This window comes from Hemiscyllium ocellatum, chromosome 28 (genome assembly GCF_020745735.1).
Source record: "Hemiscyllium ocellatum isolate sHemOce1 chromosome 28, sHemOce1.pat.X.cur, whole genome shotgun sequence".
NCBI lineage: Eukaryota > Metazoa > Chordata > Chondrichthyes > Orectolobiformes > Hemiscylliidae > Hemiscyllium > Hemiscyllium ocellatum.
This window is the reverse complement of record NC_083428.1, coordinates 35,226,937-35,461,824: the sequence shown is the minus strand read 5'-3', so window position 1 is coordinate 35,461,824 and position 234,888 is coordinate 35,226,937. Positions and strand designations below refer to the sequence as shown.

The 234,888-nt window shown below is 40.4% G+C and overlaps 5 protein-coding genes, 1 long non-coding RNA gene and 1 pseudogene across 10 annotated transcripts; 4 read left to right on the top strand and 3 right to left on the bottom strand.

Annotated features, from left to right (window-relative positions):
• The first annotated feature begins 3,105 nt into the window (after positions 1–3,105).
• Positions 3,106–43,459, top strand: chaf1a (chromatin assembly factor 1, subunit A (p150)). 2 transcript variants are annotated; one of them, XM_060846452.1, is made up of 15 exons: positions 3,106–3,370; positions 8,659–8,712; positions 15,822–16,639; positions 24,681–24,728; positions 25,649–25,884; positions 26,687–26,747; positions 27,431–27,511; positions 29,802–30,031; positions 31,002–31,173; positions 32,251–32,331; positions 33,359–33,451; positions 34,375–34,627; positions 38,200–38,723; positions 41,864–41,972; positions 42,785–43,459. In XM_060846452.1, exons 1-15 carry the CDS (start codon positions 3,106–3,108, stop codon positions 43,030–43,032), a joined length of 3,273 nt encoding a protein of 1,090 aa, XP_060702435.1. In that variant the 3' UTR covers positions 43,033–43,459. The 2 variants fall into 2 exon arrangements, with proteins under 2 accessions (XP_060702435.1, XP_060702436.1); XM_060846453.1 differs by lacking the exons at positions 3,106–3,370; positions 8,659–8,712 and adding an exon at positions 12,594–12,683.
• Positions 43,460–45,251: 1,792 nt separating this feature from the next.
• ubxn6 (UBX domain protein 6) lies at positions 45,252–87,714 on the bottom strand. Of its 2 annotated transcripts, XM_060846359.1 has the most exons (12): positions 87,582–87,671; positions 83,861–84,089; positions 75,419–75,573; positions 73,770–73,828; positions 72,135–72,266; positions 70,072–70,169; positions 69,161–69,236; positions 66,399–66,483; positions 65,653–65,872; positions 55,562–55,692; positions 50,102–50,247; positions 45,252–48,353 (listed from the first exon to the last, which is right to left on the bottom strand). In XM_060846359.1, the coding sequence occupies exons 3-12, from the start codon at positions 75,504–75,506 to the stop codon at positions 48,228–48,230; spliced, it is 1,161 nt and encodes a 386-aa protein (XP_060702342.1). In that variant the 5' UTR covers positions 75,507–75,573; positions 83,861–84,089; positions 87,582–87,671; the 3' UTR covers positions 45,252–48,227. The 2 variants fall into 2 exon arrangements, with proteins under 2 accessions (XP_060702342.1, XP_060702341.1); XM_060846358.1 differs by lacking the exon at positions 83,861–84,089 and having other exon boundaries at positions 45,253–48,353; positions 87,582–87,714.
• On the top strand, positions 85,194–85,314 carry LOC132829261 (U6atac minor spliceosomal RNA; annotated as a pseudogene).
• Positions 87,715–87,806: 92 nt separating the features above from the next.
• Positions 87,807–104,922, top strand: LOC132828796 (uncharacterized). The gene is made up of 3 exons (XR_009646153.1): positions 87,807–88,020; positions 88,490–88,574; positions 104,802–104,922. It is a non-coding gene; the product is annotated as an uncharacterized LOC132828796 (long non-coding RNA).
• A 1,437-nt stretch (positions 104,923–106,359) lies between these two features.
• On the top strand, positions 106,360–165,032 carry hdgfl2 (HDGF like 2). 3 transcript variants are annotated; one of them, XM_060846456.1, is made up of 16 exons: positions 106,360–106,556; positions 135,024–135,100; positions 135,670–135,808; positions 137,957–138,103; positions 140,430–140,546; positions 140,936–141,007; positions 141,512–141,677; positions 142,364–142,442; positions 143,514–143,826; positions 150,271–150,386; positions 151,127–151,197; positions 152,412–152,482; positions 155,643–155,744; positions 159,618–159,819; positions 160,477–160,594; positions 163,697–165,032. In XM_060846456.1, the coding sequence occupies exons 1-16, from the start codon at positions 106,485–106,487 to the stop codon at positions 163,791–163,793; spliced, it is 1,959 nt and encodes a 652-aa protein (XP_060702439.1). In that variant the 5' UTR covers positions 106,360–106,484; the 3' UTR covers positions 163,794–165,032. The 3 variants fall into 3 exon arrangements, with proteins under 3 accessions (XP_060702439.1, XP_060702438.1, XP_060702440.1); XM_060846455.1 differs by having other exon boundaries at positions 160,462–160,594; XM_060846457.1 differs by lacking the exon at positions 163,697–165,032 and adding an exon at positions 160,778–161,288 and having other exon boundaries at positions 160,462–160,594.
• Positions 165,033–192,484: 27,452 nt separating this feature from the next.
• Positions 192,485–199,991, bottom strand: LOC132829233 (perilipin-2-like). The gene is made up of 7 exons (XM_060846600.1): positions 199,929–199,991; positions 196,887–197,082; positions 196,080–196,159; positions 194,810–195,038; positions 194,426–194,610; positions 193,442–193,579; positions 192,485–192,835 (listed from the first exon to the last, which is right to left on the bottom strand). Exons 1-7 carry the CDS (start codon positions 199,989–199,991, stop codon positions 192,485–192,487), a joined length of 1,242 nt encoding a protein of 413 aa, XP_060702583.1.
• A 9,875-nt stretch (positions 199,992–209,866) lies between these two features.
• LOC132828813 (perilipin-3-like) lies at positions 209,867–224,953 on the bottom strand. The gene is made up of 8 exons (XM_060845954.1): positions 224,850–224,953; positions 224,470–224,543; positions 218,793–218,988; positions 217,448–217,530; positions 216,780–217,065; positions 216,213–216,400; positions 214,145–214,285; positions 209,867–211,586 (listed from the first exon to the last, which is right to left on the bottom strand). The coding sequence occupies exons 2-8, from the start codon at positions 224,539–224,541 to the stop codon at positions 211,218–211,220; spliced, it is 1,335 nt and encodes a 444-aa protein (XP_060701937.1). The 5' UTR covers positions 224,542–224,543; positions 224,850–224,953; the 3' UTR covers positions 209,867–211,217.
• Between the last annotated feature and the right edge of the window lie 9,935 nt (positions 224,954–234,888).

Sequence of the window (234,888 nt, the reverse complement as noted above, 5' to 3'; positions counted from 1 at the left end):
AGTGGACCCAACGCCGATCTTTGTGGCACACCACTGGTCACAGGCCTCCAGTCTGAAAAGCAACCCTCCACCACCACCTTCTGTCTTCGACCTTTGAGCCAGTTCTGTATTCAAGTGACTAGTACTCCCTGTATCTCGCGTGACCGAACCTTGCAAACTAGTCTACCATGAGGAACCTTGTTGAATGTCTTACTGAAGTCCAGATAGATCATATCCACCGCTCTGCCCTCATCAATCCTCTTTGTTACTTTTTCAAAAAACTCAATCAAGTTCGTGAGACATAATTTCTCATGCACAAAGCCATGTTGACTATCCCTAATCAGTCCTTTCCAAATAGATGTAAATCCTGTCCCTTAGGATTCTCTCCAACAATTTGCCCACCACTGACATCAGGCTGATCGGTCTATAGATCCCTGGCGTTTCCTTACCACCTTTCTGAAGTAGTACTGCCACGTTAGCCGGCCTCCAGTCTTCCGGCACCTCACCTGTGACTATCGATGATACAAATATCTCAGCAAGGGGCCCAGCAATCACTTCCCTAGCCTCCCACAGAGTTCTAGAGTACACCTGATCAGACCTTGGGGATTTATCTACATTTATGCATTTTAAAACATCCAGCACCACCTCACCTATGTCACCATGTTTTTTCCCCACATTCTATATCTTCTGTGTCCTTCTCTACAGTAAACATTGAATCAAAATACTCATTTAGTATCTCCCCCATCTCTTGCAGTTCCACACATAGGCCATCTTGCTGATCTTTGAGGGGCGCTCTTCTCTCCCGAGTTACCTTATGTCCTTAATGTATTTATAAGGTCCCTTTGAATTCTCCTTAACCCTATTTGCTAAAGCTGTCTCATGTCACCTTTCTGCCCTCCTGAATTCCCTCTTAAGTACATTCCTACTGCCTTTATATTCAAAGCACATTGAAACTTACACTAGTTAAACAGGAAAGAGATAATTAAAATTGTCAGTTCAGAGTCCATAAATGATGAAGCAAATTAAAATGTGAGAATGTATTATAAGGATATGACATAAATCTATTGAGGTGATGAATTTGTGCCAGTTTATAATGAAGCTGTTTCTCAAATCTAATGTATAGTTCTAGTCTCTGTCTTACAGGAAAGATGTAGGACAGACACCGGCAAAGCTTATTCCTTACTTGGGGAGCTGAATCCAGAGAAAGATTTAGTCATGTTAAATATTGCTTTCACAGGTTATCTTGCTGCCTCATAGTTTTAAGATATCGAAGTGTATGAAAAATGTGTAAGATCTAGGGATGATCTTTTGTTTAGTACAAGAGATGAGAAATGAGGACAATTTAATATTAGTGTATTTGTGGAAAATGGGAAGTCTAAGGAACTGTTTATAAATTAAAGGAATATTTTAAGTATACATTCAACTAACATTAAGGATTGTGGAGAGAAAAACATGGTTTGGTTGAAAACCCTAGTTGTTCAGAAAGGTCATCAACCTGAAACATCAACATGGCAATTTATTTTGTAATCACACGTGGAATGTGGGTATTGCTGGCTGGGCCAGTATTTAATGCCTTTCCTTAGTTGTCCATATGAAGGTGCTGGTATGCTGACTTGAAATGGTGCAGTCCATGTTCTGTCAGTAGGTCCATAATTCTGTTTGGAAGGGAATTCCAGAATTTTGACCCAACAACACTGAAGGAGCAGTGATATATTTCCAAGCCAAGAGGTGAATGGCTTGGAGGGGAACTTGCAGGTGGTATTGTTCCCTTATATCTGCTGCCGTTGTCTTTCTATGTTGTAGTAGTTGTGATTTGGAAGGTGCTGTCTAAGGATCTTCTGTGAATTTCTGCAGTGTATATTTTAGATGGTACAAACTGCTGCTACTGAGCTTCAGTGGTAGAGTAACTGAATGACAACCCATCCAGAGAGAATCAGTTAGGCTGCTTTGCTCTGGAACTTAAGTATCTTGAATATTATTGGAGGTGCACTCAAGCCATCAAATGGGAAGTGTTCCATCACACTCCTGACTTGCACCTTTTGATGATGGACAGTCTTTGGAGAGTCAGAAAATAGGTTATTCACTGCAATTTCCTAACCTCTGACCCACTGTTGTTGCCACTATGTGTATGGCTTGTCCAGTTCAGTTTCTAGTTAATGGTAAACCCCAGAATATTGATAGTAAAGGATTTTATCATTATAATACTATTGAATGTCATGAGATGGTGGTTAGATTGTCTTTTATTGGAAAAGGTCATTTCCTGGCAATTGTGTGGCATGGGTGTTGCTTGCTACTTTTCACCTCAGTCCTGGATATTGTCTTGCTGACTTTCTGCTTCACTGTCTGAAAAGTCACAAATGGTGCTGAACATTGTGCAATCATTGGTAAACATCCCCACCTCTGGGATTACGGTTGGAGGGAAGATCATTGATAATGCAACTGAAGATTGTTGGGCCGAAGATTCCTGCCAACATATCCTGGAGCTGAGGTGACTGACCCCCGATATTACCATCTGCTTGTTGTGCTGGGGGTTTCCAGTGCTTTCTGTTTTTATTTTTAGATGAACCATTACTGAATAAAGAGATGTAGAGTTATGAATTGAAGAATCAGTAGGGGCAGGTTTTATGGGTTTATGATCAAATGTTGCCATTCCCAACTTCTTTGATTTGAAATTTCTTTTCAAGACTTTTTTTTTCAAAAAACGGGCTGAAATGATGAGTCGATTAAAACTGTAAATGCAAGTTAGTTTCAAAGTTCCATTTATGTCAAGTCCCTAGTATTCACTGTGCTGCAAATTCTTCTGTTTTGGCTTTGTCAATCCTCAACAAGTTCACACTTTGTAAACCTGTCAGTCATTTCCGTCCCACAACACGATTGGTCAACCTGGTTGTCAATCAGACTCTGCTCCAATGTCCAATGACAGGAAGACGGGGGCGGGCTACGCAGGTTGGTTCGGGCCTAACCAATTCTTGTTTTTAAAGGAAACAAAGTTTACTTCTAAACGTCAGGGAAGACTTGTCGTGAGAAATTGTCTTTTGAGGTCGGTTTTCCAAAAGAGAGAACCGAATGGACAGCTGTTATTTTGAAAGGGGGTCACGTGACGGAAGGCGGCGAGTGAGAGGGGAGATGCTGCCGGCTCGTGTGGTTTCCCGCCAAATACGAGCGGCTGGCGGGAGGGGGAGGGGAAGGAGCGGGCTCAACGGCAGTGGCTCGAGCAGAGCAGCTCCGGCCCCCGGATCGGATCAGATCAGATCATCCGCTGACCGAGCCCGCCCGCCCGCAAGCCTGCCTGCTGGCCGGCCACCGCCTGACTGCGGTGGCCCGGAAAACATGCTGCAGCAAACCCCGAGCCTGGAGCAGAAGCAGGCGGCCACGCTGAGGGAGACCCGAGGTAAGTGAAGGAATGAGGAGGAAGCTGGGGGCGGGGGTGGAGGACCGAGGCTCTGAGTTGGCCACAAGGCCCAGTCCATGATTGGAATGGGATAGATTGAGGAAACCGGTCTGACAGTGACAACTCTCCTCGTTCTTACAGCCCGGGAGGGGGTCTCTGATTGCTTCATTTTGTGGTCGGGTGGGGGGTGGATCTGAAATTTACCCCAACTTTCACGGCTTGTTCACTTTTCTAATAACATCTCATTTTAAGACACTGACAGGAAACTTGCTGCCCGTGGCTCCGATTTCTCCTTCACCCTGTTGAGTTATAGAAAGGCGGGAGAGGCAGGAGTCCGGAGTTAAATGGAGCGCTATCCAGGCAGGATAGATCGATTGGTCATTGATGCTCATACTTAAAACGGAAGTATCGATCTGAGCATTTGTATTTAATCAGTGTAAATTCCCCTTGTCAATATTGTCTCTGAAGAGGCTCTGATTACTCTTGGAGCTTTATTTTGCAGTTGGCTTTTCTGCGATTAGTAAACAAATAATTTATTCTCTCCTCAACCCATAATATGTCTCTTCTCCGCACGCCCAACAATTTGTGTTGGATTATTTTTGTTTCTTTCCCCCCACCCCGTTCTCTGTTTCAATTAAGTGAAATCAATACTCCAGATCTGAATTTTTTGCCTTAATGTTAGACGTCTTTAATTAATTGACAAGGTGATTTACAACGTACAAGGATTGGAGTTAATTTATGCCACTTTGTCATTGAAGATTATTGTACAATATATCAATAGTTTAAATATTAGACACTCTGCTGTCTTGCTCACAACAATAAGCAACAGTTCATTGGAGGATCTGAGCTCCGAGGTGAATATTTGTGCACTGAAATCACCTTGAATAATGCTTCACTGTGATCCATTTCAGACGTTAATCATAAGGTAAATGTATGGGACATCCTGGTCCCCACGCACATTAAATGGAAGTTATCACTGATTGCACTGATGGTTATTTTAAAGATTCAATCTTGTGCATTTTTTTAATAATAAGTTTGGAGATTTGTTTCTAAACTTCGGCTTATTTGGAGTTGGTGGTATGATGTATGCTTATGCTTAGTAGGGAAAAGAGAGAGAGAGAGAGTAGATGTAGCTCCAGCAATAAAATGATAGTGTGAATGGCAGCTAACATGAGTTCTTTTAAAATAGTATGTATCAGTTGATAATTATGCAAGAGTGTTGAGCAAGGTATTTTTTCATGATGATATTTCATTCTTCATGGGTAGAAGAGGCAGTAATGACCTTTGCCTCTAGTTTTGCTACTGAAGGTTAGTCATACCCTGTGTGAATGCCTTTTTACAAGTTCCCTGTGAGAACAGCTTGATGCTTTCTTCCAAACAGATGTTATTTAAGATAAAGAGTTAGGAAATTATTGAAATAAGTTTACTACAAAAAAAACTTGATTGTTTTCAAGGGTGTTGTTTGCATACTGGCACTTGTACCATGGTATTTTAATACCTATTTCTCCAAGATGTTAATAATGAATGGGTGGAGTAGCTCAATAGTAATATGTTGGATTCCAGAAATTCTATATGGACACGGTGTTTCTACTTGAACTAACAGAATCTTGTCATTTTTTTACCCTTCATTTTAAAAAAAGGCTTCTGTTTTGAGAATAATTAAGATGGATGTTTTGCATTTTATGTGGAGGTCCTCAAGAAAGCAAGTGCATCTTTGCAACAATGTATCTTTCAGATTTGGCAAGACTAATGTACATTAGATCAATTTTTATGATCTCTTGCAACCCATTGAAGCTTCACTCCCAGCTATTAGTTGTTGCTTTCATTTGCTGGTCAGCTGAGATTTAAAAGTTCTCAATAGGATGCATTTTTATCTTTTGAATTTGGTGGCAGCACTGGTGTAATGGTGCAGGGCATGCTGTGCCATTGTTCACACAGGCTAGAATAATTTACTGATCAGAACCATTTTGTTGTTGGGGTGTGTTTCTACTGCTTTCCCCATCCTTTACTAATAAACAAGTTGCTGCATTTGTGACAACCTGAACAGTGCATTTGACACTGTACATCCCTTTTGTGTTATTTGGGCATTTTCAGAGAACAGACTTCTGTCAAATGGATTGCTGATCGATTCGGGATGTTTGTGTCAATTCCTGACCTTAAAAGCTTTGGAAATGTTTTCTCGGTTACCAGAAGTTGATCAATTCTTAATCTCCAAGACATGCAGTGGTACTTAATCATTGAAGCTGGTCAGTTGTTTTTGTACAGTTTTATATTAGCGAATTGCATTTTCTTGTCTTTGAGTGGCCATGCACGAACAATTCCACACTTCAGATTATGCTTCACAAAGTTTCAAGGGGCTTTTGTGTCTGTGTTATACTTGCTATTGTACTCAGCAGGGTAGTTTTTAAAAGTCACTAGGCTGAAAAGATTCCTAGTTTACACTCAATTGACAATTTACAAAGACATTGTTGAAACTAGAATGCAAGGTTTGATTCTCCATTTAACAGAATTTTTTATATTGTATACAGTACATTGTTACATTGGTCATAATCCTGCGGTGTTAATCATAAGTTGTGTGATTTGTCATTGAAATAAGCAAATAGTTGAGATTTGTCAGATAACTGGATGAAAAGCTCTTTGATACCACCCTGAAATATTCTGTTCTATGTGATTTGGGTTGCACCAAATAATTAGTGCACCTCTGTTCCCATGTTCTGGCCTTTCAAACCCTTTATAGAGACTTGACTGCTTTTCTTCAAGTCGTTCATATGCACTTTGCATTCTATGGTTTGATAGGATATTAGGATTTGATACTAAGAGGTTATTTTCAAGGAAAATATAGAACATGAAGGCAAGGTCTCATCATAAGCAGCCAATTACTTAGGTGTTGGATGGAGACATTTCTTCACTCAAGCTTATGAATCTTTGAAATTCTTTACTATCGAGGCTTACGATTCCTCTATCATGTGTACGACTAAAAATTAGTCGCACTCAGCCTATCAATGAATCAAGGAGATGTGAAGGAACATGAAGCTGAGGTTGAAATTCAGTACGATTATATTGAATTGTGAGACAGGCTTGAGGTACTGTATGTTCAGAGGTACATTGGCAAATTTAGAGGGATGAAGGAAATGTATCACTGAATAAGAAAGTTATCATCTCGTAAATTTCAAATGCTGTATTATAGTTTGACAGTTTCTGGCATCTTTCCAAATGCTGAGTATTCATCTTCATTCTGGAGAGTGATTATAGTTACTCAGGCTATTGAGGACACTATGCCAGCATTGTATTTGGTTTACCTGATAACCACTTCTCAATTTTCTTAGAAAAGTTAATGGGTATCACTTGAAACAGAAGCTTTGTAGTTACTTTTTTTTCCTTGTCAATGAGTACTTCGTTGTATAGTAAATTTGGCAATTTTATGGAGTCTAAGGGAGTTTGGAACTAAGGGCATAGGTTTAATGTGAGAATAGAAAGATTTCAAAGGGACCTAAGGGGCAACTTTTTCTACACAGAGGGTGGTGTGTATTAGTATGGAATGAGCTGCCAGAAGAAGGTATAATTGCAACATTTAAAAGGCATCTGGATGGATATTTGAATAGGAAGGTTTAAAGGGAAGTGGGCCAAATGCTGGCAAGTGGGACTAGATTAACTTAGCATATCTGATCAGTATGGATGGTTTGGACAGAAAGATCTGTTTCCATGCTCTACAACTCTACTATTGAGTATATTATGAAAGAACTTTTTTTTGCTACCTTATTGTCAGGATTATAGTGACCAAATTTCAGCATTCATTCCTATTGACATTTTCGCATTCTGAAACTCTTAGTTCAGTTATTCAATTCGGATGATTTGATTAAATGTTTGGGCGATAGTTCCTAAATTGTTGTTTCGATATGCTAAGCACAAAATGAATTAACAGTGAATTTGAATTATCAATGAACTGTTCTGGTAACTTGCAATCTACTGTTTTTTTCATATCTTCGTTATTTAAAGTGTTTACACAGAATTTTGCAACCAAAATGTAAATTGAGTTAAAAATCACACAGCGCAAGGTTATGGTCCAACAGATTTATTTGGAAATACAAGCTTTTGGAGCACTGCTCCTTAATCAGGTAAGTAGTGGGGCAGGATCATAGAACACAGAATTTATCGTAAAAGATCAATCAACTGATGTGATTTATTGAACAAACCTAGATTGCAGTTCAGTCTTTAATCACTGAGAATGGAAATGCAGGTTTTGATTCATTTAATATGTAAACTGCAGAAATTCTTTCAAGTCACATTCCCTCAATAACTTGAGGTTTTATTTAAAAAGAAGTGACGTCTCAGCTCAGACAATGCATAGTCTGTGGGGTGAATTTACATTTGCAGATATATTCTATTTTGTTCAAAAAGCACAGTCCGTAGGCAGTCAGCCATTGACATTTTATATGTTCCTACTTTGGAAATAGAGCCAGTCTGACTCATGGTTGGGATACAGAGATTCTAACCTCACTCCTTTTTAATGCATTATCTGAGTTGAGATGTCACTCTTTTCAAATAAAACTTTAAGTTATCTCAGAACAGTGACTTGAAAGAAGTTCTGGGATTTATAAATTAATGAATCAAACCTGCATCCCGATTCTAAGAGATTAAAGACTTAACAGCAATCTAGGTTTGTTCAATAGTTCACGTAAATTGTATGACACTTCGATCTCTGATCTTTTACTATAAATTTTGTGTCTTATGGGTCCTGCCCCACTAACTACCCGATGAAGGGCAGTGCTCTAAAAGCATGTACTTCCGAATAAACCTGTTGTACGATAACCTGGTGTTGTGTGATTTTTAACTTTGTTCACCCCAGTCCAACACCGGCACTTCCACAAGATGTAAATAACTAGAATAACAATTTATTGGCAATAAGAAAATAAAATGATTTTCTGAAGTAAAAGATCAATGGAAACAGACAATGCCATCTCCCAAAGTTTTTGCATGATGTATGTAATTAAAATAATTTCAGCCCTGTTGTGGATTTTTCAAAATATGTATTAGTTATCAGGTTTATTTGTCACTTTTGTGGTTGTGGTGAGCGGAAGTAATCAGATACTATATAAACAGTTAAGTTTATCTCAGAAATAAAACCTTGAGGTGTGGTATTACAGATTGTTTTTAGATCTAGAATTACAAATAGTGTAGGACAATTGAGTGATATTTACTTACGAGAGAAAAATCTGTTCTCTTTTATAACTTTGCTTAATTTTCAAAGTTTACTGTTTCTGTATTTAACTTGTTTATTTTCTTTGCAGTAATGGAGGAGTGCAAGTTGAAAGCAATCACTCCAGCAAAGAAACTGGTCCAAGGTAATTTCAGGTCTTAGTTATTAATATGATGCATTTTTTCATTGTAATGGGTCACAACATGGTCTTTTTCAGGTTTCAAAAACTTGAGCTGTGTTTCACCCTAGATGGAGACCATTAATGTCTGTCTTGATTGAATTCTATCCTTATTCTTTTATCCATTTGCACACTTGGTTGAGTTTCTGAAATGAAACCCTTTTCCAATGTGGTGCTTTATTTACATGTCTAGTTTGTGGCTTTTCTATTAAAATCCCTTGTCTTTATACAAATCGTAAATTACTTTGCACATCCAGTTACACACTGCTGAAGTCGTTAGTAGATATTACTTTTTTTATGGGAAGTAAGTTACCTTTGCTGGGAATATGGTCAAATAGCATTTGAGGACAAAGCATACCGAACATAGCCGGACGTAACTTCGGCCAACTTTTGTGATTTAATACTTGAAAACCTTGACATTGATAATCACGGGACAATTTAGGTATTTAGGTCACCATCAAGCTGTATTTTACCACTATCCTGTATGGTTAAAAAGTGGATCCCATTTGGAGATATATTCTGCAATTGTTTCAGGAATCTCCTAACATGCTATATTTGGTTGAGAGTCCACAGGAAAAGTGACAATTTTCAGAGAAATGCCAATATGCTGTGATACCTCTGAGCTGCAGAGCAGCATGAATCTATCAAAGGAAAAATAATGAACTCGAAACCAGAGAAGTTGTTAACAGTGCAAGCTTTTGTTTCTGTATGCACACAACAAACATTCTTGGATTATTTTATCCCATTATCTGAAGAGTAATGCCGTTGACTGTTGTGATCTTGCCTTGAGGAATATGGGTTATTAACTGCATGATGTGAAATTTTGCAATGCTAATTAATTTTGAGATAAACATCTTCATGAATTTATATAATTACCGTAAAGTGTCGCATACACATTGAGCTGATATTGCTCAACTTCTAGCATTTCTTGGCAGAAAACACACATCTTCTGAGTTGAGCTTAAGCTTATTTTTAACTCAATAAGGTATGTTTTACTCCCCTTTAACTTACCACATGGGACCAGGAAGATGATACAGGCCAACATACCCAATGAATGCACAAGCGTTAAAGCACATCCACACAAAGCTGTGGACACATGGTGACTGAAGAACTGCAATATTTCCTGTAGTGAAAAGTGAAATCCAGAGGAACCTCTATTATATGAAGGATACAGACGGGGAGTATCGGGACCTTGCAATCGTGCCGGATAATAACAGGTTCCGCTGTATAAGGTTGATTTAAAGCTAAAGTTTGCTAATCTGTCAAACAATTGGACTGCAGTGAGAAAACTTTGAATTAGTGTTAAATTAACATTAGACTGAATTTAGAAAGAACTGTCTTGAAGAACATGTCCTAGACCAAATGCGTTTTGAGAACACTGACTAGCCACTGGCTTGATCTTGAGATGGTTGTATCAGAATGAGTCTTTGATATTCTCCAAATGGTTACATCACCTCCAGGAATACAATGCTCTTATACTTATAGTCATAGAGATGTACCGCACGGAAACAGACCCTTTGGTCTTACCCGTCCCTGCCCGGCAGATATCCTGAGCTAATCTCGTCCCATTTGCCAGCAGTTGGCCCATATCCCTCTGAACCCTTCCTTTTCATATATCATTGCAGATGCGTTTTAGCTGTTGTAACTGTACCAGTCTCCACCACTTCCACTGGCAGTTCATTCCATGCACGCGCTACCCAATGCGTGAAAAAGTTGCTCCTTAGCTCCCTTTTACATTTTTCCCCTTTCACTCTGAATCTATGTCCACAAGTTCTAGGTTCCCTGACCCAGGGAAAAGATCTTGTCTGGTTATCCTATTCGTGCCCCTCATGATTCGATGAACCTCTGTAAGGTCACCCCTCAGCCTCCAACGTTCCAGGGAAAACACTCCAGCCTATTCAACCTCCCCCTATAGCTTAAACCCTCTCACCCTGGCAACATTCTTGTAAATCTTTTCTGAACCCTTTCAAGTTTCATAATATCCTTCCGATAGGAGGGAGACCAGAAATGCATGCAGTATTCCAAAAGTGGCCTAACCAATGACCTGTACACCCGGAATGTGACCTCCCAACTCCTGTACTCAGTGCTGTGGTCAATAATAGAAAGCATACCAAACACCACCATCACTATCCTATCTACCTGTGTCTCTACTTTCAAGAAGCTATGAACCTGCACTCCAAAGTCTCTGTTCAGCAACACTCCCTTGACCTTACAGTAAGTGTATGAGTCCTGTTCTGGTTTCCTTCCCCAAAATGCAGCACCACACATTTATTTAAATTAAATTCCATCTGCCATTCCTCAGCCCATTGGCCCATCTGATCAAGATCCCATTGTTATCGGAGGTAACCTTCGCTGACTACTACACCTCCAATTTTGTTGTCACCTGCAAACTTAATAACTCTATCTCCCATGTACAAATGACAAAAAGTTGTGGACCCAGCACTGATCCTTGTGGCACACCACTGGTCACAGGTCTCCAATCTGAAAAGCAACCCTCCGCCACCACCTTTTGTCTTCTACCTTGCAGCCAGTTCTGTATCTCAGAGGCTAATTCTCCCTGTATTCCATGAGATCTCACGTTGCTAACCAATCTCCCATGGGGAACCTGTCAAATGCCTTACTGAAGTCCATATAGATCACGTCCAATCCTCTTTGTTACTGATTCAAAAAGACACAATCAAGTTTGAGAGACATGATTTCCCACACACAAAGCCATGCTCACTATCCCTAATCAGTCCTTGCCTTTCCAAATACATGTAAATCCAGGTAGGTGTAAGGAATGCTGGATGACTAAAGAAATCGAGGGTTTGGTTAAGAAAAAGGAAGCATATGTCAGGCATAGACAAGAGAGATTGAGTATCCTCTCCAACAATGTGCCCACCACTGATGTCAGGCTCACTGGTCTATAGTTCCCTGGCTTTTCCTTACCACCTTTCTTAAATAGTGACACCATGTTAGTCAACCTCCAGTCTTCCGGCACCTCACCTGTGACTATCAGTGATACAAATATCCCCGCAAGGGGTCCAGCAATCACTTCCCTAGCTTCCCACGGAGGTTTAGGCTACACCTGATCAGGTCCTCCGGGATTTATCCACTTTTATGCATTTCAAGACATCCAGCACCACCTCCTGTAATATGGACATTTTTCAAGATGTCCCCATCTATTTCCCCATTTTCAATATCTTCTATATTCTTCTCCACAGTAAACACTGGTGCAATTCTCTCCCTAGTTACCCTTTTATCCTTTTATTGTACTTATAAAAGCCCTTTGGAATGTCCTTAACCTGATTTGCCAAAGCTATTTCATGTCCCCCTTTTGCCCTCCTGATTTCCCTCTTAAGTGTACTCCTACTGAATTTATGCTCTTATAAAGATTCACTCAATCTCTCCTGTTTGTACCTGACTTATGCTTCCTTTTTCTTAACCAAACCCTCAATTTCTTTAGTCATCCAGCATTCCCTACACCTACCAGCCTTTTCTTTTACCCTCATGGAAATATATTGCCTCTGGACGTTTGCTATTTCATTTTTGAAGACTCCCATTTTCCAGCTGACCTGCAAACAACTGCCCCCAATCAGCTTTTGAAAGTCCTTGCCTAATACCGTCAAAATTAGCCTTCCTCCAAATTAGACCTTTCAACTTTTAGATACGGTCTATCCTTTTCCCCATCACTATTTTAAAACCAGCAGAATTATGGTTGCTGACCCCAAAGTGCTCCCACTGACACCTCAGTCACCTACCCAGCCTTATTTCCAAGAGTAGGTCAGGTTTTGTACCTTCCCTCGTTGGTACATCCACATACTGAATCAGAAACTTTTCTTGTACTTCTAGTGCATCCTGCAAAGATTTCAGAGTAGCAACTAGTTGATGTAACTGCTTTATGGAAGGAAAATGTTTAATGTTGCTGCAGAAGGCCATATTGTCCAGAGACTACCAAGGTATGATGCCAAAATTGTCAGTTTACAGAAATTTATCAAATAGTACAATAAATGGAAGTACAGTATTCATAACGACATGAGGCCAATTGGTATGAAGTATCCTTGAATCTTTACCAATTGTAAAATCAATTTTGCTGCTGAACTGGAGTGGAAAGGTTCAAGTAATCCTGGTGAAATCAATAGAACCTGATTCAGAGTGTATCAGTCTGCAAGTCAATAGAATTTAAGCTGTCAATGAATTTCCAAGTACAAAGCCAAACTGAAAATCAAATTCCCTTAAGTTTTTGTGCATTTCCAGGATAACTGGATGAATGAGGGTGGAGTGGTGTTTCTGATGTTGAATCGGCATCCTGGTGGCCTCTGCAAAGAATTATGTTTCTTAGCATCAAAAATGTGCCAGCCCCTTATGATCTAATTTAAAGGCGGTTGTGTCTGTTCGGGGGGAAAAAAAATTGTTTTAATTTTATATCTACATGCATGTATTAGGCTTAATAGTGATTTCTTCCTCAATCACCTTCCACTTTCCTCTGCCTGGCTGAATGTGTTCTCATTGAATAATTGCTCCTTTAATTCATCTCCCTTCTGCCAAGTCAAAAGAGTGGCTATAGGCACCCACATGGGTCCCAGTTATGCCAGTCTCTTTATGGGGTGTGTGGAACAATTCTTGTTCCAGTCCTATACTGACCCCTTCCCACAACTTTTCTTGAAGCATTGATGACTGATTCAGTGCTGCTTCATGCTTTCATCAGGATCTTGAAAACTTGGTTCATTTTTGCCTCCAAATTCCACCCCTATTTAAGTTTTACACCATCCATTTCCAGCACTTCCCTTCCTTTCCTTGACCTCTCTGTCTCTATTTCAGGAAATAAACTGTCTACTGCCTTCTACCGAAAAGCCACTGACTCCTATAGTTACCTTCATTATAGCTCGTCACACGCCTCTTCCTGCAGGGACGTATCCCATTCTTCCAGTTCCTTTACCTATGTCGCATCTTGTCGGAGAATGCCATCTTCCAAAACAGCGCTGTTGATGTGGCTTGCTTCTTCCATGACCATGGTTTCCCACCCATTGTGATTGACAGGGCCCTCAACCACATCCAACCTATCGCCCATGCATCCTCTGTTGCCCCTTCCCACCACTCAATAATATGCTCAGGTTCTCCTTGTCTTCACTTTTTTCATCCCACCAACTTCTGCATTTGAAGGATCGTTCTCTGCCATTCCAGTGAACTTCAGCAGAATGCAATCATCAAACACATCTTCCCCTCACTCCCAGTCTGCATTTCGCAGGGATCGCTCCCTTCGGGACACCTTAGTCCATTCTGTTACCACCAGCATCCTCCCATGTAACTGCAGAAGGTGCAGCACCAACCCTTCCTTGTATTCCCTGCTCACCATCCAAGGCCCTAAACAGTCTTACCAGGTGAAGTAGCATTTCACTTGTACCTCCTCCAATCTTGTGTATTCAAATAGCTGCACCCAGTTTGGCCTACTGTGATTGGAGAGACCAAATGCACACCAGGTGTCCACTTCACAGAACACCTCCAGTCAGTGCCAAGCAAGATCCCAACCTTCCCATAACCAGTCATTTTAACACAGTACCTCTGCTCACATGCCCACTTGTCTGACTTGGCAGGCTGCAGTGTTCCAGTGAATTACAGTGCAAACTAGAGGAACAGCATCTCGTCTTCAGACGAGACATTTATTTACAGCCTTCTGGATTTAATATTGAGTTCAACATCTTGAAATTGTGAACCAACTCCCATTTCTTACCTTTTTTAGTTTTATTTGTTTCTTTCTCTGTTACCATGTTTTCCCCCCCCCTCCAAAAAAAGGGACTGTCATCTCTGGCAGGTAGGCACACCGTTGTTCTGCCATTCTCACATTCCGATCACTTAATCTAAACTATTAACATCTCGTCTCCACCAGCATCCTACACTCACACCCTAGCATAAATGTGTCCCCTCTGTTTCACTACTTCAGCTATGATGTAAAGTCATCTAGACTTGAAATGTTAGCTTGCTCCCTCAACATGGATGCTGTCTGACCCATTGTGACATCCACCATTTGTTGTTTTCAGTACAAATTCCAGCATGTGCACTAATTTGCCCATTCATTTGAGGATCATCTTTCTGCTGAAGGAATAGATAAATCACTGGAGAGAGAATCTTCACTGAGATTGGAAGTATGAATGGCTGTACTACGCTATTAATGTGCAAGCTCTCATCGGTGTTTTTAAAAAAATTAAACATCCAATTCCTAGGTAGAGAAGAAAGATGGTCACTCTGGACAAATGGTCTTGCAATGGAAAATTCCAAATCTGGTCCCAAGCGGGATCTTCTGATGCCACAGTAAAGATGACTTGATGAATTTGTTAAACCGTTTGCATGGAGGCAGTGTGTGAATTTGGCAGGTTAATAAAATTTTTAAATTTGCATTTTTTTTAGAATAAATCTATTCAATTAAAATTCCTTGTTTCATATTTCAATATGATGAGCACCTACAACAGGTGTGTGTTCACATTTATATTCTATTTGTTAACCAGTTTTTAAGAACTTTTCAAACTGCAAATGTGGATTGAAATGTCACTAATCTGAAAAACTTCATCTGTTGGTTGAATTCTGTTTGACTAGGGTAAACTGTATTGGTGCTAGCACTGCATTTCTTATCACTAATCCATTGTTTTATGTTGGTTTATTGGCTTTCTTTGGAGTATGTAGTTTATGATGTGACATTGAACAAATACTGACACTCCAGTTTAATACCAGAAGATTTTTGGAAATGCTGTCTTTCTGTATGTTTTAATTGTACTTTAAAGGAAGGGTTTGGAATGTTTCTGAAATCCAAACCTACATTGCTTCCTCTTCCATTAAAATCAAATTAATTAGTGCCATGAACTTGTAGCAGTTAATAGTTTGCCACTGCATTATTCAAGCTAGCTAATGAAACAGTACCTAAAAAACTAATTTCTACTGTTAGATCTGGAGTCCAGATTTGAGTATGAGTGGTTAACTGATTGAAGTAGCTGGTGGTTGACAATTGGAAGAAACAATCCTTTTTTTATTGTTTTAACGTATCTTAAGTTGGTCTTTTTAAATATGCTTAATATTACAAACTTTGTTTCTGTTTTTTTTTGTAGCACGATTACCTTTCAAACGTCTCAACCCTGTACCAAAGCCAGAAAATGAACAGACTACTGATACTAAGCGGACAAAAATTTCCACTAATGCACCCGAGCAACTGGCAGCAGTCAAACTCATTGCATCTGTGGAAGATGTTGAAAATGACTGCAAAATAAACTTGGATGGCCAAACTGGAAATTCTGCAACAGTGGATGGGGATCTGGCTCCCTGCAAACTTGTTAATGGGAAAGGACCTCTTGATGATTTTTTGCATTCCGTTGAGAAGAAGAATGCCGTGGTTACAATGCATACTAGTGGACTCCATTCCACAATTGACTTAACATGCGATTCTAGCAATGAAGGTTTGGACAGCATAGGCACCACAGATGTAAAACTGTTGGCTTGTGAGAAAGAGCTAAATGAGAAAACAACAGTTGTTTCTGAAAAAAAATGCAACTGGTTTGATAGCCTGAAACCTAGTGAAAGTAAAGAGGTAAATTCTGAAAATTCAGCCTCTGGGCAGAGTAGCAGGGAAAGTAAAACTTATCAAGGACAAGAAATTGAAAGCAATAGCCCAATTGTGAACAATGCGTTGAGAGGCAGAATGCCTGTGGTGGTTTTAAAAGACATAATGGCTGGCAAGGCCTGCTGGATTGGGAATCTAGAGAAGGGCATAATGCAAGTGGGAGGATCTGGGTCATTTACAAATGAAAGCAGTGAGTCACCCATCAGTTCTCTATCAAGTTCTATTTCAGCTACTGATAGTTCACCAGAAACAAAGTCTCCAGCGGATGAAAGAAGTCCCAGATCTGCATTCTCAACACCTGGAAACAAGGTTGATATACGATTATTTTTATACGTTATTTGGGCAAGGGGGAAGAGAAAAGTGTTACTGTCTCCAATGCACTAATGAGAACTTTTGTTAAACCGTATCCAATTGAACTGTGAAGGGTCTGGAAGTATGACTGTGTGCATGTTTGGGGAGAAAAAGCACTTTGAGCTACTTAACAAAGATGAAATGCAGTTTTATAAAAAAAAGAATCATACAATGTTCGTGTCTGTGAGCATGAATCTTAAATGATTGTTTAGCAAGTTTTTTTAGGACTTGATTTTATTATACAGAGGAACCTCGATTATCTGAATGAGATGGGCTGGCACGATTTCATTCGGATAATTGATTTATTTGGTTAATCGATTCACTGCCTTTCCTCTGGGATCAGAGGTTTCTGTGAAGTCTGCTCCCTGTTCAGGAGACTAGGCAGCAGCACACTCCAAGCAAATCCCGCCCCCCCACCACCACCACCACCAAAAAAAACTGCTTTGGACAATCGAGGTTCCTCTGCATACACATTTGAGCCTTAATCATTACCCAATAGGTTTTTGTTTCTGACAAACATGACATTTAAAAGAAAAACATTTATTCTGCCTTTGGACATTTGTTATTTCAAGGGATAAGACTGCCACTTAATTATTGCAGTGTTTAGCTGCCACTTGGGTTTTAAGTATCTTTTTGTAAACAGAAACGATTGAAAATTTCAATTTTGAAATTATGAAATCTGCAAAATAGTTTCTCGATTGTCACGTGAATCACTTATATATCTAAATCTCTGCCATAAAATGCTTTTGATTGCATAGAAGGATTGTGCTCATGAAAATTGGGCTGGTTGACTAGTTTTACTAAAGGAAAACAAAGCACTATGCAAGCAAGGTTGGTTAGTTTATAAAATGGGAGCCTACATTTTACCTGCAATGGTAGAATTATTCTACCAGATAGTCAGAAATGCATCTTATGAGATGAATTTTATTTTACTAAGTATCTGAATTTTCTGTTGCTGAGAATCAAATTTAAGAAATAATAGTTAACAACTTCCAATTTCCTTTTACTGTTAGAAGCACTTTAATATTGAAGCTTATCTCTGTATTCCCTAGCCCAGTTGAGAGTTTTTTTCATTTTTGTCAAACTGATGTATGATATTCTGTTTTCACTATTGCTAGCTTGTCTTCATTCTTCCTTTTGTCAACTCTTCTGCCTGTCCTAAATAGTTTTACAGCAATATTTATTTGTCATTATCCTACTTACACTTGACTTTTTCTCCTCTTGGCCATAGGTTTGTGCAGTGTTCACAACCACCGCAATTTTTCAGCTATGATTTTATAGCTATGAGTTTTTGTCGCATTCGGAATTGTGCTTTTCAACCTATGAAACTTGGATTCTTGTTTTATCCCATTTTCTGTATTTGTCTTTTTACGAAAGAGATTCTGTACCTATAATTCTTTTCCTCAAGTTGAGAATCTAAAGTTAATCATGTTTTATTTCAGCTTGACTTAAAATGTACTATTTTATGTGACTTCACATCTGTCTGTTTCACAACTCCTTCAGTATTAACAAATTGTAATATATATTTTGTGCTTTTTATCTTATTTCCTTCGTGGAAACATTAGCTAAGAAGAGTTAGCAGTAGGACATTTTCTGGAATTAAAGCAGAAGGATGCCACTTGAGAATTTGGTATAATTAGACATATGAAATCCATTCACTAGGAGGGACACAGAGCAGGTCTTACAGCTTGTTTTAGTTTCACTGTAATATATCAGAAAATCAGAATGCAATTATCAAGTGGTGAAGGAAAAGGGCAAAAAAACATAGCATCAGCTATTTTTAAAAGATAGAAGTACCACTGTTCTCAATTGCCACTTTTCAAATTATTGTTTCTCTAAGCTCGTTACTGTTATGTGTGCAGATTGCCTGAAGCAGGCTGTTTAGTGATGTATGTCTTTATTAAATCTCTCTTCACTCCTCTGCTGCCTCCTCCTCCTAGAAAGAAAAGTTCCTTCTGAGAGAAATCAGACATAGATTCTGAAAAGTTACATTTTGATATATTAACTATCTTGTAATTGTTCGCTTTCATTTTACTGGTGCCTTCTATTTCGTTTTCTTTGGGAAATGCTTGTTTTTACACTTTTTTGTTACTGTTATCAATGACTCATAGATTAGAGATTGCTCTTTTGCATATTGCAAAAGCATCAAACATTCTGCTACCCCCTTGAATGGGTGGCACGGTGGCTCAGTGGTTAGCACTGTAGCCTCACAGCACCAGGGATCCAGGTTTGATTCCAGCCTCAGGTGACTGTCTGTGTGGAGTTTGCACGTTCTCCCTGTGTCTGCGTGGGTTTTCTCCAAGTGCACTGGTTTCCTCCCACAGTCCAAAGATGTGCAGGTCAAGTGGATTGGCCATAAATTGCCCATAGTGTTAGGAACATTAGTCAGAGAGAAATGGGACTGGGTGGGTTACTCTTTGGAGGGTCGATGTGGACTTGTTGGGCCTGTTTCCACACTGTAGGGAATCTAAAAATGAATGGGCAAGGAGGAAAAAGCGCAAGGGTCCTTGTATGTACCTTTGTTTTTATTTGTTTGAGTCACTATTTGTGTCAACCCTTCTAGCAATACACATACCAATTCCCCAGGGCATAGCTACATAAGTGAATCTTTTCACCCTGGCAAAAGAAGGTCCCATGGTGTGTAGGGGAGCAAAATAATGCTGCCACATTTTGCACAGAAGAAATCTGTGTGACATCCCCACCTGACTGTGTTTCTTTTTCTTTTATTCTTCTCCCAGTCCTGCAGTGTAAATGTAGGATCCATTTGCAGTCTGATTGTGTCTTAGGTTAACCGTGTCCTTCTGCTATGAGAACTGGCATGTGAGACTTTTTCTTTCTGCTTGCTTGAGAGCAAATTAACTGTTGGACATTACTGTATCGCATTTCTGACTTTCACTCTTTCAGCTCCATGACATGAAGGCATAGATCTAAAGTGAGGAGGGAAAGATTTTAAAAAGGACCTGAGGGATAGCTTTTTCATGCAGAGGATGGTGTGTGTATGTAATGATCTTCCAGAGGAAATAGTGGAGACTGGTGCAATTACAACATTTTAAAAGGGTATATGAATAGGAAGTGTATGGAAGGAAATGGGCCAAAGGCTCCAAATAGGTCAGATTGGGATGTCTAGTTGATTCAGACGAGTTATACTGAAGGGTCCATTTCTGCTCTCTGTTACTGTATGATGCTGATTATGTGGGCCAAAGGCATAGATACCCTGGCAAGCTTGTCTGCAGTGTGAATGTTTAAAAGAAATAGTACACAAATTTCCAAATTTGAGAATAGCTCCTCAAAGAAAAATGAAGAGGAACTGACCCAAAAGAAACAACAGTTAAACTGGAAAGTATCAAAGGAAACTGAGACCAAAAATGCTAGAACCAGACATCTTGACAAATGAGTATTTACTGAAAATAGGATCCACTTGTAACTAAGAATAGAGCCTTGATGTTGAACTTGCTTTCTCAAGCAAGATCAAGTGAAGCCACTACCATAAGCCATGCATATTCCAGGAGGTTACGTCATGGTCACCTATTAAATTCACCTTACTTCTGTCTCTGGGGCAGCAGATTTGTTTCAAAAAGTTGCACTTCTTATGAAGTTGAAGCAACCAATTCTGAAATGTTTATATTGCATATTCCTTATTTTTTGTGATTGAATTGCAAAGGTGGGAATTCACTGCTGCAGTTTTATTAAGCCTGTAGCCTCCCTCAGCTAACCTGTAATCTATGACCTGCTCTATCTTTACTGTTTCCAGCTTTCTATATTTAAAGTAAAATTTTGTGCATAATGTGCAGTAGGTGCTAAAGTCATGCCTTCTGTCAAAGCCTGTTATGTCATGCATTTATATGCGTAAATTGAAAAGGCAAGTTCTTTTTCAGTTTCTGAAAGCTTTGGGAAATAAACTATGCCACTTTGGGAATCAAAGGAAAATATTCATTTAAAGCTAAACTCTAAAGAGAAATTATTCTCCATGAAAATTGACTTTTTAAAAGATTGCTTGTTTATAAATAGAGCAAAGGCGAGAAATTGAGCGCATCCTGTGGTAGTACTTCTATCATAAATCAATCTTGGATTTTGGGCATATTGTTGCATGAGCTTTTTCTGTTTCATTTCCCCATGTGATGTGTCATTTGTGGTCAGTCTATTGGTGTGACACTATACCCGAGATGTGTATAGCCTTTTTTGCATGTGACTTGGTCTTCAAAGCAGCAATCCTGGTCATGATAATCTGATTACTCAAAACACACTGCCAAATTCTATTGCCATGCTGTATCAGCTGAGTCACCTTAGGAAATTAATAAGTATACTATTGCTGAGCTTTATATGAAAGGAGTTAATTACATTTGACTCTCTTTGCTTTAGAACATAGAACAATACAGCACAGTACAGGCCCTTCGGCCCTCGATGTTGCGCCGACCTGTGGACTTTTCTCAGTTCGTCCTCCTATACTATCCCAAAATCATCCATGAGCTTATCTAAGGATTGTTTAAATCTCCCTAATGTGACTGAGTTGACTACCTCAGCAGGTAGGGCATTCCACGCCCTTATTACTCTCTGCGTAAAGAACTTGTCTCTGACATCAGTCTGAAATCTATCACCCCTCAATTTGTAGTTATGCCCCCTCGTAAAAGCTGACGTCATCATCCTAGGAAAAAGTCTTTCTCTGTCTACCCTATCTAATCCTCTGATCATGTTGTATGTCTCTATCAAATCCCCCCTCAGTCATCATCTTTCCAATGAGAAAAGACCCAAGTCTTGGAGCCTTTCCTCATAATACCTTCCCTCCAGACCAGGTAACATTCTGGTAAATCTCCACTGCACCTTTTTCCAATGCTTCCACATCCTTTTGTAATGGGGCGACCAGAACTGTATACAATATTCCAAGTGTGGCCGCACCAGCGTTTTGTATAGTTGCAGCATGATATTGCAGTTCCTGAACTCAATCCCTCTACCAATGAAACCTAACACACCGTATGCCTTCTTAACAGCACTATCCATCCAGGTGGCAATTTTCAGGGATCTATGCACATGGACTCCAAGATCCCTCTGCACATCCACACGACCAAGAATCTTTCCATTGGCCAAGTACTCTGCCATCCTGTTGTTCTTACCAAAGTGCATCACCTCACATTTAGCTGCATTGAACTCCATTTGCCACTTCTCAGCCCAATTCTGCAGTTTATTCAAATCCCCCTGCAACCTGTAACGTTCTTCCAAACTGTCCACTACTCCACCGACTTTAGTGTCATCTGCAAATTTACTAATCCGTCCACCTATGCCTGCGTCTAAGTCAAATGACAAGCAGCAGTGGTTCCAAAACAGATCCTTGTGGAACACCACTAGTAACTGGACTCCAGACTGAATATTTTCCATCAACCACCACTCGCTGCCTTCCAGAAAGCTAGTTACTAATCCAAGCTGCTAAATCACCCTCCATTCCATGCCTCTGCATTTTCTCCATCAGCCTACCATGTGGAACCTTATCAAAGGCTTTATTGAAGTCCAAATATACCACGTCAACGGCCCTACCCTCCTCTACATGCTTGGTCACCCTCTCAAAAAAACTTTCATATTTGTTCACACTTATACATTTTTAAAATACTTTGTTAGTTCCAATGCCAATGATTACCCAATTATTATAAAAGTGATGCAACATTTAACCTAACAAAAACAGCTGCATTTGTAAGTTGGCTTGTTTCAAATCTGCTGCTTTATTTTCACACAATATTGAATTTCTCAGTAAACATCGAGGTAGAACCTGAAGTAATTTAACCAAAAGTACAGTGCTTGCAAAACTGTTTTTGTAACAAAAAGCCAGTGCATCGGAGCTCAGGTTTCTTAGTCTAAAGCTGAGTTGATGTATATCTATTATAAAGCTGGAGAGGGTTCAGAAGAGAATTACCAGAATGTTAACGGGAATGGAGGATTTGAGTTGAAAGGAGACTGGGACTTTTTTTCACTGGATCGTAGGAGGCTGAAGGGTGATCTTTTATAGAGGTTGACAAAATCGTGAGGGATATAGCTAAGGTGATTTTTCCCCTGGGTAGGGCATTTCAAGTTCAGGGGCATACAAGTTCGTAAGATATAGAAGCCGAATTAGGCCATTTGGCCCATTGAGTCTCCTCTGCTATTCAATCGTGGCTAATATGCTCCTTACCACCGCCCCCCTCACTTTCCTGCCTTCTCTCCGTATCCCTTCAACTCATTACCAATTAAAGATCTGTCTAATCCTTCGTAAATTTACTCACTGTCCCAGCATCCAGATTCACAACCCTTTGGGAGATGTAGGCTTCTTCAATTGTGTTTTAAGTTTGCTACCCTTATCCATAGATTTTTACTTCTCTTACTAGAATGCCCCATAAGAGGAAGCATCCACTCCACATCTATTTTATCCACACCTTTTATCATCTTGAATACCTCCATTTTATCTCCATTCTTCTGAATTCCAAGTTTCACGGTGAGAGAAGAAATATTTACAAAAGACGAGAGGCAATTATTTTACATGGTGGTTCGTGTGAGGAATTAACTTCCAAAGGAAATAGTGGATGCGAGTACAATTACAACATTTGAAAGACATTTAAATAAATGAGAGGGATATGGACCAAGTGCTGGCAGATGGGACCAGTTTAATTTGGGATTATGGGCATCATGGACTAGTTGGACCGAAGAATCTTGCTGTGCTGGATGATTCCTATAACAAGCACTACCATGAAAATCTAGCAATGATGAGTATAAGCAATTGAGTGTTGGCTTTATGGATTGAAACCTCAGTTTTCTTTCCTGCATAATGAAATGAAGTAAATCAGTCATTAGCTCTGACACATTCATAGCTATTATTTTGGGTCTCATGCTGCAGATATCAGTCGTAATTGACCCACTTCCTTTAGGTCTCTGAATTGGAAAGTCATTTCTGTGACTTTTTCCACTGACATTATATGAAAACCTAAAAATATGCAATGGGTATGAAGTGGAGAAAAAATTATTACCTTTCACTTAGTTCAAAATACGTTGCGGATATACTGACAGATCCAGCAGCTTCTGGAGTTAGGCCAGGATGGATTTTCAAATTTGTGGTTTTCAAAGAAAATTATTCAAACATAGTTTAGATAGGAATGGTCTAACCCACTGAGTAGGGGAGAGAGGGAAAACCCTGGTGATGCAACTGCAGACTGTATAAGGTTAATAGTCATGCCTGAACAGGTATTAATTCCAGTGTGAGAGAAGTCTCCCAGTTGCGTCCATCAGCACAACCTAAAATGAAAAAGATCAATTTATTATTTAAAGTCTGGTTTTTAGTTGGTTGACTTTGGGAGAGCACACCTTTGAGTACAATCTTGAAACAGTGGACAATCAGTTTAGTGCATATTCTAGTCTTGAATCTGACTTTGAAAGATAAGATTCACATGTGAAGTCCAATTCTATTAGTGACAATTTTATAATTTATACCCAGAAGGCATTGTTTTTGTAGATGCAAATTGCTATTTAAAGATAGAATTGGGATTTGTCAAACTGATTAAAATCAGTTGTTTCCTGTCTACCATGTATTAGACAGTATAATTTTTATAACCCTGTTGTGATATTCCTATAAAACATTTCAAATTAAATTAACCTTTTAGGTGACTTGGTTATGGTAGCACTCTCCTTGCAACTCCGGTTACAGGTTTGAATCCTATTCCATATTTAATACTCGATCATTTAGAATATCTGGTCATTGTTCTGTCATTTCAGGAGTTTTGTGTTTGACTTGGTGCCATTTTTTTTAATTACAACTACCTGATTATATTTCAAAAGTGCTTTTATTGGCTGTAAGATGCTATATGGCCTAGTTTATTTCAAAAAATTGTTGTTGTGCAGCATTGTTTTTAAAATGTAGAATATAAGCAGTGAGTAGTTTGCAAATTAGTTGCTTTATTGTTGGAGTTGTGCCAGTTAACCTCTACTATTTGATTATGCGTACAGATATTTTGTTTCTATACTCTAAAATGAGCCATTCTAATTACAGGTTACGCAAACACCAAAGTTGCAGGGCAAGAGACTCAAGCAGCAACAGGTATTCAGATTGTTTTATTAACTTACTGCTAGCATTTGAGCCTAAATTTGATCAAAGATGACAAATCACATGACAGTGGTGACGAGAATGACTTCTTCCTGATTTTCCTGAATTCTAATATTTGTCATCCGTTTACAGTATTGCATCTTAAACAAATAGAACATTTGCGCCACCATGCTTCCAGTTGCTTCCAAATTTTAATGTTGGACGTCGGGATCCAGTCCTTAAATCCTGCCCAGTCATTGCACAGTTTTCAAAATTTGGAAATGGCAATAACCCCATTAAAGCCATAATTCTAATGTTCTGCAATTTAATAATAACTCCATATAAAGAACCTGTACTAATGAGGTGACCTATCAAGGTCTGTAAGATAAAAATCTTCTCATTTATGGGGAGAGAAGAGCCATAAGCTTTAAATATAAGATAGTCACCAAGAAATCCAATAGGAAATTTAGAAGGACTTCTTTGCTCAAATACTTAGAATGTAAAATCCTTCAACACAGGAAGTGGCTGAAGCAAATATAATGGAGGCATTTAAGGTGAAACTGAACAGCCCAACCATGTTAAGGCAAAACTTCACCCTATCTGAGATTGAAGGGATAAATTTGGAGGAGGAGTGGGATGCTCCTTTCTTCCTTTGTGTGATTTGGGTGTCTGCTGTGGTGTTCTAAGAACTGGAATATGTTTCCAGGATGTTTTTCTATGAGCAGCAATTGAACTATGTGATACCAAACTCTCTCAAGGTATGGTCTCTTTGTAGTTTTCCTTTGTTTTAATGTTCATATTAAATTTTTATTCCAATGCTCAAATTGAACTTTGATTGAAGAAGATTGGATCTACAGCCTATACTTTGAATGTTCTGTTATTAGTTATGACTATGTTTGGTTCACGTTGATGTTTTATGATTTCATTGTTTCTAGGAACGTGAAGAGAAAAGACTAAAACTAAAAATAGAAAAGGAAGAGCGAGAGCGTGCAAGAGAGGAGGCCAGACTTGCCAAAGAACGTGCAAAGGAGGAAGCTAAGAGGAAAAAGGACGAGGAAAAAGAACAAAAAGACAAGGAAAGGAAAGAGAAAAAGGAGAAAGAAGAAAAAGAAAAAGCAGAAAGGCTAAGATTAAAGGAAGAAAGACGAAAAGAGAAACAAGATGCATTGGAGTGAGTTACTCGCAATATAAATGCTTGCTGGGCAGAAATGGATAATTATAGAATTCGCTTTATTTCAGTAGGGACTTGGTTCATCTACCAAATTGTTGACATCGGATGAATTTGTAAAGTTTCATGTTAAAGTACTCCAAATTCTAGATTCTGAAACTAAAATAAAGTGAGACTCTGTAGGTAAGTAACTTGTGCAGTTTAGTGTAGACTTATCTGACTGTTTATTTAACTTCATAATTGGGTTGACTAATATTCTGATTTCACGCATAATAAATATTTACTGTAATTTACATATCTAGGACAATATTAACAAGATAGCAAGCAGGACTCTGTACCAAGTGCTGTTGGATCAATTTTAAGTCCCTCGATTAGGTAGATGGGATTTCTAATTTAAAATCACAATCTGGAAAAACCACGTCCTTTGACTACTTCCTCAGTGCTGTATTGAGGTGTCACAGATTATTTGCTTGTTCATAATGAGACCTCAACCCATAGCCTTCTGACTCCAGAAATGTGTGCCATCAGCTGAACCAACTGACATTAAACAACTATTTATAGCAGTAGTAAGTGCTGATTAAAAATGAATTGAAACAAATGCTGTAACATCTGAGTATTGTTTGCACTTGATATATCTAGCATCTACAGTATCTTGCTTTTTTTTTAACCCTGTATTTATTTTGTGCAGCATATGTTTCTTTGTTCTGTCAGTATTACCTGAGCATTGTTCGCCTTTTTTAATTTGCAAACTTAAATAAAAAAGGGGCAGTAAACCTCTATAATTTTCTTGTATTTTTTGTAATAGGGCAAAATTGGAAGAGAAGAAAAAGAAAGAAGAGGAGAAACGGTTGAAAGAAGAAGAAAAAGTAAATAGTCACTTGGCTTTGCAATCCCTGACTTGTTGATGTCTCTGCAATTGTCTTTTTTTAAACCCCGATTGTTCCCTCATCTCCATCTTTTGTCAGAAGTTTATACAGACTATCAGCCCTAGTAGTTCCCCAGAGCAGATCTATTCCTTTTCCTCTATTCAAAGGAGTACATTGCTGACTGTGCCTGCGATGCAACTGGTTTGCCTTTCATAGTGGCTGTGCCTTCTGAAGATGCTAAAAGATTCTCGTTGCACACGCACCGTTTTTTGATATGCCTTGCCAGTAAAAAAAATGGCAACAACAAAGTAGCCATAATGGTTTTTTGCATTTGGATGGCATGACTTCACTGCAGTACTGGCAAAGTACACATTTTACACATGTGCAGTGAGACCCTTTGGCATTTCAGCAGTTGTATCTGGCTGGACCATATCCAATGCCATCCTCTGCCAAGTTATCTCAGAATTTCTTTTGGAGAGCATAGATAACCCTTTTTGCTTCCTTGTACATATGCATCAATAATTAACTATTCAAGTGTCCACTGTAAGTAATTCATTGTAATCTATTCCTATTCATAAATCAATTTTCTGGTGGTACCTTGTACTGTGCACTTTAATGTTGTCTCTATTGTCTATAGTTATATTGTCTGTTTTTGAGGTGTACCATCTTAAATATGATTACAGCGTTTAAAGGCAGAGAAAGTTAAAGAGATTTCAGAAATAACAAGATTCTTCCAAAAACCAAAGGCTCCTCAAGCCCCTAAGGTAAGGATACTTTTCATGGATTAATACTTGTGCAGTTTGGCTCAGGTAATGGATTTGCCTGTACAAACCAGATTAATGCCTGATGTTTTGTATGGTACTTCCTTTAATAACTTTTCAAATCTTTCTCTTGTTGTACAACATAATTGGTCAAACCTGAGACAATCCTGTAAGTAAAACATTCACAATGGGTTTCAATTTATTTCTTTGTTTGTCCTGTGTTTATTCTCCTGTCCCAACTAAGTAAGTGGGCATTTTGGACAGAATGCTCCTTGCAAACCCAAGTTTTCCTATGTTAAAGTATCTCAATCATTTTAATTCAAATTGAGAACTGCTTTTGACAAGATACATTTTCATATATGATTTTTAAGCTGGATATTAGACTCAACAAAGCTGTTGAATCACTTACAATGGGTAGCACTCAGGTACTGATGCTATACCAGCGGAACTTATCAAGTATGGAAAACAGTGTTGTAGTAAATTCATATCCTTCTTCAAAGATACACAAGTTGTGACATTTTATTAAAAAATCATGTTCAACCTCTTTGCACTGACAGGCCACAGCAACATATTTTTGAAAATTCTTGGAATGGTTTTGTAAACACTGTAGATTAGTTTTAATGTCCATCCATTTAACATATTGTTACTTGTTTTTGACTTGTGTACGTGACCACCTTTTTAAAACCGTTTGATTGCTACAGGGCTTATAGGTTGTAACAATGCATTTTTTTTTCCCCAGCAGGTAAAAAAAGTAGAAAAAAATCTGCCTGATCAGAAGTATTATGCTTTCTGATGCATCGGAGGTTGTTAGATCACAAGATATAGCAGCAGAATTGGGCTATTTGACCAATTGAGTCTGCTATGCCATTCAATCTTGGCTGATATGTTTCTCAACTTATTCTCCTGACTTCTCCCCATTAACCTTGATCCTCTTACCAATCAAGAACCTATCTATCTCTGTAAATATATTTAGTGACTTGTCCTGTGCAACCTGCTGCAGCAGTAAGCTTTGCAGTTTAGTCACGCTCTGGCTGAAGAAATTCTGAGAAATTGATAAAGCAGAATAAGTGGGTCGAAGGTCATTCAACAGATGTACTGTTAATGATGGCCTTTAATTCCTAGGCTCACCTTCAGTGGCCCCACTTTTTCCAGGGCTGGGACAACTCCATCTCTGAGCCTGACACCATTTCTCAGTTTGTGCTGCTTTGGGAGGCAGCAACTCCAACCACAGCTGATCCCTGACTTTGAATGCTTTATGTGGCCTGCAGTCTGTAGGATGGATTCCCTACTGTTAAAGAAAAATGGTAACTGCAGCAGTTGAAGTATCTCCCATCTAAGCATCACAGTGAGGTGCTAACCATATTGCTTGTGTTCAGCCAAAATCTAGTCTCTAATTATCCCCAGTCCCAGTGTGGTTTTAGAGATGGAAGACCTACAGTTGGGAGGGGGATAAAAATTCCTGTCTTGAATTGCAGGAGTTTAACATTCAGCCTCCCTTGAAGAGCTGAATGCTCCATTATTCTGAGGTCACAGCAGATCTGATTTGTAACCTTATCTGCATTTCCATCATGTTAAGCCACGTAGTGAAAAGTGTTAAAGCAAGAATGTGTCTACCTATATTTCTTAGTATTCACTGAGTCTTTCTGAAAATGTCATGGAAGTAGTGTTCACAAAATCCCTACAATGTAGAAGACCATTCAGCTCATCGAGTCCATCCAACCTCCAAAGAGCATCCCACTTATATCAATCCCCTTACCCCACCTCTGTAGCCCTGCATTTCTGATGACCAATCCACCTAACCTGCACTTTTTCCTCTTGTGTGGAAGGAAACCTAAGCAGACACTGGGCCAATGTTCAAACTTCACACAGACAGTTAACTGAGGTTGGAATGGAACCTTGGTCCCTGACGCTGAGAGACAGAAGTACTAATCACTGCAACTGTGCTGCCCCAAAGACTCCACCCTCCGCACATTTTGTTTCTTTCCATTTTGTTTTGAGTGGGTTAGCTCTGATCACAGAATTGTTTTGGTGTGGAAGGGAGCCATTCAGTTCCTCATTAGTAATAAAAAGTATTAGTTTCCTTTTTGTTTGTACCTTTCATTTCTCTCCCTTTCCACTTAAATGACAGTAAATGTCTACATTTAAATTTTTGAGCTACTGCATTCCCCTTGGTGTTATTTTGAAAGTATGTTATAATTGTTGAACATGGCACCTAAAATAACAGCTGTAGAATTACCAGTGCTAACGTAAAATGCTTACAGACTATCTAATCATAAGTTGATCCATTTCTTAGACTCTAGCTGGATCCTGTGGGAAGTTTGCTCCTTTTGAAATAAAAGAACACATGGTCCTTGCTCCAACAAGCCGGATATACTTAGATCAAGAAGATCTTGAGCAGTTAGATGAATTGCTGGAACGTCAGAGTTATAACTCTAATTACATTAAAGAATTGCACAACCAGAAACCAAGAACATCAGGACCTACAAGTCCTAAAATAAGCACCACAGACACAAATTTATGCAGGTAAAGATGAAGTTCCATATTTCTCAGAATTTCAGTCGTTTTTTTTTATGAATTGGTGAGGAGGATGGGGGCAATTACTTTAAAAGAGAAGCAATCTTCAGTGCTTTCTATGGCTACTTCACTTCAGTAAGCATTTTTTAAATAGTGGTCTTGGTCTGCAGTACCTCTTGAGCCTGCACTCTGAAAACACTCACTCTAATCAGCAGCCTTCTGCTGTCTGTTTTTCCCCTCTCTTTGTGTTTGAGGGTTGGGGCATGGAATTATATTTGATTGGCCCACTCTTATTGCCATTGCCTTCTGCAAGGTAGCTGACCAGGACACTACCACGCTCTGAAAACAACAAATGCCGGAGATCACAGCGGGTCATGCAGCATTCATGGAGAGTGAGCAAGCTAAGTTTTGAGTCTAGATGACTCCAACCTCTGATAAATAGTCATTGAGACTCAATTTTAGCTTACTGTCTCTACATGGATGCTGCCTGACCTGCTGTGATCTCCAACATTTGCTGTTTTCAGTAGATTCCTGCATCTGCAGTAATTTGCTTCCAACACTATCTCGCTCTTATTTCCTGCTATTAGGTGTACTGGAAGAATTTACAAGATGATGGGCAATCTATTAGGTCACATTGCAAACTTATCTATCTTGACCAACGAGTCCTGGCATGTGGGCCAAAACCAGGTCTTGGCTCATTGGTAGGGATGCTATCATTGCCTCGTAAGACCGTCACCATATATCAGTCCACGTTTATTTTTGCCAAAATGTCATCTTGGGAGTAGAGTCCATCATTTTTGTCCTTTGAGCATGCTCAATCATTCAGTAAGAAAAATTATCATTCTGTCAACTCTGTTTATGTATTTGTGTATGCATTATGTTCTTGGCAGCAGTGAGTAACTAGACAAATTAAAACTGCACAGCCTTTCTGGTAAACTAGATTTATTTGAAAGTTAACATTAATTTTACTTTTTCCTAGCGATGATGTGATTATGATAGACACTAACCTAAGCAGTGGAATCATTGAGCGGAGAAAACTTTGCAGGATGAAGCTATTGCAGTTTTGTGAAAATCACCGTCCTGCCTACTGGGGAACGTGGCAGAAGAAGAGTACGAAGGTGAACCCTCGGAATCCTTTGGCTAAAGATGAGGTAAGGAACGTGGTGCAGTGTTGAGTGGGGACTGAAGAACATAAATCTGGGAATTTTCTAATTTGCCAACTTTTTACATTTTATGTACCACCTGAGTCCAGTTAGAAATGGTCCACGAAATGGACAATTATCCTCTGAATCAGTAAAAAGTTAACGATAGTGAATTCAACTATCCTAAGTGCATGATTGATTTTTTTTTAAATCGATAAATAAAGCTTTACTTCCTGGAAAAGTGACTTCAAGCTTTAATCACAAACTGTCATGCTGTTCTGCATGATGAATAAGTAAGCCAGTGTTTTCATCCCTTTTTTTAACCTGACAATTAAGACATTTGGAACTCGACTATTTCTGAGTGTACCTTATTGTCACAGGCTGAAGAATTATGATGTTGTAGAGTCTCAATTGATGTGATCTTTAATCAGTTGTGGTTCCTTGAGATTTATGAAATAATCAGAAGTGATCTGTGGGCTTTTAATAAACTGTTTCCTAATGTTTGCTTGCTTTTATTTAGAGTGGAGAAGTAGACTGAGCATCAAGTTTGCTGAAAATGTGTTGCTGGAAAAGTGCAGCAGGTCAGGCAGCATCCAAGGAACAGGAGATTCGAAGTTTCGGGCATAAGCCCTTCTTCAGGAATGAGGAAAGTGTTCCTCATTCATTCCTGAAGAAGGGCTTATGCCCGAAACGTCGAATCTCCTGCTCCTTGGATGCTGCCTGACCTGCTGCGCATTTTCAGCTCTGATCTCCAGCATCTGCAGACCTCACTTTCTCCTTGAGCATCAAGTTTCACCATCTTAGTGACAAAATTGTAAGAAAGTTTGAGGTGTGGGGGAGGAAATTATTGTCACATTCAGAAAGCTGTCATCTTTGATAACTTTTTAAATGTAAAATGGATAGTGCTTGGATTCAAAAAGTATTGTGAGGTATATAATTTACCTTGGCTTTACAGAAAATGGTGAAGTGTGTTTTGTTCCATGACTTACATGATAATGCAAAGAACACATTTGTGTAACTTTTCACTAATAATTTAAATTGAGTTTGCATCTGATCTAATAATTATGTTTAAATTTATCCCTGTAGCAGTTGTTGGATTATGAAGTGGATAGTGATGATGAATGGGAGGAAGAAGAACCTGGTGAATCTCTCTCCCACAGTGAAGGAGTTAGTATAAACTTTTTACTCTGATTTGACATGAAACGTTTCACTGTTTAGTAGATGTCTCACTAAATAATTCTTATGTATGTGATAAACTTTTGTAATTTAACTTAATGGAATAACTTGTGCTTTTCCATCTGGTGTTAGTAATCTGCAGAAATGTGCAGAACTGGAGAGATTACTGAAATTCATTTGGCCAATCTAAAGTTTTTTTTTAAATAGATGCTAAATACTATTTCACATCGTCTCCATTTTTTTTTGCTAGTTCTACATTTCTAAATATAGCATATGAAATATGTTCATTTCATTTTTTTGTCAGTTGGTTTATGTGACTAACTGGAAGATATGATCTTTACTAACACAATGACTGCATCTTAATTTTTGCCTGTGAAATATTTTGGCATGACTATGTGAAACCTGATGTATACAGTCCATTTTGTTCTGTCCCCTTTTATTGTGGGCAAGATGTTAGGAAGAATATGCTGTCATGTTTCTGTGCTATATCAGGGTAAATGGAATCTCCACAATTTGATCAATGTTCACGAATCACAGTTTATAAGACTTATGCATAGTCATTGATTAAGGATCTCTTAAGTTATAGAAAAATATCACTTGCACTAGAGAGGATGATAAGCCCTGGATATCCATGAAAACCCTACTGCAATTAACAAGAATGAATTGTAGTTATGAAAGTTTGAAGCAGAAATCCACTATAGAGCCATCACTGCAAAATAGCTGGAAAACTTTTTAAAATGTGCAGTGGCCCACAAATTTCCTCTTACATCTTAACCCATCCTTATTTCAGTGCTGACTGGCTTGTGCATTTTCGCTTTTTATTTTGCACACGTCATGAAATGCACAATTTCATGTTTATATGCAACATTGTGTGATAAATATAATATATTCAAAATTTCATTTGAGTTTTGCATGCAAAAAATAAACTTAATGTATGGAGGTGTATTTTCTTAGCTAGGACCCTGAAATGTACTAGTAATCCAGAACTTTATTGTTGCATTTCTTACATCTTGTTTAGGATGATGATGATGAAGCAGATGATGAAGATGATGATGACGGATTTTTCGTTCCTCATGGATATCTGTCTGAAGGAGAAGGTGCAACTGATGAGGTAAAGGTTTGCATTAGATGCATTGAAACGTGTAGTTGAACAATGTTAAGCGCTAATAACAAAACCTTTAGGATCGTCTAATTTTTTTCATGAACAAAGGAACTATAATGTTGTACTATACAATGCAGATTATTAACTTGGTTCAATTCATGGTCTGCTGCTTTTCTGGACCAAGTTGGACAATCATATGAATGAGTTCAAGAATGGGTGCATTTTGATCATTGGAAATAGATAACAAGCGTATGTGAATATGGGTGTCGTGTTCTTGTGGCCAAATAGCCTTCTAATGCATGGGTTTGCATTAACCAGTCTCTTAAATGATGTGAGGATGGGTTGCCTGGAAGTCCTTTTACTGCAGGGGGAGGCGAAGTATAAAAACGGCTAAGTCATACACTACAAATGTAGAGGGCATTAATGGCACCTAGACTACCCTGTACCATTTTGTTCTCTTTTTAAGAGTGATATGTTTCCTGGACGATTTGGTCTTCTGAGAAAAGTTTAGGCCTAAAGATTATTTGGGGGACTTGTTGGGCTAGATGTTTCAAGGATGTTTTTCCCAGTTGAGAAATCTAGAATGAAAGGATTGACTGCTTAAGATGTAGAGGCATCTCTTACAACGGTTCTTAGTCTATAGAAATGCCTTCACATGGGACCAGTCATAAAATACTTGTGTTGTCGGGCGTATTTTTGATCCACAGGGGGGTCTTGGAGAACCTTGGGAAAGCAAGCGTAAGACAGTATTCTGTTGACAGTGGATCAAGCTTCAGTAGCCAAATCTCTCATTTATGTTTCTGTTTGTTCTCTTTATGCCCCATTTGAAATCAGGGCAGAATAACCAGTGCAGGTATATGTACTAGATGATGAATTGCAGTAAATTCCAACTCCAGGAAATTACTATTGAGTTCAATGTTTGCTTTGTTCAGGAAGGTGAAAATCCTGAAAAGCAGAAAATTCGTCAGAAGATGAAGGCGAAGGAATGGGATGAGTTGATGAAAGGAAAGAAATTTCAGGTCCTGCAGCCTACCCTGATCGGATGTTTTTGGGAGAGCGACAATAATTTATTGCAAAACTCAGCCATGAAGATACTTCAGCAATTTTCAGTCTGTCTGTTTGAAAATCAAATGGAGGATGAGCAAATACAAGAAATACATAATGGAAAATTAAAAGAAGAACAAAGTAAGGACATTTCATAGCATTTTAAGTCTCACACCTAGAATTTGAAAGGCAAAAGATTTGGAAAACTATTTTTAATTTGCAGTTGTACCTGTGACAATTCAAACTTTGCTGCATGCATGTTTAAAAAAAAATTTGCTAAAGTGCTGGTAAAAGATTAATTGAAATGCCTGTGATTTGAGGGAGAAAATGCTTATTTGTGCTTTGACTGAAGATTGTCTGAACAGTGCACTGGTTTTACACAAGCATGGTCTTTTTATGGCCGATCAAACCTTATCCAGATGTTTATTGGACTCCAAGCATGGTGTGATTTGGCAATTGGAGATTGTATAAATAATAAATTCTGTAGCTATTTGGTAGTCCAGAATTGATAATGACTGAAAAAAGACACCTGTTGGACCTTTTTAATTTTCGCTTATGGAAAAATTTGCAACAAAAATAACAATTCAGGAGGAACGCCAACATTTATACTGCATGAAAATAGAATGCCAATTGTTTGGCAAATGAACTCGATAGTGGTGTTGCTTTGGAAATGCATCCATTAAACAAACCTGAATATTTAACTGAAATCAGCAGTAATGGATGCAATGCCTGTACCAACCAGAATTTACTTGTCCAGAAAGAAGTGAGTAGATTGTTATTCCTTAGTATCTGCAAGGGCTCCATTCCTGAGAACCCCTCTGATTTGTAGAATTTGCTGAGTGTAGAGTTCATTTAAAAATTAAGATTATGAAAAAACGTGATTTTTTTTTGCCTTGGGTTGTTAATTTTTATTGTGATTTCTTTTTTGGTGCAGAGAGGCACATGATTTTGTGAATACAAATAATTTACTGTAGGTGGAGATGAAGCTCAGGGCGAGAGAAAAGAGTTTGACATACAAAGACATTATTGGTAGCCAGGGAAGAGGAGAAGTTAAATAGGATATACATTTTCCTAGTTACTATCAGTTTTGAAAAAGGCTTACTGGACTCAGTTAACTCTGCTTTCTCTCCACAGATGCTGCTAAGCTTGCTGAGTATCTCCACCAACTTCAGTTTTTGTTTCAGATCTACAGCATCTCCAGTTCTTTGTTTTCTATTGTAGAATAAATGGGTCTTTTTCATGCTGGCAGCATGTCTGTGAGTCGTGCGCCAAAAGGGCTAGTGCTAGGGACTCAATTTTTCACAATTTATATAAATGATTTGGACTAAGGCACTAAAAGTATGGTAGCTAAATTTCCTGATGATGCATAGATAGGAAAGTGATCTGTGAAGAGGACATAAAGAGCTGACAAAAAAAAATCGATTAGATTTAGTGCAAGCCACTGTGATAAAGTACAGGTTAACAAATCTGAGGAAAGCTAGGACCTCTGGTTGTTTAGTTGACATAACTGGAAAGTACTAAGCAGGGTTGACCCAAAATGACTGTCTGAGGCATATTTGTTATTGGGTGTACTTAATGGATTCAAGACTCGGTGGGACTGAGACATTTCTGATCAAAACTTTGCTATTCTGTTCCCCAGTGTTTGCTAATTTAACTGATCAAAATGCTAGGAAACTGAAAAACAGTGTTTATTTTCCTGATAGCTACTTTGGTGATAGATTGGGGAAAATAACTGAATGCTGTTGGGTATTGGCCATCTACTGTCAAGATTCAGAGTTTATTCCAATGCCCTCCACTTTATACCTCTTGGGCTTCCTAATGACAATTAGCTACTTAAGCAAGGATTCTAAAGGCTTTTTCATGCTTGTGGAGAGAGGCAAAACGTCTTCAGAACTTCAGTGAGTGGACCTCATTATTGTCTCCGGGTCCCATCCCAAAGTGTTGCGTAATAAAAATTATTTTTAGCATTTGACTGTTGTATGAACCAGCAAGGCACGGTCTCAAGACTAATGAAAGATACATCACTACATAATCTGATTGCAATAGTATTTCTGAAGGATGAGTCTCTGGGAAGGCATGGGATGCCCTGCTCCTCAAATAGCATATTTTTATATTCAGCCAAACAAATATATCTCTCAACATGCACTATTTCCTCTGATGAGTATCAACATAATTTTTTGTTTGCTTAATTAGCTGAAGTGGTGTTTTGAATCTGCAGTTTTATGACTTGACCAAAATTGCAGATACCTCCAGGTTTGTTATTTACCCTCGCACTTCCTGGCCTTGTTCTATATGAGTTGCTCCTAAGACAGCTAGCCTATTCTTAACTACTCCCACTTTCTGTAACAAGGATTCAGCATTTATCTTTATCTTGGCTTATCAACAATCTCATTGTGGTCAGTTGCCATCTATTCATCCTTACTTCTCCCTCCTCTTTGAACCACTTCTGCATCACAGTGCTAGAGACCTGTGTTCAATCCCAACCTTGGATGATTATGTGGAGTTTGAGTGTACTTTCTCCGTCTGTTGGATTTCTATTGGGTTTTGCAGTTTCAATAGTCTAAAGATGTATTGGTTAGGTGGAATGGCCCATGGGGATAGGATGGGTTGGGTAGGATGCTCTTTGGAGGGTCAGTACAGACTTGATGGGCCAAATGGCTTTTTTTCTGCACTCTAGGGATTGTATAATTCTATTCTTCTCCCTCTACTACCATCCTATTAAATAGCACATTTTCTCAGCTACTTTCAGTTTTGAAAAAGGGTCACTGTTGTTCTCTCCACAAATGCTGCTAGATCTGCTGAGTTTCTCCAGCAGTTTAGATGCTGGAGATCTGGAATAAAAACAGCATCCTTTTTTATTTTTGGATTTTATTGAGGGTGAATCTCATTTTGGGTTCCACAAAATGCCAAATATTGCAGTTGCTGTAAATCTGAAATAGGAAAAAAAATCTGAAATGTTGGTCAGACCACATTTGGAGTATTGTGCGCAGTCTTGGGCCCCATATCTCAGGAAGGATGTACTGGCCCTGTACTGGGGGAGAGAGTGAGAGAGAGAAGGTATGGGAGAACTCTCATTGAAACTTTCACAATACTGAATGGCCTGCACTGAGTGGATGTTGGAAAGGTGTTTCCATTGGTAGGAGAGACAAGGACCTGAGTGGACAAGCTTAAAGGAAAAACCTTTTCAAATGGAGATAAGGAGAAAATTGTTCAGCCAGAGAGTGGTGAATGTATGGAACTCACTGCCACAGATGGCTGTGGAGGCCAGGTCATTAAGTATACTTAAGACGTAGATAGGTTCTTGATTGTCATGAGGATCAAGGATAGTGGGAGAATGGGGTAACGAAACTTATCAGCCATGATTTGAATGGCAGAGCAGACTCAGTGGGCTGAATGGCCTGATTTCTGCTCCTATGTCTTATAAGCATGTCAGGCAAACATTTATAGAGAGAAAGGGTCAACATTTCAAATTGAGATTACTTGTTATCAAAGTTTCTCATTTACATATGCTGCCTGACATTTCAAACTTAGGTAAAATAAAGCCAAACTTTTACTGAATGAGAAATTACTTAATTGTATTATTGCAGCATTGACCTTGAACACATTTTGACCATGTGGGCCTTCGTGTCCTGCCTTGCAATTGACAGTAAGAGTTCATTGGGTGTATAGAAATTCACCCCTCTGCAACTAAATGTTCTTTTTTTCCTTTTTAGTATTAATAAGCCTGCTTCCACTTCTTCATGGAAATGTGAATGGCAGGAAGGCCATAATCAAAGAATTTCAGGAATGGTACAAACAGAAACCTTCTGCACACATGCTTGCAATTGCTGCTTCTGATTCCTCGAGTCCCCTAGGATCTGATGCCTCTAGACCTCAGACTCCTACAGTGGATGATGACTTGACCATTCCATCCAAGGCAAAATTGCAGCGACTTATTTCAGAAAATGGAGTATATGAAAAACGAACAGCTTTCAGGCTGAAGTGTTGGTATGTACATGAAGAGGTGTTGAAAAAATTTAGGATGGAGAATCTTCCTGTTCCAGGACAGTGGCAATATCTCACACAAGTCCAATCTGCAGTCAAGGAGGAAAGTACCATTCCAGCAGCAAGTGGACAGAGTGTTCCTTGTTTGGGAAGGAATACAGCGCAGTGTATAACTGGTTCAAGCAAGAGGAAAACTGCTGGAAGTATGTCCATCAAACAGTTCATGCACAAGTTTGTAGATGCTGACGGTCAGGTAAGATCTTGTTCTATAAATGAATTACATTTTAGTTTTCTTAAAAGTTGACCCCTTGTATGCTTTCTAATTTAAGAAACCTCTTTTCTCCTCACTTCCACTATATAATGAAGAATAATGAAAAGGTGGTATTTTCCTGCGGAAATCTGTAAACATTTTATATTAAAGTCAAAAAGTGGCCATTAATAGCAATGAACAGCAGACAAAGTTAGAATTGATTAAGGCAAGTATTTTTGTGGTTTCTGGAGGTTGGAGAATGAGACAGTAGGCTATGGTAACAAGCACTTGTTATTAATGGGAAGATGAAGTCACATCTGGTGTTGGGCAGAGTAATGGGTGGTGAGGTGAGCAGTGTCTGATGGGGAGGGTGTTCACAGGGGTGATGGGAGAAATTCAGCAAGGCATACAGGAGTGGTCAAATCTTGAGTCTTTAGCAATCATGCAGGTTACTGGAGTGAAGTCAAAAGTACTTGGATGTTCATAGGAACTTAGATTCCTTACAAAAGAAAACTGGAGACAAGTGGTGACAATTGAGAATTGAGCAGCAATTTCTAGGTGAACAGAAGTGGTCGAAACGTAGTACAAAATAAAGTCAGCTGAGTCTCAGAGGACCACTGGCCTGCTCTCATTAGACAACTGTTGGTGAGTTTAAACTGAGGGTCTCTATGTTTTCAGCAAGAGGTGAGGTTAAGAAGATTGGACCTTTCATGGTGATCTCAGCCAGTACAGGAATTGAATCCACACTGTTGGCATTAGAATGCCTTGCAAATCAACCATTAAGCCAACTGAGCTAACTAACCTTCGTAGAACTTAGAATTGGCTTATGATTGAATGCTGGCACTATTTTTTTTTCTGAAGTTGCCCATGTTTAAAGGTGAAATAGATACAAGGAAGTGATTGGTAAAAGGAGAGACCCATTTAGAGGCAATGTAGTGCGTGAATTAAAGCAGGAAATTATGGAGCTGGTGCACTGGAGGAAACATTGGAATTTTGTTCAGTTGATGATTCAAAACTTCTAACTAGTATATTTTAAAAGCTTTTGGACATCCCAAGACCCCTGCTTCATTGTAGAACCTCCATCAAGGATTTGTAGCCCATTGCAACCAACAGGAACTCCTAAAAATGATAGTGTGTTACTGTGGGAAGGATTGTTGCTCAACACTGTAGACATCCCTGCAGTATTAGCTAGGTAATCCTTTTCCTTCCCACATCCTTTTTTCCTTTTCTGAGACTAAGGCAGAGTACTCTTGTGTTAATATTACTGTGAATTGACAAGAGATTAAGATTGTCTAAACTTATCATAAATCAGATTTATGTTTTGGTGGGATCTGAATCTGACTTGATTTTACGACCAAGAAGCCTGCAGTGAAAACATGGAATATCTTGACATAGAGTCATAGAGATGTATAGCACGGAAACAGACCCTTTGGTCCAACTCGTCCATGCCAACCAGATATCCCAACCCAGTCTAGTCCCACCTGCCAGTACCTGACCCGTGAAGATGGAAAATTGCAGCTTAGTTCAATTCCGAGCTATTTCTGATTGTACTCTAATCTACTATTGCTAATTTATTGATCTTAATCCGAACAAAGAAAGCATAGCAATAGTTCGCATTCCTCGGGAAGCTATGGAAATTTGGTATGTTTCCTCCCACAGTCAAAAGATGTGCAAGTTAGATAAATTGTCAATGCTAAATTGCCCATATTGTTCAGGGATGTCTCATCTCGGTGCATTAGGGGAAATGTAGGGTAATAGAGGCAGGGGAATGGGTCTGGGTGGGATACTCTTCAGAGGGTCGATGTGGATTTGTTGGGCCAGATGGCCTATTTCCACACTGTAGGGGTTCTATGAGAAACACTCGCAAATTTTTATAGATGGTATCATAGAAAACATCAAACAGCACAATAAGGCAATTTCTCTTCCCAAAATTGAAATAAACTAGTGTTAGTGAAGACAGTCCAGTCCATCACACAAACCAGCCTCGTATCCATTCACTGCATCGATACTTCTCGATGCCTCGGGAAAGCAACCAACATAATCAAAGACCGTTCCCATCCCGGTTATACTCTCTCCTACTTTTTCTGTCAGGCAGAAGATAGAAAAGTTTGTATACATGTACAAATACATTCAAGAACAGCTTCTTTGCTGTTATCAGACTTCTGACTGGACTTCTTTTAATGTTAATGCCAATCTCTGTGCACCTTCTCAAAATTTATAACATTGTATTCTGCACTCCGTTCTGTTATCCTGATGCACTTGTACAGAACAATCTGCCTATAAAGTGTGAAAGATAACACTTTCATGGTACCCTGGTATGTGTGATGAATCAAACATTAAAGATTGGAAAACTCTTACTTCTAAACATGAGATCAGATTAAATTCTTGTTTATGCATCTTTTCTCATGATGGAAAAATTTGAGTCTAAATATTAGGTTGGAAAAGAGTTTTGAAATTGGTGATACTCAACAAGAGGAAAGAAAAAAAAGTTTATTTAGTTCAAGAGAGTTATCACTGCACAATTTCTGTAATGATTTTTTTTCTTCCATGGTCTAATAATTTTCTAAACCTTTAAGATATATGAAAATATGTATTGATGGAATGGACCACTAAGACCTTTGTCTAATTGACTGCTCAAAATGTGACGAGTTTGATCTTGAGTTGAAGAGACTCCAAATCTTGAAGGTGTGGTGTACATCAAAGCATGGTTTTGATTTCTACTATTACCACAAACTGTAAAGGGCAACTGGCATTTGATTTACCAGCAACTCCTGAATAATTTAATGAATTTTACTGTATTATGCCAAGCATATTTTTTCTCTCCATTCAGTGTTGCAAGAAGGAAATACTTGCAGCAAAATAAAAACTTGTGGAACACTCCTTAATGTTAACAATCTGTCTCTCGATTGCATTTTCAGTCAGATATTAAGTGTAATTAAAATGATCAGCTGTTTTTTCCCACCAGAGTTAGCAAGATAAGATGTTTCAGTTTAACTTTCTTCACTCCTTGCTATGATTTTTATTAAAGTGTACTTTGAAGCCTATATCTGGTTTCTGTGATGCATTTCTTTTGCCAATGTTCAGATAACACTGGAGATAATATGGAAAGAACAGATTAACCTTGTGGTGCATTTGTTTTCCAGGCTGAAGTAATGGAGACAGATGGTTTTCAGGCAGATACAGAAGAGGATGATGATGCAGACTGCGTAATTGTTGAGGTACACACGAATAATCCTGCTCCAAACAAAGAAGGTACAGAGTTGACTTTTTTTAAATGTAAAATATCCTCTATTCTCCATATTGGTCACTGCAGCAATTTGAAAATGTTTTACGAGGACTAAGCATTTTAGTTGCAGACAAACCTGTATACATTGTGATGCATCCTTGTGCCCTTTAACATATACCCATATCTTTACTATTATTTACAGACTCAGTCTTAGTCTTAGTGGCAAGGTTGTCTCAGTTTTGTATCTGCAGTTGGTTTATCTACTTTTTTTCTATTTTATTATCTCTCTTTAACAATCACCTACTTTTAACTTGTTGCCAGGTCATGTTAGGTTTTGACTATTTTAAACACAACTGCTTTTCCAATTATATCAAAGTTGGTCTTTGGTACTGGGTTTCAAATATCAGTTTTGTTTCATGAAACATAGGTGGCACCTGCAATGATGACACTGCTTTGGGTACACTTGCATGGGGAGATTAAAGTCAAACATGTTTCTGTGGTTTGGGTGTCGTAACACTTAACTGGGTAAAAAATGGCAGATTTGCACCCACAAGGACAATTTCAATCACAAATGTGGTTCACTATTGTTACTGATTAAATTTAAAAATCTATAATGAACTGAACTGGAATGTTGCACAGCGGAATGTGAACATGTTGTAAAGTTATTAGATCATTAATTACAACTATACTGTTGAACCCTTGCCTGGTTCATTTGAGCATTACATTTTCAAGTCATTGTTGAAGAATATCTAATTTCCATAATTTTGATTGTTTATTAATGAAATGCTTATTTTGTCACTTTCACCTGTTCCTCATTCCCTCAATCTGCCTCCAACAGCCTCTCCCCACCCAGAGAATAAGGAGCAAGCTGCAGATTTATGCGCTGGATTGGTAAAGAGTGGGGAAATGCCAAACAAATCTGGCTCTGGACTGGTCAGCAGTGAGGCAAACCCTGTAATATTGTGTTGTGGTTTAGCAGCTGGTGATGCGCAGTCCACAGAGCCAAGCTCAGACCTGACCACTGAAGAGATGATGGACATTGAACCCTGTGAAAATGCTGCTGTCAAACTTCCCAACAGACCCTGAATTGATTTAAGATATATATACTAATAGCTGTATGTATGTAGTCTACTTTTTAGAAACTTTTTAAAACCTTTTTCTGTATCATTTCGTAAACATTGACTTAATACTTGAAGTTCTGTAAAAAAAATAAATAAAATGGCACTTTTGCAACAGGTTTGTAACTTGATAATTTAAAGCAAGTAAAATCACTGGCTTCTCTAAACACACTTGTAACTGTAGAATGTGAAAGATGTTTGTATAATGTTTTTTTTTTTGCAACCTCTTAGGTCAGCTTCTCTCCTCACAGCTCACTAAGAGAAAGGGGTTTAAAATATGGCTGTCTGAGCTTGCGAACCCTAAATTTCAGCTTGTGTCCTGATGAGGTTATGATCCCCACTTTTGGAAGCTCTCACTTAAACGATACTATCCTTGTTTCATTCCAATTTATTTCAGCTTGGTTGACATAATATTGCTTTTTATTTTTATAGTGCTATTCAAAATTGCAACCATCAGCCATGAGAAATTAACTCATTTGTAGATAATGGATGTCTTTTCAGAATATTTTTGCTGTTGATTTTCGTGTTTATTTCTCTTGTCTTGATCCTTCTAGTATTCATAAGTCTGAGAAATTTTACTTTAACAGATTTATATGGGTTATTTTTTTATTAAAATGGTTGTAGTAGAACAGACTTAATTTTTTTAAATACAAACTCACTGCTAATTCTACCCAAAGATAACTGAAGGTGAGATGTCAGCTTGGCACATTGCTTTTGAAATTTAATTCTCTTAAAAAGCTTATGCCCTTGTGTTCAGTGATTTGTATTTGTATCTAAACTTTTTAAAATCAACCACTGTTCACAAGCAAGATCTTGTTGCATCAGCTTTGAGGGATAAGATCAAATGGAAAACTAATTTGTAGACTTTAGATAATTCACCATTGTTCTTTTGGCGGTTTAATTTCAATCTAATATTGATGTTTATAGCAATCTGATTTGTTTTTGTTTAGTGTCTTTGTACATAAAGATGATCAGATTTGTCATTACTATAAAGCCTGATTAGAAATACTAATGCCCTTATCATCTTCAGAACTAGTATGTAATGCATGTGGTCCAGTTAATTTATCTATCTTCAGACCTTTCAGCTTCTCCAGCAACTTCTTGGTGATAAACTCACCTCTGGTATTTTGCTAATGTTTTCTACTGTGAAAACAGATGCAAAGTACTTATCCACTTGCTCTAACACTTTTGGTCCCCATTACTACTTATCCAGCCTCATTTTCCTGAGGTATAGCATAAACACTTCCTTTAGATATCTAAACAAAACTCAATCTTGTTACTTTCTAGCTGAACCTCATTTTTCATGTTATCCCCCTGCCCCTTTTTAGGTTGTCTTCTGCTTGTTTTAAAAAGGCTTTGCCATCCTCTGGCTTCTTGCAAGGTTTGTTCTTGTTATCTCAGACTTCCCACGTCAGGCATGGTTGCCTCATCCCTGGGAAGAAGAAACATACTGAGGGGAGGATGTGTTTTTACTTAGCCCCACAAATTACTTGCAGAAACTCCTACTATTGCTGCTCCATTGTCTTCCATCATTAAAATTAATGCTGGACAGCTTCTTGCGCATGTCTTTGTAGTTCTTGCCCCCTCAGCAGAGCTCTGCTCTCCACCAGGGCACTGATAGCCCCTTAGTTGACATTCACAAAGAGCCCTTAGGACATCATTCTAAAACACTAAAGCTGTATCAATTTTGTTATTGTGGTTCTGCTCGCCGAGCTGGAAGTTTTTGCTGCAAACGTTTCGTTCCCTGGCTAGGGAACATCATCAGTGCTGTTGGAGCCTCATGTGAAGCGCTGCTTTGATGTTCCTTCTGGTATTTATATTGGTTTGTTCTTGCCGCTTCCGGGTGTCAGTTTCAGCTGCAGTGATTTGTATGCTGAAACTGACACCCGGAAACGGCAAGAACAAACCAATATAAATACCGGAAGAAACATCAAAGCAGTGCTTCACATGAGGCTCCAACAGCACTGATGATGTTCCCTAGCCAGGGAACGAAACGTTTGCAGCAAAAACTTCCAGCTCGGCGAGCAGAACCACAACAACGGATACCCGAGCTACAAATCTTCAATCAGATTTTATTTTATGTTATGTTAAGTGCAGAAGGAATGAAAACATGGATCTGTAGCATATAGAACCTAATAATGAAAACATTAGTTTATTACTGAAATGAAATATAAACCAAGGATAGGTTTTCATGCACTGATTACTAATGTCCTCAACCACTCGAGCTTCATTCTGAGCTGTACAGTTTTTAAAAAGTCTTTTTGAATCTTAAAATACATCAAGATAACTAATTGAGAATGGGGTACAAAAATGATTAGTTCTTGCAAAATAAGATCTTTCTAGAGCACAATTACAGGAAAATACAGTAATTCAGGTGTGGTGTTATTGAATGGAGACATTTAACAATCATGAATCACTAACTTGAGTCAAGATGACCTCATTTAAACAACTTAAAGTTGTATTTACAGCATGAATTCTACTGTGTTAACTAAGCCAGATGGCAACTGGTAATGTATACAAGTATGAACTCATGACTTGGCTGCAAGGTTACTAAGTAGCTTCATTACCCAAGCTAAGGAAATTTTTTAAAATCTCAGAAAACACTGACCCAAAACAGTGGCTAAGAAAAGCGATGGGTTCAAGTGGGACACTTAGTAAAATGTTAAATGCTTACGCAAAACCCTGCAGTATTGGTAAACTGTCAGTATTTGTGGAACTGTAACCCACTATGAATAAGCATCAAGGAAAGAAAAAGAATCAAAAAATACTGCACTGTGCATCAGACTGATACTATATTTGGGATTAAGCTCAATGTAATACTGTAAAGCCTTTGGCAGTGTACATCTAATATCACAAGTATGGTGCTTTGCAAGTGAAGCATAAATAAACTGATTGGAACTAAAGCTTTTAGTGCTTTAGTGAAATGATGTTTTATTTTTGAATATCAGATCATTCTGAACAGCGATACAAACACTAATAGGAGATATAGCTTTGGTATATACAAACGTACAATAGATGCAATTTTCTGTTCATATTAAAGAAATTAATCAACCTGCAGCAAACTCATTGAATTTAGCAGTTGAGAAGGGTCAATCGGTCGGTACTTATTCCCCATCTCAGCATGTATGCATTGCATTGATGCCATATGTGGTATGGAGATGCAGCAGTCAAAATAGTAAGAACAAATAAACTGCCACAAACTCAAGAGATGCTGAGGTGTTGGATAAACTGGACATACTATGTATAATTAAACATGCAATCAATTCTGGTTAAAAAAACCCTGCTGGAATCATGCTTGCAGATTTCTGCATTTCCAACTGGATATGGTCAACAGATGATTGAGAACAGCATGCGATTGTATTTTAAAAAATCAGAAGCATATATTTACAAGTGTGTTTGTTTAAAATATTGTTTAAAATAAAGTATGAATCAATCAGTGTTTAAATGTAATGCTTCAAAAATTGCTCAGCAGAAATATGTGCTGATGCCTTTTCTATAGTGTATGGCTTCGTTCTACAGCAGCTTGGATATGCAATAGATATTGTACTCAAGCTATTCAACTAGCAAGTGCTAACAGATGTCATGAATGCAAATATTTTAATATAATTATCAATCCAAAAGTATTGCATTTAATCACATCTAGAGTACATCTGCCTCCTCTGTTAAAAGCATCCTCGAATGTTCAGCTATGAGTATCATTTCATAAAATTACAGCTTAAACCCATTTTTAGAAATCAAATTTACATAATAAATAAGTAATGTTACCTTACTGTATGGCAAGCAAAACCAATTTGCAAGCAAATCTATTGATTAAGCGATATTGTAGAGGATGAAATGAGGGAATGAATTACAGGGAAAACTTAGACAATAGGTTTTGCTTTTAAATTATAGCTTCATTCATCCTCAAAATAAATAGTTAAAGATGGCTTGATTTCTCCAAATCAAACGAGAAGAGGAAATGCTAGGAATACACATTAGACCATCCAGCAAGCAAATAAAGAAGAACCCAAGCTACTTCTAAACAAAAACATCATAACAACAATGCAATGCAGCTGGAGTCTTTGCATAGCTTTCCAGTGACATTGCTTGATGGCTTACAGATGCTTTCACCCTAACTGGTGTACAGTATATTTTTTGTGAACTGCACGTGAGCAATGGGAAAGCAATTAGACTGCACCAAACTTTTCTTTTTCTATAACAATTCCACCTTAGCAATGTCACTACCAACTCAAATTTACTGTGTTCACAGTAACTGAACCTTAGATTATCACTTGCAAAAAGGGAAATCAGTATTTCGTAATAGACCTATTTACTACACTACAACACCAGAGTTCAGAACAAACAAAATGCTGGGAGAAATTCAGGTCTGGCAACACCTGTGGACAGTCTTCTGAAGATGAATCATATTGGACTTGAAATGTTAACTCTTTGTGTCCACAAGCTGCCAGACTGAGTTCAGCATTCAGTGTTGGTTTCAGATGAAGTATTTGCATTATTTTGCTTTTACAGAATATAAGTGACAATGCCTTCATGGTGTGGAGAGTATCTCAAATAATCAACTGAACAACAGAGACTGAGGTCAGTTGGTAAATTGGCAGTGGAAAATATTCAAGCTACTCAACAGCAGTATCTTATAGTAAGCAAAGAACATTACTGGAGAACCAACACCAAGGCTAAATCCTATTCAAAACCAAGTTCAACAGCAGTGGTTGAATCAATGTTCTCAAATACTTTCTCACTGCCTTCTTTACAAATAGGTTCTTGTGTTCTTGAAAAGTGTGCTCTTTCTCACATTAGTTCAAACTCCATATATGAAATTTCTCAAGTATGAGCTGAATCATTTGAATGTCATCTTTGCTAATTGTTGTAACACTCATACAGCTGGGATCAAACCCCTTCAGTTTTTCTTCCCTTTCCAAAAGTATAACGTTAAAAAAGGGGCAGGCCACAAGAAGCAACCTGGATTCAAGAAACATTAACTGCTGCATGGTGTGATGTATTAATATAGCAAAGTATCATCATTAAATTGTCTTGAATCAAGATACTCCAAATATTCTTTGTTCTCCCCTTCCTATTTAATATGGTATTAACAGGACACCCACTTGTTATACAAAATACATTTACAAACAATATTTATCTGAGCATTCAAAGTCTGTTTTTTACTTATGCAAGTGTTTGGATGTTAGATAGCAGTTCTTGTTTTAGCATGCTAGTGTGGCTTTGCCCTGCAGCCTCAAGATTGGCTAGGACCTCTGCATCCCACGTCAAGGTCAACAAAGCAGCAGGAACCTGAAAACAACAGGGAAAATGTCATTGTACAAAGTTTAATACGAGTCTTGAGACAGACTACTTTTGATTATAGAAAGGAGGGAGTATTATGTAGTGACTAGATAAAGATTTTGCAGGTCGCACACACAACAGGTGATAAGTTAAAGCAGAGATACTGGAAATGCATTTGTCAAAGAAAAAAAAAGTTGAATCAGAAGCTATATTTGTTTAATTGCTCTAACTGTTGCATGGACCACTAATAGCACAGAGGGAACACTGATCAGGCATAACAACTGGAAAGTAGCATTAGAAAATGTAACCTATAGGAGGAGGTTCAGGCCTTTCACCCATCAAGTCTGCGACACATTCAGAGATATGGCTGACCTCAGATCATTAAATCAACTTACCTGCCTTTTCCCAAATTCTTGATTTCCTGACTGATAAAATCTGGCTGTTTAAACATTGAATATACTTGATGACCCAGCCTCTACTGTAAAGAATTTCCAAGATTCACTACCCTCAGAAAAAAATGTGTCCTGTTTTAAACGGGCAATTACTCGCTCTCGAGATGATGCCCCCTGAACCAAGACTCTCCCACAAGCGGAAACAACCTTTCAGCATCTATTCTCTCAAGCCCCCAATGAATCTATTTCTCATTAAGGCCTCCTCTCATTGTTTTAAACTCCTATGTCCAAACTTCTCAAACTGTCCTCAAAAATAAAACTCCTCCATGTCTGGTACATCTCATGAACTCTCTCTGGACTGCCTCTGGTGTTAGTATATCTTTCATCAGATAAGCGGACCAAAACTCCTGATGTCACTCTAGATGTGATCCAACTAGCACCTTATGTAATTTTAGCAAGACAGCCTTATATTGGTCGTCCATTCCCTTTGAATGAAGGCCAATATTCCATTTGCCTTTCATGTTACCTGAACATCGAAACTACCTTTTGTTTGGTGAGAGCACAAGGACTCTCAAATCCCTCTGCTCTGCAACCTGCTGCAGTCTTTCAGCAATGAAATAATATTCAGTTCCTTGATTCTTCCAACAGAATAACTTCATGTTTCTCACTTGTTTTCTATCTAAGTTTTTGCCCAATTATCTCAGCTGGCTATATTTTTCAAACTGTCATTTTATTACTTGCTTTCCCATCTATTTGGGTCATCTGCAAACGTGGCAGTAGTACATTCACTTCTCTCACCTACATATTTGGTGTATATTGGAAATGATTCTGACCGCAGCACTGATCCCTATGGAACTCCACAAGTTACAGGTTGCCATCCTCAAAATGACCATCTTATCCCAACTCTGTCTTCTCACAGTTAGTCAAGGTCATTAATTAAACCTGTGCTTGCAGTATTGATCATTTCATTGCTCAATCCTTTGGCATGTTCACCATTCGTCTTATGCCCTCGGAACTCAAGCACATGAAACAATCCTGTTAGTGCTCCTGGCATTTGCTATTGTCTACATAGGAAAATACCCAAAATAGGAAACAAAATGAGAATATTGAAGAGAAATCACCAACCCACTTCTTTCTGCAGAAGACAGGAAATTCAAACATTTTTGGTGTACTGAAAGGACAGATGGTTCTTTGCTGTTAGAGTCAAGGGAGACAGATCGTCTCGTGTTCCTTCTGGCTATTATTCTCAACAAGCATCAATAGCAGAGTCAAGGAGCAAGCAGACATGTTCACCCCTAACTTAAAGGAAAAAAATTGGAGAAACAAAGTTGAATAACTGAAAATGTAATTGTAAAGCAGTTTTACCAGTCCCACTTCAATAAACATTGCAGCTTCATCTTTTAGTTTCTGTCCTCCAGGAGCCATCAGTTCAAAAGGAATCCAGTCTTTATCCAGAACACTATGGATAAATTCACGAAGAGCTAACACCCTCTCTCGAGCATAGAATGTCCCTGAAAAGGAGAAATGCTGTTAATAAATTTACCAACGAGAAAGAAATATACATGTTCTACATATTTCAGCTACAGTTAACAGATTTTGATAGCCTCACTGCAGTCTCATTTTCTCAAACTGTTGGGATTATTCAAATTTGTTTGCGTTTCAAATAGGTTCATATGAAAATGTTTTTTGAAGTCTAAACAAAGGAACAGATATGTTAAGAAAGGCATGTTGCTTTTTCACACACAAACAATGCAGGAATGAGAAACAAGCCTGTCACTGCTCATTTAGATTATTAGCAATATTCAGTAATAGGGTAAAGAAGAACATACAAAATAGGAACTGAACAAAGTCATTTGGTCCCCGGAGACTACGCCACCATTCAGTAAGATTGTGACGGATCTCAGATGTTCCTTTGTGAGCTATTCTCATACCCAAAATCCTTTAGAACACATCTTGAATATACTCAACGACTGAATATTCACAGTTTTAGAGTCATAGAGATGTACAGCATGGAAACAGACCCTTTGGTCCAACCTATCCATGCCGATCAGATATCAGTCCCACCTGCCAGTACCCAGCCCATATCCCTCCAAACCCTTCCTATTCATATACCCATCCAAATGCATCTTAAATGTTGCAATTGTACCAGCCTCCACCACTTCCTCTGGCAGCTCATTCCATACACGTACCACCCTCTGTGAAAACGTTGCCCTTTAGGTCTCTTTTATATCTTTCCCCTCTCACCCTAAATCTATGCACTCTGGACTCCTTGACCCCAGGGAAAAGACTTTATCTATTTATCCTATCCATGCCCCTCATGATTTTATAAGCTTCTATAAGGTCACCCCTCAGCCTCTGACGCTCCAGGGAAAAACAGGCCCAGCCTGTTCAACCTCTCCCTATAGCTCAAGTCCTCCAACCCTGGCAACATCCTTGTAAATCTTTTCTGAACCCTTTCAAATTACACAACATCTTTCCAATAGGAACGAGACCAGAATTGCACGCAATATTCCAACAGTGGCCTAACCAATGTCCTGTATAGCCGCAACAGGACCTCCCAAATCCTATATTCAATACTCTGACCAAACGCCTTCTTCACTATCCTATCTACCTGCGACTCTACTTTCATGGAGCTATGAAACTGCACTGTCAGGTCTCGTTGTTCAGCAACACTCCCTGGGACCTTACCATTAAAGGTGTATAAGTCCTGCTAATATTTGCTTTCCCAAAATGCATTACCTTGCATTTATCTGAATTAAACTCTATCTGCAACTTCTCAGCCCATTGGCTCATCTATTGTCATCTGAGGTAACCTTCTTCACTTCCACTACACCTCCAATTTTGGTATCATTTGTAAACTTACTAACTGTACCTCTTATGCTCACATCCAAATCATTTATGTAAATGACAAAGTAGTGAACCCAGCACCGATCCTTGTGGCACTCCACTGGTCACAGGCCTCCAGTCTGAAAAATGACCCTCCACCACCAACCATCTTCTACCTTTGAGCCTGTTCTGTATCAAAATGGCTAGTTTTCCCTTTATTCTGTGAGATCTAACCTTGCTCACTGGTCTCCCATGGGAACCTTGTCAAACGCTTTACTGAAGTCCATATAGATCTGCCCTCATCAATCCTCTTCATTACTTCTTCAGAAAACTCAAATCAAGTTTGAGACAGGATTTCCCACGCACAAAGCCATGTTGACTATCCCAAATCAGTCCTTGCCTTTCCAAATACATGTACATCCTGTCCCTCAGGATTCCCTCCAACAACTTGCCCACCACTGACATCAGGCTCACTGGTCTATAATTCCCTGGTTTGTCTTTACCACCCTTCTTAAACAGTGGCACGTTAGCCAACCTCCAAGTCTTCTAGCACCTCACCTGTGACTATCGATGATACAAATATCTCAGCAAGAGGCCCAGCAATCACTTCTCTAGCTTCCCACAGAGGTCTAGGGCATACCTATCAGGTCCTGGGGATTTATCCACCTTTAACTGATTCAAGACATCCAACACTTGCTCCCCTGTAATGTGGACATTTTGCAAGATGTCACCATCTATTTCCCTACAGTCTATATCTTCCATATCTTTCTCCACAGTAAATACTGATGCAAAATATTCATTTAGTATCTCTCCCATTTTCTGTGGCTCCACACAAAGGCCGCCATGCTGATCTTTGAGGGGCCCTATTCTCTCTCTAGTTACCCTTTTGTCCTTAATATATTTGTAAAAACCCTTTGGATTGTCCTTAATTCTATTTGCCAAAGCTATCACAAGTCCCCGTTTTGTGCTCCCGATTTACCTCTTAAATATACTCCTACTTGCTTTATATTCACACGATCTATCCTGTCTATACTTGACATATGCTTCCTTCTTTTTCTTAACCAAACCCTCAATTTCTTTAGTCATCCAGCATTCCCTATATAGTCATCCTATATTCCCTACCAGCCTTTCCTTTCACCCTGACAGGAATATACTTTCTCTGGATTCTTGTGATCTCATTCCTGAAGGCTTCCCATTTTCCAGCCATCCCTTTACCTATGAACATCTGCCCCCAATCAACTTTTGACAGTTCTTACCTAATACTGTCAAAATTAGCCTTTCTAAGCAATTGAAGAAAGTTCCCATCCAGCACTAAATAGTCTTTTTCTAAGGTTGAGATCCCATGCTCTCAGTTATTCAGGCTGAGAAAACATCTTGTCATCACCTCCCCAGTCAGGCCCCTTAGAAAGGTAACATCTTTCAAATGAATAATGTTTCATTTCCTAAAGTTGGCGACAAACACAGGTCTTGTAAAAATCACTCTCTCCTGAAAGGGCAATCCTTTCATCACTTGAATGAACCTTCATGGCATTTCACAGAAACATACACAGAAAAAAAAAAGTGAGCAGGAGTAAGCCAATTGACTCTTCAATCCTGTGCGGAATTCAATACGGTCATGGTTCATCATTCAATTTGCTATCCTATTCCAACTTCACTCCATACCCTTTAACCTTAGGAACGAGATCCAATTCTTTTTGAAAACAATGTTTTGACTTCAATACCTTTCTTGGCAGAGCATCCCAAACGCTCACCACACTCTGCGTGAAGAAATTTCTCATGTCAGTCTGAAAAGCCCATATCCTTAAACTGTGACCCTGGTTCTCAGGAACATTCTTCCCACATTTATCTTGTCTAGTCCTGTTAGAGTTTATGTTTCTACAAGACCCACATCCACCCCATAATTCTTAGCTCCAGTGAATATTGTCCTAACTATATTCCTATTTCTATAGTCCTAATCCAGAGTCACCTCATGCTTGGTTGCACACTGTCCATACCCAGAACACCCCTCCCTAAGAAAAGGAGACCAAAACTGCATACAAAACGCCAGGTATGGCCTGATGAAAGCCCTTAGAATTGCAGCAAAGATATCTCTGCTCCTGTACTCAAATCCTCTCATTATGAAGGTCAACGTACCATAGGCTTCTTTATCACCTGCTGCATATGCCTGCTTAAATGCAGCAAATGGTGTCGAAGGAAACCGAGGTCTTGCAACACACCCCCTTTTCCAAATTTATTGCCATTCAGATAATAAATTTCCTGTTTTTGATACCAAAGCGGACAACATCACATTTAACTAAATCAGATTTCATTTGCCCACTCGTTCAACTTGAGCAAATCACACTGAAGCATTCCTACATCCTCCTCACAGCACACACTCTCAAGGGTTGTCTCCCCTTAGGTAAGGGGGCCAAATCTGTAACCCAGGTATGGCCTAACCAATGTCTGTTTAATTAAAGCGAGACTTTTCTTTTAACTGTTATACCACACTGCCTTTGTAACAAAAATCTAACCTATCATTTGGTCTCCTATTGCTTGTAGTACCAGCAGTTAACTTTGTGATTCATTTCCAATTATGCCAATTCCCCTCTAAATGCAAACATTTCCCAGTCTCTCACTATGCTTTTATACTTTTCTGACCAAAATGGATAATTTCAGACTTCACCACACTGTTTCCCATCTCCCATATTCTTGCCCACTCCCAGTCTCTGTTGAGTAACAAATCTCATAGTCCAAGTTATTAACATTAATTGTAAATAGCCGAGACTCATACTGACATTTTCAGTGTCCCACTAGTTACCATCTGCCCATCTAAAAATGTCCCATTTATTTCTCCTCTTGATTTAGCATACATTTGCCACTCCTCAGTCCATGTTCATATTATTCCAATCCATAATATCCAATTTTGTGTAAGAACATTGCATGGTACTTTCACCTACTGCTCCCCGGTCCACCCTACTCCTTGTATCCTCAAAAAGAAACTCAAAATCATCAAATGCTACTTCCCTTCTGTAAACACATGATGAATCTGTTCATGGTACTGTAATTTTCTCATTGTTCTGTTCCCAATTCTATAATAAGTTTGTAGTATTTTATCTACTGCTGCTTTCTCTTTTTCTTAAACAGTAGGGTTGAGAAAGTTTGCTACCTTCCATCCTTCAAGACCCATTCTCGAACCAGATAAGTCCTGGAAGATCGAGACCTATATATCCAATAGCTGTGCAGCACCCATTCTGAAACCCTAGGATGTCAGCTGTTCTGACCAAAGAATTTGTGACTATTTAACTTCAATAATTTCTCCAGCATTATTTCTTTACTTATACTGATTCTCAGTAGACCTTTGATCCTCCATTATTTTCTCATCGGTTATTTCTGTCTCTCCCCATGAAGCCATGTCTCTGCAAATTCTTGACTTCCCATCACCATTTCATTTGCTTCCAACTTTAATGGGCCCAAATTTGTTGTAGCTCATCTCTTTTTCCATTTGTTGCAGTCTGTTTCTATGTTTCTTTCTAGTTCTACTCAAGAACTCTTTAAAAAAAACTCTACTCATTCTATTTGCTCTAAATTTCCCAATTCTCATATTTATCCCTCTTTTTGCTGACATCACAGATCTCTCTTCCTTTGACCTAATACCATTTCAATTGTTTCTTGTTCGTCTCCACTTGAGAGTCCAGTCATTTGAACCTACATACCGAAGTCAGAGAAGATTTGTACACAAATACATAATACAAGTTGGTATAAAAATTGTGTTTTTTAATTCTTCTAACATTCCAGGGGCTATATAATGCATGTATATCACAATTCTGCTATTAGGTATTTGGTTGTACATCTTTGTAAGAAAAGATTAATTAATTAATTGCATACAGCATTGCAGGATTTGAAAGAATTGGAACAAATTAGATTACATCAAGAAACTAGTGAATTGACATTTTCTTGGTGGATTTAAAGCTCCTAACTGCACCACCAGACTGACTTCAGATTTCCAAATTGAGAGGTTACCTTGTAAAATGTATCCATCTGGGAACCTGACGCGCAAGAGAGTGTAGTTATATTTCTTCAATTCCCTCTGCTCGTCTCTCTCCCGCATAGCTTTAGTTCTCAGTTTGGTCATCCTATCCACAGCTTCTGATCTGCCATAAAACAATTGGGTAATTGTACATTATACTTTAATTATAATAAAGATGATCTAAATAGCCAATGTAGTACTCAATATAGAAACAAAAACAAATTGCTCTGAAAACTCAGCAGATCTGGCAGCACCTGTGGAAAGAAAGCAGAGTTAATATTTTGGGTCCAGAACACTAGGCGGCACGGTGGCACAGTGGTTAGCACTGCTGCCTCACAGCGCCAGAGACCCGGGTTCAATTCCCGTCTCGGGCATCTGTCTGTGTGGAGTTTGCACATTCTCCCCGTGTTTGAGTGGGTTTCCTCCAGGTGCTCCGGTTTCCTCCCACAGTCCAAAGATGTGCAGGTTAAGTGAATTGGCTATGCTAAATTGTTCGTAGTGTTAGGTGAAGGGGTAAATGTAGGGGAATGGGTCTGGGTGGGTTGCTCTTCGGAGAGTCGGTGTGGACTTGTTGGGCCAAAGGGCCTGTTTCCACACTAAGTAATCCAATCTAATCTAAGCCAAGATTTGCCAGTAATTTCCGTTCTTGTTTCTGATTTCAGCATTTGTAGTTTTTCTTTTAAATATTCAGTGTAGCACTGGATTAAAGACCAAGCTGAATTCCAGGTCTTAGCTAGCATAGGACTAACAGCTGACTTATGTCTTGGATAGCGAGAGGAAAGCAATTAGAGTCGATATTTTTAATCAACTCGCTCAGCCATGTTCTGACATAGTGGGACTTGAACCTATGCCCTTTAGCAGAGAGGTAGGAATACTACCAATATGCCACAAGACCCTCAAAACAATTACTGAGTAAACCACACCGAAACAGGGTATTCAGCCAACTGGTCTGTGCAGTTGTTTATGCTCCAGACAAGTCCAGTTCCCATTTCATTTCACCTGTCTTCATATTTTCTATTCATTTCCCCCTCATGTGCGTATCTAGCTTCTCCTTAAATGCATTTATGCTCTTTGCCTTTATTACTCAGTGTTCACTCCAAGTTCCATATTCTAACCACTCAGATTCCCTGCAGTGTGGAAGCAGGTCATCCGGCCGATCGAGTACACACCGACCCTCAGAACAGCACCCCATCCAGATCTCCCTCTTAGCCTATCCCTGTAACCCTGCATTTCCCACAGCAAATCCACCTAACCTGCACATCCCAGGACACTATTGGCAATTTAGCATGGCCAATTCACTCTCACCTACACACCTTTGGTCTGTGGGAAGAAACTGGAGCACCTAGAGGAAACCAATGCAGACACAGGGAAAAACTGCAAACTCCACACAGACACAGTCGCCGAGGGTGGTATCAAACCCAGGTCCCTAGCACTGTGAAGCAGTAGTGCTAACCACCGAGCCACCCCAACTAATGGGCTTAAGGTGTTTGTACAGAATTCCTTATTGGGTTTATCAGTGAATTTACATTTACAACACAAAAATCTTTGCAGTTATCATAGCTCATCTGTAAATACTCATCTCACATTATTCTCTTTTCTGGAAGAAAACAACCCAAACTGTTCATTCTTTCCTGATGGAATCTCCCAACTCCAACATCACCCTGGCAAATCATTTTTGCACCTCTGTAATAGTATAAACAGAGAATAGAAATAATCCCAGTACCAACTAAGATTCAGGCATTCTATCACTGGCCCTGGACTCATTAAGAAAACAAAATTAGATGAAAACTATTGAAAAATAAATTGATTCTGTTGTAGAGCTTTTGGGCTGTTTTGAGATGTGAAAAGTGTTTTACAATAGAATCACTTTTTCAAATCTTATGTTTTTTTTAAACTAAATGCAAGTTGTGTTGGGTTCTCTGGAGAGATTCTTGGGTTTTCTTAACCACTCATCATTAATTACCGATCCCAACCTTATTCCATCCCCATCTCACCATGCTCCTTTCCTGGAACAACATACCACACCTTGCATATCTACTGAAAGACCAGCACCCCGGTGCCTTTGCCATATTTAAAAAAAGGTCAATTCAGTCAGACAAACAGTGGCATTCCAAAGCCATCCTGCTCAGCCAAGGACTGAATCTTAACATATTGGAGGAGAGGATGGCATGTGATTCTCTAAGTGACCTGAAGGCCATGGTCGCGAAGGTGGTGCAAAAGCAACACCAAAAGGTCTGCTGCAAAAGCAGGAAACCTTTTTCCAGGAGGACTAGCAGAGATGGTTGCATCACCAGATCGTGGCATCCTGGTCAGGGCCATCTCCAGGAATGGCCAACAATGCTGAAAGAAGGTCTATGATCTTTTCTGTTTGAACAGAGTGAGTGCCACACTTGTTTCTGCAACTTCACAAATACAATCTCTGCTATTGCACATACCTTCCACCATGGTTCATGATCTACCTCTGGCACTCCTGCCTGCAACGGCTTTGATTTCCCCCAAGCTCCTACACTATCTGATGCTGAGACACTGCTTGCTGCACATGCAGTGTGCGTACCCCCACATGGTGCAGGTGTGAAACGGACATAGCATGGTGTCCTGCAGAATGAATGTACTTTCCCATGACTGAGGACTGCTGACCAATAAGGCAAGCTATCTGCTTATGACTGCGCTAATTGGCATGGCATAGCAAGGCAGGGAGGCACTACATGACTGAGTACTTGGAAGGAAACTAGCAGCCATGAAATGCAGCCTGAAAATGTGTTGCTGGTTAAAGCACAGCAGGTTAGGCTGCATCCAAGGAACAGGAAATTCGATGTTTCGGGCCAGAGCCCTTCATCAGGAATGAGGAGAGTGTGCCAGGCAGGCTAAGATAAAAGGTAGGGAGGAGGGACTTGGGGGAGGGGCAATGGAGATGTGATAGGTGGAAGGAGGTCAAGGTGAGGGTGATAGGCCGGAGTGGGGTGGGGGCGGAGAGGTCAGGAAGATGATTGCAGGTTAGGAAGGCGGTGCTGAGTTCGAGGGAATCGACTGAGACAAGGTGGGGGGAGGGGAAATGAGGAAACTGGAGAAATCCGAGTTCATCCCCTGTGGTTGGAGGGTTCCTAGGCGGAAGATGAGGCGCTCTTCCTCCAATTGTCGTGTTGTTATGTTCTGGCGATGGAGGAGTCCAAGGACCTGCATGTCCTCGGTGGAGTGGGAGGGAGAGTTAAAGTGTTGAGCCACGGGGTGGTTGGGTTGGTTGGTCTGGGCGTCCCAGAGGTGTTCCCTGAAGTGTTCCGCAAGTGGGCGGCCCGTCTCCCCAATTTAGAGGAGGCCACATCGGGTGCAGCGGATGCAATAGATGATGTGTGGAGGTGCAGGTGAATTTGTGGCGGATATGGAAGGATCCCTTGGGGCCTTGGAGAGAAGTAAGGGAGGAGGTGTGGGCGCAAGTTTTGCATTTCCTGCGGTTGCAGGGGAACGTGCCGGGAGTGGTGGGGGGTTTGGACCTGACGAGGGAGTCGCGAAGGGAATGGTCTTTGCCGAACGCTGATAGGGGAGGGGAGGGAAATATATCCCTGGTGGGGGGTTCCGTTTGGAGGTGGCGGAAATGACGGCGGATGATACGCTGTATACGGAGGTTGGTGGTGTGGTAGGCGAGAACCAGTGGGGTCCTGTCTTGGTGGCGGTTGGAGGGGCGGGGCTCAAGGGCGGAGGAGATGCGGTGGAGGGCATCGTCGATCACGTCTGGGGGGAATCTGCGGTCCTTGAAGAAGGAGGCCATCTGGGCTGTATGGCATTGGAACTGGTCCTCCTGGGAGCAGATGCGCCAGAGACAAAGGAATTGGGAATATGGGATGGCGTTTTTACAGGGGGCAGGATAGGAGGTGTAGTCTCGGTAGCTGTGGGAGTCAGTCGGTTTATAGTAGATGTCTGTGTTGAGTCGGTCGCCCGAGATAGAAATGGAAAGGTCTAGGAAAGGGGGGGGGCGGAGTCTGAGACAGTCCAGGTGAATTTGAGGTCGGGATGGAAGGTGTTGGTAAAGTTGATGAACTGTTCAACCTCCTCGTGGGAGCACGAGGGTCCAGTCTGCAAGATGAGTATCTATACACGCAAAAGAAGAAGTGTTCTTGCAGCAGCTTTTTAATACTAATTACTAGGGAGCTTTCAAATCAAACTTGGTGTTTCCTAAACAGCCTGCAAGTGGATCAGGGAGGTGCCAGGATGGTCACGAGGAGTTGCCAAGTGTCAGATGCCAATGTCCATGCCCAAGGGATGTGTGGGACTGATGGCCATTGGAGAGAGACAGACACAGAATGTTGTTCTGAACTGAGAGGATACAAGCACCTGTATATATGACTAGATGGTAATCCCAGAGTGTACTGGAAAATTGAAAATATTTAACATTTGGCTGTGAAATGGATACCTGAGCTTTGGTTGCTGTTTTGACAATTTGACTTTAACCAGTTTAAATTAATGCCCTAAGAAACTAAAACCCAAAATTGAGTTTGAATTTATTGTTTTGCCAAAATTGAACCAATAAGCTGATCCAATGTTTGGGGTGGGGTGGTGTAAAATGCAGACATTTTGAACATTGGTCAGAGAGCAACTGCCATAAAGAAAGGAACTGGACAGCTAATTGCCCATTTAACGTGTTGCTCTCCAAGAAATTAGGCAACACTCAGCCAAAAAGGTACCTTTTCATGTGAAACATGCTCGCAGTAAAAAGAAAGCTGACGACCCTGGAAGATCCTCAGCTGGAAGGAGGAAGACACAGCAGACCACAGCGACTGTGTGGTTTTGACATTAAGTTGATGTAATTTTAATAAATGGCTTATTGGAACGGCATATTGTTATAGAGTTGGAGGCAGACTTTAAATAGTGGAATTTAAGAGTTCTCTTTCATTCACTTTAACAGATTATGAGTTTTTCTAGGTGTTCGCCTCCGTGTCATAACAGCAACCAGGAACAATCTGAAATCTTCAGGTACCTGCTCTGATTTCCATAACAATTTCTTGATGTCTAGCTTGTTTGGTGAATGTGTGTGTTAGAAAGTAGCATATTAGTGAGGCACGTTGAGTCACTATGAAGGCATACATCAAGCCATAATCCCTCCTAATTGACAACTGACCACTTCCTGCCTATTGAAAAAGTTGCTTCACCGGTTAGCAAATGCTTAAAAACCATGCATCGAGTTGTTCCCAACACAGATGGGCTATGTCAGTCACTTCCACCCCCATCATGGCCACTCCCACAACCACCTCCGCCCCTCACATCATCGCTGATGCCACACGCTCAGTGACTTCCGCCACCCCTACAGCTGTGGTCACCACCACTTCCGCCCCCACCAGCACCACTCACCTGCATTCTGCTGACAAGCCCCCCACAGACCCCACTGTCACTATCCCCACCCCCCAGAACCCTGAGGGGAACACTACCACTGCTCATGACTCCACCCCCATTCCCCCCACCATCACACCCACTCCAGTTACAGGTTTCGCCCCCACTCACACCAGATCCCAGCTCCCAGCCCTGCCGAGTTTTCACCATCCCCCCAGACCTCCCCCTCACTGAGGACAAACAATCAGTCCTCAGCAAAGGACTCACCTTCATCCCCCTTTAATACACGCCGTGACGTCGAACAATTCTTCCGTTGCCTCCGAGCTTACTTTCACAATCAGGATTCCCGTCCACCTTCCGAGGACCCCTTCGCCCACCTCTAACACACTGCATCCACCTGGACATCCCACGCTGGCCTATTACCTGCCCTCAACCTCTTCATTTCCAACTGCCGCCAGGACATTAACCGCCTCAACCTGTCTACCCCCCTCCCCCTCTCCAAACTCTCCGCCTCAACACGTTGCCCTCCAATTCCAACCTCACCGTCAAGCCAGCAGATAAAGGGGGCACAGTGGTAGTCTGGCGCACTGACCTCTACACCGCAGAAGCCAAACGCCAATTCAAGGACACCCCTTCCTACCGCCCCCTCGACCATGACCCCACCCCCCCATCACCAAACCATCATCACCCAGACCATATAGAACCTCATCACCTCAGGAGATCTCCCACCCACAGCTTCCAACCTCGTAGTCCGGGAACCCCGCACTGCCCGGTTCTACCTCCTTCCCAAGATCCACAAGCCTGACCACCCTGGCCGACCCATTGTCTCAGCATGCTCCTGCCCCACTGAACTCATCTCTACCTTTCTCGACACTGTTCTATCCCCGCTAGTCCAGGAACTCCCCACATATGTTCGAGACACCACCCACTACCTTCACCTTCTCCTCCAAGACTTGCATTTCCCCGGCTCCCAACGCCTTATCTTCACCATGGATATCCAATCCCTCTACACCTCCATCCGCCATGACCAGGGCCTCCAAGCCCTCCGTATTTTCCTCTAGATGTCCCCAACAGTACCCTTCCACCGACACTCTCATTCGTTTGGTCGAACTAGTCCTCACCCTGAACAATTTCTCCTTTGAATCCTCCCACGTCCTCCAGACCAAAGGGGTAGCCATGGGCACACGTATGGGCCCCAGCAATGCCTGTCTCTTTGTTGGCTACGCAGAACAGTTGATCTTCCGTAATTACACCGGCACCACTCCCCACTTCTTCCTCCGCTATATTGATAACTGCATTGGCGCCACCTTGTGCTCCCACGAGGAGGGTAAGCAATTCATCAACTTCAACACATTCCACCGTGACCTTAAATTTACCTGGACCATCTCTGACACCTCCCTCCCCTTCCTGGACCTCTTCATCTCCATTAATGACAATTGACTTGACACTCACATTTTTTTACAAACCCACCGACTCTCACAGCTACCTGGATTACACCTCTTCCCACCCTACCTCTTGCAAAAATGCCATCCCGTATTCTCAATTCCTCCACCTCCGCCGCATCTGCTCCCAGGAGGACCAGTTCCACCACAGAACACACCAGATGGCCTCCTTCTTTAGAGACCGCAATTTCCCTTCCCACATGGTTAAAGATGCCCTCCAACAAATCTTGTACACATCCCGCACCTCCGCCCTCAGACCCCACACCTCCAACCGTAACAAGGACAGAATGCTCCTGGTGCTCACCTTCCACCCTACAAGACTTCGCATAAACCAAATCATCCACCGACATTTCCGCCAACTCCAAAATGACCCCACCACCAGGGATATATTTCCCTCCCCACCCCTTTCCAACTTCCACAAAGACTGCTCCCTCCGTGACTACCTGGTCAGGTCCACGCACCACCACCCCCCCCCCCCACGGGAACTGTAAAACCTGTGCCCACATCTCCTCCCTCACCTCTATCCAAGGCCCTAAGGGAGCCTTCCACATCCAAAGTTTTACCTGCACATCCACTAATATCATTTATTGTATCTATTGCTCCTGATGCAGTCTCCTCTACATTGGGAAGACTGTGCCTCCTAGCAAAGCGCTTTAGGGAACATCTCCGGGACACCCGCACCAATCAACCACACCAACCCGTGGCCCAACATTTCAACTCCACCTCCCACTCTGCCGAGAACATGGAGGTCCTGGGTCTCCTTCACTGCTGCTCCCTCACCACCAGACGCCTGGAGGAAGAACGCCTCATCTTCCACCTTGGAACACTTCAACCCCAGGGCATCAATGTGGACTTCAACAGTTTCCTCATTTCCCCTTCCCCCACCTCACCCTAGTTCCAAACTTCCAGCTCAGCACTGTCCCCATGACTTGTCTGGACTTGCCCTACCCGCCTATTTCCTTTTCTACCTATCCACTTCACCCTCTCCTCCCTGACCCATCACCTTCATCCCCTCTCCCACTCACCCATTGTACTCTATGCAACTTTTTCCCCACCCCCACCCTCCTCTAGCTTATCTCTCCACGCTTCAGGCTCACTGCCTTTATTCCTGATGAAGGGCTTTTGCCAGAAACGTCGATTTCGCTGCTCCTTGGATGCTGCCTGAACTGCTGTGCTCTTCCAGCACCACTAATCCAGAATATGTCAGTTTCTTGTCTGATTCTGCCACGAATATCATCATATTTCAATCTTAGTAACTGTTTTGTAAGCGACCATAGGTGCATACAGAAAGTCCCATCTATCACAAATACTTGATGCAATTTTGAGGATGGGAAGAATGGCCAAGTGGTCACTTTCTGGAGGGCCTGCCTGTGCTCGTGGAGCTACACCTCAGGAGATGGCTTCAGGAGCAGCCATAAAGAGAAGAAAATCTTCACAGAACAGAATTTCTTGCTGCACATATCATATGCTTAGTTTCTCCTCTTATTTTCTCTATTTCTGACTGGAACATTTAATGAAACTTTGTATAAAAAAGGTCAGAGGAAGATCAGCAGCAATTTATAGCTGAATTAGCATTGTGCTGTACAGCAACGATAAGTCTCAATATCTAGCTCCCAATCCCTGCATCAGCATTGACCATTTTTGGAGCCTAAGCTCTGCACAGAGACAAAAAAAAAGAAAGTTTTTCATTCAACCTATGGTTAATAGGATCCGATCAACTACTCAGTCCTGATGACAGTCCCCGTTCCCAAAACTGCAGTCTAACATCACCCAAAATGAAACTGAAACAGTCATCTTCCGCTTCAGTACAAACTCATCCTCCCACTAAAGGAGAAAGTGGAGTACTGTTTTCTGAAAATCACTTTGGGAACAGTACTCTCATGTGTCCCTTGGAGACCATTACAAAGAAACGCTGGCACACTTGATTCACGATTTGGAGGAAGAGAAGCACAATCAGAATTTGATGCTATTCAGCATATTATAAACATTAAAAATCAGCTAATAAATTCTTGAACCATTTTGGTTTTTGCCACTTAAACAACTTTTATTGCAGCTATTGTGTCATTAGTCAACGATTCCATTAACGCTCTTTATAGCACCAATACTAGAAAAATGATAAGTTAGAAATACAGAGGAACATCAATTATCTGAAGGATAAGGGTGAGGAGTATTTCATTCGGATAACCAAATGCCGGATAACATGGTTTAGCCAAGCACTGGGACCTTGCAATCTTGCCAGATAACCGAAGTTCCTCCGTATTCCTCGATTATCCATCACTCAATTATCCAAATATTGAATTATCCAGCAAGATTGCAAGGTTCTGATGCTCGGCTAAACTATGCTATCTGGCATTCAATTATCCGAATGAAATACCCCTCACCCATGTCCTTCTGATAATTGAGGTTCCTCTGTAAATCCGTTGCACCATGCACAGCCAATTTCACGTACATTAAATTGCCACGATGCTCTTTCCTAAAAAAAAAACTTTGCTGTTGTTGGACTATGCAAATGCTAACAAGAGGCACCTTGCACAACTGATGAATGCAGATTTGTTGAGGCAAAACAAAAATTGGCTTAGTTGGCAAAAAGAACAAATTTGACAACTTAATGTTTTTTTTTTAAAAATGACCTAACTGCAGCACCAAATGCTGGCCGTGGCTCTCTTTCTCCACATTACAAATCAAAATGTGCCAGTTTTTCATTGTACTGTCGCTAAGGGATACATGTCCACAAGAAGACTCATGCATCAGGAGCTGGTAACACCACCATAAAACAAAAGCAAAATTTCTTAGGATTAAGGCTGGAAAGAAAATTTCCCAAAATCATACGTAGGAGCAGCTGAGTTCCATGGGACACAAAGCAGATATCTGTCATTTACTGTGCAAAAATGGAAGAATGCAAAACTGTTCAACTGCTGTAGAAAGCAGAACAGTGGTAACAGTGATAGCAGAGTTTCCACTGTACTCAGCAACTGGAACACATACTACAGCCAAAACAAAAGAAAACAAGCTTTGAATGATTCTTTTTTAGGCAAGGCATTTTTGCTAAAATGATCTGTTAACTGGACTCATTTCTGAGTCAGAAGTTGGAGAATTTGAGTACAAACTAAATCTGACATCCCAGTGCAGTCCCAAGTGCAGGCACAAATGTTCAAACAGATGTGAAACGCTGCAGTGAAGGGATGGCTGGGATTAGTACTCTTGTATTGAATGAAACCAGGTCCTCTTTATTCAGACATATCAAGTTTTTAAAAATACACCTACACCTTCAATGATCAAACCAGAAATTTAAATCCAGCAGCACTCGTTGAATCCAGCCTTACCTCATCAGCTGCTCCCGTTTGATTTCGTCAGCAGTCAGGTTGTAGAAGTCATTGGGCAATTCAAATTTTGCTGCCTGTGGTGAAGGGCGAAAAATCTGAATCTGTCGATCTAATTGCGCTCTTACAGGCTCAGCACTTAGAAGCTCACCCTTGTACTGTCTAAGCTCTTCAAATGTGTTGAGAAATTCCTCATTTAGCACATAAAAATCTTCTTCATTTTCTATCATAAAAGATAATAAAGACTTGTTAAATTTCACCATGAAAGAACAATTTCTAATCACAGGGAAATTTTATTTTGATACTTTCTACTTCTTTGCAGTTCTGGCACTCTATCAAATAAAGGGCCTGCATGACAGCAACTTGATGAATTTATTCATTGTCACTGCAGTTATAACTCTGAGCTAGCCCCAGAGACAAACTGAAGATACTAACTAAGGAAACTAAGGTATGCAATGGGTACATAGTGTTGAAGAGATGGGGTGGGAAGAACCTTTGCATCAAGGTGTCATATTGCAGTGTCACTTAAGGTTATTAAATGATAATAGGTAGTGCAACGTGCCATTAGTTTTCTCTGGTGATTGAAAAGCATTACAGCCCAGCGGGGTTCATACTTTGCAAAACAGGCACTAATCTATCTTTATACTACACAGATGCACACTATTTCAGCAATTTGGCAGGTCATGCCACACAGTGATTGATCAAGAGAAAATTGAACAATACTTTTTTAGGTGCAGATTCACGATTACCTTGTCCTGCTACTTGTAATGTCTTCCTTTCAAACCCAATCGACTGTAAAAATTCATGCGTTCCTTCCAGTTCAGAGATCCTTTCCTTAGAGAGTGAGAGCACAAGAGAGCGAGAGAATGTAAAAGGGATCAAAAAGAAGGACACAGAGGCAGAGAAAGAGAAAATGAGCAAGAGGCAAAAGAAAGAGAATACTTTAATAGGCACCTGCTCAAAAATTTGACTGCGAACTACCTAACTTCCTATTTGCATTAAGAATAAACCAACATATCAATTACAACTGGATAATTCTTGAAGAACCACAGAAGGGCAGATGCATCATCATAATGAATTAGTGAACTAGCTACAACACAAACTAGAAGCAAGCAAAGCTATTAGTCTCAACTGAGTATGTTTAGTCATTATGGAGCAATGTCATAAAGATACCAAAAACTAAAGGTCCTGCAAAAACAGGTCTCTAGTACCAGAAAACAGGTTAAATCATTAGCGAGTTTGGAGAAGATTTGTAGATCCAGAACCTCAACCTGAGCTAAGTTTGCTCGCTGAGCTGGAAGGATCATTTTCAGACGTTTTGTCACCGTACTAGGTAACATCAGTGAGCCTTCACTGGAAGCTCATTGATGTTACCTACGTTGGTGACAAAACGTCTGAAAATGAACCTTCCAGCTCAGCGAGCAAACTTAGATCCAGGTTAATTCGTTATACACCACATTTGAAAAGGTGAGAATGAGATAAAAGGGCATTACAAATATAAATTGCAACTGTGAAGATTTGTCCAGAGCTCTGGGGCAAACTAAACAACAGCAGGGCAAAGTGGAATGCAAATATACTACTTAAAAGACAAATATTAGTATGCACATCATTCAAGAACATGAAATGGTTTAACAAAAGCAAAATACTATGGATGCTGGACATCTGAAGAATAGAAAACAGCTGGAGAAACTCAGCAGCTCTGGCAGCATCTGTAGAGGGAGAAACAGAATTAAATGTTTTGAGTCCCAGTGACTCATTCATTTCTTCAGTGCTTACTAATTTTAATACAGCATGAAAGTCTTTCGGTTGGGAAATGCAAATACCCTGAAATCATTCAAGTAGTAATTGTGGCAGTAATGGTGATTCTGTAGTTTGCCAGCAGATGATGTAATTAATGGATTCAATACACTCTTGCTTGTACACACGTAGTGACAGTCATGAACATTCATTCTTGAATAAAGTGACTTTTTCTTTGCAGCCTAGAATTAAGGAGATTTGTGTTTATGTATTTGTGGTAGAAGTAGTTTGAAACTCTCTCCCACAAGTGGCAGTGAACACAGAATAATTTGTTAAATTTAAATCAAAGGTAGCTAACTTTTTGTTAAGCAAAGGTATTAAGGTATGGGCCAAAGGCATTAGGTCACAGATCAGCTATGATCGATCCCATTGATTGGCAGAGCATGTTTATAGGGTTTTTGGGAAGTGGGGGGGGGGGCGCACGGCTTATCAGTAGTGGGGGCAGTCTGGGTGGAATACTCTTCAGATGATTGGTATAGACTCAAGGGGCTGAATGGCCTGCTTCTATACTGTTGGGATTCTATGACTTTCATCTATAATGCCGAGGATCTCAGCGAATGCTGGAGATGAAGCATTCATTTGGAATTAGACTAAACATTTGCAAGTAAACCTGTTTTTGCATTTTGTGGCAACTTTTCCCACTGACAATAGGTACATGAACATTTCAAGTCATGTGAGTGCCAGAATCTTTGGTGAAATTATTTTCTGACCAGTCGTGAAACAATTCCTCATACATACATGACACCAGGGTGCCTTCTGATTCCATATCAATTGTGGATAACGCTCATGGAAGTTATATACTGTTTACATTGAGCACAGAGAATGTCTAGAGTTCAGATAGAGTACAAGGAACCAATTGCAACATCTAACAATAGTGTGTCTGTTATGAAAATATTTGGAAATCAGGGCACTCCATTTACCATCACCTTCAAAATATTTTTAGGCAATTAAAAGTAGTCAATTTTCTCCCAAAGGATAAGTGCTTCTGTTACCTGTGACACAAGTCAGAAAGGTGACAGAATACTCTCTACGTACCTGGACAGTTCTACTCAAGGATCCAGGACAAAATAGCCTGCTTGATAAACATCCTACCTGCTGTCATCAACAGTCACCCACTTAATCGCTGATGTATAATGACAGGTACATGTACCATCTACAAAATGCACTGCAACAATTTGCTCAGATGCTTTGACAGCACCTTCCAAACCCACAACCTCCACCACCAACTACAACAAGAGCAGCAGATTAGTGGCAACACCTCCATCTAAAAGATCCCCTCCAAGCAATACAACATTCTGATTTCGAATGATATCACTATTCCTTCATGGTCACTCAGCCAAAATCCTTTCTTAACATTATAGTGGGCATTCTTACTCCCACATTGACTGCAGCAGTTTAAGGCAGAGCACACAACCACCTTCTTCAGGGCAACTAAGGACCTGCAACAAATAATGGCCTAGCCAGGAATACCCCCATCCCAGGAACATGTTTTAGAACAAAAAAGGTCCCGATTAGGAACACTGGTGTAATATGTCTGAATCAATTAAATTCCAATTTTATTAAATACTTTTGTCTGTATTTGGAGAGATTTTGTTTCAATTCCATCCATTTTCCTCTGAAAGTATCAAAACAATGGACCTGACAAAACTGGCTAAAATCAGCATTCCGAACCAACTGGTTTTGAGAGTGAAAGAAAACAGATTGCAGTTTTTACCTGGAAGATTTTATTTTGCAACTTGATTTTTCTGTATTTCTCTTCACTCGGATTATTGCATATGTTATCAATGTATCTGTAATTTAATATAAATTTTACATTGTTTAGAGGTATGTAGACAAACTTGGATTTGTTTTTCTTTAATAAGACAGGAAAAACACAAACTGAAATAGAAGTGGAGAATGCTGGAAAAGGTGTTTGAATCTATTAGCATATTAGAGATCAAAAATATATTCTTTCAAACAGTAATGGGATAGAAGGCAAGTTACAAGCCATTATGGATGGACACAGAGCGAAAGGGCGAGTTGGAGCAAGGAAGGTGGATGGTGTGACCAAAGAAAGCAATAGCGTACAAGCATCTCTATGGCTATGCTTATTTTTCAGAGAAATTCATAGCATAAAGAAAAGTTGAAGTAAATCCAATAAAAAAAGTTCAGGAGGATTTTCTTTACTCCGAATAGGATGCAGAACATCCTTCGACAAGGAGTAACTGAGGCAGACAGACAGAATATACCTTCAAGAATGCCAGGTAAGTATGAGGGTCAAAGCATCAAAAATAATATGTTGGGGCGAGATGAGGCAAGCTGGGAGACAGCCTGTATGGAGTATGCACACTAGTAGGAATCTTTTGGGCCAAAAGACCTGTTTCAAAGCGATACTTTAAAACAACATGCAAATATTCAACTGGTTTACTTATATTTCATAATATTTATCACAATAAATTTATTCCACTAGCCACCTAAACCATATTCCCAAGTACAGTTTAACACTAATGAAATTTGAATTAACTAACTAACTGGTGACCATATAAAAGCTTCGAGACTGAAATGCAGACAACAAATACAATTACATTTAGGTTTTGCCATGGTTAGAAATGAATCAAACGGAAACAGTATTTGTCTTTTACTTACTTGCCAAGAGTTTCACAAGCAATCTTTACTTTCTCTTTATCTTTGTTAAACGTGTGAATCATCATTATGGAGGCTCGCACAGGATCATCAGCAAATTTCTGGATTGGAAATGCATGGTCAACTTAGAAAGGATATTCAACCATAACAATTTGCACTTTTAATATCTGAAGTGTCTCATTGAAAAAAAGCAAGGGAATGGACACAAAGCAATGTGAAAGGTTACAAGTAACAAAAGGCCTGATTTAAAAAGATGATAGAGATAGAAAGCCTGCTATGCCACCCACAAGCAATAAAAAAGGACTTTTACAGATTGCAGACAACTGATTAAAAATTCAATATTACCAGATTCCCAATCCTGATCATTTCCATTTCACTTTTGAAATGGATCCTTTCAGGTGTCAGTTACCTTGCAGTGCATCACCTGAATGACTATTATATGCATGGATAAACCTCAACAGCAAATAGAGGGACAATATCAAATTGTCAAGGACACCATGGACCAGCCAGTCCTTACCTAACAAATGTAACTGAATAAGTATAATCGATGTACACAAATACTTTTACACTTCCAGCAGAAAATCACTATGCAGCCATCACAAGTGGGAATACTGGCTGCATTTCACTTTCCCAGTCCAGAGGCATTGAGGCTTGATGCACAGCCCAAATTGCTAGGCCAGTGAGGTTCCCCGCACATTCAATTAACAAATACGATTGGGTATAAACCTTTTCCAGCATTTAAAAACTGTTCTTTTTTTTGAAGAAGAAAAACAATCCTTTGGAAAAACTGGCCCACGAGCCTGCGAAAAGCTAGTGCCTTTTTAAAAAAAAGTCAATTTATAGGTTCTCCATTCAAAGTTCTAACAAATTTTATTTAATATTTACCAGGCCAGCCATAGTTTCTATAGCCTTAGACACACTGAATATTCCTTTTCCTCCATTTGTCTTCTGTCTAAAACAACTTCTATTCAAAATCTGCCCACACATCACTTGACGGGGAAGAATTTTAGTCTCCTACCCTGCTGTTTTAGCAGTACCAATTAAACAATCCAGTGAAACCGCATCAATGAATGTAAGCAGCTATTATGAGGTCAGCAGGCATCAGTCACACAAAGAGTCCCTTAAACACAAAGCTAATCTCTTAGCAATTTCAGCTGTACCTTTAGAAAACATTCAGGGAGCCAACACAGGCACAATCGACCAATGGCCCTGTTCTCGACTGTACGATTTCAATTCTAGAACAGAGCTACTGTGAATTCTAAGAGCAAGGTAGGTAAACTCTGCACTTAACTGATTTTAAAAATCTTTCTCGACCCTACTGCTGTTTTAAAAAGTACTACAGATATTTTTAATGATTTATTCTCAGAGTATGATCCAATCTATGTTATTGACCTTGTTGAGACTTATTTTTAAAAATAACCCTGAAGCATTCATGCTACTTTTCATTAACATGATTCATGGAAGTTTTGATCTTTTTCTGGGACATTTCAAAAGGCACAGAAAGTCAATCAGGTACATTGCCTTGAATAACCTCTAATCCAGCTTGGATATGACACTGGCAAACCAAGTGGGTAATTTCAATAGTCCAATTTCACTGTTTTTTCTCTCTCACTGTTACTGTTGTCTAGCTAAACGCATTATTCTGGGTTGCCACTCCAGCCTGCTAACAGTGTTGACTCTGGCAGGACTGTGTCTTTTCACAGGCACTAGGCATACGTTGGTATATAGTCAGATGGATTACTCTTCCCATACAAGTGTCAAGGGTGCCAGCAATTCGCATTAGAGCATCACAGCTGAACACAAACCCATTTTCATGTGACAACTACAAAAACTCATTTTAGTAGAAGTCTCTAGGCAATAGCCCAAAATGTGAACTCTAGCTTTCACTCTTTAGGAATATAGTATCTACATACAGTGGGAGGATCTTGTACTGAGTCCACATCACAAGGTACAGCGACAGTTTGTTTTCAACCTGAACCCATCCTTTTACAAAAGTCAAAGGAAAACTGATCAAAGACCATTTTATGAAATACGAGCTTTGTTTCAGAATTGTATCCAAAACCTACCATAAGAATGGCTTCTTTAATGTGTGAATCTCTTTCACTTTTGGAGATTGAAGCATTTGTTAACGGACAGATAAAGTACACACCAGTAACAGAGAAACTGCTGCAATCTTCCTTCGCAACATTACTTGGACCCTAGAAACACAAAAAACTTCATTTTTAGAGTTCATCATTACTCATTTTGATTCCTCCACTATCTCTAACGTGTAAGCTATTCAAAGAGCCATCTAGTAATGGTCAAGCTGGAACCTTCTCTGATTAAACACTAGGTAGAATAAAGATGTGATGTTCCTGTCCATTATAACCTCCATACCCTGCCAGTGACTCCCTCTGTCTCCTTAGCACTGTCTGAAGCTGACCTGGAACGTTCCGAACATTGCTTTCATATTTGACCCCAGAATCAGCTTCTGATAACATAAATATTATAAGAACACCTACTTGTGCCTTCACAGTATCAACTGATTCAGACCTTGCCTCACAGTGTAGGACTGAAACCCCGATTCATATTTTTATTATCTATAGGCCTGATTATTGGACACAGCCAGACTTCCCATTTTAGACCCTCTGTAAACTTAAGTTCATTCTAAACTCATGTGGTTAGGCCACGGGTAAGTACCACTACCACTTCATGTCTGCTGACAAACAATAACTCCCAGTTAAGCAACAACTTGCTTTTAAAATTCTTATCCTTGTTTTCAAATTCCCTCCATGGCCTCATCCTCTCCAACTGTACCTGCCTTCAGCCCTTACAACCAGAAGATGTGTGTTCTGTCAATTCAAGCCACTTGAGCATCCATGATTTTGATCACTGACCGCTATTCCTTCAGCTCTGAAATTCCATCCCTAAACTCGGTCTTCTTTTCAGATGTTTGTTAGCATCTAACTCTTCAAACAGATTTTTAGTTAGCTGGCCTAATACCACTTTATACAGCTTGGCATCAAATTTTGCTTGATAATGCTTCAGCGAAACAGCCTGATGTGTTTCCCAATGTTAAAAGTGCAATATGAATACAAATTATTGTTGTAGCTTAACATAGAGAGCACTGTTCCTTTCTTCAAATGGCTGTTAAAATAGCATTGAAGAGAATACCATGACGTCTAAGAATATAGCTGGCAGCAATATTGGGCTGAAGGGGGATGTGATGGGTAAGAATGGCTGTTGACTGTTACAAAATTTGTGTAGGAAGACTATTAGAGACAAAGCAAAACTGCACTCTGTTTGAAAGAATCAAACAATTTGAATTTAAAGACAAGGAAATTTAATCACTTTGCTTTCCGAAAAACAAAAATCAGACAATTCAAACTCACGTTGTGCTGATTAAGAGTTGACAATGATTAGGCTTTGATAGTCTGTAATTGATCATTTCTTACAATTTATAGTCACCAAGCACAAAATGATTGGACTGAAGTTAGTAAGAGGAGTAGACCTATCCAAGCACTTTGGCACAAATAAGACAATCTAACACAGTCTACAGATTCAAATTTTATTATTCAGATGCTGGCGAACTTTGAAATTGAGAGTTCCTTTATCACAAAAATTCTAATTGATCAGAAACAAATACTATGAAAAGTTAGCCAAATACAAATTTTTGGCAACGAGGGAAGACTCCATTTGCGACATATTAGTACAAGATCTACCTGATTGTTTACAGTCCGTGCTTCAGGGAATGCAGCCTCTGCCGTCAGTTCTTTCTTTACTATATTAAAAATAAAGAAAATTTAGTCAACCACTTCAAAATTTATAATTTTAAAATATACAGTGTCCAATATGAATCAAGGTAACACAAACTAGAGCATCATGCACAGTATTCAAATGACAGTCTTCTGGATAAATTGATTATACGCTTCCAAGTCAATTCACTGAACACAGTTTCTCTCCAAGCAAATTAGGTTTTAAGGGATTTCTCTCTGTTTACCAAGTCTGACTGCTGTTGAGTTCTGCAATCAGACCACGTAATGCTGTAGGTGGTTTTTAATTCCCTCTGAAGCAACCTAGCATCTCTCTCAGATTTATACAAACAAACAGACAAACAAAAAAATTTAAATCCATATTAGATCAGTGGTTCTCAACTGGGGTCCACTGAGACTTTTCCAGCAGATCCATGATATAAAGTGCCTATCGAGCACAATAACCTTTGCAGTGCTAAGGTAGCATATCTAATTCATCGATAAGTAGAATACCTGCTTTCATAGATACATTATTAAAACACATTCATACAATGGAGCATTATATTGTAATTTAAACTGGGATAGGGTTGTAATACCTGAAATCATTGGAAAAGGAATCTGCAAAGCCAAACAACAGAGTTTGAAAACCACTCTTCTGAAAATTAAGAGAATTATCATAATAAAAAAAAAGGTGTTCATTTCTTACCACCACTGTAGGGTCAAGCTGGCATCGAAGTGCCTAGAACACAATGTCTTATTCCAGGTACATGCTGACCAGAGCAGTATGTAGCTTCAATATGGGTATTCGCACAACATTTTTTGCCAATATATCCAACATCCTGTTCAGTTGGTTTATTACTGTGTCACTACCCACTAATCAAGTTACATGACCCCCAAGCACACAGGTGGATATTTTGGTCAATATGGGCCAGCTTCGGCTGAAGGACCTGTCTCTGTGCTGTGGGACTCTATGACTCTAAGTTACTCAGACTTATTACGTGATTTATCAGATCCTGCTTCAGGATATCTGCTAACATGTCAAGAATTTGAATGACAGGCACTCAAGTGTCACTGTGTCAACCTAACTCCTTATGTTTATCATGATTGTGTTGGGTAATTTTAAACTTTATGTTTAATTTAACCCATATTTCAAAGCATAATTTCTTTCCTCCTCCCATCCCGCAGTCTGACACCAATTATTTAAGAACCAAGGAATACAGCTAGAAAGTTTGAATAGTGGTACAAAAGAGAGAGGAAGGAGAAGTTTTCTCACCAAAAATAGTTCAGAGCTTTATACAGAAACAAATCCACCATATGGTCACCAAGTCTGCTTTCATATTAGAATACAATGCACAATGTTAAATGTCAAGAATAAGGTTAAAATGCAGACTATATACACTTCAAAGTTGTGCAACATTCTTATATCATCTCACTTTCCTTACCACAGGTGTTTATCCGAGTGAAGTACAATTCAATCACAAGTGCAAGAATCTATCATTTTAATACTGGATTTTAAAATACCTACACAGAACTACTGTGTATGAATGACATAGACCCACTAGCTATGGTAAAACAGTTAAATGGTTCAATATATATTGACTCCTTCAGTATTTACCTACCCTCATTATGTAAATGGCTCGACCCAGTCGTGCTTCGTCCTCTATGCTGTTTAATTTCCAGCCTTGTTAGAGCTGCAGCTGCTGCCATCTGAGCTTCTTCAGCCGGTGGTCTGCGAGGTTTCTCTGGCCCCTTGGATTTGTTTTCTACGGTTTTTCTAAAGAAGACCAAAGTCACACGGAATTCATTTGTCATGATGGAGTCTCTCATAATATGAGACCTGTGTGTGCATTTTTATGTCAGCACACATCCAGTTTATTAGTGAACGCTGCAATAATTCATGCAGGGTACTTTTCTAATTGTTACATGAACTTTCAAGTATGACAAGAGTTCAATGTGATAAACTAGACATGAAGAACAGCAGCACTTGAAAGTTCCTCTACAAGTTGCATCATCCTGATTTGGAACTTTACTACTACTCCTTTGTTGTCACAGTCAAAAATTAAAACTACCTTCCTAACAAGACTGTGGGTGTATGTGCACCACATATACTGCAAAAAAAAAACAGCTCACCACCACTTTTCCAATTTGGGATGGGAAAGAAATGTTGGCCTTGTCAGCAACTCACATCCCGTTACTTTGTTTTTGAAAAGTGAACGGGAAAGGCCATTAAACCCACTCTTCAAAACTGATGTTATCTCTCAATGCTCTCTGAAAATTTATTCCCAGGTCAGATTGAGCACATGGGAAAGAGGTGCTTATGAAAACTGTTTCTCTCACAATTTCTTGCAGAGCTGTAGACCAGTGTTAATTGCCTCTCCCCCAATATCCAGCTTTTATGACCTTACAAATATATTTTCAAAAAAGTTCCACTCCACTTTGTATATACTGTTAACTTGCTATTTGTTTTTCTAAGTCCTACAGTAACAGGTGAACACATTTTCTTTTTAATTTTGACAATCTGGTCAGGTCAGTTCCCCCACACCTCAAAAAGTACTGTTACAGCTCGACTTCTTATTAAGAGTTAAAATTCTCAGAATCTGTTTTCTTCATTACTTTATGCCACCAAGCTCACAGTATCGCCCTTCACATGAGTACAACTGCACCCAGATTCCAAATGGGATTAGATCAATGTGTACAACAAAACAACCTCTTTGGACTTGCACTGTATCCTAATGTTAAATCAGAACTTTTTCTTTTAAGAAAAAGTGAAACGAAGCTTCTCAATGATTGTTTCTTAGATTTACTTACCCTATCAGCATCCTGGTAGCACTGTTCAATATACTGCACACTTCTTTTTGGTCCCTCACTCTCATACAGATCAATTTACTGATCGTATAACAACTTGTGCAGCAGAATTACATAATGAAATTCTGCAATACTTGCTACTAACTTTTTTCCCCCCCCCAAAAGGGAAAAAAGGTGTACACTTGGATAGTACAGTAGGTTACATACTGGACCTCTACCTCCATGTCATGGGTTCAAAATCCAGTACAGACTTAAGGTGAATGTCTGCTGTCCACTGGCAGTGGGAGATGCAAGGAACTTATTTTCAGCAGTCATAATCCAGTTCTTAAAGCCATAAGATGGCTGGCATATTACAATAGCAATGGGGCATCTCTCTATATATGTGGTACTCTTCTCAGATGGAGACAGTGTAGAGGTACCTTTACTCTCACATTAGCTGCTCTGTGCTTCACCTGTCAAAGCTTAATTATTTCACTGGATATTGTTTACAGGAAGAGCTCCATTTGAAAGAACAAAATCTTTCAGCTGGGGTCTAAAATTTGAAATAAGCACACACCTCTCCATACCCTGTATATAAAAATATAAAATGGGATACATGCTGGCGATTTAAATGCTATGGTCTTTATGACATCTGAGCCCTGCTTTGCTGAGATCACTCCCTTACTGCTGGCTAGGTATTATTTCTCTATAAATATGATGTATATTGTAAGGCGCTATCAGCCTCTATCCCCATCAGCCAAGTTCATCACATTGATCATTGTATCACTTTTTTAAAAAAAACGCAAATAAAGAAAAATCTACCAGTGACAGAGGCCATTGGTATTAATATAAACCAGAACATGTGCAATCCAATAGCCCGGTTGATAAAAAGGCACATGGACTTGAAAGATCCCATACTCCTTGTGCTGGAGTCTGGATTCTCACGCACATGGTAAATCTCAGATTCTTCAGTGCAAGCACAGACAGAAGTGTAGACAAGACAACAAAAACAGGAATGGGAACTCTTAAAAAAGATTTTCCTTCCTACTGTATCCAAGGGGACACAGGAGGTCCACTGTGGCACTGCTACAGCCAAACTGATATTCACTAACTCTGGGACTGAGCAAAGGACATTCCTCAGCTATGTGACTTAATTAGACACTAAGCAGCACCCATCTACCTGAACCACTTTAATAAGCACATTAATTCAACCCCCCCCAAAACAACCCCAAGGAATAAAGTAATTTAAAATTAATGGGAGCAAAGGATGAAATGCTGATTACATTGTGCTTGTGGGCAGTTAATACATTATGGTTTCTCAATGTAGTGAGCTTGTACTAGGAACTTTCTTGGTTTAAGCAACTGAAGAAATTAAGTAATTGGTTTGTTCTTGATTTGTGTTAGTAGCCCAGGGAATGCCATCACTGGATGGCACAAACTTAGTTCATCGCCTTGTTTTTTTTATTTCTCAGCATATCACAGCAGGTGCTCTGGGCAGAATGCACTAGCATTTGCATCTTCATTGCCTTGCAAGTGATTTGCAGACTTCAAACAACATACAATTATAAATTTTATTGTGAAGCCAAAGACTGAAGCAAAAATGTTAAATTTAAAGCCTCTTTGAATAGTTAAGTGAAAGCTTATTGAATGGACAGTTCACATTGCCACCAAGTGGACAAATTGAGCAACTACTATAACCTGACTGAGTTGGATATGTTCAACCTCAATTCTCAAAAGTGACCAAGTAATCTGAGCTGACCTTGGTTACAGGGATGCAGAGGTACCGGTGTTGGACTGGGGTGGACACAGTTAAAAGTCACATACAGAGGAGAGTGAGAGAGAGCATGTGTGTGTGTGTGCACGCACAAGTGTGATGGAGTATCTGCCTGTGAGAGGGTGTGTGGGGAAGTGAGAGACAGAAACGTGTCACATACACACATGTCGTGACGTGAACCCAAGATCCCAGTTGAGGCCAACATCATGATTATCAGCTTCTGCTTGGCCATTCTGCGTTGTTGCGTATCCCAAATTCCGTCTTGGATAGCAGTCACCCGAAGGTCCAAGGCCTAATGTCCTGACTGAAGTGTTCCCTGACTGGGAGGATGAGTATAGTACATCCCACTCTGATGATTGTTGCACAGTGTCCATTCAGCCGTTGTCATAGCAGCTGCTGGACCTCACCAATGTACCATACCTTGGGGCACCCATGCCTGCAGTGTTATGAGATAGACAATGTTGGCTGAGCCTAATGAGTACCTGCCACACACATGGTGGGGTGGTGTCCCCACGTGTAATGATAGTATCCATGTCGACACCCTGATATGTCTTAGTGGTTGTCATGGCAACGTTGTCTCTCTCATATGCTGCAATAAGGATGCCCCAAGGCATGGTACACTGGCAAGACCCAGCAGATGCTACGACAACGGATGAATGGACACCACACAAAAATCATCAAGCAGGAATGCTCCTTCCCAGTGGGCAGCACTTCAGCGGTCAGGGACATTCAGCCTCAGACCTTTGGGTGACAGTCCTCCAAGATGGACCTCGGGATACACAACGCAAAAATCGCTGAACACAGACTGATCTTGAGTTCATGTCACACTACAAGCGACACCACTACACTATACACCCACAATCACACAGACACTCAAGTAGACCCTCTCTCATACAGATACTCTCTCAGACAGACACACACTGCCAACCCCCCACACTTTCATGCACACCCTTTCACAGTCATATAGTCTGTCTCACACACACACTTTCTCTCTCCCTCACACGCACAAGTCTGTGGGGTGAATTTGCATTTACATATACATTGTGTTCTTTTTGAACAAAATAATCTGTCAGCAGTCAGTCCAGATGACATTTTATAAATAGAACCGGCCTGACTCAAGGTTGGAATACAGACAGACTCTAGCCTCACACCTTCAATGCAAATCCTAGGCTGCTGTTAATACTCTTTAATCACTTAGAATGGGTTGCAGGTTTCGATTCAATAGTACTTAAATCCCAGAGCTTCCTTCAAGTCACATTCATTAGATAAAGTTTCCTCGCCTGAGTGGTAGGTAGGGAGAGAGCGAGAGCGAGAGCGATTCTTTTCCCGAGGTCACCAAATTCTGCAAACAGTTAAAGTTTATTAAAGCTTGTACGAGCTAGGTAACACCTTTGACCCTCTTCGCAGACATGCAAAGTGAGGCCCTCAACAAAGAAAATACATCCCCTTTATACAGGCCAGGTGGCCATACAACGATGCTCTGGCCACTTCCCCCATAGTCACATGCCACGCAAGACAACCCCTCTCAGTCACGTTGTCCCAGGTAGAATGGCAGGATGAGATCATCCTTGGAGATAATGCAAATGCTAATGTCATAGTTCTGGGGAATCATTATGCAGACAGTTTCCTGACTCAGTGATTCCCCAAGACAATGCAGATGCGACACACTTCTGGCCAGAAAACATTTCTGGATGGAAGGGATGAGTGATAGTTTAACTGGTCAATAACAGGACAGTAATAGCAAATGACTGTCTAAATGAAGTGTGAATTATGATGGATGATCAGCTGCATTCAGGATTGTCAGCCCCACCCAAAGGTAGTGCAGTTTAACTCTTTAATATTACATTAATGTCCAGAGAGATATTCTCATTTAATCTTTAACATTACATATTTCCATTGGCTGAGTTCAGCCAATATCATGGTTATTTTCCCCATCTATTCCCAGGAATACAAGTGCATACAATTTAAAAAATTTATGTAGCACTTACAAAAGAGGAAACCCTCTCAAGTGCTTCACAGAAACGCAATCAAACACTGCACCGAGTCATAGGAGACTCTGCTTGTTTTTAAGTAGGGTCTGAAAAGGATGGAGAGAGAAGAGAGGCGCAGAGGAACGAAAAGCTTCAGAAAAAGAATTCCAGATTTACTTATCTCCCAGTAACATGCCCTTATTGAACTTATTCTTCACGTATTTCATGTTCACATTCTCCAGCACATTAGCACTACATTTGAAATCTCTTACAGCCCAACTTGACATGGCCTTATCGCATTTGGAATGTATTCAAAAGAACAATAAATGGCAAGTGGCGTATAATATAGATAAGTGTGAGGTCCTGCATTTTGGGAAGTCAAATCAAGGGAGGAATTTCACAGCGAATGGTAGGGCCTTAAAGGAGTGCAGTGGAACAGACGGACCTTGGAGCTCAGGTACACTGTTCTCTGAAAGAACCACAGATCGACAGGGCAGTGAAAAAAGTTTTTGGCACACTGGCCTTCATCAGTCAGGGCATTGAGTATTGGGGTTAGGAAGTTATGTTGCAGTTGTACAGGATGTTGGTGAGGCCGCACTTGGAGTAGTATACTCAGTTTTGGTCACTTTGTTATGGGAAGGATATTAAAATTGTAAATTTCTTCTGCACTCTTTCCACAGATGTTGCGAGGACTCAAGGGAGATGTAGGGAGAGGTTGGACAAGCTAGGACACTTTCTTTAAGAGTATAGGAGATTGGTGGGGTGGGCCTTTTGGAAGTGTCTAAGATTAAAGAGGCACAGATAGGGTGAATGTACTCAGTCTTTTTATGAAGGTTGGGGAAATGGAGGACTAGAGGGCATCAGTTGAAGACTAGAGAGGAAAGAATAAAAGGAAACCTAAGGGCAACTTTTTTTCTTACACGCAGAGTGGTACACATGGAATGAGCTGCTGGCAAAAGTGGTTGAGGTGAATACATTAATCACCTTTAAAAGGCATTTGGACAAATACATGAATAGGAAAGATTTAGAAGGATAAAGGACCAAGTGCAAGGAAATGAGGTTAGCACTGATGGTCATTTTGGTTGGCATGGATCACTTGGAGACAAACAGCCTGACTGCAGATACTGGAGAAGTCAGAGTCGATCAAGTGTGGCAGTGGAAAAAGCACAGCAGGTCAGGCAGCCTCCGAGGAGCAACAGAGTCGGCATTTCATGCATAGCCTCCCCAGTCCTGATGAAGGGTTATGCCCGAAACGTTAACTCTTGCTCCTCAGAATCCACCTGACCTGCTGTGCTTTATCCAACACCACACTTTATCGACTAAATATTCAAAGAACAATAGTGTATTCAGGTTAAATGTAGTTATGTGAAAGAATAATTTTCAGTACTTACATACTTTATACAACTAGTCCTAGCTGAGACTGTAAATTTGACATTAAAAAAATACATGCAACAACAAAGAAAAGCAAACACAAACATGCACCTTCATCCTGAGTTCAATTCCATTCTGGAACTATAAACAGTAGGCATTCTAATTCAGGTGTTTTCCATTCCTGTGACACAGTTAGAGAACTGAATGTAAACTAGCTTTAGCAGAAAATAACTTGATCATTTAAATAAAATCCTCAGTTACAGCACTGCACTAAGTTGTCTGTCATTCACCCTTTTCTACCCAAATTTCTGACAAAGTAATGCTTTATTACAAAGACAAAGGTTTCTTTGTATAGTATTCAGTTATGTAAAAGAATGACAAGGTATGGCCAGTAAGAGGAAAACCTTTGCTTGTAATTATACAAAAAAGTACTTAACTCCTTTCCTAGGAAATGTTTTCTTCTTCAATTAGAATACACAGATTTTGTAATTTCCCTTGCATGAACGTGATAAATTTTTGACTTCACCTCGCGAAAAAGGACTAACATTTTCCTTTCCCTGAAAATTCTTTACAGGATTAATCGTTGCAGAAGTCATGTTGATAACCCAAAGCAAAATAACAGGGTTGTCTCTGAGGAGGCTATAAACAGCTTGCCTTTTAAACAAAATGGATTGAAATCGGAGAGTTTCTTTGGTCAGTATTTCCAAACTTTTAAATTTAAAAAGTGTGTATTTTGTTTGTGTTGTGTCTTTAGATTTTTATTTCCCCCATCTGTTTTTTTTTTAAAAATAACTTGTTATTTACATAGAGAGTCCACACGTATTCTAAGGTTAACAAATGGTTTTTAAGAGGACAGTTTATGGGATGACAAGTCAGAAGGACCAAGTATAACATATATCCTACGGCACGTGAGAAGTCCCAGACAAACATCTGCAAGACATGTCACCACTGCACAAGCTTAAGTAGCAGCTGTTGTGTGTCTGCAACGTAAAGGACTATGTGGATAGCATGTACAGGAAGGTAGTGACACTGCAGATGAGAAGCGTATGACAGAGAGGGAATGAGGATTTCTAAACAAATAGTCTGGGAAAACCAGACAGGTAATACAGAAACCCAGAGTCTACTGTGCTTGCTAATTGGTATTCCATTTTGGAAACGGACGAGGACAATGGTTCCTTGTGGAATGCAAGTAAAACTAAGCCCATGTCATCATGGGTGACTCAGCTGCATGGGAAGGAGCAAGAAGCATGGAAGAGCAATAGTTGAAGGGCATTCCATAATCATAGGATCAGACCAGCATTTGTTTGCCATGATGGCCTGTTGCTTCCCTGCTGCCAGGAGTTCATGGAGCAGCTGCAGTACACCTTTCTGGAAGAAGGTGTTAAGCCAGAAATTGTGGTCCACATAAAAAAAAAGAGTCCAGTTAACTATGACTAACCAAACACGTTCAGGATTGTAAAAGATGAAAAGAACAGACCTATAAACTTGACAGAAAAAGCAGTAACTGCAAGGATTGGGAGGCTTTGTGGAATACAACAAAAAAGAATCAAGAAACTGAAAGGAAAGGAAGCAGGAACATGAACAAAAATCCACGAAAATGAATTCGCAAAACTTTTATAGGTATATGAAAAAGAAGCATTTGATTAGCATAAATGTTGGTCAATTACAGGCAGAGACAGGAGAATTTATATTGGGGAAAAAGAAAAATGGCAGAGAAGCTAAACAATACCAAAATATTAAAGAACAAGAGGTCCCAGCAGCTAAGGAGAATGAGCTGAAAAAACTGGCATTGCTAAGATGGAGACATTAATGGGGCTGAAGCTTGATAAATCCCCAAGACCTGACATTTTGAATCCCAGAATGTTGAAGGATGAGGCTGTAGAGATAATCTATCTTCCAAAATTCTAGATTCTGGAATGATTCCTGTATATTGGATGGTAGCAAATGTCACCACTCACTTTTATGAAGGGAGTGAGAGACAAAACTGGAAACTACAGACCTGTTGGCCTTACATCAGTAGTAGCAAAAAATCTAGTACACAGGATGGCATAAATGAATACTGAATAATAATGATCTTTTTGCAAGGTTTGTAGCTCAGGTTGAGGTTTAGGGTGTAGATTTGCTCGCTAAGCTGTAGGTTTGCTATCCAGACGTTTCATTACCTGGCTTGGTAACATCATCAGTGGCGACCTCCAAGTGAAGTGAAGCTGTTGTCTCCTGCTTTCTATTTATATGTTTGTCCTGGATAGGGTTCTAGGGGTTTGTGGTGATGCCATTTCCTGTTCGTTTTCTGAGGGGTTGATAGATGGTATCTAGATCTATGTGTTTGTTTATGGCGTTGTGGTTGGAGTGCCAGGCCTCTAGGAATTCTCTGGCATGTCTTTGCTTAGCCTGTCCCAGGATAAATGGACAAACAGGAAGAAAGTTAGCCACCAGGATACACGAACACTAGCTAGCCACAAAAAGACACGACCCTCTCTTCCTCGTAGCTCTACACACAGATGAAAAAAAAGACCAACATTTCGACTGCAACAACAGCTTCGCTTCACTTGGAGGTCACCACTGGTAATGTTACCTAGCCAGGCAATGAAACATCTGGATATCAAACCTAAAGCTCAGCGAGCAAACCTACACCCTAATAATGATCTGTTCGGGAACATTCAGGATGCACTTACATACAATAGGATGGAACAGAAACAAAAAAATGGAGCTCGTCAGAAACATACGACATTAATCATAATTACTCTCCATACAGATTAGGAAAATCAGACTGTAGTCAAGACAAGTAATGTTTTTTGGATAGCTTCTCAGAACAGAATTGAAGGGAGTGCTAGTGGGCGGCACGGTGGCACAGTGGTTAGCACTGCTGCCTCACAGCGCCTGTAGACCCGGGTTCAATTCCCGACTCAGGCGACTGACTGTGTGGAGTTTGCACATTCTCCCCGTGTCTGCGTGGGTTTCCTCCGGGTGCTCCGGTTTCCTCCCACAGTCCAAAGATGTGCGGGTCAGGTGAATTGGCCAGGCTAAATTGCCCGTAGTGTTGGGTAAGGGGTAAATGTAGGGGTATGGGTGGGTTGCGCTTCGGCGGGTCGGTGTGGACTTGTTGGGCCGAGGGGCCTGTTTCCACACTAAGTCTAATTAAAAAAAAACAGCTTATTCTGGAGCTGACCAGGCAGCAGGTTATATAGGAGTCTCGATATTGAGATGCCATGAGATATGGTTAATTGATGACCTTAATCACTGGTGTGGACTGACAAATACGATAAAGGGTTGGCTCAACAGAAATGTAATATCAGACATTTCAAGGGATATTTCAGAATTCACAGAATGGACACATTCCAATGAGTAAGAAAAACTCCAAGGGGAGGGGAAAGCAAGTAAGAAATATAAAAACAGATCATAGGAGTTTCAACATTTTTAAAGGAGGTATTAAAGTGTGCATTGGCCTTATTAAAAAAAGTGAGCCTCAGGAGTGAATTGAAAAAAAGCAAAAATAAATTGGATGTAAGGAGAGGTTAGCACTCCCTTCAATAAGGATGGAAGGGTTCCTAGTGGCCTCACAACACACAAACTATTAAGGCATCACCATCTACTACTAGACCAGCAAAATGGCTCAGTGGTTAGCACTGCTACCTCAGTGCCAGGACCTGGGTTCAATTCCATCCTCATGCAACTGCCTGTGTGGAGTTTGCACATTCTTCCCGCATCTGCATGGATTTCCATCAGATTTCCTCCCATAGTCATAAGATATGGAGGGTAAGTGGGTTAGCCATGATAAATACAGGATTATAGGGTGAGGTGTCAGTCTGGGTGGGATGCTCTTTGGAGAGTCAGTGTGGATTCAATGGGCCAAGTGGCTTGCTTCCACACTGTATTGATTCTATGATTCTAAAGAGATGACAAAAGAATTAATTGAATACTTTGCATTAGCCTTCAAGGAGCTTTAAAAAAAAAGCAACTGCCAATTATTAACACACCAAAAGTGGAGGCATTAGCATAGATCACCAAAAGGTTGGTCAAATATGTATAATTTAAGGAAGATCAACTTGAAAGGGTTCAGAAAAGACTTACAAGGATGTGCCTTGTTTAGAGGGTTTGAGCTACTGGGAGAGGCTGAATAGGCTGGGACTGTTTTCCCTGGAGCATTGAAGGCTGAGGGGTGACCTTACAGAAGCTAATAAGGTCATGAGGGGCATGGACAGGGTACGTAGACGGGGTCTTTCCCCTGGAGTTGGAGTCCAGAACAAGATGGCACAGCTTTAGGGTGAGAGGGAAAAGATTTAAAAGGGATTCAAGGGGCAACCTTTTCACACAAAGGGTGGTGCATGTATGGAATGAGCTGCGAGAGGAAATGGTGGAGTCTGAGACCATTACAATATTTAAAAAGGCATCTTGATGGGTATATGAATAAGGAGTGTTTAGATAGATTTGTGCCAAGTACTGGCAAATGGAATTTGATTAGTTTAGGACATCTGGTCAACATGGATGAGTTGGACTGAAGGATCTGTTTCCATGCTGTACACCTCTATGACTCTAAATCAGGCCAGGACTTAGATACTTCAGGGTAAGGTCATGGGGAGTATTGCTGAACAAAGAGACCTTGAAGGGCAGGTTCATGTTCCCTGAACATAAAATTGTAGGTAGGCAGGATAATGAAAAAGGTATTTGGTATGGTTACCTTTGTTGGGCAGTTCATTGAGTATCAGAGTTGGGAGGTCGTGTTACAGCTGCTCATGATGTTGGTTAAGCCACTTTTGGAATACTGCATTCAATTCTTCCTACTATAGGAAGGAGGTTGTGAAATTTGAAAGGGTTCAGAAAAGATTTACAAAGGATGTTACCAAGGTTGGAGGGTTTGAGCTACAGCGAGGGGCTGGGGCTATTTTCCCTGGAACAGAGGCTGAGGGGTAATCTTATAGAAGTTCATAAAATCATGGGGAGCACAGGTAGTGTGAACAGTCCAAGTCTTTTCCCTTGGATGGCAGATTCCAAAGCTAGAGGGTATAGGTTTAAGATGAGCAGTTAAAGATTTAAAAGGGACCCAAGGGGCAACTTTTTCACACAGAAGGTGAAAGGTGTATGGAATGAGCTACAAGAGGAAATGGTAGAGGCTGGTCCAATTACAATATTTAAAAGGCACCTGGATAGGTACATGAATAGGAAGGGTTTAAGAGGGATATGGGTCAAATGCTGCAAATGGGACTAGATTAACTAGATACCTGGTCAGCATGGACAGGTTAGACCAAAGGGTCAGTTCCCGTGCTGTACAGATCTAAGATTAAGGAGATGGGAGAGGCTTTGGATGAAGGAAAAGCATTAATGATCAATATGCCAACCATGAATTAAGGATCTCACCCAAGCAAAGAGAGACAGGGAGCTCTCCCTAAACGGTGATGTAAAAAATAAATTAGGCACAATCTTTACCATACCACTCCAGGAAACAGCAGTCGAGCCTAACAATCTAACAGCACCAGAAAGCATACAATAATGACAGCCTAACAAAGATGAGCTGTCTTTGGAGAAACAGGGGGATGAGGGAAATATTTAGCTATCCTTTCCAAGAGTCTGTCCTTTAGTTTGATGAGAAGGGCAAAGGTCATAGTCTCAGATTCTATCCACATTGAGATGGATGTGTAAGCTGAGAGCCCAGAGATATGATTGAAGTCACAGGAGGAGTGAGACTGCAAGTAAGAAAGACTGAGGACTAATTGCCACACGAACCCTTCCGCGAGAGAGAGAGAGAAGTTTAACTCTGAAATTCGAACTTCAAACTCTGTGAGGCTGTGGAGCCAGGCTTCCTACCTGTGGCTCCTCTCGGCCTGCTCTCCCTCGAAATTATTACCAAACCCTCAAAAACAAAACCTCCACAAGATCCCCTCTCACCTGGTATCCTCGGTCAGAACATGACCCGGCCCTGCGCTTTTAAATTTCATATCCCGCTTAATATCTTCAAAAAATTTCTTCATCTTTCCCCTCTGTCAGCAGAGTTCCCGGTGTCACATTACTTAAAGTCCGCCCTGCCACTTACCGGAAGCCCTCTCGCCCTCGGACCGGAAGTGAGCTATTTCACTGGTGCACCGACGCCGTTGCCGAGGCAACAAAGTGAGTCCCATCTTGCAGAGGGACACAGGTTAGCCTTGCTGCCTGCTGTTGAAACTTTTAGCAATTCTGTTTTCAGTCAGGCACAGAGTGTTAAAACAATAGAAAAATAAAACAGTCCAAATAATGAAAATAGTTAGAGAAACAAATCTTGAGCGATAACAAACGAATATCATGGAAACCTGAATATATACTGATCAATGGATGGAAAAGACAGATAGAGGTCAGTAGATTCAGACAGGGTTTAATCACTAGATTTCTGTTCTAATGAAAAGTTGTACCTATCAATTTGCTTTTTCTTCAATTAAATGGTCGCCCCAATGGTCATCCAACATAAAGCCATAAACATGCCCCCATTAAAGAGGGCACAACTAATCGATTTAGGAAAAATAAGTTATTCATTTGAAGAAATTAAGTAGATTGTCAAAGTGTACATTGTTATTGCCATCCATGGCAATTCTGGTCTTTCTTCCCTGTGGTGACCACTGTTAGTAGAAGGCCTCCAGCAAACTGGTGATTTCATTATAGACAGTGACTGATTTACAACCACAAATTGATATTGCATAGTAGAAGGCCATTTTGTACATTTTTCATCTTCACAATCTTTGAACGAGGTACTCAGTAAGTTCCATTCATCTTCATCTCTAACTGGTACCATTGTTGTAATTCTCTTTTTTTGTACTCTTTGGCAGGCCCAGAGGTTTTGTGGTGCAGTGAGTAATAGTGTCCCTGCTTCTGACCTGGAAGCTCTAGGACATGACTTGATGGCCGTGGAAGGTATGTTGAGTCTCAATCTGCTAATCCAGAACTTTGGGAAGTCTACCACCACTACAGACTACAACATGCATGCAAAAGTGCATTTTGCCACAGCAATTTGAACTTCTGAGTGAACTGCAATAGACCATCTCTAACATCTTTACATCATACTTAAAATGTGTCCAGAATCAAACTAATACAAGAGCTGAGGTGTATCCTAATTTTCTTGTTTTTGGATCTATCCATCTATTAACAAAGCCAAGGATTCCACGTGATTTTTAACTAGCCTTCTCAACTTATTCTGACCCCTTCAAAGATTTGTATATGTACACCACTAGGTCTCTGTATTCCTGCAACCCCTTTAAAATTGCACCATTTAGTTAATATTGACTTACTTTATTCTTCATATTAAAATATCTGTGTTAAATTGTATCAACCAATTATTGGTTCATTTCACCATTCTATGTCATTCCTGAAATCTGTCACTATCCAGCTTATTGTTTAATGTATTTCTGGGGGTAATATGTCATGTGTAAAGTATGAAATTATGACCGCTATACCCATATCCCATTCATATCAGTCAAAAGGAACAGTGTGTCTAATATCTACCCCTGGAAACAGTTAACCTTTAGCAAATTTCATATGTACACTGCCACTGTTCCTTTAGTCCAATGTGCTGTAATGATGACTGCAGGTCTACTGTGTAATACTTTATTAAATTCTTTTGGAAGATCTATATATACACATCAAAATATATCAACTCTTTCCAAGACAATGGCCTAGATTTTCTGCTTGGTCATACTAGTTTTCTCAGTGAAATTTGCTGGAAATTGGTAAAACCTGTGCTTGTACTTGTTAGAAAGCAAGACAGTGTGAGTATTCCCTACCCACAAAACTGGCCATTACACAGGTCAACTTTGGAGGTTTCTGCTAAATATGTTTATTTGCAGATTTCAATGAGTCTTCTAAAATTAAGCTGATTACATTGGACAAAAGGGCACTAATAACAATGTTTTAAAAGCTTTTGAATATAACTTCAAAGTTTGGGAGAAGATTTGTAGCTCGGGTGCTCGTTGTTGTGGTTCTGTTCGCCAAGCTGGGAGTTTTTGTTGCAAACGTTTCGTCCCCTTTCTAGGTGACATCCTCAGTGCTTGGGAGCCTACTGTGAACCGCTTCTGTCATGTTTCCTTCGGCATTTATAGTGGCTTGTCTCTGCCGCTTCCGGTTGTCAGTTGCTATCCGCTGCAGTGGCCGGTATATTGGGTCCAGGTCGATGTGTTTGTTGATAGAATCAGTGGATGAGTGCCATGCCTCTAGGAATTCCCTGGCTGTTCTCTGTTTGGCTTGCGCTATAATAGTAGTGTTGTTCCGGTCGAATTCATGTTGTTTGTCATCTGTGTGTGTGGCTACTAAGGATACATCCTTAGTAGCCACGCACACAGACGACAAACAACATGAATTCGACTGGGACAACACTACTATTATAGCGCAAGCCAAACAGAGAACAGCCAGGGAATTCCTAGAGGCATGGCACTCATCCACTGATTCTGTCAACAAACACATCGACCTGGACCCAATATACCGGCCACTGCAGCGGACAGCAACTGACAACCGGAAGCGGCAAAGACAAGCCACTATAAATGCCGAAGGAAACATGACAGAAGCTCTTCACAGGAGGCTCCCAAGCACTGAGGATGTCACCTAGAAAGGGAATATAACTTTTTCTAATTTGCTCAGAAACTAATTAGCTAATGGTTCTGTACATTTCTATGGTAATTTTCACTTATTTAAAATCTGGTTACTCACGGATGTGAGTAGAATACCTATCTTTTGTGGATAAAACCATTTTCAACTATATCATTCAACTTCACTAAGTTATCACTCTTTCCAATCTAAAAATAAACAAGTGTTTTTGAGCTGAAATGTGAGAAAAAACACACTTTCACCCAAAACAAAAATTACAAGTCACTCTATTGCCTGCATTTCTGATTTCATTTCAATAATACAGTGTCATGGGCTGCAATTCATCAAAGTAAGCAGTGTCATCTTGGCTCAATTGGTAGCACAGTGTTTTGGAACTCTAAAAAAGCTGCATTGCCACATTCAAGTCACACTTTACCCTGCTTTAGAACCATATCGCCATTCCTTCACTGATACTGGATCAAAATATTGGAACTCCCTTTCTAACAACACTATGTGTACCTATACCAGATGAAGTGCTGCAGTTCAAGAAATTTACTCATCTTCACCTTTGGACAACAGAGAAATGTTAAGTGAAATATGTCCTTGTTTCCAATGTCAAGTGGTGCATTGTGATTGAGTAAAAAGTGCCAAAATGCACCAGAATCACAAGGAATACAATTTGCCATTTTGATTAGAATAACCTCATCACGCTTCAGTGCTATGTTAGGGTGAAAAAAACTGATGAGAGAATTTCAAACATGAAATTTTAGGAAAGATGACTACAAATTTGTGAGGAGACACATTCAAGGACTTTGGAGAGAACAGGAAGTTTTATGATGTGAATGTATTTTGTAAGAGGAGGATGGTGGAAAAAAATTAAGGTAGAACATGATTGGATATAGGAACTGTAATTTAACAGCATAGGCAACGCAGAAGTTGCGAGAGGGAACATAGGGTATCATCAGCGTATTTGTAAAAGATCAAGGCGTTGCTAAAGGACAGCACTAAATAAAGATGGCAAGAATATGGATAATTTTAGATTAGCGGTAACGTTACTGAACCAGTAATCTTTCTAACAATGTCTTGCCTGCCCCAGGGTCACAATCCTCTTTGCAAGTTGGTAATGGCAAGCCATTAGCCTCACCACAACATCACATCGACTTTGACCAACTCCAGCACCACTTCAGCCCTATGAACTTTGGAACTTAGGGGCACCTATGACTTGTATATTTCTGACAGATTATTTTGCACACAAGAGTTTAAATGCATCTCATGAACCTCCATCGGATACACCTTATGGCTCCTAGCTTGCTTACTTGGTGGTACTGCCAGTCTCTGTTTACTTTACATTGCTTTTTTAGTGCACACTCACAAACTTCATCACTGATTTACAGCTAGCACTCTTGGTGTGGATCACATTGCTTTCTTAACTCATAGGGTCTTTACTGCTCAGTTACAGGCTGCCAGCCTCTGTGGCTTGCATTGCCTTTTCACACAGAGGAAGAGGGAGGCAGTGAAAATTCAATCTATCAGTCAGATAGGTGGGCATATTGTTGGGTAGCACCTTGCTACATCAAAATCAGACCTGCAGAATGGGTCAGTAGTTTACATAGCAAACACAATGGACGTGCTGCAAGGAAATGGAAGTATGGAAGTCCTTGGTGGGGTGAAGGAGAATTACAGTCAGTCAGGCAAGGGGCCCATCTGTAGAGGGTTGACCACAGTCAGTCCTATAAAAGTCCTATTCTTGCACTTCAGGAGGGGGGCCACTGTTAGTCTCTCAGGTCAATTGCAAGCAGCCCAGGGAATTTTAGGTTGATCAGTCAGGAAGCTCTTGAGACATCAGTTGGGGAGAGATGGACCAATTTTAACTCCAGTGAGACAAAGAGAGAGGTTCAATATGGTGAATGTGGATGGAAGTTTACTTAGTGATGATGCGTGCACATTAATGATGGTGAGGTATCCTTATGAGTGAACATGAATTTCAGAGGTCAGGAATGTGGGAGGATGAAATCAGTGAGAACGTGGAGGGAACATGATGAATGTAATATTAAGAGTTGTATTCCATGAATTTTGGTGAGATGTGTATACAGTGGTTGAGTTAGAGTGAGTGCTGGCCCTATGACTGTTAGGTAGCAGAAAAGAGCTAGTGACACTTATTCTCGTAGAGTGCAAAGGATCATTGACCTTCTTCCCAACAATGTTGGGAATTCCTTTTCACCTAGAACACAGCATTGACCTGATTGCAATTCATACCCAATCTGGCTGTAGCAGGTAGCAGGGGGGTTAGGCTGGAAAAAGAACTGCCCTCTCCTCATCAATTTGGCCACCAACACCTCAGGCCCCTGTTTGTAAAGTGGAGAGCAGCCTTGTATTCAGTAATAGCCAGTCAATTACCACAATATGACTGCCAGTATTTGGCTTGCAGCATCTGACTGATGTGCAACTAAGCTTTAGATATGACATTGAAGATGTAAAAGATGAAAAGGCATGGTAATGGCAAATGCTTTCACCTCTCCATCTCTACAATTCCCTGAAAAAGGCACCTAAATGTCCAGTCACATAATTAAACAAAGTGAAGCGCAGAAGGTTTCATGAAAAAAGTCACTGCAAGCCACGGTGACTGCTGCCATGAACCTTACTTGACAAAACACTTCAGCTGCATATGAGAAAAATCTGCTCATTCTGTTTCATGACAATGATTTTTTGATGAAAATGTTAGAGAGGTTAACTTGATTTTAACATAACAAATGAACTTGAGGGACATTTTTCAAGTACTTAAAATAAAATATTGATAGCTACTGAGAAATAATTGGTTTGACCTCATCAGTAATGCAGTCTGCAGTCCTCACTTTCTCCTTGACCTCATCAGAAGAAAACTACCATTTCTGTGTAGCAGATGACATAACTTGGCGTAAATAAAGATATTTAGGACAGAGATCTCATGAATTCAATCCTAGCATTTCCTGAAAGCACAAAAATATACAGCAAAACTGTAGCATGGTATCAGTAAATGTCCTGACAAAATATGATCAAATAACCTAATCAAGGAATTGAAACCTAAGAAGTATTTCAGACAATAGTGGTCATAGATGTGGGTGTTTGCCGAGCTGGGATGTTGATTTGTGAACGTTTCGTCCCTGTCCATTGTGGTCTATTGTGCATTTCAATATTTCAGTAAAAATACTGTCTTGATGAGAACATTGCAATTAAAATTAAGCATTGTCTTTTGCTGACCTGATTTTGAGCATGTCATGTTTCGATTGACTTGACCACTCTTGCAACAGAATAGAAAAATATCAATCAGCGTTCAAGTTCATCATTACTTATCAATTCCTTCTAAAAAGTGCATTTGTGTGAATGTTCGATGAGAATGGGTACGCTTTACTTCTGTTGCTACATCGTGTCAATATGTCCTAAAAGTAAACGTCCAAAGTTACATCAGAGGAATTATTACTCTACTTAGACAGTAAAGCGCCAACAGTTTTAATGGAATTGTAACCCAGAAATTTAGCTCTTTCAAGAGACGAAGATTTGAACAATATAGCAAATTATGCGTGAAATTATTTGTAAGCTGACATGCTGTACTATTGAAGAAAATAAGTAGATTTTATTATCTAAGGAACAGAGATTTGCAAACAAAACTAAAAATCAAATGAATCAGACTGAACAATATGAATAGCGCATAAAAGCAAAACAATGCAAATGTTGAGATCTGAAATGTAAACAGAAAGTTCTGGAAGTTCAGAAGACCTGGCAGCATCTATTCTCTGAGGAAGAGTCATACTGGACTCAAAATATTAATGTAAGGAGAATACTCTGTTTATTTGATCATTATTATGTTTCACTTGGCATGTTTATATAAAATTTGGACGAATAAGTCATTAATGGCATAAGACCAAGCCATTTGGTCTATCAGATCTGTTCCTAATGAGATCTGATAATCCTTACCTCCACTTACCTACGGTTTCCCCATCCCTTGGTTCCTTATTGATCAAAAATCTGGCTATCTCAGCCATGAATATTCTTAATGCCCTAGCCTCAGCAGCTTTCTATGATAAAGAGGTTCACAGATTGACTGCCTTCTGAGAGAAAGAAACACCTCCTCATCCCTGTCTTAACTTGATGACTACTTACTCTGAGATTATTCCCACTGGTTCTAGAATGGGAAACAATCTCTCAAGCCCCCTAAGAATCTTATAGTTGTTCAAAAAGGTCATTTTCCATTCTTCTAAATTTCAGTGAGTACAATTCAACCTTTCCTTGTGATCAAATCCCCCCAAACAGAGGATCAACCTAGTGAACCTTCTCTGGACTGCATCCAATGCCAGTAGATAAATGGACCAAAGCTATTCACAGTATTCTAGATGTGGTTTTGTGTAGTTTTAACAAAACTTTCCTATTTTTATATTTCATTTCATTTAAAATAAAGACCAACATTCCATTTGGTCTCCCTATTAACTGCTTTCAACTTCTATGCTAGCTTTTAGTAATTCATTCACAAGAATGCCCAAGTCCCTCTACGCTGCAATGTTTTGCAGTCTTTCCCATTTAAATAATAATCAGCTCCTCTGTTCTTCCTGCCAACATGCATAACCTCACATTCAATGTTTGCATAAAGATTTGTAGCTTGGTTGCTGGTTTTCGTAGTTGTGGGTATGTTCGCTGAACTGGGAAGTTGATTTGCAGAAGTTTCATTCCCTGTCTAGGTGACATCTTCAGTGCTTTAGAGCCTCCTGTGAGATGGTGCTGTACTGCGTCTTCTGAAATTTATTTGGTTCTGTTCCTGCTGCTTCCGATTGCCGGTTCCGGTCATTCGTTGCAGTGGTTGGTATATTGGGTCTAAGTCAATATGCTCATTGATGGAGTCTATGGATGAGTGCCATGCTTCTAGAAATTCTCTGACTGTCCTCTGTTAGCTTGTCTGACTATCGTTGTGTTGTCCTAATTGAATTTGTGGCCCCCGTTGTCTGTGTGTGTGTCCACGAGGGACAGCTGGTTGTGACATTTAGTGGCTAGTTATTGTTTGTGGATGTGGATTGCTGGTTATCTGCCTGTTTGTGCTAAGTAGTGCTTAGTGTAGTCTTTGCATGGAATCTTGTAAATTACTTTGATCTTGGATGTGCCACGACCTAACGAGTGGTTAGCACTGCTGCCTCACAGCGCCTAAGACCTGGGTTCAATTCCCGACTCAGGCGACTGACTGTGTGGAGTTTGCACGTTCTCCCCGTGTCTGCGTGGGTTTCCTCCGGATGCTCCGGTTTCCTCCCACAGTCCAAAGATGTGCGGGTCAGGTGAATTGGTCATGCTAAATTGCCCATAGTGTTAGGTAAGGGGTAAATGTAAGGGTATGGGTGGGTTGCGCTTCGGCGGGTCAGTGTGGACTTGTTGGGCCGAAGGGCCTGTTTCCACACTGTAAGTAATCTAATCTAATCTAACTCACTAACTCACTTTTCGCATCAGAGAGCGGCGGGAGCTGGGCGGAAGTGAAGGCAGAGTGCAAAGCCGGTCGGGAAGGTAAGTGATTGTTATTTGAGTGGGTGTGGTTTAGTGTGCTACATGCTTGATATGGGAAGTCAACGACTCTGGTGTGTCTGGCTCGTATAAGTGTGGAAAGTGTGTGCACGTTCAGCTACTGACAGAGCATATTGCAGCACTGATGAAAGAACTCGAGGATCTTAGGCTCATCCGAGAGAACGAGATCTTTCTGGACAAGACCTTCAGCGATGTTATTACACCAATCGTACCAGAAGAGAGCAGACGATGAGGAATACAAAGAGGAGACAGGAACAAGTTGACTCTTTTGGAAACAGTAGAGACAGATGACACTGCCAGTCCGCGAGGCGGCCAGGTCTGTCAATCCAAAGTTGGCATGGAGACAGAACGGAAGAGTCGGACATTGCACAGAGCCGTGGTAATAGGGGACTCCATAGTGAGAGGAACTGACCGGGGTTTTTGTGGCAGCAGACGGGACTTAAGGATGGTGTGTTGCCTTCCTGGTGCCAGGATTAAAGACATCACAGACAGAGTGCAGGAAATCCTCAAGGACGAAGGTGAAGAGCCAGAGGTGGTGGTACATGTCGGCACAAATGATGTTGGGAAGAAGAGAAGGAACATACTACAGCGGGACTTCGGAGAACTAGGAAGAAGGCTGAAAAGCAGGACGTCCAAGGTGGTTATCTCCGGTTTACTTCCAGTTCCTCGGGCTGGTGAGGCCAGAAACAGGGAGATAATGGACTTGAATGTGTGGCTGGGGAACTGGTGCAAGAAGCAAGGATTTAAATTCTTGGATCACTGGGGTGTGTTTTGTGGTAAGCATAAATTCTACAAGAGAGATGGTTTGCACCTGAATAGGTTAGGAACCAGCATTCTGGCAGGCAGGTTTGTTACTGCAACACCGCTACATTTAAGCTAAGTAGCGGGGTGGAGGGGACAAACTGGATGTTTAAGAAGGAATTTGGAGGGAAAGTTAGTACAAGGGAAGTCAAGAAATACAACTGTATCAATGAGGCAGAAAACTCAGAAAGGGATCATGCTGTAAGGTTGAGTGAAATATGAGTTGATGGGAAGGGTGAGGTCAGTAACAAATTAAAAATACTATACATGAATGCACGAAGCATTAGAGATAAGATGGATGAGCTTGAGGCTCTTTTGGAAATTGGCAGATATGATACTGTGGGGATAACTGAGACGTGGCTTCAAGTGGACAGGGCCTGGGAAATGAATATTCAAGGCTACACGTGCTATCGTAAGGACAGAGTGGCGGGCAGAGGGAGCGGGGTGGCCATGTTGGTAGGGGATGATATTCAGTCCCTTGCGCAGGGGGACCTAGAATCAGGGGATGTAGAGTCAGTGTGGATAGAGCTGAGAAATACTAAGGGTAAAAGACCCTCTTGGGAGTCATCTACAGGCCCCCAAACAGTAGTCTGGATGTCGCATGCAAGTTAAATCAGGAGCTGAAATTGGCCTGTCGCAAAGATCTTACTACAGTTGTTATGGGCGATTTCAACATGCAGGTAGACTGGGAGAATCAGGATGGTATTGGACCTCAAGAAAGAGACTTTGTGGAGTGCCTCAGAGATGGATTCTTAGAACAGCTGGTGCTGGAGCCGACCAGGGAGAAGGCAATTCTGGATTTGGTATTGTGCAACGAACCAGAATTGGTCAAGGACCTCGAAGTAAAGGAGCCATTGGGAAGGAGTGACCATAATACAATAAGCTTCATTCTGCAATTTGAGAGGGAGAGGGTACAATCGGAAGTGATAATATTTCTGTTGAATAAAGGGAACTATGGAGCTATGAGGGAGGAGCTGGCCAAAGTTCAGTGGTGCAATACCTTAGCAGGGATGACCGTGGAGGAACAATGGCGGATATTTCTGTGTATAATGCAGAAGTTGCAAGATCATTCATTCCAAAAAGGAAGAAAGATCCTAGGAGGAGGCATGGGTGGCTGTGGCTGACGAGGGAAGTTAAGAAACATATAAAGTTAAAAGAGAAAAAGTATAGCAAAGATAAGTGGGAAAACGGAAGACTGGGAAGCTTTTAAAGAACAACAGAGGATTACTAAGAAGGAACTACGCAGAGAAAAAATGAGGTACGAAGGTAAACTGGCCAATAATATAAAGGAGGATAGTAAGAGTTTTTAAAGTCTGGTTGAAGATTTGTAGCTCGGGTGTCCGTTGTTGTGGTTCTGTTCGCCGAGCTGGAAGTTTTTGCTGCAAACGTTTCGTTCCCTGGCTAGGGAACATCATCAGTGCTGTTGGAGCCTCCTGTGAAGCGCTGCTTTGATGTTTCTTCCGGTATTTATAGTGGTTTGTTCTTGCCGCTTCCGGGTGTCAGTTTTAGCTGTAGTAGTTTGTATGTGGGGTCCAGGTCGATGTGTCTGTTGATGGATGTTCTTGCCGTTTCCGGGTGTCAGTTTCAGCTGTAGTGGTTTGTATATGGGGTCCAGGTCTAGATGTCTATTAATGGAGTTTGTGGATGAATGCCATGCCTCTAGGAATTCCCTGGCTGTTCTCTGTCTGGCTTGTCCTATGATGGTAGTGTTTTCCCAGTCAAATTCATGTTCCTGGTTGTCTGAGTGTATGGCTACTAGGGATAGCTGGTCGTGTCGTTTTGTGGCTAGCTGATGTTCATGGATGCGGATTGTTAGCTGTCTTCCTGTTTGTTCTATATAGTGTTTTGTGCAGTCCTTGCATGGTATTTTATAAACTACATTAGTTTGGCTCGTGCTGGCTATTGGGTCCTTTGTTCTAGTGAGTTGTTGTCTGAGTGTGGAAGTTGGCTTGTGTGCTGTTATGAGTCCTAAGGGTCGCAGTAGTCTGGCTGTCAGTTCTGAGACGCTCCTGACGTATGGTAGTGTGGCTAGTCCTTTTGGTTGTGGCATGTCCTCGTTCCGTGGTCTATCTCTTAGGCATCTGGTGATAAAGTTGCGTGGGTATCCGTTTTTGGCGAATACCTTGTATAGGTGTTCCTCTTCCTCTTTTCGCAGTTCTGGTGTACTGCAGTGTGTTGTGGCTCTTTTGAATAGTGTCCTGATGCAGCTTCGTTTGTGTGTGTTGGGGTGGTTACTTTCATAGTTTAGGACTTGGTCTGTGTGTGTTGGTTTCCTGTGTACCCTTGTGGTGAATTCTCCGTTGGGTGTTCTCTCTACTAACACGTCTAGGAATGGGAGTTGGCTATCCTTTTCCTCTTCTCTCGTGAATCGTATTCCTGTGAGTGTGGCGTTGATGATTCGGTGTGTTTTTTCTATTTCTGTGTTTTTGATGATTACAAAGGTGTCATCTACGTATCTGATCCAGAGTTTGGGTTGGATTTGTGGTAGGGCTGTATGTTCTAACCTTTGCATAACTGCCTCTGCTATGAGTCCCAAGATTGGTGATCCCATGGGTGTTCCGTTGATTTGTTCGTATATCTGATTGTTGAATGTAAAGTGTGTGGTGAGGCACAGGTCTAGTAGTTTAAGTATGCCGTCCTTGTTGATAGGTTGTTGACACGACCAGCTATCCCTAGTAGCCATACACTCAGACAACCAGGAACATGAATTTGACTGGGAAAACACTACCATCATAGGACAAGCCAGACAGACAACAGCCAGGGAATTCCTAGAGGCATGGCATTCATCCACAAACTCCATTAATAGACACCTAGACCTGGACCCCATATACAAACCACTACAGCTGAAACTGACACCCGGAAACGGCAAGAACATCCATCAACAGACACATCGACCCGGACCCCACATACAAACTACTACAGCTGAAACTGACATCCGGAAGCGGCAAGAACAAACCACTATAAATACCGGAAGAAACATCAAAGCAGCGCTTCACAGGAGGCTCCAATAGCACTGATGATGTTCCCTAGCCAGGGAACGAAATGTTTGCAGCAAAAACTTCCAGCTCGGCGAACAGAACCACAACAGTAAGAGTTTTTTTAGGCATGTGAAAAGCAAAAAAATGGTTAAGATTAAAATTCAGCCCTTGAAGACAGAAACAGGGGAATATATTACAGGGAACAAAGAAATGACAGAAGAATTGAATTGGTATTTCAGATCTGTGTTCACTGGGGAAGACACAAGCAATCTCCCTGAGGTAACAGTGGCTGAAGGACCTGAACTTAAGGGAATTTATATTTGCCAGGAATTGTTGTTGGAGAGACTGTCAGGTCTGAAGGTTGATAAGTCCCCGGGGCCTGATGGTCTACATCCCAAGGTACTGAAGGAGGTAGCTCGATAAATCGTGGATGCGTTGGTGATTATTTTCCAGAGTTCGATAGATTCGGGATCAGTTCCTGCGGATTGGAGGGTGGCTAATGTTATACCACTTTTCAAGAAAGGTGGGAGAGAGAAAACAGGAAATTATAGACCAGTTAGTCTTACCTCAGTGGTGGGAAAGATGCTGGAGTCTATTATAAAGGTTGAAATTATGACACATCTGGCTAGTAGTAACAAGATAGGTCAGAGTCAGCATGGATTTATGAAGGGGAAATCATGCTTGACTAATCTTCTGGAATTTTTTGAGGATGTAACTCTGAAGATGGACAGGGAGATCCAGTAGATGTAGTGTACCTGGACTTTCAGAAAGCTTTTGATAAAGTCCCACATCGGAGGTTAGTGAGCAAAATTAGGGCGCATGGTATTGGAGGCAAAGTACTAACTTGGATTGAAAGTTGGTTGGCTGATAGGAAATAAAGAGTAGTGATAAACAGCTCCATTTCAGAATGGCAGGCGGTGACCAGTGGGGTACCGCAGGGATCAGTACTGGGACCGCAGCTTTTTACAATATTTGTTAATGATATAGAAGATGGTATTAGCAACAATATTAGCAAATTTGCTGATGATACTAAGCTGGGTGGCAGGGTGAAATGCAATGAGGATGTTAGGAGATTACAGGGTGACCTGGACACGTTAGGTGAGTGGGTCAGATGCATGGCAGATGCAATTTAATGTGGATACATGTATGGTTATCCACTTGGGTGGCAAGAACAGGAAGGCAGATTACTACCTAAACGGAATCAATTTAGGTAAAGGGGCAGTACAGAGAGATGTGGGTGTTCTTGTACACCAGTCAATGAAGGTAAGCATGCAGGTACAGCAGGTATTGAAGAAGGCATGCTGGCCTTCATAACAAGAGGGATTGAGTATAGAAGCAAAGAGGTTCTTCTGTAGCTGTACAGCGCCCTGGTGAGACCACACCTGGAGTACTGTGTGCAGTTCTGGTCTCCAAATTTGAGGAAAGACATTCTGGCTATTGAGGGAGTGCAGCGTAGGTTCACAAGGTCAATTCCTGGAATGGCGGGATTACCTTACACTGAATGACTGGAGCGACTGGGCTTGTATACCCATGAGTTTAGAAGGCTGAGAGGGGATCTGATTGAGACATATGTGATTATTAAAGGATTGGACACTCTAGAAGCAGGAAACATGTTTCCGCTGATGGGTGAGTGCCGAACCAGAGGACACAGCTTAAAAATACAGGGTAGACCATTTAGGACAGTGATGAGGAGAAACTTCTTCACCCAGAGTGGTGGCTGTGTGGAATGCTCTGCCCCAGAGGGCAGTGGAGGCCCAGTCTCTGGATTCATTTAAGAAAGAGTTGGTTAGAGTTCTCAAGGATTCTGGAATCAAGGGTTATGGAGATAAGGCAGGAACAGGATACTGATTAAGGAGGATCAGCCATGATCATATTGAATGGTGTGCAGTCTCGAAGGGCAGAATGGCCTACTCCTGCACCTATTGTCTATTGTCACTAGTCAAGCTACCTTACATAAGAAACGTCTCAGAACTAATAGCCAGACTTCTCCTACCACTCAGATTCATGACAGCCCATAAACCAACAGCCAAACTCAGACAACAGCTCACCAGAACAAAAGACCCTATATCCATCATGTGCAAGACCAACATTGTAATTTACAAGATTCCATGCAAAGACTACATGACACACTATTTAGGGCAAATAGGCAGATGCCTAGCAATCCACATCCACGAACACCAACTAGCCACTAAATGCTACAATCTGTTGTCCCTGGTAGCCATACACACAAATGACAAGGACCACATATTCAACTGAAACAACACAACAATAATAGGACAAGCTAAATAGAGTACAGCCAGAGACTTTCTAGAAGCATGGCACTCATCCATGGACTCCACCAGTAAACCCACTGACCTAGATCCAATGTACCAACCACTGCAATGAACAGTCGGAACCGGCAACTGGAAGCAGCAGGAACAGAACCAAGTAAATTCCAAGACACTTACAATAGTGCTTCACAGGAGGCTCCAAAGCACTGAAGATTTCACCTACACAGGGAATGAAACTTATGCAAATCAACTTCCCAGCTCAGTGAATATATCCACAACCATGATAACTTCACATTTTCTCACATTATATTCCACCTGCCAAGTTTTTGCCCATTGACTTAATCTGTCTGTCCTCTTTGTGTCATTTTCACCACTTGCCTTCCCACTTATTTTTGTGTAATTTACAAACTTGGTTATAGCACATTTACTTCCCTCAGCCAAATTATTCATATGTGTTGGGAATAACTGTGACACTGATCCCAGTGACACCCCTACTAATTTCAGGTTGTCATCCTGAAAATGCCCTCTTTATCCCAAGATTCTGTCTTCTATTAGTCGGCCAGTCCTCTATCCATGTTAATATACTACCACAGATACTAGGCTCTTATATTATTAATTAGCATTATGTATGGTACCTAATCATATGCCTTGGAAATCCAAATACATAAAATCTAGCTTATAACCTCTTTAAATAATTTAAATAAAGGTGCCCATCATGAAGCCATGCTGAATCTGCTTGATTATGTTATGGATGTCTAAATGCACTCCGATTACATCCTGTCTAACAGACTTTAACATTTCCCTAACAATAGATGTTAAGCTAACTGGAGTATAGATTCATTACCTTTTCTTTTGTCTAACTTTTTGAATAAGGGTTGTATATTGGCAGTTTTTCAATCACCTAGGATTATTCCAAAACCTAAGGATTCTCATAAGCTTACTGTCAGTGCATCCAATCTTTGTAGCTATTTCCTTTTGTATCCTAGGCTGCAACCCATCAGGTCCAGGCAACTTACCTGCCATTAGCCCCATTAGTTTTCCTAGGACACTTTCTCTAACGACAGTTGTTGTATTTATTTCCTCCATCTTATATGCTTCTTCATCTTATTATGACCAAGGCTGGAGGAGTGTATCATTGATTTTGTCCCACTAGAGTCATAGAGATATACAGACCATTCAGTCAAACTCATCCATGCTGACCAGATATTCTAAATAAATCTAGTCCCATTTGGCAGCATTTGGCCAATATCCCTCTAAAATCTTCCTATTCATATCCCATTAAAATGTCTTTTAAATGTTGTTATTGTACCAGCCTCCAACACTTCCTCTGGCAGCTCATTCCATACAAGTACCACCTTCTGCATGAAAAGCCCTTTTAAAGCTTTCCCTTCTCACCTTAAACCTATGCCCTGTAGTTCAAGATTCTCCCAACCTGGGTCAAAGACCTTATCTATTTACCCTAACCATGCCCCTCATGATTTTTATACCTTTATGAGGTCACCCCTCAGTCTCTGACACTCCAGGGAAAATAGCCCTAATCTATTCAGCCTCTTCCTATAATTCAAACACACCAACCGTGGCAACATCCTTGTAAATCTTTTCTGAACCATTTCAAGTTTTACAACAGCCTTCCTAGTAGGGAAGCCAGATTGCACTTAATATTTTAATAGTGACCTAAACAATGTCCTGTACGAGACCTCTCAACTCCTACACTCAATGCACTGACTAATAAAAGGCAAAAGTTCCTTTCCTACTAGCATTGTGGGTCAATCCACAGCAAATGAACTGCAGGGAGTCGAGAAGGCAGCTCATCACCATCTTCTCAAGGACAAATAGGATGGGCTATCAATGCTAGCCAGCCAGTGATGCCCAAGTCCCACAAATGAATTTTAAAAAGCATACCAAACACCTTCACGACCCTATCGACCTGCAACTCCATTTCAAGGAACTATGAACCTGTAGTCCACGGTCTGTTTGTTCAGCAGCATTCCTCAGGACCTTAAGATTAAGTGTGTAAGTCCTGCTCTGAGTTTTTTCCAAAATGCGAACCTAAATTAAACTCCATCTGTCACTTCTCAGCCCATTGGCCCATCTGATCAAGATCCCACTGTACCGTGAGGTAACCTTCTTTGCTGTCCACTACACCTCAAATACCTCCTATGTTCATATTCAAATCATTTATATAAATGACAAAAAGCAGACCGCTGGTCACAAGCCTTCTGTCTGAAAAGCAACCCTCTACCACCACCCTCTTTCTTATTCCAAAGCCACAAAATAAAATAAAAATACTTATTCCAGTTGCAAAGATGATGAATAAAATCCCCCCATACCCATGGGGAATATGTTCTAAGACCTACCGCAAAAGCCCGAAACTGCGGATAGTAGCAAACTCATTCAATGAAATGGGAAACTTACCTTCCTGGCAGACCTTTGGTCCCTGGTTTGGGAAGGTTCCCTGTAATACGTTCAGGCCATGGTAAACCGCGGATAATTTAAACCACTGAAACCGGACCTGCAGATATGGAGGTCGCCGTGTACCTTATCTATAAAAGGTAAAGTTACCACAATCCCATACAGCTGCTCATTTAATAGAAGTAGACAGCTGGTGATGAGCTTAATCTGAGGGTCACCATGCCTGAGGCAATATGTGGGTTGAGAAGTTGGGACAGGAATTGAACCCATACTGTAGTTGTCACTCTGTACCATAAACCAGATGTCCAGCCAACTGAGCTAAAAAGCCAGTCCAAATGGTGCACTCTGATTGGGGGTTGCCATGTTTGGATCCTGACTGAATGGTATAAGTAACTGGATGGTCAAGTAGGGTACTGATTTATTAACTATAACATCAGTAGTTTTTGATGTTGAACTAGTGAGCCCATGCAAGCAAGCACATCGATCAATAAGAATACAATCACTCTGACCCTGGTGCTGACCTGTATTGATAAGCATTCCTGCAATGTGCTCTGGTCTGTGTTTTCCAGGTACTTTGGAAATTGCTTCGAGGAAAATAAGAATTAAAGAGAAGAATCAAAAATTTCAAGATGAATTGCATTCATTCCAAACTCAACTGGAATCCCTATATGTCTTGTTTGCCATGAGAAATTTGCCAACCACAAGAAATAAAATCTTGAGCGATATTTCATGAAAATGCACAGTGGCTGAGCCAAATGTTATTCACTTGGATTAACCAAACAAAATTGTGCAGGAGCTAAAGACCAAGACAGAAAAATATAGTAACACATTTGCAAAATGGGTGAAAACATTAGATAGCTAAACCACTACCACTGCATTATTATTATTAATTTTAATCAAAGCATTGAAAGTTCCAATGAAAGCTTATCATCCAACTGTCAAACAAATTTCCCAAATAAATTAAGCAGCAGAAACCATATGAGCTTTTCTTTTGATTTAAGGAAGATGTTAATGTTCTAAATTAAGTACCTTATTTAATAGTGTTAAACATTAATTAACATTCTGCTTATGGGAAAGCTTCCTTCAATTACTAATTTGTAATCAAAATATATTAAAAATCTCATTTTTCATTGATACTGCCACATTCATGAATATTCGTAAAACCTTTTCATAGAAATCCATCTGTTTTGGTAAGCATTATTGACTAATTGAGTAAGATATTGCATTTTTGACTCTTTTTCTTTTTAAAATTGGTTCTTCTTGTCATTAAAGATTGCAGTTCCTTGCTCTAGGTTGACACTTCTGTGCAGTGCTGCAGTGTAGGATTTCTATTCCTAAAATGAGATATGGAGGTGGTTAAATTTAATTTGTCTATTCAAGTGAATTTCAAAGATCACATTGCATTAATAGAAGAGTGGTATCGTGGCAATCATGTATTGCAATTCACTCTAATTTTGCAATGAGGTAGCTCTTTCATATCCAATACTCGCAACACTTTGCTATGAGCGCAGGGTATTAAAGTCCTATACAGTTCCTATACAGTTTTGGAGATGCTGACTCCCCAATGAAATATTAAACTGAGATCCAATCTGCCTTTTTAAGTGAATGTGGAACATCGCATGGCATCATTTCAATGAAGTGCAGAGGGGTTATCCCTGCAATCTATTTGTCCCTGAAACCATAATCCCAAAAAATTATAATATTTGATCATTATCCTCTGGTTAACCACATTCAACATTGTTGGCAAAATATGGATGTTGGGCTATGGTGTTGAGACAACCAAAAGCTTCTTTATCTCCCAAATTATAATTAATCCACTACACTTGCAAAAGTGCATTACATGACAGTTCAAATTTCGGTAGGACATGCAAAATTTAATTTAATTTAATTAAATTCGGATCAATTTCCATCCACACTTCTGTAAAAGTGTCTATACAACAACCATAGGTTCATTCTCGCAAAGCCAAACCAGGCAGCCCTTTTGTACGCACCACAGAAACCTGCTGCCTGACGTCAGGTGACAGATGGCCCGCACCGCGAATCGGACGCCGCGGTTGCTGCGGCGCGGGCAGCGGGGGCCAATCAGAGGCGGCGTAAGGCGGGATTTCTGACAGCAGGTTCGTTTTCCAACACCCCCTCCGCCCCACGGGTCCTGTGCAGTATTCGAAAGAGTCAGTGTCGGGCTGCACTGAGGCCGGGGCCTGTTGTGTGTGAAAACAGGGTTGACTGAGTCGGATCACATCAGCCAGAAAATGCCTCACAGTTTCAAGGCTGGAGACCTGGTTTTTGCCAAGATGAAGGGTTATCCCCACTGGCCAGCTCGGGTGAGTATGCCGCTGTCCCCCGATATGCTTTGGCGGGAGAGAGAGAGTCTGACGGGGGTGTGGAGAAAAAAAATTAAACAGCGCTGTCGAAATTTCTTGTTCTCCAAATAGTGTACTGCAACCGAGGTGCGATGCTGAAAACCCCTCTCATTTGCATTTTTCCTCTTGTGGTTTAATTCTTTTGTTTCTCTTGATTATTAATGAAGAAGTCCAAGGGTCTTTGGTGTCTTGCAGTTCCTCATGAGAACTTTATTTTTTTAAGCAGATATCCAGTCGGCTTTTATAGGGTCAGATTGCGGCTGAAAGTTTTTTTTGTTGGGGGGAACGGATGTGTGTTGTGCAGTGGATTTTTCTGGAGGCACTGGTTCTGCGCATGTCAAGTTGGCTGCGATGCGTTGTGGGGTTTGTAGTCCAAGTCGTTGAGGTTGGAAGTGACGTAACGTGTTTGGTGTCTACTAATGGACTACAAGTCCCAGCATGCAGTGCTTTGAGACTGCTCCTCCCTTTCTTACATACCAACAACCTTTCTCCAACATATCCCCAGTGTATCATCATCATCACCTACCAGGTTACCTGAATAAAATGTGCAGATTAAATCTCTTCAGATGTATGCTCTTGAATTCTACTGAAGTCATTAAGTGTGGGTGGTCACCTAACAACTTTACACTGTAATATAACACTAATAGTTCAGTCTTCTGTCTCAGTCGCATTCTCAACTTGTCAAATGTGGTTTCAATCTCCACTCCAGAAATTTGTGTGTTATTTATGCTATAAATTTTGGCTACAGATCCAGATCTCATTGAGGATCCTAAAAGAAGTAGCTACAGAGATAGTGATTGCAATTTTCAAAAAAATCCTTGGAGTATGGAGAAATGAAAAAAAACGCTAATGTGATCGTCTTATTCAAAAAGGGAGGAAGGCAAAAAGTGGGTAATTATCTGTTAGCCGAACAACTATTGTTGGAGAAATGAACTGGTGCTTGACAATTGCTCCTTCATCAAGTGGAAGGAGCAGTGCTTTGGAAGCTTGTGATTTCAAATAAACCTGTGGGACTAGTATCGTACGACTTCTGACCCAGTTAGATTGTGACTGATCTGCCCTCAACTCCATTTTCATGCCTTGACTCCATATCACTTGGTACCATTTTACCTCTTGAATATGTTTATGTCTCTGTCATGAAACATTCATTGCCTGAGTGTTTACAGCATTTTGGTAAAATAGTCCAAACTACTGCATTAATTTGAGATTGTCCTGCATTTAAAGTGCTACAGAACACTCTTGAGGTTGTGAGATGCCAATATATTAATACAGGTCTCTTCATTTTCCATAAAGCTGCTGTATTTACCTTTTATAATAAATGTGACTGTAACTCATTTGTTGAGAAACATTGGGATGTCTAGACGTGATTAAAATAAAATATTGCAATTATAATGTCTTTCACAAGTTCAAAATGATTCTCAATGTTTTTCAAAAGTATTTAGTAGATTGCTGTGTGATATAGGAAATGCAGCAGCTAATTTGATCATACAAGGTCCAACAAGTAGCAGTACAATAATGTTTTAACAATAAATAAATATTTGCTGGGCATTGGAGGAAAAATATTGCCCTTCATTGAATCATGCCTCTGGATCATTAGTGCTCACCTAAAAAGGCAGAAGCTTGGGAGCTAGACATGATCTTCAGTTTAAAGACTTATTGGAAGGGTGGCACTTCTAACTATGCAGTATTCTCCCTGTATTGTAAGACAAGTGTCAGACTAACTTGTGCTAAAATCTCGAGTGCAATTTTAACTCTCCTCTGCCTGTAAGTCATAACTGACACAGAGACTTGGTTACAGGGGGGTCAGGACTGGCAGTTAAACCTCCAAGGATTTTCAACTTATCGAAAAGACAGGGAAGTTGGCAGAGGGGGTGGGGTTGCTTTGTTAGTTAAGAACAAAATTAAATCTGTGGCACTGAATGACATAGTGTCGGATGATGTGTAGTCAGTGTGGGTGGAATTGAGGAACCACAAAAGTAAAAAAAAACATAATTAGAATTGTGTACAGACCTCCTAACAGTGGTCAGGACCAGGGATGCAACATGTACCAGGAAATAGAGAAGGCATGTCAGAAAGGTAAGGTCACATTGATCATGGGAGACTTCAATATGCAGGTGGACTGGGTAAATAATGTTGCTAGTGGATCCAAAGAAAGGGAATTCATGGAATGCTTACAGGATGGCTTTTTGGAACAGCTTGTCATGGAGCCCAGAAGGGAGTAGGCTATTCTGGACCTAGTGCTTTGCAATGAACCAGACTCAATAAAAGATCTTAAAGTAAGGGAACCCTTAGGAAGTAGCGATCATAATATGGTACAGTTCAGTCTGCAGTTTGAAAGGGAGAAGGCAAAATCGGATGTAATGGTGTAACAATTAAATAAAGGTAACTATGAGGGCATGAGAGAGGAACTGACAAAAATAGACTGGAAGCAGAGGCTAGCGGGGAAGACAGTAGAGCAAAAATGGCAGGAGTTTGTGGGTATAAGTGAGGACACTGTACAGAGGTTCATCCCCAAGAAAAGAAAGATTATCCGGGGAGGGATTAGACAACCATGGCTGACAAAGGAAGTCAGGAAATGTAATAAAGAAAAAGAGAGATCCTATAAAGTGGCCAAGAGCAGTGGGAAATCAGAAGATTGGGAAGGCTACAAAAACAGGATAACAAAGAGAGTAATAAGAAAGGAGAGGATCAAATATGAAGGTAGGCTAGCCAGTAATATTAGAAATGATAGTAAAAGTTTCTTTCAATACATAAGAAACAAACGACAGGCAAAAGTAGACATTGGACCACTTCAAACTGATGCTGGAAGCCTAGTGATGGGAGATAAGGAAATAGCAGGAGAACTTAACAAGTACTTTGCGTCACTTTTCACAGTGGAAGACATGAGTAATAACCCAACAATTAAAGGGAGTCAGGGGGCTGAGTTGAGTATGGTTGCCATTACAAAAGAGAGAGTGCGAGAAAAGTTTAAAAAGTCTTAAAATTGATAAATCTCCTGGCCCCGATGGGATACACCCTAGAGTTCTGAGAGAGGTGGCTGAGGAAATAGCGGAGGCATTGGTTGACATCTTTCAAGAGGCACTGGAGTCAGGGAAGGTCCTGGATTATTGGAAGATTGCTGTTGTAACCCCCTTGTTCAAGAAAGGATCAAGACAAAAGATGGAAAATTATAGGCCAATTAGCCTAACCTCGGTTGTTGGTAAAATTCTAGAATCCATCATTTAGAATGAGGTTTCTAAATTCTTGGAAGAGCAGAGTCTGATTAGAACAAGCCAACATGGATTTAGTAAGGGGAGGTCATGCCTGACAAACCTGTTGGAATTCTTTGAAGAGGTGACAGGTAGGTTAGACCAGGGAAACCCAGTGGATGTGGTCTATCTAGACTTTCAAAAGGCCTTTGATAAGGTGCCACACAGGAGGGTGCTGAGCAAGGTGAGAGCCCATGGTGTTCGAGGTGAGCTACTGGTATGGATCGAGGATTGGCTGTCTGACAGAAGGCAGCGAGTTGGGATAAAAGGTTCTTTTTCGGAATGGCAGCCAGTGACGAGCGGTGTCCCACAGGGTTCGGTGTTGGGGCCACAGCTGTTCGCATTATATATTAATGATTTGGATGAAGGGACTGGGGGCATTCTAGCGAAGTTTGCAGATGATACAAAGTTAGGTGGACTGGCAGGTAGTAGTGAGGAAGTGGGGAGGCTACAGAAGGATTTAGACAGTTTGGGAAAGTGGTCCAGGAAATGGCTGATGGAATTCAACGTGAGCAAATGCGAGGTCTTGCACTTTGGCAAAAAGAATAAAAACATAGACTACTTTCTAAACAGTGAGAAAATTCGTAAAGCCAAAGTACAAAGGGATCTGGGAGTGCTAGTCAAGGATTCTCTAAAGGTAAACATGCAGGTTGAGTCCGTGATTAAGAAAGCGAATGCAATGTTGTCACTTATCTCAAGAGGGTTGGAATATAAAAGCAGCGATGTGCTACTGAGACTTTATAAAGCTCTGGTTAGACCCCATTTGGAGTACTGTGTCCAGTTTTGGTTCCCACACCTCAGGAAGGACATACTGGCACTGGAATGTGTCCAGCGGAGATTCACATGGATGATCCCTGGAATGGTAGGTCTAACATATGAGGAGCAGCTGAGGATCCTGGGATTGTATTCATTGGAGTTTAGAAGATTAAGGGGAGACTTAATAGAGACGTACAAGATAATACATGGCTTGGAAAGGGTGGACGCTAGGAAATTGTTTCCGTTAGGCGAGGAGACTAGGACCCGTGAACACAGCCTTAGAATTAAAAGGGGTAAATTCAGAACAGAAAAGCGGAGACATTTCTTCAGCCAGAGAATGGTGGGCCTGTGGAATTCATTGCCACAGGGTGCAGTGGAGGCCGGGATGCTAAATGTCTTCAAGGCAGAGATTGATAGATTCTTGTTGTCTCAAGGAATTAAGGGCTACGGGGAGAACGCTGATAAGTGGAGTTAAAATGCCATCAGCTATGATTGAATGGCAGAGTGGACTCGATGGGCCGAATGACCTTACTTCCACTCCTATGTCTTATGGTCTTATGGACACCTAATAAATGAAATAAAAGTGGAAAGTGCTGGAGAGGCGCAGTGGATCTGGCAGCATCTGTAAAGAGAAACAAAGTTAATGTTTTGAGGTATTTCTCCTTTGGAACCTGGAATTTGATCTGCAGTATTGTCAGTAGTTTGCTGTCATCTATGAAATTAGTTGTTCTAAAGATGCTCGTTCTTTTATGTGCAAACATTTAAGAAAAACTTGATATTTTGCCTGAACTTATATTCTGCTTTATTTTCAAAATGTTAATGTTTTCTCTTATTCTGTCATTTGGAAGCTGGTGCATAGTTCACTTTCTGGCGCAGTCCATTTGACATTGTAAATGCCTTGACATTTTGGAACATGATTCTTGCTAAACTTTCAGGATATGTACAGTGTGGAGCACTATTATTTTCTGAATAATTCCTCAATGGAGGCAGGAAAATCAAGAATTTAAAGACATAGTGGTTTCAGAATTTGGGTTTTGTAGATTGATTGATTGAAGCTAGAGAATCAAATAACTATAAACCAAGTGCTGAAATTGTTCTAACACACAGTACACTTTTGGTTTCTAATTTCTTATTAAAAATATGAGGTAGTGTTAACAACTTCCAAGTCAAGCTTTTTTTTAAAAAGTAATATAGACCATTTGTTTGGTGAATTGTGAATGGAGCCAATACTGGTCTCAACATGCCTGTTTGTACCTTCTGATAATCCAATAAGCAAGATGGAAATAGCATAAGGATTACATATCGCTCGTAATTAAAGGCAGTAAACCTCAGGTTCATTCTTGAATTCTCACTTGAAAGTCAGGATCCCTGTATTTCTCCATGAAGTAATCAGACATAGTAAAATTTGCCCTTAGGTGTATGTGTACTTGTTTCTGCCCAGCTATATTTAAACAGTCCTGGGCTTTGGAGTTGTCTTTCACCTCAACATAAATTTCTGACCACGTATCTGCTTCTTTACCAAAGCTGCTACTTCTGACTTGTAACATCATTTAATTTCTGCTCTGCCATTGTTAACTCTGGCTGATTTTCCAACTTGCACCTTCCATAAATTTTAAGCTCATGCAAAAGTTTGTCCATTTCTAAACTCACACCAAAGTCGATTTTAAAATATTGATCTTTATTTCAAATCCTCAGAGAGTCTCCCTCTCCCTTGCCGAAATTTGATAACCTCTTCCAGTGTTATTACCCTTTTTAAAATATAAGCAGTTCTTCAATTCTGAGTTTTGTGCCTCTTTGATTTCAATCCCTGAGGGGTACATCTTCAGCTGCTGAGGTTCTATGCTTTAGAAACTCTGGAATTCCACCCTCAAGCAGCTCTGCTTCTCTACCAAATAACTCTTCTTTTAAGATGCCTTTTAAAACCTACAGTTTTGCCCAATTGTTGGTCATCAGGGTAGTGTGAAATTTTGATTTGATAATACTCCTGCTTTACAATGCTATTCAATGTTCTACAAATTCTTAAATTTGTTAAATAAATACTTTTACAAAAAAATGTAACATTGAATGCAATTTGCTTTTGCTTTGGTTGTTACCTGTTTATTTATTTACTTACTTGCTGTGGCACCAACTAATTATTATACCAGTAAATTGTGGTATGCATTTGCCATTGAATGATCGGGGACTACACAGTCTAACGTGGATTTTGTTACAAATTCAGCAAATTTGGTGCCTTTTTTAAGATCTTCTCTAAAATGACACGGCAGACTTTGGTCAGGTGGTCTATATGAAGAGAGCATTATATACCGTATGACACTAAACTGAAGCATTTACTCAATGAAGTCACAATCAAGATGGATGTGACAAAATACTCATTATAGAAATTGTACTTGACCCCACGTGCTATGTTTATTTTCCTCTTGCTGTTTTGATCTAATGTTGGATTTGGAAGTACTGTATAAGTAATGCACATGTGGGCATATGTTATTTTTAAGAAAACCTATGCTTTATGTAATGCATGTTAAGCATTTGCGCAGTTGTCTCTGTTCTAAATAGGATATTGAGGAACTAATGGACCTAAAGAGTGTACTTGGATGAAGCCAGAGCAAATGGTTAGCATAGCATCAGTTATAGGAAAAATGCAATAGCCTATTGTAAAGGAGGCAATAACAGGATATTTACTAAATAGTAAGGGTATTTATATAGAGTCAGATTGCATTTATGAAAAGGAATTCATGGCTAACAAACTTGCTGAAGTTTTTTGAAGATTTAACTGCAAAATAGATGAGGGATAACCTGCAAACGTAGTGTACTTAGACTTTCCTAAAGCACAAGGGGACATAACTTTCCACTAATCATCTTTAAAATTTAGGGGAGGTGTCTGAGGTAGGTTCTTTGCACAGAGAGTGGTGGATATGTGGAATGCACTGCCAGCAGTGGTGGTAGAGTCAGATACATGTAAGAGACTCTTGGATAGGCACATGGATGATAGTAAAATGAAGGATATGTAGGTTAATTTGATCTTAGAGTCGGATGAAAAGTTGGCACAGCACAGAGGGCTGAAGGGCCTGTACTGTTCTATCTTCATTTGATAAAGCCTCCCATAAGAGGTTATCATACCAAATTAAAGTCTGCTGTAAAATACTGGCATGGTTGCTTCCAGAGTGGAAGGTGTTGACAAGTTTGGTATTGCAGGGACAAATGCTCAGGCCCTCAGCTATTCGTTACGTATGTCACTGATTTGGATGAGAGAACTGTATGTGATATTTCCAATTTTGCTGACAACATTAAACTAGGTGGGAGTGTGAGCATTGATTATATAAAGAGGTTTCAGGGTGACTTGGCAGTTACAATATAATGTGGATAAATGTGAAGCAGTCTACTTCGGTAGAGAAACAGAATGCTATTCTATAAATAGTAAAAGATTAGGAAAGGTCGATGTACAAAGGGAATTAGTTCCTCTATACACTGGTCATTGGGAGAAAGTATGCAGGTGCAGCAAGCAGTTAGGACAACAACTGTAAGTAGTTTGATTCAACCTGTTTGCACATGTTATGACACATCTCCAGGGCAGCTGAGAGTCAGGCCCAGACATCTGGTCCACAGGCAGGGTACTACCACTATGCCACGAGCCCAAATTAGCCCCAGTTATGTTCCTATTAAAGTATTGTTAATCAACATGTTCGAACATGTTGTAACACCCCTCTAGGGCAGGTGAGATGTAAACCTGCTTCTTCAAGCCCAAAGCTAAGGACACGACCACAGCACCACAAGACGGTCTTTAAAATAATTGCTACCCTTCACAGTTAATCAAGTCAATGTGGCATTTCCCCATATAACAATGCCTGAGCTTTAACAATGCTTCTATGTAGTTGATCTTTGTTGCAAATGGATTTGCGACATGATCGAGGAAGTCTTGTTGCAGTTGTACAGGGGCTTGGTGAGGTCCCATCTGGAATACTGTGTGCAGTTTTGATCTCCTTCCTTATGAAACTATATACTTGCTATCAAACGGGCTGGTGGCATGAAACAAGAGTTAAAGTTTTCATGAGATACTGCATGCCATTTCAGACTAAGCTAGGTGAAATGGGGGGTTGTGTACCTGTGGAATTCTCTACCGGAATAGGCAATGAATATATTTTAAAAGTACAAAGTTTTCTAGAAAGTAAAGGTGTCAAACGGTAAGGGACGAATGTGAGAGTATGGCTCCAAGATATAGGATCAGCCATAATAATGTTGAATGGCAAAGCAGGCCTGATGGATCAAATGGCCTACTTTTTATCCTATTTTCTATGTTTCCAACTGAGATTATGTATTTCATCAAAAATGGTTGAATACACTGGGGTCATTTACTGTGGAAAAGATAAAATGCTGAAAATCCTGGTTGAGATTTTTCAAAATTATGCAAGGTTTTGATAGATGCTTCTATCTGTAAGACAGACTGAATCCTGGGACCATGAATGTGAAATAGTCACTAATAAATAGAGGATTTGGGAGAGCACTGTTTTCATGGTATTGTTAAATCATAGAACATGTTATCACAAAATGTGAGGCAAATGAAGTAAACATTTTGTTATCCGGCACCAGTGGGACCAAGAATGTATCAAAATGAATAGTAAAATACAGGGTGACTCCCGTATTTGTGGGTCTGGTTACCATGCTTTGTTACCCGTGGTTTACTGTAGCCCAAACGTATTATAGGGAATGTTCCAGGGACCAGGAGGCTGCTTGGAAGGTATGTTCCCCATTCAAACAAATGGGTTTGCACTTATCTGCAGTTTCAGACTTCCGCTGTAGGTCTTGGAATCTATCTGCTGTGAGTACAGGGTGACTACTGTATTCCAGATAATCGAGGTCTACATAACCAATGTAAAAATATACACTATGTAATATAAATTAATGCAGGAATATGCACATCACTGTTTTACTTTGATTATAATATATAATCACTTAGATAATAATGCAACTTTGCCTTAAATCTTGCCAACAGAGCCTTCTCACTTACACCCTCAACTGACTACTTGGCTATCACAGTATTTGGGGAGAAATTGACTCAAAATTGAATCAACTGTTGACATTTCATGTGGCCATTTTGATTGAGCAACAAGTATATTTAGATTAAAGTAAATTTAAAAAAAATTAGACAAAATACAGTAAACCATGATATTTGAGGTACATAATGTTTGCCCGTTTATCAAGAGTTCTGGTTTGTAAGATGCCAGTTAAAACAAAGTTTGCTTTCATATAGATGCATTTAAATGGAAGCTGGATTAATCAAAAGAATTGAGTTAAAAGTTTTTGGGGTTACATTAGATATAATGGGAGGAGACTGGTGTGGAACGTAAGTGCAAACATTCAGACCACAGACTTGTGGTCTGTACACTTTATTTAGTGCAGTACTGTCAGTTTGTGATAGATGTGTAAATATTTTAGGGCTGGAAATACTTGATAAACTTTTCACTCCCTGTATGTATGTTCTATGCTACTTTCGTAGAATATACAGTACTATTCCACGTGATCTACAGCAAGGGTTAGATTTTTCTGTTAAACATAACTTGTGTGCATGTTCTTTGTACTTTTCCTTTCTGAAATGAGGAAGGTGCAGTGAAATGCCTGGTGCCGTCTCATTAAAGTTTTGTTGCCAAAGTAAATCAGAGTACAACAGGAAATTTTTCAACTGAATTTAATTTTCCTTCTGAAAATGGTGAGGAATACTTGATGTATGAATTTGTGGCTATCAGTTCAAACTGTTTTGACATACTGCATTCATATATCTCTTGTTTCTCTTTCAGTGTTGATTTCCTAAATGCCAGTACAGTTTCCTTCATAAAGTGAATTATAAAATGAACAGCTTTTACATGAATAATTCTGTGTTTTGAAAATAAAAATTTATTGATTTAAGTTTGGAGAATTGCCTTTTAAATTTTTTTTAGATTAGATTTCCTACAGTATGGAAGCAGGCCCTATGGTCCCACAGGTCCACACCAACCCTCGTGAAGAGTAACCCACCTGGATTAATTTCCCTGCGTTTCCCCCTGACTAATGCACCTAACACTATGGGCAATTTAGCATGGCCAATTCACCTGACTTGCACATCTTTTGGATTGTGGGAGGAAACCCATGCAGATACTGGGAGAATGTGCAAACTTCACACAGACACAGACCTGAGGTGGGAATCGAACCCGGGTCCCGGATGCTGTGAGGCAGCAGTGCTAACCATTGAGCCACTGTGCCACCCATTTGCAATGCATTTGTTGTTTGACTAATTTGAACTGAGATGGATCAGATCAGGTGGTCTGTGGTAAATAATATTAGAAAACTGTCTTATTTAATGGGATTTTACAGTGACGTGTGATAGCCTCATCTAGCTGTGAAATAATCAAGGATATAATTGTTTCAACATCTGTAAATGCATTAAAGATAATTTAGTTGTTATTTTCTTCCTAGTCATCAATGTGATTCATTATTAAGTTGCAATTGGAAGTTCTAGGTTTTATTTCAGGGAGTATCAAGCAACATTCAATTAGAGTCATAGAGATGTACGGCATGGAAACAGACCCTTCAGTCCAACCCGTCCATGCCGACCAGATGTCCCATCTGCCAGCACCCAGCCCATATCCCTCCAAACCCTTCCTATTCATATACCTATTCAAATGCCTCGTAAATGTTGCAATTGTACCAGCCTCCACCACTTCCTCTGGCAGCTCATTCCGTACACTTACCACCTTCTGCGTGAAACAGTTGCCCCTTATGTCTCTTTTATATCTTTCCCCTCTCACCTAAACCGATGCCCTCTAGTTCTGGACTCCCCAACCCCAGGGAAAAGACTTTGCCTATTTACCCTATCCATGCCCCTCATAATTTTGTAAACCTCTAAGGTCACCCCTCAGCCTCTGACGCTCCACGGAAAACAGCCCCAGCGTGGACAGCCTCTCCCTCTAGCTCAAATCCTCCAACCTTGGCAACATCCTTGCAAATCGTTTCTGAACGTTTTCAAGTTTCATAACATCTTTCCAATAGGAAGGAGACCAGAATTGCATGCAGTATTCCAACAGTGGCCTAACCAATGTCCTGTACTATCCTACCTACCTGCGACTCCACTTTCAAGGAGCTATGAACCTGCACTCCAAGGTCTCTTTGTTTGGCAACACTCCCGTTAAGGACCTTACCATTAAGTGCTAAGATTTGCTTTCCCAAAATGCAGCACCTCACATTTATCTGAATTAAACTCCATTGGCCCATCTAGTTCAGATTCTATTGTAGTCTGAGGTAACCCTCTTCGCTGTCCACTACACCTCCAATTTTGGTGTCATCTGCAAAATGGACCTTAATAACTGTACCTCTTCTGCATACTTAATAATGGAAAGAAAATTACAGTCATGGAAAGGGTATTGGATCGCTGAGATTATCCAAGAAAGATCTGGTGGAGGAATTTTAAAATTTAGAAGTTTTTTTTAAACCTATGTTGCAAGCTTCTATGGCAGTTTGTTGGACACAAGCATTTCTTACCCATCTCTAGTTGCTTGGAGAAGGTTGTGGTAGAATGCATTCATGGGCCTCAAGGTAGCAGTTTCTGATACAACTGTTACCCACTTCAAAAGGAAGTTCAGAGTCAACCACAACACATGTACAGGTATTCTCAGGATTAATAAAAACTATCATCCTCAAACTGCCATGGTTGGATTTAAACTTGTGTTGTGCTGCTAAAGATTATTAGTCTAGACCCCCGGATTCCTATTTGGGAACAATACCGTTGTGCTATCACGCTAATTTAAGATATTAATTAATGAAATATTGTTCTCATTGGATTATTAAGTAATAAGAATCAGAATCAAGTTATCACGAGGAGAATGACCGATGGAGTGAGACATGGAGTGGGAACGCTGATAGGGGAGGGGAGGGAAATATATCCCTGGTGGTGGAGTCTGTTTGGAGGTGGCGGAAATGACGGCAGATGATACCCTGTATTCGGAGGTTGGTGGGGTGGTAGGTGAGATCCAGGGATACATTTCCCTCCCCTCCCCTATCAGCGTTCCGCAAAGACCACTCCCTTCGTGACTCCCTCGCCAGGTCCACACCCCCCACCAACCCAACCTCCACTCCCGGCACCTTCCCCTGCAACCACAGGAAATGCAAAACTTGCGCCCACACCTCCACCCTTACTTCTCTCCAAGGCCCCAAGGGATCCGTCCATATCCGCCACAAATTCACCTGCACCTCCACACACATCATCTATTGCATCCGCTGCACCCGATGTGGCCTCCTCTATATTGGGGAGACGGGACGCCTACTTGCGGAACGCTTCAGGGAACACCTCTGGGACGCCTGGACCAACCAACCCAACCAACCCGTGGCTCAACACTTTAACTCCCCGTCCCACTCCACCAAGGACATTCAGGTCCTTGGACTCCTCCATCGCCAGACCATAGCAACACGATGTTTGGAGGAAGAGCGCCTCATTTTCCGCCTGGGAACCCTCCAACCACAAGGGATGAACTCAGATTTCTCCAGTTTCCTCATTTCCCCTCCCCCCACCTTGTCTCAGTCGATTCCCTCGAACTCAGCACCGCCTTCCTAACCTGCAATGTTCTTCCTGACCTCTCCGCCCCCACCCCACTCCGGCCTATCACCCTCACCTTGACCTCCTTCCACCTATCACATCTCCATCGCCCCTCCCCCAAGTCCCTCCTCCCTACCTTTTATCTTAGCCTGCTGGACACACTGTCCTCATTCCTGATGAAGGGCTTATGCCCGAAACGTCGAATTTCCTGTTCCATGGATGCTGCCTGACCTGCTGCGCTTTAACCAGCAACACATTTTCAGCTCTGATCTCCAGCATCTGCAGATCTCACTTCTCGGAACTGCTATCCTGTTGTGTGCTCTCTGCAAAATAACCAGTTTTATGATTTATACATTGAACATTTTGAGTTATAATCATTCACCTACCAGTCCATTGTGTGGAATGTAGTTACAGGCAAGGAGCACTTACACCCGTTTTCTCCTTCCATGGACTCAGTTACTGAATTTAACTGCCAGCAGATTTCTGGCAGGAAACTATGCTGTCAATTCATTGTTCAAGCTTAACAATAAGGTCTCATTTGATTCCCTCCTCATCAGACTTCCTTGCAGAAAATAGCAAGGAATCTGTCAACCAATCTACCTGTGGAATTTAATTCTGGAATGCGTTGCAGGGATACAGAGTCTGCTACAGCATTCTCCAAGTATTCCATGTTGGATACAGAATAGCACTTGTGCTAATCCCTCTTACAAAGGAAAGTTTGTAACCTCTAATTGTCTTTCGGGGGAAATCTCTAACTCCAGTCTTGGGTTAATGGAATGGAAAGGTAAACCGGCTATCCACAGGTTTGAGTTTAAAGTTTCAGTGAGGCACTAATGACCTTACTGGGACCCAAATTAGAACAGGGACTAAACTGACTTCTATGGTACCTTCTTATAACTTGTTCAGAAGACTAGGTTAAAATGGCATAAGTGCTCTGAAATTACCAGTATCTCTTAACTAAATTTGTTTTAGCTGTAATTTCTACTAGATTGGTACACTACTTTAAAGTATCCCCATACTTTAATTTACTTTGGCGATCAAATTGTTGCCTTTTTTTTATTTTTAAAAAAAAAGCTACACATCATTTAAGTTAAATTACACACCTTCAAAATTGGCCACATCATGCTTTAAGTTACAAGCAAGTTCTTGAGATTTATATTATAATTACGCTTGTGGCTGAACCCTGGATATGCCCCTAGACAGTGATTCAGTGGCCTACCCAAGTTACTAATTACAATTTGTAGTGTAATGGCAAAATATATATAGCTAGGCATTTCAGTGATAGTGTTTGTAGTAATATGTCACATTAACTGCATAATTTTAAATAGTTAATTTTGATTGTCTGCTTATTATCTTTCAACTTGTGCTCTTATATAAGTTTGCTAAAAATTGACTTGCTGCCGATAGTTTGGTACACTACAGTAAATCATTTTTTTAAAGTGTTCTTTTTTTTAAATCATTGCTGTTACATATATTACAACTCCTTTTGCCCCAAGTTGAATCTTTATTATTTAACAGAAATGTGCTCCCTTTAACTTGAATTTTGCAAGCAAATGTCATCCTAGCGTCTAGGATCAAGGTCACTTTCACACTACATATCTTTTTCTTAGCTTTATGCAAATTTCACCTCCGCATCATGTGATGTGTATTTGGCAGATTCTAGCAATCAAGGCTGACACACCAGTACAGTACTGAGGGAAGCCTACATTGTTGGAGCTGCTGTCTTTTGGATGAAATCCCTTTTTGGAGAAGGGAGATATCCTAAGTGCCCTGACCTAATAATTATCCCACAAACAATATTACAAAAACAAATCCTCTAGTCATTATCACGTTGCTCTTTGAAAATGCACATAGCAAATGCCCACAATGTCGTGTTCACTTTTACAAAAGCGACTACAATTAAAAGGTATTTAACTGACTGTAAAATACTTCAAGCATTCACTTTATTTCTATTCATTCATGGGATGTGAGCATTACTGGCTGGACCAGCATTTATTGCCCATTGCTAATTGCTCTGTAGACAGTTGAGAGTCTGCCACTTTGCAGTGGGTCTGGAGTCACATATAGGCCATACCTATAAGGATGATAGATCTCCTTCCCTAAAAGACATTATCAAACCAAATGGGTTTTTTCCACTGACAGTTCGCAATGGTTTCATGGTCATCATTAGATTCTTATTTCCAGATTATTATTGAATTTAAATTCCACCATTTGGCATTGGATTCAAATCCAAATCCCCAGAAATGACCTGGTTTCTGCTCTAGAAGAGCAAAGCAAATGCAAGTTGTTTATTGCTATAGGAGTTCAGCTTGGTCACAGTTGCGCTGAATGAGTTGGTTTCCCTGAGAATACCAGTATTAACGTGATTTGACTTCATAAGTCTGTTTCCATGCTGTGCATCTCTATGACTCTATAAGTGACTGGAGGCAGGTATCAGTCAAATAACATGCACTTCAAATTGATTATTTTCTGTTGTGACAGTATATTTGTATGTCAATTTTCACCCACCACTGCTGTGCATTTGGGAAGCTGTGTTATTTGAGTGCCCTGTTACGGGATAGTCATTAAGTAGCTACAGAGGGTGAACAATGGAGTGGCAAACAGCAGTAAGGATGATTTAACTTATAAGGAGCATATTCAGTGCAAATCCATGGCATTGAGATACTTAGTTGCATGGGGTGAGGTAACAAGGGTTAGAAAGTATAATTAAATGAATGTAGGGCATCTGCTTGATCATTGGCCAGATCCAGAAATTATTTTGAAATCACTGACATAGTTACAAACAGTCTTGAGTTCATATAGGCTCAGTTTCAGGAGCTAGGAAAGGACCTCAAATATTATTCGAAAGTAATGCGTTGGTGAATATATAAACAGAAAATGGTTCAAGTGAATGTAGAGTTGAAGAAGTGGTGCATAATGGGTGATTTTAAATGTAAGAGAAAGTGAGGACTGGAGATCAGAGCTTAAAAATGTGTTGCTGGAAAAGCGCAGCAGGTCAGGCAGCATCAAAGGAACAGGAGAATCGACGTTTCGGCATAAGCCCTTCTTCAGGAACTTTAAATGTAGCTAACATTGGGACCAGTTCTGTGACTGGACTTGTAAATTAAGAGGATGGATTCAACAAATTTGGGGCCAATGTCCTCAGGGAAATTAACGAGTACTATCGGTATTGTCGTCCCGTTTCACCCTCAGTTGAACTAAAACGCTCGGAGACACAATAGTTCCACCTCCTTCATCTTTATTCCAGGCCCTGGAAGGAGAGAGAACGATCGCCCGCGTGCAGAGGAACATGAGTTCTTGGTCTTCTGTCTCACACAGTAGTCTTTCAATGAATTACATTATCATTTTACAGGGAGGATCACCCATTTAAGGCAATCTGCATATTGATTGGGTGACCGTTATAATCAGCGAGTGTCAATAGCAGTGATTAAGCCATCTGCTGTTACACAATGAATGTTCTTAATCTTAACTGGCTTCACATAATGAATACTTTTCAGCTTGTTAAACTGACCATGCATATGGAATGATTCCAATAGGGTAAATGGCTCTGCATAATGTTTTTCCACCTTGTTAACCTATTGCCCTTGCCTCCAGCACCCCATTGTTAACTGAAAGTTCTTATCCGCTATGAATCATGCTCAGCTGAACTTCTTGTTTCACAAAACTCAACTCTTTCCCTACCTGCTTATAGCCTAGACACATTCTCATTCCCTCCTTTATCAATTCATGATAACCACCGAGATGGCACTACCAGTTTTCATAAGACTGACGGCCAGTATTTAAACAAGTGTATGCAGTGTGTCAGTAAATGATTATAACAACAAAAATTACTTGTTCATTACAGTAATTAGAGTTTGAAGAATCATCAGTAAATTTCTTAAATCCACAGTCCTTAGCGACCACTCCATCCCCTCCAAGTCGAGTGGAAATGAGCCAGTTTTCCAAAAATCTCCTTCAGTAAAATCCAACCTGAAAACAAAATCTAGTCTGTCCTTGGATCGCTCTTCCGAGAAATCTGAATCCTTGGATAAGGGCAGTTAAATACTTCACAGAATTGATGAGACTACCTTCCTTTTCGAAATGCTTCAGATGGAGGATACCAGTGCTTCTGTGTGTGTGTGTGCGTGCGCGCGCAGTGCAGCAGCCGCAGGCTAGATGAACGCAGCATTCTTTGCTGCTTCTGCTCCCTCTCTATTGTTAAATGTAACAAAGCCAACTGGCTATTTTAATGTTAGCTTGATCACTGAACCTTCATATCCCTTAAATGATTGAAAGACAAGGTAAAGCTCACGTGGTTTAATGTCTGCAGGAAGCCACTGACAAAAGCGTACTGACCTCCTCTTCACTGTTGTTAACTTCTTCACTTTTCATGCTGGTGACTGGGAGCTGATTGGATCATGGGGTGGGCAGTGGTCTGAAGGCATGCTTTACCTGTGAATGGAAGAAGTCTAGAGACGATGTTAGCTGCTGAAAATATCTTTGTATTTCCAGTCTCATTCCTCTCTTGTCAAGGTGGTTATCAGTATGAAGACAGTCACACATTTAACTACCCTAAATTATGTATGCCTATTTCAACTTTCTTTGAATTCTTGAAGTCTATAACTCTGTTCACTATTTATGACGTTGTCAAGTTTTATACAATCCATAAACTTCTAAATTGTACTGCCGAAACAATTTAGTCAATTACAAACAACAATTAGTGGTCCTAAAATCAAACCCTCAGGAGACCCCATTCAGGTTATTCAAAAATTATTTTCCATTACCAAATTAATATTTGGCTAATGTGAAAGCTGTCAGGAAAAGTATTTCCAAAATCTAGAATAGCAAGAAAACAACAAAATATTTCCTGTGCTTTAGTAATTGAAGAGGCAGTTTCAATTATGATTTAAATCTCAAATGTGTGGGAAACAAATGCTGAATATTTTAAAATACGTTCTCCAAATGAAATTTCCCAAATAAAACAGTTGGAATTACAGTGGCAATTCTGGTAGAGATCAACATTCTGTGAATCTGCAATATGAAGGGGGCCAATGAAGTCTTAATAATTAACAACTGAAACAGCTCAGCCTTAAGTTCTCATATTCTCTAAAATCTTAAAGCATCAAACTCAAAAAGCACTCTTCTTTTTTGTGAACACTCTGCATTAAAACCACACCAGCAAAGATATTTTAATACGATACTCTCATCTAGTAAAATTATGACCACTGGCCTAATTGTGTTTTTACATGGGCATTGTAGAATTTCAAGCAAATCGGGCACAAGACACTCAATTTGTTTTAAGACTAAAAGTTTGATAATTTGAAATTGTACAACATTGTCAATTTTAAATGTCAAAACAAAACCTGGCCCACAAACATATTGGATTGTGACCCTGATTCAAACAAAGCAAAACAGTTACTTAAAAGGATTTTCCGAATCAATATTTTAACAACCAAAATTTTTGAATATCAAACACTCGCAGCATGGCACAATATACATTGAAACTTTCATTCTTCAACCCAAGTATTAGTGCAATATTTAATTTGTGTTTCTTGCTTTTTTTCATCCTCTTACCGAAATTACATTTATAAAAAGAGAACGCCCTCGCAGCAGACCATGTAGCGCCGCAGTACAAACCACTCTCTTTTCCCCCCAGAACAAAGATCCACAGAGCCTCAAAAATCACCACTACGGGACTTCAACCCCTTTCTCCCATGGGCTCAAACCCTGCTTAAACCCACCCAGCAGGCTCGAACCTCAATCACAACCTCCTCCCCCCCCCGCCCCCAATTGCAGCACAGAGGACTGAAACCTCTGTTTGTCAGCACACTTTCGACTAAACTAATTACCGTTCGAGGAATCTGTACAATAGAGAGCAATCGCACGTGGGGACCATTTCCAGCACACTGGCATATCGAGAGGCACTAAGGTTTAAAATCTTAACTTGTGGGCCCATCCATCTCGAGATACTGATGTTCTGGGCGATCGCTGGCACCATCTGATCATAACTATTTGGATCCTGCTTACTGCGCCAAGCAACGATAAAGCCATCTGCTGTTACACAATGAATTATCTTAACTGGCTTCACATAATGAGTACATTTCACCTTGTTAAACTGACTTACATACTGAATGCTTCTAATATTGTTAAATGAATGCTTTTCCATCTTGTTAACCCATTACCCTTACTTTCAGCACCCCATTGTTAACTGAAAGGTCTTATCTGATCTGAGTCATGCTCAGCTGAAACTCTTTTTTTCACAAAATTCCACTTAACGTTTTCCCTACATGCTTATACCCTATATGCATTCTCATCGGGGAGAGGTTGAACTCATGTTATGACATGGAGATGGGAAGCAATATCATATCAGCCTCCATATCTGCATTAGAGTTAGATATTTTGTGTTGCAGCATGGTGAAATTAGAACCTTCAAAGATCCTAAAAAATGACCTCCATGGTTGCTAACCAGAGTTTTTGAATAACCTGTCTCAAACTTCATGAATTATTGATACTAAACAATAGGTTTAGAGCTTAAACAAAGACTTAACAATTTTAACGATACTGTAACTTTAATCGAGCAAAGTTTAAACCCTGTCTTTCTTGATTCTAGCCCCCACTTTGTCTCAAAACACAGATGAACAGACATTGTTTAGGGATAAATCGGAAGGAAAACAAAAAGAATGAATGATAACTTGCCAGTTCACTGAAACATACTCGATGAGCCATAAAATCGCAGGCATATAGGATTATATCTTGTATGGTTTCTGATGACGAGTTCACGAGAATGATCACTGAAATGAAGGGCTTGAGATATGAGGATTAGAGTCTGCAATGGATGGAGTTAGGATGAGAGGGTTCGCATTTAAAACTTAGAGAATACTGAGAGGTCTATTTCGCATAAAAGATGAAGTTTCCACTAGTAGAAAAGATGGGACACTACTTCGTCACAGCACTAGGGACTGGGGTGCAATTCCAGCCCTGGGTGACTGTGTGGCATTTGCACATGCTCCCTGTTTTCTCCCACAGTCTAAAGGTATACAAGTTAGGTGGATCGGCCATGCTAAATTGCTCATAGTGTTCAGGGGTGTGTAGGTTAGGTGGATTAGCCATGGGAAGTGCAGGATTACAGGGCTGGGGGAGGGGGGGAGAAGATGCTATTCGGAAGATTGGTGTGGTTTTGTTGGGCTGAATGACTGACTTCTACACTAGGCATTCTATCATTTATAAGAGCTTAGGACCCGAGGGCACAGCCTCTGAGTGAATGGACAACCCATTAGAACTGAGATGAGGAATTTCTTGAGCCAGAGTATGGTGAATCGGTGGAACATGTTGCTGCAGAAGGCCTTTGATGCAAAGTCATTGCATGTATTTAAGACAGTTACCAAGGATAGGTAGGTTCTTTGATTGGTAAAGGAATTAAAGGTTATAGGGAGAAGGTAGGAGAATCAGCTCTCAGCTGTGATCAAATGACTGAGCAGACCTCTGGCTAAATGGCCTAATTCTGCTCCTATGTCTTTGCTTTTATGACATGCATCTTCCAGTAGGCTCTGAGGAATATTAATTTAATTCTTCTGACTGAGATTCTCCAAACTTTTAATCAGTTGATAATAGGAGAATAACCATGGAACAAACCTCTGACCTGTCTTTTGCAGGCACAATTCTTCTGACTCAGTCCAAAAATCAGTTCAAAATCTGGCCTGTCTTTGTTTGACTCGTCTTCTTCTGAGATCCCAGTTAACATTCAACATCTGCCATCTGACCGTCAGTCCTCTCTGAAGTTGAAGCATTGAGAAAACACATGTTAACAAGAAACAATTTGTATTTAACTTTCAGGTCTGGCCTCGTGAATAAGTAACAGTTCGTTGATGGTCCTTTTTTTTTGGTTTAAACAAGCTGCTGTTCACAGTCCAAAGGTTGCCCTTAGATCTCCATTTATGGCTCCGAACGAAAATTATTTTAAAATATAGAATAATTTTTAAGGATCAATGAGAATTCTACCAATTTGACAAGGGAAATCAGCTAATTTGGCTGCTGCAAGAGAGATACAGCACTTCGAAAACTAGGCGAGACAAACGCAACAGAATTTTTAAAAGTGTGAAGACAGCATCAAAATGCTAAATGGATCATGGAGGAAGCACTCTGGGAAGTGCCGAATTTTATTTTGCAATTCCTTTTAAAGTATATGTCCTTTTGTTACAAAATTAACTTGCCTTGGGTCTAAGCAAAAGAAAAGGAACACAACTTCCAGTATGCCCATTTGTTCAGGCACTGTAGGATGTCAGGCTGTGTTCACGTTTCTCTTTTAAAACAATGGTCTGGCCGTTTTAAGGATAATACAGAGTCTGTTTCGAGGTGAAATTTTAAAAAATTATGAAAAAGGGAGCTAATATGACACCATAAAATGGCAGTACCTTGACATCAATAGAGACAGATCAGCAGAGCATACTAGCATGCTATTTGAATGCTCAGGTGTTAATACAAGGAGCATTACAATAGTTGAGATTAGTTGCTTGCACAAGTTGCCACTGGGGTTTATGATATAATCACTAACAGAGGAACAAAATTGTTGTATATAGCATCTTTCACAATGACCTGGCATCCCAAAGCTGCAGAGCCAATGCAAAAGTCTAATAACTGTTGGTATGTAAAGAGATATGGTTTAAACATAGGCAGAAATGAAATCTAAATTTTTTTTGCCACTGCATGTTTAGAAAGGAAAGTGGGGAAAAAATAATGGGCATTAGGTAGATAGCCATATTGCTCAAACACAAAACAGTTGTATACCAGAGGCAGCTTAGACGGAATCTACATAGATTTAAGCAACAGTTCAACCCACATATTGTGATGGAGTAAATATATTGGCAGATTTTATGCACAATTCAGATAGATGGAAATGTTGCCTACAATGTTTTTAGGTTGGTAAGGTCAAACAAAAAGTAAGCATGTGCAAAACATAAAATTGAAAGAACCTCTCCAGTGCACTCACCTGCTTGTTCAAATGTAGCTGTTTAAAGTTTGTTATAAAATTATTTATCTAAGGTAAGCTTTATCCCTTGGCATTCTATTGCCCCGAAATGAGCAAGCATGAATTGATATTTTAGCAAACAGAATTTTGGTATTTAACTTTTAAGGTGTGCTCTGTTCCTGTCATTGCAAATGACACTGGTCACAGTTAGAGGCAATTATTATTAGGTTGAACTCAGCTGAAGCTATTTGGTGATGCATAAACTTGAAACAGGAAGAAAAGCCAAGTTGATACAGTTATGATTCAAGTTAAAAGAAGGGACGAAGGGAAGGATCTAAAAGCAAATTTGCTAACCCCTTCCAAATGAGACTGTCAAGTCTTTTGACTTCTAGTATTGTTATGCTAAATTTAGTTGTATGAATGGCAATCTTTTTGATTGGAAAAATATTTCTTGATCATTTTTCATTGGAAAAGAACTTCCTCTTATAAAAAAAACTGTAATTTTATCTGCCTCTCCTTACATTTGTGCTTCTTGAAATACAACCACATGAATCATAAATTCATTTTAGGAGGATTGCCTTCACTGTGATACTACGCAATGGAGCTCCCTGTACTGTCATTTCTTTCTCCTCTCAGTGCGGACTCCGGATGCTACTTTTTGTATGAATATTTGGCAACTTATTTCATTCCATGTCTGTCTAGGCACACAACATGCTGACAGAAGGTCTTCTGTCTCAGAATAGAATTTGTTCATTCCTGCAATTTGTTATTGATAATCAGTTCTTGACATTCACTGTCAGAATATACCTGTTATGTTGTAGCAATACGCTTTGTTTTATTAAATTGTGAAACTCCTATTAACAGCAGTATTTGCTTTCAGACAGCCATTTAGATTTGCTATTTAGCATGTTTTAAAATTTAACCTGCCAGCTGTTAATTTACAATATTGTGTAGTACTTTCTTTGCTCTGATAACATCGAGAGAAAGTTTTGTATTTGCAAGTAATGTTTGTTGATTATCTGGTGGTAAACAGGTCCCTGCCAGCTGCAGCTTTCAGTAAGCAGTCTGACCAAACTTGAAACGTAGCTGTTGGTAATAAATTTAAAGTCTTGGTTGATTTGCACTTCATTTATTTCCTTTTTTGTTATTTGCATAGCTTTCTATCCAAATACGGTACATCTCAGAGCATGTAAATTAATCAGAATTAGCAATTAATAACCTGTTCAAAGTCTGAATAATTTTGAGTTAATTCTTAACACTTGTTATGTCTGTACTCCATTATACTCAATGGCCTAACTTTCTCTGAATTTGACCATCGTCAACAACCTTGCAATTATTCATTGATCAGAAACTAAATTGGACCAGCTGTAAAAACACTGTGGTTATAAGAAATGCTCAGAGAATTCTGTAGCAACTGTCTATCCTCCTAACTCCCCAAACCTGTCCACTATTGATTGACAATGCATAAGGCAGGAATGTGTTGCAATACTCCACACCTCTTGCCTTTTGTGAATGCAACTCCATCAACACTCAAGAAGGTTCATATAATGCAGGTCACAGTATTCATTGGATTGGCACTCTACCTACAATTTCAACATTCAATCCTGAGCCACTTGTCTGAAGTTGTGATAGTTATTATGAGTTAACTGGAAAGATGCATTACTGTTCAACAAACAGTCACAAAATGTTTAAAATCTCAATCAGACCACCAAGTTGACTAATTTTCCTGACTGACAGTATTCAGTACAAAAGCAATTCACACCATGTTTTCTCATTAACAGAAAATAACTATTTATTTTAGCACACCTCTACTATGCAACTTAAATTATACGGTTTCAGAAATGCCAAATACGCATGCACTACTTCATGATTAAGCCAGATAAAACACATGGTTTAAAACAAATGTTGTGGGTGGAAATTAACAGGGTAACCAAAATTTTGAAGATAAAATTCAAGATCTCTAACAAGGGTTAAATTCTCTGTTGCAATTCATTTTAATTTCAGCAAGATGATCTGCTGTTGTTTGTAAAGCAGTAGTCACTTATTGTTTGATTAGTTAAGCTCAGGGAACCTAAATCTATCTTGTTAAAGTTCGTTCATTTAAGCTTTCCTAGTTTTTCTGTCTTTTCATTGACATGGAGAAAGAAAAGAAACAGCACTTCAACAGATTTTCCAGCTGGGAGTATTGGATAATGTGCAAAGTCAAAAGCTTTGTGAAAAAATATATATATTAAAATAAGTAATGTTTTCTCCTGACTTTGAAGTTAGTTGTAGCATCTCTGAAACTATAATAACTAAGATCATGAGACTTGATCCTGGATGACAAGAGATGTTGAGACTTTGATCAGAAAAAAAGGAGGTATGGCTTCGGTACAGGCAACTGAGTTCAGGGAAATCTCTGGACATATGTAGTGGATACAGGAGTTTACTGAAGAAGGAAAACAGGACGGCAAAAAGGGGGCACGAGAGAGCCTTGGCTGAAAAGAGTAGAGTGAATCTAAAGAAGTTCTTTTAAGTTTACTGAAGGGAAAAAAATAACTAGAGAGAGAATAGGACTTCTCAAGGACCACAGTGGACGGCACAGTGGTTAGCACTGCTGCCTCAGCGCCAGAGACCTGGGTTCAATTCCTGCCTCTGTGCAAACTCCACGCAGACAGTTGCCTTTCTCCCCGCGTCTGCGTGGGTTTCCTCTGGGTGTTCCGCTTTCCTCACACAGTCTAAAAATGTGCAGGTTAGGTGAATTGGCCATGCTAAATTGACTGTAGTGTTAGGTGAAGGGGTAAATGTAGGGGAAGGGGTTTAGGTGGGTTGCCCTTCGGAGGGATGATGTGGACTTGTTGGGCCGAAGGGCCTGTTTCCACGTTGTAAGTAAGTAAGCCATCTAAGTAAACCACTGGAGATGGCCAAGGTCTCAAGTGATTATTTCTCCTCTGTCTGCTGTAGAGAAGACATGGAAACTTGGGAATGTTAATGGTGATATCTTGGGAACAGTCCATATCACAGTAGAGGAAGAGTTGGATATGTTAGAATGTATGAAGATGGATAAATCTCCTGGTCCTGGCAAGTATTTTTGCATCATCATGAGGTCCCAGAAGACAGGAAGTTAGTGAATGTTGTGTCCTTCTTCAAGAAAGGCTGCCAAGAAAAAACAGGGAGCTATAGACAAGTAAGCCTAACGTCTGTGGTGTGCAAGTTATTTGAGAAGATTCTGAGAGATAAAATGTACATGCATTTGGAATGACAGGAAATACATTTGATTAGGAGTAGTTAGCATGGCTTTGTGCATGGGAGATTATGACTCACAAATTTGTAAGAGTTCTTTGCATTGACCAGGAAGGTTGATGAGGGCAGGGCAATAGACATCGTCTGTGTGGATTTCATTTAGACCTTTGATAAATTTTCGTATGCTTGGCTGCTCTGGAAGGTTAGGTCACATTGAACTCAGGGGGAGCTGGCAAATTGAATACACAGTTGACTTGATGGAAGGAAGCAGAAGGTAATAGCGGAAGGATGCTTGTCGGACTGGAGGCTTGTGACTAGTGGGGTACTTGGGGTCGGTGCTGGCCCCATTATTGTTATTTATATCAGTGATTTTGTTAAGAATGTGCAAGTCATAATTAGTAATTTTGCAGATGACACTAAAATAGGTGGTTGTGTAAACAGTGAGGAAGTTATCAGAAATTGCAGCAGGACTTTGATCAGCTGGGGAAGTGGGGAAAAAATGGCAAATGGAGTTGAACATAGATAAATGTAAGCTCTTGCATTTTGGAAAGTCAGAACAAGTAGCAGTTTCATGGTGAATGGTAGGGCCTTAAGGAGTGTATTGGAACAGAGGCACTTTGGAGTTCAAGTGCACTGTTCTCTGAGAGTGGAGTCCCAGGTAGACAGGGCAGTGAAGAAGGCTTTTGGCTCACTAGCTTTCATCAGTCAGGGCATCGAGTATCGAAGTGGGAAGTTATGTTGCAGTTGTACAGGATGTTGGTGAGGCCGCAATTGGAGTATTGCGTTCTGTTTTAGTCACCTTGCTATAGGAAGGATGTTATTAAGCTGGAAAGACTGCAAAAGAAATTTACAAGAATGTTGCCAGGACTCCATGATCTGAGTCATAAGGAGAGGTTGGACAAACTAGGACTTTTTTTCTTTAGAACGGACGAGACTGAGGGAGATCTTATAGAAATATATAAGATCATGAGAGGCATGTACTCAGTCTTCTTCCTAAGGTTGGGGATTCAAGGCATAGAGGGCATCAATTTAAAGTTAGAGGGGAAAGAATAAAAGGGAACCTAAGGGGCAACTTTTTTTTTTACACAGAGGGTGGTACGCATATGGAATTAGCCACCAATGGATGTGCTTGAGGCAGGTACATTAACAGCATTTAAAAGGCCTTTGAACAAATCCATAGTTTAGAAGAATATAGGCCAAGTGCAGGTAACTGGGGTTAGCATGGATGGACATTTTAGTCGGCATGGACCAGTTTAGACCAAAAGGCCTGTCTCTGTGCTGTAGGACGCTGTGACTTACTTTAAATCAGTACTTGTACCTGAGATCATTTGAAATAATACGTGGGATGCTTGCTGTCTCCTCATGAGATCGCTTGGGATATTTGGACAGAGGAATAATAATTAAACATAATTGCACTGCCAAAGGAAACTTGTACCCAAGGCTTGAAGCACACATTTTGTTCAGCACTGTGATCCTCTCCTATGTGTTGTTAAAGACAGATGATGTATATTTATTTCCAGTTAATTGCTTGAAAATCTATTGAGAGTAATTGAGGATTAGTGAACACTGATTTTAAAAATAACTAAAATGTTAAATAAAACTGTACATGTAATGAGACTATTTCAAGGCACTACTCTGTAAGACACCGTATAACATGTTCTGTGTAGAGTGAAAGGACACATCAAGGTTACACTTGAACTTCAGGTCAGTTTGTTAAAGTTCCATTTAGCCAAATGGTAATATACTGTTCCCAATAAAAGACGAACTTGAATTTAAAACAAAAAGAGATCTAAAGTTTGAATCATTGAATACACTGCGAGGAAACTATTCAACACACTTGTGCCCATGCCAGCTCTTTGAAAGCAGTATCCAATTAGTTGTATTACTCTGTTCTGTCTCCTGTTTATCTTTTCCTCCAAGTATTGATGCAGTCCTTTTTAACAAGTTATCATTGAATCTACTTCACCACTCTTTCAGGCAATTTTATGTCCTTGAATATAGACTATCTTAATTTAATTCTATTTTGAGAATAGAGCTGTTGGCTTGTGTTTGCTGCAAGTTATAGGCTCATGTTTTCTTTGTGCTTGCAGCTTCTGACTAATATTCAGAAAGGCTAGGAAAGAAATCCCAGTTTAATTGCTGCAGTTGAATTTAGCAAAGTCCTAATAGCTGATAGATATTACTTTGTAGTCTGGTTACATGTCATTAGTAGAAAAAATTACTGTATTTTCCAGGCATTCCCGGAAACTCTGATCCTGTCTATGTGTGTTTTGTATATTTCTTGGTTAGTAGACCTTCCTGATGAACCAACATCAAATCAGTTTTATTACCTGATGATAAAAGCAAAGTACTGCAGATGTTGGAAATCAAAAACAACACAGAAGTTGCTGGAGAAACTCGGCAGGTCTGATAGCTCCTGTGCAGAGAGGAAGAGTTATCATTTTGAGTCCAAAATTACTGTATTTCTAAACCAAACAAGCCCAGAGTTTTGAAGAAGATTCATTCCAGACTTAATGTTAACTCTGATTCTCTTCACAGATGCTGCCAGACCTGCTGAGTTTCTCCAACATTTTCTGTGTTTGTTTTATACTATTTGATGTGTACTGGCAGCTGTGTGCAATGTTGCAGTACGTCTGTGCTCTACCACTGCATGTTTTTGTTTAGTAGCTGTTTTTTATCAACTTGTTCAGATGTGTTATGATGCATCTGTGCAGCAGATGGGAAAATTTAAACACCAATAAATTTGACCAGTTAAAAGAGGAAAGAATTATAGCCAGTAAATGGTGATTGTATTAGTTGTTTGACTGTGATCAACAGGCCGTGGTAATTTCTTCGGATTGGGAGAGTTACTAGTTTTATTTTTATGTAACAGGCCAGAATTTAAAAAATGGAAATGAAGAAATGCAACAAAGTTTCTTTTGGTACCTTTTGGATTTAGCTAGGTAGTCAACTTGTTGCATCACTTCCTGTGTTCTAACCAATATTTATCCTTAAAACATCACTAATCAGAAGAGATTTTTTAATTAACCTGTTCAGAAATGCTATTACACATCACCTGGGGTGGGTGGATCTTGAGTCAGGGCTCTCTGGCTCAGAGGTAGGGACACGGCCGCATGATCCTTTAACAGATAATCTTGTCATCTATTTCTCTGTGATTTGATAGACCTTATTCAGTACGAAGTTGGCTACTGCATTTCTGTACAATATAGCAGTAACTGTACTTCAAAATCACTTCATTGGCAGTAAAGCACTTTGGGACATTGGTATCTTTAAAAGATTATGTATAAATGCAAGTCTTTCACCTTGATGTGCTGAAACATGTTTCCCAGGAGCCAAGTTTGTGTCTTGTTAAATGTTGATGCAAGGTTAGAAACAGTGCTTTGGAAACTAATCAAAATCCTGTGAATATCATGCATTTTGATTATATATTTTATACTATCTGGTTGAGCAGTCAGCTTGCCTGTGAAAAGAGAACAGGAGGTGGATGCTAAAACGAAGGGGAAAAATTGCAAAGTTATATTGCAAAGTTTGTTCTGTAATAAATAATGTACAGATAATTTTGTATGATGAAATTCTCTTTTATGACCTAAACAAGTGTTTAGACATGTGTGTTCCACACATGTAAAATTAACTAGTTGTGTTGGAAAATTGGTGTTAATGGATTTTTCTTTTACTTACTAATTCCATATTTTCTATTACAGATTGATGATGTTGCAGAGGGAGCTGTGAAACCACCATCAAATAAATATCCAATTTTTTTCTATGGCACTCACGAAACGTAAGTATCTCTGCCTTGCAATAGCTGTGTAATATATGACCAATCATAATATTGGATCTTCATTTGTTTATAAGGGTGCATTTTGTTTTAGTTTTCAATCTAATTTCTCATCAGCATGATGCTTTGTATTCAAGAATGACCCTTTGTTATGCCAAGGGAAAACCGGTTTCAAATAGTCTGGTGCTTATGCAGATGCAGTATTTAATAAGATAATTGATTTTGGGGTTGATCAGAAGGTCAAACAAGTATCATTACTTGCGATGTGTGGTTGGCCCACAAACTCTCCAGTACAGTTCTAAAAGGTAATTTCTAATCAAATACTTTGTTTTTGTTAGTCAATCAAGCAAAACTGAAAAAAGAAGGAAAATTACTGGGGAAAATATTCTTTAATTTGCCATTCTTCAGATTTCATACATGTGAATCTCTCCCTACTAAGTTTTCACCAACAAATAATGACCAAGATTTTGGGACTTTTGAAATGTGTGCATAAGTAATTTTGTGAAGCTCGCACTGATTCTTAAAACTACATATAATTTTAGTTTATGTTTCTTTTTGTTTTGGTTATCCAGTGCATTTTTGGGACCAAAAGATATTTTCCTTTTCGAAAAATACAAAGACAAATATGGGAAACCAAACAAGAGGAAAGGATTCAATGAAGGACTGTGGGAAATACAGAACAACCCGAACGTCAGCTTTACTGCACCACTGGTGAGTTAGAATCATCCTGTCGAATGTAGGATTCCAGTGTGCCAAAACAAATTCATGCTGATGTTATGACTACTACTGAGAGACGTGACATTCGTGCTTATGAAATTGTGATAGTTAAAGAACGCTTATAAAAATATTCTTGATGACCAGAATATGCTGTTAACTTTTAGAAATCTTTCTTTTGTGTGTAGCATACAAAAGTTTAATTCAAGTGCAATTTTTCAGAAAACTGAGATCGAGGATAAAAATAACTCATGTTGTTCAGATCTTATAAGTGACAACATCAAATTGCCAAAGGACTTCGGAGGAAACAATGTAGAAATTACTGATTTCTTTTTACAATTTGTTTTAAAGTATGTGCTCTGTTTGTTGCAAAATGAACTTGCCTTGGGATTCAGACAATGGGGGGAAAAAAAGCTCAATTCCACCACGTCTAAGAATTTTGGCATACTAGGGTGACACGCTGTTCTATTTAAATTTCTCTTTCACAATTGAGGTCTGGCCATTTTAAGGACAACAGTGTACCTTCAAGGAGAGATGGAAAAGCACAGTCGGTCAGGCAGCATATGAGGTGTAAGGAGAATTGATATGAAGGGCTTATGCCCGAAACCAGGGCTTATGCCCAAAAAGTCGATTTCTCCTGCTCCTCGGAAGCTGCCTGATCTGCTGTGCTTTTCTAGCACCACACTCTTCAACTCTGACCTCCAGCATCTGCAGTCCTCACTTTCTCTTAACTTCAAAGAGATGTAGCACCGACAACCATAACCAAGGGAACTGATATGGTTTCATATCATGGACTGGTTATGGAAGGTTCCATAACATGGACTGAAAGAGACCACCAGGACAATACAGAACAAAATTATCATTTACTATTCAGGGTGTTGAGAAACCAGAATCCTTGGAAGTGGTCAGGTGCAGCTGTGAGTTGGACTTAGGGCACAAAAGAAGCACAGTTTGGGTATGTTAGAGGCTGAGGAAAACATGGAGGAAGGCCAGGGGTTATGTAATGCTGGTCATTGTGACTTGGTAACCCTTTTAGAAAGTAGTATTCTGTTCATAGTAGGTAAAATACCTGGAACCATGAATCGGCCCTGGATTGCAACATCAGAATTCTCTTTTTGCTAATCTATTTTAAACTCTTTGAACAGCACTAGCTAACTTCTCTACTGGCTCTGGTTCTGAAAACGTTCAAATACAACATCTTATCCTTGCCAAGTGGAACCTATACCAATCTCGATGTCTTTGAATTCTGATGTCCTTCTTCCTACATCAGTTCTCCAACCAAGTGTCCGATGGCTGAATTCTCAAATTGCTCTATTCAGTAGCATATGCCACTGGGAATAATTCTGTGATTAGGTGCTGAACCCCCTAAAACCTGCTTTCAGGATTTCATATGATAAACTACCATCGTAATTCGTGTCAATAGGAACCTCTCTCTGTTGACCCTGTACGAGAAAATTGTCCTGGAGCAGCTGTGGGGCACCAGGGAGAGAATGTATTGTCCTGGAGTCATGCCAATGGTGGTAGAAATGCCTGTCTATGCTTTCAATCATCAAATCTCTTGTCTCTATTGCTGTTCCACTTTTCATTCTCCATGTACAGCTGTGCCAACTGTCACAGATTTGGCTATTGATGTACTGTTCTGAGGAATCATCACACACTCCAGTATCTAAAATGGAAAAGCAGTTAATGTATGAGAACATATTGGGGAATTCCTGAATTACCTGGTATGTTCTCTTCAACTGTATGGTGATTGTCCGTTCCCTGCCTGCCTGCAAGCTCCTAACCTGAATTGTGACAGTCTCCCTTGTGTGTGCTATACACCTCATTCTAGCCCCCCAAGAATACACCATGGTGACTGCAGCCACTGCATATCTTCCTTCACCAAATGTTCCACTTTTCTCATCCTTTTTAAGACTCACCTTATTGACTTTGACTTTGTTTTTAGTCATTTGTCCTAATACTTTTTCTTTAGAGCTCCTTCAAATTTTCTCTGATATATATTAAGGGTAAGTTAATTGTTTTTAACACTTTTCTAGGATTGCTGGCTGAGTATACATGTTCCTCAAATAAGAAAAATGAGTAAGTAAAAACTGTCACTTTTATTTTCCTTTGTGGCTTGAACCCATTTCTGATTTTCCTGTTTAGCCATCAAGCTCATCAGACAGTGAGGTTCCAGAAAATGAAGTGGTCCCAGGAAGTGGAGCAGAAGTGGAGAAAGAAGTGAGTGATGAGGACTCTGACAAAGGCAGCATTGAACAGAGTGGGATCAAGAGGAAGCCCCTTCTTACAAAGGTAAACTCTTACAAACAGAACTGGTATCTGTGTATTTTTTTTAAAACATCTAGCCCTTTGGTGAGAAGGCAGCTAATTTTTTTACCATTCTCCCCAACCTGCTTATTATCCCTTCTCTGCTGAAAGAAAGCACTACCACCGCCCGAGGCTTGGTTACATTTTTACTGTTTTTTTTCAGCAATCTCTGTTTATCTCAGTAGTAGTATGCTCACCTTAGTATTGATCTTAAACCTATGGTAATATTTTGATGCAATGCAAACAGAGTATTGGCTTGTCAGAGATGTTGATACTAATCAGAGCTAAAACCAAGATCCACCTGTCTGTTCAGATGGGTGTAAAAGATTTTGCAATGCTCTTTGAAAGTGAGCAAGGAAGTCTAATAGTGTTCGACTCAAGAACTTTAGCAACACAAAAATTCTTTTTTGAAAGAAATGAATAACCTATCTATTTATCTGAAATTTGTGGACCTAGCTGAAAATTAGCTGACTTTTGCTTGCGAGACCAGAATTTATTTCATATTGATTTAATAATTTGGGACATTAAGGATGTGAAAATACACGACATTTTATTGTTCTTATATGGAGTGTGGGAGTCGTGAACAATACTGACATTTTGTTGTCCATCCATAATTGAACTGATTGGCTCTCTAGGCCATTTCAGAGGAGATTTAAGACTTGGCCAGTTTTCTGTGGGTCTGAAGTCACATGTGGGCCAGAGCAGGTAGGAAAGCAGACTTTCTTTCCAAAGTTGGATGATAACTGGTGATGGTACACTGTCATCATTAGACTAGTTTATTTAATTCCAAATTTTATTGAATTAACATATTGCACTGTACAAAGGTGAGATTCAAGCCCATGTCATTGCAACATTAGGCTATGTCTCTGCATTATTAGTCCAATTACAATAATGCTATGCCATTGCCTCCAGTTTTTTCTCTCCATCTCCTACTGACTTGTGGTCTCTGTGTCTGTCTGGGTGTCTGTGTGTGTGTGTTTCTCTCTCGGTCTCTCTCTCTCTCCTGTTTGACAGCAATAGGGAAGAATTTGCACTGTAACTGACTACCAAACACCTAGTTAAAACTGTCTTTTGCATCCAAATTACAAGTGCGTTTTAACCTTACACCAACATTGCATCCAAATCATGAACAATACCAGACAGTCATCAACAATGAATGGCGACCATTCTTGCTCAGTCAAAAATGTTGCACTTACCATTTTAAGAAATCTTTTAAATTTACCAAATCCTTTTTAAATAGATTGTTGGCCAAGACTGATGCCTCCCAAAACAGATTATCATCTGCAGCAACCTTCTTATTGACTCACTTTAATGTAATCTAAACTTTATGCAAAATAATCAACTCTGAAATTAATAGAATTCATACTCAGTAAATTAATGAAATTCAAAGAATAGATTTTAACTTGAATAAAGCAATAATATCCTAACCTTGGTTTTTCACCAACTTTTGTTTAGCTCCTGTTGATTTATTCAAGGTGACTTTCTCGAATAAATATAGTTATAAGCTTTTGGATCTGCATACCAATCAAATATTTGTTATTGAAAAAGGTTTTTTTACATCTTTCATTGACCATACATTTGCCCTTGAAAATAGATAGTAGACACTTAACCTGATTTCCAGATTTCTCCATCAGTGTTGAAAATGTGTTGCTGGAAAAGCGCAGCAGGTCAGGCAGCATCCAAGGAACAGGAGATTCGACGTTGACCTGCTGCGCTTATCCGGCAACACATTTTCAGCTCTGATCTCCAGCATCTGCAGACCTCACGTTCTCCTTCTCCCATCAGTGTGAATACTATTTGTGGGACTTTCCAATGAAGATTGTTTCCTCATTTTCATAGTATATCTGTGGGCCAACATATTCATTAGTGTTTGTTTGTAAGGCTTTGGATATTGCTCTCAGCTGAATGTGGGTTGATATGATGTTGAAATCTGACTACTATTTTCTGAAGTATTAGAATGCTACTACTGTTTTGTGATTTCTTTTGATAATTTGATATAAGAAGTTATTTCCTGTACATCCAAAGCTGACAATTCCTTAAGAATTAGGAATTTATTAGTTGTAGGCAGTATAATAGTAATTTCAAGATTATGTATTCATTGTTGGGGATTTAATGAAAGTACATTTGGAGCAATTGGTACAAAATATTCACATTTATAGTGCAACGTGAAATAATAAGGGTAAATTACTCCTATTAGGTCTAATTCGCATTCTTTAAAACTCCCTTTTAAGGCAGTAAATTGTAACTAGCTGCAAATAAACATTCATCAGTGAGGAAAAAGCAATACAATTATGTTTTTCTAAATCTATAGAAACCACCTCCAAAACGCACGCGTAAATCAAGTGAAGAAGAAGAGGAAAGTGGCTCCAACTCACTGGAAGAGAATTCTGAACCAAGTTCTTCAGAATCTGAAAAGAATAGTGACCAAGTAAGTAAAAACACTAAATGTTTATTCACTGTAGAGAAAAGTAATAGATAGGTGGTTTTTTAAAATTGTTTCACACTCACATGAAGATTTAGTAGAAAGAAAATTGACAAGTCTTCTCTCTCCACTCCCTTGTATTTCCATCATTACAATCTGATTTAGAAATGGAAGACTCTCCTGATGCCTCACTGAATTCATTTGGTGAATAATGAAGCTATACATTTGTCTCCCATTCCTGGCAAGTTTGTGTTGAATTGACTGACTGCTGCTGTGATGATACTTGCTGATTCTGAGTTCACGGAAAAAAATCTGCGTGTTTTGAATCCGCAGCTACCAAAGACAATCCCCAGGGTAGTCAGCATTTATGATTTGTTTTTGATTTCACCCTTTAGGAATTCACACTAGAAAAAAAAGTAATTTCCAGAACACCTCGACGAGGGCCTGCAGCTGGAAGGAAGAAAAAGGTAATTAGTATCTCCAACTTTCTGACCTGAGTTGAACTATAATAGTGTCTGGTTGTGACAAGGTAACTAGCCACTGTTGATAGCAGGATGGAAAATGGCTTGGTCTTTAGTCAAAGGTGTGATTTTTGTGGTATAGAGCATCAACTCCAAATCCCAATCTTTATTTAGAAATTTTTCCACAAAGTATTTAGTTTATTAATTTGCTGTTTAGCTGCCAACATATTTATCAGGTTACTCCAAGGGTTTTTGCTATTGTGAAGGAGTTTGAGAAACCAGCACGAATTTTTCTTCTGAGAAAAGGTAAGTGTTTTTCTCAGTGTGAAATGGTTTAGGATGTTATTAGTTAAATGCTATAAATAAATGTCATGTACTGGTGAGTGATTTATTGTATAAGCAATCATTTAGCTTTTAAGTAATTTGTCAATCCCTCATTGTTGGAAAGTTTGTCCTTTTCTCCCATGGGTTAATAGCCTAAATATTATTCTATGCATAAATCTTTTCTAGAAGTATGACTCTGAAGTTGAGGAGGAGGATGAAAAGCAGATTAGTGGCGATGAGGAGGAGAAATCAGTCCAGGCTAAGGAGGAAGATGATGATGATGATGAAGATTATAAGAGAGAATCTGACTCTGATGACTCTGTAAAGAAACCTGCCAGAGGCAGGAAGCCAGGTATCATGGTATAGGTTGACAATTTATGCATTTAATATTGACTTTAAGATCCACTGATGATGTTCAATGTTGACTAGTTTATTGTTAGCTTATTTGAATATTAAATTTTTAATAAATTGTTGTAACAATATAATTAACATATGTAATGTTTTCTGTAATGCATCAACAAATTATGCAACTTGTTATTTTTGTCCTGAACAATACCAGTGTACTTCTGAACAGTCAATAATCTAGTTGGTTTATTAAGTTAAAAATATAGGGCTTAGTACAACCAATAACTAAATAATACTAGAGTACCAACTTAGTACTGCTGCCTCTCAGAATCAGGGACCTGACGTGAATTCGGCCTTGATGACTAGCTTTATGGAGTTTATATGTTCACCCCATATTTGTGTGGGTTTTCTCCCTCAGTCCTAAAATGTGCAGGCTTGGTAGGTCAGTCACACTAAAACAAAATGTCCAGTAATATCCAGCAATGTGCAAGTTAGGTGGATTAACCCGGGTTGAAAAACCCCATGCGGGATTATGAAGATGTGTTGGGATAATCTTAGAGTTGGTGCAGACTTGATGGACCGAATGGCCTCTTTCTGCACTGTAGTTATTGTTCTGTTCTATTCTATAGTGAATTTCAGATTAATCACAAGCTCATTTTCAAGATAACCTTCTCCACCTTTCTCTCTATTTAGCAGCTCAAAAAAAGACCCCAAAACCCCGAGGAAGGAAGCCAAAGGTTGAGAGATTACCTTCAGTCTCCAGCAGCCTCAGGTTAGTACATAGCTATGAGCGTTTGGCTTTGCAAATAAATCAAAGTTGCTGGAATGGAATGATATATGTTTTAATATGTTAGTCACGTTTTAGAAATTATAAAGGATGCCTACATAATTTTGTTGTTATTTTAGTGCAGGCTACTTTGATATGCGTGGCATTTGTTGAAGAACATTAGCCATTGATCTTTAAATAAAAGTCCTTAGCTCCCTACTTTCCACCTTCACACAATTTTGTGCTTTCATCAATTCCAGTATGTTCTAGAGATGAAATCATCCAATCAGTTCCTCAAAACATCTTTTGAATTTGTTTACTTTGATTCCAGAGTTAAAAATTCAGTCATGATCACTGCCATTTGCCATCTCATCAGTGCTACCCACAGGCTTTGGCCTTTTTAAATGGGTTTCTAAATCTAAAGAATTTGTTTTGTCAGAAAAAGTCTTGACCTTTGGAAGTAATTAACAGCACTTCAGTTCATAATGCTGTCTGATCCCTACCCCTCAGCAGCATCACCATCACATTACTAGCACAGTGTTATTATTTGGCATTGAGTAGTTGATTAAAAATAATTTATACTAAGAAAACTAAAAGTGTTGTTTTCATGCAGCACTTTTGCAAAGTACTGTGCTAATTATTACATTTACTTTCTTGAATTGTACACAATTTGTAATGATGATTCTTGTGATTAGAAATAAGTAGTGTTGAGTATAATGCCTAATTAAATAGCATGTTTTACAGCAAAGTCAATTGTAGTTTTCTACCTTCCCTCCCAACTGAGATCACCTCAGTTTTGAAGGGGCAAATTAAATCTGAAGCATTTTAGTCAATATAGGTCGTACTACATAGTAAGCCCTTTTATCCACTGAGCTATTTTGAGTAGAATCCTGACATGGAGCAGGATTCTTCAAGCTGGTTAGTAATCCTAAGAATTGGCAAAGCTCCCATTTGTAATTTCATCCAGCAATTATCCGAATACAGCACCAGACTCTGTAGCCAATTGCACCTGTGCTAGCTGTTTAGAAATCCCTGACAAAAATACACACACCTCTTACATTTAGTATTCAATCTTAGCAGTGACAGTGATAGCGATGCTGAAGGCAAGATCAGTGATTGGAAAAAACGAGATGAGGAGCGAAAGAGAGAGATAGAAGAAAGGAGGAGGAAACAGCAAGAGGAAGAGCTGAGGAGGTTGAGAGAAAAAGAACGGGAGGAAGAAGAGGAAGAAAAGAGGAAACGGAAAGAAGAGAAAGAAAAAGAGGACGAACAGGACAAAATACTTGATGACGTAGATGAAATAAAGAAGAAAGAACCATCAAAGAAAACAAAAAAGAATCGGTCTAAATTGAAATATGCCTCCGATTCTGACTCTGAGGTGGAAAAAGAGGTAACTCTCTTCTTGTTTTTATTCCTTATTTATTGGATTTAAAATGGTACAGTTTTATTTACATTGCATGCCAGTATTGTGAAGGTGCAGACTCAGTTTTTTTTATTGAGATTTAAGGCTAATATCTGGCACCTAATAGTCATCTACGTTGTTATTCTCACCATATGAATCAAAATCCACACTGAATGTTGGCAAGCTATTTAACTGTTGGCTGAAATAATGATGGCAACTGTTAATAATTAGTTTATAATTAATAATTAAAAATAGTTAATAATTATCCCATTAGAAGTATAGACTGAGAGTAGGCTATGAAGTATCTCTAACCTCTTCAGTCATTTGACAAGACTATGGATGATCTGTGACTTGTCCACCTATAACCAATTTAGATTAATGTGGTTAGCACTGCTACCTGACAGTGCCGGGGACCTGGGTTCAATTCCAGCCTTGGGTGCTATGTGGAGTTTGCGTGTTCTCCCAGTGTTCGCATGGGTTTCCTCTGGGTGCTTGGTTTCCTCCCTGGTTAGGTGGATTGGCCATGTTTAAAAATTGCACCTTGATGTCCAGGGATGTGCAGGTTAGGTGGGCTAGCCATGGTTTAAAAACCCTATGCAGGATTACAGAGATGGGTTGGGTCTGGGTGGGATGCTCTTCAGAGGGTCGGTGCAGACTTGATGGAGCAAATGGCCTCTGTGTGCACTATAGAGATCCTAAGATAATATCCTTTAATACCTCGGGTTAACAAAACTCATAAGTCAGAGTTTTACATTTAACAGTTGATGTGGCATAAATTGTTATCTGCAGAAGAGTGTTCCAAATGTATTTATAATTTTTAGACCATGCTCCCATGTCCTCGACTCCACATTCAACAGAAATAGTTTCTCTGTCTTCACTCTGTTTCCTATAATGTCTTGAAATTTCAATTAAATTATCTCTTGAGCTTTTAAATTCCAGGGAATATTTATTCCCTGTGTTCTGTAGTCTCTGCTGGTAATTTAACCTTTGACATGCAGTTTCTTTCTGATTAAACCTGGTGCTCCAGTTTCCTCCCATAGTCCAAAGATGTGCTGGTTAGATAGAATGCCATGCTAAAAATGGTCCTGTAGTGTCCAGGGATTAGCGCGTTTTGATTAGCGAGTCCAGGGATGTGCAGGTTGGGTGGGTGAGCCATGTTTTAAAAACCCTATGTGGAGTTAGGAGGATAGAGTGGGATGCTTTTTTGGAGAATCGGTGCAGACTCCATCAGCTAAATGGCCTCTTTCTGCGTTGTGGGATTCTGATTTGTATGCGATATGTTTGATGTACTCACTCCAAGGCAGTTTCTTCTTCTCCCCAAGGTATGACATCCAGCCAGGCTTACAGTACTCCTGGTGTGAAATTTAAAGGGCTTTATATAAAACTAAAATATGTCTCCTGCCCTCTTGTATTCTCGTCTGTGGAGATAAAGTGCAGAATTCCACTTTTCTTCTTTTTTGTGTACCTTTTCATGATGTTTTAATATGGACACCTGGAGCCTAACTGTTTTTGGGCCTCACCCTTTCTAACTTTTCATCGTTTGGATAGTACCCTTCTCAATTCTACTTTAAGTCTAAAGGATGACTTCACAATTGCCTACAATAAAATCCATCTTGAGTACTCCCTTTGTCTTCTGCCGCTCAGCCCATTTCCTAGCTAGGTATCATCCATAAGCTTTAACTTTAGATAGCATTCTCTTTCATGGAACCTTTTTCAAATGGTTCTGAGCATCCACATGATTAACATCCTTAGACAATTCAATAACAAAATTGATTGTATATGAATAATTGTGACCTTGTAAATGATGTTTCAGATGAAACTGATCGTAACAAAGCACCTAAAGCTACAAAGTAAGCCAGCTAGCTGAGTGAGCTATCAAAGACAGTGATGTCCCGAGGTGCTTTAACAAATAATCTGTGATTACTGTTTACCAAATGTTTATAATTGAGAAATGTAATAGGTGCTCCCACATTTGAGGGAAAAGATAATAGATACATTCAATGAAAACTAGATAATTGAATGAGTGAGAAAATAATTGAAATGTATTGTTATTTAAACAGTCTTCAGGATTGGGTTGTCCATTGAAAAGAACCAGCCCAGCTCTAGCTAAGAGGACACTTTTTCATTCTATAACAATGTGAGACTCATAGTTCTAGCTTTTATTTCAGTTGTACTCTGTTTACAATTGGTTGAAACTTGGGTCTAGATATTCTAGCCTCCAATTAAATTGAATAGTGGGATTTGCCCGAGAAATTGAAATTTCTAATGTTCAATTTCCTGACATCTGTAACTCTCCCACAAAAAAATCCCTAACTTAAATTGGATGGGTTAGAAGGTTCAGGTTGACTTATCTGAATAGTTAGCCAGGTATGTTTAGAGGAATTTAAAGCCTGCACTGAATCATGGCTAACTATAAAAATGACACCCCCAATCTGATTTGACTGCTCCTCCTCCCAAACCTGACCCTACCAAACCTCGCTCTCTCCCTCCAGACTTGCCTTCTTCCACCTCTTAATTACCCAAACCAACTACACTCACAACTCCTCAGCTTGCACCCATACCCACTTACCTGAATTTTTTCATTCACGAACAACTAAAAGGCTGTTAAATGCCCCAGTAGCTGTTCAGTACATGAACAAACTGAGTTGGATATGGAAGTAGGGGCATGGTTTGGTTTCCGCAGAGAATTCAACTTCTGAGCATTGTGACTTCGGACTTGGGCTCAAAAATGCAAGACAGGCATAGGATGAAAAAGTGAGAGCAAGTACAGAAATTCCACAGTGATTAATGCTTAAGTACTGCTGCTGATGAATAGGCTGTATACATGTGTGCTTGCAAATATATGCAGTTAAATTTTGAATATTTAGATGGTGTACAAGACAGTGTCTGACTATATTCAAACAATCTTAATTGCATGCAAGTTGACCCACAAAAGGAAACATCCTTTCTATGTTCACCTTGTCAATACTATTCAGAATCTTAAGCACTTCAATCAAACTATGCACCACACTTCTAAATTCCAGTCGACTCAAACCCAACCTGTCCAACCAATTCTCATCAAACAACCCACACATTTCAGCTGTCATCTAGTGAACCTCCTGTTAATTATCTCCAATGCACTTGCATCCTCCTTTTAAATAAGGAGAAACAAAACTGCATGCAGTATTCAAGATGTGCTACCACCAGTGCCCTGTATAAATGAAGCATGACAATCTTACTTTTATGTTTGGTTCCTCTCATAATCAAGGATAGCATAGATTCTTGATCAGTAAAGGAATCGAGAGGGAGGGGAAAAGTCAGGAAAGTGGATATGAGGAATGTTGATCAGCTGTGGTCCTGTTGAAAGGCAGAGCAGGCTTGAGTGGCCGAATGGCCTGGTCCTGTTGTTATTTCTTATGGTCTTATGAAAACATTCCGTTAGACTCTTCGACACTTGTTGAACCCCCACACTAACATTTTGTGACTTATGTAGTTGAATGCCTAGATTGTTAGAAGTTGGAAACTTGGAAGAATTGTAAACTTTGAGGAGGGCAGTGTGGAACTCCAAAAGGGTATTGTCAAGTTGGTGGGCAGGTAGATGGTAGATGAGACTTGGTGATGCACTTTGGTAGCAAGAACATTTGAAAGACTATATAAAGTGGGTGCTACAATTCTAAGAGGGACCTGGTTGTATATGTGCACAGATCATTGAAGATGGGAGGACAGCTGGAGAGTCCAGTTAAAAAGCATGCAGTGTCCTCAACTTTATTAAGAGGAGCATATAAAACCAGAAAAGGGAGGTAATGTTGAACATGTACAACACACTTGTTAGCCTTAAGCTGGAATATTATGTACATTTGTGGACACCCACATTATAGGAAATATCTGAATCCTTTGGAGAATGTGCAGAGCACTTTACAAGAATGGTTCCAGAATTGAGAAACCTCAGTTATAAGGATAAATTGAAGAAGTTGGGATTGTTAGGTTTTCAAAATTGAGTGAGCTGGATAAAGTAAATAGGGAGAAGCTGTTCCTGCTTGTTACAGGACCAAGAGTGAGTGATGTGCAGAAGGAGCAAGGGTGATGTGAGAAAAATTTCTCACAGCAGGTAGTTCCAAGTAGTGCTTGGAAATGCATTGGAGACGCCATTCAAGAGTGCATCAAAGGATTACATGAATAGGAATAATGTGCCAAAATAGGGGGAAATTGAGATTGACAGTAGGTAGTGAAGCTCTTTAAAGAGCTGGTAGCAGGCACAAGGGCTGAATGGCCTCCTTCTTCACGATGCTTCTGAGATCTCTTTGCTCTTTGGAATTATGCAGCAGTTTGCTGTTTTAACAAATACTCTTGACAGGAAGAATGAAAAAGTGAACCACTTCAGATTTTTTCCATGCTATACTTCATCTGCTTTTCCTTCAACTTACTTAGCTAGCTATCTCTGTGATATCTACAGATTTAGCTTCACTCCCCTCGTCTAATTGGTATGATTAAGAAAAAGCTGAGTTCCCATCTCGGATGCCTGTGGGATCCACTCGCATCCTGCCAAGCAGGGTTTATGCATATTCCGGCTAATCTTTTATCTATGGTATTATGTTACCTGCTGTGCATGAGCTTTTACTTCCCCCAGTGTCTGAGGAACCTCATAAAATGTGTTGTGGAAATCCAAATATGATGATTATCCAGGCTTCACTTTGTCCACAGTGCATGCTACCCCTTCAACAGCAAACCCAGTAAATTGGTTAAAAATGGAAGTGCTAACAATTTGTTATCAAATGGAATTTTGATTCTTTATTGGTAGAGGAATAGAGTATGAAAGTTGGGGTTTCTCTGCAACTGTACTAGGCACTTGGGTTTTGCTTATAGTTTTGGTCCTCTTACTTGAAGATTTTTAATTAGTAGTGGCTTGAAGGATTGGGTGGAGCAGGCAGAGATTAAATCAGCCATCATTGTAGGGTCTAAATTGCCTATTCCTGCTTCTAGTTCTTATGTTCTTCACCATTATTCCCCTTTGTTGTAACTGTGCTGACTCTTTCCAATTACTTTTCGCTTTTCTAAGTGCACAGCTAGAATATTTTTAGTGATTGATTCAAACATCACCTCCCCCAAAAGATGCCAAGCTGTCTGGTCAACATTCTTTTTTTTTCTCTTTTTCTCTCGTTTCTTGAAGAGTGATTATTTGCTACTTCACAGCATGATGCAACCTTCCAAATCAGGAGAATTCTGGAAAATTAATACTAATGGATCTATGAGCTCATTAGCTAGCTGCCTCTTTTAAAACCTTGGGAGCCATCCTTCTGGACCTAGAGACTTGTCAGCTACATCTGAGTTTACTTAGAGTCAGACAGCATGGAAGCAGACCCTTCGGTCATGCCCACCAGGTTTCCTAAACTGAATTGGTCCCATTTGTCTGCATTTGGCCTATATCCCTCTAAACTTTTCCTATTCATGTACCTATATAAATGTCTATTAAATGTTGTAATTGTATCCACCTCTACCACTTCCTCTAACAACTCATTCCATGCATGCATCCTCTGAAAATGTTGCCCCTCAGGATCTTTTTTAAATATTTCCACTCTCACCTTAAATCTATGCCCTCTAGTTTTGGGCTCCCTACTCTTGGGAAAAGACCTTTTGCTATTCATCTTATCCATTCCCCTTGTCATTTATAAACTTCCAGACTCTACAGGGAAAAATGGCCTAGCCTATTCAGCCTCTTCTTCTAACTCAAACTGTCCTGTCCCATCGACATTCTTGTCAATTTTTTCTGTACCCTTTTGTCGTTTAATTAAATTCATTCCATTAGCATGGAAACCAGAATTGTAGCAGTATTCTAAAAGGCCTCACTAATGTCAAGTACAGCGTAACATCATGTCTCATTTCCTATACTGAATGCTCCTGTTGAGTTTATATTTTCACTAAGATCATCTCGCTTCCATCTGCTGAGTTTCTTCTGCAGTTGGAACATGTATGCTCTATTGCAAAGAAAGAAGCAAAATATTTCATTTTTATCTACTATTAACTCTGCGGTCTCATTCTCTGGAGGACCAACAATAACTTTGCTTATTTTCAAAATACCTGTAGAAACTCCTGCTCATCTGTTCTTGTATTCCAAGTGAGCTTTCCCTCGCATATCAGTGAAATTCTGTCTCTGTCTGTCTGTGTGAGGGTCTCTTCATCTCCTGCTTTTCTTGGTGATGCTGAGTGTCTGTCTTGTATTACTTTTCTTGTCCTCTCATCCAGACGATGCTGAGTATCCTGGGGTCCTCTCCCACCTTGCCCATTCCTTGAGATGAAAAGTTAAAATATTTGGAGAGAAGGAAGCAAGATTTTTTTTTTGAAAAATGGGCAGTTTTGTAACATGCTTGTCGCATAACTGGTTCTTAAACACTTTTCAAAGAGATTTTACTAAAATAGCTAAACAAAGGTGAGCAAACATCATTTTATTATTTGTAGGTTAAAAAGAAGCCGAAGAAACCACATGCTGAGCCTACAAATAAACAGAATCAACTGAAGAAAGAGAGAGAACCGAAAGAAAGAAAACGTAAGCTGGAAGACCGACACAAAGACAGGTGAGTTGTGTTTTGTACTCCTGTTATTGCAATAAGTCAGCCTTCAGTGCTGTTTTCTTGATCAATTTTGTTATACCAATAGACAAAGTCTGTTTCACATCCAGTTTTTCAGTAAAATGTCATCCTATTCTTTTTGGAGGATTTTCCATGATTAATCTGAAAACAAAGATAATTTCCTGGGCTCAGGAGGGCAAAATCAGCCAGAGATCCTCCAGCGCAGCACTAACTAAAAAGGCGAATAATGTTCAAGTTGGCTGTGATAGTATTGCCTAAAAGTCAGCTCATATCACATGAAAAATAGCAGCTAGAGACCACTGCTGCAATGCAATCACAGCCTTTCAGAAATTGCTGAAACTTTGAATCAAGACCCTTCCTTGTTTAGATTTTAAAATATGGTACAACAGAACTGTAAAGAATTGCTGGGGAATTTGCCTGGTCAATATTCATTCCTCAACCAATGCATTAAAAATGGAATCTGGTTCTTGTTGCATTTCTGTTTGTGGATTCTTGCTTTGTGCATACTGCCTGCCACGTTTCCTGTAATTACAGTTCAAAAACTTGCTGAATTGATTGCTTTAATAAGTACTTTAATTGGATTGCAGAAATAGTATTTTGCAATTCTGAGAGTTCATGAAAGGTGTTTTATAAATACTTGCCACCTCTTTTTTTATTGTTTGGGATATGAAACCTACTGATCTTGAAACTGAAATCTGGAGGTATATTCATTTTTTTCTCTGCAGGTCAGCCAAAGCAGAAAAGGAAAAGAAGAAAGAAGAAAAGTTACAAGCTAGGAAACTAGAAAAGAAAAAAGGTATATACCTGATTGGGTTTAATTCAGTTTAAACACTCATCGTAGCCTGGATTACTGCCTTCAGTTCTGGCCACCACATTGCATGAAAGATGTGTTTGCTCTGAAGATTAGGCAGAAGAGATTTGCCAGGATGCTGTCTGTGCTGGATGATCTAAGCTATGAGAGAAGATTGGATAGATTGAGTTTGTTTTCCTTGGAGCAGTGAAAGTTGAAAGGCATAAAATTGAAGGGAATAAGTGGAATGGATAGAAAGGCACTCTTTCCATTTGTAGATGGGCTAATAACCAGGAGGCATCAAGTTAAGGTTGGATGTAGAAGGCTAAAGCAGTTTGAAGAGATATATTTTCACCCAGAGGGTAATGGAAGTCTGAAACTCATTGCCTGAAGGGGTGGCTCAGTTCAAAAATTTCAATGTTTAAGCAGAGTTTAGATATTTGCTTGCATTGCCATAGTCTCAAGGACTATATGCCAAGAGCTGAAAAATAGGATTAGTATAGTCAGATTTTTGTTGACTGGCATGAGCACACGGGGTTGTAAATATCTGAGTCTATGAACATAGAGAATTTTATAGGCTTGATTTTACCATTAGCTTGAAATGACAATTCTCCCGTGTAGTCCAAAACAAAAATACTGGCAATTTAGCAATCTTTCAGACATGAATTTAACTTAGGCTAATGTTAGTTTAATCGTCCCAGCAGCAAATGGGGATCTTTGACATCCTGGAATGGTAATGTTTTAAGTAGGCTAAGTGACTAATAACATTTAAAGCATTCTCACAGTTAGCAGCCAGGAAATAACCAGCAGATTTTCTATAATTCTGTAATTTTACAGCAGGAGAGGTGCACACAAGATATTAATGCAAGCTGAAGTATTGTTAATTTTTTAAAAATTTAATGTTTTTATAGACTCTGACAATTTTATCATGGAGTGGTCATTATTTTTTGATGGAGTATCATTTCCAGAGAATCTGTGAATCTGAGATTTTGCGAATCCATAAGATCCTATTTTGTAGCTGGCAGTGTATCTTAATACACCAATCTCCTCTTACTCTCTTAAAGTGACCAGAGCATGAACTGATGGAGTAAGTCTCGTGACTCTAATGAAGAACAATAAGCACTTATACAGTTGGTAGAGACTGAGTTGATTATTTTTTGCCCTGCATAAAAGCTTATTGTGGAAGATGCAACATATTTCTGATGACATTTCTTTAACAGAGATGACAGCAGAGCAGAAGCTTCAGAAGATACACACGGACATCAAACACGCTTTGAAAGTTGACAGCCCTGTGAGTATCAGTAAAACTTTGCATTGAAAATCAAGCTTTCTATTTCTATTGAGCTGATATGAAATTTGTGTACGTTTAGATAATTTTTATTTAAATTGCAAATACTGAAATGGTTCTGACTAGTTCAAATTTGCAGTCAGTTCATTTAAAACTTTTCCTTATTTCACATAACAGTTTTAAAACTAAAATTGTACTAATTTTTTAATAGCTTGGACATATGATATTAGCATTTGTATTTATTTATATAAACTCAGATTAGGAAAAATAAATCCTATTTTAATACCAAAGCCAAGGATACCAGCTGATCGGAGATCCAGACCAAGTACATGTCAGTCTGTATAAGTGAGACCCCTAATAAGACTAAAGAAAGCTCCACCATCCCTTATGCAGAGGGTGTAGTACCCAATTACCAAACATCTTATTTGGATAATTTTAACTATATATTCTTGGAAGGATCTTAGATGACCTGTATTAACATCGTCTGTGAAAAGTAAATACAATTAAACTGGAGTTAAATCCACAATATATGACGTTCAGAAATGTGAATTCTAATTCTGGATATAGCAATCCACGATGTTATTTCTCAAGTGCCAAATCAGTTGGAAAAAAATAATTTGGGTGTAATGCTCAGTGGCTTTATTCTTGTAGTCCAAGCATGGGGTAGGTGGGAATCTTGCAGGAAAGTTATGCCTACAACCCTGGCAGTAAGAGTTAGAGGATTTTGCTCCATGCCACATAAAGTAAAGCATGATGTGGGACAGTGTATGGCAGTTTGAGTCAAAGGAAGCAGATAGGACAGACAGCGCTCTCATTTTGAATCTAGACTCTGAAAGTATTTATCTCATTATATCAGGATAGTGTGAAGAGCAATATCGACAAAATAATTTCAAATAATTGTAGTAAAAAAAAATGAATTTATCGTTTCATAATTGACCTTTTCTGCTTTGTGTAGTTGGCTTTGGGGGATATTTTGATGTGATAATGTCTGAGCCAAGCCTTAATTTTGAGATATGAAGTTCAAATCCCACCATGGTGAAATTCCAACTCTAAAAATCTGAAATTAAAAGATAATCTAATAACGACCATGTAACCACTGTCAATTTTCATAAGTACCCATCTGGTTCACCCGTGTCCTTTTAAGAAAAGATATCTGCAATCTTTACTTGGTCTGGCCTACTTGTGACTCTAGATTCACAGCTATGGGCAGCATGGTCGCTCAGTGATCAGCACTGCTGCCTCTCAATGCCAGGGAACCGGGTTCAATTCCTGCCTCGGGCAACTGTCTGTGTGGAGTTTGACACGGGGAGAATGTGCAATGTGGGTTTCGTCCGGGTGCTCTGGTTTCCTCCCACAATCCAAAGATGTGCCGATTAGGTGGATTAGCCATGCTCTGTTGACCTTGATGTTCAGGGATGTGTAAGTTAAGTGCATTAGTCAGGGGTAAATGTAAAGTAATAGGGTGTGGGGAAAGGGTCTGGGTGGGTTACTCTTTGAAGGACTTGTGGGACTGAAGGGCCTGTTTCCACACTGTAGGGATTCTATAGAAAGAAAAACTCTTAACTGACCAGGCAAGCGATTTGGTTCGAGAATAATTGGGATGGACAATAAATGCTGGCTCAGCCAGCAGCACCCATGTCCCAGAGTTTTTATTAAAGTTGCCTTCCAGAAGATTGAGTGACATAAACAAGATTGTAGTATCTGATTCACATAATTTACAATCAGGATCTTTTTACATGTTTGTTGATCCTTACAGAAAAGAAACCCCAAATTTGTAAAACTCAAATCAAGTCAGTTCCTGAGATGGCAATACAAAAAATATGGCTTAGTGTTGCCACCCTTCTACTATTTTATTCTTTTTTACAAGTAATGTTATCTCTTTATTAAACACAAAAATCAAAATTAGCTGGGGAATAGCTTTTGAGGCTGCAGAAGTGAAACTTACAATCGGTTGTTACTATTGTGTTATCCATTGTTGTATGAAGAGAAAGCAACAATTTTCTCTGGAGAACAAGGAAGCACAACAAGGACCTTCTCCCGGCGGTGAAATATTTGGATATTCAAACAATTCCGATACACTGTCCATAGAAAGTCACTGGATGGCACCATTGCTCTGGTTTTGTGTTTAAAAGTTACTCGTCTGGTCTTGTACAGAAAACAGTTGTTTATATCACACAGTTACTATTGCCAGCTACAGCAATGTGTGAAAAAGAACTGAAATGAGAAATATTATGGAAGCCAGACAATCTTTAAAGTTAGGGATGCATAGCCGCTGATGATGTTTGGCGTAAGAACAAAGGCTAATTATAAACGTGGTCTTGAAACAAAGGTTCTGAAATAATCATCTGAGATTTTAAACTTTTAGGTTGGACAAATCAAACTCTGGGGGTGATCTGGAGGATTAATTCTTGGATGATATATAGGATAGATGTTTAGAACAATATGTCTGGAGACAAACAGCAAATGGGCTGTTTTGGAAATCGTACAGTGCAGTAATATAGGAACAATTCATTACCTCATGGTAAAAGATCTTGGAGGTAAAGTGTGATTGTAACCTGATCGAATTTCATGTTCAGTTTGAACGTGAAAAATTTGCACCTAAAATAAGTGTCTTCAGTAAGTTGGTTACAAGGATATGAAACCTGAATTGGCTAAAATAAAACAGGAAAATGGGTTAAAAGTTAAGTTCGTATAGAAATCATAGATATTTAAGGAATTATTTCATAATTCTCAAAGACATGACAAAGAGGATATTTCTTCTTGTGAAGAATCTAGAACTAGAGGACACCACTTGAAAATAAAGGGTTTCAAAATTAAGACAAGATGAGTAATTTCTTCTGAGGGCCATTAGTCTTTATATTTGTCTTCCACAGAGAGCTGTGGATGCCAGATCGTAGAATATATTCAAGGTTGAGTTGAACAGATTTTTGACTGACAAATATGTTCAGAGGTCTGAGAGACGGATGAAAAAGTAGTGTCATGTCTGCAATCAGATGGCCTTATAGAAAGGGAGAGCAGTCTCAGTGAGCCAAATGGTCTACTCCAACTTCTGTTTTTTTTAATGTTCTTGGAGAGGAAGATGATGAAAAGTAATTGATAAACAATATACAGAAGCCAGGGTGCTGTCAAGTACTTTAACTCTTTAATTGCCTTTTAATTTAAGGATGTAAAGAAATGTGTGGAGGCACTGGAAGAATTGCGAACGTTGCAAGTCACTACACAGCTGTTGCAGAAACATTGTGATCTGGTTGCAACGTTGAAAAAGGTATGTTTGTTGTCCTGAATTTCTGTTGATGGCTATAGCATTTTATTTTTCTAATTCAGGTCTGTCTTTGTCATTGTTTTATGGCATGAATTTATTCACTTGTGGGTTAAATTATTTGAAAACATCGTCTAAGTTATTTTCAAATAACTTTATTTTGGTTCTTCTTTCCAAGTCATGTGCATTTAATTTAAAAATATTTTCATTCTGCATAACCTTAAAATTCCAACAGTAATAAGCTATATTCACAGGTCCTTCGGTCCAACTCATCAATGCTGACCAGATATCCTAAATTAATTTAGCCCATTTGCCAGCATTTGGCCCATATCCCTTTAAATCCTTTGTATTTATGCACCCATCCAGATACCTTTCAAATGTTATAATTGTACCAGCCTCCACCACTTTCTCTGACAGCTCATTCCATACACACACCACCCTCTGCATGGAAAAAGTTGCACCTTGGGTCTGTTTTAAATCTTTCCCCTCTCACCTTAAACGAATGCCCTCTAGTTTTGGACCCCACTACCATGGGGAAAAGACCGTAGCTATTCCCCCTATCTATGACCCTCATGATTTATAAACTTTAATTATTCCTGTCTCAATGCTGCCCTGTAAGATGCAGTGAGTTCACACGCTGTGAGCGGCTGTGAAGCCACACAGCTTAGCAGGAATGTTGCTAGTGAGCTCTTCAGTTCTGAAGTAGAGTCATATTACAATCACTGTTAGCTGTCTTTCTCTTTCCAGAGATACTGCCAGATCACCTGAGTTTTGCCAGCAGTCTGTGTTTGTTTCACGTTCCCAGCATCCATAGTATTTTGTGTTCAGTGGTAGTGGGTGAACTTCTGACACAACAATGTCTGCAACACTTACTGATATTTGAGACCGCTTGATTTTGGACGTTTACCTCAAATACAGAATAATGCACTGATGGAGGTGGTGCTGAAGATTGTACTATGACTGTTTTGTTCTAAATCCAAATGCAAGTAAAACAGTGGTCCTTTCTGGTAGGAAGAATGGAAAATAGTCTATAGAGTCTAAGTGAAAAAAAAATTAAGAGCATGTCCCTCATGATTTTAGTTTTAATTTTTTTTAAAATAAAAGAATGTTATAATATTTATCAACAACTAGAGAGGCAAAGTACAAGGTGAAGAGAAATCTTATGTAGAATGGTACCAGCATATGTTAAACCACACTGTGGACTGTTCCTACTTTAGATTTATTTAAGGTTTACATAAAGATTTGTAGCTCGGTTCCGGTTATTATAGTTGAGGGTATGTTTGCCAAGCTGGGAGGCTCCAAAGCACTGAAGTTGTCAGCTAGACTGGGGACAAAACAACTGCAAATTAACTTCCCAGCTCGGCAAACATACACAGAACTTAGATTTAATTAATTCAACCGCACAGAATAACATTTCAATGAAAGCACATGCTGCACAGTGTTGGTGGTGAGGGGTGTGAATGTTAAAGATGGTGCATGGGGTGCCAGTCTAACAGTGATTTGATCTGAATAGTACTATGCTTTTTGAACAGTGTTCGTGCTTCACTCCTATAGACAAATGGAGCATATTCCATCACATTCCTGATAGTTGTCTTCTAGATCTTGGACAAGTGCTAGGGAAATGGGAGGTAAACTATTCACTGCACAACTTGTGGCCTCGTGCATATTACTAGTCCAGGTTAGTTTCTGGCCAGTGGCAACTCTCTTATTGCCTCCCTCCAATGACTGCAGAACTCCTCCTGGTCTCAAAGCAGATTTTGTCCTTCAAGAGGCACAGTGGGCATGATCTTCACGTCAAGACTAGTCCAAGAAAAGTGAAAGAGCAACAACAACCTCTATACATGATCTTCCTTGACCCTACAAAAGCCTTCACCTCTGTATAACAGAAGGTACAATGATGCATTCTCCTCAAATTGTTTGCTTACAGAAAATTGTCATTATCCTTTGCCTGCTATCAGATGGCCTGTAAGCCATAATCTTCACCAGTGGAATCACCACAAACCCAATATATGTTCAGCTTGAGTCATACAAAGCCACATCTTCATATTACTGTCACTTCTCTCTTCACAGATGCTGCACTCCATCCCATATTTATAAAGCTTCCCACTGATATGGAGCTTTGGTATAGGACTGACAGGAAACTGTTAAATTTGTGTTGCATCCACTCAGAAGTTAAGACCATCCAGAATTCAGTTATGACTGCAGTCTGCAGACAATACTTGCATGTTCATATTCTGATGCTCTAAACCATTGATGCACTAGCGGAAGCATATGAGAGAAAGGACCTTAGGCAAGACATCTGGAAGACAAATACCATCTTCTAGCCTTATCCCACCATGCAACACTGCTTCTTCCAATTCCCTGACTATCAAGATCTATGTCACTGATCAGTGTGGATCAATTTCCATACCTTCAGAGCCTCCTGTCAGGCAAGGACATAAATTAAAGATGAAATTTAACCTCCTGCACTGTACCACCATTGCCTTTGATCCTCTGAGGAAAAGAAAATTTGAGAAGTACCTTCAACCCAACACCAAGGTCATGATTCAGGACAGCAGTGCAATGAGCCCTCCTGTGTGTGTCAGAAATTTGGACAGGCTGTAGCAGGTGCCTCCTGTCCTTTTTTGAGAAAAATCAACAGCAATGTCCTTGCAAATCCATTGGTGCAACAGGCAGCTTGTTATCGTGTCCTCTTCAGGCCAATATTCCCAGTATTGAGTCACTGATTATAGTCAGTCAATGGAGTTCGTGGTCATGTTTTCTTCAACTATATTACGGACTCCTAAGATGAACTGAGTTTTGTCACAGCAAGAGGTGGTTAGGAGAGCAATGAAAGCACTTCAAGAACTCCCTCAAAGCCTCCTGAAAACTTGCAAAAACCACTCTGAATCATGAGAATCTCTAACTCAAGACCATCCAAACTAAAGAAGAAACATCTGCAAGGGAGCCAACTACTTTGAGTGTCTCCAGTAAGCCAAGTAGGCAGAGGCCAAGCATAAATAGCTAAAAGAGTTTGCTGAAAATCTTACCTGATGTATACAGCACCTGCCTCACCTGCAGCAGTGTTTGCAAATCCAGCATTGGATTTTTCACTCTCCTATGGGCTCTCAACACTGGAATGGAAGGAAGTCACTCTTAATCGAGAGGGACTGCCTCAGAAGAGGGAAGACTGGGGAGGATTCATTAATGGTAATGCCATTGAATGTCAAGAGGTGATGGCTAGATTCTGCCTTGTTGGATATAGTTGTTGCTTGGCTCTTGTGTAGTGTGTCCTATTCCAGAGCTTAAATGCTAATCTTTGCCAGCATTCCAGTCCAATACCAAGTGTGCTATATGGTTAGAGATGTCAGAGTTCAGTTAAGAAACTATAATGAGGTCCTTGTGTATCTGGTAGACATGCTCATGGATGGTGAAAATTCCCATTTCATTTTCTGAATAAATGGAAGGAGGTTTCCCAGTGTCCTGTCCTATGACACCGGTTTGTTTACAAAAAGCAAACTGGACTATGCTTCAAGCAGTATACAAAGTGCCACAACATGAGGAATGTGATAATGTCATATAAATTTTATTTTTCTATAACGTTTCTAGAAGATATTTGTACATTACATCAAAATGTTGTTGATCGGTTGGGTGATGTAGAATACGCATTTGCTATCTGAATATTTTAATTAAAGATTTTCATTTGAGCTATGTAACTAAATGTGTTTCTGGTTGAGTAGTGAGTGATTCTACCTAAGCAAAATTTTATATCCAAGGTGAGAAGTCAATCAATCTATTCAACTCTTGATCAAAGATCTGAGACAAACCTAAGAAATATATGAAATATTGTCCTCGGTGTGGAAGACTACTCTAACTCATTATGTTGATCATGGTTTCTAGATACGCCGCTATAAAGCTAGTCAGGAAGTTATGGCAAAAGCAAGTGAGATCTACAGTCATTTAAAATCCATGTTTATGGGAGGAGAGGATTCTGGCAACAGCACACTGAAGAAGACTCCTTCTGATCAGGAGCAGCAGAAAAATAACCAATCCAAAGAGGAGAAAGAAGCTGAGAACAATATGAAGGAGAACCAGGATTCAGGTGAGCACCATGTATTTGGAATACTGTGCTGGGTACTATGCTGTCCGTTACCCATCAAAAAAAATTTCCTTTCTGTCACGGCATACATATCCCTGCCTCTTTTAGTATGGCATCTATCATGTGATTTTTTTTGTTAAAAACTTTATATAAGTACATATAACAGAATTGGAATTGCTCATATCCCTTAACTTGAGATTCATAATGTTCTTTAGCATGGATTGCAGCTCATTTTGAATGCCATTTTGGAAAGGTCATGTATTTCCCTGATGGTTTAATTTAAACTTCTATTCTTTGTTGCGGACTGGGCCTCACAGATAGAAGTCCCTTGCTTGAGTGTTAAATGGTTGCGCACAGGGGAATGCAGTTGACGTGAGAGCACTTGGGCTAGACAGGGAGGAAATGGTCATTATCCAACGCCCGTGCAGGATGGTGATTCTATTTATGTGCTTATTATGAGAACAAATCAGGGTCAACTTTGTTAGCCACAGTCAGCTATTCTGCCAGCTGTTCATTCTTGATGAAAATTCCTCAAAATATATGGAGACTCTAATTATTGTACTAGCTTCTCCCTGAGCTGGATTAGATTTTAGAAACATGGTCTGGAGTTGTTTTGATCTGTTTTCCCTAATAAACTATCTGCAGATTCTTATACTGCAGTAAATGGAGAGACTACATCTCAGAAGAATGAAATACTTCCAGACAACCAAGAACATGATCAGTCACAAGTAGAAAAAGAGAAGAATGATGAGGAAACATTGGTTGGCAAACAGAATAGGTGAGTATGATGTCACGCTTCATCTATGCCCTTAATGTTGCATTGTACCTGAACCATTAGGAGTTCTGGATCGTGCTCAGTTTAGTTGGTAGGCTTCAAACTTCTTGTTGAATGGTGGTCGATTCAATTCTCAATTGTGTGTTTGAGCCTGAAATCTAGTAATTTATAACCATTCTATTGCAGGGAAATGTAGCAGCCAGTTTGCCCAAAACATTGTCCATCAGCTAAGAACAAGATAGTTTGTGATTAGTTGAGAAATCAATATTGGCCAGGACATTGCTGTTAAGAATGCTACTGGATCTTTGGCACTTAAGCGCATTGATGTCTGCTTAAGTTCTCGCCCCAAAGACAGAATGTCCAACAGTGTTAACACCTAAAAGATGTACTATAGAAATTCACCAATGATGACACATTCCGAACCCGCGACCACTCCATCTGGAAGGACAAAGGCAATAGATAAATGGGAAGCTACCACTTGCAATTTCTCCTCTCAGGCATGCACCATTCCAACTTGGAAATATATTGCAATTCTTTCGCTGTTTCTGGATCACATCCTGAGTTCCACACACAGATGTGATCCTTGACCAAAATATTTGACCACCTCTGTCTTTTGAGGCATCTTCCAAGTGAATGAAATTATCTGATCTCCAAAGCAGAAGAGCTTTTCTGAGAATTAGTTTTACTGTTAAATATATTTATTATTTTTGTTCTTGTGTTGCTTGAAAAAAATTGTCGTCACCAAATCAATTTGCAAGAAACACCAAGCAAAGGGAAAACGGAATTTATACTGTATGAGAGCAAAGTAGTGATTGGCTGGCAAATGGGCTCTGACAAAGGCATTGCTATGGAGAAAGCACCAGTTACTGATGACTGTCAGTTAAATGTCAAACTTTGTTTACATTTTAAATAAGATATGTTCACTGATTTGATAAAGTTTTGTTCTGTGAAAATAATCAGACTGGCTGTCACCTGTTTTGTTGCATTGAAACTTTAGTGTCTGTACATGTTCTTTTTTGTCTCCAAAGAATAAGATCTTGTGTATATGAATTTATTAAGTTGTAATGTATTAATGTATACAAATGTGCCAAATTAAAAATCTGATTTGACAATCTTAAATCAACTGTCAGTGTATTCTTGACATACTCTGGCTTGGCAGTTAACTGTTAGTCATCAATAACTAGTTGAACTTTAGTAGAAGTGTTTCCATGGAGCTAATCAGATTCGCTTGCTAACCAGTCAATTGTCTCCTCTCAGACAGTATAAATAATGTTTGCTTTACTTTGGTATTGTTTATCAATTGCCCTGATGAGTTCAAGACAAAAGGATTTGACAGTGTGTCATTTGTTCAGTATTACTCAAGTTTTGCACTGAACAGCAATTATTTTGCCAATTATTCTGCTTAAACCTAACAATGTAGGGTGACTGCGGTATCCGCAAGAGCAACTTCCATGGTTTGTTATCCACGGTTTGCTCCAGCCTGACTTCGGCCATTCCAAGTAACCTGGTAAAAGCTTCTCACCACTTCGAGTTCACTACATAGAGTCATAGCAATGTACAGCATGGAAACCTGTTTCTGTACTTTAGCTTAGAAATGGACCCAAAGTGTAAAAGTAGTGATGCTGACAGTTCTTCAAAGCCTAAGAGAAACTGTGAAGTGCTTCCTATCAGTGAAAAAGTGGCAATTCACAACTTGATAGAACACCAACAAAACTTGTACGCTGGGGTTGCTAAGATGTATGGTAAGAATGAATCTTCCATTCGTGAGGTGGTGAGGAAAGAAATAATTCATTCTACTTTTGCTGTCAAACTCAAACACCTCAAACTGTGAAAGTAACATGTACAGTGCGTGATAAGATATTAGTTAAGATGGAAAAGTATTAAATTTGTGGGTTGAAGATATGAACATATGACCGGGATTATGGCAAAAGGCTTTAAGTCTATACATATTCTTTAAGAAAGAATCCACTGAAGAGAAGGATGCCAAGCTATTTACAGCAAGTAAAGGATGGTTGCGTAGATTCAGGAATAGGCATAACTCGAAAGATATAAGAATTACTGGAGAGATTGTGTCTGCCAATGAAGAAGCTGGTGCCATGTTTCCTGCAGAATTTAAGAAGTTGATAGAGGAGGAAGGTTGCCATCTAAAACAAGTCTTCAATTGCGATGAAACTGGCTTGTTTTGGAAAAAGATGCCCAATAGAACCTATATTCAGAAAAGTGCAAAGCAGGCACTAGGGTTCAAAACCTGGAAGGACAGATTAACTCTGGTACTATGTGGCAACTCTGCAAAGCATGTGATCAAGCCAAGCATGGTGTACTGATTTGAAGAATCCTCATACCCTCAAGAGTAAAAACAAAAACTATCCACCCATCTTCTGACTCCACAATAAAAAAAAGTGTGGCGTGACAGCTGTGCTTTGTACTAAATGAATGTATTTGAACTGTGTATGTGTGTGTGTGAGATGTTTGATTGCTCCATAGTCCCTTAAGGGTTAAACTCAACCATCAGAAACCCATTCATTCAGGAGAGAGAGCACAAGTATAATAATGTACAGTGTATTTTATAATTTCATGTTGGTAATGCCCTATTGTGCATAAATTCTCAATTAGGCATTCCCATAGGAATGCATGTAAACAGAAAATGAGTTGTATATAGGGTTCACTGTTATCCGCTGTTTCAGCCATCCACGGTAAGTTTCGGAACGTATCCCCCGCGAATAGCGGGGGCTATTGTACATGATTTCCCTACTTCAATCAAAGAACATTTCAAGATCTTCAATTACACAAATGCTTGACACCATGTGAAAAGTGTCTGTAAGAAGCTATGTCAGATGATTGGTACCTTTGCTTCCTGCTGCTGCAGTTAATTAGTCATGTGACCAGACTGCATTTGGTCCAGCCAAAAGCATATCTATTTTAAATTTGATTGAGACATTTTTAAAGTCCTTCTGTGTGAATTATCCACCAAATGCAGTGACCAAATAGTTGGGCAAACTCACTCAGATGTACTTATTTCTTCTGCTAGTAAAGAGTTAATTTATTGATACAGGTCATTGTACTTTTTTGCACATTCTGAATCTTGTTTTATCATTTCTGTTGTAGTGCTCCATACAAATCTGCCATACTTCAATCAGATGATCAACACACCACTGACACAGAACCTGTTCCAATGGAGATGGAGTCAGCTAATGAGAACTGAGGCTTTGAACCATAATGGACCATGGGACACGTTTTAAAATCTGGGTTGCTTTCAAAGAAGAACATTTGTCACTTGAATCGTCCTAGAAACTAGTAAAGACTGGTTTTGTTGTCTGCCCACGTGAAGAAGCTGAAAGAGGTCACTTACTTTGCAGAACTGTATTTCTTCATTTTGTTACAAAGAGAAAACAAAAATATTGGTCAGCACATTTAAAGCATCTGTTTTTCTTATCTTTGAGCAAAGGAAGTGAATGTGGCACAAAGTGCAGAAATAGCTGCCTTTTGGTGAATTAAATCTATCGCCAAAAGTTTCGTCTGGTTTCTCGCAACTAGTGGAAATTCTGGATGGACACAAGTAGGAGTTTTTCTTTGGCCGCTATAATGTCAGCAATCAGGAGAACACCCAAGGATATTAATAACAGATACTTTACTTCATTTTAGAGTGAAATTATTCATTTAAAGTTTTTGTCAATCTGAATTGTATTCTCCGCAAAGGTCTTGCTCTCAGAATTAGACAAAGGAAGTGTGTTTTTCTTTTTAAACCTCTTCCAGCTGCAGTGGTCCATCACATGATTCCCTAAACTGCGAATTTCTCGGCTCCTACCTACCTTTTTTTTTAAAAAGGAAGAACTGATTATGTAGAGATTTCAGTTTTGTGACTAAGTACAACTTTGTTACCAGTACCAATTATTAAAGTGGGAGTTTTTATATGATGCTGATACTGATGTTGTGAGCTCTCTTAGGGTCCTTTTGTTCAAAATAGGATGCAGGAGAGTTGCATTGCAGGGGAGACCTATAACTGTTTGTGGATGTTAATACTCTGTCTTCCTCTCTCATTCCTTCTAAACTCTATATATGGCATTCTACAAACTCTTCACACACACTATATTGGAAGTCAAGCTTTACCACCTAATTTGCTATACTAATTCTTTTACACGACCTCAAAACTGTGGAACTCCTTATTGTCCATTGTCTTCCCATCCTGCTATAACCTTAAGACTGAGAACTCCATTGTTGTTTGCCTAATCTCTGTCCTGATAGGCCTCATCTTCACTTTTTGTCTTAACCTGTGGTGGTCTGCACTGTGAGACTTGACCTCTGGCTTTTGTTTGTTAATAATTTAAAGAAAAGAAAATCAAATCTGTTGTAAAAGACCACCAAGGAAGAATGGCCTTTAGAAGGTTAATTTAGAAAGTTTTAAAATGCAAGCTTTTATATATTAAAAACATTTTTGTGTGGAGTCTTTTTTTTTAAGAATGTTTCATGCTAGGTATGAAAGAATAATGGATGTTATGTCAATCTGCTCACTGAAAAATGTGAAGAGACCGTTAACTTTATTCTATCTTGGTGAAGGCATTTTAGAAATTTAGTTGAGGTACTGATTTGTTTATTTTTGACCATTTCAGTTTACTAATTAGGTTTACACACAAATAACACTGAAATATGGGTGGTACAGTGGCTCAGTGGTTAACCCTGCTGTCTCACAGCACCAGTGTCCCAGGTTTGATTCCAGCCTCTGGCGACTGTCCGTGTAGAGTTTGCACATTCTCCCCGTGTCTGTGTGGGTTTCCTCAGGGTACTTCAGTTTCCTCCCACGGTCCAAAGATGTGCAGGTCAGGTATTGGCCTTGCTAAATTGCATTAGTCCAAAGGAAATGGGTCTGGGTGGGTTACTCTTCGGAGGGTCGGTATGGACTAGTTGGGCCAAAGGGCCTGTTTCCACACTGTAGGGAATCTAATCTAAACTTAATGTACTTTACTGCAGCTGAGAAAAAGACTAGAAAACAAATCACACTTTGTTTTTCACCTCTTTTGAACAAGTTCCTGTCCATAATGGAATCTCTTCACAACATCAATCACATGTAAACACTGCAGTACTCGGCAAAAATTATTAATTGTCCAGGGCCAACAACTCATGGTTTGTACCTTGAGCATTATTTTCAGCTCTCAACAGGTATGAAAATTGTTAGAAAACTTCAATCACTTTTGAGGTAATAGAGGTACATGTTTTTGAAGATACAAACGATGCCTAAGCTCCTCTGTGGGCTCTGCAGTTAAAGGTGGTGTCTACAGTTTTGGGACATCTGCCATTGCTGTGTACCATTAACTGATGTGAGCTGGGTTTTCTTTGAGAATACGAGGATTGGTTTTGCAGCCTTAGCTTTAGAAGGAGAGGAGCATTTCAGCCATTTTCAGCGGGTGGAAAGTTGGGGGGGTGCGTGTGGGGCGGGGAGGTGGTGGTGCTAGCTTTTATGCCTTCTGTGTGCTTTCTTCCTGTGAGCCATATCCAGACTTGAGTAGGACTTACATGAGGTGCAAAACTATATAGCAGCAGGATTCTGCTTAGATGAAGAAAACCAGAATTAGCTTTTATGACCTGATTTTGTTACATTTAGAATTAAAATATCACTTAAAATATTTAGCCATTTTGGTCATCCCTTTAATATTAGAATACAGATGATAGGAGACCTTTTTAAAAGTCACGCTTTTGGAATGCGGTTAGAAGGGTGAAGAAAGAAGAGTGGGCCAGCAGGAGGCATGACCTGAAATGTCTACTTCACCTCCTGAAGCTGCCTAGCTTGCTATGTTCCTCCAGCCTCCTGATACTGCCCGGCTTGCTGTGTTCCCCCAGCCTCCTTATGCTGCCTGGCTTGCTGTGGTCTTCTAGCCTCCTGATGCTGCCTAGCTTGCTGTGTTCCTCCAGCCTCCTGCTTGTCTACTTTGGATTCCAGCATAGGCAATTTTTTTGACTGAGAATAGAGGAGGTCATCTACAAAGTTTTTTGTAGATTTCATTACATATGTTTTAAAGACAGACAATACTAATTACATGACAGCATATCAAACTATTATTTAGGTAAAGGATCAATATGGATCAAGAGACAAACATAAATTGGAGCAGGGTAAGTCATTTGAGCCTGATCCAGTCTTCAATAAGATTGTGGTGCTCTGATACTGGGCCTCAATATTTCTCAGACCTTTTCCATAAACCCTGACTCCTCTCAAGTTCATAAGTCTGTCCAACTTGACCATGAATATATTCAGTGATTCAAGCTCCGTAATTCTGTGGTAGAAAATTCCAAACTTGTGTGCTGAAATTTTCTATTCATCCCTACCCCCAGAAAGGCAATATTTATCATTTAAGCTGTTACTGTCTCAGAACCTTAAATTTCAATGAAATCACTTCTCATTCTTCCAAGATCCAGTGACCAGAACCCAACTTGTTGAGCTCTTCATCATTAAACAATCACTAGGAATCACAACTAGTTGACCTTTTCTGAACTGCTTCAAATATACGTATGTTCCTCCTTGAGTAGAGAAAACAAAACAAAACTGAGTAGTTCTCATAGATGCGGTTTCATTAATTTCATCTATAGTTGGAGCAGGATTTTCCTACTTTTGAGCTTCAATCCCTTTGAAAAGCCAGAATTCCGTCTGCCTTCCAAATTATTCTTCATCACAGACATTAATTTCATTTCGTTTGCAAAGATATCTATATTTTTCTATACTGTAGCATAATGTAGTCTTTGAATTTAAATGTTTGCTTTTATATTCTCCTTGCAAAAGTGGATAATCTCATACTTAGAGTTGTCATTTCATTTTTGCCAAGTCGCTTTACCTGTCTCTTACCAGGTTTAGACTTTTTGTGAACATTCAGACCTTGCTTTCAAACTTTATACTGTCTGCAAATTTGACTACATTTGCTTTAATTATTATTCTCCTTCATAATGTATACTTGTAGATGATTGTATTGCTTTACCTTTCATGCTAGTTTACTCTGATTTTAGTTTAATTTTATGTTCTCCCTTTTTTTTGTTCTCCAATGTTCCCTTCTCCCTTCCACTTGTTTCTAAAGTTTCCTGAAGCTTTTGGCCTATCACTACGTGTATTTTTTCTTTTAATTTGATACCATTCTTAATTACTTTAGTTAAGAGCCTTTCTTGGTGAAATATGTCTTCATTGAAAATAATGTATTATCTCTTTAAATGGGTGCTGATACTTATCATCTTTTAACCTGCTCTCTGTCCACTGTAACCCCCTCTGTCTTCATGCCATTATAATTGCCTTTATGTAACTTAAAGATTGCCCCCACTCTGAATGTGAAATTCATATTTTTATGATCTACAGACCTAAATTTCTCTGTGGTCAATTAATCTTAAAAACTTTTACTGTAATAAGGTGAAAGCAATGGCCTCTTGAATCACAGATATGAGTACACCAAACTGAACACTCAGTATACACTATCTTGACTTCAAAGCCCCAATTTCCTACTACTTTGAACAGAATCCCTTTTCATGAGGCCATGGGAAAAAAGAACAGGCTGTGCTCACTCTACCCTTCAACAGAATTTTGTCTGATTTGAGGTTTGTCACATCTACTTCCCTTTTCCCCCATAACCCCTGATTTCCACTAATGATCAAGAGTCTATCTATCTCAGCCCTAAATATGCATAGGGCCTCTGCCCCCACAGCTCTCCGTGACGAGGATTTCCAAGCTCTCAATCCATTGAGAGAAGAAATTCCTTCTTGTAAATTTTAGATTGGTGCCCCTCAATTCTGAGACTGTGCTCTCTCACGAGAGAAAACATCCTCTCTGAATTTATCCAATCAGACCCCCCTGAGGAATCAAAAATATTTAAATGCGTTCACCTCATTCTTCTTAATTTCAATTGGTAGAAGCACAACCTGTTTAATTTTTACTCATAAGGCAATCCCTCTAACCTAGTGAACCTTCTCTCAACTGCCTCTGATGAAATAATATCTTCAATAAGGGAACTACAGCTGCTTACAGTACTGTAGATGTGATCTCTCCAACACCTTGTACAGTTCCAGTAAGACTTCCCTATTCTCATACTTTAACCCCATTGAAATAAGGGCCCATATTCAATTAGTCTGTACGTGTATGCTAACCTTCCGTGCATCATGTACAAGTACCCCCACTTCCCCACCCACCACCACCCCCCCCGCCCCCGTCCTTTATGTTGCAGTTTATATTGCAAAAAGAACAACTTCACATTTTCCCACATATCTTCCATTTGCCAACTTCTTGCCCACCTCATCTATCAATATCAATTAGAAATAACAAATATATTGTTGTAACTGTATCCCTCACAACATTCCTTTCCATCTATTTTTGTGCCATCTGTAAATTTGGCTACAGTATATTAGCTTCCTTCCTTGCAGTCAGTACATATGTTGTAATCAGTTTGGTCCAAGTTCACCAATCTGAAAAGACAACCCCTTATGTGTCAGTGGAAAAGAATCACAACAGATCTTGCTATGAGACAGAAGGAAGGGTTGAAATCTCCTCAAAAACTGGATCCTTCCTCTTCAATGTCCTTTTTGGACAAATCCTCTTCATTCAGCTGTTTGCAAAGGGAAATCCATTTGGTTATGCTCAAGTTTATCTAGTGGTCTGGGCTTTCCCCCCTCACCAATCTTACTTGCTCAAACATGAGTTCTCCACTCCTTAACACTGTGCTTGGTAGTTAACACATACGCAGTCCTTATGCCTAATATAGCAATATCTGTTGTGGTTTGCTTCCACCACAATCTTTGAATCTGAATATCCCTGGGAGTATTTCTAGTTGCATTAAAATCAGTTGCTTCCTCCTTTTGTGTCTAGGTGTTAAAACGGAGTCACTTTCCCCACGCCACCCAGGTCCCATGGGCTTGGCTGGGCAGATCCTACAGGATTCCCTCTCCGCTTTACCACCCCATACCATTTACTTTCAATTAAAGGAAATAGTTGATATGCTTTAAACTCGTAAGGTACAGCAGTTGTAACAATATTGTATTCCTTAAAGGATCTTTTTCTATCAGTATAGTTTTACTGACCTCTAGTGCAAGCAGCACTGACATATTAATGAATGGTAACAACTGCTTACATTCTTTATTGAGGGACATCGTTATGACCAGATGAGGAGGGGAAAATTGATTTCCCTGTTTTTGAACTCCCTGGATGACTGCAAGAAACCATTCTTTTTAACTTGGAGTTCAATGAGACTTCAATTAACTACAGTTTGCTAGTTCAAAAATGATTAAACAAGTTAAAAAATTTTTGAAGTAAAAGAAAAATTAAGTTTGTTATTTTCCTGAGAGAAGAATGACACTGACATCAAATGTCAATATACCTTATGGAGGTTTATAAAATGATGAGGTATATGGTTAGAGTAAATAGACCAGGTCTTTTCCCTGGGATAGGCTGAGTCCAGAACTAGCGGGTATAGCTTTAGGGTGAGAGGAAAAATTTAAAAGGGACCTATGGGGCAAATTTTTCACATAGCTGTTGATGTGTCTACAGAATGAGCTGCCAGAGGAAGTGTTGGAGGTGAATATTATTACAACATTTAAAAGGCATCTCGATGGCTATATGAAGAGGAAGGGTTTAGAGGGATGTAGGCCAAGTGTTAGCAAATGGAATTAGATTAGTTTAGGATATCTGGTTTGCATAGACAAGTTGGACTGAGGGTCTGTTTCTGTACTGTATATCTTTAATTTAAAAATACAGTTTAAAAAGGGGAGGGAACCTTGGACAGAAATGAAGATCGAGAATATGTAGTTCAAAAAATAAAGGTATCAAAATTTGTAGATTTATTTGAGTTTCTGACATTGGATTTTCTCCAATTTATTTTTACCAGATGAGGGAATGGGAGACAACCTTCCAATTTTATTTTTAAAGTCCTACATTCTTCTGTCTGTGCTCTGCCCATTCACAGTACCTGGAAATACAATTCCCGTAAGTATTCTCATGCTGGGTTTCAATGTCTTTTCCCAGGTGTAAAACCTGCAGGTGACTTTCATCCCAACATGCAAGCTTCCAAAATGGTGTAAGTCAAAACAGGAGCGAGAGTTAAATATCTATTTAGTCAACTTGATAATATGTTGGTTTCAGTTCAAAGTGTGTCTTATCAGGTTGTCACTGTGACTAAAATTATGTAAATGTTTTTCTTTTTAAACAATAGGATCTTTCATAGTCTAAAATAAGAAGTATTAAAAATCAGATAATGGAAGTCATAAATTGATATTCCATCTTCCATTACAATAATACATGAGACTAAATACAGGGTTTAGAGAGAACTCAACTTACATGTGTTATTTAGAACGCCACCCTCACAGGAATCCGATTCACGAGAGAGGAAGAAAAAGACAACCAGCTCCCATTCCTAGACGTGATGGTACAAAGAACACCGAATGGAGAATTCACCACGAAGGTATACAGTAAAGCCACACACATAGACCAAGTCCTGAACTACGAAAGCAACCACCCCAACACACACAAACGAAGTTGCATCAGGACATTATTCAAAAGGGCCACAACACACTGCAGCACACCTGAACTACAAAAAGACGAAGAAGAACACCTATACAAGGTATTCACCAAAAACAGATACCCGCGCAATTTCATCAACAGATGTCTTAGGGAAAGACAACAAAATGAGGACATGCCATAACCCAAAGGACTGGCCACACTCCCATACATCAGGAGCATTTCTGAACTGACAGTCAGACTGCTGCGACCACTAGGACTCATAACAACACACAAACCAACAGCCACTCTCAGACAACAACTCACCAGGACAAAGGACCCGATACCCAGCATGAGCAAAACCAACGTAGTGTACAAAATCCCACGCAAGGACTGCACAAAACACTACATAGGACAAACAGGAAGACAGCTAACAACCCGCATCCATGAACACCAACTAGCCACGAAACAACACGACCAGCTATCCCTAGTAGCCTTACATTCAGATGACAAACAACATGAATTCGATTGGGACAACACCACTATTATAGGGCAGGCCAAACAGAGAACAGCCAGGGAATTCCTAGAGGCATGGCACTCATCCACAAATTCTATCAACAGACACATCGAACTAGACCCTATATACCGGCCACTGCAGCGGACAGCAACTGACAACCGGAAGCGGCAGATTCAAACCAGTATAAATGCAGGAGGAATCAGCACAGAAGTGCCTCACAGGAGGCTCCCAAGCACTGAAGATGTCACCTAGAAAGGGGACGAAATGTTTGCAACAAAAACTCCCAGCTCGGCGAACAGAACCACAAGAACAGTACAGCACAGAACAGGCCCTGTGGCCCACGATGTTGTGCCAAACATTTGTCCTAGCTTAAGCACCTATCCATGTACCTATCCAATTGCTGCTTAAAGATCACCAATGATTCTGACTCTGCAACTCCCACAGGAAGCACATTCCATGCCCCCACCACTCTCTGTATAAAGAACCTACCCCTGACACCCCCCCATACCTTCCTTCCACTCTTCACCTTAAATTTATATACTCATGTAACACACTGTTGTACCCGGGGAAAAAGGTCTGTGACTGTCTACTATTCCCCTGATCATCTTATAAACCTCTATCAAGTCACCCCTCATCCTTCGCCGTTCCAATGAGAAAAAGCCTAGCACTCTCAATCTATCCTCGTATGACCTATTCTCCATTCCAGGCAACATCCTGGTAAATCTCCTCTGCACCCTCTCCAAAGCTTCCACATCGTTTCTAAAATGAGGCGATTAGAACTGCACACAGTACTCCAAATGTGGCCTTACCAAGGTCCTGTACAGCTGCAACATCACCTCACGACTCTTGAATTCAATCCCTCTGCTAATGAACGCTAATACACCATAGGCCTTCTTACAAGCTCTATCCACCTGAGTGGCAACTTTCATAGACCCCAAGATCCCTCTGCTCCTCCACCTTACTAAGAACCCTACCGTTAACCCTGTATTCCGCATTCTTATTTGTCCTTCCAAAATGGACAACCTCACACTTGACAGGGTTGAACTCCATCTACCACTCCTCAGACCTCAGCCCAGCTCTGCATCATATCTAAGTCCTTTTGCAGCTGACAACAGCCCTCCTCACTATCCACAACTCCACCAATCTTCGTATCGTCTGCAAATTTACTGACTCACCCTTCGACTCCCTCTTCCAAGTCATTAATAAAAATTACAAACAGCAGAGGACCCAGAACTGATCCCTGTGGAACTCCACTTGTAACTGGGCTCCAGGCTGAATATTTACCATCTACCACCACTCTCTGACTTCGACCGGTTAGCCAGTTCTCTATTCAACTGGCCAAACTTTCCACTCTCCCATGCCTCCTGACTTTCCACATAAACCTACCATGGGGAACCTTATCAAATGTCTTACTAAAATCCATGTACACTACATCCACTGCTCCACCCTCATCTACATGCTTGGTCACCTCCTCAAAGAATTCAATAAGACTTGTAAGGCAAGACCTACCCCTCACAAATCTGTGCTGGCTGTCCCTTATCAAGCAGTGTCTTTCCAGATACTCATAAATCCTATCCCTCAGTACCCTTTCCATTACTTTGCTTATCACCAAAGTAAGACTAATTGGCCTGTAATTCCCAGGGTTATCCCTATTCCCTTTTTTGAACAGGCGCACAACATTCACCACTCTCCATCCCCTGGCACCACCCCCGTTGACAGTGAAGACGAAAAGATCATTGCCAACGGTTCTGCAATTTCCTCTCTTGCTTCCCACATAATCCTAGGATATATCCCATCAGGCCCAGGGGACTTGTCTATCCTCAAGTTTTTCAAAATGCCAAACACATCTTCCTTCCTAACAAGTATCTCCTCTAGCTTACCAGTCCATTTCATAGTTTCCTTTTCAACAATACGGTCCCTCTCATTTGTAAATACTGAAGAAACGTACTCATTCAAGACCTCTCCTATCTCTTCTGACTCAATACACAGTCTCCCACTACTGTCCTTGATCGGACCTACCCTCGTTCTCATCATTCTCATGTTTCTCACGTACGCTTAAAAGGCCTTGGGGTTATCCTTGATCCTACCTGCCAAAGAAATTTCATGCCCTCTCTTAGCTCTCCTAATCGCTTTCTTCAACTTCCTCCTGGCTATCCTGTATCCCTCCAACACTCTGTCTGAACCTTGTTTCCTCAACCTCATGTAAGCCTCCTTCTTCCTCCTTACAAGACATTCAACCTCCCTCGTCAACCAAGGTTCCCTCACACGACCATCTCTTCCTGCCTGACAGGTACATACATAGCAAGGACACGTCGTATCTGTTCCTTGAAAAAGTTCCACATTTCAACGACATCCTTCCCTGACAGCCTGTGCTCCCAATTTATGCTCCTCAGATCCTGTCTTGCAGCATCGTATTTACCCTCCCCCACTCCCCCAATTGTAAAACCTGCCCTGTTGCACGCACCTATCTCTCTCCATAACCAAGGTGAAAGTCACAAAATTGTGGTCACCATCACCAAAATGCTCACACACTAACAAGCCCATCACTTGTCCTGGTTCGTTACCAAGTACCAAATCCAATATGACCTCCCCTCTGGTCGGACAATCCAATTCTGAGTTAGAAAAGCTTCCTGGACACACTGCACAAACACCGTCCTGTACAATCTACTTGATTTAAAGAGCTTCCAATCAATATCTGGAAAGTTGAAATCGCCCATGACTACTACCCTGTGGCTTCGGCACCTTTCCAAGGTCTGTTTCCCAATCTGTTTCTCCACATCTTTGCTGCTATTAGGGGCCTATAGTAAACACCCAACAAGATGACTGCTTCTTCCCTATTTCTGACTTTAGCCCATACTACCTCCAAAGGCAGATCACCTCGAACTGCCTTTCTGCAACCGTTATACCATTTCTAATTAGCAACGCCACACCCCCTCCTTTTTTTTACCACATCCTAATCATACTGAAACATCTGTAACCAGGAACCTCCAAGCACCAATCCACACCTTAGGTTCACCCACCTTATTTCTGATCCTCCTTGTGTTGAAGTATACACACTTGAGCCCATCTCTGTGTCCGCAATTATTCCCTGTCAGTGCTACCTTCTCCACAGCTTCCCTACATTTTTGGACATCCTGACAAACAGCTAACCTACTTGCTGGACTACAAATCCGGATCCCATCCCCCTGCCAAATTAGTTTAAACGCCCCCGAAGAGTGCTAGCAAACCTACCTCCCAGGATATTGGTGCCCTTCTGGTTCAGGTGCAACCCGTCCTGCTTGTACAGGTCCCACCTTCCCCAGAATGCAGTCCAATTGTCCAAATACCTGAAGCCCTCCCTCCTACACCATCCTTGCAGCCACGTGTTCAACTGCACTCTTTCCCTATTCCTTGCCTCACTGTCACGTGGCACCGGCAACAACCCAGAGATGACGACTCTGTCTGTCCTAGCTTTTAGCTTCCAGCCTAACTCCCTGAACTCCTGAATAACCTCCCCACCCCTCTTCCTACCTATGTCGTTGGTGCCAATGTGCACCATGACTTCTGGCTGCACACCCTCCCCCTTAATGATTCTGAAGACACGGTCCGAGACGTCTCGGACCCTGGCACCCGAGAGGCAACAAACCATCCGAGAGTCTTGCCCATGTCCACAGAACCACCTGTCTATCCCTCTAACTATAGAGTCTCCTATAACTAGCACTCTCCACCTCTCCCCTTTCCCTTCTGGGCCTCCGAGCCGGACCTCATGCCAGAGAACCGGTCACTGCAGCTTACCCCTGCTAGACCATTCTCCCCCAACAGTATCCAAAGCGGTATACTTATTGTTGAGGGGAGCGACCACAGGGGATCCCTGCACTGCCTGCTTCCTCCCCTTCCCATCTCTAACTGTTACCCAGCTACCTCGTTCTCTGGCATAACTATGTCCTTTTGGCTTCTATCTATCACCCGCTCAGCCTCTCGAATAATCCTCAGTTCATCCAACTCCAGCTCCAGTTCCCTAACGCGGTCTGTGAGGAGCTGGAGCTGGCTGCACTTCCTGCAGGTGAAGTCGGCAGGAGCATCGGTGGTCGCCCCTACCTCAAACATCCTGCAGGAGGAACGTTCCACAGCCTGCGCTGCCATAACTCTACACTTAGTCTCCAAAACAAGATTCTATTTAGATATAGAATCCCTCCAGTGTGGGAACAGCCCCTTTGGCCCAACAAGTCCACACCAACCCTCAAAAATGTAACCCACCCGGACCCATTCCCCTACATTTGTCCCTGACTATTGCAACTAACCTACACATCACTGAACACTATGGCAATTTAGCATGGCCAATTCATCTAACCTGTACATCTTTGGATTGTGGGAGGAAACCAAAGTACCCAGAGGAAACCCACGTACTCACTAGGAGAACGAGTACTGCACAAAGACAGTCACCTGAGGCTGCAATCAAACCTGGGTCCCTGGTGCTATGAGGCAGCAGTGCTAACCACAGCGCCACGCATTATCAGGGGATTAATGTGCTTGTAACTGCTGTGTAATGTGTGTTTAATTTCTTGTGGATAATATTTAACTAAATATATAATCAAGTACATGTTAATTGAAGAATCACCATATGCATTAATTTAATGTTACAACGTCCCCATTTTCCTTAAATCTATCCTGTTTGTGCAATGTTTCTGTGAAGTCAGGAGGACTAAAAGGGACTATGAAATATCCTTGACCAGTAGATTAAAGAGAATCCCAAGGAATTTTATGTATATATTAGGAGCAAGAGGGAAGCTGGAGATTGTAAAGCCCACTCAAGGATTAGGGAGGGAAATTATGTTTGGAATCAGAGGAAATGGATGAGATCCTTACATTGGTATTCACCAAAGAGAGAGGCATGATGGATGTTGGGTGAGGAAAAGGTGTGTGAACGCTCTTTGGGCAGGTTAATGTAATGAAAGTGGAAGTATTGGTTGTCTTGAAATGTATTGAGTGACACAAGTCTCCAGAGTCAGATGGGATCTATCCCAGGATACTGCGAGAGGAAAGGGAGGAAATATCTGGGGCCTTATCTTTGCATCCTCTTTGGCCTCAGGTCATGTTCTAGAGGACTGGAGAATGGCCAATGTTGTTCCTTTGCTTAAGAAGGGAAACAGAGATAATCCAGGTATACACAGGCTGGTGAGCCTGGTGTCAGTGGTGGGGAAATTATTGGACAAGATACTGAGAGACAGGATTTATTCACATTTAAAAGTTAATTGATTTGTTAGTGATAGGCAGCATGGGTTTGTGTGGGGAAGGTCATGTCTCAGCAACTTGATTGAGTTTTTTGAGGAGATGTCAAGAATGATTGATGAGGGAATGGCAATGGATGTTGTCTATATGGCCATGAGTAACGCATTTGATAAGGTACCCCATGGCAGGCTAGTACAAAAGATAATGTCTCATGGGATCTGAGGTGAGCTGGCTAGATGGATACAAAACTGATTTTGTCATAGAAGTCACACAACACCAGGTTGTAGACCAACAGGTTTATTTGGAAGCATGAGCTTTCAAGGCGCTGTCTCTTCTTCAACTGGTTGTGGAACATGACCAAACGACACAGAATTTATAGCAAAAGGGTTACAGTGTCATGGAGTTGTAGTGACATATTAAACAACTTTAGTTAGAATTCACGCAACACCAGGTTATAGTTCTTAAAAAAATTTAGATTAAGTCTTTCATCTTTTAGATTGGAATATAGTGGTTCTTTAAATCTAAATCCCAGAATTACATTCTCAAGATGGCGTAATTTTATTTAAGAATAGGTGTCGTCTCAGCACAGACAATGCACTAAATGTGTGAAGGTAAAGTCTGTACCAGCGTTGAGTCAATTCTAATTCTAACGTGGGGTCCACAGAATCTTACATGGATTCGTGCAGTTTTTGAGCAAAACAAAATGTAATTCCGCAAATACGAATTCACCCCATAAACTTATATGTGTGCACGTGCAGGAGAGACTGTGTGTGAGTGAGTGCAGGGGGCTTGCATGTGTATGAGAGAGGGTCTGCTTGAGTGTATGTGTGAGAGAGAGAGTGCAGTGGGGTCACCTGTAGTGTGACGTGAACCCAAGGTCCTGGTTGAAGCCTTCTCTATGTGATTCAACTTGGCTATCACCTTCTGCTTGGCCACTTTGCATTGTTGCTTGTCCCGAGATCCACCTCAGAGGATGGTCACCCGGATGTCTGAGGCTGAAGTGTTTTCCGACTGGGAGGGAACAGTCCTGTATGGTGACCGTTGCGCGTTGCCCATTCAGCCGTTGTCGTAGCGTCTGTTCAGTCTCACCAACGAACCAAGCCGCAGGGCATCCCTGCCTGCAGCGTATGAGATCGATAACGTTGACCAAGTCGCATGAGTCCCTGCCACCCATGTGTAATGGTGGTCTCCATGTCAACGCTCTGACACATCTTGCAGCGGCTGCTGTGACAGTATTGTGGCTGGTGTTGTCCTGAAGGCTGGGCAGTTTGCTGCAAGCAAGGATCTGTTTGAGGTTTGGTGGTTGTTTAAAACTGCAAACTGGAGCCGTAGGGAAGGTCTCGGTGAGGTGCTCGTCCTCATCAATAATGTGTTCTGGGCCACAAAGAACATGACATAGTCTTTCGGCTCCTGGGAAGTACTGGACAATGAAGAGTACCCTATCGGTTGCAGCTCGTGTCTGTCTCCCGAGGAGGTCATTGCAGTTTCTCACTGCAGCATGTCGGAACTGGCAGTCGACAAGTTGAGCATCGTATCCTGCTCTTCTTAGGGCATCCTTGGGCACTTTCAGATGTCCATCACGTTCCTCTTCATCAGAACAGATCCTCTGTATACTGTTCCCTCCCAATCGGACAACACATCAGCGGTCCAGGACATTCGGCCTCGGACAACTGGGTGACCATCCTCCAAAGCGCATTTCTGGACAAGCAACAATGCAGAGTGGCTGAGCAGAGGCTGATAACCAATTTGGATACTCAGGGAGAAGGCATCAACCAGGACCTTGGGTTCATGTCACAGTACAGTGACCACACTGCACTATACACTCTCACGCACACGCACACACTCCTACATACACGCACACGTTTATGTAAACCCTATCTCGTACGCACACACATGCCCCCCAAAATCACGCACACACCCTCTCACAGGCTTATATCACATCAAGCTCATACACATACTTTCACATGCACTCATACCTACACACACACTGACATACACACACCCATATTGTCTATCCTGTACGCACACAGTAATTTTATGGGGTGAATTCGTATTTGCAGAATTACATTTTGTTTTGCTCAAAAACCGCATGAATCCATGTAAAATACTGTGGGCCCCACCTTAGAAATAGAATTGACTCAACATTGGTCCAGACTTCATCTTCACACATTTAATACATTGTGTGCACTAAGATGACGCCTATTATTAGATAAGCTGATGCCGCCTTGAGAATGTAATTCTGGTATTTACATATTAAAGAACCCAAGTCACCATAATCCATTCTAAAAGATGAAAGACGTAAACAAATTTAGATTAAGAACTATAACCTGGTGCTGTATGATTTTAACAACTTGTTTAATATATCATTGCAACTCCATGACACTGTAACCCTTTTGCTATAAATTCTGTGTTGTGTGGTCATGTTCCGCAACTACCTGATAAAGAGGTAGTGCTTTGAAAGCTAGTGCCTCCAGATAAACCTATTGGATGATAACCTGGTGTTGTGTCATGTTTAACTTTGTCCACCCTAGTCCAACACCGGCACCTCCAAATCTTGTTCATAGAAGGCAGAGTAGCACTGGAAGTGTGCTTTTCAGAATGGAGATCAGCAGTTAGTGATGTTCTGCAGGGATTGGTGCTGGGACCATTGTTGTTTGTGTGTGTATGTAAATATATATAATGATCTGGAGGAAAATGTTGGTGGTCTGATTAATAAATTTATGGATGACACCAAAATTGGTGAAGTTGCAGATAGTGAGGAAGGTTGTCAAAGGATACAATGGGATATGGATAGATTGCAGATTTAGGCAACAAAATGGCAAATGGAGTTTAATCTGCACAAATGCAAGGTGATGCATTTTGGACGATCAAATTCAGGTGTGAATTATACAATAAATGGTAGAATCCACAGGAGCATTGACATAGAGAGGGATCTAGGTGTACTGGTCCACAGATGGCTGAAAGTGGCAACACAGGTGGATAAGGTGGTCAAGAAGGTACACAACATACCTGCCTTCATGGGCTGAGACATTGAATATAAAAATTGGCACATTATGTTACAGATGGATAAAACTTTAGACCACATTTGGACTATTGCATGCAGTTCTGGTCACCCCACTACCAGAAGGTTATAGATGCTTTGGAGAGTGTACAGAGAATGTTTACCAGGATGTTGCCTGGTCTGGAAAGTTTGATTATGGGGAAGGGTCAGATAAACTTGAATTATTTCCACTGGAAAGACAGAGGCTGAGGAGTGATCTGCTTAAAGTTTATAAAGATTATAAGGCATAGATAGTGTGGATAGGGTGGCCTGGTGGCTCAGTGGTTAGCACTGCAGCCTCACAGCACCAGGGTTCTAGGTTTGATTCCAGCCTTGAATGACTGTCCGTGTGGAGTTTGCACATTCTCCCCGTGTCAGCGTAGGTTTCCTCCGGGTGCTCCAGTTTCTTCCCGCAGACCAAAGATGTGCAGGTCAGGTGAACTGGTCATACTAAATTGCACCATAGTGTTAGGTGCATTAGTCAGAGGGAAATGGGTCTGGGTGGGTTACTTTTCAGAAGGTCGGTGTGGACTGGTTGGACCGAAGGACCTATTTCCACACTGTAGAGAATCTAATCTAATCATAGAGGCTTATTCCCAGGGTGGACAGGTCATCCACAAGAGGGCACAGGTTCAAGTTGAGCTGGGGGATGTTTAGGAGAGAAGTGCAGGGAAACTTTTTTCACACAGAGGGCAATGAATACTTGGAATACACTTTCAGTGGAGGTGAGGGAAGCAACATAGAGTCTTAGAGATGTACAGAATAGAAACGGACCCTTCGGTCCAACTCGTCCATGCCGACCAGATATCCTAACCTAATCTAGTCCCATTTGCCAGCAGTTGGCACACATCCCTCTAACCCATTCCTATTCAGATACCCATCAGATGCCTTTTAAATGCTGCAATTATACCAGCCTCCTCCACTTCCTCTGGCAGCTCATTCAACACACGCACCACCCTCTGCGTGAAAAAGTTGCACCTTAGGTCCCTTTTATATCTTTCCCCTCTCAACATAAACCCATGCCGTCTAGTTCTGGACTCCCCCACCCCAGAGAAAAGACTTTATATATTTATTCTATCCATGCCCTTAATGATTTCATGAACCTCTATAATGTCACCCCTCAGCCTCTGACATTCCAGCGAAAACAGCCCCAGCCTATTCAACCTCTCCCTATAGCTCAAATCCTCCAACTCTGGCAACATCCTTTTAAATCTTTTCTCAACCCTTTAGAGTTTCACAACATCTTTCCGATAGGAAGGAGAACATAATTGCATGTAATATTCCAAATATCCTGTACAGCTGCAACATGACCTCCCAACTCCTATACTCAATGCTTTGACCAGTAAAGGAAAGCATACCAAACGCCGCATTCACTATCCTATCTACCTGCAACTCTACTTTCAAGGATCTATAAACCTGCACTCCAAGGTCTCTGTTCATCAACACTCCCTATGACCTTACCATTAAGTGTACATGTCCTGGTAAGATTTGCGTTTCCGAAATATAACACTTCACAATTATTTACATTAAACTTCATCTGCCATTCCTTAGCCCCTTAGCCCATCTGATCAAGATCCCATTGTAATCTGAGGTAACCTCCTTCGCTGTCCACTACACCTCCAATTTTGGTGTCATTTGCAAATTTACCAACTATACCTCCTATGTTCACATCCAAATCATTTATATAAATGACGAAAAGTAGTGGACCCATCACCAATCATTGTGGCACTCCACTGGTCACAGGCGTCCAACCTGAAAAGCAACTTTCCACCATCACCTTCTGTCTTCTATCCTGGAGCCAGTTCTATATCCAAATGGCTAGTTTTCTCTGTATTCCATGAGATCTAACCTTGCCAACCAGTCTCATGTTAACAATGTTTAAAGTGTATCTTGATAGCCACATGAACAGGAAGTGAACAGAGGAATAGAAACCATGTATGGGCAATAAGTAGTGGGTCACAATAAGGAGTAGGAATTGACACAGGCTTGGTGGACTGAAGGACCACTTCCTGTGCTGTGTTGTATTGTAATTGTCATCATGACCTCATACCAGGCAGCTTCTTTAAGTCTTTAAGAGCTGAAAATGTGTTGCTAGAAAAGCACAGCAGGTCAGGCAGCATCCAAGGAGCAGGAGAGTCGACGTTTCGGTCATGAGCCCTTCTTCAGGAATGAGGAAACTGGAGAAATCTGAGTTCATCCCTTGTGGTTGGAGGGTTCCTAGGTGGAAGATGAAACACTCTTCCTCCAGCCGTCATGTAGCTATGGTCTGGCGATGGAGGAGTCCAAGGACCTGCATGTCCTTGGTGGAGTGGGAGGGGGGGTTGAAGTGTTGAGCCGCGGGGTGGTTGGGTTGGTTGGTCCGGGTGTCCCAGAGGTTCTCTGAAGTGTTCCGCAAGTAGGCGGCCTGTCTCCCCAATATAGAGGAGGCCACATCGGGTGCAGCGGATGCAGTAAATGATGTGAATGGAGGTGCAGGTGAATTTGTGTCCACAAGGGATGAACTCAGATTTCTCCAGTTTCCTCATTTCCCCTCCCCCCACCTTGTCTCAGTCAAATCCCTCGAACTCAGCACCGCCCTCCTAACCTGCAATCTCCTTCCTGACCTCTCCGCCCCCACCCCACTCCGGCCTATCACCCTCACCTTGACCTCCTTCCACCTATCACATCTCCAACGCCCCTCCCCCAAGTCCCTCCTCCCTACCTTTTATCTTAGCCTGCTTGGCACACTTTCCTCATTCCTGAAGAAGGGCTCATGCCCGAAACGTCGATTCTCCTGCTCCTTGGATGCTGCCTGACCTGCTGCGCTTTTCCAGCAACACATTTTCAGCTCTGATCTCCAGTATCTGCAGTCCCCACTTTCTCCTAGCTTCTTTAAGTGGTCTGTGATCTCAGAATTGTATGAACTCATATATAAACTCTTTTTAGTTTGTGTTTCAATTTAAAAATAACCAACAATAAAGCCTTCTTTTAAGCAAGATAAAATGGTTACTTTATTATACAACTGCTGGAAGTCACATAAATTAAAAAGTAATAAAGTTATTAGCTAGAGACTAGGATTGAAAGGCAGGAGAAAAGTTACATTGAGGATCTGACTGTAATATTGTTGAAGGCCAGGCTTACTTGAAGATTCAATAAAGGGATTGAAACTTGAATTCAGTTTCGGTAGCTGTGGTGACTCCTGTATTCAAATAGACGGAGTTTTCTCCCATGAGGAGACTGAGGAGAGCAGATCATGGAAGTGAGTAAAAGGCTCCTTTGTTTAATTTCTTTGGTGCTGTAGCTTGTGGCTCAGTGTAGCCTGATTGACGACAGAATTCCTTTAGCTTTGTCCTTAAAGCCTTACTCTGGCTCTGTGTTGAAAAGTAGTTTCTTTCCAGATCTCTCTTTCATGCTGTTCTTTCAGATAATTCCCCTCTTCAGTCAGCTTTTATCACAATGGCTGCAAATTCCAGTCATTATTCCACAAGGCAAAGGCAATTATGCTGAAATTCCTTATGATATCCTTCTTGGCTCCTGTCCAACAAGACAAAAGTTTTGGATTTTCACACCTTTTGAGGATTAAATGGATGGTCCTATAATTCCTGATTTATGTAACCAACCATAGACATTGAATCTTAAGATAACAGACTTATTCCTGCTCCGAACGTGTATGTTGGTGATTTGATTGTTGAACCCTATTCTCAGTGAGTCTATTAGTCCTCTGGTAATATGGAGATGCTGTCACATGGTGTACAACCCACTTGGTGCAATAGTTTGGAACGTTTTTCCAGCAAGTTGTGAACCATTATCTGAGTTGATCTCGTCCAAGGAACAGACGAAGATTACAAGTATTGTGCTTGCTACAAATGTTTTGGGTGAATCCCTTAACTGTTAAACAAATAAGTATTTTGAGCAGTCAGTGATTTAGACTATTCTCTCCTCACTGGTAGATTTATGGGCGGCACGGTGGCACAGTGGTTAGCACTGCTGCCTCACAGCGCCTGAGACCCGGGTTCAATTCCTGACTCAGGCGACAGACGGTGTGGAGTTTGCACATTCTCCCCGTGTCTGCGTGGGTTTCCTCCGGGTATTCCGTTTTTTTCCCACAGTCACAAAGATGTGCGGATCAGGTGAATTGGCTATTCTAAATTGCCTGTAGTGTTAGGTAAGAGGTATGGGTGGGTTGCGCTTCGGCGGGTCGGTGTGGACTTGTTGGGCCGAAGGGCCTGTTTCCACACTGTAAGTAATCTAATCTAATAAACTGGTCACATTCCTGACCATAAATAGAGCGGTTCTGTTTGCCTGCCTTGGCTGGTTCTCCTGGCACACTGGAAATTCCCTTTCTGGAATTTACTCAATGACTGAGCTTCCACAACCCATTGGGGTAGAGAATTCTAAAGATTCACCACCCTTTGAATGAAGACGTTCCACCTCATCTTAGTCCTAAGTGAGTTGCCTTTTTATTCTAAGGCTGTGTTGCCTGGTTGGAAACTCCAAAACCAAGGGAAGCATCTTTTCTACGTACCCTTCAGAAATTTGTAAATTTCTCTCATTTTTCTAAACTCCAGAGAATAAAGACAAATGTTCTTAATCTCTGCTCACAGGACAATCCCATCATCCCAGGAAATCAAAGTGGCAAACCTACACTGTATTCCCTCTGCAAGTATAACCCTTCTTAAGAGGGAGGACCAAAACTGCATGTGTACACCAGGTCCAATCTCACCAGTGTTCTACACAAGTGGAGTACAGCTTCTTTACTCAGATCACCTTATGATAAAAGCTAACATCATTTGGCTTCCAAATTGTTTGCTGCACCTGCATGCTAGTTTTCAGTAAATTATAAACAAGAATATCCAAGTCCTTTTTCACATCAGTTTCCAATCTCTTACTATTTAAGAGATACTGCACATCTCCATTCCTCTGTCCAGAGAGAATAACCTCACAGTTAACCACATTAGTTCCATCTGCAATGCTCTTTTCCCCACCCAGTCCATCTAAATACCCTTGAAGTTTCTTTGCATCCTCCTCACAAATTTTATATCTTCAGCAAATTTGGAATTATTACAGTTAGAATCCCTAGAGTGTGGCAACAGGCCCTTCAGCCCAATAAGTCCACACTGACACAGGGAGAATGTGCAAACTCCACACAGTCACCCGAGGCTGGGATCGAAACTGGGTCCCTGGTGTTGTGAGTAAAAAGTGAGGTCTGCAGGTGCTGGAGATCAGAGCTGAAAATGTGTTGCTGGTTAAAGTGCAGCAGGTCAGGCAGCATCCAAGGAACAGGAGATTCGATGTTTCGGGCATAAGCCCTTCATCAGGAATGAGGAAAGTGTGTCCAACAGGCTAAGATAAAAGGTAGGGAGGAGGGACTTGGGGGAGGGGCGATGGAGATGTGATAGGTGGAAGAAGATCAAGGTGAGGGTGATAGGCCGGAGTGGGATGGGGGCGGAGAGGTCAGGAAGAAGATTGCAGGTTGGGGGGGCGGTTCTGAGTTCAAGGGAATCGACTGAGACAAGGTGGGGGGAGGGGAAACGAGGAAACTGGAGAAATCGGAGTTCATCCCTTGTGGTTGGAGGGTTCCCAGGCGGAAAATGAGGCGCTCTTCCTCCAACTGTCGTGTTGTTATGTTCTGGCGATGGAGGAGTCCAAGGACCTGCATGTCCTCGGTGGGATGGGAGGGGGAGTTAAAGTGTTGAGCCACAGGGTGGTTGGGTTGGTTGGTCCGGGCATCCCAGAGGTGTTCCCTGAAGCGTTCCGCAAGTAAGCGACCCGTCTCCCCAAAATAGAGGAGGCCACATCGGGTGCAACGGATGCAATAGATGATGTGTGTGGAGGTGCAGGTGAATTTGTGGCGGATATGGAAGGATCCCTTGGGGCCTTGGAGAGAGGTAAGGGAGAAGATGTGGGCGCAAGTTTTGCATTTCCTGCGGTTGCAGGAGAAGGTGCCGGGAGTGGAGGTTGGGTTGGTGGGGGGTGTGGACCTGACGAGGGAGTCACGGAGGGAGTGGTCTTTTCGGAACGCTGATAGGGGAGGGGAGGGAAATATATCCCTGGTGGTGGGGTCCGTTTGGAGGTGGCGGAAATGACGGCGGATGATACGCTGTATACGGAGGTTGGTGGGGTGGTAGGTGGGAACCAGTGGGGTTCTGTCCTGGTGTTGTGAGGCAGCAGTGCGAGCCACTGTGCCTCCCAAATTGGTCCTCGCATCCATGTCATTGACATAGATTGTGCACAACTAGGACCCAAGCACTGCTACTCTTTCTACCTGTTTATCAGTCCTCAAGCCATGCCGCAATGTTACCTCCGATCGCTTGGATTTTATTTTTTACTAACCTGTGTGGAAATTTTTCAAAGGCCTTCTGAAAAGCCAAATAGGCCAATCCACTGGTTCTTCCCTATTGAATCTGTGAGCAACATCTAAACAAAAACCATCAGGTTTGTCAGACTCTCCTCATCTCTTTTTCAGAAATCTGTGTCGGCTTTGCCCAATCAGACAATTGTTTTTCAAATATCCAATAATCGCATCCTTTGCATTGAATTCTGATACCTTTCATATTACTGACAGGTGTGTAGTCCCATATTCTCTTGCCCTCCTTTCTCAGACAATTGAGTAACATTTGCAACCTTCCAATCTGCAGGCACCATTGCAGGCTTAGAAATGCATCTACTAACTGTGTGGCCATCTCTTTAAACATTTTAGGTCAGGCTTGTCAAACAGATGGCCTATGGGCCGCAACATGGCCTGCTGGGGGTGAGTGGCAGTCATGTGAGGCCATCGTTCAAAACCAGAAAGAAACAGACAGATTGTTGGGTCAGGAAGAGAGAGGAGGGGGATGAGGAGGTGTGAATCCTACTGTTTAAATTTTCCTTCCCAAAGATCATGAGCAATTAGCACTTTTTTGCTACACGGGTGTGTAAATAAGTGACTGGGGAGGTGGATGAGTGTGTGTGTGTGTGTTAGTGACTGGAGGGGTAAGTAACTGAATGTTTGGGAGGGAGTGTTGGATTGAGCTGGGTACACCTCTCCTTCCCCTGTTCCTTCTATCAGTTCAGAGTATGCCCCACTAGAGGCAAATCAAAGTTAGTTAACTCAACTCCTTAGCTCTCCCCTCATATTTCAGCCCTTTCCCTAGTGATCAGGACTCAGGGCCTAGTCATTTTCTCTCTCCAACTGTAATCAAAGAGGGATTTTATTAGTTAGTTGTGGCACTTTTGAATGGTCATTTATATCAATTACTTATTTAAATAATCAATTAGTTTGGAATTGCTGCCCCCCACCCCACATTGATACATATTAGACTGAATTTTAAAAGGATAATATTGACAAATCTTGCCATGACCATTGGAAGGCTGGGATTAGGAAACTGTTCTCCTCTTAAACCATGGCTGTGACTCTATTTAAAAAGAAAAGCAAATTTGGAATCTTTAGCTTTAATATGAAAAGAAAACACAGCAAGATGTGCTGAATCTTTCTTAAAACACTGATTAGATCTCAAATGCTTCAAATCTTGGCACCCCATTTTAGGTTGAATATTGAGGCCTTGAAGTGAGTTCAGAAAATATTTACTGAAATAGTGACAGAGCTAAAAGAGTACAGTTATTTGAAGAAATCAGGCCTGAGAACAGAAAGGTTATAATTTGGTTGAGGTTTCAGAAACAATAGATTTTGGGAGAGTAAAGAAGGAAAACCAGTTTCCAGTTGTTAAAACTGGCCAGTAACCAAAGGGAACAGACTTAAAGTGAAGAAAACCAACAGCAATATTAAGAAAGTTCTCTTTTTAATAAACCACATGCTGTCCTATGGGATGCACTGCAGGAAAAACTCAATAGTAACCTCTAAAGAGAATTGGATTCATTTCATAAGGAAAATTCTTTTCGTAAACAACCATGGCTACAGGGAAATTGGTGTAAATTGGATAGTTCTACAAAATTACTCGACAGCATCTCCTCCTGTGCTGCATCATTTTGTGAAACATCTGGTGGCCTTGATGTGTTGAATGGACAACTAAGTTCAAGAGACATGTTTAAATTTAGTTTGTCCTTGTTCTTATAATTCTTTGGTCTGAAGCCAGAGCTAGGTCAAAGGTTTTGGACTTGAACAAAAATTCCTATGTAAGAGACCAATTTCAAGCTCTTGCCAATAATCCAATAGCAGCTGTTCAAGCACTTAATTATACTGGGCACATCTTTCCCGAGACATTATGCCAAGTGGTACTCAGTGCCTATTAATTGTGAAACTGTTGTGCACCAAACTCATTAGATCCCAGCAAGCAATGAAGAAAGTTCTAGTGAAGACAATGTCATTCTAATTTATGCTTCCTAGTCTCAATTATGCTAGAAGTGTGTTTATCATAACCAGCAGTCTTTCAATAGTTTAAATGCAATAAGGTGACTTCAATTTTGAACATAAATTCAAACCCTCTTATGTACATCATTATTCCTCAAAATAATTAAAATTCAGAATTAGTGGACATTGGTACAGGATTCATCAGTCTAACTCTAAAATGAGAATGTCCTGTACTGCTAATTTGATCCTTTCAAAGCCATTTTGCAATTTAACTTTTACTATATGACTGGTCATGTCATAAACATTTCAAGGTAATTTATGGAATGGCTGATAGTTTTGTTCACTACTCAAGCTCCATTATTTAAGACCAAATGTCTTACTGTATTCCAATGGAGCAAACTAATGGGTTAAAAACATTTATACACAAGGGCCACCTTTCAGTTTTGAAGCTCAGTTGCACATGTGCTTTTCAAATTCAATTTCATATTTATGGCTGGAGACTTTAGGCTACAATGCAACTTCTGAATAGAGGGATATTGAGCAAAGGCTGTAATGGACAGAGTGTTGATTTTCAGGGGGGCATTTCAAAGCATCTGCTTGATAGACAGTAGTGGAAGATTTCAATGCTCATGTGTAAGTTAGTATCCCCATTTGCTGGGAATATGGAGAATCACTGTTATAGCTGATTACAAAAATGCTTAGGTGCTGCTACTTTAGGTCTATTCAGTCATTTCTATTTCAAGAAAGTCAAGACAAATTGCATATGTTATGCAGAACAAGTACAATACTAACCATCTCATTTTTAAATGGCAAGTAATATGAAAGTTTCTGTTTACACAAGTCAACTGCACTGAGAATTTGTTCAGCTTGTACATAATAGCCATGTGGTTTATCTCCCTCAGAGTTGCCAAAATTCTTGTTGTTTTCACAAACGATTGAACAGGCAGATCATCCGTTCTGAACCGACACTTCTAATTGCTTTGCGACTCAGGCGGCAAGACATTATCCAAATACCAGTTGCTAAAGTGGTAGAAGTGTTCCATTTCACTTCAAGCATCTGCTACACTAAACATACACAGAGGCCTGGATCATACACTGCTCAGATCTCCAGTAGGATTTGAACAGCACTGGTGAAAAACTAGAAACAAACGAATTGAACTCAAATGCTTTGGTTTAACATCAAATGTCTTCAGTATTATGTTAGATGACCTTTGGACTAAGGGTCTTTTTCCTCTGAGAAAATGTACCTTCTTACATTGTGATTAGTTCATTCTTGAAAGTGACTGAAAAGTGAGACTGGAATGTAGAAGACCAGTTCAATATTGCAGAACAAGTGTAGGAGAGAAGTTAACAAACTGGGGTTTATTTATTCCATGTGTCCTTTCAACAGTGAAACGGCAACTAAAATCCAGGCAAGTAACAAATGATCTGCGTGCACAGCACATTGGTATCTTTTTATCTCGCCAGGGTAAACTGGAAACTGAGGTTTCTGATCTTTGACGATATAACACTATCTTCCTGTTTTAGCCGGTCAGTTAAACTCCAGCCTGGACTTCTGGCTTGTGCAAGATTCTCTCCATTCAATATAATAGAAGTTCATAAAATAAATATTTCAACTTAGACCTACAGCTGGCAGGGTAACTAATAATTATTTATGGTCATATGCCCACTGGCTTTAACTATTAATTTCTAAAAGTTTTATAGCCACTATAGATATGGCTTCTACTGTAGTGTGAATATTGCAATTATACCATATCACTTGTTCCTATATTGGAAGTGAATTTGTTAGCATAGTGTATGTGACTAATCACTGTTAACAAGATAGAGGATGATGGAATTTACATGTGTATAATGTTTAGAGTTGTTGTGGTTCTGTTCGCCGAGCTGGAAGTTTTTGTTGCAAACGTTTTGTCCCCTGGCTAGGAGACATCATCAGTGCTTTGGAGCCTCCTGCGAAGCGCTTCTTTGATGTTTCTTCCGGTATTTATAGTGGTCTGTCCTTGCTGCTTCCTGTTGTCAGTTTCAGCTGTCCGCTGTAGTGGTTGGTATATTGGGTCCAGGTCGATGTGTTTGTTGATGGAGTTTGTGGATGAATGCCATACCTCTAGGAATTCCCTGGCTGTTCTCTGTCTGGCTTGCCCTATGATAGTGGCGTTGTCCCAGTCGAATTCATGTTGCTTGGTGTGTGTGTGTGTGTGGCTACTAGGGATAGCTGGTCGTGTCGTTTCGTGGCTAGTTGATGTTCATGTATGCAGATTGTTAGCTGTCTTCCTGTTTGTCCTATATAGTGTTTTGTGCAGTCCTTGCATGGTATTTTGTACACTACATTAGTTTTGCTCATGTTGGGTATCGGGTCCTTCGTTCTAGTGAGTTGTTGTCTGAGCGTGGCTGTTGGTTTGTGTGCCGTTATGAGTCCTAAGGGTCGCAGTAGTCTGGCTGTCAGTCACCAACACCATATTACTGCATCCTCAGATTATGATGACCAAGAAATTTAGTAACAGCACTTGGTCCTGCAGTGTAGACTGCCCTCAGCCTAGACTGTGCCCATTGAGCATACTGCTTGTGTTTGGCTATTGTTGGACTCCCTAAAGTACCAATAAACTCTAAACATTATACATAGATAAGTTCCATCATCCTCCATTGTGTTAGTGTATGTGACATATCATTTACATTAAATTCATTTTTATCATAGGATGAAGTGATAATGGTACCATTGCAATATTCACTTTATAGTAGAAAGCACATCTACAGTAGCTATAAAACTTTAAAAGTTGATAGTTATAACCAGTGGGCATGTGACCATAGATAACTTGGTTACCTTGCTAGCTATAGGTCTAAGTTGAAATATTTATTTTACAAACTTCTATTATAATAAATATTGAATGGAGAGAATCTTGCACAAGCCAGAAGTCCAGGCTGGAGTTTAGCTGACCAGCTAAAACAAGATAGTGGTTATATCAAAGATATGAAACCTCAGTTCTTAGTTTATCCTGGTGAGATAAAAGGATCCCCATGTGCTGTTCACACAGATCACCTGTCATTTGTCTGGACTTTAGTTGCTGTCTCACCTGTTGAGAAGGACACATTGAATAAATAACCCCCAGGTGGTTAACTTCTCTCCTACACTTGTTTGCAATATTGCACTGGTATCTGACTGTAGTTTAATGCTAAAGCATCAGTCATTTGGTTAAAAATTTGAATTCTACCTTAGAAAAGCTCAGTCTTAGTTGACATTTTTCCCCAGGTATTAGAACTTGATTACTACCAGTACACACTCATGGAGGCTTTCCACACCCTAGTCATGACAACTTAACTCTGTTTCTTGGGGTTGCTAGTGTTGGACTGGAAGGGTGTACAATGTTATCACAACACCAGGTTATATTGTAACCACTAGCTTTCCAAGCACTGCTCCTTTGTCACCTGAAGGACCAGCATTCTGAAATCTAGTGTGTCCAATTAAACCTGTTGGACTTTCACCTGGTGTTGAGTTGTAACTTCTAACAATATTTCAATCATTAAAAACTGCCCACTGTTAAGTTAATAGTTCTATGAGAATCATGTGATCTAGTTTAATTCAAAAACTGCCCCCTAAACTCAGTTTTAGTTATGGAGTGGATATTTGCACACTAGTGCAGATAAGTGCAAGTTGCAGCAAAGCCAATTGGAAGGGACAGGTTTTAATTTTTCAAAGCCAAGACAGATATTTACTTGTTATGCACACTTACATTTACAAATTCTTCAAATATTTGCATTGTCAAAGGCTAAAAACCTAAAAATTTTGGTAAGTTAAAGTTGTTTCACAGCTGATGTTATTTATACTCTGGCTCTAGTTCAAACCACTGGCAAGATTTGATTTTAAAAATCAAGTTAGGGTTTATGGAAAATATAGCATGGTGGCAAGATCATGCATGCTCATTTTGAACATTAAAACATTGAAATGCTAACACCCCACACTCCTGCTCCTAGTTATATTGTAGAAATACATGCTCTATGTCTGTTCATTGTAGAGGCAGCTACAAAGTGACAGCCTGCTACAGAAGGAATAAGGTTTAGTTTGGAAGTGAGCATTCTGATAACAAATAACTCATGCTAAACTATAACCAGCCAACCCTCTAGTCAAATGATTGAGGTCACTGTATTGAGTTATATGCCACTTTATTACAATTACCATTAATTGATTTTGGTAAAAAGGCAGACAAGTTTCAAATTGAAAACAAGCAATTGTTACTAGAACAGATGACTATCATGAACTCAAACTAGACAATGAAAAAAGTTGCCTCAAGAAATGTCATAGAAGCATTCATTTAAGTTAGCATTAAAATTAACCTGTTCTACAGCTTGATTTCAAGTGGTAGCAAACATGAGAATTCTAGCCCAAAAAACACCTCATTTATTTGGGTCAGTACCAGGCTGATTTACTCCATTGATCCCAGAGGCTCCTGATTGTTAGTTGGCTGTGGGATAAAGGGTCCCACTAGCCAATTCAAGGGAGTGTTGTGAGCCAGGTAATCCATCACCCCATCCATAGCTTCACGAATCTTCAGCATCTGCTCTTTACTCTGGACCAAGAGTGGTGTTGACAATTCTTTGAATGATGTGGCTGATGAGAGCGCATTGTAGAGGTCTTCTGCCAGTTTACAGACATGCTGCACCTGATTTTCAATATTCTGGGGCAAACCACGAACATTTGAAGACAACGTCTGGCAGATGGTGTGAAGTTTAGAAGAGAGATTCTGAGTCACAGCCAGTGTTTCCGATTCAACTTGCTGGAATAGGAGAGAAAAAGAGAAATCTTCAATCCAAAAATAAATATTTTATTGGGAAGGCAAACTAGCACAGTGGGGATGTGACAGTTAAATCAACTAACTAGCTGTAGCAAAAATATTGCAGCTGCTGGAAATCTGAAACAAACTTAATGCTGGATAAATTTAACAAGTCTGGCAGTATGGAGATAAGAATGTTGTATCTTTTGATACTTAGAATATTTCTCTCTAGATGTTGAGACCTGTCAGTGTAGTTTAGAAAACTTGATGTCCTAGAATGGTTCAGCTTTAAAGGGCAATTACGACTGATCGAGTATTTAGTGAAAGTATGCCAAGTTAGAGACCCCACTGGTTGTTTGTCCTTTCAGCAAGTTTTTACTGCATTGATTCAGCTTTAATGCTGGCTGATGCAATTCACTGCACAAAGCATGAAACCATGTACTGGTTCAGAACAAGATCTGAACTAGCAATGCTGAGTCACTTCTGGAGAGTGGGCTAGGTGGAATACAAGTGTCCTTCATTAAGATTACAAAGCAGCTGCCTCCATTGAGATTGAGGCAGCATTATGAAAGTGGACATTACTAGCAAGACTGCCTTTACACTACTTACTTCAGTTTTCTCAGACAGCTCTTCAGCTTGAAAGTTAGGCTGTTGCTTCTTCCAGTCAAGCAGAATCTGATTCAAGTTTGCTCGAACATCTTGTAATTTGATTTGGGCCGATTCGGCACTTTTGTTGGCCGTTTCAATCTAGAAAGCAGCAATTCATATTTTACATACAACTTTTGCAAAGAAGATTCTTGTTTTTGAATCAGAAACCAAGCCCTTTATCCCTGGGGTCACCAAGTATGAAGTTCCTAGTTTACTCATCTTTCAGATGGAAGTTGAAGCAGGGAGCAAGTTTCCATGCTTTATTACATATTCTAGCAAAACTTGAACAGAGGCACTCCAGAGAAGTAACTCCCATTAGGAGCATAGGGAAAATGCTTTATTGGCCCCCCCAATCTTAAGGATTTGCTAACATGGTTTTCATCTGAAGATTTTCTGATCTTCCAATTACTTTTTTGCCTCTTGCAAGTAAAAGTAATTGGTTTAAGAGTCATAGCTTACAAAACAATAGTTAAATTTCAGCCTGAAAAATCAATTACATTGGGAAGACAAATTCTTTTCTTGAAGATGGAATAGTTTCTGCCCAAAAAAGAATGAGATTTCAGCAACTTGTAAGTGAATCTCCATTAAGTGGACCCCACTGCCATTTTGTCCAGTTTACTCCTGCCTACTTTGGAACCTCCTTTTCTCATTCTTATCCATCATAGGATGGAAATACTTCAGACCATATTTTGATTGACCCTTGGTTGGTAAAGTGAATTCACTTGTTATGCATCAAGACAACACCTAGTTAATATTGGCAGAGGTCAAAAGACCCTGAACATTTCCAATAGTTTAAACTCAGTTATGTTGGTAGAAGCTATTTTGTTCAGACACTACATATAGGGGTCTAGCATGGAGACAACAATCCTCAAGAGATTGGATTCCAACTGAACTATGCAAATTAATACAGCTAATATGCTATCCATGAACCTGTTGTTTCCTTACCAAATCTACAAAATTGTGGAGATGAGAGAGAGTCTCCTGGCCATTTTGCTTTGCTTGCTGCATCTTGGCAATAGAGTACTGGTATGCACGACTACGAACTTTGGAAGATAAAGATCCCAAGCGCACATAATAACTCTGTTCTTGTGGCAAAGTGTCTGAAGATTTGGTGGAAACAGCCACTTCAGCTGAAAGAATTTAAACAGTTTTAGTTACAAATATAGGCATATTTGTTCCACCCTAGGAACATTGGTTTTCCTTTGTCACTTCTAAAGTCTGGTTCCTAGAACAACAATAGTAATCCTAAATTGGTATAGTGCTAAAGCCAATAGAAATTTAGGACCATCATCATGGTTAAGCAACCCAGATAGAGATTTATATAGTTACCTAGTTCTTCCTTGGTCATTGGAAGATAGTGATCAACCAGCTGCTCAGATTTGGAGAGAGAAATATCTATGCCAGTGGTTACTAGATGACCCACAGCACTTGTACCTTCAGCCACAGCTGCTTTAGTTCTTTCCAGATTGCCTTGCACAGCAGCTGCTGTCATGTCCACAACTGATTCTTTTAGATCAGCCATCTTAGATGTTAGCAGCTTCTTAGTTTCAGGAAGAACCTGCAATAGAGGCAGGTCAGCAGTTAGAAGAAAGTTTAAAAAGAAACAAGGACAGGTTATGTCCTTAGACTCCATTTAATTCTTAGTGCATTTTCAGGAGGAGTTTCAGATAGGATTTGAAAACAACATCAGGAGTACAAATTCCAGAATTTAGTGCAGTGTAGATAATCCACTCAAATTTATAGTGGTGTAGATGGGGAACCAGATTCATATCCCACTGCAGCAAATTGCTATTGAATTCCAATTCAATTTGGAATTACATTTAGTGACAACCATGAATTCATCACCAGTGGTCAGAAAGAACCACCTGGTTCAGATTTTATTTAGGCTTTCCTTACCTGGTAAGATCCAAGTGTAACCCCAGACCTACAACAGTGTTGTTGATTCTTAATTGCCTCTGAGCAATTACAAAAAGGGTAATAAGTGCAGCTAGCCAATGCCCTCATCCCATGAGGAAATATAGTCCTTATTTGAACCAGGGGTCATTTGGGCTACTTAGATAAAATTCACAAGTTAGTATAGAACTAAAGAACATATCTAAGCCTTAAGTATAAAGAAAAGCTGACAAGTCCCCACAGGCAAGTTAAAGCTGTTCAGATATGGAATGATACTCAAAGCAATTGTGACTGATTAAGTGACATCAGCAATTATAGAGTCATAGTGGTGTAAGCACAGAAACAGACCCCTCAGTCTGACTTGAGAATGCCAACTAGATGTGGTAAATAAATCCAGCCTTTTTGTCAGCAGTTAGCCCATATCCTTCTAAACCCTTATTCATATAAAAGGCATCTGGATGGGGTAAAGTGTTCTGGCTTCCTCCAATTCTGAGCTCATTCCATACACAGCCCTCTGCCCAAATATATTACCCTTTAGATCCATTTTAAAAAAGTCTTTCCCCTCTCACTTTGAACCTATGCTCTAGTTCTGGACTCTCCCACCTTAGGAAAGGAGACTATTTATAAAGTCATGGGGGATAAACCTCTAAATGTTACCCCTCAGCCTCATTTCTTCCCTCCCCATGAGGAATCAGGCAGCACCAACCTGGTCTGTAGCTTGATGAAGGATAGGCAACTTCTCCAGCTTGTCCAAACCTTTACAGGCATACTCATTAGCTACTGCAACTGGAGAGGGGTGTCAAGTCCAGGACAAAAAAAAGTTACTTCATTGTTAAGTAATAATACTGCAATGTAATGACATTCAACTAGGTGTTCAAATTAGCATCAAATTCTGATTAGATCAAAGTTTATATGGAGATGGAAATTTTGCCAGTGATTCCTGTGAACGGTGACCATATTTAATCATAAACTACAGTCTAATATTCATTAGACAAATTATCTATGTGCTTAAAGCAACAAATAATACCAAAGAGGAGTGAACAAATTGGACTTTAATATTAATGTGCAAAACTAGCAGGCAGATCATTGGAACAGAGGTCTAATGGCTGAGAGTTTGGATCCATGTTCTAAATGATCCACCATCTAGGATCATCTTTGGGAATCAATCCCAAAAAATTGCAGAAGCAGGCCTTTTGGTTCCACTAGGAGGAAACCTGAGCACCTGGAGAAAACTCTTGTGGGGAACTTGCAAACTCCACATGGACACAGTGAGCAAAGGCTGGAATGGAACTCGGTCCCTGGGGCTTGAGACAGTGCTAGGCACTGAGCCACCTTATCTAGATTGGGGGACAACATTCAATTATACCTAATAGAATTCATTGACAAATGGAAATGCCAATTGATTGTGGGGAATCACTTGACAGTAAGTGACATACAAACCAGAAAGCATTGTGGATCACACTATGCAATTATTGGACAGTAAGTAATGCTCCTTGAAAACAAGATTTCTTACTTTGAGGTTCCAGTTTGTCTATAAGAGGTTTAGCACCACTGGCAGCAACAGTGGCTATGGTCTTCACCCCCTGCTCAGCAAGGTCACAGATGGTCTTTACTGCAGGATAGCTCTCCTTGGTACTTGTATATGCAGCAGATACATGGTCACATGCAGAACTCACAAGTGGTAGACTAGTCACTCTGTCAACGACATTCTAAAAGAAATATAGTTACAATGATTTGTTAAAGATAATCTACAACAATTTTGTGACATTACAACTTCTGAGGGAACATCAGCTTTTATTTGCAGAAAGTGACCTAGTAGACAAATAGGAAAGATGTATTTAATTTTTTTTAAAAAATGGGTCTTGATTGGATTAGGAATTTAAAGTGTTCAGGGATAAAGTTAACCAGCTTCTACTCAAGTCCACAATAGATTTGTTCTAATAATCAGATTGAAGGCACAGATATTCTAATAGTTTACAGGAAATAAATTTGGGAAAGTATACTCTAGTACTAACCCAGTTCAAATCACAAGATTTAAAGCAAGAATTTGTAGCAGTCTTGTCATAATGTGACACTGTTTAAAAAGGGAGGTGGACACACGTGGGGAATTTTAGACCAGTTAGCTTAACTTCTGTAGTGGGAAAAATGCTGGAGTCTATTAAGGAAGAAACTAGCAAGGCATCAAGATAGAATTTGTCCCATTGAGTAAATGCAGCATGGGTTCATGAAGTGCAGATCATTAAAATAGATTCCTTACAGTATGTGAACAGGCTTTTGGGCCCAAAGAGTCCACACCAACCCTCTGAAGAGGAATTCACCCAGATCCATTCCCCTACTCTATCTACCCCTGACTAGTGCATCTAACGCTATGGGTAGCTTAGCCTGGCCATTCACTTGACCTGCACATCTTTTGTATTGTGGGAGGAAACCCATGCAGACAAGGGAGAACATGTGCAAACTCCACAGTCACCTAAGATGGGAGTTGAACCATGAAGACATTACAGTGGACACCTAAATGGGAGGTATCTCTATTTCCAAAAAGAGATTCAAGGTGTCACAAAAAAAAAGAGCTGCTGCACAAGATGTAAAGGTGATACAGGCAATGTATTAGCTTGGATAGAGATTGGTTAACCAACAGGAAGCAAATAGTGGGAATAATGAGTGCTCTCTGGTTGGTAGAGACTAGCAGTGCACCTCAGGGCAAGGTGTTGGACCCATGATTCAACATGGAGGACCAGTATCAGTTTGCAGATGATACTAAAGGAGTGGAGGTAAGGTGTGCCCAGGACTGAAACCTTGCAAGAGGACAGTTTACATGAGTGGGTAAAGGTCTGGCAGATGGAGTGCCATCTTAATAAAGGTAGTCACCCATTTCAGTAGACATAACAGTAAAGACAACTTTAATGGTAAGAGCTTGCAGCACACTGCTGTGCAGAGACACGAGTCATGCACAAAGACACCCATAAGGCTGATCTGCAGGTACAACAGATAATGAAGGCAGTGGAATTTTGTCCTTCATTGCTTTTAATGAAATTCCTTTAGCAGAGGTTATGTTGCAACTGTATAGGGAGCTGGCAAGACCACACCTAGATCACTGCAAGCAGTTTTGGTCTCCTTACTGCAAAGGATACACTGGCACTAGAGATGGTCCTGAGGTTCACTAGGTTGATTCCAGAATTGAAGGGGTTGCTTTATGCAGAGAGACTGAGTAGACTGGGATGACGTTCCCTGGAATTAAGGATGAGGGGGATCTAATAGAAGAGGTTTAAAAGTAAACAGAAGTTACAGGCAGAGGATATTTCCACTAGAAAGTGAAATTAGGACAAGAGGACATGCTTCAAAATTGGGGTGGTGGGAAAAAAAGTAGTGAAACAGATTGAGTTACAGGAATGCTTCACCCAGCATGAATAAAAAAGAAACTTGTGAAGTCCACATTCATGCCATGGGGATTGAAGGGTCCCAAGGCAGAAGAGGTGTTTTCCTCCAGGTGACAGGTGGAAAGGGGGAAAAAACAGCAGTGGGGGAGGCCCAGGATCTGCATGTCTTCAGAGTGGGAGGAATGTTGAAATATTCAGCCACAGGGCAGTGAGGTTGATTCATGCAGGTGCCCCAGAGATATTCTCTGGGGCAATCTGCAAGTAGGTGTCAAGTCTCCACAATGTAGGAGAGACCACATCAGGAGTGACCAGTACAGTAAATGCCATGTGGAAGTGCTGGTAAAGCTTTGATGGATGTGGAAGCCTCCTCCGGGAGCTTGGTCAGAGGTGAGGGGTGAAGTATGGGCACAGATTTCACAATTCCTGCAGTGGCAAGGGAAGGTGCCAGGAGGAGGGGGTGCGTTCAGGGACATTGACCTGGCCACACAGTCAGAGGGAACATTCTGTACAGAAAGAAGAAGATGGGGTGGGGAGGGAAATATAAACAGACTCCACTACCAGAGATAAGTGGCAAGTGTCAGCAGATGACAATTTATGCAGAGATTGGTGGGGTAGAAGACAAGGACCAGGAGTTCTGTTCTTGTTGCAGTTGGAGGGATAGGGCTTGAGGGCAGAGGTGCAGGACATGGATAAGATGCACTGGAGGGTATCAACCACCACACAGGAGGGGAAGTTGTAGTCTTTAAGGAGGCAGCCATCTGGTGTGTTATGTGGTGGAACTGGTCCTCCTGAGAGGAGATACAGAGGTGAAGGACTTGGGAATAAGAGCCAGAAACACCAATTTCCCACTCTTCAGTGGATACCTGACCTGCTGTGCTTTTTCAGCACCACTCTACTCCTGCTCAAAGTTGTGTTCTTATTGCATGATTGGTAGAGTATCAGACAGTTACTCAAGTCATTTATACAAATTGTGACAGGTAATGTGGAGAGCAGCAAGCATCTAAGAAGGATTTTTGAACAGTATAGCAACTTACATACACTCAACTAGAGAAAGGGGAGCTTCATCTTCAGATGAAGTTTGAGTTTAGAAAAAAAAAACCAGTTCCCAAGAGATTCAAGTTACAGGTCATGAACTAGTTTCACACAGAAAGCAAGTGTTTCCTCCATAGAAGCTGTACCTGTTGGTTGCCATTTTCTTGACCTGCTGTAGTTTCAGTAGCATTTCCAGTTACCGATGCCATCGTGAGCTGCAAAAGTCTTAGAAAACATATTTCAAAGTTTTGTTTTTACAATAGCAACCTTCTAAAACCACTCCACAAGCATCAATAATATAAGACCAGAAAACACCTTGAAGGCAACAATACACTGGACAATTTAGAAAGTAGATCTGTCTATTTAAATGTAGAACCAGAAGTATAACTACTACATATTTTAAAAAAAATACTATTCTAGTAGAAGTTTACTATTACCAAAAGAGTGTTTTTTTTTTATTATTTCTCTTACCAATACACAATGAACAAAAACTCCTTACTTCCTATCAATATGGTCTACTCCTCTTTTATGTGAATGTGTAGTGCATTTAAACACCTGCTCTCATCAGCTGAGGAGGCACTTGTTCAACTAACCAATAGAAATTCACGATATTGAATAACTTGACAATTGTTAATTGTATTGAGCCTCAGAAGCAGGGATTCTCATGACTATCTGATAGCACACCATTGCAATAAAATTGAAGGAATTCTCAAGTAAGTGATGATGTGAATGAAATTGTTTTTAAAAATGATCTTGAAATCTCTTTTTGTAAGAAAGAATATTGCTCACAGCAAGACTGAGCAAACTGCGAAGTGAGGTTCAATGCCTGTTATCTCTAACAATTGGTTATGGATCCAAGACACTACCCCCCACCCTCAACCTCACTCTAATTGTATCCCTCAATTATCATGCTTAGATGATCACAATAAGGTTAAAGAATGTAGTAGTGGTTCTGTTCGCCGAGCTGGAAGTTTTTGTTACAAACGTTTCGTCCCCTGGCTAGGAGACATCATCAGTGCTGTGGAGCCTCCTGCGAAGCGCTTCTTTGATGTTTCTTCCGGTATTTATAGTGGTCTGTCCTTGCCGCTTCCGGGTGTCAGTTTCAGCTGTCCGCTGTAGTGGTTGGTATATTGGGTCCAGGTCGATGTGTTTGTTGATGGAGTTTGTGGATGAATGCCATGCCTCTAGGAATTCCCTGGCTGTTCTCTGTCTGGCTTGCCCTATGATAGTAGTGTTTTCCCAGTCGAATTCATGTTGCTTGTTGTCTGAGTGTGTGGCTACTAGGGATAGCTGGTCATGTTGTTTCGTGGCTAGTTGATGTTCATGTATGCGGATTGTTAGCTGTCTTCCTGTTTGTCCTATATAGTGTTTTGTGCAGTCCTTGCATGGTATTTTATAAACTACATTAGTTTTGCTCATGTTGGGTATTGGCTCCTTTGTTCTAGTAAGTTGTTGTCTGAGCGTGGCTGTTGGTTTGTGTGCCGTTATGAGTCCTAAGGGTCGCAGTAGTCTGGCTGTCAGTTCTGAAACGCTCCTGATGTAAGGTAGTGTGGCTAGTCCTTTTGGTTGTGGCATGTCCTCGTTCCGTGGTCTATCTCTTAGGCATCTGTTGATAAAGTTGCGTGGGTATTCGTTTTTGGCGAATACCTTGTATAGGTGTTCCTCTTCCTCTTTTCGCAGTTCTGGTGTACTGCAGTGTGTTGTAGTAGCTCTTTTGAATAGTGTCCTGATGCAGCTTCGTTTGTGTGTGTTGGGGTGGTTACTTTCATAGTTTAGGACTTGGTCTGTGTGTGTTGTTTTCCTGTGTACCCTTGTGGTGAATTCTCCATTCGGTGTTCTCTGTACTATCACATCTAGGAATGGGAGTTGGCTATCCTTTTCTACTTCTCTCGTGAATCGGATTCCTGTGAGTGTGGCGTTGATGATCCGGTGTGTTTTTTCTATTTCCGTGTTTTTGATGATAACGAACGTGTCATCGACATATCTGACCCAGAGTTTGGGTTGAATTTGTGGTAGGGCTGTATGTTCTAACCTTTGCATAACTGCCTCTGCTATGAGTCCCGAGATTGGTGATCCCATGGGTGTTCCGTTGATTTGTTCGTATATCTGATTGTTGAATGTAAAGTGTGTAGTGAGGCACAAGTCCAGTAGTTTAAGTATGCCGTCTTTGTTGATAGGTTCCGCCTCCTGTTTTTGTTCTGTATGTCCAGTAGGTTGGCTATTGTTTCTCTGGCTCGGGTTTTGTCAATCGAAGTGAACAGTGCTGTCACGTCGAATGAGATCATGGTTTCTTCTTTGTCTATGTGTGTATTCTTGATGGCGTCCAAGAATTCCTGTGTTGATTGTATGGAGTGTTTGGATCCGCTGACCAGGTGTTTCAGTTTCTGTTGTAGTTCTTTGGCCAGTTTGCATGCTGATGTCCCTGGTAGTGATACTATGGGTCTGAGTGGGATGTCTGGTTTGTGTACTTTGGGTAGTCCATAGAATCTGGGGGTGTTGTTGCTTTCCGGTTTCCCGACCCTTAGGACTCATAACGGCACACAAACCAACAGCCACGCTCAGACAACAACTTACTAGAACAAAGGAGCCAATACCCAACATGAGCAAAACTAATGTAGTTTATAAAATACCATGCAAGGACTGCACAAAACACTATATAGGACAAACAGGAAGACCGCTAACAATCCGCATACATGAACATCAACTAGCCACGAAACGACACAACCAGCTGTCCCTAGTAGCCACACACTCAGACAACAAGCAACATGAATTCGACTGGGAAAACACTACTATCATAGGGCAAGCCAGACAGAGAACAGCCAGGGAATTCCTAGAGGCATGGCATTCATCCACAAACTCCATCAACAAACACATCGACCTGGACCCAATATACCAACCACTACAGCGGACAGCTGAAACTGACACCCGGAAGCGGCAAGGACAGACCACTATAAATACCGGAAGAAACATCAAAGAAGCGCTTCGCAGGAGGCTCCACAGCACTGATGATGTCTCCTAGTCAGGGGACGAAACGTTTGCAACAAAAACTTCCAGCTCGGCGAACAGAGCCACTACAACAAGCACCCGAGCTACAAATCTTCGCACAAACTTTGAAAGGTTAAAGAATAAATTGCGCCTTTGCTGTAGAAGAATATTCTGAGTGCTTCACAGAGCCCACACAAAAGAAAACAGCAAACAAAATCAAAATACTGCAGATGTTGGATATCTGAAATAAAAATAGGAAATGCAAAATATACTCAGCAGAGCAGACAGCATCTGCAGAGAGAGAAAAACAAAGTTACCCTTTCAAGTCAACTGTCTTTCATCAGAATTGTCAGAAGTTAGAAACCTAACAATTGGTAAACGATTTTAAACTACAGAGAAGCAAGATGAAATTAAGTAGGATTTTAGAGTAGGGGAGGGAAGTCGTGAGAATGAGCATTTGACTGGAGCCATCCAAAGTCTTGAAAGCTGATGATCTTAAATAGTTGATTAAATGAGGAATTTACATTATAGGCAAAGGTTGCAGGAACAAAGGGTACTGGAGGGGAAACTTTCAAAGCTTTAGGAAGTTTGAGAGATAATAGAGAAGGCTATGTAAAATATGTAATGCAAGTTTGAGAATTTTAGTTCGTAGCTTTGGAGAATTGGCAGCCAATGTGCATCAGCAGAAACCATGGTGTTTAATTAGATTAGATTAGATTCTCTACAGTGTGGAAACAGGCCCTTCAGCTCAACAAGTCCACACTGCCCCTCCGAAGAGGAACCCACCCAAACCCATTCCCCTACCCTATATTTACCCCTGATTAACGCATCTAACACTGTGGGCAATTTAGCTTGGCCAATTCACCTGACCTGCACAACTTTGGATTGTGGGAGGAAACCAGACCACCCAGCGGAAACCCACACAGTTGAGGAGGCTTTAAATGCGTTGAAGTTTATGAGGGGATGAAGGATGGGAGGCCAGTTCAAGGATAGTCAAATTTGAAGCTGAAAAACACATAGTTACGGATTTCAGTGACACATGTTCAAAACAAAAGCAGTGGTCTTTGGGATTGAGAGGATATAGACCCCAACTCAGGAGAGAGTTTAGTGGGGGATCTAAACTTGTGAATGACCTCAGTTAATGTTTTGAGTGCATTTGACCTTTTCTTCTAACTCTGTTTAAACTCTGGTTAACTCTCCAATGTCCAATTCTTTGTGTTACTTTCATGGAGAGATCATGATGAAAGCAGGGCAATTAAAGCCAGTCATTATTATTGTGCATGGGGATATTTTCTGAGGAGGGTCTTGTCATTGGAAGGCATCATTCACAAGTTGAACTTTTGCCATATGCAATAATCTATACATTCACAGGCACAGTCATACACTTTTCACCCAAGATAGATCAGTGCGAGTTCTAATTAATGAGAACTTAGAAACTGGCGATCAGAGATTTTTTAAAAATTCATTCATCAGCTGAGAGTGTCATTGGAAATTTATTGCTCGTTATTGTGCGAGAGAAGAAATTCCTCCTCATCTCTGTCTTAACTGAGCCACCCTTACTCCGGGATTATATCCATAGTATTTGTTGTCTCTGCTACAAGAAGTAACAATTTCTCCAGATTTACCCTGTCTAACTCTCTAAGAAAGGTATGTGTTTTATTTAGGTTGACTCTCTTCTACACTCTAATGATTTCGGGCCCAACCTACACAACCTCTCCCCATAAGAGAAGCCCACCATAATCATGATTAATCTAGTGCACCTTCTCTGGACTGCCTCCAAGTTGGAGGTAAGGGCATCAAAACTGTTTACAGTATTCTAGATGTGGCCTAACTAGTGCCTTGTATGGTTTTAGTAAGATCTCTCAATTTTTGTGCTCTATTCCCTTGGAAATAAAGGTCATCGGTCCAATTTCCCTACTACTACCTACTGATTGGGTTGTCAATTGTCCTTAAGCCTCAAATAGAAGGTACACAAAATCCAGTGATAAAGGAGGTCTGTCTTCTAGATTGAGTAGATTAACTTGTGTGAAGAAGCTATGAAACAGAGAGAGAAGAAAGGAGGAGAGATAAAGACGTGGTAACCGTCACTACACCTAAAAGCATGGTAAGGAAGAGGACGTGGAGATGGGACCTGAGGGAAATTGTCTTTTTGGTCAGCTGATTCTGACCCAAAAAGTCCAAAAGTGATATCATGGGAAATCTGTAAAGATATTGCTTGGTGTGAAGCTGCAATTAGTGAAAGACTGTAAATAGCTTAAGACTAGAAAAGTGCATCATTTGAAAAGAAATGATAGCTACTTGCATTTCAGTAAGTGACACTACTAAAAGGATAGCACACGTAAGAAAGTGATCACACTACAGGTTAGAATTGTGCAGGCAAGGTGAGAATGGGTGACAGCAGGCAGTCTGGGAGAATGAGGCAGGTAGTGGAGGAGTCCCCTCAGTGTATCCTACTTGCTAATTAGTATTTCATTCTGGAAACTCATGAGTGTCATGGTTCCTCAAAGAGTGCAGCCAACACCGAATCTATGGCACCAAATGTGTCTCAGCTGTACAAGCAGAATGGAAGGGCAACAATGATGGGGGATTCCATAATCAGGGATCAGACAGACTTTTCTGCAGCATCAAACATGACTCCAGGAATGATATGTTTCCTCCCTGATGCTAGGGTCACTCTGTCTCCCACTTTACCAAGGACATGCAAGTCCTGGGCCTCCTCCACCGCCAAATTCTAGCCACCTGATGCCTGGAGGAAGAATACCCTTTGGGACCCTCCACCCACACAGGCTCAATGATGATTTCATCAGTTTCGTCACCTCTCCTTCCCCTACCTTATCCCAGATCCAACCTTCCAACTCAGCACCAGCCTGTTGAGCTGTCCTACCTGTCCATCTTCCTTCCTACCTATCTGCTCCGAACTATCACCATCACCCCCCACCTTCATCTACTGATCACATTCCCAGCTACTTTCCCCCAGGTCCAACCCATCCCATTTATCTCTCAGACTCCATGGGCCCCCCTCACATTCCTGATGAAAAGCTTCTGCTCGAAACGCCCACTCTCCTGCTCTTCGGATGCTGCCTGACCAGCTGTGCTTTTCCAGCACCACACTTTTTGACTCTGATCTCCAGCATCTGCAGTTCACTCTTTCTCCCTCAAGAATATTATGTCGCAACTACAAGACATCCTTCTTGGGGAAGATGGTTATCTGGAAATCATTAATACCAATGATACACGTTAGGAATGGGATGAGGTCCTAAAGACAGGGAGTTAGAAAGGAAAAAGCAGGATCTCAAGAACAGAAATCTCAGGAATAATCCCAGTACCATGTGCTCGTGAGCACAAGAGGAAGATTGAATTGAATGAATGGCTGGAGAACTGGTGCAGAAGGAATGGAATCAGATTTCTGAGGCATTGTGCCTTGTTAAGGGCAAGTAGGATCTGGACAAGCTGGATGGGTCAAATCTTAACTGGACTGGGACTGATATTGCACTTAGTAGTATGTACTAGTGTTGTTTGGCTTGGCTTAAATAACCTGTCAGAAGAACAGGAATCTGAAGGTTAACTCAAATTGGAAGAAAGTGGTTAACAGGAAGTGACAAGCTGTTCGAGAGATGAGGACACAGGAGAAATAAAACCAGGCCTTTACGCTTCGAATGCAGAATGATGTAACAAAAGACAAAGTTAAGGGAACTCTACCTGAGAGTGTTTGCAACAAGATAAATGATCTAAAGTCATTAGAGATAAATGGATATAATCTACTTGCCTTTCCAAACATTTGGCTGCCTGGTGACCCAAAAATGAATATTCCAAAATATTTAATGTTCGAGAAAGACAGACAGAAAAGAAAGTGGAGTTGCACTGATAATAAGGGATGGGATTCATAATTAGTAAGGGAAAACCTCAGATTGGGAGAACGATGTATGAAATCTATTTGAGTGGAATTCAGAAATAGCAAGGAGCTGCAGACCTAGACTGGATTTATAACCCACTGAATAGTGGTGGCTTTATTAATTACGTTTCATTTCTTTATTTTTCTTAGAATTTATACTCAACAATCTGTACCTTAATACCTTTGTATCTAAGATGGCGCTGTAAGTAGTGACTTGTAAATTTTGTACTCCTGTGAGTACATGTGACAATAAAGCTAATTCAATTCAATGCAATTAATGGTATCGAGAAGTTGAGAGGTGACTGGAGAATGGAAAGCACTGTTATCATTGGTGACCTCTGTCTAAAGTTAAAAATCACACAACACCAGGTTATAGTCCAACAGGTTTAATTGGAAGCACACTAGCTTTCGGAGCGATGCTCCTTCATCAGGTGATTGGAGCATCGCTCCGAAAGCTAGTGTGCTTCCAATTAAACCTGTTGGACTATAACCTGGTGTTGTGTGATTTTTAACTTTGTACACCCCAGTCCAACACCGGCATCTCCAAATCATGATCTCTGTATAGACTGGGTAAACCAATTGACCACAAAAGCTGTGAAAGGTGAGTTTCTGGAGTGCGTCTGAATGGTTTTCTAGAGGAGTACGTTGAGGATCTGACTAGAAGATAGGCTATTTTGGATCTGGTATCATGTAATGTAAAAGAGCTAATTAACAATCTTGTCATAAAAAAATCTAGGAATGAGTTAAAACCATGACAGAATTTTATGTTTGAAAGTGAGCTAGTTCATTTCGAAGCAAGGGGATTAAATTTGAATAAGGGAAATTATGAGGATATGAGACACAAATTGGCTAAGATGAATTGGGAAAGGCATGTCGGACATTTCTAATGGATAATCTTTGATGAGCGATTACTTAGGATGAGACAACACGTTCCTTCAAAGTACAGAACCTCAAAAAACGTCAGTCATCCGTGACTGACAAAGGAAGTTTGGCTTGTACAATATCTTAAGAAAAGCTTATAAAGTTGGCAAAATTAGTAGCAATTTGCATGATTGGGAGGGTTTTAGAATATAGCAAACAAGGACTAAGTGATAAGGAACGGAATATGAATGCAGTCTAACAAAATACATAAAAAATGGGTGGTAAATATGTTCTTAAGTGAACATGAATTGAAAATGTTTAGTTCAGATGAACATGAATCCATTACAGGGTAAGGAGAATTTATTATGAAGAAAATTGGCACATAAGTTAAATAATTGCTTTAGGACTATTTTCACTGAGAAAGGTATAAGTAATCTCCCAGAACGAGAGATCCAAGTGATGAGGGAGGGGGAGGAGTTGAAGATAGTTATATTAATTAGGAAAACAGTAATGGAGAAATTAATGGGTCTGAAAGTTGGTAAATTTCGAAAACCTGATATTCTTTATTCCAGTGTCTTGAAGGGACAGGCTAAGGGGATAATGATATATGCGTGATTTATCTTCCAAAGTTCTAAAGATTCTCAAATGATCCCTGCAGATTTGAAGCTAGTGAATGTCATGGCAATGTTTAACAACAGAATGATGATAAAACAAACAGGAAGCTCCAGATCTGTTCATCTTATGTCAGTAGAAGGGAAAATGCTAGAATCTACTGTAAGGATGAGATAAATGAACACTTGGATTTGTGAATGGAAAACAGAGTTTGACAAAGTTGGTTTTTTTTAGGATGAGGATGTTACTAACAAAATTGATAAAGGAGTCAACAAATGTAGTATTCTTGGACTTACAGAAGGCTTTTGATAACATCCCCTTCCCCGACAGGAGATTGGTTAGCAAAATTACATCACATGGGATCATGGGTTAACAAAAAGGGTAGGAACACAGAACAAACAGGTCATTGTGTTGGACAGGCTGTGATTTGTGGGGTAGTGTAAAGAGCAGAACTTGGCCCACAGCAATTTTCCATTGTGTCAAGTGATTTAATGTGGGGGCCAAATGTGGTATTTCCACATTTGCAGAGAATACAAGGCTAAATGAAAATGTACGTTGTGAGGATGATTGCGTTAGTGAACAAGTAAGAACATGGCAGATAGAATATAATGCCGAGAAAGGAGTTTATCCATGTTGGTAGGAGAAACAGACATACAAAAGTATTTCTTGATTGGCAAGAGGTTGGAAAGTGTGCGTATGCAAAGGGACCTGGGTGTCCTTGTTGATAAGACACCAATAGCTAACCTACAGGTACAACAGAAATGTTAGCCTTTATTGTGGTATAGAAGTAGTGAAGTCTTGCATCAACTGGATTGAAGCTCCACAACTGGAACATGTATAATTTTGGTTTTACTTGAAAAAAATCATTGCCACAGATGGAGTGCAACCAGACTTCTCACTGAGATGGCAAGACTATCCCCTGTATTGTGACTAGGTAAACTGAGTTGGTATTCTCCAACATGCTCAAGGGGAGATCTGGTTAAAACAAGCAACCTACATTTTTTGTTAAAAAAGGGATAGACAGGGTAGATATAGGTAATATTAAAAATAATGAATGTTGTTTAGGATGAATAACCCTGTTTTTTTTTAAAACTTTGGAATTCTCAAATGGCTGTGGAAATGCCATTATAGCAAGAAGAGATTGATAGGTTTCAGATGACCTCCTTAACTCTACACCAATTGGTAATGTATGCAAAAGGCATCAAACAAGTAAACTAGCCATGATTGCATCAAAATGGTGGAACAGTTACAGTTTAAGATCTATTCTTGTTTCTACATTCCTACTTTTACAGCTTTCAGAAAACTAATTTTTCTTCATTTTCATTGAACACCTTCCATGGGTAGATTTTTCTAGTTTTTTTCCTTCTCTGGTTAGAATGCAAGGCACTAAAACCACTATATCCAGGAATTACTTCCAGGTATCATACAAAAGGTACCTTTTAATATTTTTGCCCCTAGTTATGGCTAAAACTTCCAAGAATAGAAGTCATTTAGAGCACCTCTTTACTAATTGACCAAGATTTCTGACCTGTCTTCAACCATTATCCCATGTAAATATTGACTGAATTACATATTTTTTAATATTAAAGTATAGATAGAAGATATCAAAGCAAAAAGCCAAGTTGACAATATTGAAGCAACAGCACCTTAGTAAAGAGGCAGAGTTCAACTCCCCTTTTGAAAATTTCAGTACGATGGCGTTGTTGAATAATAACACTATTTTGAATTCGATCCTAAAGCAATTTAATGTTTTAAAAATCCATTGCACTATTTGGCACAGAACTGATCTTTCAGGCTATCATTCATAGTTCATCTGGTCCTGATGCGATTGCAGGAGCTCACTTGATAAATGTGTCTGTATAGTCTCTGTATGAAAACAAAGTGTACCAAAATGCTCGAGATCATGAGGCATTAATCAAATAACTGCATTTTGTATTTTACAAATCTTTCAACTGTGGCATCACAGCACATGACTTTAATTATTAGACTTTCATAAACCAGCTCAAATTACAAGTGAAAAATTGTACTGTGCAAATTTCTAATTTACCATACCAGTTACATGCTGTTACACAAGCTTGAACATATAAACTTTTAAAAAATACCAGCATAAATCCAAAATGTCTAATCACAATTAGAAATGAAATGTGCACTTTAGTTTTAAAAGTCAAAGTCAATCTGCTGCTAATCCACTTGTGTTTATCCTCTGCCAAAGGATCCTCTTATACAGGTCTAGTAGTTAGTCAGATTATAAAAGATGAAAAGCCAATAAGATTTTTACATAATACTACACTACAATAGGGTTAAAATTTTCCATAAAGTGACAGCACTGGTTTTGGTTTATTTATTGGAAACACTGAAAAAACCTCAAGTGATGCAAATCTCCAGGTATATGGTGCTCTAATTGGCTAAAATTGCAGGTGAAGTGCTCAAAAATTAGTAATGAGGACAATTTGAAACTAGAAAAAAAAAGGCAACCAATGTTGCCACTTTTACTTTATCTCGAGTCTTGTATGTATTTTGAAGATGCAGATAACCCAGCTCTTTCAAAGGCTTCAAGATTAACAATAATGAGTTTTTAAAATTCAGGTCCAGAACTCAAATCAAAACTACATGATTTTTTTTTTGTACATGTTCCAAAAGATAAAGTCTTGAAGTTGTAGATTTAGAATTTTATACAAACAGCAGAAGTGGAAAAAAAAACACCACAGGTCACACTCCAATTGGATCAGAATAACCTTTTGGTCAAATAGTCAGGCTTACAAGATTGCAATATGATTTTCACATGTCAAAATTCAGATATGAATATCATGGAGAACCAAATCTTTAGACTTTATATAGACTTTTTAAGACTTATACTTCTGCGTCGTCCCCTCCAGTGCCATTGTGCATTTTACTTTAGTCATCTCCAGTTAAGCAAGCATAGGATTTTTAATTAAGAGACTCCAGATTTTTAAAAAGTTTTAGGACAGAAATACAATTTAGTCAAATCAGCCAGGTCAATTCAAATTCTCAGATTACTAAACCTAATAAAAAGTTTGTCTCGGGAGATAAACCACCCACTAATATCAATATAAGCAAGTCATGTCTAATTTTGAACTTGATCTATTTCAACCATCTCTTCTGACTGCGGCCGCTCAGTCAGTTGTGGAGCGAATGGACCCACCATCCAGTTGAGTGGAGTGTTGTGAAGTACATAGTCCATCACCCCATCCATGGACTCCCGGATCTTCAGCATCTGATCTTTGCTTTGTGCCAGGAGCTGCCCGGAAAGATCACCAAAGGAATTGGCAGATGAGAACGAGGCATGGATGCTCTCTGCTGTTTTGCGGATCTGCTGCACTTTGTCCTGAACATGTTGAGGGAGGCCGTGTACATTTGAAACGAGAGTTAGGCAGGTCGTCTGTAGTTGCTGGGTGAGACCGCGAGTCATGGTTAGGGTTTGGGATTCGAGCTGCTGCAATACAAAGGGAGACACTATCAGAATCTGGTCACCTTTTGGTTTGGTGAATTGGAGGGATCTCAACACAAAGGATCTTACTGAATACAAAAGGACAGTTTTCCACATTAATTTACAGTAGAAAGGTTACTTGTTTGCAGTTGGGTGGAGGAGTTGGAGAGGGAGAGGGGTAGGTAGAAGGGGAGAAGGAATGTCTCAGTTGCAGTTGAACCTGGGGGTTGGGTGAGGGGGGGGGGGGGGGGGGGGGGCAGGGGGAAGAACTGGGAGCAAAGCTAGTGGGCATGCTCACGATAACTGTCCAGATATCTTAGCTGAAAATTCCCACTGCAGGGTTTGCCTGACAAGGCAACCAATACACAGGTCACTAGGAGTCTATCCCACAGTAGTGAACGTCTCTCTACCACCATTAAGGTCCAGCTATGAAGCACATAGCGATAAAAGAGCACTGGCTTACCTCTACCACTTAAAGGCTGCCAACACCTAAGGGAGACCAATTCTATTAAAACAAAAAAGTAAACCTCTCCCAGATTAGAGTTAAAAATATATTTTGATATCACTGCATTAAAAATTTCCATGGCACAGCACATGCAGGACTTCCATTTCCTAATAAGGAAAGAGCAGCAACACCATTAATATCTACAAGTCATGCTACCCCTACAAAGGGCAGTTAGTGGTTCAAGGCTGAAAAATGTGTTGCTGGAAAAGCGCAGGTCAGGCACCATCCAAGGAGCAAGAGAATCGACATTTCGGGCATGAGCCCTTCTTCAGGAAGTGGTTCAAGCCCACTATCCCTCAAAAGCAATCTACAGTGGCTCGACCAGGGTCAGACGTGCACTTTCATGCAGCTAGGAGCCCAGTGACAAGACCGATCATTACGAAGGGCCCATTAACTGCTTTGGATAAACAGATATCTACTTGGTCAAGGTGCTAACTGAAACAGAAAGAATCCGAAATTAAAAGAGCTTTGGATGAATTGTTTCAGATGTCCAGTAACCTACTCAGGATTAAGGATACTAGAGAGTGGCTGTTACACCATTAACAGGAGGAGAAACATACTATGCTGTCCTTTTGGAGGAAAGGCCAGGGATTAAAGTATCGATTGACAACTGACTTGGGAGACTTGTGAAGCATTGCACTGTATTCTAGCTGGTAAGTGCAGAGACAAGTTTCTCTTTAAACTCACTGCTTTGAAGTAAGAGATTTAACCCTGTGTAATGCAGATGGTGGCTTCAATTAAAATACCCTGGCCACGTTTCAGACTGAATGACATGGTGGCTCAATAGTTAGCACTGCTGCCTCAGCTCCACAGACCTAGGTTCAATTCCAGCCTTGTGTGACTGTCTAATTGGAGTTTAGACTTGGCAGTGGAGGCCAAGTCTCTGGATACTTGTGAGAAAGAGATGGATAGAGCTCTTAAAGATAGTGTAATCAAGGGTTATGGGGATAAGGTAGGAACAGGATATTGATTGTGGATGATCAGCCATGATCATAATGAAGGATGGTGCTGGCTCGAAGGGCCAGATGGCCTACTCCTACACCTATTGTCTACATGTTCTCCCTGTGTCTACGTGGGTTTCTGCCAGGTGCTTTGATTTCCTCCCACACTCCAAAGATGTGCAGATTAGGTGGATTCACCATGCTAAAAATTTAATGTGGGGTTACAGGAATGAGATGGAATGGTGAGTCTAGGTAGGATGCTCTTGGGAGGATTAGTGCAAATGGCCCCTTTCAGCACTGTAGGGATTCTATGAAGCTTCCTTTATTTCGCAGTATGCCCTTCACAATGACCTTTCCCAGCACCCAGAAAAGATGCAAAACCTACCAGTACACCACCCCACTTCCCACCCACATCCAGGGCCCGAAACGGACCTTCCAGGTGAGAGGGGTTCATCTGCCTCTCTTTGAACCCAGTTTACAGCATCAGAAGACCCCAATGTAGTCTTCTCTATATCAGGGAGAAGAAATGTAAACTTAGGGAATAGTTCGCCAAACATCTATCAGGACTGCAGGGATGGACTGGACCTCCCAGTCACCGCCCATTTTAAATTCCCCTTCCCAACATGACCATCCTTGGCCTCCTCCACTGCCACACCAAACCAAACCACAAATTGGAGGAATACCTCATCTTCCGCCTGGGCAGCCCAGTGTGGAAGACTCAACATTGAGTTCTCCAAATTCAAAATGACCTCCTTTCCCCCCACAACGCCCTAACCAGATTAATTCCTCCCATTGACCAGGTCGTACCCTCTGCCTGTCTTTACCCATCCCCACTTCACCACCCTGTCCCTGCCACCCCCTTTATCTGTAGCTCCCCTTACATCCACCCCCAGTCCTGAAGGGTTACACCCGAAACATTGACTTTTCACCTCCTGATGCTGCCTGGCTTGCTGTGTTCCCCCAGCCTCCTGATGCTGCCTGGCTTGCTATGTTCCCCCAGCCTCCTGATGGTCTACTTCAGATTTCAGCATCTGCAGTTTTCCCCCCCCCCCTCCATCTCTTCACAATGACTTGCTAGGTTCTACCTTCTGATCCCAGAATAAGATTGAAAGCCTTACCTCTGGCTTCTGAACCCCTTCTTCCTCCACTTGACCTTTTGCCTGTTTCTTCTGCCAATCAACCCAGGTCTGATGCAGTTTCTCCTGGACATCATGCAGTTTCTGATTCGCTGAATCTGCTCCTTTCCTGGCCAATTCAATCTGCGAAAAATACATAACCCAAAAATGCTAATAGACTAATAATTTCCAGTGTTGCCCCTCCATACAGCATTTGAAAGCTGAAATATAGTAGAAAATACAAATAGAGTGCAGTGACAGTTTTGAAAACCAAGGTGGCTTTGCACTAGATTTTCCTCATGGGAGACACACACCTGACAAGAGTCCAACACCTGAATTTTCAGCTGCCAATTAGATGGTGCTTAATCACTCAGGTATACATATAAATATATTAAACAATGATATGGGGGGAGGGGGATTTTTAAACAAAGTCACTGAATTTTCACAGCCCTCAGGAAATTATGAAGATTCACAATCTTCGAATAGAAAGTTCACAGCTCAGAGTCAATTGGCTTTTGTCTCAGTTGAAAACACCCACTTCAATTTATCAGTTAACATCCTCAGTAAACTCTAATAGGGACATTTAAACACAATTACAAAGACACCACTTATCTGATTGGAGTCCATTCTTTATGGTCGGAGGCTAGTTCGTTTGTAGTAGGTGCAAATTACTGCAGTTTCTGCAATCTCTACTGAAAACAGTAAAATGCTGGAGATTACAGGTCAGGCAGCATCCATGCAGAGAAAGCAAGTTAGGTTTGGAGTCCAAATGATTGATCTGATGAAGAGTCATCTAAACTCAAAACATTAACTTGCTCCCTCTCCATGGATGCTGCCCGACTCAGTCGTCTCCAGCATTTGTTGTTTAGTTAGTCTGTTGTTTCTAGTTTTCTCCCCCTCCTTCGTTAATAGGAGAGAGAGTTTGCTGCCTTCCAAACCACCAATCCAGAATCTTACTGAATTCTGGATGATTACCAATGCATCCACCTCTCAACCACAGAGAAAGCAGACCCAGGAACAAAAGTGCTGTCTGCAGAATCCCACCTTTAAGTCCAGTACACTGGAAAAATGAGTTCATGGTTTCAATTTAAATGAGTGTAGATGAAAAGAGAAAGAAGTTACATTAGTATTGAAGGGTCATTGACATATGAACTATTGTTTAAAAACTACACCCCAGACTTTCCTCTTTGCAATTATTAAAATTATTGTAACAGAACAAACAAAAAAGCCACGTCAGATCTGGAAAGACGTTCTGCTCAACTGGTCACTGATAATTTGAAATCACCTTGGTTCATAGAATCACAGATGTACAGCACGGAAACAGACCCTTCAGCCCAACCGTCCATACCAACCAGATACCCCAACCCAATCTAGTCCCACCTACCAACACCCAGCCCATATCCCTTCAAACCTTTCCTATTCATATACCCACCCAAATGCCTCTTAAAAGTTGCAATTGTACTAGCCCGCACCACTCTTCAGGCAGCTCATTGGAATCCTGCCTATTTCATGTGGTGAACCAATGCCACTCAGCAGGTCTGAGAATTGTTCATTTTTAATCAAATCCGTCACATTGAGACATAGCTGAATTACATTAGTTGCTTTACTGCATCTTGGATGTGGAATGCTGATTTGATCTGATCTGTGATTTCAGAACAGAGGACAGTCAGGACCTAGTTTGTAATTTTGAATTACAACTGGGAGACAAAATAATGGCCTTAGGTACTTTCTTAAAAGTAGTAACAATTAAAAACAAAGTCCAGTTCAGACTAGGCTCAAGCCTTAGTTTTGAGGAGGGATTATATTGGAGAATAAACACAACTAAAGTTTAATGTTGAAACAATATTGTTTAACAAAATGCAAGCTTTATTCAGTAACAACCATCTAAAATAAAACATTCAAAAAGCTAAATGTCAATTTGACAGAAGAACATGTGCTTTCTAGTAGTCAAAGGAGCAGCAAGGTTAAAGACCTACAGGACATCATTTGATCTGAGATGTCATAGAAGAAAAGGAATAAATTTCAGCCCACTTTTACAGAAGTAATTCAGCCGATAACTTTGGATCCTTACCAAATCCACGGTGTTGTGAAGCTGAGCCATAATATCTTGGCTGGTTTGTCTTGCCTTCTGCATCTTAGAAACAGAGTGCTGGTAAGCTCGATGACGAATCTTTGAAGATAAAGATCCCAAGCGCACATAGTAACTCTGCGTTTGTGCTGGGGCCACCTCAAAGCCTTCCACAGAAGTAGCTAGTTTTGCTGAAAAGAGAAATCTTCAAATCAAAGCAGTGATATATAAGGCAGATCTTTTTACATTTTAAGTTTGGTTTTAATATTAGCATTATTTGCTTACACCAAATCTGATTAAAGTTCTCAAGACAAGCTATTTAAGCTATTTGCAAACTAATACATTTAATCACAACTTTTGAATAGTTCATAATTTCTAATTGAGCACTATTTACCATTGTCGGATTTACTTCGTTCTCCTGCTTTTCCGATAAAGAAAGTGTTCCTGGCAATTAAATATATTACTCATTTTTTTCCCTCCTCCTTCCTACCCACAATATGCGCAACCATATAACGGATTCAAAACAACAGCTTGATGCTGAAGCAATACAAAATTAGTTATGTTACTTACCCAATTCCTCTTCAGTCATAGGAAGATAATGATCAACAATTTCTTCAGATTTATTGAGTGCACTGTCGACACCAGTGACCACCATCTGCCCGACTTTGGACGTCATGACAGTGTTAACTCCTTCAGCCATCACTGACTTGGTCTTCTCTATGCTGCCATGGACTGCTCCCTTGGCCATATCTACAGCACCAGTCACTGCATTTTTCGCTCCAGTCACTGTGTTGGAGACTGCATCTTTGGCTCCAGTTATTGTGGATGAAACCATCTCTTTGGTATCAGCAACAACCTGTATTTATATTTTTTTTAAAAAACCTTCAATATAAAGTCAAGTCAAACTTAAAAGTAAAAATTTTGTACGAGTTAAAAATTTCATTGTCCATTTAATGCATACAGAAAGCAATTTTAAACAATGCACACCATTTCAATCAACACACAACTAAGGGGAAATTTAAAAAGACATGGTATTTAAATTAATTTGAAAACATCATAAGGTATAATCATTGCCCCTTTTACTAGTTTAAAAAGTCTAAAGCAGCCATTAAAGGGAGCAAGGCTAGCCAGTAGAGTGAAAGAAGGCTTCATTGAGTTGGACGTGCAACATTCCTATAGTGATAGGATGGTAAGGTTAGGTACCATCCGCTGGGTCACCTTGCAGAAGTTTCTCTTACCTGGGGTGTAGACTGTTGAAGGATTGGAAGCTTCTCTTCCAGTTTATCCAAGCCTTTACAGGCATATTCATTAGCTACAGCAACTGAACAAGAAAAAAAAAGTTAATAAATCTATCCACGATAACATTGAACAGTTGCCTCATTTCATAGTTGAAGATAAACATATGCAAAGTTGTTGAAGAATTGAGTACTGGGGTCCAAATGTTTACAAATTAAAACTCAACATTTAAAAGAAAAAGCTTTAAATGTTTGCTCTTTATTTTGAAGCACACATTTTCTATACTGCATCACAAATTGAAGTGGCCTACAAGCTCAATTACATTTGGTAAACGCTGTTATCACCACTTAAACATGGCTGTAAGGACAACTGCAAGATGTTACTAAACTTGGAATGAAGCTTGCAATTTAGAGACCCATGGAATTTTATTGCAGAGCTTCAATTGAGGCTTTCTTTACAGCACAGGCTGTATTGAGCAAAACCTAAATGCTCAGGATTCCTTTGGATGTTTGTCCAGGAACCCATCTTTAACAGTCTGAAAATACAAGACAGGGAAGGAGAGCTTCAGAATAGGATTCAGTTTACGGATAGAGCTATAGGTAACTATTAGCATTTAACTACAAAAAAAAAGCGAAACTTCAATTGACAATTAGTGTGTACCTTCTTTCAAAAGTCAAAATAACTTTTCACTTTTTATTAAAACAAAAAAAGGAAAAAGGACTATTTATTGGAGCAGCAGCAGACATGATAGTTTAGTGATGAAACGCAAAAACACACTAATATTGATGTTGTATAGACCTAATGCGGCTATATTTGTTGCTGTCTAGTTACGATATTTCAGACATTTGCATTTTTAACAAACAGAACAGGATCTCTGAAGCACTCAAAGGGTTTGGTTCTACAATTTAGTCAGCTGAAACTCTGATGCATGACCAGCCTGTGATTACCATTCAAAGGTAATTAGATCTTTAAAAGTGTTAAAAGAATGAGTACAAGTATCATTTATAAAAAACATTAAGGATTTCTTTAAGCATCTATTTATAGCTGAATGCCTCTGTACTTTGATACAGTCACAAAGCAGCTAGATTTCTAGCCTAAATCATATTTGGCAACAAGTGGAATCTAAGAGAAAACATGCACTATTCATATCTACTGCCTTTTGATTATAGTTGGGCACCAAGCTCAACTTTCAAGTGTGCAATAAGCTTACATTTCAGAAAAAGTCTCGTGTGTTCACACGCTTAAAGTAGATATTCTGCTTTTGTATACAAGTCTCATTTTTAAAAAAAAGGTGGACATGAGTCTTTAAATTCCAGTGGGCTGAAATGCTGTATGCTCCAAGCTTACTTTGAGGCTCCAGCTTGTCCACGATTGGTTTGGCACCACTGGCAGCCACAGCTGTGATAGTCTTCACTCCCTGCTCAGCAACATCACAAATGGTCTTCACGTACGGGTGATTCTCCTTGGTGCTGTTGTAGGCAGCTGATACCATTTCACAAGCAGAGCTCACAAGAGGCAGGTTCGTCACCCTGTCCACCACATTCTAAAAATACAAGTCACAAAATCATTGCACAGCAATGCACTCCAATGATGCAAGCCTCAAGAAACACTTCGCTCAGGACAGTGGTAGAGACAACATTCATGTACAGTTGAACTTTTGTAGCAACTGTATGGTGTAAGGAAATAGTTACGAAATAGAAAGATTGCACAATCCTAATAAAAATGACTACACAAAAAAACCTTCTAAAGAAAAAGTCAATTTGTATACGTGAGCAACTGCAGTTACTCTAGTTTGTAATGAAATATGATTTCACATAATAGTCCTAGCTCCAAAATAACCAGTATATATCAACCATAGTAACTGCCAAGTGTTCAGGTAGACCAGGCTGCAACTTAATCATTTTCCTTGTTGCAATTCTATTTAAATCCTCACTAGTTCAGGTCATTTAAAAATCTGAAATGTGCATTTTCTACAGATGGCAGATACAAGCATTTCCAGCATTTTTAAAAACTTTGTGCATAATGTTTACTGACTACATGCAAATAATCTGATCAAATACCCATCCTGTTTACTGTATCCACTAACTTTTAATCATATACTAGCTTCTAAAATTTGACTCTTGGAAAAACAATTCATTTATTTACACAAGACAATTCTAGTCCTATTGTCCAGTTTTAAAGCTGGAGATTTAATCTTCTATAATCTATCTAGTCTTAAGTAAATGCCTTTGGAATCTGCTTTTAGTTGCAATGACCCATGAACTTTGCAATTGGTTTTGGAATAAAAATGGTGAACCTGCTCACGCAAATGATCTTTACTTTTAAAAAAAAGGTTTTACTGGAGAATGTCTTTTAGGGAACAAAACCACCTTACTTATCTGGTCTGGCTGACAGGTAATTCTGGACTTCCAGCAACATTGAACAAATTGCACTCTTGGTAATTAGCAATGGCAACACCCATATCCCATGAATTCATTAAAGTTAGAACTTATTTTGCAGTCAACACTTTTACATAGATGCCAGAAGGCACTAGGGTATGCTAGACCAATAAAATGATCAAGCAAATCTTCAACTATACTCAGGGCAAAAAAAAATAAAGACAAAAAAAAATCGATTTTTAAAATATCCATAAAGAAATCAAAGATTGTGGTGAAAAAAGGAAGGAAGGGGTGTTAAGGATTATCAGCCATGAAATCAAGTCTGCTATTCAACAGGTTGCATGGTCTACTTCTGCTCAGAAATCATATGGTCCTATGGGACTTCAAAGTAGCAGAACACAAAAGCAAGAAAGTGAACCTTATGACTGATGACAGTCCATCCTCTAATGCAGCACTATGTCCATTTCTGGGTTGCATATTCATGATGATGCAGGAAAAGACTACACAGTTCAGTAGATTGGAGAACTTCTCATCTCCTTGGAGAGAGGTCAGGAAAAAGATTTGACGAATGTTTTCAAAATCACAAAAGGGCCTCACAGTAGATGGGTAAAAACTCCATATTAGAGGCTGAAGAACACAACAAGCCAGGCAGCATCAGGTGGAGAAGTCAATGTTTAACCCTTCTTCAGGGTTGGGGATGGGTGTAAGGAGAGTTGGGTTGGTGGGGGGGGTTGCAGAGACGCGGGGAGAGGAGAAAGAAAAAGACGAGCAGAATGGCGAGATCGAAATAGGTGAACACGGGTAGAGAGTACAACCTGGTTGGACAATTGGAAGATTGATACGGGGGGGGGGGGGGGGGGGGGGGGGGGGGGGGGGAGTGTTATTTGAAATCGGACAACTCAATGTGGAGTCCTCTGGCTGTAGGCTGCCCAGGCAGAACAGGCTTCAAGAGAAGAACACTAATGAGATGTGGGGATTGTTCAAGGAGCAGCTACTGCGTGTCCTCGATAGGTATGTACCAGTCAGGCATGGTGTAAAGGGCCTTGTGAGGCAGCCGTGGTTTAGTAAGGAATTGGAGTCCCTTGTGAAAGGGAAGAAGGCGGCATATGTAAAGATGAGGCGTGAAGGTTCAGTAGGGGCGATTGAGAGTTATAAGGTAGCCAGGAAGGAGCTAAAGAGGGAGCTAAGAGAAGCGAGAAGGGGACATGAAAAGTCTTTAGCTGGTAGGATTAGGGAAAACCCAAAGGCTTTCTATAGGTATGTCAAGAATAAAAAGGATGACTAGGGTAGGTATCGGTCCAGTCAAGGATAGTAGTGGGAAGTTGTGTGTGGAGGCGGAGGAGATTGGAGAGACATTAAATCAGTACTTTTCATCAGTATTCACTCAGGAACAGGACACTGTTGCTGATGTGAATATGGAATCACAAATAATTAGAATGGATGCCCTGGAAATATGCAGGGAAGAGGTTTTGGGAATATTGGAAAGGATGAATATAGATAAGTCTCCTGGGCCTGATGGCATTTACCCCAGGATCCTATGGGAAGCTAGGGAGGAGATAGCAGAGCCATTGGCCTGGATTTTTATGTCGTCATTGTCAACGGGAATAGTACCAGAGGACTGGAGGATAGCGAATGTGGTCCCATTGTTCAAGAAAGGGAGTAGGGATAGCCCTAGTAACTATAGGCCAGTGAGTCTGACTTCAGTGGTGGGCAAAGTCTTAGAGAGAATGGTAAGGGATAAGATTTATGAACATCTGGGTAGGAATAACGTGATCAGGGATAGCCAGCATGGTTTTGTGAAGGGCAGGTCGTGCCTCACAAACCTTATTGAGTTCTTTGAGAAGGTGACTAAGGAAGTGGATGAGGGTAAAGCAGTAGATGTTGTGTATATGGATTTTAGTAAGGCGTTCGATAAGGTTCCCCATGGTAGGCTAATGCTAAAACTTCGGAGGTATGGCATTGAGGATACATTAGAGGTTTGGATTAGGAATTGGCTGGCTGGAAGGAGACAGAGGGTAGTAGTTGATGGATTATGTTCATCTTGGAGTGCAGTTACTAGCGGTGTACCACAAGGATCTGTTTTGGGACCATTGCTTTTTGTTATCTTTATAAATGATCTAGAGGAAGGACTTGAAAGCTGGGTAAGCAAGTTTGCGGATGACACAAAAGTCGGTGGAGTTGTGGATAGTGAGGAAGGAAGTGGTAGGTTACAGCGGGATATAGATAAGTTGCAGAGCTGGGCAGAAATGTGGCAAATGGAATTCAATGTAGCTAAGTGCGAAGTCGTTCACTTTGGTAGGAATAACAAGATGATGGATTACTGGGCTAATGGTAGGCTACTTGGTAGTGTGGATGAGCAGAGGGATCTTGGTGTCTATGTACACAGATCTCTGAAAGTTGCCACCCAGGTAAATAGTGCTGTGAGGAAGGCATATGGTGTACTGGGCTTTATTGGCAGAGGAATTGAGTTCCGGAGTCCTGAGGTCATGTTGCAGTTGTATAAGACTCTGGTGAGGCATCATCTGGAGTATTGTGTGCAGTTTTGGTCGCCATACTATAGGAAGGATGTGGAAGCTTTAGAACGAGTGCAGAGGAGGTTTACCAGGATGTTGCCTGGAATGGTAGGAAAATCTTATGAGGAAAGGCTGAGGCACTTGGGGCTGTTCTCATTGGAGAAGAGAAGGTTTAGGGGAGATCTGATAGAAGTGTATAAGATGATTAGGGGTTTAGATAGGGTAGATACTAAGAACCTTTTACCGCTAATGGAGTCAGGTGTTACTAGGGGACATAGCTTTAAATTAAGGGGTGGTAGGTATAGGACAGATGTTAGGGGTAGATTCTTCACACAGCGGGTTGAGAGTTCATGGAATGCCCTGCCCGTATCAGTGGTGAACTCTCCTTCTTTATGGTCATTTAAGCGGGCATTGGATAGGCATTTGGAAGTTATTGGGCTAGTATAGGTTAGGTAGGATTCGGTCGGCGCAACATCGAGGGCCGAAGGGCCTGTACTGCGCTGTATCCTTCTATGTTCTATGAGGTGTTTGTTCCTCCAATCTGTGGTCTGACTCGCTGTAGCAATAGGGGAGGCGGAGGATGGCCATGTCAGAAAGGGGGTGAGAAGAGGCATTAAATTGGATGGTGACTGGGAGCTGAAAATGTGTTGCTGGAAAAGCGCAGGTCAGGCAGCATCCAAGGAGCAGGAGAATCGACATTTCAGGCATGAGCCCTTCTTCAGGAATTAATCTCCTGCTCCTTGGATGCTGCCTGACCTGCTGTGCTTTTCCAGCAACACATTTTCAGCTCTGATCTCCAGCATCTGCCGTCCTCACTTTCTCCTGGTAAATGGGAGGTCAGGTCCGCCCCTGCTGAGATACTCAGTGAAACATGCCAAGTTTACGTTTGGTCTCCCCAATGTCAGAGTCGTACAGCACCAAAACAGACCCTTCGATCAGAATCGGATACAATAAGCCAGGTTGGAGGAGAAGCAGGGGAACCTCTGACTCACCTAGAAGAATCTCCATATTGGAAGAAGTTTTGAGAAGAGGACAATGGCTTTAATCAATCAAGAAGCAAAAGGTGAAAGAAAATCATGTACTGCAAAGTTATTGCAATTTTTGGCTTGGGCTCAACAGAAACAAATCATAGAAGGATCAAACTAAAACTAGGATTTGCTGGAAAAGTTCAGCAAGTCTGGCAGCATCTGTGGAGAGAAATCAAAGTTGATGGGTCCAGTGACCCTTCCTCAACTTTCAACTGAATGTTTGAGACACACTAGTCTAATACTAAATAAATATTGTAGGGTTACAGGGGAAAAATATTGGAGATCTGGATATGAAAAGCTCCTTTAGTGACATTAGCATTCTATCAGATTGACAGGGGCGATCAGAGAAAAACCCAAGCTCATATCCCCTCTCCTTATCCCACAAGATTTCTCTCCTCAGTCCCTCCATCTCACTCCTAGTTTTGTGGCCACATCCATCTCAGAACCTGGAGCTCCTGAAAATCCTCTCACTCAATTGTGGCTCAGTGACCCAAGGTACTTCAAGTACCATTCTGCAGCTCTTCCCAGCCCCCATCCAGCCTTCAAAACTCTAATCTGCTTTAGTTACTACCATACATCCATTTGAAGAGAATTCAAAAAAAAATTAGTTTCAAAAGAATAAGACATCCCTCACAAGCGCTGAACTTATGCCCTCACTTCAAGTGCAAGAAATTAGCAGGGTAAGAAGAAAAAAAGTAACAACCAAGTTTAAACTGGCGTGGGGTGAAACTCTTTCAAAATGAATGTCAGGTTCTAAATTCACTCCCTACACCTTTAGTTTTAAGATTAATTTGTTGAAATAGACCTCAGGGCGACTGAATCTCCTAGCAGCAACAATGCAAGCTCTTAATCACGCGTTGAATTTCATAGTTTAGAATAAACTTGGCCAAAGGTCACAAGGCACTGAGTAATACAGTACTTCCCATTAGAAAAGAACGCAATTCCCCCTGGCACGACCAGACCCAAGCTCGTGACAACTAGATCACTAAAGTTACACAATGGAAGGATTCCCCAGGTCAATACTTAGGTTGCAGTACTTAGTGAACATTTTAGAGAAAAAAAAATCCCAGAAAATCTGGGGTCATATTTAAAGAAGAGAAAGTACCTGTTGATTTATGTTCTCCTGGTGCTCGGCTAAGTTGGAGACTTTCACATTCTCGGCCACTTCTGACGCCATATCTAATCAGCAAACAACATTAGAATTAAAACCAGCCAGTTTACCACTCACTCTGCATCTGCCATCCCCAACTACTGAGAGTGAGATCAGAATGACAGAGTAAAGCAACGGACCGATTTATAGCAGCTCTTACAATAGCGGAGTTAATAAAGTTGGGCGGAAACTCAGTGGGAAAAAAAGTCTGCCCATGACAGAACTCACCAGAAACAGAGTTACTTCCAACAATTGAAAAAAATACTTTCGGTCAAAATAGACCTACAAGTGATTAAATACTTTGTAAACAGGAAAAACGCTGCACATAAACTTACCTACTGCTTTTCAAGCTTTCTGCAACTTGGGCAATGGATTTCAGACTTCCAATATTGGGTGAGGCTCACAAAATGATTGGCAAGAGATCCAGGCAATCAGCCCAGAGATTGTGAAACTGAAAGAGGCGTGGATCCATCAAAAGCCTGAGGCGGGGTTTGATGCACGTACAGAGTTGAGTCAAGATACTATTGGATAACGATGACAATTTGACTATCCCCGTTCATTCCGCCTCCCATTGCACCACCCAATTAATCCTTACTCGGGTATTTTGGGGGAAGCTAGTCTGTTGAGTAGTGTGTGCAGAATTTTCAGATGTTACTGGTTTTCATTATACCTAGGTGTTCAATACTACAGACGCTGAACATTTGAAACAAGGACACAAAATGCTGAAAATATTTAGCAGATCATGCATCTACAGAGAGACAAACGAATTGTAAACACACTAATCAGGATTAGCAGGTTTTCCACATTAATATACTTTTAAATGGGGGAATGGGAAAAATACATGCCTCTTTGCAATACAATTGAATGATAGATATAGTACTGAGCTGCAAAGTAGGAGGTGGTTAAACGGCAGAATGAAAGACATGCATGAGACAGTAATGTCATCCTCAGGTGGTGGCAAGTGAGAAGCCGACATGGAAACCCTGGCTCGTTTCATTGAGGGAACTGGAGAGGTCCCTCATTGTGAAGCTCTCAGTAACTAATGGAATATCACAGAAATCAGTCCTCAATTAGAGTCATACAGTCCTCCAGCATGGAGACAGGCCCTTTGCCCCAAACTGGTCCATGCTGACTAAAATGTCCATTCACGCTAACCCCATTTCCCTGCGTTTGGTCCATTTCCTTCTCAACCTTTCCTTTCCATGTATTTGTCCAAATGCCTTTTCAATGTACCCACTTCAACGACATCTGCTGGCAGCTCATTCCAAATGCATTCCACCCTCTGCATAAAAAAAAGTTCCCCCTCAGATTCCCTTTTATTCTTTACCCTCTAACCTGAAACTGATGCCCTCTGGTTCTTGATTCCCCAACCCTGGGAAAAAAGACACCCTATCCATGCCTCTCATGATCTTATACACTTCTTTTTTTTTAAAGATATTTTTATTAGAAATTTAATATTTTGACAGATTTACAAAAATAAACAGAACTTTCAAGCACAAACATTAATATAAAAATAGATCTTAAATATATAATCATCAAAATTCAAAGGAATGATACTAAAGAAGAAAGAAAAACAATGAAACTCAGTTAACTACTAATCTAATCCACAATTATCCAGAGTGTATAGTTGAGTCACTTACATCCTTCAAACAAGAGAAAATGTTCTCTAATACACTCATAACAGTATAATAAAAAGGAAACTATTTCCAAACAATAAGAGCAAAAAAAAACATGTTTGAATGGAGATCCTCCCCCCTGTTCTCAGGGGGCCTTACTTCCTTTCTAAAGGTCCACCATATCCTCTCCCAAACAGTGTCCCACCTTGACCCGGGCGCTCCTTAATAGGATTTAGATATAATACCGAGCTAGAGTTGACAGTGAGTGCCCCACCCCCACCCCTCCCCACCCATACCTGAGTATATCTGATACATCAATGCCACGTACAAACACACATAACTATAAAATTACAACTCCAACAAATTACAATTAAGTATAATAACATAAAATAGCAAGAGAAGACAACCCTGCTCCCAGAAGCAAAAGTAAAGTAGAGTAAAGTATCCACTTCTCCCCACGGAGTGTGGAAGAGGCAAGCCAACATAAATTGTCTCTTACGATTTATTTAAACGAGTCTAAAAGTTCCTTAGCCTCTTCTGGTGATCTAAAATTATACTCGGATCCTTCGTGGGTAAAGCATAACGTCGCTGGGTAGCGTAAGGTGTATTGAATATTTAAGTTCCGTAGACATTTCTTCACCTCATCAAACGCCTTCCTCCTTCGTGCCAAAGGCGGGGAGAAGTCCTGAAATAACATAATCTTGGATCCTTCATGGATCATGGCTTTAGGATCCTTTCCAAGATTTCTGGAGGCATCCAGGAGTATCTGCCTCTCCCTATAACTCTGCAGCCGGAACAGGACCGGGCGTGGGCGCTGGTTTGGGCCAGATCCGCGTACTGCGACCCGGTAGGCCCACTCCACCCTTACCCGGTCAGTTTCAGCCCCCAGGTTTAAAATCTGGGGCAACCATCGCTCCAGAAATACTACTAACTGTCCTTTCCCTTGTTCAGGGAGGCCCAGAAGACGGATATTCTTTCTCCGATTTCTATTATCCAGGTCATCCATGTAGATTTCAAAGGCCCGGACTCTCTGCTCCAGAGCTGGCACCTGTTCTGCAGCTGTTTGTGCTGCAGCCTCGGAGGTCGTGGCCTTTAGCTCCGCCCCCTTCACTCGGCCCTGTAATTCCTCGAGAGCCTGGCTGTGTTTCTGCAGCTTTTCTTCGAATGCATTCCATCTCTGTCTGGATTCTGCGATGAAATTGACGAGTGTCGTTTCCAGCCTGGCAATCATCTCTTCAAGGCCTGTTTTTACATCAGCTGCAGCCGGAGGAGGAGAGGAGGGTGGGGGAGGGGTCTTTGTTTTCTGAGAGCTGCGGGATCCCTTTGGTTTACTCATTATCCACTTAATATTAAACTGCTTAAATATAATAGTAACCAGCTAATTAAGGTTAGAAATTTTTTTTGGGTGGTTTGGTAAGTGTGGTGGGGGTGAGTAACCCACTTTACCCAGGTTTTGGGAAGAGCTCTGTAAACTCAGACTTGCTGAGTCGCCGCCATCTTGGATCTCCCGATCTTATACACTTCTACAGGGAATTCCCCCCCCCCACCACCACCTCAGACTCCTACAGTCTAAAAAACAATGTCCTGGGTTGTCCAACCTCTTCCTATAACTCAGACTCTTGAGTCCTGGCAACATCCTTGTAAATTTCTTCTGTACTCTTTCCTGTTTAATAGCATTCTTCCTATAACAAGGTGACCACAGCCGAACACAATACTCCAAGTGCAACCTCATTAATGTCCCGTACAACTGCAACGTAACTTCTTCTTTGGCAAGTTCTTCAGGGGTGAGGATGAGGCTTCCAGTGTGGGGTGAGGTGGTTTCTGTGGTGGTTGAATAGTCCAATCCTGGAACCCCAGGCGGTGTTTGAGGAGGCTGGGTGGATGCGATGCTCTGGACTCTGCACACTCTTTCTGCTGTTTGTATTTGGCCTCCACGTGCTGTATTTGGCGATGTTTGAAGTGGCTGGTGCCTTTGCAGACATCTCTTCTCCAGTTTGTGTGTTTCTAGGGCAGGTGATTCCCACCAGTCAGTGGGGATGGCGCACTTGTTTAGGAAAGGTGTCCCTGGCACACTCCCTCTGCCCTCCTAGTGATTGCAGAGCTCAGAGCAGAGCACTTGTTCAGGGAGTCTAGTTTCAGGCATGGGGACAATGTTGTATCACAGCTGGTGGTGCATAATCAGTGCCTTCATACTGGGGATAATGATCTGAGAGAAGGCCCTCACCTTCGAATGCCAGTACATTTGTGGGATTTGCAAAGGTTGTGCTGGTGATAATTTGTCAGTGATCTGATGTGTCTACATCTTTCTAATGCATACAGGAGGGCGGGGACTATGAATGCTCTGTAGACCATGAGCTTGACACTGGATTTGAGGTCTCAGACTTCGAACACTGATCCTCAGCTCTCCAAAGGTTGCACTGGTGCATTAGAGCTCATGTTGGATTTCATGACTTGGATGAAGGGACCAAAGGTCATGTCAGTAAATCTGCTGACAACGCAAAGATAGATGATAAATTGAGGTACTAATGGGAGGAAAAAAAGTCCACAAACATAGGCAGATTGAGTGAGTGAGCAAGAATTTGGCAGATGGAGTGCGGGAAGTCCCCAGGTTATGAACGAGTGCTGTTTTTTTCCACTGTTCGTAAGCCGAGTGTGTAATTTGGAATGGATAGGGGCTAATTACTCCGCTCATCCGTTAGGACGAAACATTGTACGTAACTCAGATTTTGAAAAATAATTTTTAAAAACGAGAAGCCGGAGGCCGGTTTATAAGTTGGGCATTCGAAACCCAGGGATTTCCTGTGTAATGTGTGAAAATGTGAATTTCATGGAATCACAGAAGTAATACAGTGTCGGGGGCTATTTGGCCTGTTAAGTCTGCACCTGCTCTCTGAATGAACATTTCACTTATTGCCATTCTGATGTGTTCTCCCTCTTACCCTGCACATTCTTCATTTTTAGATCACAGTTCAGTCTGTTTTGAATGCTTCAATTGAATCCTTTGCCACAAACGCAGGCAGTAGACTTGCAGACCTTGATGATATACAGTTCAGAGCAGCCTCACTCAGTTCATTCTTGGGATGAAGGATTTCTTAACAAAGGTTGAATACATTGGCTCTATTTATTGAAGTTTAGATAAATAAGAGGTGATCTTATTGAAATATGAGTTACTGAGGGAATTGACAGTCAGGATACTAAAAGGATATTTCCTCCTTTTTTTATTCATCATGGGATTTATTGCCCATCCCTAATTGCCCAAGGGGTGATCAAGAGTCAACTACGAGATCCAAGATGGCGGCGACTCAGCAAGTCTGAGTCTACAGAGCCCTTCCCAAAACCTGGGTAAAGTGGGTTTCCTGTCCCCACCACACTTGCCAAACCACCCAAAAAATTTCTTTAATCTTAATTAGCTGCTGAATATTATATTTAAATAGTCTAATACTGAGTGGATAATGAGTAAATCAAAGGGACCCCGCAGCTCTCAGAAAACAAAGACCCCTCCCCCACCCTCCTCTCCTCTGGCTGCAGCTGATGTAAAAACAGGCCTTATAGAGATGATTGCTAGACTGGAATCGACACTCGTCAATTTCATCGCAGAATCCAGACAGAGATGGAATGCATTCGAAGAAAAGCTGCAGAAACAGAATCAAACCATGGAAGAGCTGCAGGGCCGAGTGGAGGGGGTGGAACTAAAGGCCACGACCTCCGAGGCTGCAGCTCAAACAGCTGCAGAACAGGTGAGAGCTCTGGAGCAGAGAGTCAGGGCCTTTGAAATTTACATCGATGATATTGACAACAGAAATCGGAGAAAGAATATTCGATTGCTGGGCCTTCAAGAGCAAGAAGGGAAAGAACAGTTAGTAGCATTTCTGGAGCGATGGCTGCCGCAGATTTTAAACCTGGGGGCTGAAACTGACCGGGTAAGGGTGGAGTGGGCCTACCGGGTCGCAGTACGCGGATCTGGCCCAAACCAGCGCCCACGCCCGGTCCTGTTCCGGCTGCAGAGTTATAGGGAGAGGCAGATACTCCTGGATGCCTCCAGAAAGCTTGGAAAGGATCCTAAAGCTATGATTCATGAAGGATCCAAGATTATGTTATTTCAGGACTTCTCCCCGGCTTTGGCACGAAGAAGGAAGGCGTTTGATGAGGTGAAGAAATGTTTAAGGGACTTAGATATTCAATACACCTTACGCTACCCAGCGACGTTATGCTTTACCCACGAAGGATCCGAGTATAATTTTAGATCATCGGAAGAGGCCAAGAAACTTTTAGACTCGGTTAAATAAATCGTAAGAGACAATTTATGTTGGCTTGCCTCTCCCACACTCCGTGGGGAGAAATGGTTACTTTATTCTACTTTACTTTTGCCTCTGGGAGCGGGGTTGTCTTCCTTGCTATGTTATTATACTTAACTGTAATCTGTTGGAGTTGTAATTTTATAGTTATGTGTGTTTGTACGTGGCATTGATGCTATTAGATATACTCAGGTATGGGTGGGGTGGGGTGGGGGTGCGGCGCTCACTGTTAACTCTAGCTCGGTATTATATCTAAATCCTATTAAGGAGCGCCCGGGTCGAGGGTGGGACACTGTTTGGGAGAGGATATGGTGGAACGTTGGAAAGGTAGTAAGGCCCCCTGAGAACAAGGGGGAAGATCTCCATTCAAACATGTTTAATTTTTTTTTTGTTTGTTCTTATTGTTTGGAAATAGCTTCCTTTTAATCATACTGTTATGAGTGTATTAGAGAACATTTTCTCTTATTTGAAGGATGTAAGCGACTCAACTATACACTCTGGATGATTGTGGATTAGTTGAATTTTGATGATTATATATTTAAGATCTATTTTTATATTAATGTTTGTGCTTGAAAATTCTGCTTATTTTTGTAAATTTGTCAAAATGTTAAATTCCCAATAAAAATATCTATAAAAAAAAGAGTCAACTACATTGCTGTGGGTCAGGAGTCACGTGTAGGCCAGACCAGCAGTTTCCTTCCCTAAAGGACATTAGTGAATCAGATGAGTTTTTCCCCAACAATTGTCAATTGCTTCATGGTGTGCATACCTCACTTTGGTAGGAAGAGAAGAGGCATAGATTATTTTCTAAACAGGTAAAGACTTTGGAAATCTGAAGCATGAAGGGACGTGGGTGTCCTAGTTAGGATTGTTTGAAGGTTAACATTCAGATTCAGCTGGGAATTAAGAAGGCAAATTCAATGTTAGCATTCATTTCAACAGGTTGAGAATATAAGAGCAGGAATCTATTATAGCTGAGGCTGTATTAAAGTTTTGGAACAGGTTTTGGAATATTGGGAGTAGTTTTGGACGCCATATAGTGGGACGTCCAATTGGATATCCAATCCCTCTACACCTCCATCCACCGTGACCAGTGCCTCCAAGCCCTCCGTTTCTTCCTCTCCCGACATCCCCAACAGTACCCTTCCACTGACACTCTCATTCGTTTGGTTGAACTGGTCCTCACCCTTAATTTCTCCTTTGAATCCTCCCACTTCCTCCAGACCTAAGGGGTAGCCATGGGCACCCATGGGCACCCAAATTGGCCCCAGCTATGCCTATCTATTTGTCAGCTACGTAGAACAGTCCATCTTCAGTAGTTACACCGGCACCACTCCCCACCTCTTCCTTCGCTACATTGATGACTGCATTGGTGCCACCTTGTGCTCCCGCGAGGAGGTTTAGCAGTTCATCAACTTCACCAACACATTCCACCCTGATGTTAAATTCACCTGGACCATCTCTGACACCTCCCTCCTGGACCTCTCCATCTTCATCAATGATGACTGACTTGACACTGACATTTTTTACAAACTCACTGACTCCCACAGCAATCTGGATTATACCTCTTTCCACCCTACCTCCTGCAAAAATGCCATCCCGTATTTCCAATTCCTCTGCCTCCACTGTATCTGCTCCCAGGAGGACCAGTTCCACCACAGAACACACCAGATGGTCTCCTTCTTCAGAGACTGCAGTTTCCCTTCCCATGTGGTTGAAGATGACCTCCAGCACATCTCATCCACATCCCGCACCTCCGCCCTCAGACCCCACCCCTCCAACCGTAACAAGGATGGAACCCCCCCACCCCCCTCCCCCCGCCCCGGTCCTCTCCTTCCACCCTACCAGCCTTCACATAAACTGCATCATCCTCCGACATTTCTGCCACCACCACCAGGGATATATTTCCCTCCCCACCCCTTCCCGTTTTCAGCAAGGACCGTTCCTCCGTGACTACCTGGTCAGGTCCATGCCCCCCAACAACCCACCCTCCCCTCCTGGCACCTTGCCCTGCCACCAAAGGAATTGCAAAACCTGCGCCCACTCCCCCCTCCCCCCCATCACCTCCATCCAAGGCCCCAAAGGAGTCTTCCACATCCATCAAAGTTTCACCTGCACATTCACCAATGTCATTTATTGTATCCGTTACTCCCGATGCGATCTCCTCCACACTGGGGAGACTGTACGCCTTCTTGCAGAGCGCCTTAGGGAACATCTCTGGGACAGCTGCACCAATCAACCACACCGTCCTGTGGCCCAACATTACAACTCCCCCTTATGGAAAATAAAGAGCATGAAAGTCAATTATAAAGGACAAAATTACGACATATCTGGATAGCAGTAACAGGATACGTCAGAGTCAGCATGGATTTATGAAGGGGAGATCATGCTTGACTAATCTTCTGGAATTTTTTGAGGATGTAACTCTAAAGATGGACAAGGGAGATCAAGTAGATGTGGTATACCTGGACTTTCAGAAAGCCTTTGATAAAGTCCCACATAGGAGGTTAGTGAGCAAAGTTAGGGCACATGGTATTAAGGGCAAAATACTGACATGGATTGAAAAGTGGTTAGCTGACAGGAAACAAAGAGTAGTGATAAACAGCTCCATTTCGGAATGGCAGGCGGTGACCAGTGGTGTGCCACAGGGATCAGTGCTGGGACCGCAGCGTTTTACAATGTACATCAACGATATAGATGAAGGTATTAAAAGTAATATTAGCAAATTTGCTGGTGACACAAAGCTGGGTGGCAGGGTGAAATGTGAGGAGGATGTTAGGAAAATACAGGGTGACCTGGACAGGCTAGGTGAGTGGATGGATGCATGGTAGATGCAGTTTAATGTGGATAAATGTGTGGTTATCCACTTTGGTGGCAAGAACAGGAAGGCAGATTATGACCTAAATGGAGTCAAGTTGGGTAAAGGGACAGTACAACGAGATCTAGGTGTTCATGTACATCAGTCAATGAAAGCAAGCATGCAGGTACAGCAGGTAGTGAAGAAGGCTAATAGCATTCTGGCCTTCATTACAAGAGGGATTGAGTATAGAAATAAAGAGGTCCTTCTGCAGCTGAACAGGGCCCTGGTGAGACCGCATCTGGAATACTGTGCACAGTTTTGGTCTCCAAATTTGAGAAAGACACTCTGGCTATTGAGGGAGTGCAGCGTAGGTTCACGAGGTCAATTCCCAGAATGGCGGGACTATCGTACGCTGAAAGATTAGAGCGACTGGGCTTGTATACCCTTGAATTTAGAAGGCTGAGAGGGGATCTGATTGAGATATATAAGATTATTAAACGATTGGACACTCTGGAGGCAGGAAGCATGTTTCCACTAATGGGTGAGTCCTGAACCAAAGGACACAGTTTAAAAATAAGGGATAGGCCATTTAAAACAGAGTTGAGGAGAAACTACTTCATCCAGAGAGTGGTGGGTGTATGGAATGCTCTGCCCCAGAAGGGTATGGAGGCTAAGTCTCTGGATACTTTCAAGAAAGAATTGGATAGAGCTCTTAAGGATTGTGGAATCAAGGGTTACGGGGATAAGGCAGGAACAGGATACTGATCATAATGAATGGTGGTTCTGGCTTGAAGGGCAGAATGGCCTACTCCTGTACCTAACGTCTATTGAAAGTATGGGAAGATGACTGGCAATCTGTGATCTGTGGAAGGCAGGATGGGATAACAATAGTGGAATGCTCTTACACCAATTAGCAGAGTAATGTTAAGACTGAAAGGTCACTATGGCGAGATGAGATAACAGTAGTAGAGGTAGTTTTCCTGTTAAGTATTATTATGACAGGATTGGGACCATAAATATTTGGACATGACATGAAAATATCTAATTAATAGTAGAGTCAGCTTGAGACAGAAGACTATTATAATAGATGGAATAACTAAACATCTATCATGACAGGTTAGTCTGGAATGGGAGATCACTGTAGCAGAGGTAATAATAAATATCTAATCACTACATTAGGAAAATATTAAGTAGGTTCTGGAATGAAAGACCATTGTTGCAAAGAGTTAGCAATAAATATCTAACCGTGACATTAGAATAACATTAAGTAGAATGTACAACTAAAGAGATAATGGGAACTAACATCACTGGCTTATTGTACAGCTAGAGTGAGGTACTTTGATTAATATAGTTGGACATGCTGATAAGCTAACAGAAACATAATAAAAAAAAATTAAAAAACCATGGACTCTGAGGTTCGGGGCATTCGAGAATCTGTTTTCTCAATGTCACGGATTTTTGTTTGCAAATAAAAGACCTACTTCTTGAAGAACTCTCTGCGTCTTCTGGTGATTCTCTACATTTTCTCTATGACACCCTCCCACTCCGCCAAGGACATGCAGGCCCTGGGCCTCCTCCACCACCACTCCCTTGCCATCCAACGCCTGCAGAAAGAATGCCTCACCTTCTGCCTCGGAACACTTCAACTCCAGGGCATCAATGT

Bases quoted from the DNA above. Each gene is read 5' to 3' on its own strand.
- chaf1a (XM_060846452.1), top strand. From the start codon at position 3,106: ATGCTGCCGGCTCGTGTGGTTTCCCGCCAAATACGAGCGGCTGGCGGG. The intron at 26,748-27,430 runs GTAAATAGTCAC...ATATGATTACAG, and splicing joins GGTTGAAAGAAGAAGAAAAA to CGTTTAAAGGCAGAGAAAGT. The intron at 27,512-29,801 runs GTAAGGATACTT...TCCATTTCTTAG, and splicing joins AGGCTCCTCAAGCCCCTAAG to ACTCTAGCTGGATCCTGTGG.
- ubxn6 (XM_060846358.1), bottom strand. From the start codon at position 87,664: ATGAAGAAATTTTTTGAAGATATTAAGCGGGATATGAAATTTAAAAGC. The intron at 73,829-75,418 runs GTAGGTAAATAC...TTTTTAATATAG, and splicing joins GAGCCATTTACATAATGAGG to TAAAGAAAGAACTGACGGCA. The intron at 72,267-73,769 runs GTAGATCTTGTA...TTGTGTTTCTAG, and splicing joins CACGGACTGTAAACAATCAG to GGTCCAAGTAATGTTGCGAA.
- hdgfl2 (XM_060846455.1), top strand. From the start codon at position 106,485: ATGCCTCACAGTTTCAAGGCTGGAGACCTGGTTTTTGCCAAGATGAAG. The intron at 138,104-140,429 runs GTAAACTCTTAC...CTAAATCTATAG, and splicing joins GGAAGCCCCTTCTTACAAAG to AAACCACCTCCAAAACGCAC. The intron at 159,820-160,461 runs GTGAGCACCATG...AACTATCTGCAG, and splicing joins GAAGGAGAACCAGGATTCAG to ATTCTTATACTGCAGTAAAT.
- LOC132829233 (XM_060846600.1), bottom strand. From the start codon at position 199,991: ATGGCATCGGTAACTGGAAATGCTACTGAAACTACAGCAGGTCAAGAA. The intron at 196,160-196,886 runs GTAAGAAATCTT...ACCCCTCTCCAG, and splicing joins AGACAAACTGGAACCTCAAA to TTGCAGTAGCTAATGAGTAT. The intron at 193,580-194,425 runs GTAAGGAAACAA...GCTGCTTTCTAG, and splicing joins TCCACAATTTTGTAGATTTG to ATTGAAACGGCCAACAAAAG.
- LOC132828813 (XM_060845954.1), bottom strand. From the start codon at position 224,541: ATGGCGTCAGAAGTGGCCGAGAATGTGAAAGTCTCCAACTTAGCCGAG. The intron at 217,531-218,792 runs GTAAGCTTGGAG...TTTCTTGTTCAG, and splicing joins GGACAAGCTGGAGCCTCAAA to TTGCTGTAGCTAATGAATAT. The intron at 211,587-214,144 runs GTAAGGCTTTCA...TTTGTATTGCAG, and splicing joins AAGGGGTTCAGAAGCCAGAG to CAGCTCGAATCCCAAACCCT.